At 45.6% G+C, this 288358-nt stretch overlaps 4 protein-coding genes and 1 pseudogene across 5 annotated transcripts in view; 1 reads left to right on the top strand and 4 right to left on the bottom strand.

The window, feature by feature from the left end:
• Nucleotides 1-39114, bottom strand: part of LHPP (phospholysine phosphohistidine inorganic pyrophosphate phosphatase) — a 661086-nt gene extending 621972 nt beyond the window's left edge. The window contains exon 1 of the mRNA XM_050803794.1: nt 39111-39114. The gene's annotated coding sequence lies outside the window, so the exon portion shown is untranslated. The remainder of the gene's footprint in view (nt 1-39110) is intronic.
• Nucleotides 1-102938, bottom strand: part of ABRAXAS2 (abraxas 2, BRISC complex subunit) — a 943775-nt gene extending 840837 nt beyond the window's left edge. Inside the window, exon 1 of the mRNA XM_050803764.1 lies at nt 102935-102938. The gene's annotated coding sequence lies outside the window, so the exon portion shown is untranslated. The remainder of the gene's footprint in view (nt 1-102934) is intronic.
• LOC126962290 (Y-box-binding protein 2-like) lies at nt 8695-10629 on the bottom strand (annotated as a pseudogene).
• LOC126962579 (ras-related protein Rab-1B-like) lies at nt 14205-16153 on the bottom strand. Its single transcript, XM_050803796.1, has one exon. The coding sequence runs from the start codon at nt 16088-16090 to the stop codon at nt 15512-15514; it is 579 nt and encodes a 192-aa protein (XP_050659753.1). The 5' UTR covers nt 16091-16153; the 3' UTR covers nt 14205-15511.
• A 10214-nt stretch (nt 102939-113152) lies between the features above and the next one.
• Nucleotides 113153-258490, top strand: CPXM2 (carboxypeptidase X, M14 family member 2). Of its 2 annotated transcripts, XM_050803722.1 has the most exons (14): nt 113153-113784; nt 124646-124744; nt 142116-142225; nt 161516-161655; nt 205422-205506; nt 206477-206627; nt 223589-223677; nt 232655-232778; nt 234937-235133; nt 236488-236667; nt 241852-242149; nt 246662-246801; nt 249270-249369; nt 257099-258490. In XM_050803722.1, the coding sequence occupies exons 1-14, from the start codon at nt 113481-113483 to the stop codon at nt 257350-257352; spliced, it is 2271 nt and encodes a 756-aa protein (XP_050659679.1). In that variant the 5' UTR covers nt 113153-113480; the 3' UTR covers nt 257353-258490. The 2 variants fall into 2 exon arrangements, with proteins under 2 accessions (XP_050659679.1, XP_050659680.1); XM_050803723.1 differs by lacking the exon at nt 124646-124744 and having other exon boundaries at nt 113314-113784.
• Nucleotides 258491-288358: the final 29868 nt, after the last annotated feature.

Genomic DNA, 288358 nt, shown 5'->3' with positions numbered 1-288358 from the left:
AGACACCCTCACCCCTCCCCAGCTACTCCACTCTCTCTGACTTCCCCATCTGTCTCAGAGACCAAGCCTCAGGAGGAGGCTGGGCTGGAACTGGCCGCCCAGCTTTCCCCAGGCCCCACGAAGACCACTCCCAGAATGTTTCAGGCCTACCAGAGTCTCTACCTACCAGATCACCCCAAGGCTGCCATGCCCTGATCCTCAGGAAGCCACTGTACCTTGCATTGGGTCCTATGTGTCCCGTGGCCCCTCATCCATTCTCAAAATGCCTCCTCCACTTTCTTGCTCTGGCTCAAGATGACTGAAGTGTTTCCATAAAGGGCCAGATGGTAAATATATTACACTTTGTGGACCCAAGAGGAAAAATAGAAGATATTAGGTACTAATGTAACAGAGAGAAAAGAGGTTCCACAAATATTTAGAGATAGAATTCAAAATACAATCGTTGAGTACAATTTTTTGGTAATACAGCTCTGCTTATGAGAAGCAAGGGGTTCTTTTGGGAGTGGGTAATATTCTGCTTCATTGAGGGTCAAGTTGAGTGCACCCTGTCAGACCCTCCGCAGATGCTCGTCTGGAGACACCAACCCTAATCCAATCTTCTGGCCCTGTTGACTTTGTTGGCAGCTCCTCCTGAAACTTTCACTTGGTCTCCAGGACAATGGACTCCTCGCTGGTCCCCATCGTGCCTCCATGGCTGCACCTGCTCTTCTTTCTGGCCATGAATGTCAGGGTGCCCAGCGGCTCAGTCCTCAGCCCTCTCCCATAACTGGTCTTATCCAGTCCATGGCCTCAGACGCCATCTCTATGCCGATGACCCCCAGACCTCAGCCCTGAGCACAGGCTGGTGCACCCACTGTGTGACAGGTGGCGCCCCCAGCATTAATGACTCGGAGCTCTTGGGTCTGTCCCCGCACCTAAGCCGCCTCCCCAGCACGGTTCCATCTTCAGTCGCAGTGACCAGCCCATGCAGGCCACATCGCTGAGCTCCGCCAGGCACTGCTCGCCCACACCCACCCTGGAACCCATCTCGCCGACTGTCCTGCTCCTGCAGTCTCTTCTGCGGGAAGGCTCTGCCTCGGCTTCCTCCTTCAGGCTGACAGCAACCTCCCAATCAACCTGACCACCTTGACCAAACAGCCACCCCGCCCCTTCCCAAGCCACTCTCTCACCATCTGGTCTTCCCCCTGCCTCAGAGGATCCGCCATTCTCCTGGCTCTGCCCCCTCATCTTAACCACGCTTGTATTCGTTATGTTGATTATTTTCTGTATTTTATGATCCTTTGACATGTTGCTGACCCGGGAAGGACTGCCCCCTCGGGACTAGCTAACCCCTAGATATAGCAGCACTTGGAGCACACCTTTTGTATGCAAAACAATCAATCCCAGCCCACCCCGACCATCTCCCTTCCTGAGCTTTTACAGTGGGCAATCCCCAATCATCCAGGGGCCAGAGCCCAGACAACTTGGAAGCCCAGACACCCTGAGCCCTATAAAATTATTCAAACTCAGCTCTAGCCCTGCATAACCCAGTTGCTGTTTGTCCATTTCTTGCTATGAAAACCACAGCAAAGGCTCTGGCTCACCATTTCCCCAGTGCTCTCTCTGCCTCCTCACCCCGGTGCTTCCCAGTGGCCCCACATAGCCCGGTGTGTCTCTTCCTCTTGGGAACTGTGAGTAACAAACCATTGTGTCAAAGGCGATCTTTTTTTTTTTTTGAGACAGGGTCTCACTCCGATGCCCAGGCTAGAGTGCAGTGGTGCCATCTCGGCTCACTGCAGCCTCAACCTCCAGGGCTTAGGTGATCCTCCCACCTCAGCCTCCTGAGTAGCTGGGACTACAGGCACCTGCTATCATGCCCAGCTAACTTTGTGTATTTTTTTGTAGTGATAGGGTTTCGCTGTGTTGCCCAGGATGGTCTTGAACTCCTGGGCTCAAGCAATCTGCCCACCTCAGCTCCTCAAAGTGCTGGGATTACAGGCATGAGCCACTGAGCCCAGCCAAAGACAATCTTCTGAGCTGTTGGTCTCACTTTACCCGAATAACAGTGAAACCTATACTTCAACACCCCCCACCCCCACACCACTCTGGCATGGTGGTGAGAGCCTGGCACTTCCACTGTCACTTTTCCCTACTGTCCTTCAAACCATGTCACTCTCTTCCTTGACACCCTCCCCAACCCCCCAACACACCTAGGATAAGAGGCCAAGACCTGCTCATGGCCCTTGAGGCCCTCCCTGACCCTGCCCTGCTGACCTCTGAGACCTCAGCTGCCCGCACTCACCTCAGCTCTGGCCATGCTGACCTCACCACCATGCTCAGTGCACCAAGCCCTTCCCTGTACTGGCCTGTGCCCCTGGGGTACCCTGCCTGGCATACCCTTCCCTGACCCTGGCCAGGCCGGCACCTTTGCCTCACTACGGTCCCTTCCCTGGCTCTGGCCAGGCCGGTGCCTTTGACTTAGTATGGTCCCTTCCCTGGCCACTTACACAAAATAATACCTCTCCTGCCAAGCCAGGCTCCCTGCTTGATTTGCTGAGAGCACTTGCCTCATAGCTGTCACCTGAGACCGGACCATCTGTGTGTCTGCTGCTGCTTCAGCAGCCCTCTACCCATCAGGGACCTCTGCTCCTTGAGGTGGGAATGCTGTTCATGGCTGCAGTCTCAGAGCCTGGATCAGTGGCTGCACATAATACTCAACAAACTTAGATGGAGCAAAGACATGTGTGATGATGCTGTAGAGTAAGCAACCCCCCACCCCTCAGGCATGGGCCAGTAGCAGTCTGTGGCCTGTTAGGAGCTGGGCTACACAGCAGGAGGTGAGAAGCAAAGCTTCATCTCTATTACAGCCGCTCCCCATCGCTTGCATTACCGCCTGAGGTCCACCTCCTAGTGGTAACATTGGATTCTCATAGGAGCTCCAACCCTATTGTGAACTGTTCATGTCAGGGATCTAGGTGGCACGTTCCTTATGAGAATCTAACAACAGAAGATCTGTTGCTACCTCCCGTCACCCCCAGATGGGACCATCTAGTTGCAGGAGAACAAGTTCAGGGCTCCCACTGATTCTACATGATGGTGAGTTGTAGAATTATTTCGTTATATATTTCAGCATAGTAATAATAGAAATGAAGTACACAATACATGTAATGAGCTTGAATCATCCCAAACCACCCCCCTGCCCAACTGTGGAACAACTGTCTTTCATGAAACTGGTCCCTGGTGCCAGAAAGGTTGGGGCCCACTGCTCTAGAGTGTGAAGCAGGGAAAGAGGACCTCACTGTAGGGGCCAGACTCACTTTCCTAAGGAAGGAACAGGGAGAGCCTAGGAGAATGCAGGCCCTGTGCAAATGTCAGAACCTCCGGCAGAGGAGAGGTCTGCAGGGTGCATGGGGGCTGTGACCCAGATGGCATCCGGAAAGAGGTGGTGTTGAGCCCCGAAGACTGGCAGGATCTAGAAAGGTGGGCAGGCATGCCGAGAGGAGGGGCTGGGGTGAGCAGGGGCAGGGAACAGGGAAGGCACAAGAGCAGGGAAGGTCTCAGTGCCTCCAGAAAGGAGCATACGAACATTCTGGGCTTTGGAGTCAGGGAGACTTGGGCTACAATCCTGGCTCTGCCACTGTCCTCTGTGTGACCTTAGGCAGAGGACTTGATGCTATTGAGCCTCTGTTTTCTTATCTGCAGAATGGGGATGCACTCAGACTCAGGCCCTTATGGCGATATTCAGGGTTCACGCATGTAATGCCCTCCACATGGCATCTGGCCCCTGGAGGTTGGGGCAGGTCACCTCGGCACTGGTCCTCAGGCACCGTTGTAGCAGTAGGGGGTGAAGCCACCCAGGTAAGTGGGCACCAGGTCAAAGAGGGTTTGGGTCTCAGGGTAAATGCCTTTGGTTGAACGAGTGGTGTATTGAGCTTCCCACACTGACATTTTCTGAGCCGAGGAATTACTTGGTTAGAGCAGGGATTTAGATCATTAATTTGGAGCAGGTAGAAGTGCCTGGAAATGGAAAGGCCAAGGCTGAGGCTTTTATGGTCCAAGTGAGTGATCACAGGGGCTAGGAGTAGGAAGCATGGCTGAAGGGCCATTTCAAAGGCACTGTTCCAGTGGGATGGTGACATCACTACTGACGGCACCCACAGAGCTCGGGTATATGCATGCTTATGTGTAACTCCCCATTTTACAGAAAAGGAAGCTGGGGCTCAGGGAGGTTAGGTGACTGCAGTAAGGTCACACAGTTAGTACTGGACCCAGTATAGGAACCCACCAAATCTGACCCATCTCGTGCTTGTGACTAACTGAAGGATGTGGCAGGCAATGGAGGCAAGGTCAAAGGCAAAGTCAAGCCCCAAATGGTCAAAGGCAAGGATTAGACTTGGAGCTGGTGTCCAGCCTGAGGGTGGAGGGCTGGGGGGCATTTACCATAGTAGGGGAAGGCTGGGTTGGGTCAACGTTCTTGCAACATCTGTAATTGCAGCGTTAGCTGGGCAAGTTAGATGGGTGGGGAAGTCCTACATAACCACATAGACATTTCTTAAACATTTTATTTTTACTTAAAATACGTAAAGTACAGCACATCTATTTGTCTGCCTTTTGGTATGGGGCCAAAACCTTTTCTCTGAGCATAAGCCCACTGACTGGAGCTCTGGGTCATCTCTGTGGCAGAAACCACAGTGCAGTGAATCAGCACTGATTTCTGGTTTCAGTGTTTCTAAAGGGACGTGAGAACTGGAAGGCACTTACAAGGCAGTCTCGAGGCGGAGTCCTTCATTATTCGTGTGACTATTTTCCCCAAATCATTACCTTCATCTGTGCTGGGACTTTCCAAAGCTTCCAGCCTGGCGTTCAGGGAGCAGCTCCCTTTCTGCATTCATATTTCATCAGCTTCCATCAGTGGCTCTCCGAGAGTGGCCCAGGGACCACTTGCGACCCTTTCAGGGAATCCAGAGTCCAAACTCTTTTCTTGGTCAGACTAAGATGTTGTGTGCCCTTGATGCTCTCATTTTCTCCAGAAGGTGCAAATAAAGATTTCCAGAGGCCCCAGCCCTGCCCTCTGACAGCCGATGGAGTGCGTGCTTGTGTATTCCTGTGCTTTGAAAGTCTCTCGTCTTTAACTTCGAATATGGTAAATATCAATCAATGCAAGCCGCATAAACAAAAGCTATTTGGGATCTTCAGTGATTTTTAAGAGTATAAAGGAATCTTTAAACGGTTTGAGGTTGGGTACGGTGGCTCACACCTTTAATCTCAGCATTTTGGGAGGCTCAGGCAGAAGGATCCCTTGACCCCAGGAGTTTGAGACCAACCTGGGCAAGACGGTGAGACCCTGTCTCTACAAAGTAAACAAATAAATAAATAGATATTAGCAGAATGTGGTGGCACACACCTGTGGTCCCGGCTACTTGGAAGGCTGAGGTGGGAGGATTGCTTAAGCCCCCAAATTTGAAGCAGCAGTGAGCTGTGATCACGCCACTGCACTCCAGCCTGGGGGACAGAGCAACACCCCATCTCTGAAAACAAACAAACCCAACTAGTTTGAAAACTTGCTAGCTTATATGATATTTAATTAACCTGTGCATTCATAATATCAAGAACAGCTGGCATGAAAAAGGCTTGGGGCAAACACAATTGACTTGTAACTACAAGATCAGCTGGAGGGTGTTTGGCCAAATGGCTGAAAGCCAGGAGCGTAAAAGCCCAGGGCATGCTCAGCAGCATGCCCAGGATGTCGAGGGGATATGGACACAGCTGTCACCCGCAAGGGCCAGATGAGAGGCCATCCATGGTAAAGGGGATGAAAATGGTCATTGCAGGCCAGCTATGATTGAACACAGGTGAGCACCAGGCCCTGTGCTGGGGCGTCCCCTCGTGTCTCAGATCCTCACTGCAACCCCGGGAGGAGGTTTTATCTTTATTCTGGTTTCGTCATTATAAAGGTGGGAGAATTGAGGCTCAGACGGGCTCAGGCCCCTCAGCTAGTAAAGAGAAGAGGTGGTCCTTGGTCTCAGGTCTGCTGGTCCCCAGAGCTCGAATCTCAGCCTCAGCTTCTCAACTCTGAGTCTCTGAAAAGGGTTTCCAAGGAGGTGGTGGAACCGTGTAGACTCAATGACTTCGGACACGGTCTGGGGCTGGGAGACCAGGCTGAGTCGCTGCAAGTAGGGAGGGCTGAGGTCAGGGTTGGGTGCCATATTCAGGTTGTGGAAGCAACAGCAATGCCAGGACAGCAGGGCCTCCTCCTCCCCTGCGCCCCACTGTGTGCGCAGACTCCCAGGGGACAGAAACTCCGTCCTGGGCTCCACCGCTGCCCTCACTGCATCTCCTCCCTGTCCCACATCTCCCTGCAGGCCAGAGCCGAGCTGAGTGCGCTGCTGGCCCTGGGAGGAGCCCCATGGCTTTGCAGGCACAGTTGAGCAGATGGAACCGGTTGTGCCCTGGGCCCTTCCACCTCACAGGCTGACGCTTGCTCAGAGCCCAGGAACCTCGGGCTGACCCAGACACGGCCAGTTCTGAGGTCAATACGGGGCCCCGGTAGCCAAGAGCTCCAGCAGCTGAAGGTTCGAGTCACGGTGGAGGAATGGGGCGTGGCCGCTCTCTTCGCCAGGGCTGGGCTCCCGGCCGCGGAGGGGCAACTGGCCGGTGCCCCAGTGGCGGGGCAGACCATTTGCTTACTCCCACTTCCACATGAGATAATCAGGAGGTCTCCTGCCATACTCTGCGCTTTCAGCATAATGGAATTCAGGAAAATTCCTGGGCCGAGCCACCCCGCAATTCTAAAGGCAGAGACCCGGGCAGCCTGCAAGGACCTCGGGATATGGGCACACCTCCTATCCCCGCTATCTTCCTACTTCCCCTAAGAAAGCACTTGCCTCCCGGGGCCCCAGCCCTCTGCCTCCTGCCTTTGCCCACGCGGTGACTCCGCCAGGAGTGCCCACCCTCACACTGTTCAAGCGAGTCCGCCTCTTACCCCACCCCAAGGCCAAGTTCAAGCGCTGCTGCTTCCTCCATGATGGCTGCCTGGATTCCTCCATCCCCATCCCCAGATATCCTGCAGTGTAGCGATGTTCCTGAGGCTGAGGTAGTGGATGTCCGGAGAGAGAACCGAACTGGGGGGGGGGGGGGGGGGCCAGAGAAAGAGTTGGACGATCTTAGGCAAGCGATTTAACCTCTCTGAGCCTCAGTTTCCCCAGTCTCTGAACGGGGTGGGAATACGGAGGATTTCAAGGAGCCCTTTCAGATCTGCCTGTCCCTTTATTGCCTTTTGAAAACTCGCCACTTTCCCCAAGCTGCATGAATTCCTAAGGCGTTTTGCAGAGGAGCTGTGCCAAGGGTGTGGAAGGGGGCGGGGGCCGGCAGTGGCAGCCGGGTCCCCACGCCCCTGGGGTTCTGCAGACCTGCTCGCTGGAGACCAGGAGGCGCCAAAAGGCAGTCCTGCGTTGCTCCCTGGTGGCCAATGTGGACACTGCAGCCAGGAAGCCTTTCCCTCCCGGCTTTCCGGAGAGAGGCTGTCTGCTGGACACTCCCCAGGCTTCGTGGCTCACCTCTTACCCGGCTGGGGAGCTCCCGACTCCAAGGATGAGGGCGTTGGAGGGTGAAAAACTGGGTCGCAGCTCAGCCAATCAAGAGCGTGGTTCTGAAGGCGCCCAGTTGCGGGGAAGTGGATGTGGCGGGCCCCCAGAGGTGCACCCACCTGCCCCTCCGTTTGTGGGCTTTTCCCACGGCCTCTGAGGTCTGCTCAGCAGCTCCGCTGGAAGTGATAGGGGCGCAGCCACCTCCCCACCTTTCTGCCCTCCTAGTCCTTCCATCCTGGGACAGTTGCCCCTTCCCAACCCTCTCTCCTGAACCCTTACAAAATCCTGTCCTGAGCCAGCTGTACTTTGGCCTCAAGCCCCCTCCTAGGACTGTGGATGATTGAGGAGGGCCTCGGAAGGAGCCATCACTGTTCCCAGGGAGGCCTTGGAAGTGGCCGTGATAGTGATGAGGAGTTCCTGGAAGCAGGATCAGAGGCCTGTCTGCAAACACACCAGGGCTCCTATCCTTTTTCATGGTTGCCTGCCTCTGCCTTCTCCTCTTCTCCCCAGCGTTCTGTCTTCCCTGGCCTCTCCCGTCTCCTCTCTGCTCTCTTCTCTCCTTAAGCCTTGCCTCTGTGTCTTCGCAGTCCTATGCAGGCAGGCTCTGCTTCTCCCTGTTCCCCGAACCATTCTGTTCCTAGATGGAACAGGATGGAACAGGTCCAGGGGCTGCTGGGCTCCGACACCCCTGGCCCTATTCCCAGGGCCTCCCTGTGTTATCTGAGCACCTTCCCAGCCTTAGTTCAACATGCTGAGGTCTGGGATTTCCATCTTGGACCCAGGTGCTCATCCTGCTTGGCCCTGACCTTCCCTTTCCCTGTCCACTTTGCCTTTGAGTCCTTTCTGCTCTCTCCTCTCCTTTACTCGCTTTCTCTCTCCTCCTCTCCATTTGCTCTCGCCCGTCTGGCAGTGAAGGAGATTTGCTGGGTTGGGCTAGGGCTGGGGTTGGCGTTCAGAGGGACAGAGGGTCTGGAGAAGAAGCTGCTACTGTGCAGGCTTAGGAGTGTCCGCAGTCTCGATGAAAAGCTGAGATAACACAGATAAATCCACATGCCCTGCTCTGCCTAAAAGACACACTTAGATATCCAATCTGTGACCCTTGGCTTAACTTTTTTTTTTTTAATTTTACTTTAAGTTCTGGGATACATGTACAGAATATGAAGGTTTGTTACATAGGTATACATGTGCCATGGTGGTTTGCTGCAGCTATCAAACTGTCATTTAGGTTTTCAGCTCCGCCTGCATTAGATATTTGTACTAAAGATCTCCCTCCCCTAGACCCCACCCTGCAAAAGGCCCTGCTGTGTGATGTTCCCCTCTCTGCATCCATGTGTTCTCGTTCAACTCCCGCTTATGAGTGAGAACATGCTGTGTTTGGTTTTCTGTTCCTGTGTTAAGTTTGCTGAGAATGATGGCTTCCAGCTTCATCCATATCCCTGCAAAGGACATGAACTCATCCTTTTTTATGGCCATATAGTATTCCATGGTATATATGTGCCACATTTTCTTTATCCAGTCTATCATTGATGGACATTTGGGTTGGTTCCAAGTCTTTGCCATTGTAAACAATGCTGCGGTAAGCATATGTGTGCATGTGTCTGTACAGTAGAATGATTTATAATCCTTTGGGTATATACCCAGTAATAGGATTACTGTGTCAAATGGTACTTGTGGTTCTAGAGGAATTACCACACTGTCTTCCACAATGGTTGAACTAATTTACTACCAACAGTGTAAAAGCGTTCCTATTTCTCCACAGCCTCGCCAGTGTCTGTCATTTCCTTACTTTTTAATAATTGCCATTCTAACTGGCATGAGATGGTATCTCATTGTGGTTTTGATTTGCATTTCTCACATGACCAGTGATAATGAGCTTTGTTTTCATATGTTTGTTGGCCGCAAAAATGTCTTCATTCTTTTTTATTATTTATTTATTAAATTTTTTAAAAAAATAATTTCCTTGGCTGGGCTTGGTCTCACTGTCAGCACCTTCTGTGGTAGGCTGCTGGGGTGGCCTGGGCGGAAGGGCCTTAGATATCTGGGCAGGAATCTAGGCGGGGGCGCCCCGCTCATCTCCCTGCTGTTAGTGCCCCTCCAGTGGGGCTGTCTCTTTGGGTTCTACCCCCTCAGTGCCCTCTATAGGCTGCAGCTGGTTGGGGGGCCAGGGGCCTGGCACAAACCGCCGTTGGTAGAAGAAGGGTGGGGGGCGCCGTCATCTGAGCCACTGCCCAGAGTCTTCGGCCCACTCCCCTTCGCTGCCAGGTTCTGTCCCCGGAGGGGATCTCTGCCACCATGGGTGGTGGGGCAGCTGAGGGAGGCCGGGGATGAATCGGCGGAACCTACGTCGGTTGGGGGAATAACGACTGCCCACACACCCCCACCCAGGGCCCAGTTACATTAGTGGCTTCTGCGCCCTTCTCTCCTTCCACGACATCAAATTCCACAGTCTCCCCATCTCCAGCCCTGCGCAGAAACTTCCTGAGGTTGTTTCTTTTAACAGCTGTCTGGTGAACAAAGACGTCTTCCTTGGTGTCATTCCGGTTGATGAATCCGTAACCACTCCGGACGCTGAACCATTTGACAGTGCCCAGGACTCGGATTGCCAGCACCGGCGCTCGTCCGCCTGACTCCGGGCCAGCAGGATGGGGGGAGGGGTGGGGGCGGGGGTTCCCGAGGCCGCCGTCGTCTGGTTGTCCGGGGTGCAGGGGCCCGGGGTGCGCGGGCCCGGGGTGCAGGGGCCCCCGGCAGCGGGGTTCAAGGCGGCTCTGCCCCCGCCGCAGCCGCCCGCCCCGCCACCTGCTTTCTGCGGCTCCCCCGCGGGCACCGGTACCACCACTGCTACCACCGCTTCCACCCCTGCCGCCGTCGCGGGCACCGTCGCCGCGGGGACCGCTGTCGCCACCGCTGCAGCCTCCACCTCGTTCTTCCCGCCCGGTCCAGTACCGGCCCTCGCCGCCACCGCCTCGTCCTCCGCCGCAGCCCCGGCCCCTCCCCCCGGCTCACGAACCCGCTGCCCTGCTCGGTCCTCGTGCTCTGAGCCTCGCCTGCACGCCAATGTCTTCATTCTTTTTCACTGCTTTTTTTTTTTTTTTTTGAGATGGAGTCTCCCTCTGTCACCCAGGCTGGAGTGAAATGGCTGATCTCCGCGCACTGCAACCTCCATCTTCCGGATTCAAGTGATTCTCCTGCCTCAGCCTCCCAAGTAGCTGGGATTACAGGCGTGTGCCACCACACCTGGCTAATTTTTGTATTTTTAGTAGAGACGAGGTTTCACCATGTTGGTCAGGCTGGTCTCGAACTCCTGACCTGAAGTGATCCTCTGGTCTCAGCCTCTCAAAGTGCTGGGATTACAGACATGAGCCATCATGCCTGGCCTGCACTCCTTAATCGCTCTCTTTCCCCAGTCCCTCAAGCCCATGCTTATTCACATATCACAGCCCCTCACCAACTGGTGGCTGTGCCTCCTGGAACACGTGGCCCTCTCAGCCCATGCACCAGAAGAGGGAACTACCATTGCCTTAGCTGAGAAGTTACCCATTTAAGTCCACTCACATTTCAGTTGCCAGAACTCGATCTGTGTCCCCATCCAGCTGTGAGATGGGCAGTCTGCATTGGCCTGGATGGATAGATGCTGTCAGGAAGCCCTTGCACTGTCTTGCATTTCACTGAGGACTCTATGAGACTCTGCAAGGACAAAAGCCATATGATCATCTCAATCAACGTCAAAAAAAAGGATTTGACTAAAGTTAACATCCCTTCATGATGAAAACCATCAACAAATTAGGTAGGAAAGGAACATATCTCAACACAATAAAGGACATATATGACAAACCCACAGCTAATATCATACTGAACAAGAAAAAGTTGAAAGTTTTTTCTCTAAAATCTGGAATAAGACAAGGATGCCTGCTTTCACCACTTGTATTCAACATAGTCCTGGAAGTCCCTGCCGCGGCAATTAGGTAAGAGAGAGAAATTGGAAAAAAGAAGTCAAATTTTCCCTGTCTGCTGATAACATGATCTAAAGCCTCCACCAAAAAAACAAAAACAAAACCAAAAACAAAAAACTGTTAGAATTAATAAATTCAGTAAAGTTGCATGATACGAAATCAACATACAGAAATTAGTACTATTTCCATATATCAACAGCAAACCATCTGAAAAAGAAATCAAGAAAGCAATTCCTGGGCTAGGCATGGTGGCTCACGCCTATAATCCCAGCACTTTGGGAGGCCGAGGCAGGAGGATTGCCTGATGTCAGGAGTTTAAGATCAGCCTGGCCACATGATGAAACCCTTCTCTACTAAAAATACAAAAACTAGCTGGGCGTGGTGGTGTGCACCTGTAATCCCAGCTACTTGGGGGGCTGAGGCAGGAGAATTGCTTGAATGCGGGAGGCAGAGGGTGCAGTGAGGTGAGATAGTACCTCTCCCCTCCAGCCTGGGAGATAAGAGTGAGACTCTCAAAAACAACAACAACAACTACTACAACAACAAACCAAGTATAAATTGAATCAAAGTGGTGGTGAAATATCTCTACAGTGAAAACTATAAAATAGCAATGAAATGAACTGAAGAGGACACAAATAAATGGAAAGATATTTTATGTTCGTGGGTTAGAGGAATTAATATTGTTAAAATGTTCATACTACACAAAGTGATCTAGAATTTCAATGCAATCCCTATCAAAAAAATTAACATTCTTCACAAAAATAGAAAAAACAATCTTAAAATATGTATCAAACCATAAAAAACCTCAAATAACCAAAGCAATCTTAAGCAAAAAGAACAAAGCTGGAGGCATTAAACTACCTAACTTTAAGATATACTACAAAGCTATAGTAACCAAAACAACATGATATTAGCATAAAAACAAGACACATAGACCAATGTGAGAGAATGGAGAACCCAGAAATAAATGCATGCAACTGATTTTTTTGACAAAGATGTCAAGAACACACACTGGGAGAAAGGACAGCCTCTTTAGTAAATGGTTGAGAAAACTACATATCGACACTCAGAAGAATAAAACTCTACCACTTTCTTTCACCATATTAAAAAAAAAATCAACTCAAAATGGATTGAAGAGTTAAATGTAAGACCTGAAACTCTAAAACTACTAGAAGAAAACGTAGGGGAAATGTTTTAGGACATAGGCCTGGGCTTAAAAGCATAGGCAACAAAAGCAAAAATAGACAAATGGTATTATAGCAAACTAAAAAGCATTTGTACAACAAAGGAAACAATCAACAGAGTGAAGAGACAGTCTATAGAATAGGAGAAAATGTTTGCAAACTATGCATCTGACAAGGGGCTGATATCCAGAATACATAAAGAACTCAAACAACTCAATAACAAAAAACTAAATAATTGAATTTTAAAATGGGCAAAAGATCTGAACAGATATTTATCTAAAGAATACATAAACATTGCCAACATGTATGTAAAAAAATGTTGAACATCACTAATCATGAGGGAAATGCAAATAAAAACCTTAATGAGATATTACCTCACCCCAAGTAGAATGATTATTACCAAAAAGACAAAAAACAAATCAAATACTGGCAAAGATGTAAAGAAATGGGAACCCTTATGTATTAGTCTGTTCTCACGTGGCTAATACACACCTCAGACTGAGTAATTTATAAAGGAAAGAGGTTTAATTAACTCACAGTTCCACATGGCTGCGGGGGCCTCACAATCATGGTGAAAGGTGAAAGGGAAGCAAGACATGTCTTACGTGGCAGTCATACAGGCAAGAGGGCTTGTGCAGGGGAACTGCCCTTTTATACAACCATCAGATCTCATGAGACTTACTCACTATCATGAGAATAGCATGGGAAAAATCCACTCTCATGATTCAATTACCTTCCTCTGGGCCCCTCCCATGAAACATGGGGATTATTACAATTCAATATGAGATTTGGGTGGGGACACAAAGCCAAACCATATCACCTTATATACAGCTGGGAATGTAAACTAGTACAGCTGTTATGGAAAACAGTATAGAGGTTCCTCAAAAAATTAAAAATAGAACTACCATATGATCCAGCAATCTCACTACTGGGTATACTGTATCTATCTAAAGGAAATGAAGCCAATATGTCACAGAGACACCTGCACCCCCATGTTGATTGCAACACTATTCACAATAGTGAAGATATGGAGGTGACCTAAGTGTCCCTTAGTGAATGAATGGATAAAGAAAATGAGGTACATATACACAATGGAATTATATTCAGCCATAAAAAGAATCGAGTCTTGTTATTTTCTGCAAGACGGATGAACCTGTAGGACATTATGTTAAGTGAAATAAGCCAAGCTCAGAAACATAAATACCACATGATCTTGCTCATTTGGGGAATCTGAAAAAGCTGATCTCATAGAAGTACAGAGTAGAATAAAAGTTACCAGAGGGTGGAGAAGCTTAGTGGAAGGAGGGGATGAGAAGAGATTGGTCAATGGGTACAAAATTACAGTTAGATAGAAGAAATAAGTTATGGTGTTCTATTGCACAGTAGGGTGACTATAGTTAACAATACAAGGGGACTTCAAAAAGTTAGGTAAAAATGGAATTAAAAGATAAAAATTTAAAGCATAAACTTGATCTCTCAACATAAGCTCCATTAACTTCAAGACATTTTTCTTTTTTTTTTTCTTTTTTTTCCTTGCAAAAACCCTCAGCTCACCCAAGGGCCAATGGAAATTTATTAATTTTTTTTGTCCTTTTCCATCTTTCACCAAGTGGCTTTTCCTTGCAAAATGCCTGACATGACACCAGAGGGGAACCTGGGAGCGGGGGGGCACCCCAAGGGGCAGCCCAGGGACTTAAATACAAGCTGGAGGGCAGGGCACAGGTGGGACAGGCAAGAGACAGCACGAGGGACATGGCTGCTCAGGGAGACCAAAGACTTGCTTTCCTGCAAGAAGCAGCTGTGCCAGAGGGCAGGGGACTAGGATCCTGGGTGCAGAGTGGATAAGCAGAGAGGCCCCCAACCCCAGATGGAACCCATATTCCCCAGAGAAGTAGCGGCAGGGGATGAGGGCCTTCCCTGGTGGGCTCCAGAGACCCAGGGGAGAGTGAGCCAGATGTGCTGCCTCGGGGAAGGGGAGGAGGTGCTAGCAGAGGGTTAAGGCTGGTGCCCAGCCTCTGGCACAGTGGGCCTTCCGCCTCTGCCTGACGTGGGGACAAAGGGGCACACTGGGCAGGCAGCGCATGGGTCTGTCTCTGGAAGGGCAGAGGGCGGCAGGAGCAGACTCCCTCCAGGCTCAAGACACAAGCCCAGTACGGCTACCCACCCACCCGTCCTAGATATACTCAGACCCCACCGCAGCTGGACGGCTCGAGCTGGGAGTGTGGGGAGGGGAAAGGAGGCAGTGGGGAGAGGAAAGGGTGGGCTGCTGGGCCCCTGTGGCCTCCATGCCTGTCCTGAGGTCCAGCCCAGGGCCCTGGATCCCAGGTCCTGGATCCCCTGGCCACTCTCCTGGCCCTGGGCACTGACTGCAGCCAGGGCAGTAGAGGCCAGGGAGACCTCAGCTCTTGGGCAGAAGGAGAGCAGGAAGAAGGGGAAGGAGAGAAACCCAGTGCAGCATACATGGGGGTGGAAGGGAGACCGACAGAAGAGCCCTGGTTCCAAAGAAAGGTGTGTAGGGGGGCATCTTGGAAAGTCACCTAGAGGCAGCAGCAGAGCAGGCCCCTGCCCTGCCTGACCACAGGTCCTGAGTGTCCTCCCTTAGGGACTCTGACAGAACTGGGGCTCAGGGCAGCAGGCAGATGGGCCAGAGGGAGATGGGGAGCCCAGGACACCCCAAAGCCACAGACTCAAATGCCCCAGGAGAGGGAGAGGGAGGCACCTCCTGCCCCCCCCAGGGACATCATCTGGAGAAGGTGCCCCATCCTGTCCCACTCCATGTGCCCCTCCTAGCAACAGCCACCGCCAGCCGGCTTTACAGGGGTGCTGTCGATCTTGAGATTGGGCCGCTCGCCCCCGGAGGCTGCTCCAGGCCCCATCGCTTTTTGATCTCGGCAGCCATGGTCATGAACGCCTGCTCAACATTGGTGGCGTTCTTGGCACTTGTCTCCAAGAAGGGGATGCCCAGAGAGTCCGCAAACTCCTTGGCTGTGGTGTTGTCCACCACCTTCTTGGTGGTGAGGTCGCTCTTGTTGCCCACCAGGAGCTTATTAACATTCTCACTGGCGTAGCGGTCAATCTTCTGCAGCCACTGCTTCACGTTGGCATAGGACTCCTGGTCAGTGACGTCATACACCACGATGATGCCATGAGCCCCCCGGCAGTAGCTGGAAGTGATGGTCCGGAACCGTTCCTGGCCCGCTGTATCCCAGATCTGAAGTTTGGTAGTTTTGCCATCCAGCTCGATGGTTCGGATCTTGAAGTCCACCCCGATGGTGCTGATGTAGCTCTCTGTGTACGTGTCATCAGCAAACCGCAGAAGCAGGCATGACTTGCCCACGCCTGAGTCACCAATCAAAAGCAGCTTAAACAGGTAGTCATATTCGGGGTTCATGGCGGCAGCGGCGGCCCGCTCGGTTGCTCCCAGTCGGCTCTCAACTTCAAGACATTTTTCTAAGAGATGTGATATGGTTTGGATTTGTGTCCCCACCCAAATTTCATGTTCAACTGTAATCTCTAGTGTTGAGGGTGGGGCCTGGTGGGAGGTGATTGGGTCACAGGGGCCCATTTCTCATGAATGTTTAGCACTATCCCTGAGGACAGCACTAGATGCTGTCCTCATGACAGTGAGTTCTTGTGAGGTCTGACTGTTTAAAAGTGTATAGCACCTCCTGCCCACCCACACTGTCCCTCCTGCTCTTGCCATGTAACACACCTACTCTTACTTTGCCTTCTGCCATGAGTAAAAGCTTCCCAAGGCCTTCCCAGAAGCAGATACTGCAGTGGTTCCTGCACAGCCTGCAGAATCATGAGCCAATTAAACCTCTTTTCTAATAAATAGCAGTGTGAGAATGGACTAATACAGGATGATACTAGCCATTTAGTCCGTTCTTAAAGAACTGAGGGTCCTGGGAATTTAACTATGTCAATGTAGTCTTTTTTATGTTATTAACTAAAGGAAAATGGGTGCCATTTAAAGATTTTTTAAGATTAAGGATGGGTGCAGTGGCTCATGTCTGTAATCCCAGCACTGTGGGAGGCCAAGGTGGGCAGATCACTTGAGGTCAGGAGTTGGGGACCAGCCTGGCCAACATGGTGAAAGCTCATCTCTACCAAAAATACAAAAATTAGCTGGGCATAATGGTGTACACCTGTAATCCCAGCTACTTGGGAGGTTGAGGCACGAGAATTGCTTGAACCTAGTAGGCAAAGGTTGCAGTGAGCTGAGATCATGCCACTGCACTCCAGCCCGAGTGACAGTGTGAGACTCTGTCTCAGAAAAAAAAATGAAATAAAAATTAATATTTTTTAAGATTAAGAAACAAAAAGAAACAAAAAGATTCTGTAAAATTATTATTTTAAGATAAAGAAACAAAAAGAAGGCAGAAGAAGCCAAATCAGGACTGTAAGATGCATGCCTAATGATTTCTCATTGAAACTCTCATAAAAGCCCTTATCTGACAAGAGGAATGAGCAGGAACATTCTTGTGGTGAAGGATTCTGGTGAAGATTACCTGGGAGATTTTCTGTTAAAGCTTTGGCTAACTTTTTGAGAACACTTTCATAATAAGCAAATGTTATCATTCTTTAGTCCTCCAGAAAGTCAACAAACCAAATGCCTTGAGCATCCCCAAACATGTGACTATGACCTTTACCCTTGATTAGTCTGTTTTGCTTTGACTCCTTTGTAGCCATTGCTTTGATTGTGCCTGGTCTTCAGGATAACACTAGTAAAGCTGTGCTTCATCTTCTGTTATAATTCTTTGAAGAACTGCCTCAGGATATTGATTCTACTTGTTTAAAATTTCCATTGAAAGTTCTGCTCTTCCCTGAAGTTAACTTGGGTAAAACTGCCCTTATCTCATTTATAAAATTAATCAGGGACTGGGCACAGTGGCTCATGCCCATAATCCCAGCACTTTGGGAGAATCGCTTGAGCCCCCCAGGAGTTTGAGACCAGCCTGGGCAGCGTGGTGAGACCCTGTCTCTATAAAAAATAGAAACGATTAATCAGGTGTGTTGGTGCGTGCCTGTGGTCCCAGCTACTCAGGAAGCTGAGGCAGGAGAATTGCTTGAGCTCAGGAGGTCGAGGCTACAGTGAGCTGTTAATACCACTGCACTCCAGCTTGGGCAACAGAATGAGATGCTGTCTCCCAAAATAAAAGACAATGAAAATTAATCAGGGAAGAAGGGAGAGGGAGAAATAAAAATAAACCAAGCTTGCAGCACGTTCAGCATTAATCATGAAGTCAGCTTATTCTCTGACCTGCTTCCTCACAGGTGTTTGGTGCCTATTGTCCTGGAATCATGTAGACCCTGTTAGAAGATTACAGTTCTCCTTAACTGCTCTATAGATAACAACTTAAAGAATATAAAATGTTAAGTTTTCCCTTTGAGATATTCTTTCAGGTCCTGCATATTTATGAACTATTGACTCCGCCGGTCTGAAGGACCCCACTGATGCCAGCTGGTCTGAAGGACCCCATAAGAAGCTAACTTACCAAAGCATGAGTTTCCACATCTTGATGTCATCCCCCTTACCCCAGCCAATCAACACCCCTAATTCTCCAGCTCCTCATCTTCCATAATCCACTTAAAAACCCAATCCCAGAACTCTTTAGGGAGAGGAATTTGAGGGTCTCTTCCCATTTCCTTGCTCAGCACCCTGCAATAAATTAATTCTTTCTCTGCTGCAACCCCTACTGTCTCAGTGTAATGGGTCTGTTACTGCACAGGGGGCCATGGACACAATGGGCTTGGCATGCATTGAGTGGAACATTTGTTCAATTACAATTTTACAGTCAGAATTGTGTATGCTGAACCAACTGAGAAGTCTATGGTCTTGCCTGTTTTTTCTTCTGTTAATTGTCAGTCCTCTTCAATGAGGGCACAAAGAAGCTTAACTTTTTCCTCAAAAATTGATGTGGATGATCTGCTGCTGTTGGCCAGACTTCTGCATGTTCTCATCCCTTCGAGTTATCCATGTGTAAACTGCTGATTTCACTGGCACATTGTTCTAATAAGCTTTTTGTAAAGCATCAATGATTTCATCATTTGTCCATCCAAGCTTCACCATAAATTTCGTGTTTGTTCTTGCTTCAATTTTAGCAGAATTCATGTTACTCTGACAGGGGCTCTGATGTGGTTTCGATCTGGGTCCCTACCCAAATCTCATGTTGAATTGTAATCCTCAGTGTTGGAGGTGGGGCCTGTTGGGAGATGATTGGAACATGGAGATGTTTCTCAAGAATGGTTTAGCACCATCCCCTTGGTGCTGTTCTCATGAACAGCAGGTACGTGAGTCCTCAAAAGACCTGATTGTTTAAGTGTAGCACTTACCACCTCCCTCTCTCTTGCTACTGCTTTTGCCATGTGACATGCGAGTCTCCACTTTACCTTCTGCCATAATTAGAAGCTTCCAGAGGCCTCCCAGAAGCAGACTCTAGTGCTATGCTTCTCGTACAGCCTGCAGAACTGGGAGCCAATTAAATTTCTTTACTTTATAAATTACCCAGTCTCAGGTTTTTTTTTTATAGCGATGTGAGAACAGCCTAATACAGGCTGTTTTTAAGCCCATGTCTTACCCTTCTTTGTTCCTCAAACTAGATCCTGCTCAAGCATATTATAATAAGTTAGTATGTGTTTACATCTGTGCAAAAATTTTTGCAATCCATGCATAGTTTTTTTCATAATATGCACTTTCCATGAACTTATTGAAGACCCCTCATATTGTATCATATATTTCAAAATAATTAGAAAGGATTTTGAAGGTTCTTATCACAAAGAAATGATAAATGCTTGAGGTGATGGATATGCTTAATACCATGATTTTATCATTACACAATGCATACGTGCATTAAAACATGACACCGTACCTCATAAATAGCTACAATTATTGTGTGTCAATTACAAATAAAATAAAACAACAACAAAAAAGAACTACTGGATTCTAGGTTGGTCCTCCTTATTCATTATCTCTCATAATCTTAATCTTTTCAGATTTTCTCTTAATCTTAATTCCTCTTAATCCTTTTCAGATTTTCTTTTCTTTCTTTTTTTTTTTTTTTTGAGATGGGTCTCACTGTGATGCCCAGGCTGGAGTGCAGTGGCACGATCTCAGCTCACTGCAAGCTCTGCCTCCCAGGTTCATGCCATTCTCCTGCCTCAGCCTCCCAAGTAGCTGGGACTACAGGCACTCGCCACCATGCCCAGCTAATTTTTTTGTATTTTTTAGTAGAAACGGAGTTTCACTGTGTTAGCCAGGATGGTCTCGATCTCCTGACCTCGTGATCTGCCTGCCTCGGCCTCCCAAAGTGTACATATTATTTCATATGGCATACATATTATTTCATCACCCAGGTAATAGGCATCGTACCTGATAGTTTTATGGTTCTCACCCTTCTCCCATTCCTCCTCCTCAAGTCGGACCCCAGTATCTATTGTTCATTTCTTTTTTTTTGGAGATGGAGTCTTGCTCTGTCACTCAGGCTGGAGTGCAGTGGTGCAGTCTCGGCTCACTGCAAGCTCTGCCTCCCAGGTTCACGCCGTTCTCCTGCCTCAGCCTCCCCAGTAGCTGTGACTACAGGTGCCCGCCACCACGCCTGGCTAATTTTTTGTATTTTTAGTAGAGACGGGGTTTCACCATGTTAGCCAGGATGGTCTCGATCTCCTGACCTTGTGATCTGCCCGCCTCGGCCGCCTAAAGTGCTGGGATTACAGGTGTGAGCCACCACGCCCGGCTATTGTTCACTTCTTTGTGTCTATGTATACTCAATGTTTAGCTTCCACTTACAAGTGAGAACACACGATGTTTGGTTTTTTGTTCCTGCATTAATGTGCCTAGGATAATTGCTTCCACCTCTATCCATGTCCCTGCAAAGAACATGATCTTGTTCTTTTTAATGGCTGTGTAGTATTCCATGGTGTATATGTACCACATTTTCTTTTTTCAGTCTACAGTTGATGGGCATTTAGGTTGATTTCATGTCTTTGCTATTGTGAATAGTGCTGCAATGAACACATGTTTGCGTGTGTAAACATGTCTTTATAGTAGAGTGATTTATATTCCTTTGAGTATAAACCCCACAATGGGATTGCTGGGTTGAATGGTAGTTCTGTTTTAAGTTCTTTGAGAAATCACCAAACTGCTTTCTACAGTGGTTGAACTAATTTGCATTCCTGCTAGCAGTGTATAAGTGTTCCCTTTTCTCTACAGCCTCACGAGCATATGTTATTTTTTGACTTTTTAGTAATAGCCATTCTGACTGTTTTGAGATGGTCATCTCATTGTGGTTTTGATTTGCATTTCTCTAATGATTAGTGATGCTGAATATTTTTTCATATGCTTGTTGACTGCATATATGTCTTCTTTTGAAAAGTGTCTATTCATGTCCTTTGGCAACTTTTTAATCCAGTTGCTTGTTTTTTGCTTGTTAGTTATTTTAAGTTCCATATAGAGTCTGGATATTAGAACTTTGTCAGATGCACAGTTTGCAAATATTTTCTCCCATTCTGTGGATTGTCTATTTACTCGGTTTTACAGTTTCTTTTGTTGTGCAGAAGCTCTTTAGTTTAATTAGGTCCTATTTATCCATTTTAATTTTTGTTGCAATCACTGTTGGCATTTTTGTCATAAAGTCTTTGTCAGGGCCTATCTCTAGAACGGTATTTCCTAGGTTTTCTTCAAGGCTTTTTATAGTTTTAGATTTTACATTTACATTTTTAATCTTGAGTTGATTTTTGTATATGGTGTAAAAAGGGGTCCAGTTTCAATCTTCTACATATGGATAGCCAGTTATCCCAGCACCATTTGTGGAACAAGGAGTCCTTTCCCCCTTGCTTTTTTGTTGTTGTTGTTGATTTTGTCCAAGATCAGATGGCTGTAGCTCTGAGGTTTTATTTCTGGGCTCTCTATTGTGTTCCATAAGTCTATGTGTCTATTTTTGTACCAGTACCATGCTGTTGTGGTTACTGTAGACTTGTAGTATAGTTTGAAGTAGGGTAATGTGATTTTTCCAGCTTTGTTCTTTTTGCTTAGGATTGTGTTTTCTATTTGGGCTCTTTCTTTCATTCCATATAAATTTTAGAATAATTTTTACTAAGTCTGTGAAGAATGTCATTGGTAGTTTGATAGCAATAGCATTAAATCTGTAAATTATTTGGGGCAATATGGCCATTTTAACAATATTGATTCTTCCTATCTATGGACATGGAATGTTTTTGCATTTGTTTGTGTCATCTTTGATTTCTTTCAGTAGTGTTTTATAATTCTGGTTGTAGAGATCTTTCATCTACCTGGTTAGCTGTATTCCTAGGTATTTCATTCCTTTTGTGGCTATTGTGAATGAGATTGTGTTCTTGATTTGGCACTCAACTTCGATGATATTGATTTACAGAAATACTCCTGATTTTTGTACATTGGTTTTGTATCTGGGAACTTGGCTAAAGTTGTTTATCAGATCTAGGAGCTTTTGGGCAGAGGCTGGGGTTTTCTAGGTATAAAATCATATTGTCTGCCAACAGACAGTTTTGACTCCCTCCATGGATGCTGCTTCCTGCTTTTGCCCATTCAGTGTAATGTTGGCTGTGGGTTTGTCAAAAATGACTCTTATTATTTTGAAATATGTTCCTTCAATGCCTACTTTGTTGAAGGTGTTTAACAGAAAGGGATGCTGAATTTTATCAAAAGGCTTTTCTGCATTTACTGAGATTATCATGTGGTTTTTGTTTTTAGTTCAGTTTATGTGATGAATCACATTTATTGACTGTGTATGTTGACCCAACTTTGCATCCCACGGAAAGCCTACTTGACTGTGATGGATTAGCTTTTTGATGTGCTGTTGGATATGGTTTGGGTTTGGTTTGCTAGTGTTTTGTTGAGGATTTTTGCATCTACATTCATCAAGGATATTGGCCTGAAGTCTTTTTTGTTGTTGTTTGTTTTGTTGTTGTTTGTTTTGTTGTTGTTGTGTCTTTGCCAACACTAGAATGATGCTGGTCTCACAGAATGAGTTAGGAGGGAATCCCTCTCCCTCATTTTTTGGAATAGTTTCAGCAGGAATGATACCAGCTCCTCTTCATATGTCTGGTAGAATTAGCCTGTGAATCCATCTAGTCCTGGGCTTTTCTGGTTGGCAGGATATTTATTACTCATTCAATTTCAGAACTCGTTGAAATTGGTCAGTTCAGAGTTTGAATTTCTTCCTGGTTCAGTCTTGGGAAGTTGCATGTTTTCAGGAATTTATTCATTTCTTCTAGGTTTTCTAGTTTGCATGCATAGGGATGTTCATAATAATCTCTGATGGTTTTTGGCATCTCTGTGAGGTCAGTGATAACGTCCACTTTGTCATTTCTAATTGTGTTTATTTGGATCTTCTCTCTTTTCATTAGTTTAGCTAGTAGCCTGTCTATCTTTTTCAAAAGAACCAACTTATGGTTTTGTTGATCTTTTGTATGGTTTTTCATGTTTCAATTTCATTCAGTTCGGCTCTTTTTCAGATTTGATACCTCTTCATATCTGCATTGTATTCTGTGAAAGTATCTTACATTTATCTCCCAGTTCACCAAATCTTCCTACTTATCTAAACCATCAATTCTGCTATTTAAACTATTAAGTTTTTAAATGACTTTTGGGGGTCATTTTCAGTCTGAGAACTACAATTTGGTTCATGTTCAGGTCAGACTGTTATTATTTTTTAAATATAATCTTATTCTTTCAACATGATTTTTATTCCTTCTTTATGTATTTAATCATTTAAAATATATTTGGTATATAATTTGATTTGGGCTACTCTGTTATCACAAGTGCCTGGGGGATCTAATTATCACGTTGATTGTATCTGCTGACTTCCCTTATTATGAATTGTTTCCTTGTGTAGTTTGTGAGTTTAAAAAATTATTGGAAATTTTCTCCAGCTGGTGTTGCCATTGTTTTCCCCCATGGGAGTCTCATGTGGCCTGGCATTGAAGATATCTTTAGAAAGGATTTATCTTTGCTTTAGTTTTGGAGCCAAGGGATCATTCTTCTGAAATTAATATTTTATATAAATAAATAAATATAATATACTCATATTTTATAAACATATATATTTACACATAATTATATTTTGTAAATATATATTTTATAATTTTAATTAATTATATTTTACATATAATTATATCATATATATATATATCTTTGGCTTGGGATTTCCTTACTTTGTGGGAAGTATAAATTAAAACTTTACATCTGATTGGGGTAGAATGAATTTGAAGTTTCCACTTCCAGTGGGATATTTTTCCCCCTTGCTTTTTCAGTGTACAGCCAAGCTTGGTTCTGGAGGCTTTGCTTGAGTTTTTCTAGTTACTCTTATAAGAAGGGGGCAGTCTTCCAGGGTCTCAACTCTGCTCAGAGTTCTTAGTTCACCTCTGCCTCATGTAGGTCAAAGCCATATTCCCTTTCTCCTAACCGGCATCAAAACCCAGCTGTGAGCCCTTAGAACATGTGTTCACATTTGATGCTTCCCTGAGCTCCTCCTGGTGTATTGGTTCATGGATTGCCTGCTGGCTGTAGTTTCTATTTCCTGCTGGCTGTAGTTTCTATTTTATTTCTGTTCAAGAAGTGTCTCTTTTCCTTCCTTCAAGCTTTCCTATGAATTAAAAAGACATTGACATATATTTGGAGTCAGAGATTGCTAGCATAGCAGAAAAGGAGATTTCCTAATTAACTTTTTGTTATTAATTTCTAGATTAATTTCACAGTGGTCAGAGGATTAATTTCACGGTGGTCAGAGTGATTCAAATCCCTTGAAATCTGTTGAGAATTGTTTTATGACCCAGCATATGATTCATTTTATTAAATGTTATGTGTGCACTTAAAAAGAAAGCGTATTCTGTCATTGTAGGATACAGTGTTAATAAGGTCAGGCTAATTGTGCTATTACTGATTTTCTATTTGCATTTCTATCATACATTGAGAGGAGTGTGCTTGTGCCTCTAAACATTATTGTGAACTTGTCTCTTTTTTTCAGTTCTGTTTTTGCTTTATGAGTGGATTGATCCTTTTATCATTGCAAAGCATCTGCTTTATGTCTAGCAATGCTTCTTACCTTCAAGTCTACTTTTCTGATATTAGAATACTGATACCAGTTTTCTTTTGTTTAGTGTTTATCTGGCACAGCTTTTTTCAACTTTTACTTTCATCCTCTTTTGCTCTTGAGGTGGGTCTCCTGTAACCAGCATATAATTGAGTTAATAAAATCAGATCTGATTATTTTGGTCTTACTTGAAGTATTTAGTCAATTTATATTTGACATAATTATTAATATATTAGAATTTATAGTTACCATTTTACTTTTTATGTTATACCCATTTTATGTTGCTTTTCCATGTCTTTGGGTTTTTTTTTTACTTTCTTTTGGATGAATAGTTTTATTATTCTATTTTCCCTATATAAACTTAGTACTTAAACATTCTTTTATTTGTATGTTAGTAATTACTGTAAATATTGCAACATGTATCCTTGATTTATTATTGTCTAATATAATTTAGGACTTTTATTTCCTTTATACAATGTTAAGACCTTAGAATACTTTATTGCTCCCATTCTTTTCCTTTATTCTTGTCAATATATATTTTAAATCCCACTAGACATCATTTTTGATATTTTGTATGGTTAATATTTATTTATATTTACATATATACTCTTTTTGTAGCTTTCAATTTCTTCATGCATTTCAGTTTTTAAATTTGGGTTCTTTTTCCTTTGTCTGAAGAATTTCCATTGGCATTTATTTTAGACTGGGTTTTTCTGTTTTGGTGTCTTTAAGTAATATTTTCCCTTCATTTTTGAAGGCTGTTTTGGAAACTGACTTTGCAAAAATTATAACAGTGAGAAAATTATGATAGCGAAAGATCTAATCAATTCCATCTTGCTTTTAACCTCCAAACTGCCCTTGGCGATTCCTGAGCATGGGCCAGACTAACTTTGGGAGACTAAAACATAATAACTCTTCCCAAAACTAAGCCATCTTTGCAAAACGAATGAAAGGCAACCAGGTTAGGAAGATGAGAGGGACCTGAATTCTGCTAAGATGTAGGCATAGTTAAATGATTACCAGCCATTATTCTGGAGGTCACAAGATTTGCAACTTCTCCAATGACTCTTGTAAAGAGCATCACTATTGTAGACCCTAAGATTGCCCTTTTAAGATGCCTTTTCAGGCTTTTGCATTTCTGATGACTGGATGACTCCAACTGGATCAGCAACTCCTCTGTGGCTCCCACCCAGGAGTGAACTCAGCACATGAGGACCATTTTCCACACCCCTATGATTGCATCACTAACTCATCGGCAGCACTCATTCCCTATGCCCCTGCTCACCTATCTTTACAAAACCTTAGCCTCCGATTTTTAGAGAGGCTACTTTGAATAGTAATAAAACTACAGTCCCCTGTTTAGCTGGCTCTACATGTATTGAACTCTTTCTCTATTGCAATTCCCCATCTTGATACATTGGCTCTATCTGGGTGGGCAGTGGGCAAGAATAACCTATTGAGCTGTTACACTCTCACTGAATATAGAATTTCAGGTTAATTGTACTATCTTCCAGCTCTTTAAACATATCATTTCTGAAAAGCCAATCTTTAGTCTTACTGTTGCTCCATTGAAGGTAATCTATCGTTCCTCTCCTGCTGTGTTCACAATTTCCTTTTTAATCTTTGTTTTTCAGCAGTTCAGCTATACTAAAGTAAAATTTATTTTATATTTACCTTGCTTAGAGTATGTAGAGATTTTACATTTCCTCAGTTTTGGAAAATTGTCAGCTATTAATTCTTCAAATATTTCCTTATCCCATTATCTCTTTCCTCTGTATCTGAGGCTGCAATTATACTTATGTTAGGCCTTCACACTTGCTGTCTATGTCCTTTATGTTCTCTTTTGAATTTTCTAACTTCTTTTCTTCTGTGTTTCAATCTTAATTTTTTATGTTGCTGTATTTCCTATTTCACTAATCTTCTTTTTTGCTGTTTCTAATCTATTCATAATAGATTATTAATAATAACAGATTACATTAATAATAAATCCACCTACTGAATTCTTAAGTTTAGTTTTTGCAATTTTTAGTTCTTAAAATTTTCATTTAGTTCCTTTCATAGCTTTTCAGTTGTCTGATGAAATTCTATTTTCTTTATCTTTTTCTATATTGTCTTTGCCATATTAATAATAGTTCACTTAAGCCCTTATCAGCTAAGTACAATATCTGAATCACCTGTGGGTTGATATCCCTTATCTAAATATCCCCCCTAACACTTGACCATTTGGTCTTGTCTCTTGGTATGCCTACATTTTTTATTGAATGCTGGACATTGTTCATCCTTTCCTCTGATAGGTAGATCTACTGTATTCGTCTGTTCTTCCTCTGCTAATAAAGACATACCCAAGACTGAGTAATTTATAAAGGAAAGAGGTTTAATTGACTCACAATTCCACATGGCTGGGGAGGCCTCACAATCGTGGCAGAAGGCAAATGAGGAGAAAAGTCACATCTTACATGGAGGCAGGCAAAAAAAGAGCTTATGCAGGGGTCCCATTTATAAAACCATCAGATCTCATGAGACTTATTCATTATCACAAGAACAGCATGGGAAAGACCTGTCCCCATGATTCAGTTACCTCCCATCAGGTCCCTCCCATGATATGTGGGAATTGTGGGAGCTACAATTCAAGATGAGATTTGAGTGGAGACACAGCCAAACCATACCATATACTGTGGGTTAGTCAGCTTAATTCAACCAGGGACTGAGTTAACTCAGGACTCAGTAGCAGGATTGAACCTCTACCTACTCCTGGATCATGTTTATTCTTAGAGCATGGTTTTAGGGTTTCCTGTTGAGTGGCTGGGGTGTTCATCATGGCCCTTGCCCCATAAGTTCTAAATTTTAGTCCTAGTGTCCTCAGCACAGTGAGATTATTGAAAACTTCACTTAGCTTTTCAGGGGCTCTGTATTTGCCTACCTAGTTTCCATTTTGTGTAGCTCCAGAAATTTCCCAATATCTTGAGTTAAAAACTGACTGAGAGTTTGACTCAGTTATTTGCTCCATCTTATGGGATTCTGGATCCCCCACCCCTAAGAATTTAATTTTTCCTTTCCAGAGCTGTAAGCTTCCCACATCTTTGCTAGTTTTCTTGCCCTCTCTAGTAGCCCAGGCCTGGCCTTCTGCCCAGCATTCCCAAGTGCATGAGGGAAGAGCAGCTTCAAAATATGGCTCATCTTTCCATGGTTTTTCCCTTTCAGGAATCTTGGCCTCTTAGGCCTGGTTGCCTCCACAGCTCTCCAATGCCTTCAGACAAATGCTTTTTGGTATACCATCAGCATTCTTGTTGTTCTCTTTAAGAAGACTGGTCCTCCGCAAGCTCCCCAAGAAACAGAATCCCCTTTCTATTGTGTTTGAACCATTATATATTTTGGGGTCTCTTTGTTACCCCAACCCACCCTACCCTAACTAATACATATTCTATCAGCATTTTAATATACTTTTAGGAGAAAGTGCTGCAATAACTGTTCTTCCAGGATGTTGAACCAAAGGTCTGACATTGATTAAAATAAAAAATATGAAGGAGGTAACTCTAAAGCCAGATATTGTCATTAACCACAAGATTTAGGAACACAGTCAAATACTGTGTGAAGAGGAATTTTTTTAAAATGTTGACTCTAATTATAAAGATAATATAAAATAATATCTTTTATAAAAGATAGTCATAATTATCTTTATATAAACATATAAAAATGTAAAAGTAAAGATAATTATAAGAATTTTTGAGTTAATATAAAAATAAAAAAATTCAAAGTTCAGTACTCAGAGGCAACTGCTATTTACATATTGTCATATTTTTTCCAGTCTTATTTCTATATATTTTGCTTTAGTTGAGATCATATTATATGGAAAATCTATATGCTGCTGAAAGAAAAACACACATAAAACAAAACTTAATGCAGCATATGCTCTGTCCCCTTGGCCCAGTCAATTAGTCTCAGTGTACCTCAGCTTCCTCATCTGTAAAACAGATATTTATTACAGGGCTGTGGTGAAAGTCTAATCAGCTATTATACATGAAATTCTTAACATGATTTCAGTCACATAATTGCCCAATAAATTGTGCCTATTAGAATTATTAAATGACTCAGTCCATTTGTATTGCTACAAAGGATACCTGAAGCTGGATAATTTTATTTTATTTTTTAAAAGGAGCCTTATTTGGTGCACAGTTCTGCAGGCTGTACAAGAAGCATGGCACCAGCATCTGCTTCTGGTGAGGGCTTTAGGCTGCTTCCACTCATGGCAGAAGAGGAAGGGACACTGGCGTGTGCAGAGATCACATAGAAGGAGAGGAAGAGAGAGCAAGAAAGAGGGGTAGGAAGTGTCCATTTCTTTTTAACAGCCAGCTCTTGTGGGAACTGATAGACGGAGATCTCACTCATTACCTTAAGAACTGCACCAAGCACTTCATGAGGGATTGGCCCCCATGACCCAGACGCCTCTTGCTAGGCCACATCTTCAACATCAGGGATCATGTTTCACCATGAGATTTGGAGGGGTCAAATATCCGAACCATAGCATTAGGATTAGTGATATCAGGAGTATCTCCATTTTAGAATGAGACAACTGAATACGAGAGGAGTTAACTAACTTGCCCAGAGTCAAGCTGCTTGTAAGTGGCAGACTGCAGGTCCACACTCTGGTCTGCCTGACACCAGGCTCCTTCCCTTGTCACCTTCTGCTTTGAACTGCACATAGAATAATGCTGGATCCTGGGACATCACAGAAACGGAGAGCTCCTTCTGGCAGCTGTGTGGAGCTAGAGTGAATCCATCATTGTATCAACCATACAACCTCAATGACACCCTATTATCCATGTCACACTGTAAATACTGACACACAACTCTGTGGATCAGTGACTTAGGCAGGGCTCTGCTGGGCAGTTCTTCTGGTCTTGGCTGGGCTCACCCACATGTCTACTGGTCAGTTGCAGGTTGGCTGTTCTAGGATGAGCACAGCTGGGATAACTGGGAAACTTGGCTCTGCTCCCTAAGACTCACCACCTGGACTGTCTTGGCAAAGGAGAAGGAGCAAGAGTGAGGGAAAAGTGCAAGTGTTCCCCCACCCAACCCCACTCTGAGTCATGTTTGCTAACAGCCCATTGGCCAAAGCAAGTCACATGAGGTCCAGGGGGCAGAATACCACGCCCACAGTGGGAGGACACTGAAAGTCTCATGGTACAGAAAAGGTGAAGAAAAAAGCATCGATCCATTAGGTCCATTAGAGGGAGGAGAAGACACATGAACCATCTAGTTAGCCAGAAGACAGGCAGGTCAGAGTTCACCCTGTACCATCCCAGCAGGATGGCATGTAAAAAAATTAACTGATGGGCTCCTTCCAGCTCCACAAAACCCTATAATTGGGTCCCTATTTAGGTGACCACATTCTCTGGGGCTAAGTCACAAATAAAACAAAATGTAAATGTAAATAAAACAAAATGTAAAGGTGGGGTGGGGGATGAGGTGGCAGCTCCTGGATCTTAACTTCAAGGAACGCTGGTCTAGGAATAAGCAAAAGATTCAGAAAAATATACCTTGTTTTTTCTTCCTTCATCAACAGTAACTTCTCTTCCTGATTAAGGCAGACCCAGATGGCAAGGGGCAGCCCTCCTCCCAGGGGTGGAGGGAGGATACTCAGTAGCAGAGCTCCAGCGGGAAATGTGGGCTCATGAACTAAGCAGGTCAGCTTCACCCGGTGCCCAAACCAAAAGGAAACCAACAAGATGACAGGTTGTGGTGCCCTCAAAAGCAGCACAGTTCAGAGCCTACCACAAAGCCAGAAAAAAGGGACCAGGGCCTCCCTGTCCTGCACTCTCTGCAGCGATCTCGCACCTGAAGGAGCTGGATGGGGCTGGTACCCACAGCTACACTGGAGCTGCTCCCAAATCAGGAATTCATAAGCAATGCTGGGCTTATAAGAATCAAAAGCAGATTGATTGTACTGTATGCTGAATCCAGATACAGCCACACACAGAGTGAAGAAGACAAATAAAATCTCTAGAGTCTCCAGGAAAGGGAGAAACTGAAGGTGATTATTCCCCCAGGAGTCTATGCCCTGTGGGGTGAATACAGCAGGGGTGACTGCCCTACCCCCAGAAGCTGGGTTGGCCTTTGGGTGTCCAACTTGCCTTGGTCTACCCAGCACTTTTGGGATTTCAGCGCTGAAAGTTTTGCATTCCAGAAAGCCCCTTCAGTCCCAGTCACCCTGGCCGGCCTGGTGGGTGAGGACGCAGGCTGAGCAGGAACTGGGGGAGCCATGGCCTCCCGCCTGCGGAGTCTGCACGCGAGCAGCCCTCCCTGCAGCCACCCATGGCTGGGTTCGCCCGCAATGTCTGCTGCACAAGCCCGAGCCCTGCAAATCGCAGGGAGACAGAGCTCCTGTCCGGCTGCCAGCAGCTATTTCCCATCCCCACACGTGGAGGAAAATCCGCTTGGCCCTGAGTGCATTCAAGGGATCAAGAACTTCAGGGAAGGCGTCCACCAGGTGCAGAGCAGCCACCCGCGGGGCGCAACGGACGACGGAGCGTCCCCGTCACCCGCCCGGGCCTGGCGGCCGAGGGTCCCTGTGATCACTGCTGTGGCTTCGGTGCGACCAGACGTGGGATGGGGTGGGGAATGGGAGCGCACGATACTCCATCCGCTCCCCGGAGCTACCGCAGCTTCCAGGGCTGGGAACGAGAGGGCGCTCATTACAGCACTTAAAAGTAGCGCACAAAGACCTGCCCACCCATTCCAAAGGAGACAGCGAGGAACCACTCAGCCCGCAACGTGGCCGCCCGGAAAGAAGCGGCCTCGGCTCTGGAAGCGGACGTCGACCCGCCCGGGAGCCTCCTGCGGGAGCGCTCCCAGCACTGCGCGCAGCACCGCCAGGCGGGGCGTTCAGAGCGGCGGGGAATCGTCCCGCCCTCTCAGTCCCTCCGTCGCTCCATTCCTGCCCCGCCTCTCCTCTTCATTCCCTCTTCGCCAGTCCACCTGTCTCCTCTCCCTGCTCCTTCCTTCTCCCCATCCCCGCCCGATCCCTCCCTTCCACCTTCTCCCCTCCTCCATCCTCTCCCCTCCCACCCCGCCCCTCCATCCCCTCCCCTCTCCACGCCTCCCTCCCCGCCCTTCCCTCCCTCCCTCCCCCCCCTCCCTCCCTCCCTCTCCCTCCCCCTCCCCCCCGCCCCTCCCTCCCTCCCCCCTCCCTCTCCCCCTCCCTCCCCCTCCCCTTCCTCCTCCCCCCTCCCTCCCCCTCCCCCTCCCCCCTCCCTCCCTTCCTCCCCCTCCCCCCTCCACTCCCGTCCTTGTTCTTCGCCCCGTCACGCTCCCGCATTTCTGTGGGTTTCCACAGCTCCTCTTCTGCATCACCGTTGACAACTTGAGTTGCGTGGGATCGACTCAGGAGTCAGGATACAAGAACGTTTGCTCGTATCCCTTTTGAATGGCTCCACTGCTGAAAAAATAAGTTTCAAAGTCATTTCTCATTCATAAATCAAATTCATAATCAATAATTAATATACTGCATTCAATTTTTAAAAATATGTACTTTTGAGGCGAGCTGGTTTTTCAGGCTTTTCCTGTCTTCTCAAATAAAACTATCAGACCAGGAATAGGGAAGGGGGAGGAGGGGAAGAAAAGAAGTTAAACACTGTGAGTGTGAGAGTATATATTGGTGTGTTCGTGTGTGGGTGTTTGTGATTGTGTTTGTATGTGGGTGTGTGGGGGTGTTTGTGTGTGTGATTGTGTGTGGGTGTTTGTGGGGTGTTTGTATGTGTGGGTGTGTGGAGTGTTTTTTGTGTGTGAAGGTGTGTGTTTACGTGTTGTGTGCTTTTGTGTGGTTGTGGGGTGTATGTTTTTGTGTGTGGGGGGGGAGTGTTTGTGTGTGTGTGATTGTGTCTGGTGTTTGTGATTGCATGTGAGTGTGAAGTGTGTGTATGTTTGTGATTGTGTTTGTGTCAGTGTGGAAGTGTTTGTGTGTTCTTGTGAGTAATTGTTTGCATGTGGGGGTGGGGTGTGCATGTGAATGTGTATGGGGAGTATTTGTGTGTGGGCATGTGTGGGGTGTTTGTGTGTGTTGGGGGTGGGTGTTTATGTATGATTGTGTGTAATTGTGTTTTTGTGTGTGGAGGGTATGTGTGGGGGGTTGTGTGTGTGTAGGGTGTGTGTGGGGGGTTGTGTGTGTGTAGGGTGTTTGTGTGTGTGACTGTGTGTGGGGGGCATGTTTGTGAGTGACTGTGTGTGTGAGGTATTTGTGATTGTGTGTGAGTGTGGGATGTGTATGTTTGCGATTGTGTGTGTGAATGTGGGGGTGTTTGTGTGTGTGTGTGTGGAGGTGTTTGTGTGTGATTGTGTGTTTGTGTGGTTGTATGTATGTCAGTGTGTGTGTGGGGATGTTTGTGTGTATGTGTTTGTGTGTGGCTGTGGGGTGTGTGTATGGATTGTGTGAATGTGGGCATGTGTGGGGTGTGTGTGTGGTGGGGTTTGTATGTATGTCAGTGTGTATGTGTGGGGATGTTTGTGTGTGGGTGTGGGGTGTGTGTATGTGATTGTGTGAATGTGTGGGTATGTGTGGGGGGTGTGTGTGTCGGTGTGGGGTGTTTGTGTGTGTGATTGCATGTGTGCGTTTGTGTGTGTGATTGTGTGTGGAGGTGTTTGTGTGTGTGATTGTGTGTTTGTGTGGTTGTATGTATGTCAGTGTGTGTGTGGGGATGTTTGTGTGTATGTGTTTGTGTGTGGCTGTGGGGTGTGTGTATGGATTGTGTGAATGTGGGCATGTGTGGGGTGTGTGTGTGGTGGGGTTTGTATGTATGTCAGTGTGTATGTGTGGGGATGTTTGTGTGTGGGTGTGGGGTGTGTGTATGTGATTGTGTGAATGTGTGGGTATGTGTGGGGGGTGTGTGTGTCGGTGTGGGGTGTTTGTGTGTGTGATTGCATGTGTGTGTTTTTGTGTGGGTGTGGGGTTGTATGTGATTGTGTGAATGTGTGGGTATGCGTGTGTGTGTGTATGTGTGACTGTGTGTGGGTGTGGGGGGTGTGTGTGTGGAATGTGTGTGTATGGGATGTGTGTGTGTGGGATGTGTGTGTGGGGTGTGTGTGGGATGTGTGTGTGTGGGATGTGTGTGTGTGGGATGTGTGTGTGTGGAATGTGTGTGGGTGTGGGGGGTGTGTGTGTGGAGTGTGTGTGTATGGGATGTGTGTGTGTGGGATGTGTGTGTGTGGGGTGTGTGTGTGGGTGTGGGGTGTGATTGCGTGTGTGTGTGCGTGTTTGTGTGTGGGTGTGTGTGGGGTGTATGTGTAATTGTGTGTGTCTGTGTGTGGGGGGGGATGTGTGTGGGTGTGGGTGTGGGGGTTGTGTGTGTGTGTGTGATTGCGTGTGTGTGTTTGTATGTGGGATGTGTGTGTTTGTGTATGGGTGTGTGTGGGGGGTGTGTGTGATTGCATGTGTCTGTGTGTGTGTTTGTGTGTGGGATGTGTGTATGTTTGTGTGTGTCTGTGTATGGGTGGGGTGGTGTCTTATAGGCTGAGGCCCCAGGGCTGGATCCACCTGGTGCAGGAGGGATGCTCCTCTTGTCAGCGACCATCTGGGTTCCTGGGCCTCCCAGAAAAGCAGCAGGTGGATGCAGGGGGCGGGGCAAGGTAGGGCAGGGGGCCCAGCAAGGTGGGGCAGGGGCGGGGCAAGGTGGGGGCAGTGCAGATGCTGAATCCTCTGGGGCTAGGCCTGTCTAGCGCTGGGCATACAGCCCAAGCAAGGAGCTGGAGTGTCTGTCCTCCACAAGTGTCCTCACACAACTGTCCTAAAGTATTCTTGGGCCCACAGCTTAAGCCGGGTGAGTAGCGATCATTCAGGGCTGCGGATTGCGGTGGGAAGCAGAGGGCGGGACCGCGGAGTGGAGCTGGCCAGGGGGCTGCTTGGACAGAGTCCAGGGCACCGAAACGAGCTGGGATGTCGTGGCTGGAATGGGAGGTGCAAGTGACCAGACGGAGAAAGAGAGTGGAGAGAGGAAAGGAGAGAGCAGCGGGCCAACTTCGTAACACTTAGCTCCCGCCTCTAAAGCAACCTCTCTCCAGCACTGTGGACTCAGATCCAGCCCCGTTTGCCGCTCTGCTTGGGTGTCTAATGAACACCTCCCACTCCCCTTTGTCCCTCCTCTTGGGTGTACAGTGAATGCTTCCTGCTCTCCGTTTGCGCCTCTGTTTGAGTGTCCAGTGAACGCCTCCCACTCCTGTCTTCACCAGCATTGCACACCTGTCCTTCCCACCTCTCAGGCACCAAGTAACCCAGAGCCATCCTGTTCTGCTCCCTCCACTCAAATCCCACTCACCTGCGATCCTCTGAACATCTCTGAACATCTCACCACTGCCACCCAAATCCACTTCACCCTCGCTGTCCCTGCAGGTGATTCGTGGCTCCCCGCGCCCCCCTCCCAACACCCATCGCATGCCAGCAGCCGGAAGGAGCCTTTGGAATATGAGCTGGGAGCTGTTGCTTGGCTCAAACCGTGCCATAACTCCCCATTGGCTCAGATGAAAGCTCACGTCCTTCCCATAGCCCCCAAGGACCTACCCTCTCCCCTGTTTCTTCCTTCCCAGCCGCTTGGATCCCCTGATGGTTTCTCAAATACCCAGGCCTGCCCACACCTTGGGGCCTCCCTGCTGGCTGATCCCCCACCTGGAAGGCTCACCTGTCACCTTGTCAACCAGGCCATCTGGTCACCCTCCCCTGGCATTCCAGGTCCCTTCACTCCGTCTGCTTTTTTTTTTTTTTTTTTAAATAGCAATTTCATCTTCCAGAAAACTATCATTTACTTACCGTTTGTTTATTGCTCCCCCCGCCCCCCACCCCTAGACAGCTCCATGGCAATGGAGGCAAAGGTGTTTTGATTCTTTGCTGTTCGGCATCTTCCATCACAATTGCTGGGCACATAGTTTGTGTCCAGTAGATATTTGCTGACAGTTGGCTGAATGTGAAGATATGGCGCCTGGCTGCCCGCAGAAGGAACTTGCGTTTTGTTCTGTTTACTGGAATAGGCAATGAGACAGTTTAAGCACAGGTGCGATGTCAGCTGAGTTGTGCTCAGGAAGAAGGCTCTGCCTGCCCTGGGGAAGATGGGCTGGGCCTGGGGGAGGAGACACACATACAGGCAGGGATCATCGTCCCTTTTGTCCCTGAGAGATCCTGGAGCAGGGCTGTCCTGCAATGGAAGTGTCCTGCATTGGCACTGCACGTGCAGCGGCCCCGGGCCCATGTGTGGCCCTTGAGCACTTGGAATCTGGCTAGGTGTGGCTAAGAGGTTCGGCTTTAAAATTCACTTTATTTTAATTAAATTAGTGAAATTTACATAGCGACATGTGGCTAGTGGCTCGGTATGGACCATGAAGTTCTAGAATTATCCAGATTAAAGATGGTGGTGCATGGACAAGGCTGACGGCAACAGCAAAAGTGAAAGAGGTCACCTTTGGGGTCTTTTTGGGAGGTAGACCCCACAGGTTGTACCGAAGATTGGATTAGGTGTGAGGGAAAGAGGACTCAAAAAGACGCCCCAGTTTGGACCTGAGTAATGGAGACAGGGAAGGCTCAGAGGGAAGCGGTATGGATGGAAATGGTGTTTTTCTCTTTTAGCTGTGTGAGTCTAGAGCACAGGAGGGGTCTGGTCCGCGGGGAGAAACAGGAGGCTACTGCAGGTGGATGGCACTTTAATCCTTAGAAGTGGATGATACCAAGGAAGGGGAAAATGTACCTGGAGCTGCAGAGACTAAGGCGTCACTGAGGCATTCCCAGAAGTGATTAGATGACATTTGTTGTTATTTGGTGAATGGGGGCTGGACTCTCATATTAAGTCCTATTATAGAAAAATAATACCTGTTTTGTCACCTGCTTTGTCCTGCAAATTTTATTCTTACTGTAGATGCCAGCACATGGTGGGTGTGAGCCCAGGGTCCTGGCCAGGTGAAAGCAAAATTATACTTTCCACTGCAAATACTCAAATAACAGCAATGAACTGGAAGCTAGTCTGGCTGGAGGCTGGGATTTTATGGGTGATTAAGTTTGGATCATTAAAATATGCAAATCAGCTGGATTTCTGATCCTCTATCACTGTCCTATGGGATCAGAGAGTCTGTTTTAACTGCCAAAAGGCTTTGAAAAATACTAGACTGACTTAATGAAATTAGCAGAAGGGAAATAGATGTTTTCTTAACAGGATTGAAACTCCTTGTTCCGATTGTTGAATGTTTCATTGAAGCCCTGAGTCAAACGTTTGAGAGTGTCAAATTCTAAATGACCCAGCCCTGCCTCTGGAACCTCAGCCTCGTTCTGCATCACGTTCCCTGATGAACCATCTGCTGGCCCGTGGTAAAGAGGGTCTAATACCTGAAGCACAGCAATACTTTTATTTTCCACGAAAAGTTGAATGGACCCCAATATTCTGGGGCAGAGGAGACTTGGATTCCAGCACTTTAACCTCCAGCCCCTAAACACTGTCCTCTCTGCCCCACTTCTGACAAAAATACGCTGCACACAAATTTTACACCATTCATGCCATGGTTTCCTTGACAGGTAGAACATACATGCAACCTTTTCAGTTTAAATACGTGGTTAGAATGAATGACGACTGTATCAGCAGCACCCTATAACTGATTTTGTGACGTGTCATTCCCAGCTTGTAAGCGTGGGCTTCATGGGGGTATCTGAGAACCCAGAAGTCCACCTTTGCACGAGGAGGATGCCTGTGTTTGGTTCCCCGACAGAGCCAGCAGGGGGCAGGCTGGACCTGGGAATGCACTGGAGCGGCTCCCTGGAGACCTGCAGTTTGCTGAGATGATCCCAAGGACGCCTGAGTCCTGACTTCCTCCAAAGCACCGTTCCCCACTGGCCCCTACCAGGACCCAGTTTTCTTTCCATCAGTGAGAAAAATCTCTGGAATTCTCAACTGGGTCGTCCAGTTCTCCCTTCCCCGCCAAAAGGGCCCTGGCCTGTTCCAGTAGCTTGTCCTGGCCAAGTTGTCCCTTGAGGGCTGGGGCTCTGGCTGGGGGCTCTGGCTGCTTCCCTCGCACTGCCCTTCAGGGCCAGCTCACTTGGTCACCTCAGTGCCTGTGTTTCAAACCAGCTCCAGGCCTGCTGAGCCCACCTGGCAGCCCTGGGCCCACCCTCTACTCTGGGTCCTGGTCCTACCTAGATAGCCTGGCCTCAACTCCTGGCTCTGCCATTTAGTAACAGTGTGACCTTGGTTCTCCACTTCATAGTTTTGTCATCTGTAAAATGGGACTGAATGAGTTAATAATTAAGCAGTGCTTAGAAGAAGGCCTAGTACGTAATCTGTGCGAGATGGATATAGACATATAAAATTTTCTTTAACTGTGGAATAACCTTTTATTCTACTTGAAATTTGCAGTGGCCCTCAATCGGCAGAGGTGAGGAGGAGCCGCTGGAGCTGGGGTTGACCCACTTACTAATCTGAAACCAGTTTGTCAGCCCAGAGACAGAGCGGGCAGCACCGGCCCCTCCTAGATCCACCGGCTTCTCCTCCCAGCACATTTGGGCTGCATTTTCTTTGAAGGAGATTTTCAGCTGTGAAACTCTCACCCTAAATGTGCTGTGGAAGGAAAGAGGATTGAGTTTTCCTGTTGTTTCTTTTAAATGCTTAGAGGTTGAGTTTCAGTCTCAGACTGGAAAAGTAAGGAAACCCTGAAATTGTATACAGATCCAGACCATTCCAGAAGCCCCTGGAGATATGCAAGGCGGCTGAGAGCTCCAGGGAGCCACAGAGCCTCCCTCACTGCTATTCCTGATGGCCTGGACACAAGCAGTGGGCGCTCAGTTGGGGGATGGGGTTGGGGGACATGGGGTGGGTAGGCAGACACGCGATCCTCCATTTGAGTCTCAGCACAGGAAACTGGACTCCGAGCCTTACAACACACAAGGCTCTTTTGTCAGACTTCATGCCCCAGGCCAGGGTTTGCTCCCCCAGGTTCTGTGCAGGCGCCCACCTCCCCGCCCCACCCCACTCCCTCTCCATCCTAGGCAGTCCATTCTTTCCAACCGAGGCCACTGGAAGCAGCTCAAAGCAGCATGGGTTGGCCTCTGCTGCATCTGACCATATTTCAAGAGGCTTTTAATTCTGGAATAGTTCTAGGGTGTGTTCATTGTGTAAATTCCAATGCAAACCCTTTTCATTTTCATCATCCTCATTCTGTTTGGTTTCCTCTGACTCATGTAATCAGTTGAAATATTAATTACAAAAAGATGGCTGGGCACATAGAGCTGGAGGCGATTTGGTCTATCCATCAACAGAGGAGGAGTCGAGCCTGGAGGGGAGAGACTTGCCCTAGATTGCCAGCCCCTGGTAGGGCTCCCCTGGGCCCCACCGTTGGTTCCTGGGCTTCTGTCCTATTTGCTGACTTGCATTTCCAGTGCTGATTTCCCTGCAAGTGGCAAAGCACTGGAATGACCTGTGAACTTAGGAAGTGTCTGAATCGTGTGGAAGCCACGGTGGGAGCTTGGACCCTCTTGGAAAGGAAGCTGGAGTGGTGAGAAGCCACCGTTTGGCTGTGGGTGTGGGACATGCAGAGGGGCAGATTCCTCTTTCCTGCTAAGGTCATTCATCAAGGGAGTACTCCAGAGCCCCTGACCTGCTGGGGTGATGGGTGACACTGGGACTCTGTCACCACAGGCACTGCCTTCAGATCAGAAAGGGAAAGGGTGCTGGTCATGGCGGCTCCTCTGCTCAGCTGGAGTGACAGGCAGCCATGCAGGAGGGCTGCAGCTGGGGGTCGGCCCATGCAGTGATTCCCTGGTGGTCCTTGAGCAGATCAAACCTCTTTCCCCATCTACAAACAAAAGGGGGATAGGCTCAAACGTGTTTTACAGGCTTGTCGTAGGGATAAAATAAAGTCTGTGAGAGCGACATCTGACTGTATGCCAGCGGAAGGTGCCCGGGGGCATGTGGCTCACCCTGAGCAGTGGCAGTGGCACAGGCTGGGGTGCCTGCCACTGGAGAGGAGGGAGAGCAGAGCGGTGCTGCAGCGATCGTCCCAGCTGGGGGAACTGGAACCTCTGCTGGAGGTGGAGCTGTATGTCCCCGTGAACTCCCTGGGTGACTTTTGGTTCTTTGGCCAGAGCTCCAGCATCACCAATGAGTAGGCCTGCCCTTTCTTCCCAAACTCTGAGACTTTGGGCGAGGGCTTGATCTTCTGGGACTCTACTTCATCCTTTGATGGAGTTCGTGCCCATTGGGTTGGTTAGAGTGAGGAATAAAAGGATCCTATCACCAAGTGCTTTGCACAATCAGCCATCATCTGCCAGTCCAATGTGGGGAAAACATGCCCGGGGGAGATGAGAGCAGGAGCCTCATGTAGGGTATGAGCCAGGCAGTGGCTCAGAGCAAACTGAGAAGGTCCTTCCAGTCCTGGATTCATGTTTCCATGGAAACCTGCTCTTGCCAGAGAGTCCGCCCACCCCAGGCCCCCTCCTCCAGGGCTGGTGGGTTCTTTGGCCAGAGCTCCAGCATCACCGATGAGCGGGCCTGCCCTTTCTTCCCAAACTCTGAGAATTGGAATGGGTTTCCTTACCTAGGACATGCAGTTGACTGGCGAATGGAATCCAGGATTCTGAGTGCAGAAGTTTCCAGATTCAGGGTAAGCTGGTGCCTGGCTACTTCTATGTGCAAGGAGAACAGACCCTTCCCTGTCCCCCCATGGTACTGAGGCTGTGTTTAGTGAGAATGTGAGGAACTGGGTACTAGGTGTGAACAGAAGCTTGTAAATAACCAGGGCCTTTCCAGAAGGCCTATATTGATCTCAGAGATGCAGTGTTTGGAGGTCCCAGCATGGACTCCTCAAATGCCCCCATTCCCTGCATTTTTTTTCATACTAAGCTGTGAAGGTCAGGCTAAGCCATGAAGGTCAGAATCTGTGATTAGTGGGTGGATGGCCTCCCTTAAATAGCCATGGCCCAGCTAGGTATGATTCTGCCTGGGTGTCAGAAAGAGCCTTGAGTCAGGAGGCCAGGGATGAGTCTGGCTCCAAAACCCCTGACCCCAGCCTCGGCCGCTCACCCTGCGCATCTGTTTCTCGGCTGTAAGCTGGTAATAGCATGGCCAGGGCTCTAAACCCAGCTTCTGCCCTACTTGTCTCTGCCTGCTTCTCCCTTTTCCTCTTCCCCTACTTGTCCCTATCTCCATCTTCCCTGCCAGAAGCAGGGCTGGCCACCCTCTCACTCAGGGTGTGCAAGGCCCCCAGGGAGGCGAGTGTGTGGGTGCATGCATGCATGTGTGTGGGGGTTTTATGTGGCAGTGTCTCTAAGATTGGACTTAGGGTTCATGAAGTTTTTTCCAAAATTAGAAAGCAAATGTATGTGGGGAGGAAGGGGGTGCTGCCAGAGGGCATGTCTAGCTGTCTCTTTGGGAAATTAAGGAAGAAGAGTTCTAGTTTGGCCCCTAAAGTCATACTTCCCCTTGGGGCTGCAGTTTTTAATCTGGTATCATTAACTAAAGTCACTGCAAACATCCTCCCAAGGCTTTGATTTGAGGTGAGTGGGAGCCCCTGTCTTCTTGGGGGTTGGGTGATGGTTGGATGACATCAGAGAAGCCCAGCGTTCCAGGTCGGAGCCTTACTCTCCCTGCAGGCTCCCCACGTCTGTCCACCAGAGGATTTCCTGTGGCGTCTGTTTGCTTATTGCTTCTCAGATAAGTTTTCATTTGAAACAGTGGTCTGAGGCTCTAAATCATTTGAAAGTCTTCGCATCCAGTGTTCAGACAACTCCCCTGGTTCTAACATTTGGTGATTCTGCAAGAAGCCTTCATGCTAGGGCAACCAACTGTCCCAGTTTGCCCAGCACCGTGGAGTTTCTGGATATGGGACTTTTAGTGCTGAAAGTCCCAGGAAAACCAGGCCAGTTGTTCATCCTCTCACATTCTCACTTGAGTAGCTTATATTTTGAGCCATGCTTGTTTCGAGAAGGGAAAGATACCATTTAGAAAGCCCCTTCAATGCCCAAGTGTCAAGAAAAATGGGATCCATCACCTAGTCGAATAGTAACACTGGATGGGAAGGGAGGGAAGCTGGTGCCCATGTGTTTTGAAAAAGCAGCATTTACTTTAACTTTGGAATCACAGAGCACCAGTCCCCAAGCAGGATGGGAAGTCAATGGGGCCAGGGTTGGTGCGACTGATGGGATCTGAAGGGAAAGAAGAGCTTTTAAAAAGGAGAAGAATTTCACACTGAATCTCTTAATCTGTTTTACAGACTCATAAAATCTTAATATAGCCCCGAGACTGTCATGTTTACAGACAGTGCAGCAAAGGCAGTGGCTTGGAATGTGACCAGAGAGTTTGCAGAACAAACGCACCAGGGAGGGGCTTGGATGGAAATAACCAAGTGCTCTCCCCGCAGGGTAAGGCAGGACAGCCGGGCAGCCCCCGTCTGGTTCCCCCAACTGTGAGCAGAACGCTGGGCTACAATCTAGGCTGAAGCTTCAGTGCACTGGCTTTTAGCAAAAAGCCCCCATACTGCCCCTGGGGCAGAGGATGGTAAGACGCCAGCCCCTGACACATCCGTGACAGTGTGTGACGCAGGTGGAGCTCTAGTCCAGTGGACACACCTGTGATAGATTTGAGAACGCCTGGAGGTTGGAGGTTGCTGAGAACCCAGTGGGGCTAAGAGGGTCACAGGCACTCAGAAGACAGGGAGGTTCCGGTGGGCTTCCTGGAGAGGGGACCCGGGCTGGGCTGCACAGCATCTGGGAAGGCAGAGGGCATTTCTGGGGGAGAGGGCGTGAGCAAGGGCAGGGAGGCTGGAAGCGCACAGCACCGGTGAGGGCAGCAGAGGCAGCACCTGGAGACGTCGCTTTTGCTGGGGAACGGTGTGAGATAAGCTCACCCTAGTCCTGGCTTTGGAGATGAGAAGAAAAAAACAAAAGTGAAGCAAAACACTTGTCACTGTAGAGGAGCTTACGGTATAGACCACCTGGGAGAAATGAACTTGAAAACAAAGGAAGATTTAGGAGCTCAGCTTGTCAATGTCAAAGTCCAGCCTGAGCCATGGAAGAAGAATAGAATTGGAGTGAGCCCTGCTGTCGGGCAGACCTCTTCTCTCTGTATTCCCTGCCTACCCCAGGAGTCTGGAAACTGGCATGCTTCTGTGTTAACATAATGGCTTTAAAATTTTTCCCGTTATGTGCTTTAAAGAAGTAATTTCCAAATATTGGTCTATGTGGAAAAAACGAGAAAAAAATCAAGGTTTCCCTGGTCTAAGACTAAATGTGAAAAATAAAGAAAATATAATGAGTTTTTTATAAAGTCAAGCTTATTTAATTTACAGGAGTATCCTTTACACAGAGATTATGCTGTTCTTATGTTTTTGCTGTTCAACTGGCTTTCTTTAATGGAATCATGGTCCATGAATTAACTTAAAATTAAAGGTATTGGTTTCTGAAACCCTAAAGGCTGAGAACTACTGTTTTAACGGCTGATTGTCTCCCTATCTAAAATATATATCAATATATTTTGACATATGGATACTTGCCATCAGGAAGACAGAAGAATCTGGACAGAAAGAGATCAAGACTTAACTGGTAATGCTGTAGACCACGGCAGATCGTAACAGAAGACAAAGCCCTTAAAAGGTAAACCTCCTTGGCTCTGTTCCCTGGAGGAGGTGGGTTATTACGTTGATGGGAGGTGGGTACAAATTGGGAGGGATTTGGATGATGCTATAAGATTGGAAGCTACAAAATCTTTGTGAATGTTTGTTTCTTTGAGCTAGGCTTGGGATGGGGAAGACTTCTCTCCTTTGTTCCAGACATGAGTGAGATCAGAAAGTCTCCTAGACAACAAGAGCTGGTTCCCTCTGACACTTCTTTGCTACCCTGTCTGACCTTTCTCTGGGCATGCCCTTTTCCTAGGGTTAGAGTCCAAAAGCCACGTTGACATGCCAACGCGGAGCTCATGCCTGTGTAGGGGAGGAAAATAATTTCTTTCTACTTTTCATAGTTTTTAGTTGGGACAGACCCCTGTAACAAAAGACAGATTAACAAGAGAAAAACAGAAGTTTAATAACAAGTATACCCTCGTGCATGCATGGAGGTACTCAGAAAAATGAATAAATCTCAAAGAGGTGGCTTGGAATTCAGGCTTAAAAATTATTGTCTACAGAAAGTAAGAAAGAAGGGCATGGGGAAGGCTGGTTATGGGAAGAAAAAGTACAGTAAACAAAGAGTCATGTTTGTGTTTGCAGATGTGAGTCAGTGCCTTCTCCATTGATAAGAGTCTTTAGTGATTTGAGTCCTGCTACAGAGAGGGAGACACTCTTACAGACGGAGATTTCCCCTTTTATAGATTAAATTTCCCTTACAAAAAGGTAGCTGCCACTTTGTTTTCTGAGCATCTTTTGTGTCTGTAGCTTCTCAAAATAATAAGCTCAAAATAAGTCTTAAGCCAAAGAGGCATACTTTGGAGTGGCATTTTCTGGTCTCCTGCACCTCTTCCTTCTAGACAACACTCCAGTTCCTAGAACATTGGGAAGCCCCATCCAAATGGCCCTGTATTAGTCTGAGTTCTCCAGAGAAACAGAACCAATAGGTCACACACTCACATATTTAAATGTATATATATTATATAAGGAGCATTTCTTATAAGCACTTTATTATAAGGAAGTGGCTCATGTAGTTATAGAGGTTGAGATATCCCAAGATCTGCAGTTGATAAACTGGAGACCCAGGAGATCCAATGGTATAGTTCCAGTTTGAGTCTAAAGGTCTGAGATCCAGGAGAGCCAATGGTGTACATTCCAGTCCAAGTCCAAGTCTGAATTCATAAGTGGGAGAAGACCAATTTCTCAGCTAGAAGGCAGTCAGACAGAAGAGAGAGAATTCTCCCTTACTTGGCCATTTGTTCTGTTCAGGCCTTCAATGGATTGAATGCAGCCCACTCACATTGGGGAGGGCAATCTACTTAGTTTACGGATTCAAAAGTTTATCTTATACAGAAACACCCTGATAGACCTACCCAGAATAATGTTTAACCAAATATCTGGGCAGCCTGTGGCCAACCAAATTGATACATTAAAATTAACCATCACAAGCTCCAAGGCACTTCCAGGGCCTGTGCTGGCTTTCCTCCTGGGTTCCTCTTCCTCACGAGGGCCACACAATTGGATGAATACTTCCAGGCCCAAAGTTTGGCCCAGCAGGGATATTTGTGGGGATGGGGAGAAGAGCTTTCATATAAGGGTCTAGAGAGTGAATATAGGTGTTCACAACTGGTCCAGGGTGGGCCAGGTATGAGAAAAAGGGACAGGCTAGAGGCCAACTGTTGCCACACTGCCTGTTTCAGAGCAGAACTCCAAGCAGTCCGATAATTCTAAATTTGAACTTAAGTTTCCAGGTTGTTATGAAAGTATAATTATCATTGTAGGAGGAGGGAATGTATTTAACAGCTTGTTTGCTTGATTTATAACTTTTGAATATTTAGACATATGGTATGTGGGTGTCCATTTGTACACTTGCCCAGGCCCTCTAAGGGTCCTGTCTGAGTGGATGGGGTCCTGATATTATAAAATTATGCATTAGAGGGTATTGGGGGTTGTTCAGAGGGGCTTGTTCAGGTAGGGTTGATATTTCATTTGGGCCTTGAATGCAGCAGGATTTTGAAGTTCAGTGAGGGTAGGACTGGTGTGGTAGACTCTAATTACAAGGTGCACCTTGAAAACCAGATAGAAGTGACATCCAGTTAAATATGGCAGACTGAACACGTGAATTTACTTCTACACCCACCCCAAATCCCACCAAAAAGACAGTAAAGGAATTAAAGGGAGCAAAAACTCTTAAGGACAAATAGAAAGTGAGTGGAATAACAACAGGATGTTTTGGGAACTGGACAGTGGATGAATGAGTGTCTTAGTCTGTTCAGCTGCCGTAACAACATACCTTAGACTGAGTAATTGATAAACAATACACATTTATTGTTCATAGTTCTGGAGGCTGGGAAGTCCGAGATAAAGGCACCAGCAGATTCAGGGGCTGAGAAGGGCCTGTTCCACAGAGATGGCACACTCTATGTGTCCTAACAAGGTGAAATGGGCAAGCAGGCTTGCTCAGATCTCTTTCATGAGGGCACTCAGATCTCTTTCAAGAGGGCACTAATTCTATTCAGGAGAGTGGAGCCTTTGTGACTGAATCACCTTCTAAAGGCCCCAACTTTTAGTACTATCACATTGGGTATTAAGTTCCAACATATGAATTTGGGGGAACACATACATTCAGACGGTAGCAATGACAGTAAATGATTAACTGACAAGAGAAAGTCAGCAGGATCCCTAGTGTGGGGACCAGTGGGGGTGAAAGCAGGAGGACTGTGGAATTTGGAATACGAAGTCTGTGGGGGAAATAGACCTCAAGATTCCCTGCTTCCCTTTGAGGAACGGGCACCTGACTCGTGCTATCCTGCAGAAGACTGGAGGTCTGCTTTCCAGAAAGACTGAGGAGATGGACCTTGGTCTCGGGGAGCAGGCAAGAGAGGAGAGGCACACTGAAATGCAGGATTAGGTGCAGGTTTTCCCAAAATGAGATGTCAGCCCCTTTTCTGCTCTGTCTTCAAATGTATGACTTTCCTAGGCAGGAGTGTGGAGGTCGCCCCACGAAGAGAATTATCCACTCAAGAGAAAGACCCCCACCAAGTTGTCAGCTGCTTCAAGTTCCCCTTAGGAAATGGTCTTAAATCACTGCCATGAACGGTAACCTTTTAGTGTATTCCTCTTGACTATAAACCACAGTCAAAGCCCATTCGACATTTGAAGAGAATGAAAGATAGAGACCAAACACGGCCTCATAATTGTTAAAGTGAAATTATTCAATACAATAGAGGATCAATTGATGAGTCAGACTCCTGAACATCTGCTCTGGACAAATGTCCTTGGAAGGCACACTCTATGTGTCCTAATGTGATGAAATGGGCAAGCTGGTAAAGACAGATTTTGATTCTTAAGGTATGAGTATACTTTGTGAAGCTGGGTTAGAGTCCCAGACTTCTTTTGAAGGGTACCTCCTTAGCTGGAAGGTCTTTTTCTTGGCTCCTTGTTTGGAATTGGAATTATTCCCTGACTCCCTAGTCTGGAACTCTTTCTTCCTGACTCTCTGTGAGGTTCCCCCATTCTGTTTATTCTTTCTGTTCTCTCTATTGGATCCTGCTTCTCTCGTCAGAATGATTCTGTCACCAGAAGCCCCTTTCTTTGAATCCCTGCTGACTAGACGTTCTGCCGACTCTGGCTACCTTGGCCAGATCCTTTCCCTTCCCACTCCTGCCCCTGAGTCAATTGAATTTTAGCCTCTCTACCCTCCAGGGGCTCATAAGGGACACAGGGTCCCTCAAAAGCAAGCACCTGAGGCTGAAAAGAGAAAAAGAAAGGACTATGTGGAAATTGGGCAAATGAAAAAATCTTAAAATCTTCTCCACAAATATTGGTAAAAAGCTTTAGCCCTTGTTGAGTAGGTAAATTCAACTTGTCTTATTTTCATCAGAAACACAACCTGGATAAAAATATAAAGTGAATATAAACTAGTGAGTTTGTGTTACTCTGTTTCACTACCTCATGACTAAAATTTTTTAAAAATGAAAAGCCATAAGATCTAGTTGCATCTCTTTGTTTCTGGATGTGTACATGTATGATCCATGTTTGTATGTTATGTAAATGTAATCTTTTTTTACCTCCAATGGCATTACCCAACCAATATGCTAAAATTGGCCTAGGGATAAATGAATGCTCAAACAAATTAAGTTTTCATAGGATTCTCAGAAAATTAGAAACTGACTCCGTTTTTGTGTTTTTTGTTTTTTTTTTTTTTTAAGTTCATGTGCTCTGGGAATAATCCTTGTTAAACAAAAGCTAGTTTAAAAATTACTGATCAAATAAAGATAGGACTGTCTTCAGAATTGTCAGCAATGAATATAATACAGACATATATTTTTGCCTGGGTTGTCTGGTCAGAGAGGTCTATGTTGTCTCTGTTAGACGTTTAAGGACATAAAACTATAAATCCAACCTTAGAGTAGAATGCACAGTAAAAACGAATTGCTTAATTGGTTAATGCATATCAGTAATGGAAGTAAAAAAAATAGGTTATAAAAGCATTGTGAAAATTTTATCTTGTGTGGTCAAAGTTAACTAAAATTGAATAGATTCATTTCTAAGGTTTATTAAAATAAGTTTTAGCACTACATTGATGCAAAAGTAGATTTTGGTCTTGTCTGACAGGATTTTCTCAGAGTGCTGGTTTGATAATATGAAGGGTTTTTCCTTATCTTTTAAGTAAACAAATATTTTGTGTTTTATCAAGATACTTTCTTGTGTTTCATTATTGTCTTTTATTAAGTATTTGATTACTTAAGATAAATGCATTTTCTCAATATTAAAATAGTTTTTATTGATAACTATGTAACCTTCTGTATTTACCTCTTGAAGTCTTTTAATTATTACTGTGTTTAAATGAGTGACTGTTACTTCAAAGTGACTTGTAATCCTATTTTGATGAAGCATTTTGAACTTTTTGACATTGAAAAAATTTCCCATTATCAAATTGTAAATGAAATCTTTTTTGCCTTGAATTAACATTGGGATTTTTAAAATTGGGCTCCTGGAAACGCTCAAAAGATGTGTCTCTGGCTTTGTAAAAGAGACAGGCTAAACTGACTAGACTTATTTGATGTTAAGTTATATGGGAAGCATTGTCAGATAAGTGATTTGAAACTTTCTTTAAGTAATATTTATGATTATTTTTAAGAGACATGGTTTTGCTCTGTTGTCAGCTGGGCTGGAATGCAGTGATGTGATCATTGCTCACTGTAACCTCAAATGCCTGGGCTCAAGGGATCCTCCCTCATCAGCCTTCTGAGTAGCTAGGACTGCAGGTGTGCACCACCATGACTGGCTTTTTTTTTTTTTTTATTAAATTTTTGTAGAGACAGGGTCTCACTATGTTGCCCAGGCTGGTCTTGAGCTTTTGGCCTCAAGTGATCCTCCTGCCTCAGCCTCCAAAAGGGCTGGGATTATAGGCATGAGCCACTGTGTCTGGCCTATGGGTATGTTATTGATATGAATGTTTTAAAAATTGTGTGAGATGTCTAGAAATCTAATATTCTATCAGTCATAATTTTGGCTATGTTAAATTGTTGTATTCCACAGAAATAACTAAATTTCTTTGTGAGTTGTGTCATTATAACAATAATGAACTCTCATGCTATTTTTAACCACGGCCATTCTAACTCTTTGTCATCCACAGTTTTTTGTGATTTTTGTTTTTGTGTTTTGTTTTTTGAGGTGGAGTTTTGCTCTTGTTGCCCTGGTTGGAGTGAAATGGCATAATCTCGGCTTACCGCTACCTCCCAATCCCAGGTTCAAGCGATTCTCCTGCTTCAGCCTCCTGGGTAGCTGGGATTACAGACATGCACCACCACGCCCAGTTAATTTTGTATGTTTAGTAGAGACAGGGTTTCTCCATGTTTGTCAGGCTGGTCTTGAACTCCAGACCTCAGGTGATCTGCCCACCTCAGCCTCCCAAAGTCTGGGATTACAGGCATGAGCCACTGCGCCCAGTCTCACAGTTATTGTTTTTATTCTTCTCTGAAATTGTTTGCAATCAGCTACGGTCCAAAATTTCTTCTTCAAGGAGTTTCATGGAAAAGACTCTGACAAGTACGCTAAAACACAGGTTTCTCAAAACTTTAAGATCATACCATTGGTCTGAGTAGGAATTTCCAGAACTCTAGTGAAGAAACTGATGGGTTCATGAAACGACTATTTCATTATCAAGCAGAACACAAAGTAATTACAGGGGACTGGATAAACTGATGAGGATACTTTTTAATGACTTTTTATTTAAAACATTGTTTGCTTTAACTGTTTTGTTGTCTAGATATAAGTAAGCTTTAAAAAAAAAGCGGTGAAACCCCGTCTCTACTAAAATACAAAAAATTAGCCGGGCGCGGTGGCGGGCGCCTGTAGTCCCAGCTACTCGGGAGGCTGAGGCAGGAGAATGGCGCGAACCCGGGAGGCGGAGCTTGCAGTGAGCCGAGATGGTGCCACTGCACTCCAGCCTGGGCGACAGAGTGAAGACTCCGCCTCAAAAAAAAAAAAAAAAAAAAAAAAAAAAAAAAAAAAAAAAAAAAGCTATCTATAGATTGCAACAATTTGATAAAGTACACTTTTGTGAACAAAAATGGAAACAATTACTTTTTCTCCCTCCTTGATCCATCTAGAATTCAGAAACTATTTGTAAGTATTCTTATGTTTATGGCAATATAGTTATTTGCATAAGTTAAATAAGAATCTGTCCTCCTTATAACAGGACACGATTGGAAGCACTGCATATATTACAAGGCTTTGACTGGAATGCCGTATTTTCAGATATGACCAGACAGCTTTAAGGAACTAAGGTTGACTTTATGGAGCCAATAAGCCACCCCCTTCTTGGTAAAACTGGCTTGAGGGTTCCACCCTTACAGATGAATAAGGAATATCCCTTCTTGGCAGGCACAGGAACCTCAGGATATTCAGGAACCTCAAGAAGAGAGGAATTCACTCAAATATAAGCGTGACAGATGAAGCCTGATGGTAGGTCTTTGGTTTGGCTTCATATCCTAAAGAGGCTTTCAGAAGTCGAATCTGAGATTCCTTACCAAAAGTTCTAGCAAAGCAAATTGAAGAAGAACCTAAGTGGTCAGTCACTATTCTTGCTTCACTTGTGTAAATAATGAGACCTAAAGTTATTATTTTGCAAATGAATTAGTCTTTCTTTGATTATCTTTGGTAAAAATGGAGGTGACTATAGGGAGAAAAAATGTTTCAGAAGAAAACTATAGTGTACCCAATATTTGATTCTAGCCCTGTTCATTTACATTGAGGTTTTATTATCCACATGTAGTTTGGACTGGATCCTGAGTTCTCCTAGTTTCGCTCAATATCTGGCTATGACTTTCCAAACTAATATTTCCAATTTTCTCTCATCTTTCTGGCTTGGGATCACTGTTGTTTTCCTAATGCCCTGTAAGCTAAAGCTGAGCAACTTTCTATTAAACTTCAGAGGAACCACCAACCACGACAGCTTATGTATGGACAACCTTCATGACATCCAAACTGCAAACCTGGAAAATCTGTTAGATTGCTATTGCCCTCCCAGGACCTTGCTCCAACTGAAGATACTTCAGGACCAGCGTCTAGAAATCTTCACTGGCTGCCCTATGGACTCAGAAAGCGAGTTTATGGTTTGTTCTTACTATTAACATTTATTTTTCTTTTATTTTTATAGAAACAAAACTATCCTCATTAAAGGCCTGATGGCTCACACCATCCAGGAGATCTCCTCTGCTACCAACTCTTAGCAGCTGATTCAGTGGTCCTTCATGAACAATAGGCAACTGAACAAGAATATGAGTTTATATTGTTGAAAAGAAAGAAGAATGCCTCTTTTTTCCCTTGAACAAGGGAGGTGGGGACTATCAAAAGATTCTTTGCTTGACCTAACTTTAGTCAGGCTTCTAAATCTTCCCGTTGGCCCATCCGTGCACTTCCTTGTGAAATTCAGTTTTAGCAAAGAACATTGCTAAATCAGTTTAACAAGAACCCCCCATCCTCAATATCTGATCAGATTGCTCAGTCTCTGTCATACCCCAGATGATGTCTGATTACCCTGGCCTGTCTTCAGCAAGAATTCTGTTAGGTCAGTTCAGCCAGAATCTCCCTTAACTGTTTCCTCCCAGTAATTTTTTTCTTTTTTCTTTTTTTTTGAGACAGAGTCTCCCTCTGTCACCCAGGCTGGAGTGCGGTGGCACGATCTTGGCTCACTGCAACTTCCACCTCCCGGGTTCAAGCGATTCTTGTGCCTCAGCCTCCTGGGTAGCTGGGACCATAGGTGTGTGCTGCCATGCCCAACTAATTTTTTTTTTTTTTTTTTTTTCCTTAAGACGGAGTCTTGCTCTGTCACCTAGGTTGGAGTGCAACAGTGTAATCTCAGCTTACTGCAACCTCTGCCTCGTGGGCTCAAGTGATTCTCCTGCCCCAGCCTGCTGAGTAGCTGGGATTACAGGTGTGCGCCACCATGCCCAACTAATTTTTTGTATTTTTAGTAGAGATGGGGTTTCACCATGTTGGCCAGACTGGTCTTGAACTCCTGACCTCGTGATCTGCCCACTTCCGCCTCCCAAAGTGCCAGGATTACAGGCGTGAGCCACTGTGCCCAGCTGTTGCCCTAATTTTTTATATATTTAGTAGAGACTGGGTTTTGTCCTGTTGCCCAGGCTGGTCTTGAACTCCTGAGCTCAGGACAATCCACCCACCTCGGCCTCTCAAAGTGCTAGGATCACAGGTATGAGCCACCGTGCCCAGCCTTCCTCTTAGTAATTTTCTATCCACTGACCCCCACACTCTTCATGGCTATAAATTCCCATAGAATTGCATAAATTCTATGCAATCTCTCTCCCCAACTCTAAGACCCCATTGCAGTGGTCTCTATAACTATGTCAATGGCCCTGAATAAAGTCTTCCTTACCATGCTTTAACAAGTATCATTGAACACATTTTCTTTAACAACAAAAAGAAAAACACTAAGCAGAAAAGGGATGTAAGAAAGAGTGAGATGAATAACACACTTCCAAGAGAGAGGGCTCAAAGAAGGAAAAGGAAAGATCAAATGAATTCCTTATAACCCAAAAGAAACTGCAGACACAACGGACCAACAAACTGAGCTCAGCTGAACTCTGTAAGTTTCCAGCAGCGATTCTGTGACCATAGAGAGATGAAAGGCAAGTTGAGGAAACAAATGGGAGAAAAACGTAAAACATTACAGTGATGGGAACCACGTTCAAAGCCACACAACCCTGAAAGCACAAGTTTGACAAAATTATGCAAAACAAACCGGCACAAACTAACATGCAAGATTGATAAAAAAAAAAAAAAAAAAAAAAGATGTAAATGGCAGGTAAAGGGCAACTGATTTTTCCAAGAAGAAAACAGAATGGATGGAATTGAAAAGGCACTCAAGGAACTATGGGAAGCTGACTTTTCAGAAGGAGGATGTGGACTTCCAATTCAACCGAGCACGTGTGTATCCCAGAAAGAGAAACATAGACATAGACAGAGTGACTCATGCTGAAGCATAACTATGGTTAGCTTCTGAACACAATGACAAAGGCAGAATCGTATCGACCAAAAAGCCAAAGGAAACCAAAGAAAGCACAAATTCCCCCACAGCATTCAGCACCCGAGGATGGTGGCCACAATCTACAGTTTGGGGGAGAGGAAAACTGGCACATGTAAAGATCACACACAGATGGCTTTACACATGGGGGCACTCAGGGTGGAGAGTTCCTAAAAGCCGTTTTTGACAGAACACTGAGGAATCAAACTGCAGATCTTAGGAACAAGGAACTGTGCTGAAAAGGATTGACAGTGAACACAGAATCCATTCTATTTCGGAATTAAGACCTCAGCAACTAGTGAAATTGTGTGTTATAAAACCAAGAGTAACTCTTATAAACATGGCCGGTGTAAATCATGATGTCATAACCAAATCGGAAAAGGAGGCGAGGGAACGCTGGCCTTTCCCTCATCTTTTAGAGCCGGAAGTTAAACTTGAAACATGCAATCATATCAAAATCCAATAACCTTGAATAATCACTCTTTGCCTACCGTTTTCTCCCCTTGACTTTGAAGGGATCGTTTGTTCCTTTTTATATTGCTTGAATTTGTTTTTTTAATTGATACATAATATTCACACATATTTGTGGGGTACATGTAATAATATGGTTTGGATCTGTATCCTTGCCCAAATCTATTGTAATCCCCAAAGTTGGAGGTGGGTCCTGGTGGAAGTGATTTGATTATTGGGGTGGATTTCCTCCGGGAACTGCCCTCATGATAGTGAGTGTGTTCTCACGAGATCTGGTTGTTTAAAAGTGTGTGGCATTTCCACCTTGCTCTTGGTCCTGCTCCTGTCATGTAAGACGCTGGCTCTCATTCACCTTCTGCCATGAGTAGAAGCCCCCTGAGGCCTCCCCAGAAGCAGATGCTGCCATGCTTCCTGTACAGCCTGCAGAACTGTGAGCCAATTAAAGCTCTTTTCCTTAGAAATTACCCCGTCTCAGGTATTTCCTTATCGCAATGTGAGAATGCCTTAATACATGTAATATTTTGTTAGGTGCATGGAATGTGGAGTGACCAAGTCAGGGTATTTGGGGTATCCATCACCTCAAGTATTTATTTCTGTATTCTGGGGATCTTTCAAGACTTTTCCTGTAGCTATTTTGAAATGCACCCTACATTGTTGCTAACTAGTCACCCTAACTGGTTGCTAACTAGTCACCCTACTCAGTTGAATTGGAAGTCCATGTCCTCCTTCTGAAAAGTCAGCTTCCCATGGTTCCTTGAATGCCTTTTCAGTTCCATCCATTCTGTCTTCTTCTTGGAAAAATCAGTTGCCCTTTGCCTGCCAAATTCTCACATTCTTTCCTCCATTTATTTAGTAATAAGGTTACTACTGAACCTTATTCTTTCTATCTTGCTGTGTGTCTGTACCCATTAACCAACCTCTCTTTGTCCTCCTCCCCACTGACACACCCTTCCTAGTCTTTGGTATTTATCATTGAATTTGTTTTTAATGAGCACGATGTTTTGAAACAAAAACAACAAAATGTCATTATTCTTAAAACATTTCTTTTTGAGTTTTCTCCTGTCTATCTGGTTTGCTTCATTAAAAAGAGAGAGAGAAGAAGAAGAAAAAAAAATTTCCATGCCTTTGAAAGCATCTCTCCTAATCCATCTTCCCCAGGGCAAAGAACCGGCTGGGAAAGGTGGGCGGGGCCTCCCTGCTTCCTGCTGAGGGGGGCTCTGTGGGCACCTAGCCCTTGGAGAAAGGCTTGATGGCAGATGGGGCCCTTTGCTTGGAGCCTTGACTTGGTTTGTGGGGTTGCCTTTGGCTGTCGGGGGTCTTAGCCCATGTAGCAGAGGAGTCCTGGTGCTCCTACTTAGTCCTGCACTAGAGGAAGGGGCGTCTGGGCTCCCCTCAGAGCCCAGATGGCTCACACAGAATCCTGGGGGCCACCAGAGGAGGTGATCACCCAAAGCCCCTTTGTGGGGAGATTGTTTCCACTTCAGTGGGCCCTCTCCCTGTCCAGGGCCAGGTGTGGGTTTGGGGCTCAGACTGTCCCCAAGCCACAGCCCTGAAAGCTGCCCTCCTTTTCTCCAACCTCAACCCCTCAAGCTGAGGCTTGAGCGGAGAGAAATTGGGGGTGGGCATGTGGGGAGGGAGAGACTGGAGGGCCGCCATCCATTCATCCATTCATTTGTGCACTGAGCAGCCCTTGTGAGCAGGCTTGTGTCTCTGGGGACACAGGCTGTGTGGGGGACCTAGGTGGAGGCAGAATGCCAAATGTAGGTGCTCAGTAAGAATTAGCTGCCACCTCCCTGCTGTCTGGCTCTAGTGAGCCATCCTGCCCCTCCCAAGATCAGTTTCTTCTGTAAATAGACTCTCCCAAGATCCCTTCCAGCCCAAGGACCTGAGTCCCCGGGGGTAAGTGATCATTTAGCAGACAGAATTCATAAAATATCATAATGTAGGCTTATTCGGACAGACACTCTTCAAATTCCTGTGCAGGCCTTATTTCACTTAATTCTCACATTCTTTCCTCCATTTGATTTCATTTTGAGACGGAGTCTTGCTCTGTTGCCCAGGCTGGAGTGCAGTAGCGCCATCTCGGCTCACTGCAACCTCTGCCTCCTGGGTTCAAACGATTCTCCTGCCTCAGCCTCCTGAGTAGCTGGGATTACAGGCTCGCCCAGCTAATTTTTGTATTTTTAGTAGAGATGGGGTTTCACCATGTTGGCCAGGCTGGTCTTGAAATTCTGGCCTCAGGTGATCCACTCGCCGTGGCTTCCCAAAGTGCTGGGATTATAGGCCTGAGCCACTGTGCCTGGCTGTTTCCTCCATTTTATAGATGACAAATTTGAGGCCAGAAGATGAAGTCACCTGCCCAGTAGTAAGTGGCAGACTCTTGGACCTGGGTATTTCTAACTCCACACCCCTTGCAGCGGTATATTTACCTGTTTTTTTTTTTGTGACATACTTAAATATCAAATCTGTTTTTCCTCTAATTGGTGAGTAATTAAATACCAAGAGGCAAATCAGTCAACTCCTACAGAAGGAGTGGGGCAGGGAGGAAAGGAGCCTGTTGTAAAACCACGTCAGAGAAAAAATAGGACAGAGCCATTTCCCTTTAATTGAGAAAGGGCTTCGAAAATACTCCCCTTTCTGGGTAATACAAGACGATAGAAACTGGCTGAGTAACTGTGAGCGAATGCACAAGCATCTGAGCACAGACGCATAAGCCTGTGTTATGTCTGCCTTTTATTTGTTTTCTCTGGATGTGTCTGCATTTAATATACATAACAAAATGCCTTCATCATAGTCTGTTTCTCATTTAAAGAAAAAGGAAGCCCAAGATTTAGAAACTCAGTACAGAACAAAAAGCTTTTAACGTAGCAGTTTTATTTAAAAACCAAACCAAACAAGAGCCTGACTTCCTTGACGTGAGGTGGTGCCACCACCCTGGCCTGTTCTTCCTGTGTGCATCCCCCCACACGCACCCCTGCACACTCTGAAGCTGTCACTGCCCACCTCACAGGGCCTCCTGGGCCTGAACGCTCAAATAGGTATTTGCTGTGTGGATGCAGAAGGAAAGAGCTCTTCCTTTATAGAGAATCCAATTATCTGACCTTTTATAGCAAAGACCCATCTGGAGAATTTTAATCATTCCAGCAGAATGGAAGATTCCATCACTCTCGGTTGATCTCTGTGGCTGTGTGTATTCATCTCCGTGATTATGCGGTTTCATTATCTCTTGTAGGTAAACAAGGAACCTCCTTCTGAGAGGTTCATTGTCAGTGCCCATGGGTCAAGCTCCCTACGATCTAGGAGCGAATATTGTGTCTCCAGCTGAGTTGGGGATCTGCATCTAACTTCAAGGGGATTAAAGGGCACTCTTAGCCTTAGTTCTTTGGGCCCCATGAGCATCGTATATCATAATGACGAGCTGGATCAAACCCTAGGCCTGTACCATTCCCACAGGCCAGTGGTGCCATTTGCATTGAGCCTGCTCATCTTAACCCTTTACCACCCAGGCCCTTCCGCCTCCTGGGTTCAAGCAATTCTCCTGCCTCAGCCTCCTGAGTAGCTGGGATTACAGGCTCGCCCGGCTAATTTTTGTATTTTTAGTAGAGATGGGGTTTCACCATGTTGGCCAGGCTGGTCTTGAAATTCTTCCCAGGGCATTTGTGCCAGCCTGAGTTAGCATGTGTCTTGTTGGCCCTGGGCTGAGCAGGAGACGGTGACTGTGGCCCAGGAAAGGCCTGGCTGGAGATGAGTAGTGTGGTTGGCGGAAGGGATGGAGAAGGATTGGGGAAGGGGTCGGTGAATATTTTCAGCAATTACCTGCCATCTTTGCTTCAGTTTTCCCATAGTGACCCTGGCTTGTAGGTTTGTCAGCCCCAGAGCCCTGATCCTGGCCTCAGTTTCCCTCTGGCTTCCTGTAGCATTTCCCTCGTGGCCTTTCTCCGGCTCAGGGGAAGCCATCTGTGCCTCTGCTTCTAGGCCCACCCCCTTCTATAAGGGACAGTCCAAATCTCACCTCCCATCTCCCGAGATGTGATCATCCTCTGGGAACTCATGGCATAGGCAGAGCACAGAGTGACCTGTGCTTTGATATGGGTATTAGAGAAACCACAGCCACCTGCGTGTGGGAGGAGCAGAGAGAATTGGTGAGGGATGGGGCAGCCTTCTGGAGGATGTGATGCTAAACTGAGCTTTGAAGGGCGAATGGGAAATACCTGGAGGAAGGGAGTGGGGAGGAGTTCCAAGCCCAAGGGACCAAGCCGCATGGACTGGGAATTCTAACTGGCTGGATAGAAAGCGTCTGCCAAAGACGGTGACACATGAGGCCAGAGAGATTTGGGGACCCGAAGGCCTTGAAGGTCTCTCTCTGCGTTACTTTCACGGGCATGGAGTACAGGTGTGTCTCAGAGCACCCCTACACTTGTGCAGTGCACAACCCAAAAAACTGAACGGGGTGACCCTGCCCCACTAAGGGAGACTAGCTTTATCTTGAGGGGAATGGGCAGCCTTCAGAGGGTTTTAAGCAGAAGATTGACATGGCTATAAATGTGAGTTTAAAAGATCACAGTGGCTGTGGACGTGTGTTAGAGGAAGAAAAGACGGAGGCAGGAAAGCTGTTGGGAGGAAGCCTCGCGAATGCAGGTGAGGCTTGTCAGGGCTGCTTTCAGACAGTGCTGGGGAGAACGGAGGGACGCATGCTGTGTGGGGCTCACAGTGGCTTCTGCAGGAGCTTGAGAGTGACAGTGCAAGGAGTAAAGAAAATGTCCAATCCACTGCAAACACCTTCGGTGAGTAACAACTCCTGGAAAATTGTCGGTGCTTATGCCACAGAAAGTTTCCGGGAGTTTTCTCCCCGACAGTTTCAATAATGCCTGCTAAATTATGTTGCTTGTCACTGATAATATGAATACTTTAAGGCATTTCTTTGTTTCAGTAACTCTCCCGTGCTAATACTCAATACCTTTTCTCTGTTATGACTCAAAGAGATGTTCTTGACTCCGACCACCCGCGTGCCAATTCAGTTCTGGAGAAGCAGAAAAACCTGAGTGCTGGAGATGGCGAAAGGTCTGTATCCCTGGCGTGCCCAGGTCCACATCTGCCTGCCCTCCTCCCTTCTCCAGTTGTTGCAGGGGGTTAAGTGGTCTCAGCACTGTCCAAGCGCCCCCAGAAGAATCTGATAGAGCCTGGTCCCGTAAGCTTCCCACCTAAGCTTAGTCTCCCAGTTCTAAGCTCAGCCCCAACCCTCAACCACTCACAAAGGCAAATACTTCTCCTCTTCCCTCTCTCCCAAGACTACTTTGAAAACAAGCCCTTATACTTGGTCATCTATTGACAGTTATGCTTTGCATAAGAGAGAAGGATCTGGAATCCCTGGACACAATTCAAGAGGCAGGGATGAGGCAGAGGGAGAAAGAGTGGAGAGGAAGAGAGGACCCAGTGAGAGGTGGGGAAGATAAAAAAGCTGGTAGCCAAGAAACACAATTCCAAGGCTGGTGTGGCCAAAGAACCGCAATGCCATTCATGCTGAAATATGTGTGGTTGCTGGGGAGCCACCTGGGAGGTGGAAGCTAGCTGCTTTAACAACAAAATTCAAACAAGTACTGGCTCAACATGAGGCTGTGCACCTCGTGCTTGCGGGACAGGCCTGGGGTTGGCTCACCTCCATGTAGTCACTTGGGACCCAGGGGCCCTCATCCTGGTCTCCATCATGGTTAACATGAAGGAAAGGGCTTGGAGAACATGTGAAAGGTTTTTCCAGATTGGGGTTGGGAATAGCTCTCTCACTTCTTTTTTTAAAACAACTTTATTGAGGTACATTTTACATATCATGAAGTTTATCCATTTCAGATATCAATGCACTGATTTCGGTAACTTTACCAAGTGCTGTAGCCATCACCATAAAACAGTTTTAGAGCCTTCATCCCCAGTAAGATCCCTCATTCCCGTTTCCTGTCATCTCTGTTCCTATCCCCAGGGAACTGCTACTTTACCTTCTGTCTCTGTGGATTTTCCTCTTCTGGACATTTCATTGAAAGCGAGTCATACAATCTGTGGTCTCGTGTGTCTGGTTTCTTTCACTTAGTGTCATGTTTTTAAGGTTCACTCTGAGAGAGAGGCAGTAGTTTGTTTTTATTTATTGTTAAAGTGTATTCCATTATATGAACAGACCATGGCACTTCACTTCTGCTAGAATGCAAGTCATGTGGCCAAACCTAATTGCAAGGGAAGCTGGGAAATGTAGTCTCTGTACCCAAAGGAAGTAAGACTTTTGTGAACAGGCAGTGGTGTGCCCTGACACTTCCTCCCTGTCTCCAATTACTCCATAAAAAGCTACAAATACAGCGCATGAGTGGTGTGTGTGTGCGCACAGAAACTGCATAGGCCAAGTCACTTGGCTGGATAGGCAGCAGGGAGTGTGTGTGTGAGAAGGTAGGTGGGAGAATAAACCCTAAATTGAAGGTCAGAGGTAGCCTTAAGGACATGAATGTAACCCTGGGCTTGTAGAGACCACAGAAGAAGGGTCAATGCAGAGCTTAGCCAGGTCCTTGGAGGCAGGGAGACCCTGCTGGTGCGTGGGTTACAATTGCTGGCATGATTTAAAATGCACCTGGAACAGCCCTTGAGCGGGGCCCTCTGGGGCTGGTTAAAGACATCTCCTTCGTGCTTGTGATTCCACAGCAGCAGCATATTACTGACTCTTCGTGAGCATAGTCACAGCCCAAAGTCTGGAAGCAGAATTTTTAGGAAGAAAATATTCCTTCTTTTCACATTCTTGGAATAGTTGTCACAGAGGGAAATGACCTCCAGAAAAAGGATGGTCTTTGTAGGAGAAAAAAGACTGCACTCCTGGGCCCTTCGAGAAGTTGATGCTGCTACCAGAAGTTCAGGACAAAGTGTGATTAGACTTGTGGCCTGAGGAGTTATTTAAGGACACGCTGTGCCCCGGCTCCCTTTAAGTCTCAGCAATGTTTTTCACTTAGCATTTTAATCATTTGGTGGAAAGGAGGAGATGAGCTTTCAAGGCCAGAGAATTCCATCATTTGGAATAACAGGCCGAGCAGCCCACATTGACCTGAGGCTGACTTCTCTGGACAGCTGAGGCCCAGCACCCGCCCCGTGGAGCCCACACTCCGGCTTCAGGATGCCTGAGAACAGCCAGCCATCTTTGTGGAGGGAAGAGGTGCTGTTGTTTCTCCTCTTTGGAAGCAGAATGCTGGCAATGCGGTTGGGGTTCTGTCTGTTGTCCAGAAGGCAGTGGAGGTTATAGAAAATTCCACACAGAACGCTGAGGAGCCACCCTCAGATTTGCTCTGCACCATCCAGAAATTCTCATCTCAATGGTCACACATCTGTCTGGGGAGGGTCAAGAGGGAAAGAGAGTGGGATCAGCGTTCTGCTGGAACTTTGCAGACATTTCTTAGAAAAGCAAGTCAGTTTTCCCATGTTCTGAAAATGGCAAGATTGAATGCTAGAATTTCATACCAGGTTCAGACCCCCTTGTTTTGAAGACCCACAGAGAAGAAGTGAATTTGTGTTGAGCTGAAAGTAGAACTTTTGACTTGCAGAGATTGGTCAAATCTTATCTGGTGCTTTGTAGAGCCTACAGAAGACCCGTTTCCTGCTCTACAAGACGGAATGGGGGTACTGATATTTAGGATGAATCTGCTCATATCATATGCTTTTTCCACATTTCCTATATTCTCAGGTAATCCCACAACTCATCAGGTGAGTTAAACACCCCTTGTGAGGTCACACAGCAGGCAAAAGGGAGAGTTAGGACTCAAACCCAGCTCAGTCTCATACCCCAGCCCAGGGCCTTTGCAAACATCATGGACATTTTAACCTTGCAGGACCAGCACATCCCATCCCAAGCTATGGAGCTTTGCAGGGTGACCCCGGCTGGAAGCAGAAGCAGGTGACCATGATGATGATGGTCTCTTTCATTAGGATGCCACAAAGGACCTGTTTAGCCTCAGCTCTGGAGACACAAACAATTTCTCAGAGCTATCCTCTGCACAGATCCCCCTTCTATTCCATGGGACAGCAGGGGTTCTGTCTGCTCTGTCTGGGAAGAGGACCAGGACAGTGGTGTCCCTCTAGGCCCAAGGTGGGCTATGTTTCTCTTTGCAGGTGGCTTCATGGTACCAGACAGCCCCACCGTGGCCTGGGTCCTGGGCGTCTGCCCACTGGGCTGTCAGCAACATCTCAGCAACAGGCTCCAGCCAGTTGGCACACACCTGGCTTAGCTCTCCAGCCAGCAGTGACACTTTTAGAACCTCATTTGTTATTTTTCAGACCTAACCTCATCGCTCTGCACTTCAGGGACTGAAATGCAGCTCCCTGCGGGGCCCAAGGGGACTTTTGGCCCCTCTGCAGCCTGCTGGTCCCTGGAGGATCTGCCTCTTGCTGCTCACCCACACCCTGCATGGCTGGCAAATCCCTTCTAGGTTTGTTTGAGGCACCAGAGGCTCCCTTGAGGCACTAAGTTCTGATTTTATTGTTGCTGTTGATGTTTGTGTTGATACATTTTGCAACTTCCCATGAACTTGTACATCCAAATGCTTTGTCCTGTTGTCCTTGTTAAAAGGATAATTTTTAAAAGGTACAGTCATGATTGTCATAAAATATACAATGAACGCATCAGGTTTACTTAACTTATCATTTAGTGAGGAAAGCAATAGTATGCTACAGCCAGTTCAAAGGAACGTTCAAAGAACACACATATGTAGGCAATCAGGAATGCTGAAATGAATTTAGAAATACAGCTATGCATTGCTTAACTATGGGATACGTTCTGAGAACTTCATTGTTACACAATTTTGTCATTGTGTGGACATCAGAGTTCACTTATTAAAACCTGGATGGTATAGTCTACTGGTACGGCCATATGGTGGAGTCTGTTGCTCCTAGGTGACACTGCTGTACAACATGTGACTGTACTGGACACGGCAGGCAACTGTAACACAATAGTAAGTATTTGTGTATCTAAATGTATCTAAATATGAAAGGGTAAGGTAAAAATATGGTATTATAATCTTATGGGACCACCATCATACATGTGGTCTGTTACTGGAAAGCGTTTCCCATCCAGACCCCAAGAGAGGGTTCTTGAATCTCGCACAAGAAAATTTGGGACTAGTCCATAGAGTGAAGTGAAAGGAACTTTATACAGAAGTAAGGAAAAGATGGCTACTCCATAGTGAGAGCAGCCCTGAGGGCTGCTGGCTGGCTACTTTTACAATTATTTCTTGATCATATGTTAAACAAGGAATGGATTATTCATGAGTTTTCTTGGAAAGGGGTGGGATTTTCTGGAACTGAGGGTTCCTCCCACTTTTAGATAATCTAGGGTAACTTGCAGATGTGGCAGTGGCATTTGTAAACTGTCGTGGTGCTGATGGGCGTGTCTTTTAGCATGCTAATGCCTTATAATTAGCATATAATGAACAGTGAGGATAACCAGAGGTCATTTATGTTGCCATCATGGGTTTCGTTGGCTTCTTTACTGCATCCTATTTCATCAGCAGGATCTTTGTGACCTGTATCCTGTCTCATCCTGTGACATCCTAGGTTAAGAATGCCTAACCTCCTGGGAATGCAGCCCAGCAGGTCATTTTACCCTCAGTTTACCCAGCCCCTGTTCAAGATGGAGTCACTGTGGTTCAGATGCCTCTGACACATCCTTGACCAAAATGTTTTTATGCAGTGCATGACTATAGATCCAAAGCTGATCAAAACCCACAGAGCAATAGCAATTGCATTCTACCAGACAAAATCCTTCTGCACTTCTGTGGATAAGAGCCATCTGCATTACTCTAAGTTTTCTGCAACTTACAAAATTGTCCAATTCCTCAAAGACAATGAAAGGCGCAGGCCCCTAGAGATTCAGATAACCCTGGAGGGGTACATAGACAGGACACCCAGCAATCTTTTTAACCTATTTTAAGCTCTTTCACAATTTCTCCTGGCACGCTCATAAGGATCTAAGCACGTTTGCATGTGCAAGCCATTGTGCCTACAGATTCTAGGTTTACATGTTTCCACTGCCTCATCTGCATCTCAGATGAGGTTCAGAGAAGGTAGGTGGCCCGCCCAAGGTTCTGGCCTCATACTCTAGCTTTTGAGCTCTTCTTCAAAGCATCCCCAAAGGCAGGGGAGAGGGAAAGGCCTCCGGGGTCCACAGGGCAGCCGTCGGCTGCAGGTGGGAGCGTCTTACATTCTAGCTCATGTGAATATCCACAGTGGGTTAAACATAAAAACTATGTTTTGATATCATTCACTGTTATGGGTCAGATTGTGTCCTCCAAAAATATATGTTGAGATCCTAACCTCTAGGACCTCCGAATGTGACTTTTTATGAAATAAGGTTGCCACAGATGTAATTAGTTAAATTTAGATGAAGTCATATGGGAGTGGTGGTGGTGGGGGGGTGCTTTTAATACAATATGATGGTATCCTTGTAAGAAGAGAAGATGCAGAGACAGACATAGGAGGCAGAGGCCATGTGACAACAGAGGCAGAGATCGACGTGCTGCAGCTGTGAGCCGAGAAACACCAGGGAAGCCAGCAACCAGCAGAGGCTAGGAAGAGGCAAAGAAGGACGCTTCCCTAGGGCCTTTGAAGGGAACATGGCCCTAGCCACAACTTGATCTTAGACTTCTAGGCCCCAGAACTATGAGACAATACATTTCCGTTGTTTTAAGCCACCCGTTTGTGGCACTTTTTGACGGCAGCACTAAGCAACGATTACCCTCACCGTGGAGACACGGATGCTCCAGGAAGATGCACCAGGCTTGTCCTGTGGCTTCTAGGACCCCATCCGTGTGGTGGCACTGGTGTGGGAATGTCAAGCTAATCCATGGTCCCAGAAAGGCAAGTGCTGTTCTCCACCCACTCCAACAACTCAGCGTTGGTTTAAAATGCTGGAAGTTGAAAGAGAAAGGCTGTTGCCATCTATGGATGCCTGTTAGGTGGGTGTTGAGGCGTCCCCCAAGAACTTGGAAATGAGGGAAATAAGCCTGCTCACTGAGAGCCGGAGCCAAAACCCACACACAGAGTGTAGATCAGAGATGAACAAAGTTGTTGGGTAGTGATGAGTGATTCCTAGGCTTGGACTTTCCCTTGCCAGGTGGATTCTGGGGTGCATCCGGGACAAGGGCACAGATGTCCCGTGCACATCATCACAAGGACACAGATGTCCTGGGCACATCATCACAGTGACACAGATGTCCTGTGCAAATGACAAGGACACAGATGTCCCATGTACATCATCGCAGTGACACAAATGTCCTGCGTGCATCACAACAAGGGCTCATCAACCATGGGTAGGTAAAGAAGAGGCGTGGAGGTGAATGCAGGCAGTGGCTTTCAGGGAAGAAGCAGCATCAGGCTGCAGACCTTGCCTCCTCTCTGCCCTGATGGCAGGACTGAGGTCTCCTAGGGTGAGCTGGGAGCAGGCAGCAGGGGATGGGTGTAGTCCTGCTGCTTCAAGCTCAGGGAGATTTACAGCCAGGATGTGTGGATGAATGTGGTTCTGGGGCTGAGGGATGTCGATGATGGGGTAGGGCCATTAAGTATTCTCTTCTTCTAAGTTTACTTGCTCTGATTCTATGACCTCCAAGTCCTGTAGATGCCCCTACCCAGCTCTGCTTGTGTGGATGGGAAGCGCGTGCTAACTCTTTAGCAATGTGGTCTCCCAGGGCTTCTCCTGGAGAGCCAGCCATGGGGTTCCTGCAGCTGGGCCTGGCTGCCAGAGAGCCCTGATCAGGTGCATCTGGAGTGCGCCCAGGCTACAGGACAGGAATTTTCATGGCAGACTGATGCCTTGGGCCTCTGTGCTCCCACGTAGCATGCATCTGCCTGTCTGGCCTGATAAAGTCACATCCAGACAGACCCTCTTTAGGCCCAACCTCCCCATACCACCCCCAGGGCTGGTGCTCTACTGACTTCTGCACCAGACACTGCACTGAGCCCTTGACACGCAGAGTCTCATTTTAATCCCAGTGGCTCTGTATATTAGGGTGTGTGCCTTTCTCTTCTCCTACTTTAAAGATGAAGAAACTGAGGCTGAGGCAATTCAACAACTTGCCCAAGGCCCCACAGCAGGTCAGTGGCAGAGACAGGATAGGAATCTAGCCCCGTCTGCCTCCAGAGCTAGGTTCTTTCCACATCCCCTCGCTTAGAACCACCAGTGTGACCGAGAAGCCAAAACCCACCGGGATGGCAAGAGGGGACTTCCTGAACCTGCTTACCTTCCACCTGCTGGGCCCCGCTTGGTGCCGCTTTTCTGGTTTACCTTAAATATGTGAGTCCTGTTTCCAGCTTTACCTGAAGCAGGCCCAGGTAGAAAACATTGCCAAGGTAACCCTGCTACCAAGGGGCAGCACTGCTTCTGGAAAAAATGATACCTTGGTTCCCAATACTTATGGCTCTGTGGGTCTGAGGGATCAGTTTAATTGGCACTGCTCACAGTTGGCTCTGCAGATACATTTCTCATGGCTTTATGTCCCTGACGTGGTATCCAGGATACCAGGAACATAATGTGTCTGTTCCTCCAGAGGAGGGAGAGGGGTGAGTCTGGCTGTGTTATTTGCATTGGCTCTAGTTTGTCTGATCAGAGGGCTTGGCAGGGCGGGAGCTCTGGTTGGACCATGGAAGCACCTGGGCTGTGATCCACCTGTGTCCCCGGGTCACCTACATCCTCCAGTGAAAGTCACCTGGGCTGTGTCCCACCTGCATTTCCAGATAACGGTTGCCTCCCACTGCCACCACCGACTCCATATTGAAAGCCTGGCATGACCCCTCTCGCTTTCCACTGGCTTCCCTGAGACCAAAGTGTATACAGGTGGCCCTGAGTAGATGACTCAGCGGTAGACGCGGCCAGCTGGGCAGCCAGTGGGCATTCCCCTTTCTTGCTTGCTGATGGCATCTGTCACAGCGGCCCTGTTCCCCTTGGCCAGGTGCACACTCTCCCAGACTCCCTTACAGCTCCAGGTGGTCACATGACAGAGTGCAGGCCAATGAGCTATGAAGAGATCTCCTGGGAGACTACTGGGAAAATTGTTCCCTTCCTAGTAAAAAGAAAGAGACAAGGGAAAGAGCTACTCTCCTCCTCGCTTACAGAACAGACATGCTCTTTGAAGCAATCTCATGATCAGGAGAATTGCAGGCACTGACCAAACCCCTTGACACGGTTGAGCTGCAGACCACCCTGCACCTGTCTACCTCCAGACCACTGGCTTCATGACATAAGCAACTGTCTTTCATTGTCTGAGTGCTTGCTACTCAGTGTGATCCCAGATTGCAGCTTCGGTATCATCCAGGAGCTTGTCAGAATTGCAGGATCTCAGGCCCCTCCCCAGGCCTGCTGAATCAGAACATACATTTTAAAAAGATCTGCTAGTGATTGTGTGCACATAAAAGTGTTAGAAACATTGACCACTGAGAGAAAGAGAGAGAGAGTGGGAGATACAGAAGAGAGAGTCAGAAAGAGAGAGAGAAATCTCTTGTAAGAACTGGCTTTTTCTAGAAACTCATTTTCTTGGTCGTGTACCTTTATTTATGCCTCTCTGAGTTAGGAACAAAGGAATCTTAATTCTATTCAGAAGGAAGACAAAGCTTCTTCTACGCTTCCCACAAGGCTCTAGTACCAGAAATAGACACTGGGGTTTCTTGCAGGTCCACAGTTGGTCATGCGGGTACAGGGGACATTGGCATTTCAGTCCTGGCTTGGGTTGAACCTTCTCTCATCTTCTCTAAAGGCTTTAATTTTAGAGAGATCAAAACCTGCATGTTCAAAACAGGGCCATGAAAAATAATTTTAAAACAGTTGCCTGGGGCTTTTTTTCTTTCAAAAATCTTGTTTCCCTTCTCAGACAAGTAGTCTGGATGCTCAAAAGAGAAAGCTCATTGTGAATTTAAGCTTCAAGGAACTGTTAAGAGACTTTGTTGAAAAAAGGCATTCTTGCTTAAGAAAAGGTCTTTGGTTCCTGGAAGTGGACAAAGAGATAAAATTCCAGTGGAAACAGCTTCTCTCCATAACTCCAGAATTCTAGTGTGTGTGTGTGTGTGTGTGTGTGTGTGTGTGTGTGTGTGTGTGGTTTTGTTGTCTTGTTTTTCTAACAGGCTGAAAACTGGGGATGCCTGTTGGCTGATGGATGTTTGGGGTGGGGGGTCCTCGAGGTTGCAGAGCATCAGGCAGATTTCTCAGCATTGCTGCGGGAAGCCCCCTGAGCTGCTGGGTCAGTGCTGCTTCTTCAGCTCTCCTGATCCTGAAGGGAACTCAAAGCTTCGAGGGGAATCATAACTTTCCTGAGACCCCACAACAGGGGAGGGGTGGAGTCAGGGCTGGAACCCAAGTCCAGCTCCTTTCTCCATGTTAGCACCTCCCCTAACCAAGCCTGAGTTACATCAGAGGAAAATCAGGGTCACTTGGACTCCCCTTTACTTGGTCAGGAAGGCTGAGCCCCGGGAAAGGGAATTGCTGTGCATTCAGAATTTGTAAAGGTCCCAACCTTGCCACCTTCTGCTGTCATTGACTTCTCTGAGCCTCAGTTTCCTCATTTGATTGAGATGGGGGTGTAAGAACCCCCTACCCTAGCCTTCCAGGGAGGAGCCTTTGTTGCAGGACTTGAATGCTGGGCCCCCCCTTTGGTGAGTGAGAGGAAGCATCCTGAATGATGGAGAAAAAAGTCAAGAGGAGGGAACTGATTGCTACCCACAGAGGAAGAGGAAGAAGAGGAAGGCAGGAGGGTGCAGGTCAGAGCTTGGAAGGAGCAGTGGGGTCTGAGGACTGGAGGTGGGAGTATGGGGAGAGAGAGAAAGCGAGAGAGAAAGGGAGAGTGGAGAGGAAAGTGCTGCAGGGTGTGAGACTTGAGGAAAGAGAGAATGTTGTGAAGGAATCTTGAGAGTTGTATAATGTCATTCCCCCTTGAAACAAGACATTCGGTCAAGACGTTCATTCTTTTGCAAGCCTTCTGGGAGTTGCATTTTTCTTTGGTTTGGATGCATCATGGTGCTGAGATGGGCCTCAAGGTGGCCTCACTTTACTTGGAAGGCATGCAAAATGTGAGTAATATCTCTTTGGTGTGGCTGTTGCCAAGAGACAGGAGATTTGTGCCAGCCGACCCACCCATGCCATGGGAAACAGACATACAGCCAATAAGAGCCACAGACACTTCTGGAATCTTCTGGAACCATTCAGCTCCTGACTTATGTGCCTCTATTATTACTGATTGATTTTGGGGAGACAATACGGCATAATGGTTTACCAGATGGTCTGGAGTCCTGGACCACTCTTACTCCCTGGTGGTGTTGGAAGGTTTACAATCTCTGAGCCTTAGTTTCCTAATCTGTAAAATGGGGATGATAGTACTGATCTTGCAGGGTTACTCTGGAGATTAAATGAAATAATAGCTGTAAAGCACAGTGCTTAAACCCCAGTAAAAGTTTAATAACAGTAGATGATGATGGTAATCATGATGGTTATGATGATGATGGTGATAGTGACAGTGGTGATGATGGAAAAGATGCTGGTGATGGCGACGATGATGGTAGTGATAATGGTAAAGATGCTGGTGATGATGTTGGTGGTGGTGATGGTAAAGATGGTGGTGATGATGATGGTGATGGTAAAGATGGTGATGATAATGGTGATGATGGTGAACATGCTGGTGATGTTGATGGTAGTGATGATGGTGATCATGGCCGAGATGCTGGTGATGATAGTGATGGTGATGATGGTAAATGTGATGATGGTGATGATGGTGAAGATGCTGGTGTTGATGGTGGTGATGATGGTAAGGATGATGGTGATAGTGGTGGTGGTGATGATGGTAGAGATGCTGGTGATGATGGTGATGAAGATGCTGGTGATGGTGGTGGTGGTGGTGATGATGGTAAAGATGCTGGTTATCGGTGATAATGATGGTGATGATGCTTGTATTTCTGGCTGGATCTTTGCTCAGAGTCCCTCCCTGACTGCATCCTTGTCGGGGCTATTTTTCTTCGCATCTTTCAGGTCTACCCACTATACCAGCTTATAAGTGTCAGGCACCACACTGGGGCACTTACCAACCACTATGGGAGGAGCAGGTAGAACATGAGGTGAGGTGTTAGAACTGTTGAGGCCTCTCACTGTGGGGTCTCTCCCCGGTTTCTGGGCCATTCTGGCCAGGGCAAAGCTTATATTAGCAGCTTCACATCATCAAAGGTATGGTTTCATGAGACAGATGCTGAGCTGGAATGGATGGGTGTTGTGTGGTCTCTGTGGCTCCACCCAGGATGGGTCCCCCAGTTCCCTGTCCCCAGCCACAGAGTGGGTGCCTCTGCTTGACCCCCACCGCAATGGAAAATGCTACCAACTTAAGATTTTATTCATGGAAAGTGCAGCTCTCCCTGAGAGAGGAGGGTTTAAGCCAGGCCTTGTCACCCTTTTTGTGAGTTGCAGCTGCTTTTTTTGCTCCTCTCTGCAATAGCATTAACAGCTCGTGGTTAACAGGATTGAGTTGGCTCCATGCACAGGGCTCTGACAGGCCTTTGATCTGATCATCTTCTACTATGTACACCCCTTCCCCCGGCCGAGGAGACTGCGACAGGAAATTAAGTCACTTGCTAATCAGTGCTGGAGCTGGAAGAAGGTAGAAGAATGTGGCCGAGAAGAACAACTGAGAACTTCCTGGCTAGGTCGTACCTGAAGACAGCCTTGGCTACTTCATGTAATTTTAGATGGTGAGGAGTTCACCTCACTGTGGCCTGACAGAATGAGAAGGCTGGGAATCAAGATCAAGAGGAACTTGAAACAAACTTCATCCAACACAGCTAGTGGGAGGCACAGGTCTCAGTGGCAGGCGATGGATGGCAAAAGCAGAAAGATGGCTGGAGGAAACAGGGATGGGGAGAAAGGGCCCTGCACCCCCTCCATATGGGTGGGGCGGATATGGATGAAGGGCCTCCCATGGGTGAACACAGAGCTTCCCCATCAGGCTTGTTCCTGGCATGTAGTTCACAGGGTGCCTTCCTTCCCTTGGGGTTTACAGTGGGTTGAAGAGGGTCCCCCCCTAAATTCATGTCCGCTTGAGCCTCTGAATGTGATTTTATTTAGATATAGGGTCTTTTCAGGTGGAATCAAGATGAGGTTAAACTGCTTTAGTTTACTACTAAATCCAGTATGACAGGTGTTCCTATAAAGAGGGGGATTTGGACACTGAGACACAGACACACAGGGAGAGGGCCGGTGACAACGGAGGCAGAGATTGGCGAGATGCACCCATGAGCCAAGGAAAGGCAAGGGATACCAGGAGCCAGAGGAGCCTGGGAGGGGCAGGGACGGATCTCCCCATAGGGTGCCCAGAGGCATGTGGTTCTGCTGACACCGCAGTTTCAGACTCCTGGCTTCCAGAACTGTGAGAGAGAAGACCTTTCTGTTGTTGTAAGCTACCAGTTTGTGGTGCTGGGCTACAGCAGCCCTGCAAAGTGCATGCAGGGCTCTGTGTCACTGGGCACAGTGGACCCTCTTGGGCATCTGCCAGCGTGTTTCCCCCTCCCCCTTTTCTAATGTTGACTCCAACATGACAAAGGTGAAGGTGATTTACCCCGGCTCCATGAGCAGCCCTAATTCCCAGGTAATCAGGTCTGGTCATGCCATCGCATGACCCCTGCCTGTGACTCATTTCTGAGCAGACACGACCCAATCTGACCAACAAGAGATGAGGGGAGCTGGGTAAGGAGAGGTATTTGGGAAGAGAGATTTCCTCTCTCTTAAGGGGGATATTCAGAAAAGAAGATGGACTCCCTTCCTCCTCTGCTCCTTACATCTTATGAAGGGTATGACGGCCTCCTTTGGCCTGCCTGGGGTAAGGAAGCCTGGGTTTAGGTGTGCTTCCTTTTTGTGTGTGTGTGTGTGTTTGTTTGTTTTCAGAGACATGGTGTCACTCTGTTGCCCAGACTGGAGTGCAGTGGCGCGATCTCGGCTCACTGCAACCTCTGCCTCCTGGGTTCAAGCAAATCTCCTGCCTCAGCCTCCCAAGTAGCTGGGATTACAGGAACCTGCCACCATGCCCAGCTAATTTTTGTATTTTTAGTAGAGAAGGGGTTTCACCATGTTGGCCAGGCTGGTCTCGAACTCCTGACCTCAAGTGACCCGCCCGCCTCGGCCTACCCAACTGCCAGGATTATAGGCGCGAGCCACTGTGCCCAGCCCGTTTTTGATTCTTAAAGTACAAATATGATGACATCAGTTTTTTGGTTTTCTTCTTGATTCCTCTAATAGCTCATCCATCTTGAGGCATCCCCGCCATCCACAAAGGATCAGAACACCTGGGTCTTATTTAATCCAAATGCCACCAGTCCTAGATCAATACTAGGAAGACAGGGCCGGGAAGTTAAGTGGTCAGTGCAGGGATGCTGCTGGCTCTTGCTGCCACGTGGCATTGTTGTTGGAGACCGGTCATACTTGCCCTTCCTTGTGATGGCCTCGCTGTCCATTCCCTGCCCAGGTCATGGTGGAGCCCCATGCTTGGTTTCCAAAATCACATTCAAGGTGGCTTTACCTGACACCTCCTTTGTCAGTTATTGTTCCTAGTGCACAATCACCATCCCAGGGTGAGTTTGTCCTGAGATCTTCCTGTCTCTGCCACAGGGCCAAACTCTAGTGGACAGCAGGCACGTTACCTTTTGAAGTTGTGCCGCAGGAGACCTGATTGTTATGGCTTACAATGCTTTACAGAACTGACTCTCCTCCATGTGAGCCCGTGCCTTTGCACTGAGACTGGCCTACAAGCCCTGCTTCCCCCTTGTCTCCTTTCTATTCCCTGTTGGAACCCTTGCTGTATTTTGCTATCTGCCATGCTAAGAAACTCCCACACTTCCTACACTTGGAGCTCAGGGTGCAGGCATTGGAGTCTGAACCCTCCTTCCGCAGTAGGCTCTTGCATTCCTTATGTGAATTGATTCACTTTGTATGCAGAGCCCTGCATTCCAAGGGGAGAAGTGACTTTAAGTAGATGCTGTTGAGTGAGTTTGAGAATGAGATTGCAAGGAGCAGAGTGGGACAGGGAGAGTGCACAGAAAGATGGAGAGTCGCTCAGAGATGCACTATTGAGTTGGCCACTGCAAAAGGCAGTTGACTGCCTGACTTTGCAGACTTTCTGGGGAATCTATGGAATGTGTCTTAGAACTGTCCACCCAAGGAACAAAGGGGGAAATATCATCTGCTGGCTCCAGGTCCCATTGGTCATGAGTGTCCTATGGGATGTTAATTTGCAAGTCTGGAGTGAGGTGCTCTTCAGTAGCTCAAAACCTGAACAGAGCTGGTTGCTGCAGTAAAGGCTGGCATGAGAGGTGAGACTGAGAGGATTCTAGAGACAGGCACCAGAGCACCCAGTACCACCCTATGCACACACAAGATGGTGCCTGAGCAAGGATCCCTACTGACCCTGCATTGCATAACCAACCTCCAAGTCTGCACTTGACAAAGAAGATTGGCTTCACAGTGGCCACCAGTCTTTGCTTGAAGATGTAGCTGACACCTTCTTTTTTTTTTTTTTTTTTTTTTTTTTTTGAGACGGAGTCTTGCTCTGCCGCCCAGGCTGGAGTGCAGTGGCCGGATCTCGGCTCACTGCAAGCTCTGCCTCCCGGGTTCACGCCATTCTCCTGCCTCTGCCTCCCGAGTAGCTGGGACTACAGGCGTCCGCCACCTCGCCCGGCTAGTTTTTTGTATTTTTTAGTAGAGACGGGGTTTCACTGTGTCAGCCAGGATGGTCTCGATCTCCTGACCTCGTGATCCACCCGTCTCGGCCTCCCAAAGTGCTGGGATTACAGGCTTGAGCCACTGCACCCGGCGACACCTTCCTTTTGTACAGTTTCACCTGTACCTTCCTACACTCACATATTCACTAACTTAATCAACACTGCCACCCGGTTTAAAAAAAGCCACTCAGACTTATGCTCTGTATACTGAGTTAAGACCTGATTTTCTTCTTTTACTTTGCTTTTTACTTCATAGTATAGCATCCATATTTCTCATGTATGTCAAACTCTTGTGAATTTCATCATCAGTGGCTGCCTGACATTCTTCGCATGGCACGTTGTTTGAGAATGGCAGTGCTATTCTGAAAAATACTATGATAAACACCTTTTTACATATAGTGGTTTACTCTCCCATTTTATTGATGGATTGAGACTCTGATATGAATATATTAATCTAAAAATTCAATAAGTACTGCTTCTATTCATTTAAAATGAGTGTAGTGGGAAGAGCTGATAACCACAACTATCCCTTTTTGATGAAGTTCAACCTATCCATTGTTTTCAAATATTGCCCTGTATGAGTTTGGGGCTACTTTTTTCCCAGGAGGAGGGGCAGGAAAGAAGCCAAATGTCTCTCACAATAAGAAAAGCCCATCATCTGCAAGACCATCCTCAGGCTGGACATTTCCCTAGAAGGATTCACTATGGGCTGTTACACTCACAGTTATAGCTTATTACAATAAAAGGATGGAGATTACAGTGAAAGGATCAGTCAAGAGATGGGGCATGTGGGGCAGAGTCCAGGAGAGTTCCAAATATGAAGCTTCCCAATGTCCTCCTCCACAGACTTATGGACAGACTAATTTTTCCGGGTAGCAATGTTCAATAGTATACATGAAATACTGTCAATCAAAGAAGCTTACCTGAGCCTCAGTGTCCAGGGGTTTTTTATTGGGGTTCGGCCTCATAGATCTGATGTTCTCACCTCTCTTCCTCTTTTGTTAACTGCCAGACAGCTGAGACTCACTTGGTCCCCACCCCCTCCCACCAGAGGTCTCTTTGCCAGCTGGTGGTGATGGTCAGTCCCTTCCCTGAGTTTTCAGGACCCCCCTTGACTAAGCCTGATTAGTTTTTACTCTCTGTTGTGGTTACATGTGGTCAAGTTGTCCCCATAAATATGGGTGCACATTCAGAAGTCTGGGGCCTAAACCAGGATATTATGGCAAACTCAGTGTCGGTAAGTTTCCCCAGCCTGCCATCAGATCAGCTGCTGTGGGAATGAAAGATTTATTTCTCCTTGCCAAGCTCTGGAGACCTCCCAGGCTACTCATTTTCTATAAATGTGATGGGGTTGTAATCATCTAACATTAAACTATTCAATTAAAATGAATGTCAGGAAACGCCACTGTGACCTGGCTTTGGAGGCTTCCTTTAGCAATTCATTGGATCCACTCACTGGATGTCTTTTCCTGCTTTAACCGTAACAGGGAAATTAAAAGCACATGGCAGCTCTCAGGAGTGTTATGCAATTTCAAATCCTGATTCGCTTACTGGAGTCCTGCCTAGCTCATCAACCTGCTTCTGGGCTTGCTATCTTTCGGTTGTGTTCACTTGGAGGTCCTGACGGAAGGGAAAGACAGGGCTGCTTTGAAGCAGGGTCCAGGAATCTGGCCTGTGTGTGCTGCAGGAACCTGCAAAGGTACCAGCACTCATGTGGCCTCTCCTGCAGTCCTGGTCCCTGGCACAGGGAGAACCGCGTTCCTTTGGAATGTTTCACGCCCAAGATAAACTAAGCTAGAGTCATGGGGCTGCTGGAAGCAGCACACCCCAGTATGTTTTTCTCCTGAGGACAGCACCTCTGCCTCCAGTTCGGATGGTGCTATGGGGAGCAAACAGAAAGTCTCAAAGAGTAACTTTGAAGCAGGGCTGTAGGATGGGGGTTTGAGCAAAATCTCAGGGGAGGGGTCTGAGATTGCCTTACAGGGCCCACATGTGTACTCAGGCATGGATTTTCCCAGGAGAGCTGAGAACTCAAGCCATCAAGGTGTGTCACTGTGAGCCGGCCTTTTCAGTGTGCTTCATGTATCGGGTGTGAGAAAAGGACCAGGCTGGTGGCCACGTGGAAGACAGGGGCTGAGGGGAGCCAGGTTCTTCAGGGGACAGAGATGGCCCAGGACGGGCTGGGCAGCCACGCATGCAGCAGATGCCTGGGAGGGAAGGTGGTGGGAACCTCTGCCACCTCTGCTTCAGCAGAGGCTCTGGGCACACCAGGGATGCCCTCCCCAAGGAGGAAAGCATGACCTGGTGGTCGGAGCTGTGTGTCCCCAGGCTTCCTGTCCCTTTCTGATTACAGATGGGGTCTTTGGCAGGGATCCAGAGCTGGCGGGAGCGGGCTGTGTGTGTGCATGGGTGCGTACCACTCCCTCCAAGACAGGACCTGCTTACCTTTCTGGGCTACCACCAAAGGGGCAGCAGGTTCCTTGCAGGTAGCCATTTTAAAATAAGGCTTGCAGAAGGCAGAGGGACCCTTCCCAGCAGGAATAGTAGGGGTGAGAGTGGGTGGGGAGAAGCAGAAATGAGGACTTTGGCCAGAGCATCCACTCTATACTGGGATCCAAAAGGAAGTGAAACAGAGAGTGCAGGGAGAAAATAAGATTTCTTCCAGGGTGGTCTCCCAGCTTTCCTCCTCCTAGCCTTGTTTGTAGGTCCTCAGTTTATCTGGTCTCTTCTCAGATTCGGTTGCTGTTCTGCAATTTCACTTTTGTCCAAGACTGGAGGGACTCTGGCCCATAAAGCCGTCAATGGTGCTGACCAGGAAGCCCCCAGCTCCTAGAAGCTGAGTCAGCCTCATTCACTCCAGGGGAAGGATTGCCAGGGCACCAGTGCCCTCCCATGGGCCCGAGGTCTGGCCTCATGAATCCTCTGAAATTCATCCTCCCTGTACTCTCCCAGTGCCCCAGCCCATTGGCTCCTCAGGTCCCTTACTGTGGCCACCCAAAAGCAGTTCAGTTTGCATGCTGAGCCATCATCTGTCCTGGCACTACCTCTCCTGGCACTACCTGTCCTGGCACTGCCTGCCCCATCCTGTCACCTGTGACAGATCCTTTCTCTGATCTCCCAACAAGGTCTCAGATGTCTCCTGGCTTCAAGCCTGCTGGCTTCTCCAGGATTCCCTGTCCTGCCCCCTTTCCTAGGAGAGGTATCAGCTGTAGGCCACCTGTAGGAGTGCCCCCCTGCTCCACTCAGGACCACAGCCTTCCCAGGATCTTCTGGGGCAGCCCCATTTCCCAGTTACCATTGTTGTATAATAAACCACCTCAAACTTAGTGGCATAAAACAAGTATATTTTGCAATGCTCATGGATTTTGTGGACCAGTAATTTGGACAGAAGCCAGGGGGAATGGCTCATTCCTATCTCTGATGTCTGGGAAGCCTCAAAGGCTAGGGGACTGAATGGCTGTGGGTTGGAGTCATCTGAAGCTCATTCACTCATGTTGAACATTTGATGCTGGCTATTACCTGAGATCTCAGCCAGGGCTGTTAGTGGGAACACCCAGAGATAGCATCTCCATGTGGCTGCTTGGGCTTCCTCACAGCATAGTGGCTGGCTTCCAAGCATGAGTGTCCTAAGAGAACAAAGCAGAACGTTCTGACCTTGTCTCAGAAGTCACATAGAGCTAGGGATGTTTCTGCCATCATCTGTTGGTCAACACAGTCACAGGATCAAGGGGAGGGGACAGAGATGCCACAATTTGACAGAGCAGTGTCAAGGCCGTATAATAAGAACATGCTGTGGCCACATGTGTTGGTGTATTCTGCTTTGTTGAGACATAATTCACATAGAACAAAATTCATCAATTTTAAATTGCGGTCATTTAAAATCTGCATCTTAAACTACAGAAACAGTCCACCACTCCCAGGGGTCATCAGACCATCCACTTTGGCTCTCTTTGAAGAGTTTTTGGAGAGGTTTGGGACCACCTATTGAGGTTGACCGGGCCAGGTGTCCACGGACAATCCGTGTGGTGAATCAAAGCTCTCTGGTGACCTCCCTTGTTCAGCACTCAAGAAACCAGTTTCCAAGCCTGAATCTGTGGTCTGTGAAGGTCTCGCAGAAGGTGGGATGATAGGAGTACATGGTGGCAGAGGGGAGTGTGTGCCACGGCCAGGAGGTTGGGCAGACAAGCTCTGTGCTGTGTGTTAATGTGGGCATTGACATTCACGAATAGGCCAGGAGGCTAGGGCACAGTTGAGTGTGTTAGTCCTCAGGGGTGTGCAGATCCTGGTTGGACAAAGAGAGTGGAAGTGCCTGGTAGCTACCCCCACACTGGGGGTTTTCTAGAGAAAATCCCCAAAAGGGAGATACAGGGAAACAAGATTGGATATCTTGCTAACAAGTAGGTGGGAACTAAAACCACACAAATGTTGGAAGAAATTATGAATGTGACCCATTTGTAATCACCTGGGGGTAACAAAGCCTGGTGCAGTGAATGCACAAGCAATTACTTCCAGAGTGGCAGGTGTCTGGCCGACAAGAATAGTTATTAACAGTTACTGGGAGCTAATGAACCAAGTGCAGTTGGGAGCCCTAAGGCCACATGAGCAACAGGTGGACTCCAGATCTTGCCTGCTTGGTATAAATCCTGGCTCTGCCATTCATTTGCTGTGTGACCTTGGGCACGGTGCTTCAGTCTCCTCATCTGTAAGGTGAGGTTGACATTAGACTTGTAGGTCATGGGGAGGATTAAATGAGTTAAGGGCATGTGAGGTGCTTAGGATAGTGCCTGGCATGGGGTAAGCCTATGTACGTTTGTGATCTCTGATTGTTTGTAAGAATTGGCTATTCTGATTCTCACATCAACTCTGTGAGGCAGGTACTAGAATCATGCCCATTTTACGGATAAGAACACTGAGGCACAGGGGCATTTTGCTGGTCTAGCATCATTGGAGGGTGGGGCACAGGAGGCTGTCAGAGAAGAAGCCTCAAGGTAGCCTCAAGGGAGGTAGAGATAGAGGAGAGACTGTCCTTCCTGTAAAGGGAGCAACCTTTGAAAAAGGCCCAGTGGTGAGCTGGAGCTTGGCATGCATGAGGGGATCCCTATGGAGTGTGGCTGGGGTCTGGAAATTGAGAGCGGGTAGTGGTGAGACTGAGGTGAGAAGGTTGGCAGAGCTTCTGTAAGGTCACGTGCCCATCCACAGATGAACACTTACTGGGTTCCTATGTCCCAGGACCTGTCCCAGGTCTGAGATGCAAGAATGAGTGAGTCTGTCTCTTCCCTGAGAGGCTCTGTCAGTGAGGGGCCATTTGGCTGGAACTCTCAGGAAACTTGAACAGAAGTGACTTAGTGAAGTGAAAGGGTTTTCTTCAGACATAGCATAAAGTCTGGAGCCAGGCAGTACAGGGTGGACACAGCAGCTCAGAAGCCACTGGGGATTCCCCCTGTCTTGTCTGCCTGTCTTTCTGCTGCATCATCTTTAACTCATGGCTTTAGTCCTCAGGATTTCACTATGGCTGCTGCACTCTGGGCATACATTTATGTTCCAGGCAGAAGAATGGGGAGGAGCAAAGGACAAAAGCAAAAGGCAAGCAGATTTTCTGGATGTATCTCTGTTAAGAAAGCTTTGCAGAAAGCTGAACTGTTTTGCGTGGTCAGCTTAATTGAAAGAATATCTAGAAAAGTGAATAGTTTTAACAGAACCACTGCCCTGGACAAAATTGATGTTCTCTGAGTTCTAAAGAAGGGGAGAAAACATGTTCAGGAGGCAATTAGAGGCATTTGTCAGGCAAGTTCAGTTCAAGGGAGAGAGAGACACAGATGATTCCAATAAACTGTGCTAGGTGCCACGGTAGAGGTATGCCCAGGGCACTGGGGGAATCAAGGAGGAGCATCCAAGCAACAGAGGAGTACTCAGAGGAGGCGATATCCAAATTAAATCTTAAGGACAGTAGAGCTAGCAGAGGAAGAAGAGCAGAAGGTGGAGGAAACAGCATTTCCATGGCAAGACCTGGTGTCGGAAGATTAGGTTATTGTTCCCAGTTCTTCACTGCCTTGGTTTGGGATTGGCTGGAGACTTACTTTGGCCAATGGCATGTTACAGACATGGCACAGAAACTATGGTGCTGGCCCTCTGGTCTGCTTGGGATCTGCCATGGGAAGAGCATGTCGTGAGTAACTCCTGCAGAAGAGGGTAGGCTTGGGACATGTGTCTCTGGAAGTCCTTCTAGCCCTGAGAGCCTGCTATACTTTAAAAGCATGATATGCATACATATGTTACTGAGATTTCACTGGAAATCAGTGAAAATAGGGCACTTTTGCCTAATGTATAAATCTTGGACCCTAATTTTTAACATGGTAAATTATTACAGTTTGGTATGGTTGTATCTGGAAGCTCCATGAATTTGCTCATTACTCTCTCGTTTCTAGAACAGAGCCTTGACACTTAGTAGGTTGTCACTAAATATTTGTCGAATGAGTGAATGAATAACTCTTATAGTCTAGAGTAAAAAGTAGACAGGTAAACAAGACAGAAACATGGTGTGGTAACTGTGGTAGGGCGGTTGGGGGGGACCCATAGTGTTGCAGGAATAACAAGCTTTGCCTCATAATACACACAAGAGAGGCAGGAGATGCCAATTTTGTTGGATGTGTGCAACTTACAAATATTTTGGCACAGACATAAGATTTCCAAGAGGATGTTTACAAATTAGGGTGTTTTAAAATTTATGCATTTTAATTAAATTCACTCTATTATGTGAAATTGTTGTGGAAGCCACTATCTCTCCCGGTACACTAATTAGCAATCAAGACGCCGATGTGTTTTGCAGATTTAGCAAAGGCTGACAAAGACGATCTTGGATTCACTGGAAAACAAAATTAATAAGTGTGTGAGATTCTTTCTAATAATCTCCACTGCTTAATGAGGTCTGGAAACTTGCTGAAGAACTGGGCAAACTTTCAAGCCTGAATTATCTGTCTTTTAATTGAAAAAAATAACCAGTGGATCATTTCCTGAACTTCTCCCTGCTAGAAACATGTGAAAAACAGTGGAAAATCCAGCAGATTTAGGGCATAAATTGGATCCAGGGGCCACATATCTCTCCCACCGCTCTGTGAATACATATATATATATATATATATATATATAATTTGAAAATAAGTTATGACTTATCATGACACTTCACCCCTAAATCATAATCCCTTTAGCACTTACTTCCTAAGAACATATTCTTATTGTGATACAATAAAAATATATGCATTTGGTCTCTGTTCCTGGTTTCTGGCACAGAGCCCTTAAAGCCTTTGGAATTTTTTCATCAATAAGGTGTTCTAGGAGTGTCTTTTTTTCTAATAGGGGTCTTTTGTTCTAATCAGGGTCTTTGACCCTGGTTCCTGACACAGAGCTCCTAAATCCTCTGGAATTTCCTGAGGTGATAGGGGCATGCTTGTTCTAATGAGATGACTCTTATTGGGCCCCTGAATAGCTTCAGGATGGAGTCTGGTTACAAGAAAGACCAAGCCAGGACTAGAGGCTTGGAACTTTCAGCTCACCCACCACCACTCTTCATCCTCTCAGGGGGAGAAAAGGACTGGAGATTGAGTTTATAATCAATCATACAAAAGTGATGAAACTTACGTAAAAATCAGAGAGCTTCTGGGTTGGTGACACATCCCTGTGCCGGGAGGGTGGTGCACCCCACCTCCATGACGACAGAAGCTCCTGCACTTAGGACTCTTTCAGTCTTCATCCTGTGTGCCTCTTCTGGCCAATCATCTGTGTCCTTTACCATAGGCTTTATAATAAGCCAGTATCAGAACCAGGAAACCAGTAGGCATTTCCCTGAGTTCTGCAAGCCATTAGAACCAATTATGGAACCTAAGGAGAGGGTCATGGGAACCCCTACATGGGGTCATTGTGGATACTCAGACAGAAGTGTGGGTAACCTGGGGACCCGCTATTTGTAACTGACGTCTGCAGTGAGGGCAGTCTTGTGGGACTGAGCCCTTCACTGTGGGGTCTGCACCAACTCTAGGTAGTCAGTGTCCTAACTGCATAGCAGAATATACAGTTGGTGTCCGGAGATTTGGTGAGCTGTTTGGTATGGAAAATCCACACCTTTGGTGTCAGAAGTGAAGTGTGTGTGAGAGTGTAGAAAGAAAACGAGTTTTTTTCCTTTTTACTTGTATAACCATGATACTATTATTACACTTGAAAAAATAATCATTTGGACCTATATAATAGCCAGTGTATTAATCTGTTTTCACACTGCTGATAAAGACATACCTGAGACTGTGATTTACAAAAGAAAGAGGTTTAATGGACTCACAGTTCCACGTGGCTGGGGAGACCTCACAATCATGGCAGAAGGTGAAAGGCATGTCTCACATGGAGGCAGACTAGAGAAGAAAGCTTGTGCAGGGAAATGCCCCTTTTTAAAACCATCAGATCTTATGAGACTAATTCACTACCAGAACAGTATGAAGGAAACCACTCCTATGATTCAATTATCTCCCACTGGGTCCTTCCCACAGCATGAGGGAATTATGCAAGCTACAATTCAAGAGGAGATTTGGGTGGGGATACAGCCAAACCTTATCATCCAATTTATGTTCAAATTTCCTCATGTGTCTTAAGAATATTTATTTCTTAAGAGCCAGGATCCAATGCACACACATTTCAGTTGCTTGTTATATCTCTAACTCTTTTTACATTTAGCATGGTCACTCCACCTTTTCTTTTTCTTTTCCACGACATCAACTTTTTGAAGAACGCAGGCCAACTGTCTTTTAGAATGCCCCAGGTTCTTCATCTGTCTTCTTGTGTCCTTGTGGCAATTTTGCATGTTTTTCTATCCCCTTTTTCCCCCCGATCCAGGAGTTAGCTATAGAGGCTTGATTAAATTTCCCTGGTGAAATATTTTCTAGATGAGGATGGAGACTTTGCACGGCAGGCCTCAAGCTTCTCCACAGTGGGTAATCTGATCACACGGTTAAGGTGTTGACAGCAATTTTTCCCTTTGTGATTATTCAGTTATCTGTGGGTGATACATTGGCCTCGTGTGAATATCCTGTTTCCCAGTAGTTTTTCAACCAATGATCATTCTGGCCTGAATCAATTATTCTACTCAGGCTGCAACATGAAGTTCTTGCATTCCTTCTGGATTCTGCAGCTGGAGATGTTTCATAAAGAAGAACTTCCCTCCCCATCCCAAATTCCTGTCCACTTGGGCAAGTTGTCTCACCTTGCCGAGGCTCCTATGCTTTCGGGAATTTAATCTCAGCTCACAGAAATGTTGTAGACTCAGTGAGGCAAAATACAGTAAAGTTCTGTATTTGCTTATGCAAACGCAGGAGACTTGCCACAGGTGCAAGCCGGCTGGGCTGGCTGCTGCTAAGTGAGGATCACAGAAAACCCAGCACTTAGTGAGTGTTGCTTGAACGAATGAGTGAATACCTAAAACACAGATATCCAAGAGGGACAGCATATATTTTTTTCGAAGGGCAAAATTGCATTACATCCAGAAAAAATTTTTACCCTTTTTAAATTTAAAAAAATTGAACTTTATATATTTGCCCTTATTCCCTTAGGCTCTGCTGGGCTCAGTGCCATACCTGTGGTTAAGAGGCAAGAACTCACCTTTTGCTTCTTCAGAAATCACTATCCATGCAATTTCCAAAATGGGTAGGATGATGGTTCTCAACTGGGGTGATTTTGCACCTCAGGGGACTTTTGGCAATATCTGGAGACATAGTTGATGGTCACAAGTGTGGGTTATGGGTGCTCCTGGTATCTGCAGGGTAGAGGTCAGGGATGGTGCTCAACATTCTACAACGCACAGGACAGCCCCTACAACAAAGAAACACCTGCCCCCAAATGTCAATTGTGCTCAGGTTGAGTCCTGGAGTAGAACAAGATACATTCTTTTTTAAAGGGAACAGATTCAAAGGGTTGTGCAGGGAAAGATGGGGAAGGATGGAGAAGAGCTAAGTAAAAGGGAAGGCATCAGGCATCACACATCACAACTTTCAGACCTCAGCTATCCCTTCTCTTAGCTCCTGGAAGAGTTGTAAACCAGGGATCTCCTTTCCTCCTCAAAGTTTGATGTTGCCAGGGAATTGCAAACCTTTATTCTAAAACTCTAGGTCTCATGGGATTCTTTTTACCTCTCTAAATGTCTATCATTCCCTTCTTCACTCAGGCTAACAATGGCACATGTGGCCATCTCTATTACCCTGTAGGTCTACTGAATTATTCAGCACACACGTTTGATTCTGAGTCTCTGCTACCATGTCCATCATCTGGAGCCTGAGCTCCTGCTCCTTTGTTAGTGGTCTTTATTCCTTGCCTCTCCTACCTTGGATATTATACAGGGATAGGTGGGCTGCCAGCTCTTATTTTATTCACAGAACATCCCTTTGGCCTTAAAATCTGCTTCTGCCATTTGAGGCTAGTTGTATTTTTTTTATTTCTTTCTTCCTTTCAGTCAATGATTTTATCAATTGTGAAGCAGTGGTTACCAACAGCATCTAGGAAGATTCTTTCCCATAAAGGCCTTTTTCTCTTCGTAAACAGAATTAAGAACTTTAAGAACTGTCAGGCCAATCTATAATGTCTAATAATTTTGAACTTTAGATGTTTTTTTAAAAAAATTGTATTATGAACGTAGATAATTGGAACCTCATGAACATGGGTGAAAGCTGAAACAACTGACCATATTCTTCATCTGGTGGGCACTCTCTTACACCTCCTCTCTTTAGAAAGAAATCTTTAACAATATGTTCTTTTTCTTGGACTAAAATTGAGAGATTTATTCCACCCTTTTCCCTAGCTAACTGGTGCATTCAGAAGTATTTTTTTTTTAATGTTATAAACATGGTTGATCATTGTCTTCATCTGTTTTTTGTTGCTATAACAGAATACCACAAACTGGGTAACTTATAAGGAAAAAAATTATTTCTCAGAGTTCTGGAGGCTGGGAAGTCCAAGATTAGGACTTCTTGGACTTGTGAAGCCTTCTTGTGAAGGCATCTTGTGAAGGTCTTACTGCACCATCCCATGGTGGAAGGTGGAAGGGCAAAAGCATGCATGTGAGAGAGAAAAAGAGAAGAGGGAGTCAAACTCATCCTTTTATAAAGAAACACAACATAAGGAACCCACTCTCACAATAATGAACTCACTCCTGAGATAACAGTATTAATCCATTCATGAGGGCACAGCCCTCATGACCTAATCAACTCTTAAAAGTCTCAATTCTCAACACTTGGGGGACTGAGTTTCCAACACGGGGGGACTGAGTTTCCAACACATGAACTATGGAGACACATTTAAACCATAACAATTATCCACTGTCATTTTGGAAAATATTAAAAAATAAAATAAAGTGACAATTTACCAATAGATCTTTTTGCCAAAAGAAGTCACTAATAACCTTTTATTTCACTTCTACCTAGCTTTTTCTCTATGCACAGTATTTTTGGACATAACTGCAAGAACACTGTTTTTTAAATTTTATATCATGATTTTTTAAACATTAGATCAGGAATTTTTCAAAGTAATAACAAGCCCTTTGTAAAATAATTTTGCATTGTATTTATTTTTGAAATCTATTTTTAAATTTATACACTACTGGTGATAAATTATCTTAGTTTTCCTTCATCTGAATATATCTTTATTTCATTTGCTTTCATTCCTGAAGGATATTTTTGCTAGATATAGGAATTATGTCTCTGAGAACTTTAAAAATAATTTTCAATAATCTTTTGGTCTCCCTGGTATTTTATCTCTTTATCACTGGTAATTTCTATTGATCTATGCCATGGTTTGGATATAGTTTGTTTGACCCCACTAAATCTCATGTTGAAATTTAACCCCCACTCTTGGAAAAGGGGCATGGTGCAAGGTGTTGGGGTCATGGCCATAGATCCCTCATGAAAGGCTTGGTGCTGTCCTTGTGGTAATGAGTGAGTCCTCACTCTATTAGTTCCCATGAGATCTGATTGTTAAAAAGAGCCTGGAACCTCCTCCTCTCTCTCATGCTTCCTTCACTTCCTGAAATGTGATCTCCCCACCCTGCCTCCCTTTCACCTTCTGTCATGAGTGGAAGTTTCCTGACGGCCTCACCAGAAGGAGATGCCACTGACATCCTTCTTGTACAGTCTATAGAACTGCGAGCTAAATAAACCTCTTTTCTTTATAAATTACCCAGTTCCAGGTATTTCCTTTATTGCAATGCGAATGGACAAAGACAACTTGTCTTCAAATTAACTGACTCTCTTTTGTCATTTTCATTCTGTTATTGTACCTCTCTAGGGACTTTTAAAAAAATTCTATTTGTATGTTTCAGTTTTTAAAACTTTCTACTTGGTTCTTTCCAATTGGTTCTATTTCTTTACTGAGAGCTTATAACTTTCTATTTGTTTCAAGAGTGTTCATTCTTACTTTATGGAGTATGGTTGTCATACTTGCTTTAAAGTCTTTGTCTGATAATGCCAAAATCTGGGTTATCTTGTGGTTGTTGGGATGTATCTGGTTCTTAGTATGTTGAGTAAATTTAGACTGTATCCTGGATATTTTTCAATATTATGTTATCATGCTGTGGGCACTGTTAAAATCATCTGATAAATGTTGATTATTTCATTTTAGCAGGTAATCAAGCTGGTTAGGATTGGACCACAAGTCCCTGTGCATCCTTTGTGGGCTGCAGTTTCAATGTCAGTTTAATTTTCAAAGCCTCTGTGGTGCTATTTGGATATGTCCTGTGTGGGGGCCACCCAGGGTCCAGTCTGGGTCCTGAGCAGTGGATGTACAGCAGTTAAATTCTCAAAGCCTTGTCTATGCTACTTCATGTCAGTTCCATACATGCACAGCTCAGAGAGGAGCTGGGGGCTTCAAACACAGATTTAGGGGTTCTCTTTCTTCAGCTGCCTCCTCTTCCAAATTTCTTCCACCATCTCCAGCTCCCAGTGGTCCCCTTTCCTGGTGCTCCAGCTGGGGTTTTTAACTTCCCTGTGTTTTTATGCACTCCCTGTGACTGGTCCACTTTAGGACAAAATAGCTAGGAAAAGAAGAAAGAGGAGATAACAGACGTCCTTCCCACCTCACTCTTTGGACCACAGGGACCCCTTTTCCAGCTTCCTCTAGTCAGAGGAAAGAATTTTCTCAGAATTTTACATGCTTGTATGGCTTCCATGACCACTGCTACTGAAGGGGATCACAGCATCATGACTGGGGATTGCCTCGGGACAGGGCTGGAAGAGTAAAAGGAGAGAAAAGGAAAACAAAATGCAGATTTAGCCCCAAGCTGTGCACTGTGCACCGATTTTCTGGCCAGAAAGGGAGGATTTCTCTTGGAACTTATTCTGTGCACATCACATCTGCCACACAGTTCAGGATTTAGCTGCCCTAGTGTCTAAGCCAGGAAATATGAGGTGGGGGCACTCCAGGACACTCTGCTGGATCTGTATTTCTTCAAGTTTTTATTTCCTTCTCCACTCTGTTATTATTTTTCACAGTACTCTGACAGTTGTTTTATACAGTCTGTCCTGAGTTTTTAGTTGTAACCAGTAGAAGAGATAGAGAGTAAGGTATACTTCCTAGTCAGAATCAAAACCTGCCAAGTTATTTTTCATGGCTGCATAATATTTCAGCAAGCACAAGTGTCACAATTCCTTGAAATTTCTCCCTATTCGATTTTAGGTAATTTCTATTTGTTTTCATTATTATAAATAAGCAGTGAGTATTTGTTTCCGTATTAATAAATATTGTCTTACAACAGATATTCAGGTGAAATGGCTGAGGAAATAATAAATACCAACATGTTTAGATCCCTGGGCTTCCTTCCGACTGGAATGCTCTGCCCATATTTTCTTGTGAATGGGTCCTTCTTGTCATTAACTCCTCAGGAGGCATGGACTGTCTCTCACACCTGCCCTACAGTCTTGAACACATCACCCTGTTTTAATTTCTTTATGTGTTCCTATTGTAACATCACCCTGACAATAGAGAGATCTGTCTCCTGTACCACTGTATCCCCAGAAGCCAGGATAATGTCTGGCACATAGTAACTGTTCAATAAAGATTTGTTGAACAAGTTATATAGCACAGTGTTGAAGGATATGGGTTTTTAGTCAGGTGGTCCAGATTGGAATCCTTTCTCAGTCCTGAAAAGCTGGCTGAGAGGTATAAATGAGACTGTATGAAAGCTCAGTGCCTAGAGTATGGCAGGCATTCAGTGAATATTAGTGCTTATGCGCTATGAATCATCAAATTGCTACTTCTGTAAAATGGGGCTAGTAATACTTCTCTTCAACATACAAAAAGTGAATGTTTGTGAGAGCACATGTGGTTATTAGGTAGAAAGGTGCCATTAAAATCTGAGGCTTTACATCTGTTATTATGCGTACAAAATAGTAAGAAAACGTCAAATGAATTCAGAAGCCTATTATAATCTTCTATCAAGAGCAGCAGTTGGAAGGAAGGTTCTGTCCGCAGGCTCTCTCCAACTCCCTGATGTCTTTGCAATGTTTCATTTTGAAAGAAAGTGTTGAAAAAAGTCCAGGCTGAGTGTAAGAAATGACTATGTAATTTAATTATTTTTAATGACATTAAAGATGTTAGTCATTGTAACTTTCCTTCCTGTGCCTGAGCACATCAAAGCAGATCCTGAATTAGAAATGGAATAAAGGATCTTTTCTATGGTCGCCTCTAGAGAGATGTTAAGGGAGATTTGGGAACGTTTTGAGTATTTTGGCATCTGCTGATTGTATAGATCTATTTTCATCTCCTACTCTCTCCCTTTTTGCCTCAAGCTGAATGTCTATGCCTCCACCCAATCTCGCTCAATTTCAAAAACACCAGGTCCAGCCTTGCCTCCCCTCCCTTCCTGTCCTGGCTTCCCCTCTTCCCCCTATCTCCCTATCTGTCATTCTCACTCCCTACTCACCCCATCCAGCAAACAACTGGAATCAAGGTGAGGATCAGAGCTGGGTGTGGTGGCACGTGCCTGTAGTCCTAGCTACTCTGGAGATCAAGGCAGGAGGATCACTTGAACCTAGGAGTTCCAAGCTGCAGTGAGCTATGATTGCACCACTGCACTCTAGCCTGGGCAACAGAGCAAGACCCTGTTTCAAAAGAAAAAGAGAGAGAGAGAGAGAGAGAGAGAGAGAGAGAGAGAGAGAATCAAATGGCATAAGGTAGCTTGAGTTAGAGGAATGAAAGGATTCTTCAGATCATTTAGCCAGATCAAACCAACAAACACTGATTTGATGCCTGGTGTTTGCCAGGTTCTGAACTGAGGAAGAGACAGGGACACAATGTTCCTGCCCTGGAGGGGCCTGAATTAGGGAGGTCAGATGCACGCGTGGAAAGCTGAGCAGTTAGGGACTTTAGTCATCACTCAAAGGAGTGGGCTTAATGCAGTCAGAGACGACTGGTCAACGGCAGTGAACAGGAACTCCCATGGGGCTCCATGGAAAGGAGTACAGAGTGACTGGGGGTGGGTTGGGAGTGCTTGGTTAAGTGACTTGATGGCTCTGGTTTTCTCCATCTTGCAGACCTGGACACAGAACCCCAGAGCAATCCAGAGCCTTATCTAGTGTATCATTCATCAGAGCAGAGTGGCTTCTCTATCCCAGGGCCCCTACTCCATGGATCCCACCACCTACTCCCACTTCATCCAGCTGCCTCTGATTCCACAGATAATAGCATCTTGCCCCTAATCCCCTGGGATGCAATACAAGCTCACCAATGACCAACATAGTGCTCCTAGGGCTGGGAATGTTTGGTGACTGAGATGCTTTCCCCTCCTGTAGTAGTTTGGGTTTGCACAAGTATGTTTTTTTTTTTTTTTTTTTTTTTTTTTTTTCAAGAAGCATGAAGTACAGCACCAAACTTCAAGCCTGAGAAAGAACAGCCTTATGCCAACTGCCCTGGAACCCATAAGCTTTCAAAGCTGGTGACTGGTTTCCCAGAGGGCACAGAGAGTCACAGCCAGGTGTTAGGTGCTGGTTTCAGGAGCAGAAAATTGCTCAAGGGCAGCAGAAGGCTTTGCTGGCCGATGTCAGGAGTGTTCAGCAGAACTCCAGGGCTGGAGTGGGCGCCTGCTTCCTGAGCAACCAGGACCAGGGACTGGAAAGTTCATAGAGCACTTTCTTGGTTCCCTGTTGTCATTTTCTCTCTGCTTAGCTTTAAAAATAATACATGAATACACATTTTGGACCGTCTCTGAGGATGTAGTGTGGATCAATCACAGACCCGTCTACAAGGAGCCATTGACCAGCGAGGAAAGTTGACATCATACAAGGCAACAAACTAAGAAGAAATGATCAGTTGTCTGAAGGGCTCAGCAGGTAGCTGAGATGGAGAATAACGTGTGGGGTTTTTTTCTTTTTTTTTTTTTTTTGACAGTCTCACTCTGTTGCCCAGGCTGTAGTGCAATGGTGCGACCTCCACTCACTGCAACCTCCACCTCCCAGGTTCAAGTGATTCTCCTGCCTCAGCCTCCCAAATAGCTGGGACTACAGGCACCTGCCACCACGCCTGGCTACTTTTCATATTTTTGGTAGAGACAGGGTTTTGCTATGTTGGCCAGGCTGGTCTCGAACTCCTGGCCTCAAGTGATCTCCCGCCTCGGCCTCCCAAAAGGCTGGGATTACAAGCATGGGCCCCACGGCGTACGTGGGGCTTATTTTGGATGGAAAGGTAGGAGGAGATCTCCCTGCCATGCAGGGATGATGTGGAGAGTCAGATGTGTGAGGCAGGAGCAAGTGTGTGAAGGGCAGGGAGAGGACCTTCAGGCAGAGGAACAGTGAGTGCCAGGCCCTGAGGCAGGAAATATTTGAGAAACTGAAAGGAGCTAGTTGGGGGGAGAAGTGAGGAAGGCATCAGAGGAGCCGTGGGAGGGGAGGGGACCAGAGCAGGTCCAATCTCAAACCTCTTGGTAAGGACTTTGCGTTTTATTCTTTGGGTGGGAGGAATCAATGAAAGGGTTTGAAGCAGATCCATTTGTTGTTGTGAGCTGGCCCCTCTGGCTGCTGCGTGGAGAACAAATTGTCAGGAAGCAAGAGGGAGCATGGGGACTAGTTAGGAGGCCTTTAAGCAAATCCAGGTTGTCAGGGAGCAAAAGGGAATATGGGGACTAGTCAGGAGACTGATAAGCAAATTCAGGTTGAAGAGAGTGGTGGCCTGAATGAGGGCAGTGAAATCTTAGGGAATCAGGGAAGAAAACAGATTCATGGTATACATTGGAAGTTGAATCTACGAGATGTGCTGATGGATGCTATGCTGGGGTTGAGCATTTAGGGCCCGGGTGTCAGTCTTCTGGCTTAAGTAACCATCCAGGTATAGAATGGTGTTGTTGGCAGAGAGCAGGAAAACAAATCTGGGAAAGAAAATGGGGAGTTCACCTTTTGAGTGAAGTCTGGGACCTGGAGGCAGCATCTGAGTGGAGATGTCCAGGAGGCTGTCAGATGCACAGACCTGGAACAGGGGACTTCTCTGCATGAATTTAAAGCCACACAATGGGTGGAATGGACAGGCTTCCCTAGAGAGAGAAGGGGGAAATCTAGAAGCGAAAAGGGGCCCAGACCCAGCGCTAAAGAACATGTACATTTTGAGTCTCAGTGAAGGAAGAGGAGGCAGGGAAGGCCTGGTCAGGGCATTCCAGTAGCCCAGATGGGAGAGTGTCCAGGAAGGGAGCCACGGTTAATGTGCTCGATGTGGCTTGGAGATTAACTAAGAAGTGGACTCATGGTTAGTTTCATGGAGTTCCCGGATGACCTTGGCAAGTGCTGTTTTGACCTCCAACTCGACCATGCTCATTTCCTCTGCTTCTCAGGCACAGGGCAGGCTGGAGCTCCTCCCAAATTGCATGCTCCATGCCCAAGAGGTCAAGCCACCAAATGACACTGACTTCCTGCCTCTCAGGTTGGATTCCGAAACCCCAGGGGAGGGAATGCGGTTGGCATGGCCCGACTCCAGTGCTCACTCTGGTCCATCAGGCATGGTTCAGGGTCTGGGATTATGTATTGCATGGGCTGTGGGCAGCTTCCAGCTTCCAGAGCCGGGGAGGGGGTGCCTCCTGAGGAGGGATGATGCCTGGAAGTATGCCACAGCATCCGGTTAAACAGCCAGTCCACACTATCTTCCAGAGCTTTCTTTCTGCGGACCTGGAGCTGCTGGTCACCATGGAAACAGAAGCTTTTGTTCACCACTTCCTCTTCTCTTTTTCTCGCTCCCCACCCCTCATCTTTCCTTCCTCTCCTCACACCCACTTGCCCTCCTCTCTACTTTCTTTCCTCTATTTTTATTCCTAATTTTCTATCTCACTTGCCCTGATTTCCTCATCTATTTATTTAAAATTTATTTAAATTTTATTACGTAGCTTCCTTAGCCATCTTTAATTCCCTTTGTGGGAACAAGGTGCAGAATACATGCGTATATTCATTCAGATATATGCACGCACCCACCTACACATATAAACACACTTATAGTGCAATAATTGCAGTGCTCTTTTGCCAAGCCAATGCCCCCTAAACGATCATTAGGGAAAGAATACAGAGTGGCCGGACATGTATTCTAGCCTCGTTATTCACCAAATGCTACTTGGAGAATACATATTCTCTTTTGAGACTCCGCCCTTGGATAAGGCTGCACTTCTTCAGCATATCTGTGTATAACTTCAAACAGCCAGGGTTTGACTGCTCCTATCTTAATAAACAGAGCTATCAGTCATGTTTAGCTCAAAATACCCACAGCGCATCTTTTATTTTATGTATACACACACGACCAATCCAGAATCCTCCAAGAATGCCTCTGCCAAACTCCACACTCATTAATCAAATCAAGGCAGAGAGCCCGGCAGCCTCCTAGAGTAAGATCTATGCAGACTTAGAGCCCTTCATCTCTGCAGAATAGAGCCCAGGGATCCATTTCCATCGCTAAACACTCTTTCAGCAGAGAACTTCCTGTGCGGATGAGCTTTGGAGGTGTCTGGGGTACAACTATGGATATAGGTAAACGCACGAGGTCTGGCACTTCCTTCATGACCCTCTACACCTAGTTGGCAAATGAAAACAACAACAAAGTAGTTGAATCTGTTGTGTGGCTTCAGAGACAAAAAAAACTGGATGGTTGACCGGACTGAGGTTGTTTGATAAATTAACAGGTTGTGGGAATCACAAGAACGGAAGTGGATGGTGGATGAGGGCCAGGATGAAAAAAGCTAAGTGCCTTTCAGAGCCTTCCTCCAGCCGGAGTGGAGAGGGCTGGGTGTGTTTCAGTTCACACTCCCATGCTCCTAATCCCTGGCAGTGCCTCCTAAATTAGCAGGCTCTGGGATGAATACCCAAGAGGGCATCACAGATGAAAACAAGCCCTGGCCACCAGCCCCTCCCCTTCTTTTCCACACCGGTGCAATGTCTGGGAGGGGACCAGTCTGCAGATGCAGGTGTGGTCCAGGGTGTGGAGCCGAATCCCAGAGGGCAGGCTCTGCTGCCTCTCTCATGGGACCTGGGGAGAGAAATGTTAATGCAACAGGTCTCACTTTTTTCACCTGTTCAAGTGTTACAGTGGGTAGCTAGTTAGGTATGAGCAGGGCAGGAATGCCCCCCTCCGCCATCCGCACACACACACACATGCACTAGGAGTGTTGGGTGACCATCAGGTGATGGTCAGGCAACTGTCAACTGTTTCTCTGAAATAATAATTGGTCACAGCCACTGCCAGGGAAAGGCAGGCTCCTAAGAGAAAACACCTGAAACCGGTCAGCAGCTTCCTAATAAGATCTCAGGAGTGGGGAAAGAGAATGCAAGATCCTGGAAGTATGCCAACGCAGAAACCCCCCAATCAAGAGGTCTAGCTGTGCACTTGGTTCCTCAAGTCACCCGCTTGGCCCTCTTCCAAGTTGCCCTCCCCTCTCCTCCCCTCCCCTCTCCTCCCCTCCCCTCTCCTCCCCTCCCCTCTCCTCCCTTCCCCTCTCCTTTCTGTTCTAAAGCTTTTTAAATAAACTTTCACTCCTGCTCTGAAGCTTGCCTCAGTCTGTCTTTCTGCCTTGTGCCCCTCAGTCGAATTCTTTCTTCGGAGGAGGCAAGAACTGAGGTTGCTGCAGATTCACCACCGGTGAGCACCCCACCCCTGCAGGGTTGCAGGAATGATTACAGGAGACGGTGCTCACAGTGTGTGTTCAATGGGTGGCACCTGTAATCAGAGCCCACAGATGCTCTGTGGGTGCCTTGGCATCACAGTGACATGTAAGCACCCATGTGACTTTCTGGAGTTTCATCTCTTGCCATGCCTCTGTTTCTACCTTGCTGAATCACCCAAGGTTTCCTAAAATCTGTCAGCCTCTCTTATCTCTGAGTTTCTTGGAGCTTTTTCCATTCATGGCCTCTTTGCCTGGCTATTAGGTTGGTGCAAGAGTAATTGTGGGTTTTGCCATTAAAAGTAATGGCAACCTAATTGTATTCAGCCTAGTTCTCATCTCCATCACTCTTTGCTCTGAGAAATTTCACTGATGCCCTAAGGCTGGGATAGGAGCCCCCTTGGGGCTGCTCTGCTCTGAGTGTCCTCCTTCGTAGCAGCTGCCGGGGGACCTGTCCCCTGGACTATCAGTTCTTGAGGGCAAAAGTCCCTCATACCCGGTGTGGTGCATGGAATATAACAGGTGCTCAATAAATACTTGCTGAATGAATTCCCAAATGAAAAAGTCATGAAACTAGATAGATCAAGGGAAACATAAGGTCTGTATGGGTTGAATTTTGTCCCCCACAAAAGGATATGTTGAAATCCTAATTCCCAGTATCTATGAATGCGACCTTATATGGAAATAGGGTCTTTGCAGGTTTAATCAAGATAAGATGAGGTCCTTGGGATGGGCCTCATCATTAGCCCAGGATGACTGCTATCCTTATAAGAGGGAAATTTGGACACAGATGCGGACACACGAGGGGAGTGCCATGTGGACACACGGAGACCCAGACACAGCAGCACGATGGCCCCATGGAGGCAGAGGTGGAGATTGCAGTGATGCTGCCACAAGCCAAGGAACACCTGGGGCCATCAGACCTGGAAGAGGCAAGAGTGGATCCTCCCCGAGAGCTGGTGGAGGGAGTGTGGCTCTGTGGATGCCTGGATCTCAGAATTCTGGCCTTCAGGACCATGAGAGAATAAATTTGTGTTGTCACTCAGTTTGTTACTGCAGCCCCAGAAAACAGTTAGTCAATAATGAGGCAGAGACTTGGGTGCAGTTGGGTGAGCACCCATGTCCATACCTGTATTTCACACCAGTTATGCCTAACTCACTTCTGCAAATGTCTAGTAACCAATGATTCTGCACCAACCTGGGGCTTGTTTCTGGGCAGGCACAACCTCAGAGGAGGTTGCTGAGGTAGCCCTCACTGACAGGAAGTGAAGAAAGCTGGGATCCAGTGGATCAGGAGAACTCCCCCTGGGAACTGCACCAGGGGCCGGTGATGCAGTTCCCAGAATCTCTGCAGTGGGGGAGTGATGCTAGATCTGATGAATGCTGACAGGACATGAAAGGGCTCTGTCCAGGTGGAGGTCATGATCTTGGCCATTGATTTGACAAAGAATCCTACCTGCAGGGCTGCAAATGCACAGAACTGATTCCCAGACTCCAGAGGGAGAAGGAGTGAACAAACTCGGCCACGTGTCCAGGCATTCAGAGCAAGGCACCTGTCTGGCATGGGTGAGCAACCAAAGGCTGAGTCGGGAGATGAGGCAGGTGTGCAGGGGCCCGAATGTGCAGGTGGGCCAGCTCGGTGGGGCTAGGTTCAGTGGGGGACATTCCAGCCTCTGTCTGCCACTATGGACTATGGTGGCCCCACCTGCCGACGGTGGCCGCACCTGCTCCCTGCACTGGCTCTGTGGGCTCAGGCACTGCCTGGCTGCACCCATCAGTGCAGGTAGGTTGCTGTGACCCTGGCAGTCCTGGGATATGGAAGCTGGGCCACCTTTGTTTCCACGTGCATCAGCATGGAGGGAGTAAATTTTGGCATGAGATTGTGGTGAGGGCATGCTCCATGGCCCTCATGGGTGACCACATGACTGATACTGTCCCTGGACATTGAGGAAGCCCCAAATTACCTCCATTGTCTCTGCTTTGAGAGAACATGACAGGAAGAGGAGAGTGGTTATAGTTATCCTGCCTTCTTTATTTTATGAAAGCAGAATGACTTGTTGAAAGATGCCCCTTTGGGAGCTTTTACTAGCTTTCCATTTGAGTTACTGAGGGCTGACTGTCAACCTCTGCATCTGGAGAAGTGTTGACAAAGATTTAGTACTGTACAATGGAAAGAGAAATATTCTGGAGGCTTTGAATGGCCCAGCAATGAAACATTATCAGACATGAGCAGCCTGAGTGAACGCAACTAGAACCCAATGCAGGGCTGAGGGAAAGCAGCACCTGCCCGGGCTTCCGCTTGTCAGGCGGAGCCTTGTGGAACATAAATTATAGAGCTGCTTTCCCTTGCTGGGCATGGCACTAGTTAATTACTCAACACAGAGTTTGGCAAAGAGTGTTCTTTAAAGAAAAAAAAATTAAGCCTTGTGTGGACTGCAGTTGGAATTTATAGAAACAGAATTCAGGAGGTGAACTTGCTGAGGGCAAGTCCCCACTGCAGGCCCCGAAGACCTGTTCCAGGTGGGATGTGGGCTGGTAGTGTGCTTTCTGGAGACCTTTCCTGGATGCTAAACCTCAGGGTGGAGGGAAGCCAGTGTCCCGAGCTGCACGAATCCTGCTCTTGTACTGTCTTGTGTGGGATCTGCCATGCCTGAGGTTGATGGCGGGGTGTGCCTGTGCCCAGCCAAAAAGCTTGAACCTATAGCTTCAAAAGGGCAGAATCGCCTCTTAAAAGGTCAAGTCAATGTGTTAGGTTATTACAAAATATTCACTTACATTTAGTGAGACTTAACAATGAGCCTCCTGGCTTTTTGTGTTTACAGTTTTAAATCTTTTTTTTTTTCATTGAAGATATAAGGTACTGTTAGCAAAATTTACATACAGTGAATTAGATGTAAAGTGTACAGTTTGCTGATTGTACACTGCTGATTTATAGATTATGCATTTAACAAATTTATAATCTGTACCCAAACCATGATATGGAATATTTTCATCACTGCAGAAGGTCTCCAGTGCCCTTCTGCCATTAATAACCTCATGGCTGTTTAAACCTGAGTGAACTGGAATATGTGGATAGATCCCGCCCACCTCCAGCTGTTCTGGAGAACTCTGCTCAGTTGTCTGGTCCTTGTGCAGCCATCCCTGGTGCCCCAAGCAGATGGACCAGGTGGCCCCTCTGCCCACACCTGTCTCCTTGCCCTGAGCCCTCCATGGTAGCCTTGACCTCCTGGGAGGGTGGTCCTCATGTGCATGTCTGTCTCCCTACTGGGCTGCAAATTGAGTCCTTGTGGCCACCTTCCCAGAACCTGCCCAGGGTCTGGCTCTGGCATGAGTTCAGCCAGTGTCTGCTGATTGAGTGAGTGATCGAATGAAGAAACTGGCAGGTGATCTGGTTTATCTGCAAACAGGATGGTCTCTGCACTTGGCCTTAGCAGAGAGTCTCTTGTTAATAGCTGCTGCTCAAGCTGCAGCCTTTGGAATCTAACTGCTCTTACTTCCTAGTCTTTCTCCAGCAGAAGTCCCCTGTGTGAGCCCCCGCCCCATCCTTTCCTCCTCTCTCCTTCCCACCTGCGGCCACTCCAGGACTTCCTACTGGTGCTACCCCTACCAGTGGGCTTGAATTTGTCCCCTTATTCCCTTCTCCACAGTCCGTGTCCCATCCCAAGTCACCACTATCCCTCCCCTCACAAGCCCCAGACTGGTCTACCAGCATCCCCACTTTCTACCCAATCCCGAATACGGTCCTTGTCACATCCCTCCCGTGTTTAAAGTCTCCTATTGAGTCCTTGCTTCCTCCCTTGCTTCCTCCCTTCCTTTCTCATTTCTTCTTTCATTTCCTTCTTCCCCTTTTCCTTTCCTCCCCCTCCCTTCCTTCCTCCTGCTTCCCTGCTCTTCCTTCTTTTTTCTTTTTAAAATGTTTATCAAAAGTCCTATGTTTTGCTGATGTACTGCCCTGTTTAGCACCATCCCCCTAGTCCCCACACTAGAAAATAAGCTCCATGAAGGCAGGGATGGTGCCCTCAGTGTACATCTGGGTGGGTGCCTTGCAGGGTCCAGTCCCTCTCTTGCACCAAGGAGATGCCCACTATTTGATGGGCACATGAATGAACTTGGGGGGGGCATCTATGTTTCTATAATGGGAATGGTAGAAGAGACATTTTAAACTATCCTCCAGAAATGTCAGAGCTGTTGGGGACCCATAGCCAGTTTCTAAGAGAAAAATGCACGGGATGGTGCAGTATCACCTAAGTGATCCCCAGTAGGGTTAGGGTGGGACTTGCGGTGGGGGTGGGGGATTGTTCTGGTGACTGTATCCTCCCTCTGCTGTGGGAGGGTAGGTAAGGACGCTGCGAGGACCCCACCCAGCGATGCCGCTTCTCTGTGTGTTGTCCGCCCCACGTAAATGCAGGTTTAGGATAACATCGCATAAAGCACAGAAATGTGAGAAAAAGTAAAATCTGACTTGAATAATAGTCTCTCTCCTAATTACAGAAAGCTGTGTGGTTTGAAAGGAAAAGAGTTTTCCATTAAGAGGCCTCTAAAAATAGTCGCTGCGAGTTGAACTGCCTTCTCCAGTTTCAGCCTGAATGTTAATTACACTAGCAAATCGTGTTGGCAGCAGGAGCAGGTATGTCTACCACACCGCTGTGGCAGCCTCTCGTAAACACTCGGTGCTGATGGAAACCCTCCTGGAAACTCTACTATTTAGAAAACACATGCGCACACCGTGCTTTGTGCTTCCTAAGGTGCCTCCCAGCATGAACTTTGCACCAAACTTGTAGGGCAGAAACTCGTAAATCCTTTAGGTGAACTTCAGATGGGTAGCGGGCATCCATCAGGCAGCTTCTGGGCAGTTGGAAATTTCACCTGGAGAAGACGAGCTGGTTATTGCAAGGGAGGCAGCAGGACATCCGTCTGGAAAGCGGCAAAGACATCCTCCCTAATCTCTTGCTCTGGCACCATTTGGGGGTTGCTTTCCATCCTGGTCCTTGGTGGTTTGGGACTCCTCTTGTCCCTCCTTCTAAAAGTGCATGGGGATGGCTTGAATCCTGAGGCCATGTGAGAGGTTTCTTGCATAGATTTCCTATCTTTGGAAGGTCCCAGATCTTTTGGAGCCAAGTTTGGGGGTCTTCAGGGCACATGGGGTGAAATGAAGTATTTATTTCTGAGTACTTTTTCGGTTTGGCATTCCACAGTGAGGAATTTGCAGTTTAAGTTTTATGAAGCGTTGCAGCTTCTGGATTTAATTTAAACTTTATTCCAATATCATGCACACATGCTCAGAAGCTCAGAGGCAGTTGAGGGAAGCTGACATGATTTATAGCAAGGGTGTTTGAGGAGCGTTTGATTTGGCAGATCCATCAAGATCCCATAGCTGTCTGGAAGAAGAAAGGTCCTGCATCTATGAGAGTGAGGAGGCTACTGTGGGTGGGGAGGAGGCGTGAGCTGGCCTTGACTCAGCATTGGGTCTGACATTTACGTAGCATTTCATTTTGTGAAGCACCTTAGTTCCATCTCTCTTCTAGGTAGACATTAGTGTCCTATTTTATAGATCAGGACACAGAGGCTCAGTAAGGTTAAAGAACGAGGTAAGCCTGTGGTGTGCCCATGTTGCCCTTCGGTCACATTTCTGAGGACTTCTGGGACGAAATGCATGGACTTGGGGATCCGGAGTGGGAGATGGGTGCAGGAGCAGACAGGGGGAGGCTTCCTGGAGCTGATAAGGCTGTGCCTGGCAGTGGGATGTGAGAGCAAAGGTACGGGCCACGTGGATGACCTGCCCCCACTTCAGTACCTGGGCATCGCCGGTGGAAGGAAGAGTGAACAGACCGTCTGGAGGTGGGGATCGGCCTGTTCACATAGAACCTGAGAGCCAGAGCCCGGGCTCTGGACATCAACCTCAAGGTGACCTGGCAACACCACAGGGCTTGAGCTTGTCCCCTGAGGGGGAGATGGAAAAGGCAGCGTTTCTGGGTGAGGAGTTGGGATGCAGGAGATGGAGAATGACTGGGTGAGGGTGGGGTGGGAGGCAGGAAGGCGGGAAACAGAAGAAACTACAGGCAGGAGGGCTGGGAGGAGGGACCCCCAGGACGGTCTCACCCTGGCATCACAGAGATGGCTTCGTGAACAGGGGGAAGCTGCATGGGAAGAAGGAGGAATGGGAATGTGCGGGCACATTAGGCGGGAGGCAGCCTGGACCCTGGGGCCAGAGGAGGTCTGGAATCTCTTGTGCTGGGTTGGGTCATCCCTCGGTCATTGGCATCCTCTGCCCTGGACTGAAAGCTTCAGAGCTGTGGTCATGCTTTATCAGAAAAGTCAGGGGCTCAAACGGCAGGGTCATCTGTCCAATGCCTGGATTGGCAGATGGGGCAACTGAGGCCTTGAAAGCCTCAGGCACAGAGAGTGGCATCCCCACAGCCAAAGTGGCTCCTTGTCCAGTGCTCTTTCCCTGTGCTTCACTATCCGAGACCATGGCTTTATCAGAAGGTCGCACCATCCCAGCACAAAATCCAAGCAGGGCTGTCAAGCTGCTGTTGGAAGGTCTTTCATTCTGGAAGCACTGCCTGCAAATGGCCCAGCTCCCAGGCTGTGTGGCGGGGTTCATTCTTTTCTCTTCATTTCCTCTTTTCCCTTGTTGAAAGGCCCACATTAGAAATAGCCTCACTTGGGGGTATAGCTCAGTGGTAGAGCATTTGACTGCAGAAATAGCCTCGCCCAGGGGAGCTCCACTTGGAATGCAAGCGCCTAATAAGAGGGCTGGAAAGCCCTGCTCTGTCCTTGTCTTCATGCATATTCCTGCACAGCTGCTACCTGCCACCTGCCTGACCCAGCTCTTGTCACAGGGTGAACTTCAGGGACTGGTGCTTCATCGAGCACAAGAGGCTGATCCCTCACTTGGATGCAGGTGTGATGCAGAGCTCGGGTGGGTGGGTGGAGGGGAGGTCACAGGATGCAGGTGCAATGCAGAGCTCGGGCCCTCCAGGTGGGTGGGTGGGACTGGGAGGTCACAGAGGTTGGGGAAAAGAGGGAGGAGCTGATGTAACCAGAAGGAAGTGGTATATGGGTGCTGGCAGAGGGCAATGCCTGACGACAAGGTAGGAGAGCCGGATGTGTGAATGCACAAGAGGGTGATACTGAACTAGGCCAGAAAAGGAGATTCATGAGTAGCAGAAGTGACAAGGAGTTTGGAGACACAGGTTCAGACCAGGGTTTGGGAGAGCTCTATGGTAACCTTTACTGAACCCTGGCCCAATGCCAAGCATTGTGCTAGACATGGTCATACCTCAGTAATAAAACACTTAGGAAGCTGATGATGATCATGGGAATAATATAAATTGGCCCCGACGTCGAGGCCCTGATCCAAACACTCTGCGTGTGTTAACTCATTTACTCCCCACAACTGGTTGGTGAGGTGGGAATGATTGTTATCCCCATTTTCCAGATGAAGACTCCGAGGCACAGAGAGGTAAGGTGACTGCTCTAGGACGTAGCCGTGGGCAGCTGAGCCAGAACCTGACTGCGGGGCCCACACTCTTACCCACTGCGCCTGCCTGTCCCTTACTCACTCAAACATCAGCATAGTCGGAAAGAAGTGGCCCAGTGGAGTGTCTGCCCCGAAGGGAAAGAACAGGCTGCAGAGCCAGGAAAGAGGGAAGAAGGGTAAGTCCTGCTTGAGACAGAATTTTCCAGAAAGGGGTCTCCGAGGCAGTAACATTTAAGCTGAGATCGAAAGGATGAAAGACATTTATGTAATGAATAACTGGGAAGGTTTCGTTTGAACAGAAAAGTGGTATACTGGTTTTAATTGTTAGGCTCTTTTCATTTCACTTCCTAAGGCTCATCTATGTTTTTCTCCAAAGAGGGAGCTGAGAGTTGCTTTGGAGGAGATGGGGTGAACTCACACAGCTGGGCCCGTGTGGGGACTGGCAGGAGGGGCTCATGTCTTGGCCAGGCAAACCCATGCCAGAGTCTGAGAGCTTCCCCCAGCACATCTCCTATTTCTGTCAGGTTACAGCTACGCCTGGCAAACCTTGCTTCATTTGAATCTCTCAGCTGTTTAAAAAGTTAATTGGTTTGGCTCCACTTTTCCTCCTTTGAGAACGAGATCTGTTGTAAAATTTCAAGTGTCTGTGCCAACTGAGGAATGCTCTCTGCATATTACAAAGCCCCTTGGCCTCCCAGCCTCAGGGCTCCACCAGTGTGAGATGAGGAAGAACCATGCTCTGGTCTCATAGGAATAGCGGAGTCCTCTTCCCCTATCCCTGAGAGGACTTCACCCATGTTAAAGCGGGAACCTAAGGTCTGGGTGGAGACGGCAAAGGTGGCGGGACAGGACAGGTGGGTACCCCAGATCTCAGCTGAGCCAGGAAGCCAGCAGAGGACACTCAGAGGAAATGCAGTCCAGGCCATGTGCATTTTGAAAGTCAATTTCAGTGCCTGACTGTTTATTGAGCACCTACTGTGTGCCAAGCACTGGGACAGGCTCTGAGGATGCAGAAAGGAATCAGACTTTGCATCCTGCTCTTAAGGTCTTTGCATCCAGCCATCCAACTCCAACCAGCATTTACTGAGTACCTTCTGCATGCAAGAGGGATGCCAACAGCCCTGGAGGAGGTAGTCGGGTAGCAGGGATCCCTCTGTATCCTATGGCCAGGACAAGGTCCTCTGTGTCTATGCCTAGGACAAGGTCATGAGGGCTGTGAAAGCCACTTTAGGGGAGCTGTGGGAGCCTGGAGACAGGAACACAGGACCTCACCTGCTGTAATCATGGAGGGCTCCCCTAGGAGGAGGCATTAGAGTTGGGCTTCGATGTGCAAGTAGGTGTTTGCTGTGAAAGGAAGCACCAGAGAGCACTCTAGGTGGTGGCAACTATGTCTGCAAAGGCAAGGCATTGACAAGGAAAGAATGAAAGGGCACGGTGAGGAGGTGGTCTTTCTTCTTCAGGCAGTAATGAGCATGAGCTTTACACTGACAGGCTAAGATAATAATCATGAAGAATGACAACAGCCGCCAGCCTTTCCTGAGTGTTCACCCTGTGTCACAGTCTGAATGTTTGTGTTTCCCCTGTCAAATTCATATGTTGAAATCCTCACCCTCAAGGCAATAATATTAGATGGGGCTTTGGGGAAGGTGATTAAGTCATGAGGGAGGAGCCCGCATGAATGGGATTAGTGCCCTTATAAAGAGGCCCAAGGGTGCCCCTTCCAGCATATGAGGACACAGGGAGAAGCTGCCGTCTATGAAATGGGCCGTCACCAGGCTCCGAATCTGCCAGTATCTTGCTCTTGGGACTTCCAGCCTCCGGAACTGTGAGAAATGGATTTCTGTTGTTTCTAGGCCCCCCAGTCTACAGTACTCTGTTATAGCAGCCCTAATGGATTAAGACACTATATGCCAAGATTTACTCTAAGCTATTACATGCATTATTTTATTAAATTCTCAGCGTAATTCTCTATCAGGTTAGGACAGGATTTCCCCACTTTACATACGTGTAAACTAAGGCTAAGTTTGTGAGGTCAGCCTGCTCCAGGCTTTCCAGCTAGCGTGGGAAGAGTCAGAATGTGCGGCGCTCAGGCCCATGTCAGATTACTCCCCTGGGTAACGTGCCTGCGAGCTGCATGACCTCGCCTGGCACACTCCAAGTTCAGATAACCCCATTTAGAGGCTCTTTATATACTGAAATATACCATTTAAACACTTCCATATTTAACACTCTTCACCTCCAATAAGAGCAAAAATGCTGTTTTATCCACTATAGTTTGTAAGCTTAGGTTTGAAAAACATTTAAACATTTTATCCAAGTTGTGACAGTGGTGACTTTAGTGGGATACTCTGCACAAAAGTTCTCTGGAAAACAGTTTGGAGGAAAGAGACTTAATTCCAGTAAACAGTTGGCAATTCTGGCAAATGAAAAATTCAACCTCGCTTACCTCCGAGTGATGACGCAGCTGAGCCCTGATTGGTCACTATAACTGAGCCCTGATTGGTCAATACTGCTGAGCCTTGATTGGTTGATACAGCTGATCTCTGATTGGCACAAGCAGGTGAACTCTGATTGGTTGGTTCAGGTGCGCTGTGAAAGTCCCAAAGTTAAACAGAGGTGTTGTTTTTCAGGAACTCAAAGTTACGTTTGTGACCTCTCTACTCCGCAAATGGCCGCTTGACTGTACTTTAAATTTTGGCTCAGTTAGCCAATGGTGATCCATCTTGAAAGACTGGCTCTTTCAGGTTCACATTTGTTCACAATACCCAAAGCATCAGATGTTTGAACTTGAAAGTTAACCTTCTCAGAAATAGAAATGGTTTCTTAGCTACCAAGCTTATAATGCAATGTGAAAACTTGCTTTCATTTGCATAGGGGAAACACACACACACACACACACACACACACACACACATATAAACTTGCTTGGGTGGAAGGACAAACAAGGTGTTTGCTGCTCCCAGGAGCTCCTTCTCTGTTATGCCTCAGCCCTGGAAAAACACACTGGGTCTCAGCATGTGATTTACAACTGGAGCTAGTCAGTGAAGCCCAGGTGTGAAGGAATGATGCCAAGGCTCTCTTTTTTTAATATTGTATTTCCTGATTGTTCCCCTAAGGGTAGATGTAATTCAATTGGATTTAAACTACTGTGCCTCTGCTTTGATGTATGTTCAGTATTATGATCTCAGGTAATTGCAGCTTGAGAATTAGTGATCTATTTTTCTTACTGTATAAGGGTATTTATATTACAAAGTCCCTGGAGGGTAAAAGGACATATTAGAAATGCTTTTAATACATTGCATTTGTTTGCTTATTCTTAATGTCTCTTACTCCCTAAAAGCAATCAGAAAATTATAAAAGAATAAAATGTTAATCCTCTTTACCAGATAATTAGTGTGGGCTGACTCTAGAATGAAACACCATAAAAAAGGATTGATTCATTCAATTCAGGAGAAAAGAAAAAAAAATCTGTTAGGTTGGTTGTGCCAAGTCTTACTTTTTCAAATGGTAACATGTAGAAACTGTTTCAGTGACTTGTGTCCTGAGTTAATGTAATATTCTCTATTGGCACAAGCATTTTAATAAAAAAATGCTTCTCAGCTACATTTATTTTAAGTTTATTTTCATTGGACTCATAATCTTTTATGTCTTTTATATGCACCTTTAATTATGACAGACACATGTTTCGGGAATGTCAGGAGCATGCATCTGCTCTCCCAATGGGTGGTACCCATCTGAATCCTCACCAGCAGTGCTCAGGTGCCCCAAAACTCCACACCATCACCAACACTTGACACCATCCAGCTTTCTGATTTTTGCACAGCTAATAGTTGTCAGATGACACCTCTTCATTTGAATTTGCATTTCTCTGGTTACTAATGGCTTTGAGCATTTCTTTATATGTAGTTAGCCTTTTGAGTTTTCTCTTCTGTAAATAGCCTGTTCATAGCTTTTGCCCATTTTCCTATCAGGACTCCTCTCTTTCTTCCTTATGTATCATGGATATTAATTTTTTGGCCATGCGTGGTGTCTCACGCCTGTAATCCCAGCACTTTGGGATGCCAAAGCAGGCAGATTACTTGAGCCCAGAAGTTTAAGACCAGCCTGGCTAATATGGTGAAACCCCTTTTCTACTAAAAATACAAAAATTATCTGGGCATGATGGCAGGCTTCTGTAATCCCAACTACTAGGGAAGCTGAGGCAGGAGAATTGCTTGAACCTGGGAGGCAGAGGTGGCAGTGAGCCGAGACTGCATCACTGCACTTCAGCCTGGGTGACACAGCGAGACTCTGTCTCCAAAAAAAATTTTTTTGGTTAGACATTGCAGGTATTGTCTCCCAATATGTTATCTGCCTGTTCATTTTGTTCAGTGTGTCCTTTGTAGAACATTAGTCTTTTATCTTGATATAAGTAACCTCATTAATTCCTCCTCTTCTTATTTTTGCCTTATGGTTTGTGCTTCTGAGGTTTTTATTTAACAAGTTTTTCCCCATCTCTAGGTTACAAAGATATGTTTATACACTTTCTATTATTGTTATGGTTTCACTTTTCACATTTAGTTTTTTAATCCATTTGGAGTCCACTTTTGTGTGTGGTAAGGATCCAGTTTTAGTTTTTTCTGTAGAGAGAGCCAAGTTTCCCAAGGCCACATGGTAAAGAATCCACCTTGATGTGTAACATTCTCATATTGTGTGTTGTTCCCTAAATATTACACATAAGTCTGTACCTAAGCTCTCTATTTTCTTACATTGGACAATGGTCTGTCTATTTCTGTGCCTAAGTCCTCCCTTCCTTCCCCTTCCTTCCAGGGTCTCACTGTGTTGTCCAGGCTGGTCTCAAATTTCTGGGCTCAAGTGATCCTCTCGCCTTGGCCTCGCAAAGTGCTGGGATTAGAGGCATGAGCCACCATGCCCAGCAAGAATTGAATCTTTGATCCCAAGTTGCCCCATGCAAAAGCATAGGTATCTTTCCATTTGTTCAGAACATCTTCAAACAGATGCTCTATATTATGAACTGCTTTTCTAATTCAGATAATTCATTGATTTAGATAATCATACAACCTTTTTCTTTTGATCTGTTGACATGATAAATTACATAGGTAGATTTTTCTACCGTCGAAACATTTCTGTATTCCTGAAATAAAGCCTACTTAATTATACTTTATGGATTTTATGTATACTTTACGTATTTTAAAAAATAAGCTATTGGATTCAGTTAGCTAATATTTGACTTAAGATTTTTAATGTCTATATTTATAACAAAATGAGCCTTTTATATTCTTATAATTTCATTCTCTGATTTTAGAATTAAGATTACATTAGCATAATAAAATTATCCAAGTAGATTTCCCTCTTTTTCAATTTTCTGTAAAAAAAAACTTTCAGGCCGGGTGCGGTGGCTGGTCCCTGTAATCCCAGCACTTTGGGAGGCTGAGGCAGGCAGATCACCTGAGGTCAGAAGTTCAAGACCAGCCTGGGCAACATGGTGAACCCCCATCTGTACTATGAAAAAATACAGAAAATTAGCTGGGCATGGTGGTGCAGGTCTATAATCCCAGCTACTTGCGAGGCTAAGGCAGGAGAAATGCTTGAACCTGAGAAGTTGATGTTGCAGTGAGCCAAGATCGTGCCATTGCACTCCAACCTGGGCGACAAGAGCGAAACTCCATCTTAAAAAAGAAAAAAAAAAAAGAAAGAAAAAGAAAGTAAACTTTCTATAAGGTGGGAATTTCAGCTTTTAAAAAAGTTTAATAAATTCAACTGGAAAATAGAAAAATGATCTGGAACTTTTGTTTGTTTATTTGCTTTTGGAGACAGAGTCTCACTCTGTTGCCCAGGCTGGATTGCAGTGGTGTGATTATAGCTCACTATAACCTCAAGCTCCTGGGCTCAAACAATCCTCCTGTCTCAGCCTCCCAAGTAGCTAAGACTACAGGTGCACACTATCACTCCTGGCTAATTAAAAAGATATATATTTTTTGAGACAAGGTCTCACTGTGTTGCTCAGGCTGGAGTTCAGTGGCTATTCACAGACGTGATTATAGAGTACTACAGCCTTGAACTCTGGGGCTTAAGCAGTCTTCTTGCCTCAGCCTCTCAAGTAGTTTGGACTACAGATGTGTGCCATTGCGCCTGGCTTAGAATTTTTTTTAATAAAGACTGACTGCCATTTTAATTTATTTAATATTATTGGTTTGTTCAGGTTCTCTATTTTTGTGTCAGCTTTAGCATTTTATATTTTTCTAGGAATTTATTAGATTTTCAAAGTCATTAGGTTCATGAGTTTATTACATTTTTAGTCTCCATCCTACCAAGTTCAATGTCTCTTGTGTGGTGGGGAGAGGCAGAGGTGTTCTCTTGCAGAAACATCAGTGAGACCCCTGGTTTGGGGTCTGATTGCCCGACAGTAGACTACAGGTGTGGGAAGTCTCTCCCAGCCCTGGGGCCTCATAGAGTGTGTGGACCAACTGCATTTGGCACTGCTGTTTCAGAGAGCCCTGTACCTTGACTGAGAGGATAGAAAGAGGGATGCCTAAACTCAGACCTTCCAAACCTTTGCTTCTGATTCTGGGCCAGAGCGTGGCAGCCCTGCCCATGTGGCAGTGATGGACTGGAGGCCGGGGGCTGGGGCAGCATCTTCCTCTGCTTTGCTTCTTGGCTTCTCACACTGAGTTCCTCTTCATGCAAATCTCGAATCCATGGAGATGATTGCTTCTTGTCTTTCAGGCTTCGTGCATTAAGTGACCACAGAAGCAGCTCCAGAACTTCTAAATTTAAAGAACTTAGATCTTGAGCACTCCTGATGGATGGAGAGGCTTGAGATTTACTGGAGACTAAAGCCACCCCCACCCATGACCACCCCAGGGTGCCCATGCTGTACCCTGACATACTATGCCAATCTGTCCAAGCGCATCTCGGGTCACCTGATGGGCCACCATTCCCTTTGGCCTGAGACTGCAACATGAGTGATGGAGGTGGAAATTTTGGAATGAAACAGTTGGGGGTTCAACTGACTCGATCACTGTTAATTACATGACCTTCAGCAAGAGACTTAGCCACTTCTAGATTCCTCAGCTGTAAGACAGGGGGAGCTATTCTGCCCTCACAAAGCTTTGGGAGGATGGTATCAGTCAGGGACCCAGCAGGAGACAGAGGCACACACAGATGACAGGTGAATTAAATGAAGTGCAGAGGTGTGGGCAGGGATGTGGAGACAAACAGTGATATTGAGGCTAATGAGTGGAGGCTCAGGCTGTCAGGACTGCAGGGCTAGAGTTGAGGAAGTGGGTTTCAGGGAAGCCCAAGGATCCAGCCACCACCAGGACCCCTGGGCCAAAGTGGGTGGGGGGCATAGAAGGGTGGGGGTGGAGGAAGGGGAAGAAATACCCAGAACCCTTTCTCCTCACCTTCCTATCTCCATTGGTTAATCCCCATCAGAAACCAGAGGACAAGGGGACTAATTTACAAGGGCCTCCCAGTCTCCCAGGTACAGAGGCAAGCCCAGAGGGCTGAAGACCAGAGGGCGTGCAAACAGAGAACCCAGCTTACAAAGGTCAAATGTGATCATCCCTGTAAATGATCCTGCACATAGTAGGCAGCCAAGAAACACCGTGCCTCCAAGGCCTTTCAGCAGGCTCCGGTGTGTCCTGTGTTCAGTGTCTCTCCGGGTGCCTGTTCCTGTGGTTTCTGAAGAACTTTCGCAACAGCGTCTTACTGTTTACAAATGGAATATCTCATGCCAAAGCAAGTGTCCCAAAGGCCAAATTGAAAATGAAACCACAGAGTAGAGGCAATAGTGAGGAGAGGAATTAAGTTGCAAGAGGGATCCATGAGCTAAGAATAAGGCTTATCAAAAGATGCCAAATGTACAGGGTATGGGAGTAAGAACAAACATGCTGAAAATTAAATATGAAATGGGTAATTATGTAGTAATGAGATTGAGGACATTACAAAGGACACTGCCATTTAAACTACCACATCTCAACACAGTAATGAACGAGAGAAACCCTCCAGCTTTGTAATTATAATGATAGTTGCCATAACAACTTAGTATCTCTCTCCCTGTGCATCCATCTCAAGACTATATTTTTAGTAATGGCTGTGCCTGAGTATGTATTTTTCTTTATATAGCAGCTAATTTTTCAAATTAATGATCTTTCAAAAAAATTCCATTTTCATTCTCTCTGAAAGTGTAAGAGTCTCAGGGATAATTAGGGAAATGAGCAGGTGTGAAAAGTCCTGATGAAAAATGCTATAAAAATATTGATGTCTTGACAATATTTGTTTCAACAGAATGTTCTCTGGACCTGCACACTCTATTGTTCCTTGCCAAGCCGCTTAACATAAATCTCCTCTGTGGGGCTCATAAATATTTGAAAAATTATTAGCCATGTAAGGTGTTTGAGGATTATTAGACAAGTATGGATTTATGTTGTATAACAGAAACTGGCTTAGCAGAATCCTGTCTAAGGGATGAATGAATGCACAGACATGGGCTTATTTTGCTTAGCAGAAGTGCACTTAGCAGATTCTCAACTGAGGCAAACAAACAATGGTTGACTTTAAAGAACACCATTTGAAGAACTCAGAAATCAGGGGGGGATTCTGAACTGCCATTTTGGTTTCCCAGTTTGCCCCCATTGCTACCCCTGACTGGAGTGTCTGGTTTCTGGAGCTCCACTTACCCTATGCAGAGAGACTCACAGCCCCTCCTGAGGGTTCCAGTCCTGAGTTATATAGACAAATTATTAGATTGAGAACAGAAAAAGTCTTAGAGAGAAACATTCTTTGGCTGATGCCATGAAAGACTCTAGGCAAGATTAGTTATGCAGAAGGGGTTATTGAAATTTTCTGTGTTTCTTGTACTCTGCTGGTTTCTGTGGAAGATGCAAAGTTAGCATATTATAATAATCACAGAGCTTATTGGTGCTGTGCAGAAGGCCATTAAGAGTCTGTCTTGGCCGGGCATGGTGGCTCATTGCCTGTAATCCCAGCGCTTTGGGAGGCCGAGATGGGTGGATCACCTGAGGTCAGGAGTTTGAGACCAGCCTGGCCAACATGGTGAAACCCCGTCTCTATGAAAAATATAAAAATTAGCTGGCTGTGGTGGTGGGTGCCTGTAATCCCAGCTACTCGGGAGGCTGGGGCAGGAGAACTGCTTGAACCTAGGAGATGGAGGTTGCAGTGAGCCAACACGGTGCCACTGCACTCAAGCCTGGGTAACAGAGTCAGACTCTGTCAAAAAAAAAAAAAAGGGAACCTGTCTTATGGTTGTTGCCCAGTGGTGAGAGGAAAGAGCCAAGTTTGAGTGAGCTAGTAAGCCTTGAATCTCACCCAGAGGGGTTAGGTTTACGTGGGATTGGTTAACCCTGCAGATTCTTCAGGGAGCAAGGTTGTTAATGGGTGTTTTGGTTGGTGAGCAGAGTTGTTAATGGGTGTTTAGGGAGAATGAATGGCTTGTTGCCTTGAAGGAAGGGTGAACGGCAGGTCAGAGAGGCCCCAAAGCAGGAAGACCTGCTGAGCACAGATTCCCGTCATCTGCCATGGGTCTCTGAACCATGGGCTGAGTGATGGGCAGCGGGAACACAGGAAGAGGCAGATTAAGGAATGTGTGCCACGAGAGCAGCAGGACTTACAGCTATGTATTAGAAGAGGAAGGAGAGATGGGGCCAAGATGACCAGGGAAGTCTTCATCTGAGAAACTGAAGAACGCAGGACCCTTCCAGACAGATAGGTGAGAGTTGGGAGGAAGGATAAGGCTTGCAAACCAAGAGAATGAGGTCAGCTTTGCCACCCTATGTTCCTAAACTTCATGAGCTCTGACTGTGCCTTGCACATTTCCAGGACAGGCAGCACCAGAGAGAGGGAGCCAGAGGTAGACAAAGGATGCTCCAGGAACAGTGCCATGGGCTTCTGTGTTGGGAGAACTGGCATCAGTGCAATCGATTCTTGTTCTATTTGTTCTGCTTGCTTTAATTATGTGTCTCCCCAGGGAAAACAAACAAGCAAGCATTAATAGGGAGAGCAGTAATAAGTGGGACTCATTTCTTTATTCCAGGGACATGTTGAGAGGCATGTTTCGGTGGGGCTTTCTCTGGACACTTACCAGACACTGCAGAGCGGGTATATGTTATGTTACCTAAGAGGTGCTGAAAAGCAGTAAAATGTCTTCAGGACTCATGGGTTTGGGGCCATTGAGATGTATATGGCCTGACTTTAAATATTGGTTAAAGGCAGTAGAGCAGGGTTAGTCCTGGCCGTCACTAGCTTGCTGTGTGTCCTCGGGTAAATCTGGGTCTCAGGATTCTACGTAAAATGAGAGCGAGAAGATTCATCTTAAATTTGGACGCTATCAGAATTACTTGAGGAACTTCTTAGATATGCTAGTGCTTGAACCCACTCTTTAGGAGATTCTGAAGGTCTGGGGTGCAGCCTGGGTGTCCGTCTGCTGTTGAGCAAGCTCTGGGGGTTCTGATGGAGGTGGTGCAGGGCACAGTCCTGACCTGGGCAGCCTCTGCAGTCCCTCTGGCCAAGATGCCAGGCCAGCCTCTTGTTAGTGCTTCATACAGCTCGCTGGAACACTGGGTGTGTTGCTTGCTGCTGGAGCCGCTTTCTGTTTCACCACCGAAGACTCTGTTGTTGTCTGGAGTGCCTGGCTTCAGATAAAACTGTCCCTAAGAGTGAGCCCTGGGGATACGTCCTGGAGGAGGGTGGGCGGGGATCCAGGGAGGGGCGGGGAGCAGAGAGTGGTGGGTGGGGAAGGGGACCCTCCTGCCCTCTTACCCTGGAGACTTCTGCTGGCTCTGGATTCCGGAGTGTCCTAAGGGTTTGACAGGCAGGACCAAGGCCTCCTGGTCCCTGTGGACAGGCCCTGCCTCAACCAGCAGGCTCCTCCTCTCCCTCTAGTCATTCTGCTTTGACCTTCAAACTGGAAGCCTGGAAGACTGGCCTAAAAGATAGCCTGATTGAGTGGCCTATGCAGAAAGAGAATGAGAGCCTTCCTGGCCCAAGCCCTGACCACTGTGGGGTCTCAGGAGCCCCCACTCTAGGGAAGTCCTCACTCCAGAGCAATGATGAGGCCTTGCCCTGGTGCCCTGACTCAGCTCAGTGGCATCCTAGAATCATATCACAGGCCTAGAGGAACTGGGAAGGTGACAGGCCAATGCAGGCTTGAGGGTCAGTCTGTCCCTGTAGTACACTCCATGAGATCCCAAAGACATCTATACCTGAATACCTAGAACAAGAGATAGTTAGGGAACCTGGCAAAAAGTTAGGGAACATGGCAAAATGGACTTTGCCGATGTGGTTAAGGTCACTACTTAAGAGAGGATGACTATACTGAATTTTTTGGGTGGGCCCATCTAATCACACACTCTCTTAAAAGTAGAGAATTTTCTCTAGCTGAAAGGCAAAAAGATGTGGCAGGAAGGGAAGAGATTTGAAGCTGCGTCAGTGCTGGCTCTGAGATGCAGGGCCCACGTGCGAGGACCAGGGAGAGGCCTGGAGAAGCCTGCAGAAGACATGTGGAGGAACACAGGCAGCCAGCAGGAGGAAAGGCGCCTCAGCCCACAGCCAGCAAGGGAACTGCACGTCAGTCCTACTACCGCAAGGAGCTGAATTCAGCCAATACCTGAGTGAGCCCGGAAGTGGACTTTTCCCCAGAGGCTCCCCTAAAAAACCCAGTCCTGCTGACCCCTTGATTTTGGCCTGGTGACACTTGCATCAGCCTTCTCACCTGCAGAGCTGTTAGAGAGGTGTTGTTTGAAGCCACTAGGTTTGTCATCGTTTGTTACAGCAGCAAGGGAAACGCATGCAGTCCTTTGGCTCCACATAAAGAATTCATGCAGAGTTGTCCAAAGTGGGAGGCCCTTTCTCAAAGGACCCTCTGGGCAAGAGCCTGCTCTTGCATGAACCACAAACCCTCTTGTGACCCCTGGATGGCTGCCCTGGGGTAACATCACTCTCTTTCCCAAGGCCCCACAGAATCACTGTCTCAGATGGGAGGGGGTTCCTCCAGGGTCCCTAAGCCCTGCTCCCAGGGAACTTTACACCCAGAAACCCCGGGAACCTCAGGAATTCCTCATTCCCAGTTCCTGAAACAGAAGCATGGCTAGTGGGAAGTCCACGTCTGCGGGATGGTCAGCACACGGGGCAGGAGTTTGAGAGCTGGAGGCTGCTTGGGCTCTGATTTACTTCAGGACCCCGGGCCAATCTTTTCTCCTCTCAGGTCACGTTTCTCCACCTCCATTCTCAACAAAGGAATGGAACAGCGGGCCTCAATGTTTTCTTCTAAGATTGAAACTCATTCGCGTCTCTGGGGAAGCAGGCCCCACATTGGCCAGCCTGTGGGGGAGGGGAAGGGGGCTAGGGACCGACTGCGGGGCGCAGGGGGCTTTCTTGGGCTTGGCTGCTTGGAACACCTGCCTCCAAGGACTGGCCTCGGCGGGGTCGCCGGGAAAGGGAGGGAAGAAGGAAGGGCGGGGCCGGCCCCCCTGCGCCCGCCCCGCGCCTCTGCGCGCCCCTGTCCGCCCCGGACCAGCCCAGCCCAGCCCAGCCCTGCGGGCCGGTCACACGCGCAGCCAGCCGGCAGCCTCCCGCGCCCGTGCGCCGCTCTGCTGTGCCCTACGCCCCTGCCCCGCACCAGCCTCTGCGCCCGCAGCCCGCCGGGCGCTCCCGGTGACAGTGACCCTGCCCTGAGCGCGGGGCGGAGCAGGCATGTCCCGCCCGGGAACCGCTACCCCGGCACTGGCCCTGGTGCTCCTGGCAGTGACCGTGGCCGGGGTTGGAGCCCAGGGCGCAGCCCTCGAGGACCCTGATTATTACGGGCAGGAGATCTGGAGCCAGGAGCCCTACTACACGCGCCCAGAGCCCGTGCCCGAGACCTTCTCTCCGCCACTGCCTGCGGGGCCCGGGGAGGAGTGGGAGCCGCGCCCGCAGGAGCCCAGGGCGCCCAAGAGGGCCACTAAGCCCAAGAAAGCTCCCAAGAGGGAGAAGTCGGCTCCGGAGCCGCCTCCACCAGGTAAGGAACTTTCTGCGCTGGGCAGCCTGAGGGGGCGCCGGTGGTTTCGCGCCTCCAGGGGACAGCTGGCTTCTCCCTGTCTGTGTGTCAGGGATGGGCCAGTCCCGGGAATCTCCCTGTTGCTGCCTCTGCCTCCCTAGGGACTGTGTCTGCGCTTCCTGCGGGCCTGCCCAGCTTCCCAGAACTTGGCCTTGACCCTGACACACATTTCAGCTCTACTTTATACCCTTAGGTAAAGAGGGAGCTGTGCAATTGGGAGGCTGCCTGGAGGGTCAAAGTTCTTGTTTCAAGCTTGAAATCCCCTGAGCTAAGGATCTTTCTGCTGGATACCTCTTACTTCTCTGCCTACTTCTTCAATCCTCAAATGCGGCTGAATTTCTGCTTTGGGGGTATGGATGGCTGGCTCTTTTGGCAGATGGCCTTCTGGGGAAAGTTCTGCCAGTAGGCCTTTACCCAGCTGTGTCCCTTCTCAGCTCCCTCCCTCCCACTCTCAGTGGGCCCCTTGGGTCCTCTGCCCGGCTGGGGCAGGATGGCACAGCCTCCGCTGGGGAGTCTGTGCCTGGAGTCTGCTGCAGCCTGAACTCTGTTTTAGGGGCTGCCTGGCTGCCTGCGGTGCTCCGTCTTTCATCCAAGTCTCATACCCTTCTCAAATCCATCTTCAGTTTCTGCCAATCCCATTTTCCTAGGAAAATGACTTCCATTAAATGACGTAGTTTATTAACCACCTTGTGAAGTGGGGCTTCCTCTAGTTGTTCCAAATGTTCTTTGCTCAAATTTCAGGGGCTGCAGGCCTAGTATTTCAAGAGTGGGGCATGAGCAGGAATGTGGCCAAATTCTCTGGCCTCGCAATGGCCTTTCCTGAAAGGAGATACGTGCGGGTGCCACCGTTACAGGGCTCCGAGTGTGGAAGGCATCGTCTTTGTTTGGTTAAACTGCTCATGGAAGTCAGCAGCTAGGGCAGTGGGAAAGTGGAGGAGGGGTGAGGACACAGAACTCCTGAAAGGGTGGACCTATCTGAGCATCCCCCTTTGCAGAGGCCCTGGCATGCTTCCATTGTGGACAACTTTGAATGGGCGGGGATTTCTGAGTTGTGTGACAACCCTGAACACATCCAGAATTTCCAGTGTCTCAGGGAGAGTTATGGGAATTCAGATGTGTAAGAGCCACTGTGGCCTAATAACAGGATTAGGAGTGGGAAGAGACTCATATTTGTAGAATGTAGACTGTGACTCCATTAGAAACTTTATGTGCCAGTTTCATTTAATCCTTTCAGTGGCTCCGAAGGGTGGGTGAGGCTCAGACAGTTTAAGTAATTTGCTCAGTGTCACTTGCTGGCTTGGGAGATTTGAAAGCCTTTCTCCTGTCCTTTTAAACTCAAGGCATTTTTGGTTTGGTAGTTTGAATCAAATCCATGTGCATTCTAGTTTTTTTTTTTTTTTTTTTTTTTTAGTGCCTGCAACATGCTTAGCTCCACGCTGGGCATGGTAGGGTGGTATAGGCAGGAGACATGTATGTTGGGTTCTGGCAGTCCCTGGGAGTGGTGCCAAGGGGGAAAGTGGAAGGAGTCCCAGACTGGGAGTCTGAAGACGGGGCCTAACACCCATGTTTAGGGCTCATCAATTCGGGGATCTGGGATCATGGCTCTGTTTCCTGAGCTTTAACTTCATCATCATTTGCAAATAGGAAGACTGCACCTACCACCTCGCTTTACTTTGTCGATTGCTGTAAAAAACCTTTTAACGAAAGCTTCCAGTGTGCCTGCCAGCTTCTGTGCTAGTCTTCCTGTGAACCTTTCATTCATTCCACAGGCTGTTAAAAGAGCCTGCTGAGCACCGGTGCTGGGTGAGATCCTAGGCATGGGGAGAGCAAGACAGTCCTCTTCCCTGCCCCCCCACCACATGGAACTAGCTGGGGACTCTGAGAAAGTAATGTAGTTGTGCTGAGCGTTGCACAGAAGTGCGGGGTGTTAAGGAAACATAAGCTGGGGGAGCTCACTGAATCTGTGGGGGCTTGGGTAATGCTTCCCCGAAGAGGTGATGTTTAAGACTTGACAATTAAGTCAGCTTTTATTGTCCTGGGGACTCGTGCAAGTGACCGGACATCATTCCTAAGATAGGTTTCTTTCCCTACAGAAAACATCTCAGAAAGTCACAACCAGGCCTGAGCTGTGTCCACAGACTAATGTGTCTGCAGACTCAGGGGTTACATGGGGAGGTGACTGTCTTTAGTCCTGGGAGAAACAGCTCTTGCCACTCTTGGAATGGGGTCTCTGGAGGAGAAATCAGAATGTAACCTGAATATGCAAGAGAAAGCTCCTTTGCTTTTGGAAGGCCATCTTGCAGGCAGAGACAGGCCATGTGGGAGCCTGTTTATTCGGTGTCTAGTCTCTGCTTTTGCAGGACGCTTTGCCCAGTTCAGCACGGCCCTGGCATCTGCCGGGATCTCCAAGCCCCATACTGAAAACACATCTTCGGAAAATCCAGAGACTCTGATCAGAGGCCTGCTGGGACAGCTGCCTCCGGACCTGCTACCATGTCAGCCTTGTTTCTAATGAATTCTGGGGGGCTTTTTTAGAGCTCTCCTCAACCATGGCAAGACAAGTGTGACATTTATCTCATATTTTTAACTCCTGTCCTTTTTTATTTTGGTGTTTGCTCAGCAGAATCCTCTGCCCTGGACCGGAGTGGGAAGACTGGTTTAAGCATGAACTTGGTTAGGGGAGTCAGTGACAGTTTTGTGCAGTTAAACTACACTAGGAGAAAATTACTTTTTTCCACTTTAAGTAGTGGCTTGATCTATATGCTGCTCATGGTGTAACAGAAGCACTTATCTCCGCATTGGATTGTTTTGGAATATCTTAGGAAGTCACTTACATAGGAAGGAACATTGGACTGTGGCCTGGAGTGTTTAATGCAAACTTCTGTACTTTGCTTCACTGGGTGGATGATGCAATGCTATGTACCAGGCACTGAGGTGGGAGTGAGGGGTTCAATTTAGAGATGCATAAGAGTATAAAAGCATATATAACTAACTAAAAGTCTATATGTACTTTATCTTTGCAGATGATAAAATATTTCCCAGATAGCTTTTGTCTTGCATAAAAGTGAGTTCAAGGAAAGATGTATTCAGCAAGTGATTCCCCAGTGAATTTCCAAACAGGCAGATTTTCTATGTTGTAGGCCCCAGAAGGGAGCCCTCTTTTAACCCTGTAGGGGGTTTATGCAAGGAGCTGAGGGCATTGGGGATTTGATCTGGGTGTGGGTTCTGGCTTTGACCATTGGCTGTTCTTTCACACCACCACAGAAATGCCCAGTGGGCATTACATGCTGACGTTCATGGAGATGCTTGGAGAACGGAACCCTTTGGATAGTTGAGAATATTGCATTTTCCATGAGTGACTGACAGGTTTCTGGAGAAGTAGAGCCCCAATATGCTCAAGAGAATGGAATCTTTAAAAACATTTATTTAAGTTTTTATTTTGAAATAATTATAAGCTCACAAGAAATTGCAAAAATAGTACAGTGAGGCCCCATGTACCCTTTATCAGCTCCCGCTAATGGTAACCTCTTAGATGATTCTAGTACAAGATATTTCAATCTTGGCAGGTTTGATGTTTTGGGCCAACCGTGTGTTTGTGTGTGTGTGTGTGTTGTGTGTGCATGCCAAAAGAGGAGGAAGGGGGTTGCCTTCCTGTGCATTGTAGGATGTTTAGCAGTGTCCCTGGACTTGAAATTGGATGCCAGTAGCACTCTCCCCCGTGTTGTGACAACCAAAAATGTCTCCAGACATTGCCAAATACCCCCAGGGGGTTGAGAATCACCGTTGTATACAGTATCAAAACCAGGAGGTTGACAGTGACACTGTTAACTAGATTACATGCCTTACTCAGATTTGACCAGTTCTTACATGCATTTGTATGCATGTTCTCTGCAGTTTTTATCACATGTCCAGGTTCATGGAACCACCACCACTATCAGGATATGGAACTGAAGAATCTTTTTCTTAGGTTGCAGTAGGATTTTGGTACTGTACAATTTCTGAGTTCCTCATTGTGAACACTCATCCATCCCAGAATTTTAGAAGTCTGAGGAACCTAAGTGGAAACTGAGCACAGATTCTTGCTTATTGCAAGATTCTAACAGTGAACCGCCCAGCCTCTGCTCATAGGCTTCCATGGATGGACCTTTCAGTGGATGAAGAGTACTTATTGCTAGAATGTTCTTCCTCATATGGGCTTGACAACGTTCTGCTCTCTAATTCCATTTATTTAGCTGTTTCGAACTGAATTTGACAGTTTCTAGATCCCTGCAGTTGGAATGATTTAAGGCCATGGGAGTGACTCTCAGGTCCTCAGTTTTCGTTATCCCAGGGTTAAACATAAGAAAAGGGGCCACATTTTGCACGTGCAAGTGGATTTGGGGGTGTCTTACTTTGCATGCTATCTTCAAATTGATGACCCTGGTTTGCAGCCATATTCCTTTTGAAGAATAAAATAGAACAGAAAAATAAACCATAGTTATTGAACTTACCCTTTTCCTCCCACTTGGCAGTGACAAACAAATCAAATCATAAGCTGAACTATTGATTTGAATGAGGGATTTGAAGATTTTATTTATTTCTCTCTTCATTGCACGTTGGGTTAGAAGTAGGCTTGGATATGTAGTCTTTAAATTTGAGTTTCTGCTTAGTCCTTTGTTCATAGCTTTCTTCATGTGCTGGTGAGAATGAGCCACTGTTTGAATGTGGCCAAACCCACATCACCACCATAGTCTTGAGCCCACGGAATTTGCAGAGGGGGCAGCGAGCCACGTTTGTGTGTCTGTACTCAGAATAATTGAGTTTGCATTTTGTACTGTGCTGTGCCCCAGTTGCAGGGGGGAAATAACCAAAGAGTTGTTCTTTGAGCATATTTGATTGTAAACAAAGCCTTTTCTGTTGTGCATGCTGTGAGCCAGTTGGTGAAAAGGGCTTCACATTTAAGCTTTCCTTCTCTTTTCGTGGTGGTTTGCTGCCTTTGGCTTTTGGATGGAAATGTCTTCTCCTGGGAAAAATGGGAGTGTAAGGATTAGGAGGCTGTGTTTGTAAATATTTCAGTAAGTACTTTACAAAGCAATCACAATGCTATTAGCATACCTAAACAATCAACAAGCAATCCTTAATGTCAAATCATATGCTCACTTTAAGAGTTAAATCCAAAGTGTTTTGTCCAGGTAAACTCCCTACAAAATTCCAAGGGAGAGGACGTCATTTCCTGTACATTAGCAAGCAGCTTTCTAAGACACCACCTCCATTTCCAAAATGCCTTCCAAAGTCAACTATTAATGCTGGCAAATTTCCTCTTGCCTGTGCCCAAGGTTCCAGAAACCAGGGCTCGCGCATGGATAATAAAGGAGGACACTCCCACGTTTGCGAAAGCTGGCCTGCGTGCTGTGGTTCTTAAAAACAGCCACTGTGTTTTCTCTATGCCCCAAGTGTCCATGGCTGCCGGAGCTCATGGCACCTTTAGCGTGGGGACAATGGCAGCCTGGCCCTGGAGCCTTGACTTTTGAGGTGGGGGTTTTCTCTGGATGTCCCTAAGGGTCCAGGGAGCCTGAGCTCTCAGGCTTGGCATCTCCAGCAATGGCTCTGCCCTCTGTGGCCCTCTCAGGCCCCAGTCACTGCAGCTACCTCTCTGGGGTCACAAAACCCAGGAAATTAGGGTTTCTTTGGATGGCCCCTGGAAGGGATGGTATCCACATCTGGCTGGCAGCCAGCTGGCTACTCATTGGGCATCATAGGCTGGTTGACATGGCACAAAACACCTTCAAGTGTTAATTTAAGCCCCTGATGTCACAGATTTGTATGGAATGCCTGGTTCGTGCTAGGCACAGGTAGGTGCCCCATGGTGAGTTTTTTCAGGATTAAGAGAGAGCTGAGGTCAAAGTCTGGTTCTGCCACTCACGGGCATTTGTGACCTCTCCAAGCCTCAGTTCCTCAATGTGGCATGGGAACAATTAATAACCTAAGCTTTTGGAGGAGGTGTGCGATCGGATGGGTCAATGCCCAGCCTCCCAGCCTCCCAGCCTCGAAGCCTCTGGAGGGGCAGCTCAGAGGTGTCTCCCCTCCCAACCCCACCCTGAGTCCCCAGCCAGGTTGAGTCCCCATTGGGTCCTGCCAAACAACACAGCCTAAATTATTGCTATTTCCCCTTTCACCTTTTCACCTGTGCTACCTGAAATCTCCTCCCTGACACAGCACTGTGCCCAAGGCCTTCTTGTCTCAGGCTCTGTTTCCAGATGGAATCTAAAATGAGACTGGCAGGTACCAACAGCTCCCTGCACAGTGTCTGCACATACCCACCTGCTGCTGTTACCGGGGTGTCTCTTTAAAGGCAAAGGACTCTATTTGGTTGCAAGTCAGAAAGGCAGCTGCTGGCTGCACAAAGGGCGAGAGTGGGGGACCACAGGGCACTGCTGCCCCAACCAAGCCCACTCTTCCTTATGCCCAGATCTGAGGCCAGGTCTTCTACATGAAAGGCTGACCCAGAGGAGGGCAGGACTGACCAGGCAGGTTTCCCAGAGAAGACACAATGGAGAGAGAGAGAGAGAGAGAGAGGGAGAGAGAGAGAGAGAGGCAGGCCATGGGATTTTGATGGGTTGTTCGATTGATTGATTTTGGTCTAGTTTTGGTAAAAAGTTCTTAGACAATTTCACAAGTACCTCCATGTCCAGCCCACAGCCTCCCCTCCAGCTCCCATCAAGGTCATTGAGATGGATGGAAGCCAGCGCATCAGTCCGCTGCTCAACTCGCCCTTCAGGACCCACTGATCCCCTGGATTCTTATTTCCTCTGGGAGCTTCCTGTCCTCAGAATTGGATAAGGGTGCAGGCGGTTCCTCCCTGTGTCGTGGCCCTTTCCCTGCCAACATCACACAGAGCAGGCGTTTCTCACTGCTTTTGTTTAGATTTTTGTGTTCACCTGTGAAGTTCTCCTGGCTCTCCTTGTGTGAGTGTTCCCAGCAGATCTGGTGTGTTTGTGGTGATTTAGCCTTAGTGCTGCAATTCTGGGGAGCCCCAGAGAACCTCTTTGGTCATTTCTTTCTCCTAATGTGGGTTCCTTAAGCAGAAGCAGGCAAGGACCTCAGAGCCCTGGGCTGGGTCCTTCACTGTAGGAATGCAGAGCCAGCTGGACTGGAATTTCCTGGGGAAAATGCAAAATTGCAGCAAAGCATTTTTTTTTTTTTTCTGGCTTCTGGGGGTTGCTACTGTAAGCCCTTTGTATAGTGAGGGGAAAAATAGTTCTCTATTAACCAAGAATTATATTTATCACTGTAGACCAGAATAGAACATGTGGCCTGCATTGGCAATTCAGTTTGCTACTTTTAAGGAATTTGGTTTTGTCATGCAGCCCAGATGGAGATGCTGGCTTGATCCTGGCCCCTTCTCTGCACACTGTTTCCATTTTGCTTTCTTCTTTCATCTGCATGGACCATATGCCGCCTTTCTTGTTAGGAGAGAGGAAGGGGCTCTGAAGGGGGGTCCTGTGTGCTGTCTGTGAAGGGCTCAGATTTGGAGTCAGTCTCCAGCTCTGTCCCCTCCTGGCTCTGTCCGTGACCTTGGGCAGCTCTCTTCTCCCCTCTGAGCATCTGTATCCCCATCTATAAAATGGTATGCAAAGACCCTATTAGAATCTATGTGAAAATGCCTTGTAAATTTTGAACCATGCTATGCACATTAGCTATTATTCCTCCAGCAACTGGAATAGCTCTTTGTGATGGGTGAGAAGATATAGGTCTTGGTCAGTGAGGGTGCAGGCCAGGGCCACCCTAAGCACTTCAGGCAGCATTTTTGTTTCCTGCTGGTAGCTTCCACCATGGCAGGTATTGTTGCCTTCTCCTTTCACTGATGAGGGAACCGAAGTGTAGAGAGGTGACGAGGTCATCCCAGGACACACCTGTGGGTGTAGGGGCAGACGTGGCAGCACCCCAGACTGGAACCAGGCCCTTAGGCCTGTACTCCCAACCGCCAGCTGCCTCCTCCCCAGCGCAGGCGCTGGGCCCCTGTCTGCTATCTCAGCCCCATCTGCCACTCCCTTCGGGGAGTCTGTTCCCCACATGTTGATCCCAGCCCCCTCCCCCTGCCAGGAGAGTCACACTCTCAGTGTAGTAGGACCTTCGCCTGACATCCAGACTTTCACTGGAGTCCCAGAGCTGAACGGGGCCATTTCCTCATAGGCCTGAATCTGCCTGGGCCTGGGGTGCCCAGGCCACGGTGTTGTGGTGTGGGGTCTGGCAGGACCATGGTGTGGGGTCTGCCCAAGCCGTGGTATTGCGGGCTGTCCAGGCTGTGGTGTGGGGGCTGCCCAGGCCATGGTATTATGGTTGCGGGGTTGGTGGGGGGGTACCTAAACCATGGTATTAGAAGCTGCGCAGGCCACGGTATTGGGAGCTGCCCGGGCCATGGTGTTGTAGTGTGGGGGCTGGCTGGGCTGTGGTGTGGGGGCTGCCCAGGCGGTGATGTTGGGGGGCTGCCTGGCTCCCTCTCTCACTGCCTGTTCCGTGGAGGGCCTATGGAGGTGGCCCTGGCTGAAGGAAGGCTGTCGTGAACACCATCTTCTGGGGAAGGCTGGAATGGGCATTATTTTCCAGAACTTTGGCTTTTTTTCTCACATATTTTGCGTAATTTTTTCCTTTCCTTTTCTTAAAACATCTTATATTTCTGCAAAATCCAACTCAGCCTTATCAGAAGTTATGCTCCTGATTTTGTGGAGCCACTAAGGCCTTTACGGAGCTCCAGTCAGGCTTTTAAGGAGGTGGCCTCCTTCCACGGTTTTCCCACCAGCCGGGATGTTCCCACCCACAGAAGCAGGACACAGGCCAAAGCAGCATCAGGCAGAGATGTGGGTTCAGGTCTCTGACTTGCCCTCCTCCTCTGGCCTTTACAGAGGTTTCAGTTAATTGGCTTCTAGACACTAATGGGGACACTTAATTTTTTTATTTTATTTTAAGCTTACATGGAAATGAAAGATACTTCCAGCAGGTACCACCCAAGAATATAACAAAAAGGGGGTTTCCTTTGGCTTGGCCCAATGTACCCCTTGAATTTCTTGAAGATTTAAGGTTTTCTTAATAAGTGTCCTTTTAGCAGGTGACTGTAACATAGTCGGAAATGATTTCCTTATTGGAAGAATCCACCAGCTGATTTTGGTATTTCAACTGGCTTTTAAAGTTCAAGCTAAGTTTCTTTCTCCACAGACCTGCCCTGCCTCTTGTTTTCGTTTGTCACTCACTGACTGGTTCATTTGTTCATTCATGCCTTCATTCATTCATCACAGCCTCCTAAGTCCCAGACTCTGGAGACAGAGCAGTGAGCAAAGCCAGAAGTCATCCCTGTCTCATCAACAGACACATCCCATTGCCACTGGGATGCTGCCACCCAAGATGGGTGCAGAGCTGCAGTGTGGCTGCCAGTGCCCCGCCCAGGTCTTCTTTCCCCACAGGGACACACAGGCCCCAGATACCAGAAGTCTCCTCTTCAGGCAGCTCACACCTGCTTCTACCTCTGCAGAAGCACCCTTGGAAGGCTACATCTCCCATTCTCAGGCTGTAGCCAGAAGCCAACTGCAGTAGAAATGACAGCTCCTTGTCCCGAGTCAGGACAACCGTGTGTGTAGTTGCTGCTCCTGTGGGATGGGCTGAGCCTGACTCTGGCTGAGACCACAGCCTTGCTTAGCTCCTTTCCTCACCCCATCCTACCTCTCTTCCTCTCCCTCTCCCTCAATACACCTTGTGCATCCAAACCCCTGCATCAGGCTCTACCTAGAGGCAACCTGACCCAAAGCAGGTGCTATCAACTTCCATCAAAGTGGATTTGATTTGGTGGGGAGGTCAGGAAAGTTTAAGGAAGCAATGCCAGAGCTGAGATTTTCAGGATCAGTAGGAGCTAATTAGTTTGAGAGTGAAGGGAAGGGAAGTGTGCTCCAGGAGGAACAACATAGTACAAAGTTCTGGTGAAGAAGAAGCATGAACTGAAGGCTAAAAGGAGGCCTGTGTTGCTGGAGCAGGGAGAGGGGGTGCAGTTTGAGAAGGAGCCAGGGGGCCAGCAGGACCGTGGCAGGCAGGTGTCTCAGGCTATGGCAAGGAGGCTTCCCAAATGGTGGCAGCATCCTTATCTACAGGTGCCAAGCCAGGGCCTGGGAGAGAGTTAGGTTGGAGAAGCCCAGCAGGGTGGAAAATGCTAGCTCTGGGGTCACAAGTCTGAGGCTCCACTTCCAGTTCCAGAAACTACAAATGATGTCTCTGGGCCTCAGTGAGGATCAAATGTACTACCCAAAAGTATTCTTCAGTCATTTTTTTTCTTTTTTTTTTGAGACGGAGTCTCATTCTGTCACCCAGGCTGGAGTGCAGTGGTGCGATCTCGGCTCACTGCGAGCTCCACCTCCCGGGTTTATACTATTCTCCTGCGTCAGCCTCCCGAATAGCTGGAACTACAGGTGCCCACCATCACACCCAGCTAATTTTTTGTCTCTTTAGTAGACATAGGGTTTCACCGTGTTAGCCAGGAAGGTCTCGATCTCCTGACCTCATGATCCGCGTGCCTTGGCCGCCCAAAGTGCTGGGGTTACAGGCGTGATCTTCAGTCTTATAATAGTAACAATGTGCAGGTGTACGTTGTTTTTATTAGGAGTGTTTGTTCTCCTGGGTGTTTCTAATAACACATTTCCTTTCCTTTAACTAGAGACTCCTTAGAGTGCAAGACACCATCTTTAGGAACAGGGGAACAGAAGGGGAGATGGCTGCTGTGCAGGAGAGGACAGTTGAACTCAGCATCCTGAACCAGCTCTGACATATGTGAAAGTAAAGGCATCTCTCTCTCCCCCTTTAGGTAAAAACAGCAACAAAAAAGTTATGAGAACCAAGAGCTCTGAGAAGGCTGCCAACGATGATCACAGTGTCCGTGTGGCCCATGAAGATGTCAGAGAGAGTAAGTGAGGCTCTCACAGAGCCCCTACACCAGTCCTAGGCCCTGTTCAGGGAGGGTGGGCGGGTACAGGCCCCTGGTGCAGCAGCCCGACTACAGATTCGCGAGTGTGGGGCTGCCTGGGGCCTGCTGTCTATTCTGATGGATGCTGCAGGGGAGAACATTCACGGCAGCTTCTGCCCGCATTCACACTTGTGCACTGCCTCCCAACTCACAGCCAGGTTCTCCGATTCAGCTGCTGTCAGTTTTGAATTTCCTGGAGCTCTTGGTTGCTTTCCCCACCTCTCTCTCCTCAGAGACGACATCATTTCCTTTCTTGTGGGACCTCTTAGCTGCCCATGGCCTTGAGTGTGCATTTCTTATCTCCCAACCTGACCCAGGAGCCTCTGGGGTCAGAGATCAAATCTACTTGCAAAATATGCGGTGCTGGGCCGGTGTCTCACAGTCATGTGAACACAGTGCACCTTTAATTGCTCACCTTGGGATGTTCAAAGGTATGAGTTTGAGACTCATGAATGATCTCTGGCCCACGAGCTATAGCTATTGCTATTAACTACTGCCATTATTATTATTGGATCATTATTATTCTAAACTGTGGTAACCAGGATCACATTTCGGCTAAAATGAGTGTTAGTAATAACAGCCATTTATTAAGCACTTACGCAGTAGCCAGGCACTTGCTGAGTGTTTGGCCTCTGACTGTGGGTATTATTATTATCATTATTATCCATATTTTACAGATGAGGAAAATGAGACATGGTAATGTGCATAATTTACCGAGGGTTATACGGTTTCTATGTGGTAAAAACAGGGATTTGAACCCAAGATTTTCTGATTCTAGACTTTTTGGTTAGCTTAAAATAAACAATGCATTTCACAACTTTGCATTTACAGAGGCAGGACTTTAGCTGCCATGCGAGTCCATAAACCACGTTACAGAGTTGATTGTCACAGATGGAAGTGCGTGCTTCCTTAGGCACAATGTAATGATTTGGGGCAGTGTTTCTAACCAAGAACTTGCCATCAAAGAAATCATAGAGATGGCTAATAGTGCATCCTCAAGTGAAAACAGATGTCAACAACAGTGACCTTCTGTGGTCACTCACCAAATGAAAGTTTATTCCTTCTTAAAGTGGGCAGGCGTGCATTCCACCCATTGCTCATTGAGAGCACTCATTGGACCAGGAGAGTGCGTTCTGCACAGTGCACGCTGTGGCTGTGTTTCTGCTGCTTGACCCTGACAGTGTGGTTCTTTGGGGTCTTCTCTAAATGGGGGGTAATAGGACTCCTCATCTTGAGTGGACCTTGGACATTGGCATTTTGTGCCCAAGCAGGCTGATAAAACACCAGCTGTTTCTTCAGGATTACAAATGCCACAGGGCTGACGTGGCTTTGAGAGTTGGTCTCGCCTCCCTGGGTCTTGCTGCCATCAGATTGGATCCTGGTACTTCTTCACGGCCTTGTTAATTTTTAAGTGCTTTTAAACATATTTTGCCCAGATTTTTTTAGTAGCTTCAGCAGAAGGGTTGGTTTAAATTATCTTAGTTCTTTATTATCAGAATTGGAAGTTCTTAAACTTTTGGGGAGACATTTTCAGAAAGATTTTTGAAGACTCAATTACACACACACACACACACACACGTCTAAATTTGCCTTCTTTTCTGCCATGGGTACACCCCTCCCTACTGGCCCACCCAGGATTGCTCCCCTGCCTTTGGCCTCAAAGCTCTGTCAGGTTGGGATCACTGGTCTCATAGGCAGTCATCAAGGCTCTGGTTCATTGAATGCCCTAGATGTGATTTTAGCCTGTGAAACTTCTTTTACTAAAAAAAAAAAGGAGGGGTCGAGGATAACCTTGGAGGGGAAAAGCAGCTGAGGAGATCCCTGACATGCAACTGACAGTTGGTGGCCATGGAGGCAGGGCACATGTGGCAGGGTGGCATGGCCGTTAGGAACACAGGCCTAGAGTTGGGCACCTGAGCAAGCAAAGTGTGGCCTCAAATGCAGAACTGGTCATTCTCAGAACCCACAGTCCATCCTCCTCTCAGGATCTACTCAGGTTGCACTGGGGGGCTTTGAGGGCAATGTGGCAGAATGTTGGGCTGGTATACGTGACAGCTACATTATGTTCAAGGTGGCAGGCAGAGCAGATGTCAGCCACTTCATTTGCAAGGTAGTGGGCAGTACAGGCGATGTTAACCACATGGAGTTATGAGAGTGGATGGGGTTAAAAGGCTCATCTCAGACGTAGAAGTCATCCTTATGGAACTTTGGCTTTTGAGGAAGAGACCATGTACACGGCTGTCACTGTGATTAAGGAGTAGTTTCAGCTGTGGCAAGTATCCAGCTACATTTTAGATGTTGTTTTGTAATAGTTTAAGAAGTTGGTTGAGTCATCATTCTAACTAATTCTTCACCTCTTCTCATCCCCACACCCTTTGCTGTGTAACTCTTTAGTTCCCTTTGCCAAAGCTGGAAGTCCCTTGGCTTTGGGCTGGTCCATGAGCCTTGTTAGGCCAACAGGGGTCAAGTGTCAGTTCTGAGCCCATGCTTTGCTTGTTTCCATTTGTCTCTTGGGTCTCTTGCATCTCTACAAGAAGAGTGTACATGCCTAGACCCCTGGTCCTAGGAGGCTGAGCAATGAGTGGAACAGATGTGGGCCCAACCAGCAACCCAGAGCTACCCAGCTGAGCTCAACTGATCTACAGACACCTGAAAGTAAATGCTAATTGTGTGCCATTAAGAGTTAGGGGTTTCTTGTTATACAGCAGTAGCTGACCAATACAATGAAGATAAAGCATGACCTTTTTTTTTTTTCCCAAAGGTTACATAACATTCCATAATATAACCACCTAATAATAGACATTTATGTTGTTTCCAATTTTTTGCTACTATAGACAGCTTTTGTTGCAATGAAATTACCTTATGCCATTTTATTTGCCATGCATTCATTGCAGAATTATACTCTACTTGGCAATTCCCACCATGATTTTACCCATTTTCTGGCCTCTCCTTCCCTTTGTTTCCAGACAGATGAGGGCTTGTTTTTCGCATGTGTCCCAAGCTTTAAGCTTCTGCTCACATGTTCTCTCTATAGGGAATTGGACAAGCATCAAAGTTGGTGACTGAGAGGACAGCTTTGGGATCAGACTTACACTCGAGACTTTGGACAAGTTACTAACTTTTGGCTGCCAGACTCTGGACAAGTTACTAACTTCTCTATGACTCAGTTTCCTCCTCTGTGAAGTGGGAATAACATTACCTTTATAGGCATATTGTGAAGATTAAGTACTGTCTGCACGGTGTAGCACACAGCGAACAGTAAGCTCTCAGCAAACATTAGCTATGACTTGAATTTACCATCTTGGGGTCTTTTGTGTGCCTTAGAACAGGGGCTGGCAATAAAGGATCAGATTATAAATATTTTATGCTTTAGTAGCTAAGAGGCAAAATCAAGATATTATATAAGTGCTTATATAACCATTTAAAATGTAAACCTTAAAATATTTAAAATTTATTCTTATTTCACAGATCATACAAAAACAGGTGGTGGGCTGTATTTGACCTTTACACAGGCTATAGTTTGTTAACCTCTTCCTTAGAAGTTCAGTGCTCTGCAAATCCCACTTCCAGGAAGCCTCCTCTGATCACCTCTCTTCAGTTTCCTATGCTTCTTTCTCATGGTCCTGGTTCCCTTGTTTCTCATTTCACAGTGATTCCTGTGCATAGCTCTTTGGTTCTGAAAGCCTGTGAATGCTTAAGAGCAGAGGCCTTGTCTGATTCATCTCTGGATAGACCCAGTGTTGGTAGCAGTACTTGACAATGGTGAACCTGTTTGTTGAGTACCCACATTGTGGTAGAGTCAGCATCATGGTGAACAGAACAGTTGCTCTACATATGCTCAAATGGGTTCTCTATGACCCAGAACAGCAGCTGGTCCTTTCAAGGAAGTGGTCTTTGATTTCAGTTCTTAGAGCAAGATCTGTAGGGAAGAAACATGATCAGCCGGGTGCAGTGGCTCAAGCCTGTAATCCTAGCACTTTGGGAGGCCAAGGCAGGTGGATCGCCTGAGGTTAGGAGTTCAAGACCAGCCTGGCCAACATGGTGAAACCTTGTCTCTACTAAAAATACAAAAATTAGCCAGGCGTGGCAGCAAGCACTTGTAATCCCAGCTGCTCAGGAGACTGAGACAGGAGAATTGCTTGAACCCAGGAAGCGGAGGTTGCAGTGAGCCAAGATCACGCCATTGCACGCCAGCCTGAGTGACAGAGTAAGTCTCTGTCCCACCAAAAAAAAAAAAAAAAAAAAAAAAAGGAAACGTGATTTCCTACCAGGATGGAAGTAGGATGGTTTCCCTGACACATGTTGGTGAATGCGAGCTTGCTTGATGCATCTCCCTCATGCCTTGACTGGAAGAAGTTTGAGGCCTCAATCAGGCACCATACTTGGGGATTGGCCAACTTAATGTATATGTGTGTGTGTTTTAAGCTTGAGGGTTTTTCATTGCATCACAGACAGTTTGGTTTTTTATCCAAGCCCTTGTTATGAGCCTCTTCTCTTCATCGCATAACCAGACAGTTCCCTGGGGCTAAATTGGGTCTTCCTTCTTGGCATCTGGCACAACTATTCCCAGATCCCTGATTCTGGAGGATTTTACCGACATAGTAGACATGATAAACTGCCATGCCTGTATTTCAGACTCCTATGGGAGTGACAGGGGAGGTGAGGGGCTGGAATTGGGACAGAGTCACACCCCTCTTGACAGACGGTGGTTAGGAAGCCCAAGAAATATGGGTGCTGGGAAACCAAAGGTGCCCCTACTCCTTGCTATTTTCCACTTTGTGCTCCATCTCAAACATGCCTAAAAAGTTATTCTTTAGTCTCTAAAATGAAACATGTGCCTTTGAAGGATTTTATAGCATTCCTTTACAATGTGGAGAGTTTTATTTTGTTTTTCTAACAATGGGTTTGTGGCAGGGCCTTCACTGGGTTTGATTAGGGGTCCTGGGCTGGCTGTAGCCTACAGTAGACATGTCTGTAAACTTAGTGTGTTTATGAACACCACATGAGCAGTGTGGCCAGTCTGCAGCTATAAGCTTCAGAAACCTTGGTCTGAAACCATAGGCACAGTGGACTTGTCAGCCTAGAAATACTTCCCAGACAAGGGTTTAGGGGACAGAACTCTGATGTGCTCGGTAGCACCCATAGGTGGCATGAAATTTCGTTCATTTGTGTCAGTCACTTGACCCCAAGTGTGGTTCTTATTGACCAAGTACATACTGGTCCATTTATAGGGGAGACATTCTAGGGCTGTACCTCTTCAGAATCCCCATGACAGAGGAGAGTACATGTGCTTCTGTTGCTCTTGGGGAATTTGTTCTTGGCATACTGTGACCTATCTTGTTTCCATCTTCTCAAAGCTTCTGTGATAAAACCCTCTTTATTCTGTATTACTGACTCTGGAATGGATTTAATAGAAAACCAAATTTACCATGTTATGCCCTAAAACTTTATAAAAAAAAAATTGGCACTTAAACCACTTGTGGTGGAAGTTGGTCTTATGGTGAACGTAGGTTTCTTTCCTGGCTTATTAAACATTTGACTATGAAAGCAGTAAACACATGCTATAAACTGATCATGTCCCCACGGAATGTGTATGTTGAAATGCCAACCCACAGGGTAATGGTATTTGGGGGTGGGGCCTTTGTGTGTGTGTGGTGGGGGGGCAGGGGGCAGTGATTAGATCATGAGGGTGGAATTCTCATGAACGGGATTAGTGCTCTTATAAAAGAGACCCCCAAGAGCTCCCTTGGCCTTTCCTCCATGTTAGGACACAGGGAGAGGATAGCCACTGTCCATGAACCAGGTCCTCATCAGACACTGAATCTGTTGGTGCCTTGATCTTGGACTTCTCAGCTTTTAGAAATGTGAAAAATAGGCTGGGTGTGGTGGCTCACTCCTGTAATCCAGCACTTTGGGAGGTTGAGGCAGGCAGATCACCTGAGCTCAGGAGTTTGAGACCACCCTGGGCAACGTGGTGAAACCCTATCACTACTAAAATACAAAAAATTACCCTGGCCTGGTGATGCATGCCTCTAGTCCTAGCTACTCAGGAGGCTGAGGCACGAGAATCGCTTGAGCCCTGGAGGTGGAGGTTGCAGTGAGCCAAGATCGTGCCACTGCACTCCAGCTTGGGCTACAGAGTGAGACTCTGTCTCAAAAAAAAAAAAAAAAAAAAAAAAAAGGAAGAAAAAAGATATGTGAGAAATAAATTTCTGTTGTTTATAATCTGGTACAGCAATTTGAATAGACTAAGACAAGTACTAAGTACCAAATGAAAAGGCAGTATTTTGCAGTTTCACCTGTCTGTTGGATATCAAGTATCCATATATGCCTGGCTTTGTTTTCAGGCTCCCTAATCTTTGTCATTAATGCATTTTTCTACCCATGCTTGAAATATCTCACTTTCTTAATTACCGTAGGTTTATAACAAATCTTGACATCTGGTAGAACAGGACCCATTCTTCTTTAAAAGTTGTGTTTATTCTTGACCCATTATGTGTACTTGTAAACACACACACACACATTTACATCATGTAGTCAAGTTCTACAAAAATGCTCTTGGAATTTTGATTTAGATTTGCATTGATTTTACAAATCAATTTGGGAGAATGAACACATTTACAACATTGATTCTTCTAATCCATGAACATGGTATATCTCTCCACATATTAGACCTTCTTTAATATCTCTCATAGAAATTTATCTCTAGAGGTCTTATATATCTTTTAATAGATTTACCCTTTGATACTTGCTATTCTGTGATACTTTTAATTTCAATTTTCTACTCTTTACTGGTAGACTACAGGTGTATAGTTAATTTTTGAATGTTGATTTTTATATTCAGCAATCTTGCCAAACTCTTATTAATTACATATTATTTGATATTTAAGTACAAAATCATGATTTATATGAAATAATGACAATTTTGTTTTTTCCTTTTCAATTTTTATACCTTTATTTTTCTTTACTGTGTTGGCAAAGACCTCCATTCATAAAGAATAGATCTTCCTTGTAGGTTTTAATTCTGCTTCTGTATTTTTAGTTTTCTTGCTATTTGGCCTTATTTAAAATATTTTCCTGTTTATCCTTTTCTTCCGCAGTTTTTTTTTTTTTTTAATGGCAAGTAGAGGCCATGACTCTTGGATTATACAAAGGATGAACAGTGTCTGGGTGAAATATTTTCCTAGCTATCACATCAAGTTACTTTCAAGGTCACATTATTTCTCTGAGTGTTTTGGATGGTATACCTCCTTTAACGTTCTTTTGGTGGAATTTTTTGTTCTGCACAGACTGTACATTAGTGTTCATTCTTTATTTATTTTTCAGTGAGGCAAGATTCAGCCAGATTTTCTCCAGGAGGGACAGTCTAAGCCTTTTCTCAGATCTGTAAATGTTGACTAGCTCAAAATGCAGAACCTCCAATACAGCAGAGTTTCCAGTTTCTAGCAGCCTTTTATATATTTTTGTTCTGAGGTCTCAACTTCAGTCCTCCTTCCTACTTCCAGCCAGTAACCATTACTCCTGCTTCTCCTCAAAGATAACCACCATCAGATACAACTTTTGCCTGTTTTGAACTTAATATTGATAGGATAACACATGGTATGCTCTTTTGTGTCTGACTTCTTTTGCTCAATATGATGTTTATGAGATTCATCTATGTTGTGTATCGCATAGTTCATTTATTTTTATTGATTTATAGTATTCTAGTGCATGACTATACTGCAGGGTATTCATTCTCTTGTTGATGGGCATTTGGATTGTTTTCAGTTTTTGGCTATTATAAATGGTGCTGTTAGGACTATTCTTGAATAAGTCTTTTGGTGTATATGTGAATGCATTTTTGTTGCATGTATACCTATAAGAATTGCTGGATCATAGTGTATGATTAAGTACTGCTGGAGATTTTTCCAAACTGATTGTACCAGTTAACACTTCTACCAGCAGTGAATGAAAGTTCTAGTTGCTTCACATTCTTACCAGCATTTGATATTGTCAGTCTTTATTTTATTTTATTCATATTGGCTGATATCTCATTGTGGTCTTAATTTGCATTTTCCTGATGACTAGTGACTAATGCTTACTTACCATTAGGATAACCTCATTTGTGAATACATGCTCAGTTCTTTTGCCTGTTGTTTTTCTTGTTGATTTATAGGAGGGTTTTTATTTGTTTATTTGTTTTTCTTGAAAATACAATGAATATGAGTCCTGTATCAGATACATGCATAGTGAATATCCCACTTCTTGGCTCACTTTTAACTCTAGTAGAGGTGTCTTTTGAATAACAAATGCTCTTACATTTAATATAGACCAATCATCAATATTTTCTCTTGTGGTCAGTACTTTTTCCTTTGGGCTAAGAATGTTTTTTGCCCACCCCAAGGTCATGAGATATTTTCATGTTATCCTCTAGTGATAAAGTTTCTTTTTACATGAACATATTTTCATTAAAGTAATCTGATTTAAATAAAAACATTAGGGAAATAATAGTGCAGGTAGTACACGGATGTGGAAAAATTTATGAAGATAATAATTGGCAAGTGCTTGAGGGTTGATAAATGTTCTTTCGAATCAATAATTCCTTTTTTTTGAGCCTTATAAGCAATGTATAAAGAATAGTGTTAGTTTTCCATGATGATGCAGACGTAGGGATTATCAGTTATACTGGATCATAATGCAAATTCATTCATTTGGGAACATTGGTTGGGCATTGGGATGAAAACTTGTCATTGCTGCTCTTGAGGCTCACAGCCTGTTCAGGGAGACAGACTAAACTACCACGGTAACAGTGTGGACTTTTCCTAGGAGGTTAGGCTAAAGGCAGGAGTGAGTAGGCTGAGAGGGTTGAGTGCAGGGGAGGAAGTCTTGGGAGGCTTTTCAGATAGAACAGCCCCTGAGCTGGACATTTAAGAAGGAGGTAGGTGATCAGAACCTTTGAGGCTGAGGCTCCAGGTTGACTCCAGAGCTCAGCTGCTGTAGCCAGCGTGGACTGGAACCCAATTCTTTGAGAGTATCCTCTGTTGGATCCATTGGGGTCTGGGAAAGAAAATCTCTGAGCTTGTGTAACCTCACAGGTAAAAGACCCCAGTCAGGTTTGCAGGGACTCTCTTCTGAGACTGGTTGTCTCAGAAGAATCACCTGGGAACTTCAGACCAGTGGTGGGTTCCTTTGCTGTCCTATTGATCAGTTTCTGGGAGAGGGGTTAGGACACCTTTCCTTTAAGTTTCTTTGAGATTCTGATGCTCAGTTGGGGTGAGAACTGCTGTCTGGAGGAGCTCAGTGATGAGGGTCTGAAGGATCATCTCTCCCGTGGTGGGTGTTAAACAGCTTTCCAAGGACAACTAGATAAGGCTGAGATTGGCTAAGAGATTTCCCAAGACCCAGAGAGACACCCTGTCCCTCAGGGAAGCCAGTGGTATCTGAGAAAGTCAGAGAGCTACTGCAGACAGATTTTCAGTGCACTGGGAAGCTGCCTCCACACTTCACTGATCAAAGGGAATGTCAAGTTCAGAAAGGCGAAGGAAATAATTCTGTTAAGTCGAAGCTACTCCATTTATAGGCGGCAATGAAAGCAAAAGTTCAGGAAGGCTGTTAGCTTGTTCCTGGAAGCGCCCATCATGTCTTGAGGCGATCACAGCAGGCCACAGGGCCTTGGACTCTGAACTCTGCTCTGCCAGCGGGAAACGCCTGTCTTGGCTCCAGCCCTTTTCCTGGTGTGACCCCAAACACCACCAAGCAACTTCATTTGTGTTATGCTCTCGAGTTTTCAAGTCAGACGGAGACGGTGTAAAGATTACGCTTGAGCTTTTATAACTCAGACACCTAATGGCTATTTAACGGTGTTCAGCATCCCTGAGTCTCAGCGACGATGAGCGACGATGCCCATCTCTTGGGGTCATTGTGCAGATTCAATGACAGGAGTCTCTAGCTGGTCTGTCTCGCAGTAGTTACCTGCAGGTTTTCCTTGGTGCTCCCCAAATCACTACACTTTTAAAATAATTTTCATGACATGACTCCATAACAGCCCCCTACCCCCCAGACAGATTTGGAATACTGAAGGTGGGGTGTTGGGGTCGATGCTAGATTGAGAATTCTTACTTATATGCTATATTCTGACTGTGCCCTAGAATTTCTGGGCCACAAAGGCCCCCATGATCTTAAATGCAACGGACATTTGCAATTTGTTCAAGAGTTGCTGTGCATACATGGTAATGTATGGTGGTGATGATGACGATGATGAGGACTAATGAATCTGTGCCAGAGGGCAGATGTCTCTTTGGAAAAGTATCTGTAATGCAGAGACTGCTAGCAAGAGACAGATCTAAGGCAGTGCGTGCGTGGGGTGGGGTAGAATGAGGCAGGGGACCCCATGCTCACCTCCCGAAGAATAGAGCATGGGGCTGGGAGATGGCGCCCTGCTCAGCGTGGTGTGTTCTCAGAGAGGCTTTTTCTCTTTAAGAGAAAAGCAGATTCATCGTGGATGATTGTCACTCTCCTTTCCTCCAGATTGTGACACATCTCTGATCTCTAATTAATATTTTCCTGAAGTGTTTTCACACTTTTTTCTGTGTTCTCCTCACCCACATGCTTCTCAGGATTAGATCCTTTTTTCTTTCTAGAAGCAACAGAAACTTGATTTAATGGTAAAGGATGAATTTGTTCATTTTAGGGGAGGAACGGGGAGCTCGTCTTGAGGCTGTTGGAACAAATGGGCTCAAGAGTCACTGAGTGATTGACGTTGGAGCCTGCTTCCCTGCAGCCTGGCTGGGAACCCCGGCAGAACACTGCTGAGGGATGAAGAGCTGCCAATGAGTTTCCCACTTATTTCAAGCACTCTTTAAACCTAGTAATTATATCATCAATTGACATTGTAATACAAATATGTTACAGTTCCAACAAAGATTTTTTTAAACTCTCTGATTACAGATATTTAAATTAAGCTTCGAAACCTTGCTTCTCCTTCGTTTTGCTTAGTCACCCATGCAACAGTCGTGTCTTTCTCAGTAATGTTTTCTGAAGGATGGGGAAAAGTCCTAGTCCTTGGAAGTAGTATTGTGATTGACAGTTCCTGGGACCGGGAGCAGATGTTTCTTTGAGAATTTAAAGTCGATGGAATTCTACCCTCTCCTTCTAACTTTATTATGCTTTTGGAGTTCTTTGACTGGCAGTGTTCTCTGGGCTCATTTTGCGGGAAGTGCCATGCAGTCCTCAGTGTTTGCCGCACCCGCCGGTCACGTGTCTGGTTGCCTTTGTGTCTATGTTTCTGGGCGCCGTGATTCCAGCTGTTCTTTCAGTAAAGGCTTATGGTTATGGTGGGAGTAGGGCACATTTTCTGAATACTCTTGTGTCTGAAAGAGCCCTTAATTACCATGACAATTACCGTGACTATTGACTGTAACTTAGCTGGTAGTGGCTTCCAGATCCCACTTTCTTTTCCTTCAGCCCTTAGAATGCACAGGTTGCTGCTGCAAAGTCTTTGCTATTCTGATGATCACGCTCGGTAATCTCCTGGCAGTCCTAGACAAGCCCGGGACTGTGGCTGGGAGACAGTACTTGTCTTCTTTCTGCCATCTCTGCCCTTCTTTTGAGATTTCTGGTTTTGAAGACATGGAGGTTTCCTGGATGCTGGTTTCTTCATGCTGTGGATCTTGTCTGGCTGCTGATTGCCTCAGAGAAGCTGCCTAGGGGTTACAGTGTTAGCAGCAGTTCCCCATGGTGGCTGGGGTCCAAAGACCAGGGTGCAGCCCAGAGACTGAAGTGCTGACAATGATGTCACTTCAGGGACCAGGAGTGGCCTTGGGCACTGGCCTAAGGGAGTGGGAGCTGCTGGTTTCTGGTGACTTGTTTGCACTGTGCTCCCTTTGGTCTTTGTCAGCCCAGGGTGCAGCTGAGAGAGGTCTCATCCACTTTTCAAGACCTCTGCAGGCCTGGGAACTGCAGATGTTTTCAAATGTTTTGCTCTAGCCCCTGTGGCTCTGAGACCTCCAGACCATTCTGCAGGTTGAAGATTCCCCAGTCCTCCTCTCTCCGACGTGGCTCAGCATGCTTTGCAAGTGGTTTCCTCATCCTGCATAATTCTCTCCCCACTGTAGTATTGTTCCCCTTAGCCGGAGAACCTGAGGGAGGAGCAGGTCACTTTATTCATTTTAGACGTTGAGTAGACCTGTCAAAAATCTCTAGATGGGCCGGGTGCGGTGGCTCACGCCTGTAATCCCAGCACTTTGGGAGGCCAAGGCGGGTGGATCACTTGAGGTCAGCAATTTAAGACCAGCTTGGCCAGCATGGTGAAACTCCATCTTTACTAAAAATACAAAAATTAGCTGGGCATGGTTGCGGGCACCTATAATCCCAGCTACTTGGGGGGCTGAGGCAGGAGAATTGCTTGAACCTGGGAGGCGGAGGTTGTGGTGAGCCAAAAATCACACCATTGCACTGCAGCCTGGGTGACAAGAGTGAAAATCTGTCTCAAAAGAAAAGAAAGAAAGAAATCTCTAGGATGATGCTCTCAGGGTAGAAAGAAAAGAAGAACAATGAATCAGGTTGAAATATTCTGAAATTCATCAGAGTTAAGTATTAAGTTTGGTGAATATTTCAATATTCTGTATTTTGAATTAATTTAGAATCTTTAAAGCAAAAGATAATTTTCCTGTCTTTTATTTTCTAGTCCTTTACTTCCTGTTCTTTAGCGTAGGAAAACCCTGCCTTTTTCTAAATGTGGAGATTCCTATGTCAGATGTTCAATATAAGTCTTTAAGATGGGCTTGGGAACTTTTCCTGGGATGCTTTATTCTGATATGGGATTTTTGCCTTGTTGATCTTTGCATAAAGGTATGTGGGATAGTGAGCTTGTGCTTAGACTACTTTATTCTTAAACTTCTTTTTAACTTAACAAATGTTATCAAGTGGGGTTTGGTGAAGGGGGGTAACTCCCAGCTGACTCAGTGGGTAGTTTTATGTGAGCCTGCAGGATGCCGTGCTGCGGGGCATGGCGCCCTGCGTTAGGCAGGGTTGCAGTAACATTTGTGAATTGCCCTGATGCTCATGGAAAACAGGGTGAAGTCAGAGTGAGGCAGACGTGGGATGGAAGGAAGGAGAGGAGGCTATCAAAGGGAAAAATAAAGAATGGAAGACTGATGAAATGAGAACCTTCCAAGTGAAGCTGACATTACTGCTGTGTGCCTGACTGATACTGCGGCCTCTGCCACACGAAAGTGAGGGGACAGAGTCCCGAGGAAGAAGTGGTGACAACCTTGAGGAGATTCTTTTGCAGCAGACATTGGAAGATGACTGGGTATTTGCTTCAGCTGCAGATTGCAGGCGGATTACTCCAGCTGCCGCATTCACACCTGCCTGATGGGAGCCACCAGGTTTCTGAGGCCTGCCCGCCACGTCAATAGGCCGGTCTCCAGACAAGCAAGTGATCTGAGTTTAAACTTGTTTTTTTTTTTTTCTTGAGACAGTGTCTCACTCTGTAGCCCAGGCTGGAGTGCAGTGGCATGATCTCAGCTCACTGCAGCCTCCGCCTCCCAGGTTGAAGCGATTCTCCTGCCTCACCCTCCCGAGTAGCTGGGATTACAGGCATGTGCCACCACACCTGGCTAACTTTTATATTTTTAGTAGAGATGGGGTTTCACCATATTGGCCAGGCTGGTCTCGAAATCCTGACCTCAAGTGATCCGCCTGCCTTGGCCTCCCAAAGTGCTGAGATTACAGGCGTGAGCCACTGTGCCCGGCCCTGAATGTAAACTTTGTGCATGTCATTGGACGCCAAGTGGTGTAGACGGTGCCTGTGACACCTCATAGCTGAGGTGTGGGCTCAGAAGGTGGATTGTTCCAGGGAAGGGGAGGGGCTCTCTTAGGGAATCAGTCTGAGGGTGACGAGCCTGTGCCACAGCAGGGGAAAGACTGCCCTCGGGGAGGTGGAAAGCAAAGTCCAAACAAGGAAGGAAGGTCTGGACTGAGAGAGAAGAAGAGAAAGAGCAGAACATTGTGTGATGGAAACCAGGGCCATGCGTGGTGTGGGGGTGGAGGAGTGGCTGAGAGGCAGAGACTGCGGGGCCCAGTATAGAAGAAACAGAGAAGAGGCTGAGGAGTCCCAAAGGGCCACAGAGTGACCAGGGCCACTGTGAATGAATGGAGTCAGGAGCAAAAATCCCAGGAAAGGAAGGGAGAGAGGAAGCGGAGATGGAGGTGTTGCCCCTCTTGGGGTTGGCCGGTAGGAGGAGGCAGTTGGAAGAACCGATAACTCAGAAGCTGGATGAGCCTGCTTGAGCTGTGTTCACACTCAGCTCCGGGCGGCAGATGCAGATGCAGATGCCTGTCCTGTGCCCCGTGTCGGTTTGAATTTGGCATCCCCTTGTTTTGCTAACAGCACCCTGATCCCAGTGGGCAGCCAGGGGACCAGGCGAGTCAGGCCCTCTCTGGAGGCACGCGTGAGGTTGAGTGGAAACTCAGAGGTGTGATAGCAGGTGGACAGTGCCATTGGAATCCACTGTTCTGCTGCCTAGATGACGGGAGCTCTGTGCCTTTCCACCCGCACGTGTCCTGTGTCCCGCCTCTGTCCTTCTCACTTTCTGCCATCCCTGTCATTTCTCTAGGGACTTCCCTTCCTGTCTAAGTTGGCTGTGGTTGGTTTCTTACAACCAAAGGGCCGTCGGTCACCCACGCGGATCAGTAACGCTGTCTTTGCCTTTCAAGGACTTTGTGTGTTCTCTGTGTGGAATCTCTAGCTTCTTTGTAAGTGCCACGGGCAATGGAGAAGGCTTCCAAACCAAACTAATGGCTCTAAAAATAGCATCTTCTAATAAGGACAAAAAATCCCAGTGTCAGAGCATTGGGTTCCTGTAAGACCACATTTGCGAGCAGACCAAGTTCGTGTGTGTTTATCTGGGCTCCTCCCGCAAAGTCATCATCTGTGCTGTGGGTGGAGGGAGTGAAGTTATTGGCTTTGCCATGACACCATCACAGGAGTGGACAAGAGTGGCTGTTAGATGTGGCAGCTGCCGGCACTGCTGGCTGCGGGAAACTCAGCCTGTGAGAGGGCAGGCATTGCACTTTTCAGTTGCTGTTAGATGTGCATCCATGAAACACCTCACTTGTGGGCACTTTCTATTCACCCCCTTCTGTATCTTGGCAAGAGGATGTGACAGAGCTTCTGTCTATTGAGAGAAAAGCAATTTTGATGGATATGTAATTTTAGTCAGGTACTTCCTTTTTTGAATTAAAATACTCACATGCATAGGAGTCGTTGTCTTTTTCTGGAAGAAATGTTTTGAATAGCAATTATTGTTGCTTTATTGAGCTGGTACATGATCTATGTATGTCTGCCTGTCCATCTGGTGGGCTATCTGTCCATCTGTCTGTCTCTCACTTTGACTGTATAAATGATATAAATAAAAGTGGCTTTGCTGAAGGAAGTCCATAGAATTTACTGCCTGCTGTGTCTTCTGCCACCAAGGAAGAAGCTGGTGGATGGGAAGACTTTCAACATGGCAGTGAAATAGGTTCGTAAGATGACAGCAGATCCTTTTGGTGTTTCTGGTGCTTGGTTATGTGGGACTGTTGTGGGCATGTATTGAGCACCAGGATGTGGAGGGACAGGACCTGTGCCTGGTTCCCCCCATCACGGTCTGAAACTCCCCAGGTCCCTTGAACCCTGAAACCATAGCTGGCAGAGTAAAGATAAATAGAGGCTATTCCCAGGCCACCAGGAATCGCCTGATAGAACCTGATGCCTAGCCAGCTTGGTGTCACAGTCAGTTGGTGGGGTCTCTCTCTCAGTGGGTGGGGTCTCTTGGTGGGCAGGGTCTCTCAGGACAGACTGGTTATTCCTGAGAAAGCTGACTGTGTCTAAGGCAGGACAGGCTGAGACCAGGTGATGGGGAAAAGAGCAAGGAGTGAGCAGGAGACGAGGATAAGAATGGGGCACAGAGGGGCAGCAGCCCCAGCTTAGGGAACCCAAGAGCTTGAGCCAGAGCCTAGGCTCCTGGGGCCAGGCTGCAGGATGTCCTGGAGTCCAGCATCTCAGAAGGGACAGGAGTGTAATGGGTCAGTGGTCTTGACTCTCAGAGCTTGCCCTGGATTCTGACGAGGCCCTCTGGTGGATACCAGTGACCGCTGGGGACTGTGAACTCCAAGAGGAGAGTGGCATTTGACAGAAAGGGCCCATTGTCCTGAGGTGAGAGTGGAGGGCACGGGCCCAGGCTCCCAGCTGTCTCAGAGAGTGACGGGGTGTGGGATTATAACCTGGGCTCAGGGGCCAAGCTACGGAGGTGCCAGACCATGAGAGGGGCAGGGTGGGGCTGCTGGGACAACATGAGAAGGTTCTGTGAGGAGGCAGGGCTGTTGGAGGCGCAGCAGTGAGGATTTCTGAGTATGTAGTGTGAAGATTAACCTTGTTGGTCAGCCACTTGAAGTCCATTTCTGGTAGGCAGGATGGAGAATGACTCTGTGAACATGCGGGACCCAGGAAATACCACCACATGGGTCAGATTTATGTCCTTCAGGCCTGGAAGGTGTGAGGGCCCTGGGGAGGGAAGGGGCATGGTAACCAGGTTTTCCTCTGTGAGGTCAGCCTCAGATGGTTGGCATGCCTGCTGCACAAACGCCCTCAATGCGGGGCCCCCCAGTTCATTGTGTGGCCCCCACTCGCTGCATGGCCTTTCGCATTCACTGTGTGCACCCTTCTGCCTTCACTAAACGCTCCCCCACTCACTGTGGTGGGCGTGGGGGCAAACAGCAGCCCAGGGGTCAGGAGACCCATTCTGGATGCTGCTGTAAACACTGTCATTCTTAAAGACAATGGGCTAGGCTGGGATGATCAAGCACTGGTGTTTTATTCCAGGGGCAAATGGTGTTTACTAGTCGTGCTCCACATTATCCATTTTGCAGAGAATGGAAAACAATAGACTTTTTTTTCTACTTATATTCCTCTGCTCATTAGCATGCACAATATAAAGGCCAGAGTTGCTGAAGCAAAATCAGCAGGTTCTGATTAATTTGCAGAGCTCCAGTGATGCTTCCTGACTGAGTCACGTTGGGGAAGGATCCTTAATTGGGAACAGCCTCAGACAGTAGCATGGACAGCAAAAAAGAAGGAATATCAGAGCAAAAACACCCCTAAAGCAAATGCCAACAAGAAAGAACATAGGCTTAATGTTGACAGTTCAATCAACCGTGTCTGGAAAGACCGGGCATGCCTGTGGGTGGCAGTTCAGGGGAAAATGGAAAAGCACGCGGCCAGATTTAGAAAATAAGAAACTCATCCCTTTCAGCATCTGTCCTCGTTTTTAACAAGCATTGTCCTTTCCAGGTTGCCCACCTCTTGGTCTGGAAACCTTAAAAATCACAGACTTCCAGCTCCATGCCTCCACGGTGAAGCGCTATGGCCTGGGCGCACATCGAGGGAGACTCAACATCCAGGTACCTGGCCCTGTGGTTGTAAGGATTTTGACCGCCTTGTTTATTGCTCTGGTTCCTTGAGCTTGGGTCAGGCAATGCCCAGGATTTAAAATGCATTAGCCTGAATTCTCACAGTAAGAAAGGATATTGCTGAATGATCCTAATTTTACAGTGAGAGCTCTGAGACTCAGGGAGGCAATGTCTTCTCCAACGACTGTCGTGAGTAAAAGTGAGACCACCAGTACCTGGACCCAGGTTGTTCCTTTTCCGCCCTTTGAACACTTCTCTTCCACATGCTGTTGGTCTGGAAAGGACAGGAGGAGAAGGTGGAATGCCTGGGGCATGGCGGGGCAGAGCCGTGGCACATGAGGCAGTGCCATTTGTCTTCCCTTGCCTCCCTGCCAATGCTTCTTGTCTCTGCCACACACACATCTTCTAGGCTTTCCTGTGGCTCCCTCCATTGCGTTCCCCCAGGTCAAGCCCCAGGCTCCTGGGGCCATGCACATTCTGGCTGGTCTCCCTCTTGGAGGCTCAAGAGCCTTTCTTAACTTGGGCCTCAAGAGTGTCAGGCCTCCCTCTCTGTCAGTCCCATCAGTCCAAGGTCTTGCTCCAGGAAAGTGAGCTCCTCCCTGCACACTCTACATGCCATGCAATTCTTGACTCCAGACCCTTTCTGTAGCAGGTTCCCCTACCAGAAACTTCTACTGCCCAACCATGCCCCACTCACATGAATCCCACCTGATCCATGCGTGAGATTCCTATTGCTATTGTGACAAATAAATGTAGCCTCTTCCCACAAATGTATTCTCTTACGGTTCTGGAGGACAGACGTCTCACTGGGCTAAGTCAAGGTGTGCAGGGCTGTGCTCCTTTCTGGAGACTGTAGGGAGAATCAATTTTCTTCCCCTTGTCAGTCTTGAGAAGTTGCCCTGTTCCTTGCTAGTGGCTCTTTCCTTCTTCAGAGTCAGCAAAGGCAGGTGGAGTCTTCATGTGACCGTCTCTCTGGTTCTCTGTTCTGATTTCTTGTTCCCCTTTTGAGGATCCTTGAGATTACACTGGGCCCACCTGCATAGCCTGGGATCATCTCCCTTCCTCAAGCAACCTTCCTTCCATCTGTGACCCTCATTCCTCTCTGCGGTGTAATCTAATATATGCGCAGGTTCTGCAGGTTAGAGTGTGGCCATCTTTGGGTAGGGAGTTATTCTGCCGTCCCATCCCCAGGGCCTTTTTTCCTGCCCCACCTCCTGCCGATCTGTTCTTTCTCAGCTTAGCACTTGATCTCCGGCGTCCCGTGTGGCTCTCTAATGGCACCGTATTCTAGTTTTCTTTCTAGAGCTCTTCTGTGTGGGGAGTAGTTTCCAAGTCTCTTTGCACATGCACCATCTCTGGTCTAGGGAAGGAGGAGGTTCCTTGCCCATGGTCCTGAGGGCCATCAAGGGTACACTCAAAGCTAATGGCTTCCAAGTGGCAGAGGGGACCCCTCACTCCCCCAACAATCTGTATAAATGTGCAAGGGGCTGCTGCTGTGCTGGGAACTGTGTACGAACAGATAAGGTTCCTTCCCAGGGAGCTCATGGGACTGGGGACATCTGAGCCAAGCTCTGACTCCAAGCTTTGCTGTTTCTTCAACCCCACCCCTCAGACTGCACCGCATCAAACAGACTTTCGAACTGTTTAACCTCCGCCACTTTTTAGTTCAGAGGAATTCAGGTAGAACATTTGTAGAACTAACTTTAATGAGATCCGAAGGTTGGTTTATAAATACTCGTGTAAAAAAAGAATAATAACTATTAAGAAATATTTGGATGTGCACAACTGTCAACTGCAAACAAATCTCTTATGTTTTGTGAGAGGATGAACACATGAGCCCTCAAAGCTTGAGCCGGAGCTAAGTTCATGTTCACACAGCGCCTCCAGTACCCTAGAAGGGGATCCAGTCCTCTGAGGAAATAACGGTCAGGCCCAAGCAGGGCGTGTGCAGCCTGTTTTGTGCATTCATCAGGGGAGATGTCATCTGATGCTTTGCATGCTTTCACTATAATTGAAATTATCTTTTGAAAAAGAGAAAGTGTCCATGTTTATTTGTGCTTTTGGTAAAAAACTAAAAGGTCCTGTTAATCCTAAATGTGTTGGGGTTGAATGGGAAGGTTGGGGGGCATGGTGTTTGTGTCCCTTCAGTTGGGAATTCCACCGGCAGAGTGCCAAGCAGGGTGTGCCAATGAGACGTTGTAGGCAGGCATGCTGAGTGCAGACCTTGGCCTTGACATTTCTAGATTGGGGGCCTTTGGAACAATGATCTTATGTCTCTGAGGCTCAGTTGCCTCATCAGAAAGACGAGAGTCCTGATCACTCACAGGTTCCTTGAGTGGTGACCTTAGGTGACTTCTGATTTTAAAACATTCCCTGGATCATCTCCTTCCTCTGTTGAAAGGCTCTGGTGGCTTCCACTTACCATATGAGGAAAGTCCCAGGTTGGCCCTGGGTGACTGGGTCCCTCTCTGAACCTTCATTTACTTATTTCCTTGGGTTTTATCTGTCCCTTCCTTGTGAGTAAGCCCCATGTTAAATGTGGCCTTGTTTCTCCTGCTTGCCCAGCCCCTGGTGTGCAGAATAGCACCTGCAACATGGGAGGTGCACCGAGGACATGCATGGAGACCTGGCTCAGGTGCAGATGGTGTTTATTCACTGACCTGCCTTTGCTGGGCTGCACAGGAGCCTCGCTGTGGATGGGGTGTCCAGCAGGGAGCAGCTGGCGAGGCTGTCCTCACTTCATCTTCCTGGCTTCAGGTAGTCCTTCACCCATGGGAGGCCCACCCCAGGCAGACGCCAGGCTCCCCTCGGTGAACGCGTTGACTGAGCGCACACCCCTGCCCGTGGTCGGGGTGAAAAGGAGGCCGTGTTTGGGAATCACATCAGTGTGAGTTGTCTTCATGGGTTTTTCTTTCTTCAGTGGTGTCTTATTTACCCTGATGCCTTCTCACAGGAAAGTCTCCGTACCTGCTCTTAGACTGGGAAGTCGCTGCTTTAACAGCCAAATCTGGGCCCGCCATCCCTAGCCTCTGGCTCTGACCCCAGTCAGGTACCTGGTGTAAACCCCAGAGAGGGCAGCGTCACTTGCAGTGTGTGTCTGTGGGCTTCGACATACAGCCCCAGTCCCCCATGGGAAGCTCACCAGGCTAAATCGAGGTGTCAGCAGGGCTGTGCTCCTGTGCCTGCTGGTGACACAGGGAAATGGGGACGAGGTCAGCCCACTTTTGTGGTTTGTGTCTTCCACAGCCAGTGCCACATGCAGTGTGGTTCCACTGTCACAGGTGCATAATTAAAGTCAGTGTGCTCCAAAAATACATCTCCCCACACAGAACGGTTTGAAATGCAGTTTAAAAATAACCACATCTTGTCTCACATACGAGTATTTTGTAGGCGTGTTGAGCTAATGGGATTTTGTGATCGAGAAACACCAAGATGTCAGAATTAGAAACTGTGTTTAATACTCTAGTGCAGGCTGTGAGGTGGTTTAGCCCAGCGCTGTGCCAGCCCAGGACTCTATAGGCGCAGATGTGGCTGTGGTCCAGGCTGGAAGGCATGGGGCTCACAGGCTGGGATGCTGGTGCTGGTCACTGCTGACCAGCCGTGTGGCCTTGGGTGAGATGCCCTCATTCTCCGAGGTTCAGTGTCATCATCAGGAAGGTGCAGATCCCACTGCTGGCTCTGCCTCCTTCATGATATTGTGAGGTTCAAAAGGAGTAAAGAAAGATAATTGCCTTTGGCATTTCTCAAATGCATATTCTTACCCATTAGCATTCAGTCTTGCAGCAGACCATTGTGAGGTGCCTGCTATGTGATGGGCACAGAAAGGGCCACGACAAAAGGCCCTAGGAATTCTCTGCCTTCAAGATGCTTCAGTCTCTAGCAAAGGGAGAGTGGGCATCAGCTCCAAGCATTATTGGCACAGTGCTAAGTGCCTTATGTGCGTGATTTCATTTATTCCTCCAACATGGAAGACAGTCCTGTTATTATTACCTCTGCCTTATAGAAAACAGACACAGGGAGCATGGAGTGACTCAGCGCACATTTCCCAGGAGAGGCAGATTAAGAATCCAGGCAGCTTTAAACCTTAAGTTGTTGCTCCTAATGATGCCATAAAACTGCCTCCCAAGTCAACAGATAAAAGTGGTGTAGGTTCGACAGCTGGAATAGTGATCGAACTGTGTACATCTCTCTTTTCTGACAACTGTCTCACATTGATTTATTCATGGGCACCCTTGCCAAATGCTGAGCTGCTTGCAGAAAATGTGACTCTTGCATTTTTGGGTATTCCCCACCCCGTGTGAGCACGGCGTCTGCACATATGGATGCGCTGAATCAACAAAGCTTCCCTGGAGTGGCTGCAGTGCTTAAGGGAGCTTGAGCAGGAGAAGCCTAGCAGGAGGCCGGGCAGGCTGGTCTGCTGTCACATGTGTTTTTCTAGTACATATTTGCCCTGTGTGGTTGGCAGATACAGGGATGATGTCATTATGACACAGAAAAGCAGCATTGGTTCATGTGCAACTTTTGCCAGTCTATGAATGGTCTGTGGGACCGAGTATCAGCACCTGGCCACAGAGTACCCTGTCACGGGTGAGTGTGGAGTCTATGAATGGTCTGTGGGACCAAGCACCAGCACCTGACCACAGAGTGCACTATCACGGGTGAGTGTGGAGTCTATGCATGGTCTGTGGGACCGAGTACCAGTACCTGGCCACAGAGTGCACTGTCACGGGTGAGTGTGGAGTCTATGAATGGTCTGTGGGACTGAGCACCAGCACCTGACCACAGAGTGCACTGTCACGGGTGAGTGTGGAGTCTATGAGTGGTCCGTGGGACCGAGCACCAGCACCTGACCACAGACACTGTCACAGGTGAGCGTGGAAGCTGCAGAGTCCTGTGCGTGGCGCCCTGTGCCTCCTGTTCCTCTGTGTCGGTGGGGCCTGTTCTGGTGCATTGCTCAGGTCCCTTCCCCATTTTGCCCCAGCCTTCAACTCAGCAGCTCAGCTGCCTTCCATTTGCTGACATCATCTGCCTCCCTGCTTGTTTCCTTTTCAGATCAAATCCTGTAATTACAGCTGTATTTAAACACTGTTTTGAGCAACTCAACGTGCCTTCTTAACTGTGCTAATGTGTTTTTAGAATTAATTGTTTTCAGTCTTGTGCTTCCAGACCTGTATAGATTTTGAATGGGCTGGCTGGTGAGCTGGGTTTTAGACTGGGAGCTTTTACTGGAATGGATTTGCCATGTTACCGCAGAAATACCTGTCTCTTTTTCCATCATTGTAAGCAGAAGACTGAAAGAGTACTTTTAATACTTCCTTTTTTCCAAGTAGTATTTTACTTTTGTTAACTTAATAATATAAGGTTAGAGAAAAAAACCAACATTTACATTTTATCACTACATTGGGACAAGATAGACTTTCCAGGAATTCAAGGAAGACATCCAGTTCGGCAGGAGAGCAAAGGTTCGGCCCCTCACCTATGATTATTCTTCCTGTGGGCCCAGGACCCTTTTATACTAACTCATTTGCGAGGCTGTGATCTCATTTAGAAACAGTCACTGGTTTCTTCCATTCTGGGAGCAACTACAGACAGATTGGAAATTAACATCCTGAGTCTCCAAGAGAACATGTTGACAATGACCTCTAAAATCAAGCCCAGGGCCAGGCACGGTGGCTCATGCCTGTAACCCAAGTACTTTGGGAGGCCGAGGCGGGCAGATCACCTGAGATCGGGAATTTGAGACCAGCCTGGCTAACATGGCGAAACCCCATCTCAACTAAAAATACGAAAATTAGCCGGGCATGGTGGTGCATGCCTGTAATCCCAGATATTTGGGAGGCTGAGGCAGGAGAATCACTTGAACCTGGGAGGTGGAGGTTGCAGTGAGCCAAGATCATGCCACTGCACTCCAGCCTGGGCGAGAGGATGAGACTCTGTCAAACAAAACAAAACAAAACAAAACAAAACAAAACAAAACAAAAACATGCTTAGATCCTTTGCCTGTAGTTAGTTAGTCTTAGGAAGTGACCCTGTATTCAGGTGGGTCATCTAATGGCAGCTCATCACCTGCCCCACCCCCAAAGAATCCTCCTTTGAGGACCCTAAGATATTTTCCCTGGGTCATAAACTAAGGAAGGGGGTTCAGGGACAGCAGCCCTGCCGAAGTGACTTATTGCACCACTCTTATTATTTTGGATATTTTCTTAGCTGGCAAGCCTTGAACAGATTGCAGTAGTAAGTACTGCCACATCAGAGGGCTGGCTTTCAACCTCATTCTCAAGAATTTAAATTACAGTAAGTCAGGATCTGATGTGTGATCAGAAGAAATGAAACACCAAGTGTGTGGTTGGGACTCATGATGTCACCACAATTTCTGCCTATAACTGAGGATGTAAAAAAGTTGGTGCTCAGATCAGAGCTTGGAAGAAACAGCTGATGTTTTGAGGTCACAAGGAAAAGCATAGCACGCTGGCTACACAGCTCTGGGTGTCTTTGTGATAGTCTGGTCACAGTCGTTTGGCACTCTGTGGACCAGGTCTTGTCTCACCCACGTTAGAAATGACTGAGAGTTTGGTCCCCTAGAGAGAGAGGCTCACCTCTTGTAGCTCTTCCATGAGAAATGTCTGGCCATAATAATAGTGTCTGTCAGGGCCATTTCCCCAGCACCACTGGAAGGAATCATGAGTCCTCTCCTCAGTCATTTCCTTAAAAAAATTCTATGGAGCACCTTGATGCCAATATTAGAATCTAATTCCAGTGTTCGCATCCCCTTTTTACCTAAAATGAGGTGGGATACTTGGAAGCAGCCACTGCCCTTGGCTTCATATGTACCCCTGCACGAAGACATGAATGCAATTTTAGAACATTGAACCAACTGAGTTTTATCCTGTGTGACAGCTCATATTCCAGGGCACGTCCTGTACATGTCTCCCTGTACCTTTTGGCCCCAGTGCTCTTGGGGCCCGACTTTGACCAAAGGTGGAGGCCACATTTCTCCTGGCAGGAAGTCTATGGAGTACCTTGGGCAGCACGATTTTCCCAGATCTCACCCGTGCCCGACCTACACCGGCCCGTGGCTGGGCCCTGCACCTGTGTCTTTGACCCTAAGCCTATCTCTCCCTCCAGGCCTTCCCGATTTTCTGTTTTGTTTGTCTGTTTGTTTTTGTTTTTCCTGGTGTGCAAAACCTTGCTGTGACTCTCAAGTTCTTCTTGGGGGCCATATATGTGCTAAGTGCTACAGACGCAAAAATAATCACAGTAGACGTAGTTTCCGAGTCAAGGAATGTCATGTTTGTTCTGATAAAGGGATTTTGTTCTACATCTGGCTTCAAGCAAACAGTCTGGGAGACAGTGTTTGGATGCCAAAACCCTGGAATTTGGGGTATTTGGATTTTTATGGGAATAACAGGACTGAATATTTTAAATTGTGACTCCCTTGAAAAAATCAAAATGAGTATCTATTATGATGGTGATGCACTGTTTGTATTTCTCAAGAAGCTTACAGCGTAGACACCAAGCAGGTAGAAGGGCAATGTGACCTCAAAGTAAAAAGGGTCCAAAACCACCAAAGCCTCCTTGACCCATGAACCACAGATTATTAAGGAACCACAGGGTTATCTGGTTCAGATATAGATTCTGTTCTGTTTGCTATGTGCATTTTTCTTTAATATGTTATGAAATTTCATATGTTGTGTCCTTGAAGCACTAACACAGAATGACCTACACATTTGATTGCCAGGGGACGTGCACATCCAGGAGACAGTCATCCTACCTGTGTACAGTGGGGCAGGTGCCCTGGGGAACCAGCCCCATGAGGCATCACTGGAGAAGGCACAGTGCAGTTATGACTCTGGAGCGGACACACAGGCTCTGGGGGTTGACTGTTGAACAAGCTGAGCCATCACGTGGGTGCTGGAGCTGGCAGGAAAGGACCCCTGGGTTTATTTTCAGCCAGAAAACTGAGGTTAGGGTCTCAGGTCTGTACTTAGTAGCTGTGGGGTTAGGGCAGGTCACTTAGCTCCTGACTTCAGTTTCCTTATCTCTAAAACAAGTATACATATTTGTTATATAGCTAGCTCTAGGGCCACCCCTGCCTCCCAGCTTGTGCCTTATCTCCCTGACCACTGGCTTGAGTTTCCCCTAGGATCTCCCATGCCCACATCCAGGCAGGGCCCAGAACAGTCTGATTTGAGAGGCATCAGTAGTCACCTGTGTGTCCATTCAGCAGTCATAGCTGCTTCTCCAGTGATGCCTCATGGGGATGGTTCCGCAGGGCACCTGCCCCGCTACACACAGGTCAGATGACCATCTCCTGGACGGGCACGGTTGGGAATCAGGTATATAGGTCATTCTGTGTTAGTGCTTCAAGGACACAATAAACGCTGTGTAAGCAGAAAAAGCCAGGAGAGGGAGAGGGAGGAGAGGAAAAAGGAGAGGAGGAGGGAAGGAAAGAATAACAGAGCAGATTCTTTCTTTTTCTTTTCTTTTCTTTTTTTTTTTTTTTGAGACTGAGCCTAGCTCTGTCACCCAGGGTGGAGTGCAGTGGTGCAATCTCTGCTCATTGCAACCTCCAACTCCTGGGTTCAAGCGATTCTTGTGCCTCAGCCTTCTGAGTAGCTGGGATTACAGGCACGCGCCACCACACCCAGCTAATTTTTGTATGTTTAGTAGAGACGGGGTTTCTATGTTGGCCGGGCTGGTCTCGAACTCCTGACCTCAAATGATCTGTCCACCTTGGCCTCCCAAAGTGTTGGGATTACAGGCATGAGCCACTGTGCCTGGCCAGATTCTTTCTTTTATTTATTCATTTTATTATAACAACAACACAAAAACACAACACACTCTGGAAACCTTTTATGTACTCAGCACTGTCCTAAGAACTGAGGAAACAACGATGAGCAAAAACAGAAGAGCCCTGAGCACTTAGCAAATATTTACTGGGGGTCTATGATGTGCTGGGCCCTGTTCTAGGTGCTGAGGATGCCTTCATGACCAAAATAAAGATTCTTGCCATCTTGAAGCTTGCGTTCCAGTGCAGGAGGCAAATCAAGGCAGGTGTATTAGTCCATTCTCTCACTGCTATAAAGAAACAGCTGAGACTTGGTAATTCATAAAGAAAAGAGGTTTCATTGGCTCATGGTTCTGCAGGCTGTACAGGAAACAGAGTAGCTTCTGCTTCTGGGGAGGCCTCAGGAAACTTACAGTCACGGCAGAAGGTGACGGGGAGGCAGGCACTGCTTTCATGACCCTAGCAGGAGCAAAAGAGTGGGGAGGTGCCATACACATTTAAACAACCAGATCTCATGAGAACTCACTCACTATCCAACACAGTTCTAAGGGGGAGATCCACCCCCATGATCCAATCACCTCCCACCAGGCCCCACCTCCAACCCTGGGAATTACAATTTGATGTGAGATTTGGGCAGGGACCCAGATCCAAACCATATCAGCAGGAAATGTAACAAGTCGTAGTGTTTATTATTATAGTATGTTAGAAGGTGGCACATATTGTGGAGAAAAGGGAAACAAAACCAGTGGACAGCTGGTAGTGGTAGTCAGGGGGCAGGCTCTGGGGAGGTGGCAGCCGCTTTTCAAGAAGGGGATCAATGGGGAGCCAAGGGGGTGTGGGAAGAGCATTCCGGGCAGAGGGGATGGCTCCAGCAAAGGTCAGGGTTGGAAGCATGCTCAGCATAGCCAAGGGGCAGCAGGAGGCTGGAGTGAGCATCAGGGGAGGAGACATGCACCAGAGGTAGTAGGAGGCCTGCCGGCCCCCTGGAAGGACTTTGGCTTTTAACCATGAGCCAATTAGGGGAGCCCTGGAAAGTTGTGGACACAGGAATGACATGCTGTGGCTTACATGTGAAAGGGATCAACCTGGTTGCTGTGTTGACTTTCGGGGAGTAAGCATTGAAGCAGAGGGCTGTTAAGGGGGGTGACTTCAGGCCCTAGACAGGAGATGGTACTGGCTTGAGCCAAGATAGGAGTGATGGAGGAGGTCGGAAGTGGTTGGATTTAGGATATTTTGAAAGTAGGATTTTCTGTTACAGGGCAGATGAGGTTTGAATGAAGGACGCAAGAGAATAGAAGGGAGTTGGGCATGTTCCCTGTGCTTTTTAACCTGCAGCTCTGATAATCTAGTAATCTAATGGGGAGATGAAATTACTGAAAAAAATCCTACCCGTGAATGCATAATTACCATCTGTAATGAGTCCTGGGAAGGAGAGGAGCAGGTGCATTCATTCCCTGGGGCTGCCACGACAACGTTGTAAGCCCAGACAGGGCAACTGTAAACAACAAGCACTGATTCTCTCACAGTTCTGGAGGCTTGAAATCTGAAATCAAAGTGGCAGCAGGGCATCTCTCCTTCTGAAGTCTCTAGGAAAGGGTCCTTCCTTGCCCTTTCCAGTGTCTGGTGGCCTCAGGTGTTCTGTGGCATCCCTGGGCTGATAAATGCATCACCCCAGTCTCTGCCTCCCTGGTCCCTCAGCCTTCTCCCCATGAGCCTCTACATAATCTGCCCTCTGCCTGTGTGTCTCTGTGTTCAGATTTCCTCTTGTTTAAAGACACAGTCATGCTGGATATGCCCATCCTGCTCTAATCTGACTGCATCTTAACTTAGTGCATCTGTACCAGCCCTATTTTTTTTTTTTTTTTTGAGATGGAGTCTCGATGTGTTGCCCAGGCTGGAGTGCAGTGGTGCGATCTTGACTCACTACAACCTCCACCTCCCGGATTCAAGCAATTCCCCTGTCTCAGCCTCCCGAGTAGCTGGGACTACAGATGCATGCCACCATGCCCAGCTAATTTTTTGTATTTTTAGTAGAGACCGGGTTTCACTGTGTTAGCCAGGATGGTCTGGATCTCCTGATCTCGTGATCCGCCCGCCTCAGCCTCCCAAAATGCTAGGATTGAGACACAGCGCCTGGTCACCAGCCCTATTTCTAAATAAGGTAACATCCTGAGATTCCAGGAATTAGGGCATGAGCCTATTTTGGAGAAGGAGAAACACAATTCAATACTGTCGTTCTGTATGCCCAGTATACCTGCCTCAGGCTAGAACTTGGAGGACTTTCCTGAGGATGGAGTGAGTACTTGGGCTAAATGAAGAAGGATGATAAGTTGAGAGTTTATTGGACAAAGGTAGGCAGAGGGAGAGAAGAACATTCCAGGTCAAAGGGAAGAGTGTGTGCAAAGGCCCTGTGGTGGTAGGGAACATGGTATATTGGAAGGACTGAGACAAAGCTACCCTGTGGTTATGGTGCAATGTCATGGCCAACGGCCATGAGAAAATGAGCTTTCCACCATTAGCCGTCAAGTAAATACAAATCAAAGCCACAATGAGACAGGATACACAGGCACCAAAATGGCTTTGAAAAAAGGATAATATCAAGTGTTGGCAAAGATGTGGGGCAATGGAAACATTCATACAATGCTGGGAATGTAAAGTAGCACAGCCGCTTGGAAACCTGTTTGGCAGTATATAGTCAGTTCTTATCTGGGGGATATGTTCCAAGACTCCCAGTGGATGCTTGAAACTGTGGGTAGTATCAAATGCTCTTAGATGCTAGGCATGGATTTCTTTTTTTTTCTCCACAATTTCACAGGTAGAAAATTCATTCTTACTGTAGATCTTAGCATCCTCAGCATACAGTTTTATTTCTTTTTAAAATTAAGTTGAGACCTTTCATCTTTTTCACTTAAAGGAAGCATTTTACTTGTCTCCTGGGCATATCTGAATTACCACTACCAATACCCTTGCATTGTGGGGCCATTATTAAGTAAAACAAAGGTGACTTCAACACAAGCACTGCAATACCAACTCTGATAACCAAGATGGCTGCTAAGTGACTACTGGGCGGCTAAAGTAGTTGGTGTGGATCGCCAAAACAAAGGGAGGATTCACATCAAGTGGAATGGTGAGAAACGGTGTGAGATTTCATCACCCTACCCAGAATGGCACGTGGTTGATAAATTGGTTATTTCTGGAATTTCCCATTTAATATTTTCAGACTGTGGTTGACTTCAGATAATTGAAACTGTGGAAAGAGAAACCACAGATAACAGGAAACTATTGTATTTATTAAAGTTGAACATTCTCATGCACATTGACTTAACAAATTCACTCTCATGCCTAAATGGAAATGTGCTAACATGTGCACAAGAAGACATGAATAGGTGTGTTCATGGCAGCGTTATTTGTAACCCCCAAATAGAAATAATCCACATATATCATAAGTCATTTTTATGTACTACAGTGAAATACTATATGACAGTTAAAAGGACTAAATTACTGCTGCATGCAATTGTCTGGGTGAATCTCCCAGATATAATAAATATTGAGCAGAAGAAACCAGACACAAAGAGTAGTTACAGTAGATTTCATTTGTATAAAGTTTGAAAATAAGAAAACCAGCCAGAGAAGAAAGAAGTCAGAGCGGTGGTTGTGTCTGCGGGAAGTTAATGTCTGGGAAGGGACACAGGGAGCTTCTGCTGTGCTGCTCATGGTCTACATCTTGGTCTGGATGTGGTTATGCGGGTACATGCAGTTTGTAAAAATCGATTGAGCTGCACACTTGGGATTTGCACACTTTTCTATATCTATTTTTAAATTAATGAAAACTTTATGAAAAAGCTGCTCTACTAAAGAAGAGAGGTATATTTGATTTAGTCTTTTAAAAGTGAATGTTAGGCCTGGCATGGTGGCTCACGCCTGTAATCCCAGCAATTTGGGAGATCAAAGCAGGTGGATCACCTGAGGTCAGGAGTTCGAGACCAGCCTGACCAACATGGTGAAAATATAATAAATGAAATTAGGTGATAAAGGGGAAGGAGGAGAAGCAGCAGGAAGTAGAAATAATGATTTAATCACTGCCCATAGTAGGGAGTTAATGGGTACCTGTCTCCACTAAAACTACAAAAAAAAAAAAAAATCAATAGCCAGATATGGGTCACTGATAAGTGAATTAATAATTGTTTGAGATTCCATGGACATAAAATACCTATTAATAGAAGAAAACTGAAATTGTACCATAAAGCAAGTTTAATCACAGGTCACAGCAGGAACATACTAAACACAAAGGGAATCATACTTGTACCCCCAGTGGCTTCCATGTATTGACTGTATTTTCTGTGACAGGCGCTATATAAAATACCTGTAACTGTGACAGTGGTATTATCACATATTTTATTTCTATCCTCATTTTATAGACCAACTGACCTAAATGGGGGTATTTAAATAATAAGCTGTAGAATGAGGACTTGCACTTGTTCCCTAGATATACAATGTTAATGGCTAAAGCATTTCACAGATTGTCGTTAAATTGAATTAGAATGTTGATGTGAAAACGTTTGCCTGTTTCTTTTTCAGTTAGTATATTTCTTCATCTTTTCTTCTTTTAAATAGTTAATAAATGGTTTATGGTGTGTTGAATAGATTTTATTTTTAAATATTTTTAATTTTAAACTGTGGATGTTTACTAGTTTCCTTGGCCAATGCAAGGAAATAGTTAAGAAATTGGTTTTGGTTTTAAAAATTGCTTCAAAAACAATGAAGCAAAAACAGTGTTTCTGTGCAGCCTACTTTACTGATGATTAAGGCTGGAATTGGGACAAGGTGCATTGCCAATTTGCAGAAGGATCAGCTGATTGCACCTGGAAAGTTTTATGGGTTTATAGCCATGGTTTATTACAGAGGTTTATTGAGGACAGACATTCAGACCACATGATGGCCATTTTATGGCAGACTACTTACTTTACTAATCAGATGTCACAGCTAGCATTTTTTAGATAACCTCCCCCTGAAAAGGCATTAACTTGCTGATAATCTATAGTTTCAACTATTGCTTCTAAATTTTTTTTCTCAAAAATATTTAAAAATAACTATCCGTTTATCCTGTTTCTGTCCAAATAGCCCTGGGATACGTCTGCAGAGAGGCAGCTGTACGTCAATTATCCTGGAATTGCTAAATAGTTACATTCACTTGGATATGACTTTTTATTTGCTTCCAGATGTTTCTGTGTAGAGGCAGTCCATGATTATGAAATATGTACAGTGCAGATCAGTGACTCACTGCCGCAGAATGATTTTGATATTCACTGTTGTCTCTCTCAGAAAGCAAAGCACTTCGCATAATACCTAGCACGTAGTCAATGCTCTGTAGATACCTGAAAAATGAAAAATAAACAGTAGACATTGTATCAGTCACCCTCTATATCTATGTATCCCTTTCCTTTTGCTTTTTAAAATTAAAACTTGTTTTAATCAGTTTTATAACAAACATACTTCACATTGCACCCGGCCCCTGACTGCCATCAAGCACTGTGGATGGCACAGCTACTGGAAACTTTTTAATTGTCTCTTGGGGAATTGAAATCTTCAATTCTTTTTTTTATTTTTTGAGACAGTCTCACCCTGTAACCCGGCCTAGAGTGCAGTGGTGCCATCTCAGCTCACTGCAACCTCCGCCTCTCAGGCTCAAGCAATTCTCCTGCATCAGCCTCCTGAGTGGTTGGTATTACAGGTGCATACCACCACACCTGGCTAATTTTTTATATTTTTGGTAGGGATGGGGTTTCACCATGTTGGCCAGGCTGGTCTCAAACTCCTGACTTCTAGTGATCCACCCACCTTGGCCTCCCAAAGGGCTGGGATTACAGGCGTGAGCCACCGTGCCTGGCCTGAAATCTTCACATCTAAATAATATGCACATATTGATCTGTATCAATTTATAAATGTGGACTTGATCTTTTAGATCCCTATTCTGGAAGATGAGGCTATCACACATTTTTTTCACCCCTTTCCCCTCTTCCATCTTTCTGATAAAATTGTAGCTCAATTTTTGGGTAAATCTGTATCTAAGGTTTTCATTATTATGACTGAAAATTTTGCTTCCTACTTACTGAACCAAGAAATAATTTAATTCTGAGTCAGGAAATATTTACTTTATATCATTTCTTAACAACTTTTTGTTTTTCTGGACCTGCTTGTATTTTTAAGAACATATTCTTCCCCACCCCCTGCAATAGGTCTGGATCTGAAAATAAAAAACAAAACAACCTTCAGTATCATTTTTTATGCAGCCACATCTGTTCAGTGGTTTTTAGTCCTGTTTTACGTTTTACGTTTCTGTTAGACACCCCTTCAGAAGCCATTTCACCTGCTGCATTTGAATGGGCTACTCTCTGGGTCTCCTACATGGCTACTGTCTTGGATCTTCACCATCATTCTGAGAATTCTCTGCTATGTTGGAACCCTTCATTTCTGGATCTGATATATTCCTCTCTGTAGTGTTCAGCCTCATTTTTTTTTGGAGTGCGTCCTCTAGTGCAGGGTCCCCAGTCCCCCGTCCACAGACCAGTACCAATCTGTGGCTGGTTAGGAACGGGGCATGCACAGCAAGAAGTGAGTGGCAGGCCGGAGAGCAAAACTTCGTTTGTATTTACAGCTACTCCCCATTGCTCAAATTATGGCCTGAGCTCCACCTCCTGTAAGATCAGCAGTGGCATTAGATGCTCAAAGGAGCGCAGACCCTATTGTGAACGTGCATGTAGGGGATCTGGGTTGTGCATTCCTTATGAGAATCTAATGCCTGATGATCTGTTACTGTCTCCCATCACCTCCAGTTGAAAATGTCTAGTTGCAGGAAAACGAGCTCAGGCTCCCATTGATTCTACATTATGGTAAGTTGTGTAATTTTATTTCATTATATATTACAATTTAATAATAATAAAAATAAAGTGCACAATACATATAATATGCTTAAATTATCCCAAAACCATCCCCCACCCCCAGTTGGTGGAAAAATTATCTTCCATGAAACCAGTCCCCGGTGCCGAAAAGGTTGGGGACTGCTGCTTTAATAGCTTCATAGAAATGGTATATGAAAAATAGATTTTTTGAGAATGTGTGAATCTGAAAATACCTTTATTTTATCATCATTATTGATAGTTTGGCTGAGTGTAAAAATTCTAGGATGAAAAATCTTTCCCTTTCAAACACTGAAAGCACTGTCCCTCCATTCTTCTAGCTTCAGATGCTGCTATTGAGAATTCTGATGTCATTCTCATTCCTCTTTGTTTCTTTGTATGTGTTCGTTTTACTGCTTGTTTCCTCTTTGGAAACTTAGAATCTTTTCTTTATTTCTGATGTTTTGAAGTTTCGAAGTGATATTCCTTGGTGTGTGTATTAGTTTTTATGTATACTAGATTCTTCGTGTTTCGGAGACTTAGCTGGAAAGTATAGTTTTTATTTGGTCGTTTTTTCCCCCCTAAAATCCTTTTGGATTTCTTCCTCTGCTTTTCTTACTTTTCTCCTGTTGTCTATTTTTGTGTTCTGTTTTACTTTTTGTGAGATTTCTTCAACTTCATCTTTTTAGCCTTTCTGTTTTAAAAATAGAAAACCTTTCTATTTTGAAAGTTGCTGACATTTTAAAAATTCCAACTTCCACATTCTTAATTTCTAAGAGCTCTTTCTTGTTCAGTGCTTTTTCCTTCTTTAGAGTATTCTGTTCTTGTTTCATGAAATCAAGACCTTTCTAGAAATATTAATTATAGACTTTTAAAGCCTTTTTTCTGTTCTCTATTATAGTTTGCTTGGTGTTCTATAGCTGGTTGGGGGAAGGAGCTGGAGCATCTCACTCTTTAGTGTGCTGATGCCCCCAGAAGTTACTGTTTTTATCCATCATGGCACCCTTGCCCTCCTCTGTGCCTAGTGTCCCCAGTCCAGAGTCTCTACAGTTTGCTTTCTTTTCAGAGAAAAATTTCAGGTCCTCTGTGGAGTGGGGGTGGAGATATGGGGGAATTAATTTTTTTGTTTGTTTGTTTGTTTTTGTTTTCTTTGATACTGAGTCTTGCTCTGTCACCCAGGCTGGAGTGCAGTGGTGCAATCTTGGCTCACTGCAGCCTTTGCCCCGCTGGTTCAAGTGATTCTCCTGCCTCAGCCTCCTGAGCAGCTAGGATTACAGATGTGAGCCACTGCGCCCAGCCTAATTGTTTTTTTAATACACATTTTGAAGGAATTCCCTGTTGAGTCCTGCCTTAGCCTTACCTCCCAAAGATATCTTGAAACCCAGGTTCTCAGCTTTTCTAAGGTTCTGTGTGGCTTACTTCTTATTGTGCTGTTTTGACATTTGCACTTCCTTCTCTTGCTGAGTCATTTAGGATTCCTCCATCCGATTCTGTCTTCATATATTGTAATTTAGGGCTTTTGTATGTCTTCTGGTTTTATCAGAAATCGAAGTTGTATTTCTGTATCTTGCTTTCTTTCTTTGGGGTTGACTTTTGAGAGAAGAGCACAGAAAACTAACATGTTTATCATCTTGAAACAGAAAAATCCTATTAGATTGATCTTAGACAGTATCAGGTTTTCTCTTTGTTATGGATTTGATAATTCCCACATTTATCTTAAGCAAAATTGAGTCTGTTAGGTACATTGGTGTGCTTTCTTTAAGAAAAAAATGCATATAATTTAATTTCCTTTATAAAATTACATCACTTCTCCATTTTTTTGGTATTGTAGTAGAAAGATTCATTCCATGTTAGTGACGTTTTCAAGACTAGTGTACCCTTTAAAGAATCAAATCTTTTATTTCAACAGTTTTTAATTGAAATTTCTCCAAAATTTATCAGTGATTTCTCTACATTATTAAAGAGAAAGAGATGAATGCATTCTTCTCCTAGTTTCTCAGAGGCATCATCTGAATATCATTTATTGCACGATGGTATAATTTTGTAACATCTCAGGGGCTGGTACCTCCTCTTTCACTGAATTCTCCCAGGCACTTGCTTTTTAAATTCATAATCGATTTTGCAGAGGTGGCTGTCACTTCCCAATGAGTCATCTTTGGAAAGAGCTCTCCATTCCCCTGACACTGTGCTACATTTAATTGACTGTCCAGTGTGCTCAGAAAGAACTGAGATTGGCAGCAGAAGCAAAATATTCAGGCTGGCAAAACTAGGAGCCTTAAATTTAATTTCAAATCCTGGTCAGTAGACTTTGATGGACAGTTCCTTCCAGTTTCCATGATTCTATAGGGTACATGTCTCAGGCTATGTGGCAGTTCTATTCTTATCTGCTAAGCCTTAGCTGTCTAACACTGTACTGTGGTTTTGTCCTGATACAACGCTTATGTTAGCTGGTGCAGTGATGGATAGAGTTTTGCTCAGTGCAATCTTTGGCCAAGTTGTTCACTCCTATAGCTGGACTCTTAATTGCACATTTCCATTGCCCATTCTAAGGCTGTCCCCAGAATTTGGGCTGAAAGTGCTCAGAGATAGGGAAGATGAGCTGGTTGATCATTTTTATCATTCAGACTTTTTTTTTTATCTGATCATAAGAAATAGCTTTGTGAAATAGCCATGGAAAAATAGGGTTAATAAACGAGGATGCTTCACTTGGTTCAAATGTCCTTTTTGGGAGGTGAGGAGTCAGTGAATTATCTCTTCACATGGTGATAATATAGAGAAAATTCCAGAGCAAAAACTTTACCTATCTTGGAAATTCAGATCAAAAGAATTTTTGAGCAAGGCATGGTGGTGTGTGCTTGTAGTCCCAGCTATTCAGAGGACCGAGGAGGGAGGATCATTTAAACCCAGGAGTTTGAGGCCAGCCTGGGCAACATAGCAAGGCTCCATCTCTGAAAAAACAAGAATTTTTGGTAGTAATAGCAACTGATACTGAACACATAAAATGACTTAAACACTAACAAACAAATGTTCACTGGATAAACTTACCCTTCAACGCCTAGTTCAAGTATCACCCTGGTCTTGGGGCTTTCTGTCTATGGGCGGCCCTACACTAAGTTAGGGATTCTGTCCTTAAATGCTCCCACAGCGGTTTGCTCATATTCCTGAAATAGCACCGGCCCCACTGTGTTCTAATTCATCTATTTTCACATCTTTCTTCCTGCTTAGATAGCGAGGTTCTGGGAGGGAACGATTCACCTTTGCGTCCCCAGCACCTGGTGTGCGTGGGCTGCTGTGTGGGAGATGGTTTATGTGTGCTAGATGAATGAGTAGTAGGAGTACTCATTAAATTTCATCTTTCACACTGGGCAAAAAGAGGACATGGTGTATTGAAATATTTTCAACTTGTGGATACGAAGCATCTCCCTTTTATGATTTAGGGTAAGACATTCGGGGCACAATTATTTTTTTCTTTAACACCTTCCTCACTTTCTTCTCCTATCCTCCCTCCCTTCCTCTCAGTCTCAGGAAAAGGTGTGTCTTAATTTTCTTCAATTAAGAGTCTTTTTGAAGAACACCCCTTTCTTTCTTTCTTTCTAGGCGGGCATTAATGAAAATGATTTTTATGACGGAGCATGGTGCGCGGGAAGAAATGACCTCCAGCAGTGGATTGAAGTGGACGCCCGGCGCCTGACCAGATTCACTGGCGTCATCACTCAAGGGAGGAACTCCCTCTGGCTGTGAGTGTACCTGGACATGTGCTTTCTGGACCCTGTTTTGGGTCTCACTTTTGAGGGTCTGGATAGACACAGGGAAGTTGCAGAGAGGTGTTTGGTGATGGGCAGTAGAAGGGGAGAAAATTGGAATATGAACAGGAGGCCAGGCTCACTGTCGACACATTCTCCTGGAAGGAAGGTGCGTCTCAGAACGACACCCTCCCCCTGCACAGGAGTGGAAAGAAAGATCTGCCCCAGGTGGTTTAGGCAAGTGGCTGCTGTCTTGGCTCTGGGACGAGATATTGGTGTCCTGACTGGTGGCCAGGGCACAGCCCAAGGCAGGACCTCTGGACAAGCAGTGAGTACACAGTTCTGGAGTCGAGGGCATGAATTGTCCAGATCCTAGGGAGAAGGACTGGAAGTCTAGGTTCCTGACTGAAGGACCACCGGAGAAGTAGTGAAGGTCAAGGATGACACAGCTTGAGGCCTGCGAATGAGAAGGGGTTCCATTTCTCAGAATTTCACTCAGGACCAAGGCTGGGACAGTGACAAGTGTGACCTGATTGTAATCCCAAGAGAGATGGGTTGCAGCCCCTGAAAACCCCCTGTCTCATGACATATGCATACAGTGGAACATATTATTCAGCCTTAAAGAGGAAGGCATGCTGCCACATGCTACACGTGGGTACAGCTTGGGGTCGTTCTGCTGAGTGCAGTATGCCAGTCACAAAAGACAAACACTGCGTGATTCCACTTCCATGACGACCTAGAGCAGTCAGATGTATAGCGGCAGAAAGTAGAATGGTGTTGCCAGGGCTAGGAGGAACTGGGAATTGGGAGTTAATGTTGAAGAGGTACAGAGGTTCAGTATAGGTTGATGAAAAGTTCTGGAGATAGATGGTTGCAAATGTGAATGTACTTAATACCACAGAACTGTACAGTTAAAGATGGTTAAAATGATAAATTTTATGTAATGTTTATTTTACAATAAGCAAGCAAAAATACATGAACAAAATCACCCCGTCGACCTCGGCTCAGGGCTGGTTGTGGAGACCAAGGCAGAGCTGCATCTGTGAGGGATGTCGTGTGGCTCCAGCCATGTGGACGGTGGTCATGCAGAGCTTGGGGGCTTTGTGGAGGGGCGTAGTAGAGTCAGCAGGACCTCGGGTGCTTTCTGAACGTATACAAGAAATCTTCAAATTCTTCTAACATCTGCCTACATTGAGAAGCCAAGATCACAAATGTCCCACGCGTGAACATTAGGAAACTGTGATATTTGTGAGCTCAGATCCCTCCCGTCTGCAGTCCTCCCCAACGCTCCCATCTATACTGCACTCTGAAAGCTCATGTCTTACCATCTTTCAATATTTACTAATTACTTGGCAATCAAATAAAATCAGAGTTTAATTTGCTGACTAGATTAATTTTAATTTCTGGAAGGTCAACATTAATAAATAAAGTGGGATAAGTGAGATGAACCTGGCATCTGTGCTCACATTTAAACACCTGTCATTGTCCCTGCAAAGGGGACTTTCTTATGCAGTGACAATTGTCAGGCAGTGACTCATCATCTATTTTACTCTGAATTTTTTTTTTTTTTTACTGTAAAGACAATATTATAACATCCAGCAAAATTTTAAAACATTATGCATGATTCCGTGGTCCTTATGCTAACAGATTTTTTTCTCCCATATTGCAATCATGTTACATATCCAGTTATTTTATTTTTAACTTAAAGACATATCAGTAACATTTTTCATGCTGTTACTCAGGCTTTGTAATGATCATTTTTAATGGCCTGTAATTTACTCAGCCACACCTCCATCACCGTCTCAATTTTCTATTATCACATATCATGTTGTGAGAAAGCATTTTCATACTTTTTCTTCATTAGAATTCTTTTCTGTGAATACATTTTCAGAGCTCGAATAATTTGTGCATTTTGACAACAGTTGGTTATGCATTTATGCCATTTTGTGTATTGCATTTTATTTGCCTTGCTTTTCAGTAGCGTTTGTGTATGTATTTGTTGATTTTTCCTCTGTGGCATGCGTTTTGCTTTTAGCAGTAGCTTATTCCCATAACAATTGTTTTCACTGTTGATATTCTGAAAGGCAAGAATTTATGGGGGCAGTTGGGTTGCTCAGGAAAAAATGGAAACTTAAAACAAAAGACTGTTTTGAGATTATCCATGGGGATTTTTGCCTTAATGTTTGCATGTTAAGCTGTCTGGCCACTGTCCTTAGAGACCCAGTAGTCGGGTTATTATTGGATTAGAAAATAAGTGAAAGGTAAGTATAAAGCTCACATTCCATTTCAGCTAGAAACACAAGAAGGTTTGGGGTAAGCAAGGAATTGCAGTGGAACAGTATCTTTCCTTGGCTCAAACAGTACAGGAACATCTCACAGGGAAGGCAAGGGATAGAATTACTTTAAGAGTTTATTTTTTTAAATGTATTTCAAGCCAAATTATTCTCCAGGAACAATGAAAAGAAACCTGATGAGTTTTGGTTTGTCTTATCTCTTGGAATAGTACTATCTCCAGTGAGAACTGAAGAGGAAATGGGATTAGGATACATCTTGGTATCTGAGCCTTTTTCTATCTCAGTATGTCCAGAAAACATGTCAAAAATGAGTATCATTCAATAGTAACAGCGAGGAAGGCAATAGTCATCTCCCTTTCTCTTTTGGCATGACCCATCCCCACACTGCTCCCAGTACAGACGGCTATGGTACCATTTTTAATATTTCTATTGATTGGTTTTCTTTTTTTTTTTTTTTTTTTTTTTTTTTTTTTTGAGACGGAGTCTCACTCTGTTGCCCAGGCTGGAGTGCAGTGGCGCGATCTCGGCTCACTGCAAGCTCCGCCTCCCGGGTTCCCGCCATTCTCCTGCCTCAGCCTCCTGAGTAGCTGGGACTACAGGCGCCCGCCACCGCGCCCGGCTAATTTTTTGTATTTTTAGTAGAGACGGGGTTTCACTGTGGTCTCGATCTCCTGACCTTGTGATCCGCCCGCCTCGGCCTCCCAAAGTGCTGGGATTACAGGCTTGAGCCACCGCGCCCGGCCTATTGATTGGTTTTCATGTTTCTTCCCACTAGTCTGTGATTCCCTTGATGGCAGATCCATGTCTTGGCAGTCTTTATTCCTGGGACCTTACCCAGGACCAAGCGCCTATTAGATGCACAAGAAATAACTCTTTAATGAATGGGTATCAATATGAAGTAAAGAGTCGACAAAGACTCATTCACATGGAATGGTAATGAGCTAACTGATCTATGACGATACATGGATGAGCATTTATTTATATTATACATGTAAAGGGGGAATGTGGAGGGGTTCGGGAAGAGAAGGTTGAGAAGCCACAGGTGTGTGGAGCTGGACAGCTCCTGTAGAGCGGCCGCCGCGTCAGGGCTTTCGGCCCTTGCTGGTTTCGAGATTTCTCTTCTGTGACCCTCAGTTTCCCGTTCTCTAAAAATGAGATAACTACTCTGTATCTCATAAAGATGTGGTGAGAGTAAAATTAAATTACGATGTTTTAAATGAGCCAGCATATAATAAGTGCACAGTGGTAGCTGTTCCTGCCACACGTCTTTGGGTTTATCTGTAACCGCAGTTTTCAAGCTTTATTTTTAGGTATAGATTCTTCTGTCAAATAAAATCTTTCTTGGAAATATTTAGAAAATATAGACAGAGAAAGCTGCTTTGCATGAATCTGAGGATTTGGGGACAGTCACCTGCCTGGTCCTCCCCTCTTCTTCCTCACAGGAACACCTCAGAGGACAAATTGGTGGAAGTATCTGTGTGTAGGAGCCTAGTAAATAGCTCGAGGGGGGTCTGCGCAGGTTACTGTCCTGCACACTACCCCGGTGCCCGTTGTCACTTCCCAGGTCCTGCAGGGTCGCAGGCAGAAGTGGAATTCACGCCAAGACAAGCCATGGCAGAGCTGGAATTAGAGTTTGAGTTTTCTAGTTAAGTGTGCGGAGCGTACCCTCATCTCACAGCGTGTTGCATTTTGGTTGGTAATGTTTCAGAAATGGAAAGGGAGGAACTTGCCAGCCTGGTAGATTTTTCCAAATGGATGTTGCTATTCAGAGTGACTTCTAGCTGGCTATTGAAATACAGAAAGACTTGACTAGCAGTTGGAGTTACAATATACACTTAAGAAATAAACTTTTCCTTTATAGGACGTTTATAGTTGGATTTTATTTTATTTTATTTTTTAGATAGAGTCTTGCTTTGTCACCCAGGCTGGAGTGCAGAGGTGTGATCTCAACTCACTGCAGCCTCCACTTCCCAGGCTCAAGTGTTAATACTCAGCTTCTTGAGTAGCTGGGATTACAGGCACCTGTCACTGTGCCCAGCTAATTTTTGTATTTTTAGTAGAGACGGGGTTTCACCATGTTGGTCAGGTGGTCGTGAACTCCTGGCCTCAGGTAACACTCCCACCTCGGCCTCCCAAAGTGCCTGGACTGCAGGCATGAGCCACCATGCCTTGCCCTATAGTTGGAATTTTAAAATGAACATTCGTGATCTTATTTGTTTCTGATACTCTCTGGATGTCTATTAATTCATTCCTATGATGTTTATCAAGTGCTCTACAATAAGCACTAGGGATATAAAAGTGGGCAAGAAATGGCCCTGCCTGCAGGGAGCTTTCAATCTATTGGAAGAGTCCAATACCTTCATGGGTCTACTAGACTCAGCAAGGCGCATCCCATGGTAAATGGGCACAGGGGAGCTGCTGTGAGACCTGGGAGACAAATGGAAGAGATGAAAAGGCGAAATCACGAGGCTCAGCCACTGTGGTCCTGACGCGAGCTCATAACCAACTTGATGATAAGTTCTACAACCGCAGTTTTATTAGTTTTCCAAATAATTCATGCTATTTGAAAGTAATACAATAACTTATACAAATATAAATTATTCAATATCATTAAAAATATAAATTATTCAATATCATTAAAACAATCTGGTTGTTTTAATGATATTGAATAATTTATATTTTTCACAATTATGAAGTATCCTTCCCTACTGCATTATAATTTTGTGCAGTGTTAGTATACTAATGAAAAGCAATCTTTTATTTCCCTAATGACAGAAAGTATATTAGATATATGAGTGTTAACAGTTATAACCAATGTGATTATTGAAAAGTTAATTATTCTGCTTGAGGTGAATAGATGGCTCTAATGATTTGGAATAAATACAGGCAGTTGGAAGGAGCCAAATCTTTTCAATTTTAGCTCTTTAATCGACAAAATGATTCTGTGTATATCTTGAAGTCTGTGCATTTGTCCTTTAAGTGGGGCAAAAATTTGATGAATGAGTTTGTGAGGTGAGGGCTGAGGATGGTTAGCTGGTAGGCTGACTTCGTAAGAAGGAGTTAGGCTAATGAGAGGAAGATGGATGGAACTTCTGCTGTGAGCTAGGCTCTGTGCCTGAGAGCGCAAGGACGGGGAGGCTCAGCCCTGAGCCCTGAGACGCTCGCTTTCTGTTTGGCAACAGAAAGTCTTAGCAGGAGTTCCACATTCGGCTTTTCTTTGGAGAGTTCTGATGGTGAAGGGAAGGAGTGGGTAAGTTGCCAACATCAGACGGAAGACCAGGACAAGAAAGGTGAATTTCCCTCCTTGCTTCTTGGGAATCTGGCTGTTTCTCGGCTGGACAGAAGATCCAGGTGGAGGGAAAGTCAGTGGGGAATGGCTGATGGGGCAGGTCCCTGAGGAGCTGACTCTGGGGCAGGGACTCACCTGGAAAGGAGTAGGGTGTCCTTTACCCTGAGATCTCTCCTGCAGGGAAGATCCAGGTGAAGGGAAAGTTGGTGGGGGGTGGCTGATGGGGCAGGTCCCTGAGGGGCTGACACTGGGGCAGGGACTCACCTGGAAAGGAGGAGGTTCTCCTGTACCCTGAGATAGTGAAGGTGGGGAGCAGTGCTGAGGGGTGTTCCGAGCCTTCACCCTAGAGGGTTTCCCATTCTTGGTGAAGTAGGAGGTGGGGTCCTCTGCGGACAGCGAGTGTGGCAGGATTCGGGGCTGGAAACTCAGAGTAAGATCTGCAGTGAGATAAAGGACAGGGAGCATCTTCCTCCAGTTGCAGAGAGGGCTCTGTGGGCATTGGAGATGTGGAATTGTCACTGTCCTTTTGGGCACGCTTGGTGGTAGTTTACTAGGGGCAGTGGAGTTGGTGGCAGTTGCAGCTGGAGGAGATCAGGAACGAGGGCAGTGTGGCACTGGTGGCGCCAACTGTGTCAGGAATGAGGGCCTGTGAGACTCAGGGCTGGTGGGGTGGGAATTCAAGCTAGAGGGCTGATTCCCTGGAGGTGCAGGGCAGGTTCAGGAGCCCCTGTGGGAGATGGGGCTTCAGAAGTGACGGAGGATTGGCAGGGGAAGACAGTGGCCCTACCTGAGGACCCCATGGGGCAGTGGAGTTGATGACTGGGGTCAGGATGCAAGGGGCTGAGATGGAGCCAAGGGGGGTTTCCAAAGGAGCAGACTTCTGGGAATCTTGAGGCTTGAGGACTGGCTACTCAGCACCATCCCTGTTGGGGGGATCTCCAGGGGACACTGGACCCTGCAAGGATCGGGAGAGGAGATGAGGAGGCAGCTGAAGTGACAGTGGGGTCTCTAGCAGAAGTGGAAAGGGAGGTGAGAAGGGTAGAGACAAATACAGAAGCAGCTGGAGGACCTTGGTCCAGGGCGTGGGGGAGCCCGAGCTTCCCCAAACACCTCCTTTGGTCGAGGTTCCCATTTTCACAGCAGGAAGCATTCAGCAAGGTTCACCCTTTCTCTTCCACTGGATCCAGCTTTCTGCTCCCCTGAGGCATCATCCCGGCCTCTGTGTCCCCTTGTTCCTCCCAAGAGACCTGGGCCCACGTGGCAGCAGCCTGCCACAGTGCAGAGAGAAGGTGCAGGGCCAGGCCAGGAGCTCAGAAGCAGAGTGCAAAGTGAGGCCAGCACTTCATAAATCATTCACCCGTCTTCTCGGGAGAGAGGGTGTGTGTGTTTGCAGAATGTGTCACGCTGTGTCTCCTCGCTTAAGGGTGAAATGAAATGTTTGGCATCTATGGGGGGCTGGGGAGAGAGAAGTTTCCAAACTCCTTTCTAACGTCTTTGAAAACTGTCATTTTCTGAACCATAGTGTTTAGCATGAAATAGAAGTGTTCTAATGAAAACATCTCTAAGTTGAAGTAGAAGGCCGGGCATGCAATCCTCTCTGCATTTTATGTTAAATTTCAGCAATGCAGGGATAGTTACTTGAAATTAAATAAAGCTTTCACAAGGGGCTCGTTCTTGGCTTTCTGGGTGTTGATGATGAAGGCATGAGCTCTCAGATGGGGAAATCTCTGAAATGGAAACAATTTTTGAGTTTGTTTCCGGATTGGAAGGTTCCACCCAGCTTTATCTGAGGGTCCTTGTTCCCTAGCTGTGACCCCCCCAAGAAGCCCCCCAGATGGTTGCTGGGCACACCTTGCCTTTGCCTCCCTCTGTTTTTTTGTGAGGAGGCCCCCTTGCTGTGGGCCCCTCCCCTGATTAGCTCACTAATGTCCCCACCCCTTGACCCATGTCTTAGTCCATTGGTGTTGCTATAGAGGAATATCTGAGGCTGGATAATTTATAAAGAAAAGAGGTTTATTTGGCTCATGATTCTGCAGTTGTGCAAGAAGCATGGTGGCTGCATCTGCATCTGGGGAGAGCCTCAGGCTCCTCCCACTCATGTCAGAAGGCGAAGGAGAGCTGGTATGTGTGCAGAGATCACATGCAGAGAGGGGAGGCAAGAGAGAGGGGAAAGGTGCTAGGCTTCTTTTAACAGCCAGCTCTCATGGAAGCTTGGGAGAACTAATAGGGCAAGAACTCACTCAGCACCCCCGGCCCCCCACCAAGGAGGGCATTACTCTATTCATGAAGGATCTGTCCCTATGACCCAGACACCTCCCATTAAGCTGCATCTCCAACATGGGATCAGATTTCCACATGACATTTGGAGAGGTCAGTCAGACTACAGCAACCCACAAGGGCCTATGGAGACTGGCTCCTACTGCCCACCCGATGTCATTCCCTTTGTTCATTGCACTCCAGCCCAGGAACATCCTTTTTGTTCCACAAACACACCAGGCCTGCTGCTGCCCTGGTGCCTTTGCACTTTGCTATTCCCTCTTCCTGCAGGCGCAACCCTCCTTGTGCTCAGAGGCCTTCTTTGCCCACCTTTTAAAACCCAGCCTCAGTTGCTTCATGTCCTCTCTTGGCTTTATTTGACCACCTGTCTATTTGTTTGTACTTACACTGATGTTGCCGCTGGGGAGCAGGCAGGGTTGTTTGCCCTTGAATCTCCAGTGCTAGATTAGAGCCCTGCACAGGACAGGTCTCTATGACCAGCCCCTCCTGACCCTGTCTCCTCTGGAGGCCAAACAGCTTCTGCCAAGCCAGAGTCCACCTAGCATAGGTGGGGCTCTTTAGTGCAGAAACCACTGGGAGGATACCTGCTCCAGGACGCCCTGTGGGGATGCAGCTCCACTCCTTTGCTCTCTGTTCCCCCAGATGACCAGGTCCTCACTGGTGTCAAAGAGTGAATAAGAGCTCAGATTCTGGAGTGAGACTGGGATTCCAGACCTACCGAGCTGCACATCCTTGAACCTGTTTCTGAGCCTTTTGGGCCCCAGTTTCTTCATCTGTAAGATGGAGATGTAATCATAGCTACCACTTAGGGTTGTTGTGGGGATTAAATGAGTTAATTCCCATCAAGCAGTTAAGATTGTCCTTGGCACGTAGCAAGTGCCCTGTAGGAGTCTGCTGTTGCTGCTGTTTTCTTGGGTCTCCTTCCCTTTCATGGAGGGTCCTATTCTCATGCCAGTACTGCCCCTACCCCATTCCTCTGTCTCCTCTCCAGCTAAGCTGAAATGTGCTCAGACCACATCCTCGGTTCTCTGATGACTCTCACTTGCTCTGTGTGGTCCAAGCATCGTTAACTGGGAGGCAGCTGCCACCAGCCTTGAGTAGGTGGGTGGACCAGTGGCCATCTCGCCCTTCCAAGCCTCAGTTTCCTGGACCGTGGGAAGAGGAGACGCCTCACTCTTTCAGCTTGCTGAGTATTGGTGAGATGCTATGGAAAGCCATGAGCTCAGCCTGGACACATGGCAGAGACACAGTAAGCTGAAGCTTCTCTCATTTACCAGGTGGCCTCATCTTACCTCTGAGCACCCCCAAGCCCTATTCATCCCTAGCTGGGACCTCCAGCACCCCCAGTGCCTCCAGACGGCACCCAGGAAGGCCCTGGCAACTGAATCATGTTGCAGCTAAGAAGTAGCATCTGACATTTTACGAAAATATTCCTGTGACATATCTGTATTTTGTTGGCATAAATTTGACCGGCCGGAACTTTTTAAAAATAAAAACACATGGGTTCCCTACACCAAGGCGGCTGGGCACTTTGCCTGTGTTACCTCTTATGCTGTTCATCGTAACCCTGCCCACGTGGGTTCCTTTCTTCTCTCATTGTATGGATGAGAAAACAGGTTTAGAAAGCCCAAGTAACATGGCTTAACCTTCTGTCTTAGTCTGTTCATGATGCTATAACAGAAATACCTTAGACTGGGAAACTTATACATAACTGAAGTTTGTTTCTCACAGTTTGGGAAGTCCAAGATCAAAGTGCTGGCAGGTTCCATGTCTTTTGAGGTCTCCTCTCTGTTTCCAAGATGGCACCTCGTTGCTGCGTCCTCCAGAGGGGGTGAACTCTGTGTCCTCCTCCCATGGCGGAAAGGATGGAAGAGCAAAAGACACTCAGGTGCTCTCTTCACCTTCTTTTGTAAAAGCACTAATCCATTCATGAGGGCTCTGCTCTTCCCCAAGAACCCTACCTTTTTTTTTCTTTTTTTTTTTTTTTTGTGACGGAGTTTTGCTTTTGTCACCCAGGCTGGAGTGCAATGGCAAGATCTTGGCTTACTGCAACCTCTACCTCCTGGGTTCAAGCAATTCTCCTGTCTCAGCCTCCTGAGTAGCTGGGATTATAGACGTGCCCCACCATGGCTGGCTAATTTTTTTAATTTTTAGTAGAAATGGGGTTTTGCCCTGTTGGCCAGACTGGTCTTGAACTCCTGACCTCAGGTGATCCACCCGCCTCGGCCTCCCAAAGTGTTGGAATTACAAGTGTGAGCCACTGTGCCCAGCCTAGCTCTTAATACCATCACATTAGAGGTTTGGTTCCAACATACGAATTTTGGAGGGACACACACTCAACCAAAGCACCCGCTTTGCCTTGTAGTAAAATCCTGTCCTTTCTGCCCCCTCTTCCCTGTCCAGCGCATATGTCTCCCCACAACACTATTGCTCAGGGCTTTCTCCTGTGTTGTGTGGCTCATGCAAGTGTAGACACCTCCACAGGCCTGGACTTGTGTGTGCTTCATCTGAGCCATTGCATGGCTCCCCCAGGGCTGACTTACCCCTCAGATGCAGGAGATGCAGTGCCTGGGGTCTCATGACCTTTAGGGGATCCATGAAAGCATTTAATTTCTTTTAAAATCAAAAGAAAACCCCCAAACTTCTAGGTTGAAGAAAACATTCAAATATGTAATGTTAATATATTCATCTTTATACCATCATAGTCATAAAATATATTTAAAACTTTTCTTTTTGGAGGAAGGGGCCCGTGGTTGGCAAAATAATCACACCACTGCCCTGCACCAGTCTGCGCCCCGCACCCCCCCACCTGCTCCCTGCCTGCCAACCCCCACTCCTCAACCCCCCTACCCCAGGTCCCCCAGCCTCCACCCACAGGATATCATTATATTAATCCTTGGAATCTGTGAATATGGTTGGTTACATGGCAAAGATTTAAGTTTGCAGATGAAATTAAGGCTGCTAATTGCTTGACCTTAGAGTAGAAAAGATTTTCCTGGATGACCTGGGTGGCCCTAATGTAATCACTAGGGTTCTTAAATATGGAAGGAGACAGGAGGAAATACCAGAGATATGGCAACTTGAGGAAGGGCTTGGCTGTGGTTGGCTTTGAAGATAGAGGAGGAGACCTACAATAAGGCAGGGGTGGCCTGTAGACATTGGAAAAGGCAAGAACAGGGACTCTCCTTAGGGCCCACAGAAGGAATGCAGCCCTGATTTTAGGACTTCTGATCACTAGAACCATAAGAGAATAAATTGCTGTGGTTTAAACCACTAAGTTTGTGGCAGTAATAGTAAATTAATTGTGCCCACGAAGGCAAAGTGCCGAGAGCACATGAAGGTTCTGAAATGGCTTGACCAGCCACCCCCATGCCTGGCTCTCTGATGCTGGATCATGGGTGCTGGCACTCCCAGCTGTAGGCAGTGCCTGCTGAACCCTGGACAGAGGCAGGGCTGACCCACTTCTCTCTCTTCTTTAGGATTCTTATGAGCTCTTTCTTGGGTTTCTCTCTTCCTGGTCCCTCAAGCAACTATTCCAGATTTGGGGGGCTTTCAGGACCTTGTACTTTTATTTCTCTGCACTGGGGCTGTTTAGGAACTGATTCATCCTGTACCCAAATTTATTGTGACTTGGCCCGCAAAGTGGCATTTCCCTAGCTCTCTCCCTGATAGACATTTTTACTGGAGGTAATGGAAAATGATAATATTTCTAAGTTTACAGCATTTCCTCCTGTGGTCTGAATTCTCAAAAAGCCATGGTAACCAGTCCACAGTGAAAAATCCAATAAATCAACAGTTCACACAGTGTCCCACATTTGGCTGTACTGAGAATGTGGCAGAGCCATTTAACTGCATGATTAGAGTTCCAGCAAAGAAAGACACATACACACACACACACACACACACACACACACACACACACAGAGATAGAGATGAGTGCACAGCCATGTTCTGAGTGCAGTGTGCACCCATGCTTATTGTAGACATAAGATAAAATTTTCATTTTTTGTTTGCATATTATTCCCAGAAGCTGCAAAAGGCAAGCCCAGACCTCCTGGGATCAGCAGTCCTGCCCAACGTTACAATTTGGCCATGGGTAAGATTCAAGCCCACTAGGCTGTTGAAATGCAGCTGTCAGGAGGTGATGGACAGGAAGAGGAGGCAGCCAGCTTCCTCATAGTTCCAGCAGAGCATTGGCCTAAAAAACGAGGAAAACTTTTGGGACTCTTTGCTCTGAGTAGAAAGGGATTTAATAGTGCTTTCCCTACTTGTATGTAGAGGTGGGTAACAGCCAGTGCCTTGCACAAATGAAGGTTGGGGACTACTAGCGCTCCTCTTATGTGACTGATTCTGCCCACTTGCCACATCTGGTGGTGTTTGCTGTAGCTGATGATGGCTGCTTGCATGGATTTGGGGAGCTGGAGGGAGAAGATCTAACCAGCAAGGTGATTGCTGTGAAACTCCAGCGAGGTAGACCTCCACGATCGAGGCAGCTCCTCAATCTTACCTTGTATCCCTCCACATTGTCCTTTGACTGGGATTTGAGCTACTCATGTTTTCCCCAATTATTCCCTTTTCTGTCACTTTGCTTATGGCACCTTTTGCTGTGCAAAAATTTTGAATTTCTATGTGGTTAATATCATCAGTCTCTTAAGATTTATATCATACTTAGAAAGCGCTTACTCCTTTTAAATGTATAAATAATTTTCCTTATATTTTCTTCTAGTACATTTATTATTTCAATTTTTACATTGACATATTTGAACCATCTGGAATTTATTTTGGTGTAGGGTGTATGTAACGTGTCAAGTTCATTTTTGTTTTTTTCTCAAATGGCCACGAGGAAATCCCAACATTATTATATGATCCATATTCTCTCCAACCGAAATGCCACCCACAGGATAGTCTACATTCCTGTGTATTGTGGGGTTTACTTTTGGGTTTTTTATTCTATCCCATTGTTCTGTCTTTATTGGCCAGTACTACATGTCTGTGGTTATTATAGTGTGCATTGTTTTGCTGTCCCGTTGACTTAGTTCCTCCTCCTTATTAATCTTTTCAGGCTCTTTCTGGCTATTCTTGCTATATTCTTTTTCACACAAATTTTCAATAAGGTCCAAATTATCTCCAAGAAAAATTTCTGTTGATCTTTTAGGGGATTGCCTTAACTTGAGGGATTGAGGGAGAATTGGCATCTCTGAAATCAGTGTCTTCCTCTCTAAAGACGTGGTGTTGGCTTTTCCATTTGTTCAGATATTTCTTTTTACTCCTGGTACTGTTTGTGTTTAATTTTTTGTTGTTGTTGTTTGTTTGGGTTGGGTGCGGTGGCTCATGCCTGTAATCGCAGCACTTTGGGAGGCTGAGGCGATAGAGGGAGACTCTGTCTCGAAAAAAAGAAAAATTTTTTTCCACGTAGATTATACACATTTCTCTGTTCATTGCATATTCAGTTTTGTAAAACATTGTCAAACTGTTTCCTTGAGTGGCTGTTCACTTTATCTTTCCACCAGCAATGTCTGAGTGATCTAGTTTCTGGGCATCCTCACCAGCATTTAATCTTGTCACTATTTGTTATTTTAGCCATTCTGACAGGTGCATAGTGATATCTTGTCACCATCTTAATTTGCATTTCTTTAATAGCTAGTGGTGTCGAATGTCTTTTTATGTGCTTATTTGCCATCTAGATATCCTTTTTAGTGAAATGTTTCTTCCTGTCTTTTGTCCATGTTCTAGTTGCATTGTTTGTGTTTTCACTCTTGAGAGTTCTTTAGCAGATTTTTGATATATGTCTTTTGTTGGATATATGGTTTGTAAATATTTTCTCCCAGTCAATGTTTTGTCTTTCTGTCTTCTTAGATTGGCTTCACATCAGCTTTGCAGAGCAAAATTCTTAAATTTCAATCAAGTTCAATTTCCTGCTTTTATGAATTGTGCTTTTGGTGTCATGTTTAAGAATTTCTTTTATCAAGCCCTAGATGTCAAAAGTCTTCTATTTTCTAAAAGTTTTATTTGTTTTACATTTAATGCTATTATCTATTTTGAGTTAATTTTTATATAAAAGGTGAGATTTAGGTAAAAGTTTGTGTATTAGTTTGTTTTCATGCTGCTGATAAAGACATACCAGAGACTGGGTAATTTATAAAGGAAAGAGGTTTAATTGACCCACAATTCCACATGGCTGGAGAGGTCTAACAATCATGGTAGAAGAGCACGGCATGTCTTACCTGGTGGCAGGCAAGAGAGAGCTTGTGCAGGTGAATTCCCCTTTATAAAACCATCAGATCTCATGAGGCTTATTCACTATCATGAGGACAGCATGGGAAAGACCTGCCCGCATGATTCAATTACATCCCACCAGGTCCCTCCCATGACACATGGGAATTGTGAGAGCTACAATTCAAGATGATATTTGGGTGGGGATGCAGCCAAACCACATCAGTTGGTTTATTTTGCTTATAAATACTTAATTGCTTCAGTACCAGTTGTTGAAAAGATCTATCCTTCCACCATCAGATTGATTTTGCACTTGTAAAGAATCAGTTGGACATGTTTGTATGGATTTATTTCTCTTTCTTTAACTTTTTTTTTTTTTTTTTTTTTTTTTTTTTTGAGACGAGGTCTTGCTCTGTTACCTAGGCTATAGTGCAGTGACAGGACCATGATTCACTGCAGCCTCAACCTCCCAGGCTCAAGCAATCTTCCTGCCTCGGCCTCCTGAGTAGCAAGGACTAGAGGCATGCACCACAACATCTGGCTAATTTTTGTTTTTAAAATTTTTTGTAGAGACAGGATCTGACGATATTACCCTGGCTAGTCTCAAATTCCTGGGCTCAGGTAATCCACCTGCCTTGGCCTCCCCAATCCCTGCCTTGGGATTATAGGTATGAGCCACCTTGCCCACCCTGATTTATTTTTCTGTTCTGTTCCACAGAACCCTTACAATCATACAGTCCTGATGACTGTAGCTATATAGTATCTTGAAACTGGGGAGGCTGATTTTCCCACTTCATTCTTTTAAGAAATTGTTTCAGCTATTCTTGCTCCTTTGCCTTTCTATATTAATTTTAGAATAATCTTGTTTATAGCTACAAAAATATCTTACTGGGAATTTGTTAGGAATTGCAGTAAAGCTGTGTGTACATTTGGATAATCGGCATCTTTACCATGTTGAAACTTCCAATCCAAGAACATGGAATATTTTTCCATTTATTTAAATCTTCTTTGTTTTCTTTCATCAGAATTTTACAGTTTTCAGCATACAAGTCCTGTTTTCTAAGCCTTTTTGTAAACCTTTTGTTAGATTTACATCTAAGTATTTTGTGTTTTTTGAGCAATTGCAAATGATATTGTTTGCTACTCTTTTATTTATGGTTTTTGCACCATTATTCGCATGTGACAGTATGGTAAAGGTTTCTTTTTGGTGGGCAATCTTTGTTGGTTTTTGGTATCAAATATTCCTTCATTTCTATGTTCTGAATACATTTAGGCATGGTTACAGGAGGCTTCTTCTCTTTCTTCTGTGGTTATCAGTCTGTTTAGATTTTCAGTCGTTTCTGCAGTTGATCTGGACAAAATCTATTGTCCTAGAACGTTTGTATTTTTAAATATATTTGTATTTGATTCAGCAAAATTGTCTCTTAAACAGTTTTAAATTTCTTCTCATTAGTGATTATTTTATTCTTATTATTTTTATTCTAGATATTTGTGCTTTTTCCCTTTTTAAATGGTTTGTAATATCATTTTTTCTCTTTTTAAAAAACAAGACTTCATTAGAATTACTTATTTAGCTATTTTCTGTTACTGGTTTTATTAATTTCTTTTAAAAAATCAATTCTTTTGCTTTCTTCAGATTTATTTTATTGTTCGATTAACTTCCTGAGTTGAATGCTTAATTCATTTACTTTTCCCTAATTTAATAATGTAAGTTTGTAAGGTTTCGAGATTTCTGCTGAGTGCTGCTTTAACTTCATCCCACTGGTTCTGATATAATGTTTTTATTAGCATTTGTTTCTAAATATTCTGTAATTTCAATTTGATTTTTCTATTTAGTCCAAGATTGTTTAAGAGACTGATTTACATTTCCCCAGGGGGAGGTTTTGGGATTTTTAATTTTATATTTATACATTTCTCATTGCCTCAGAAAATGTTACCTCTACTTTCTAATTTCTTGATGTTTTGGAAGTTTCTTCTGAGGCCTAAAATAGGGAGAGTTTCTGTGAATGCTCCATGAATGCTTGAAAAGAAAGATTATTTTTGTTTTTAGACTATAGAACTTCAAGTCTATTAATTAGATTTACCTTATTAATTATGATATTTAGTCTCCTTCATACTAATGACCCATTACAGTCTAGATAGTTTGTCTTCATCCCTCCCTGTAATTTCTGTAATTTTTCATTGATGTTGGTGCTATTTTTTAGTGCATAGATATTTATAACTGTTTAATGCCTTATTGTGAGCTGCGTCTTTTGGAATAATGTAATACCATTGTTTGTCTGGCTTAATGCTTTTGGCCCTGAATTCCACCTTCAGATTTTACAAATGCATTCTTGGCATGCTTTCTGTATGTCCATAACTCGATTTCAACTTTTCTGAATTGCTTTGTGTGTTTTTTGTATATGAGAATAGGATTGCGTTTCCTCTGATAATTAAGAATTCCTGTAATTTAGTTCTGGTGTCTCTAATTTTATAGCCATAAAATTATGACTATAATTTTATATAATGCTCTATACAATGTTTCTCCAGATAATATTAACATCCTATTATGAACAATGGTTAAATTTGTGTAATCTTTCATACCCTGTCCCCCTCCTCTACTCCTCCTTCCAGTTTTAGCTGATTAATTACCATTCTTAGTGTTTACCTTTGCACTGTTAAATGTTCCCGTACCTCCACTCCTTATTTATTAGCTTTGATATCTTTCTACTTCCCTTTCCTTTCTTTTGCTATTAGTAGCACAGTACAGTGACCAGGATGCCTGGGTTTGGGGCCTCATTCTACCTCTGAGTGAACCGGGAAGTGCTCTTTACCTTCTGTGCTCAGTAGCGTCATCTTGCAGGGGAGATGAGAATCCTGCCAGGTGGTGTCTTCCTGCCATTGAAGGGGGAGTAACCTTAGCAGTGAAGAACTTTGCCACTTTCTGTGTGACCCAGAGCAAATTATTTGATTTCATGTGCTTCACTTTCCTTCTCTGTAAAGCAGGAATAATAATGATACCTCATAGTGTTGATTAAATGAAATAAAACAAGTATAGTATTTCAGAATTGTGTCTGGCCCATCGTCACCATTCAGTAGGTGTTTGTACTGATTGCTGGAACTACATGATGCCGTGCAATGGAAAGTGATTTTGACAGGACACTTCACATCAGAGCCAACTGAGGGGTGTGAGGAAAACCATGGAGCTCTTCTCACTCAGAAGAGCTGTTTTGTGGTAATATACCAGTCTTTAAAACCTCACATTCTGCAAAATTTGTGCCCTGAAAGTAAGGGAGCTTCTTTGGGAAGACCTCAAAAAACCCCAAACAACTTGGAATCAGAACACTACTAAAAGTGACAGTAATCTTAATAAAAATACTAACGTAGTTAAAGATGTGTTATACTCTATATTGAAATTTATAAAAACTCTTTTTTTTTTTTTTTTGAGACAGAGTCTCACTCTGTCACCCAGGCTGGAGTGCAGTGGCACGATCTCCAGTCACTGCAAGCTCTGCCTCCCGGAAGAACTCTTTTTTTTAACAAAAGGTGAAGGTAGCTTGGAAGGATTGTTACTGTTGTGTGATGTTTATGGAGACAAGGACAGATGGGCATCGTTAGTGGAAGACAAGGTGAGGTTTAGCAGTTGTGAACCCTAATTCAGTGCTGTGATGCCAGAGATGAAGGCTGATTGGTTCATTGTCTTGTGTTTCTCTTGCACAAAGGCAGTAAATAACTGTGTAGTAAATATTGCCAAGGCGGAACACATGGCCAAAGTGACCAGAGAGAAGAAGATGGAGAGAACGGGCATCAGGTGCTGTGCTGTATTCCTCCATGGCCTGCTGCATTCAGCTGAGTTAGCAGGTCTTCTTCCATTTGCCCTCTGATACTTGGTGGTGCAAACATTAATGCACTGGGAAACTCATCATGCATGACCCAAGATGACTTTGGCCTTATATATGGGCATTTCACCCTGCACCCTTCCTCTCTGTCTCTTCTCTAATAAGTACATACACACATACACACTGTATGTGTGAATAGAGCACATGGTGTGAGGCCTGCATGTAATCTAGCCACTAGATTGTCCACAGTATGAGGCTCATTTAGAATTGTGGCCAGTTTAGATTCAGAAAGTAAATGTTTTCCCCTCAGAATCCTCCAGAAGCTTCTGGTCTTTTTGGAATTTCCAGTAAGTGTCCAATTTCTAAGCCATGTTGGGTAATTTTGATTTGAGAGAAAGGGAGACTTTCAAACAGGAAAAGACAGGATTCCTCCAGGTGAATGTTTCTATGCATTGGCCTGGCCTTCCGACTGGAAGTGGCAAAATGGCAGTCAGTTGAATGCCTGAGTCCCTGTGTGTCATTCAGGGCTGGGAGATGTCATATTTCATTACAAAATAGTCATGATGAAAATAACTACCATGTGTTGAGCTACTGTAATAGTAAATATTGTTAACTCTGTTTCCTACTACATCCCTGGAAGTTAGGATTTATCAACTTATTATTACAGAGAACCACAACCACTGAAGTTGGCATAGTTAGGATGTGGCAGAGCAAGTCTTTGAGCCCAGTTCTGCCTGGCTTGAAAGTCCCTGATCTTTCCAGGATGCCATCCAGCACTATAGGTTGTTTGCAGCAAATCTCCCTGCCTGCTCTCAGCACACCAGCTGGTCTTGAGAATATACAACTCTCATGGTGTGGATTTTGCTCACTCAATACCATCTTTCATGCCTGCTAGGAAGCTTCTTTATTTTCCAAGAAGATCTCTCTCTTTGTGGGAATATTTTTTGTGCTGTGTTAGCTTCAATCCAGGTTGAAGGAATGGGTGAGCCTATGATTTTTGTAAGCATTTTTGACAGGTGAAATATTTGCTAACTTTCACAGAAGTCAATATTTTTCTTCTTTTCTAACAACATTCTGATCTCCAGTTTTTCTTTAAAGTCCATCTGAAAAATAACATTAGCACAGCCAGCAGAGCGGTCAATTGGCAATACATTTAGAACACAGGCCAAGCAATGGAAAGTAAAAAGCAAAATGCTTTCCAATTTTATTCACATAAACTTCCACTGACTTTCTCTCCAGAGAAACAGAGTAAAATGTAAACTCTTAAAAAGAAGAAGGAAATTTTGCTTTTTAGTTCTGCTTTGAATGTGTAATAGAGATACAAATTGGCCTCAATCCTTGCATGCATTGGAAGAAAATGACCCTAAAATGAGTGGAAGAGCTGAAAATGTGCCAAGGGAGTGAAATGGATTGATTTTTTAATTAAAAATTATTTTGTAGTTTAAAAAGCCAAATAATGCTATTTTTAAGAAAACATGGTGGCCCATGTCTCGTACGTTTCTCAGTTTCAATTCTGGTCTCCCAAGGCAACAACTGCAAACCCATTAGCTGTTTCTTCTGTTTTCTATTTCTTAATCCCAATATTTTGGAATAAAATGCTTTTAGTACTCTTTCCCCAGATTCTTTTAAATCATTTATCATCTTCTGACATTCTACTATGAAAAGTGAGAATTTGTCTCTTATTGACTAACCTCTAACACACACACTTTTTTTCTCTTTCTCATTCTGTCTCTTTCTCTCTATCTCTGTCTCTTCTTATTTTCTTATCCTTCCAAAAGAGTTATGTTGCCAAATTTTGTTAAAACAGTGTTGAATTTTTACACAATAGTTATTATTGAATTGTTATTTACGAGCTGAGTCAAATAGTATACTATAGTTAAATTTCCTTCCCTGTGCAACTTTTTGTTTTTACTGGAGGTAATAATCACTTATTTTTAATGGCTTTCTAGGTACCTCTTACTAGTTAATTCCAAAGCTTTCTGACAGACACAAAAATCTCCTCTTAATATATCCATACATATTAACAATCTACTTTTTCATTTTCTTCCTGAGATATCCCTCCTGGAGCCATCTGGCATCTGCTGGCCTCTGAACTAGTTTGGTTCCCAGGTCTCTACATGGCTCTTGTCCCTTCACATTCATCTTAGAATTCTTTTCACCTCTCTCCTGAGTTATAGTCTGTGTTTCTTAGCTCCTACATCTCTCTGTTTTTCCTTTATTTCGATGGTACATATCTCCTGGAAATGGAGCTTGGGAGGTAAAATTTTAGACTTCTTGAATGTCTGAAAGTGCATTTTTGTTTATATCACTCCTGGTTGTATTTTGGAAATAATTTTCCCCAAGAATTTTTAACAGCTTTATTGAGATGTAATTCCCCTACCATACAGCTCAACAATTTAATGTGTACAACTCAGTGGTTTTTAATATATTCCTAAGGTTGTGCAATCATCAATGCAATCAATTTTAGAACATTTTTATTATAGCAAAAGGAAACCCCGTACCTGTTATCTCTGGAGACTGTGAGGCACTTTTCAATACTTTCCATTGCCTTCAGTGCTACAGAGTAGAGGTCTGAGGGTAGGCATGCTTCCAAAGCTTTGAGTTATTCCTCCTCGATAAAGTTTTTCAATTTTGGAAAATTCTATTATTATTATTTTCAGGTCCATTTTTTGCTGCCCACTTTTTTGAAATTATTATTTGCATATTTAATCTCTCATATACATTTTTTCTGGCTTAAAATGAAATGCCACCCAATCCTCACCTAGTTAGTTTCTCTTGACTCTTTAGCTCAAATATCACCTCCTGAGAAGTGCCTCCCCCAACTTGCCCAAAATTAAGCTAGCCCTCAACCCCTATTTACAAGCACTCTTTATTTTCTCCTTTGAACAATATCACAATTGCAGTTCATTCATTAATATTATAGTTAGTATGCAATCTCTATGTTCCCCATTAGACTATAGGCTCCCTGTGGCTAGGCTCTGGGTTTGCTTTGAGATTTACTGTACTCCTGTGCCTGGCACACTCCCTCTACCTGGTATTGACAAGTATTTGGCACAAAGGTGAAGAGACAGAGTAGCTTCTATGCTAGTATGAGAAAGATTTGAGCTGAAGCTTGCACTGTCCATAAATAAAAGTTTTGTTAAGTAAAGGAACAGGTTAACTTTGTCCAGGACACTTGAAAATAAATTGTGTTCAGATACTTTGGAGAAACCAATTTCTGTTTATTCAGCAGCTGTTTGTGGCAAGTGTCTTTCAGGTAGCTGAGCTCCATTCTGGAAAACTGTTTAAGCTGTTACCTTTTTCATTGGTCACACATCTGTTTCTGAATCCTTCCTGTTCTTTTAGGCAAATCAACAGGAATGTGTTGAAAAAACCTATATTATCTAATTAATAATCTGGTGTTTAAAATGTTATAAGTCCCTGGAAAGCCTGTACTCTAGTTTCCTCACTCATAAATTGCCAGTGACATTTACCCTTTCCTTAACAGTTTTGAGCAAATCAAATGGAGAATTAACATCTTATTATTTGAATTGTTTAGAATGGGTTTCCCAAACTTAGCACAATTGGCACAGTGGGACAGATAATTCTTTGCTATGAGAGTCTGTCTAATGCATTTTAGGATGTTTTTAGCAACATCCTTGGCCTCCACCCACTAGATGTCCCCAGTTGTAGCACCTTACCCAATGTCTCCAGACACTGTCAAATGTCCCCTGGGGGACAACATTACCCCCATTTGACAGCCATTGTTGGACATGCAGACATAGTATCACTTCATAGTCAAATACAATTGGTAGTATCTGCCTTCCTGACATGTGAGGAAATTGACATTCCATGGTGCTGTGGGAACACACTCCACGTGGTTGGCAGAATGCTCAGAAGAGCATATTGAGCCTTGTGCTGGAATCAGAAGAGTTTTCAGAAGTCTCCAGTGGCCAATCCTATGACCTGTCAGTTCTTGCCAGTCAGGCTTACTAGGGTAAAACATAGAATGTGCCTCTTTCAGGAATGCAACTTCTAACATTGTGTAGAAGGAGCTGAATGTTTTGAGAAGTACCAGGAAACCCTAATTATGGTAAGTGGGCCATGATGTCAAACACTGATTTGTCAAGTGGGAGGAATTTTCTTAAGGAAATTTGAACTCTATGTCCACTTTGGGAGACACACTGGTGTTTGTGAGTCGACAGAGTAACTTAATTTTTGTGGCTGTGGCTTTCTTGATGTGCTCTAAGCTTTCCACTTATTGAATGGAATTAGGGAACCATTGTTTTGTCCTGTTAGGACCAAGGTGGCAGAACAAGACTGGATCGTCAATCTTGGGTCAGGATAGAAAAGGATCTGGAATGAGTCCTGGAGTAGAGCCAGAATCAGAGTGGGGTTTTTGTGGTAGGCAGACATCCTCTCATAGGACATTCACATGCTAATCCTCAGAACCTGTGAATATGTCACCTTATATGGCAAAAGGGACTTTTTAAATGTGATTCAGTTAAAGATCTTGATGGAGAGAAGAGCCTGAATTATCCACGTGAGTCCAGTCTCATCACATGGGTTAAAAGGGGCACTGCTATGGTCAGAGGAAGCCACGGCTAGTGAAGAGACATGCACTGTTAGAGACATGCCACGGTTAGAGACATGCACTGTTGCTGGCTTTGAAGGTGGATAAAGGTGGCCACCAGCCAGGGAATGTGGGTGGCCTCTGGAAGCTGGAAAAGGCAGGGAAACAGATTATCCCCTGGAGCCTCCAGAAAGGAACCAGCCATGCTCACAACTTGACTACAGCCCAAGGAGAGCTATGTTAGATTCTAGCCTGCAGAACTGATAGAGAAGGTATTTGCATTGTTTTAAGCCATTGTGTTTGTGATAATTTGTTACAGCAGTCATAGGGAACTCATACAGCTCTCAGAGGCCTTCATAGGCCAAAACAAGAGTCCAGCAAGCATAAAGCCCAAAGCGGGACACTAGTGAACAGACACGTATGTCAGTGAGTTTAGGGGCAGGAATGGAGATGAGCTCAAGCTCTTCCTCTGGAACCTGGGGTCTGAGCACTGATGGGACTCTCTCCAAGGGTCTCTTCTATGAGCTTCTCTGTGCTGCTCTCTCACTCTTCTGTCTCTGTAGAGTGGCCTCTGCTTCTCCAGACACATGACATGGGATGAGTGTCATCAGCACCTGTATTAGGGTTCTCTAGAGGGACAGAACTAATAAAATAGAGATATATACAAAAAGGACTTATTAAGTATTAACTCACATGATCACAACGTCCCACACTGGGCTGTCTACAAGCCGAGGAGCAAGGAAAGCCAGTCTGAGTCCCAAAACTGAAGAACTTGGAGTCTGATGTTCGAGGGCAGGAAGCATCCAGCACAGGAGAAAGATGTAGGCTGGGAGGCTAGGCCAGTCTGGTCTTTTCACATTTTTCTGCCTGCTTTATATTCTAGCCATGCTGGCAGCTGATTAGACCCACCCAGATTAATGATGGGTCTGCCTTTGCAAGCCCACTGACTCAGATGTTAATCTCCTTTGGCAACATCCTCACAGACATGCCCAGGATCAATACTTTGCATCCTTCAAGCCAATCAAGTTGACACTCAATATTAACCATCACAAGCCCACCACTTGTCAATTTGAACCCATACACATCTCCTGATATCATATATAATCTTCAAATAAAGACAATAATAAGGTCATAATAACAGCTAACATAACACAACTATCCTTTGTACAACTGGAAATGTACCAATCCCCAACCCAAATACTATTAAATAAAGTTAACAACACTCAAATGCTGATATGAAGTCAATAAATCTCATGTCACATCATAAAGGAAAAAGGAAATAAAATGAAGATATTTTCTTAGTACACATGTAAACATGCACATGCATGTTTTTAACAAGAGAAGGAGGACATACTCATGATGCTTGCAATCTTGTTTCTGCAGCTAGTCACATGGTCGTAGATGGTATTAATGACTACCTTCTTCTATTACCCATTCTGTATTGTCTTTGCCTCCAGCAACCACCTCAGCAGGTCATGGTTTTTTTTTTCCTGGTGGAGTGACCCAAACCTTCATTCCTGAAGGGTCTGGCCCATTTGTAGTGCTGCCTGAATTGGGCTGTTTTAGTTTCCCATTGACCCTAATCACAGGGCACAGTAATACTAAGAGATGACCTAATGGATCTCCTGTAGTCCATGCATACTCTCCCTTATTTCCATTGTGGAATGGTAGACTGATTTCATCTTGATAGTCTGGGTCAGTCACCCCAGCCAACACTGTAACTCCCTTTTTAACCTGTTGACTTAAAGGTAGGAGGAGCCCAAAGCATCAGATGGCAATTTTAACTTCCAGTTTAATGGAATTTTTGTGTCTCCTGGTGGCAGCATTCCTCCCTCTGGAGCTAAGACCTCTAGGCCAGCAGAATGTAATGTTGTGGGAACAGGAAGCAAAAATTTTGCTAGTGGATCACTAGGGGTGATGGTGAGTGGTGCCACTTCCACTTTCACCCTTTGATTCCTGGCTATGGGAGAAACAGTACCGTATATTGGAGGCTGATTCAGAGCATACATGGCCTTCTGGAGGACTTTGCCCCAGCCCTGCAAAGTATTGTCACCAAGCTGGCATTGTAATTGTGACTTCAAAAGGCCATTCTACCATTCTATCAATCCAGCTGCTTCAGGATGATGGAGAACATGGTAAGACCAGTGAATTCCATGAGCAGGAGCCCACTGCCACATACTTCTTTAGCTGTAAAGTGAGTGCCTTGGTCAGAGGCAATGCTGTGCAGAATACCATGACAGTGGATAAGGCATTTCTTGAGTCCACGGATGGTAGCCTTGGCAGAAGCACTGAGTGCAGAATAGGCAAATCCACATCCACAATAAGTATCCACTCCAGTAAGGACAAACCTCTGCCCTTTCCATGATGAAAGAGGTCCAATATAATCAACCTGCTGCCAGGTAGCTGGCTGATCACCCTGAGGAATGGTGATATTCCCCATATTGAGGGCTCAGTGTTGGTCTCTGCTACTGGCAAATTGGGCAGTCAGCAGTGGCCATAGCCAGGTCAGCCTTGGTGAGTGGGAGTCCATGTTGCTGAGCCCATGCGTAACCTCCATCCCTGCCACCATGGCTACTTTGTTCATGGGCCCATTGGGTGATTACAGGGGTGACTGGGGAAAGATGCTGAGTGGTGTCCACAGAATGGGTCATCCTATCCAATTGATTATTAAAATCCTCCTCTGCTGAGGTCACCCATTGGTGAACACTCACATAGGATACAAATATCTTCACAGTTTTTGACTACTCCGATAGGTCCATCCATATACCTCCTCCCCAGATTTCTTCCCCTCTTCACCAATTTTCCAGTCATGCTTCTTTCAAGTCCCTGACCATCCAGCCAAACCATTGGCTACAGCCCATGTATCAGTATGTAATCGCATATCTGGCCATTTCTCCTTACATGCAAAGTGCACAACCAGGTACACTGCCGAAGTTCTGCTCACTGGGAGGATTTCCCTTCAGTGCCATCCTTCAGGGATGTCCTAGAAAGATGCCGTAGTGCTGTAGCTGTCTACTTTTGGGTGGTTTGCCTGCATATCGTGCAGAACCATCTGTGAACCAGGCCCTAGTCTTCTCTTCCTCTGTCAGCTGATCATAGGGAACTCCCCATGAGGCTATGGGTGCAGTCTGGAGGAGAGAAGGCAGGGTGGCAGGAGTGGAGACCATGGGCATTTGAGTCACTTCCTCATGTAACTTACTTGTGTCTTCAGGACCTGCCCAAGCCCAATCGCATGTATACTACTTATATTTGATGATGGAATGCTGCTATGGATGACCCACTTTATGGCTAGATGGGTCAGAAAGCACCCAGTTCGTGATAGACAGTCGAGGTCGCATGGTGACTTGATGACCCATAGTCAAATGTTCAGTTTCCACCAAAGCCCAGTAACAGGCCAAGAGTCGTCTCTCAAAAGGAGAGTCATTATTTGCAGAAGATGGAAGGGCCTTGCTCCAAAACCCTAGAGGCCTCTGCTGTGATTCACCTATGGGGGCCTGCCAAAGGCTCCAAACAGCATCCCTGTCTTCCACTGACACCTCAAGCACCATTGGATCTGCTGGGTCATATGCCCCAAGTGGCAGAGCAGCTTTCACAGCAGCCTGGACCTGTTGCAGAGCCTTCTCCTGTTCTGGCCCCCACTAAAAACTGACAGCCTTTTGGGTCATTCAATACATGGGCTAGAGTAACACACCCAAATGAGAAATGTGTTGCTTCCAAAATCCAAATAGGCCCACTATTTGGATTATATTGGCATTGTGCCTCTTTCTTGGTTGTAGGAGGGGCCAAATGCAGCAACTTACCCTTTACCTTAGAAGGTATATTTTGACAGGTCCCACACCACTGGACCCCTAGAAATTTTACTGAGGTAGAAGTTCCCTGAATTTTAGTCAAATTTATTCCCCATCCTCTGGCAGGCAAATGTCTCACCAATAAGTCCAGTGTCTTTGCTACTTCTTGCTTACTGGATCCAATCAGTGTAATGTCATCAATGTAATGGATCACTGTGACATCTTGTGGAAGTGAGAAGTGATCAAGATATCCCCAAATAAGATTATGATACAAAGCCGGAGAGTTAATATACCCCTGATGTAGGACAGTAAAGGTATATTGCTGTCCTTGCCAACTGAAGACAAATTGCTTCTGGTGGGCCTTATGGACAGGAATGGAGAAAAAGGCATTTGCCAAGTCAATGGTTGCATACCAGGTACCAGGAGACGTGTTAATTTGCTCAAGGAGTGAAACCACATCTGGTACTGCAGCTGCAATTGGAGTCACCATTTGGTTAAGCTTATGATAATCCACTGTCATTCTCCAAGATCCATCTGTCTTCTGCACAGGCCAAAAGGGACAGTTGAATGGGGATGTGGTGGAAATCACTACCTTTCAAGCCCTTGATGGTGGCACTAATCTCTGCAATCCCTCCAGGAATGTGATGCTGTTTTTGACTTACTATTTTTCTAGGTAGAGGCAGGCAGCTCTAAAGGCTTCCATTTGACCTTTTTCACCATAATAGCCCTCACCCTACCAGCCAGGGAGCCAATGTGGGGGTTCTGCCAGCTTCTAAGTATGTCTATGCCAATTATGCATTCTAGCACTGGGGAAGTGACCACAGGATGAATCCAGGGAGCTCCAAGGATGCAGGTGCTACCCTCACAAATCTATTTTGCATGGCATTAGTTAAGGGTATGTCTTCTGGACCCTCCCAGCTGGGATGAGTAGGTCTAAAGTGACTAATCCAGTCCACCATCCCAGTCTCCTTAAGCCTTTGGATCCCTTCCTTTACACTAAACCGAGGGAGATCAGGCATTTCCAGATCTCTCACAGTGGGCCATCTTCTAATCCATATTTCAGCTAACCAAGCAGATAAACTATCAGAACCTTTTTTAACTACCTGAACTGCAACATTAAACGCAGAGTCCCTACTTAGTGGCCCAAATCAATAAATTCAGTCTGATCCAACTCTATGTTCCTTTCCACCAGTATCCCACATCCTTACTATGCATCTCCATGCCTGTTCTTCAGATTTCTGTTTATATAAATTAGAAAACTCAAGTAGTTCTTTTCGAGTCTGGTGCACCTCCTCATGGGTTACGCTCTGAACCTCATCTCTAGGGGCCTGCCGGGACTTGAGTTATCTGTCCAGAAGGAAACAGGGGTGTTGGGGGTGGTTCCTGAGGAGAATCAACATTACCTTGCCTGGCAATTGCCTCAGGGGAGGCCATCACTGTTGCCTCAGGCAGCGCAGGATTTATCTCCTCAGACAAAGGTGGAAAGACTGATGGCAGCATGGGTTGGGGAGGGGATGTTGCCACTACTGGGGATGGGGAAGTTGTTCCTTCTGGCAAAAAAGGTTCATCAGAGTTTACAAAAAAGCTCAGTGTCCTCAGCTTCATCAGGGTCCTCCAACATGTTGCATTCCAAGTTACAGGATCCCATTCTTTTCTAATCAATGCCTTCACTTTAACAGTAGACAGCAGGCGAGGCTGTGCATGCACTTTTCATTGCAGGTCAGCCACTCGCATGATGAGAGCTTGTATCTGTTTTTCCACAATTTCAGCTCTTTCTCTACCAGAGATAAGACTCTCTCTCAGGGCAAACTTAGCAGATTTGAGGCTCAGTGTCTGCTTGTGAAGCTGGGAGACAGAATCCCTGAGTTCACCATTTTCTTTTATCACTTTGTCCACTGAACTCAGGAGCAACCAACCAGCTTCATTATGTTCCTTGGTTCTCCACATATGGTCAAGGGTATTATGTATAGAGTCACTAAACTCCTTGCCTGTCATTAGTGATGAATCAGGAGTGTCAAATGCATTTATTTTGCATAACTCTTTTTTCTTTTTTAGACAAAGTCCCACTCTATAGCCCAGGCTGGAATACAGTGGCATGATCTTGGCTCACTGCAACCTCCACCTTCCAGGTTCAAGTGATCCTCCCACTTCAACCTCCCAAGTAGCTGGGACTACAGGTGTGTACCACCACATCCAGCTAATTTTTGTATTTTTAGTAGAGATGAGGTTTCGCTTTGTTGGCCAGGTTGGTCTTGAACTCCTGACCTCAGGTGATCTGTACACCTCAGCCTCCCAAATTGCTGGGATTACAGGCATGAACCACTGCACCTGGAAATTTTACATAGCTCTCTAAACAGTTTACAACAAGGACTATCAGTGTCATCCATACTATTAGAAGTAGAGTCCTTAGCATTTTTGGGTCTAATCATATTAAGCACCCAACTCCAGAAACCCCTAAACCAATGAAATAACTCCATCCTTAATATTTTGTTCCTCTAGAACTACTCCTAGTACCAAAATCTGTATTATTTGGGGTTCTCTAGAGGGACAGACCTAATAGGATAGGGAGATATATAAAGGAGAGTTTATTAAGTATTAACTTACATGATCACAATGTCCCACAATAGGCTTGTCTCCAAGCTGAGGATCAAGGAAAGCCAACCTGAGTCCCAAAACTGAAGAACTTGGAGTCTGATATTCAAGGGCAGGAAGCATTCAGCACAGGAGAAAGATGTAGGCTGGGAGGCTAGGCCAGTCTGGTCTTTTCACATTTTTCTGCCTGCTTTATATTCTAGCTGCACTGGCAGCTGTTTAGATGGTGCCCACTCAGGTTAAGGGTGGGTCTGCCTTTCCCAGCCCACTGACTCAGATGTTAATCTCCTTTGGCAACACCCTCACAGACACACCTCAGGATCAATACTTTGCATCCTTCAAGCCAACCAAGTTGGCACTCAGTATTAACCATAACAGCACCCAATGACTGATAACTGCAGGTACTTCTTAGTTTCAAATCCAAAATCCCAGGAAAGAATGTATCGGATCAGGTGTCTAGTGTAGGCCAATCAACTGTGGTCACATCATCAAGGTACTGTGATTGGCCTAGTTTCTGTCAGGTGCACCTTTAGGTATTCCACTGTGGCCAAGGAATACAGTCATGCTGCACGACACATCTGCTCCAAAGGTGATCATGTGCAAGGGTCTAAGTGGAAACGTAACTCCCGGAAACAATAGAGCTGAGCACACAAAACATTGTTTCCAGGTAGACATAGTTAAAGTAGATTATGGTATCTGCTGGGCACCACCATGTTTGGCACATCTTCCAAAAGTTAAGATGCTCATCTCTATTTATTGAAGACAATTGACATTACAGTCATTAGAAAAATGCACTAAGATCTAGATTTCATGTTTAGTTTATGCTTTCAATGTTCAATTTCTTAAATTCTTATTGATTATGTGGCCTCTGTGTTTCGAGAAAGGGAGGTTATATGCAAGTGATGGAGAAGTGCTAATTTTAGGTTTAAGATGTAAGCATTTTTAACCAAGAACAATTTCTACACATCATGTGCAGCTCCAGATAACTTGCTTAAGTAACCGTAAAGGTTGGCAACTGATCTGAGAACACTGAAATCCTATACCTAGGACCTGGGGAAAAGAGGAGTACGATGAAGACCAAAGAATAGGGGAACAGAGCATCTAGGTATGGAGAAATAGGAAACAAGTGATCTGATCCTTTCTTTCTACCAACCTAGTGAATTAGCACATCCTTGATGATGAACTTGGCTTGTTCTTCTTAGACAAAGTAAGATCATGTGTATGGAAGCATTTTGCAAACTGAAGTGCCAGATGAATTGTTATTAGAAAATGTTAATACAGTTGCTCTTTCAAGGAAAGAAAAAATTATACATAAGGAAATCCAAGAGCAAAGATCTTATTTTTTACTTATAAAACGTCTTTAAGAGATGAATATGGCATCTTTACACACATCTGTTTCACAAAAGGTAGTTGTGGCATTTTCCTGTATGTAGGCCTATTGTACAACATTCAAATAAATATATTTTAACTTTATCATTATGTAATATTTGATGGATACAAAAGAATGGATATATGTGTAAGGTATTAAGCACTACAATAAAACCAATGCTTATGAACCTGCCATGCAACTAAATGGCAAGAACAGCAGTCCCCAACACCAGGGACTGGTTTCATGGAAGAGTTTACACAGATGGTGGGGGATTGGGGGTGGGGATGGGGGTGGGGAAGGGATGGTTTCAGGATGAAACTGTTCCACCTCAGGTCATCAGGCATTAGATTCTCATAAGGAGCATGCAACCTAGATCCCTCGTGTGCACAGTTCACAATAGGGTTCATGCTCCTGTGAGAATCTAATGCCCTAATGCCACCACTGATCTGACAGGAGGTGGAGCTCAGTTGGTAATGCTCACTCACATTCTGTTGTGTGGCCCACTTCCTAACAAGCCACAGACTGGTACTGGTTCACGGTCCGGGGGTTGGGGACCCATAGGCTAGAATATTGTCTGGTCAAGATGATCTCTGATTGGTGGAAATAATCTCTGTGCCTTTTCCAGATCCCCCTACTTCTTCCCAGAAGTGGAATCATTCTCCTTATTGGGGATCAATTAATCTCCTACCTTTAAAAACGACTCTTGTCACATATGTATTACATATGAAAAAATATTATTTTTCTTGGTTCAGGCTTTATAAAAATGATTTTATACTGAATGTAGCTTTTGGAATTGTCTTTTTCCACGCCACATTATGCTTCACAGGATCATCCATGTTGTTACCTGTGGGTTTAGTTCATATATTTGTAATGCTATTTAACCTTGCGGGCATACCACAATTTATCTATTCTTCTTTGATGAAGATTAGATTGTACTCTTTTTGATTTTTTATTGTTGCTATTGTCATTATTGCAATTTTCTCTTAAGAATAATGCTGCTATTAGCATTCTTGTATATGTCTCCTGGATTACATGTACAAAGCAGTCCCCATGATATATACATGGGAGTGTAATGCTGGGTTGGAAGGTATGCAAATGGTAGTTTAACAGGACAATGACATTTGCTTTCTAAAGTGGTTGTCATAGTCTTCTTTAAGGTTTTTATTGTGAAACATTTTCACCAACATTTGACATTGCTATTCTTACTTTTCAATATAAAAGGTGTAAAGCATTATCTTTCACTGTTGTCCTTAGAGAAACTTGCATTTCTGTAACCACTAACAGGGTTGAACTTCCTTTCCTATGTTTATTTGCCATTTGGTTACCTTTGCTGTGAAATATTTGTCATGTTTCTCCATTTACATTGTGTGCTTTTTCTTTGTCTCATTGATCTATAGAATTTTAAAAACATATTCTCAATATTAATCTTTTGTCAGCTAAATGTGCTCAAAATAGATTCTCTCAGCTTAGGATTTCTTTTACTGCTTTCTTGATGATGTTTTTTGATAAGCAAAAGTTTTAAATTTTAATGTACTTCAGTTTATTTGTCTTTTATGATTTGACTGGTTGTGTTTTATATACAAATTTCTTCCATACTCTATGGTTATGAACTTACTCTTCTATTTGTTATTCAGGTTAGGTTTTAAGTTTCACTTCTCATGTTTAAGGAGCTAATCCATTCAGAAATGATTTTGTGAAAAACATTAGGTATAAAGTCCGATTTTAGTTTTTTTCTATATTAATATTCAGTTGCCTTCAGATCATTTATTTAATAGTTCTTTTATTTAAAATTGATATGCTAGAGATCTCTTTTAGGTTTTATATATGCATGGGTCTGTTTCTGGGCTCTAAATTCTCTTACATTTATAAATTTATCTATTCATACACCATTATCACAGTGTCTTAAAGCTTTATAATAATAAGCTCCAATGTCTTGATAGGACAATACTCTCTACTGTTTCTTTTTCTCATAAAGTATCTTGGCTATTTTGGGCTTTATTCTTTCCTATACATTTTAGAATCCGTTTGTAAAGTTTCTTGAAAATGCAATTGAGATTTTTGGAAAGAATTGACACATTTCCAGTATCTTTCTATCAATGAACATGATATAGATCCCCACTTAGGTATGTCTTAAAATGTTATTCAATAACATTTTAAAGTTTCCTTCATAAATATCTTGCACATCTTTAATTTATTTGTAAGTGTAAGTACCTTATTTTTGGCTGCTGGTGTATAGAAATGTAATTAATTTTTTGTATATTGGCTTATGTCCAGTCATCTTGCTGAACTCTCTCATTTATTTTAGAAATGTTTTTACCTTTATGGATAATTACATAGTCAGTTTGATAAATGTTGTATGTGTGCTTAAGAAATGAATATTATCTAACTTTTGTGTTCTGAGTTCTATGTATATTAATTACATAAAGGTTATGTTATTAAAATCCTGTATATTTTTGCTATTTTTGTTGCCTTTTTAAAACAACAATTGAGAGAGGTATGGTAATACTCTTCTATGCTGATGAATTTGTCAGTTTTTTACTTATACTGATTTTTATTTTATTTTACTTTTTGCTTATATTTTTGGAGCTCCTGTATTAGGTGCATACAATCTAAAATTGTTATTTTATACTGGTGAACTGAATCTTTTATAATAATGTAATGACTGTCTTTATCTCTAATAATGCTTTTAGTCTTAAAGTACATTTTGTCTGTTATTATTATAGCTACCTAGTTTTCTTTTAGTATTTGCTTTTATGGATTGTTCTTCCATTAGTTTCAACTTTCTTATGTTTTGGGTCTGTCTCCTATAAACAATATATTTGTAATTTTTAATCCAACATAATGATCTATTAACTAATCTATTTATATTTGTGTGATAGTTTTTATAATTTGATTTATTTCTGCTTTCTCTCTGTTATTCTTTTTACTTTTCTTTTATATAATCTGAGTTTTCCCACCTTGCTTGGTTTTTCCATTAGGCTGGTTTTGCATAACACACTCTATTATTTCAGTTTTTACTCTTGGAATTTTACCAGGTATACTGAGCAAATTTGAAATAAGTATATTATTTAATATTATTAATTTGTAATAAATTAATACTTCCTTAACAATAATAGGATTCCTATGTGTCTCAAGTTCTTCATCTGTAAAATGGAGATAATAATACCTACCTCATAGCATTGTAGTGATACTTAAATCAATTTAGGTATATGTATGTGTGTATATGTATCTATATCTATCTATATATGTATATATGTGAGTATGTCTGTATCTATTTACATAAGTATATTTATATCTATTTATATATCTTGGAGTGGGACCTGGCACATGATAAACACAAATTACTGCCTTTTCTATCTTCACTAAGTACTTATCAAGCACTATGACTAACTTTTGCAGTTTGAGGTACAACAGCAAAACTAACATCAATTTCTTTTTTCTTCTTCACAATTTCACTGATAGAAGACTGGTTCTTACTATAGATGTTAGCAATCTTAGCATACCCTATTTTTTCTTCTTTCATTATTAAGTTGAGAACTTTCACCTTTTCATTTAAAGGAAACACTTTATGGCTTGTCTTTGGTGTGTCTGAATTGCCAGCATCTCTACTTCTTGCACTTTGGGGCCATTCTTAAGTAAAATAAAGGTTACTTGAACATAAGCACTGCCATATCATGTCAGTTGATCTGATAACTGAAAAGGCCACTAAGTGACTAATGGGCGGGAAGCCTATACAGCATGGATGTGCTAGACAAAGGGGCGATTTACATCTTGGGCAGGATAGAGCGGGATGGTATAGGATGCCGTGCTATATCATCATGCTACTCAAAATGATGCAGTTTAAAACTTATGAATTGTTCACTTCTGGAATTTTCCACTTAATATTTTCAGACTTAAAGTTACTACAGTCGGTAGAAAAGGAAACTATGGATGAGGGGGGACTACAGTATTTGTGAAGTGCTTCCCAAGGCATCTGATGTGCTAGGTACTATATAAATCTTTGCTAAAGGAAAATTATAAAATGTGATAATTACAAAATCAGAAGTTCTTTTGTAGGTTTGTTGCTTTTTGTTTATGCTGCCTTTTCCTCATGGAGAATGTTTTCTTGTGTGTTTAATGATTTTTAAAAAATTGTATAAATAGTCGTTCTTAATTCAGTGACTACTTAATTGTACCTGCTGAAACCTCCAAGAGCCTAGGTTGAAGATTCTTTTCTTTTGAGGGGATTCGTGTGTGCTTCTATTGGGAACCAGTGGATACCACTGTGCTGAGATCTTTTAGCCCCTTTTCAGAGTCCTGGAAAAGTCTCAAGTTCAACTTCCCTAGCTTTTGATGATTCTCAGGCTTAGTACTCTGATCCTAGCACTGTTAGATGCATTTTCCCTGGGGCTACCCTGGCTTTTGTGTTTGTGCATTACTCACTATCCTTTTTTTCAGCTAACAACTGGTTTTTGTGGTTGTTGTTTGCCCCATTGGAGAGTTTCTTTACTTGCTCACAAGCCCACTGATGGTTTTAAGCATTTGTTTTGATGTCACCAGAAACTGGTTGTACACTAGTAGAATCTGTCTTTTTGTTGATGATAGATATTCTTTGTTTTTAAATTAAACCATATTAGCATCATGTAGTAAAGTGTCTAAATATATTCTAACTTTTTCTATTATGGTCTACCTCCTCTGTTTTTCTGATTTGAAGGAAAGCTGGATTGGAGGACAATGTGGTAATATCATACAAAGGTATTTTGTTTTTAAATTTTTTAAGTGAGGGAGCTGGCTGCAACTCATAGAAGCCTCTCCTCATTCCACAGTCAAGAAATCTTTGACACAAACATTTCTTTATTTGGACTACATTGCTTGGAGTTCGTAACCTCCAGTTGGAGAGAATTAAATGTCAAGGTGGTTTTGTGATGTGGAATAGTCTATTTGAGGGAAATGGAAAAAAGCCACAACAGTGCCATGGTTTTTAAACTTTCCCTGAAGATTAGAAGACCAGGAAGCAGTGACATTATAGCTTCAGTGTTCTGAGGCTCTTTAATGACAATGGATTTGCCTGTCACAAAAGAATAACATAATCAGCTTTTATGTTAGATCAGGACTATCTTTATCACAAACCTTCTCTGCCTCCTTTTCCTTCTAAGCGATGCAGACTTCCTCTGCCCTCCCACAACTTGCTGTACTTGTCTCATCACAGCACTTGATCACGCTCTCTTGAAATTTCCAGATTAATTTCTTGTCTTCATCATCAACCTGTAAAAAGCTTGAGTAAAGGGATGTTGTATAATTTAACTTTATATTCCCAGAAGCTAGTAGCTGCAGGGAGAGGAGCAGGATTTACCACACATCCCATAATGCTTTAACTTTTTCATGTAGGTAGAGCTTTAAGACACAATTCAGTCCTGCCACAACATCATAATGATTGGCAAGTATCTCTTCTATCACCCTGGATTACCAACCTTCATTATTTTAATGAAGATTTAATTAATTATTACTTTCTTCATGGCAGTGGCGGAACATTTCCATTACAAGGGCACAAAGGGGTCAGTGTGAAGATCCACTCCCTGGAAGCGTTTGGAGGGAGCAGCTGAATTATGTCCCAGTTCAACGTTAATAGTAATCCTATATGTTGGTATGGCATCTGGCAGTGTATAATTTCTTTGTTCTTATTAATAGCTCCTATTTATGGAACAGTCACTATGTGCCAGGTACTGTGCTCAGACTACTTGCATTACCCCATTCAATCCCTGCTCACTATACAAGGAGGCAGAGTTGTTACCTTATCTTACAGCTGGGGCTCAGTAGACACACTGCTGTCACATGGGTTGCAGCTAGTAAGTGGAAGAACTAGAATTTCAGTTTGGTCTTTGATATGGTTTGGTTCTGTGTCCCCACCCAAATCTCATCTTGAATTGTAATCCCTACATGTAGGGGAGGGATGTGGTGGGAGGTGACTAGATCGGGGGGCAGTTTCCCCCATGCTGTTCTCATGATAGTGAGTTGTCATGAAATATGATGGTTTTATAAGTGACAGTTTCTCCTGTGCACTCTCTCTCTCTCCTGCCGCCATGTAAGACAGGCTTTGTTCCTCTTTGCCTTCCACCATGATTGTAAGTTTCTTGGGGCCTCACCAGCCATGCAGAACTGTCAGTCAATTAAATATCTTTCCTTTAAAAATTACCTAGTCTTGGGTAGGATCTTTATAGCAATGTGAGAATGGACTAATACAGCCTTCTTAATGTCAAAGCCTGGGGTATTAACCAGTATACTATAACATCTCTCAGTTCATGCATTAATATATACTGTCCTTGTAGATAGCTTTATTATTTTCAAAAGGCTAGGTAGCTTGCCAAGCTTATGTAGTTAGTAAACAACAAAGCTGGATTCAAGCTAAAATGGCTGACACTCATTTTTCTACTCATACTCTTATTGCATGTTTACTCTTATTGCACAACAGTAGTTTCAACATGTGTGTGTTTATATAGAAAAACAATGCCTCACAAGCTAATAACATCAAAATTTTAAAATGCTGAAAGAAAATAAACATCAATCTAGAATTCCCAGCAAAAATATCATTCAAAAATGATGAAATGAAGAAGCCATATTCAGACAACAAAAACTGAAAAAGTTTACTATCAGCCTACTTGGTTTAAAAAAAATAGCAAAGGCACTCTTCAGGCAGAAAGAAAATGATCTCAGGTAGAAACGTGGAAATGCAAAATTAATGAAGAGTACCAGAAAGGGTAAATGAGTAGGTTTATAAACATTAACTACACAAAACAATAGTAGGAATATTTTATAAAATTTAAAATACATATGGAATTGAAAATGAATTCCAAAATAATGCAAAAGCTGGAGGGGTAAATGGACTTGAAGTGTTGTGGAGTTCTAGCATTACCATGGATGTAGTAGAAATTATCATTTGAATAAGATTATAGTAATCAAGGATGCATATTATAATCTTAAGAGAATTCTGAAAAGAATATTGTGAGTATATAACTAATAAGTTAATAGAGAGAAACTAGAATAATCAAAATCTGATTATTTTGTGATTTTTTTTCAATCTTAATATTGGCAGTGATCAATTTTGAATGATCAAAATTATTTGTATGGAACATTGCATCCAACAATTACAGAGCCAATATTCTTTTGAAGTCCACATAGAACATTTGCCAAAATTGACCATATACTGAGCCATAAATGAAACCTCAAGAGAAACCAAAGAGCTGACATAATTTAAAGTATGTTCTCTGTCCACAATGGAATTAAACTAGAAATCAATAATAAAAAAGTAACTGGAAAATATCTAGTACCTAGACATTAAACAATACACTTCTAAATAGTTTGTAATCAAAGAATAAATCACAATAAGAATTAATATTTTGAACTAAATGACAAAGAATATATGACCTATCGAAATTAATGACATGAAACTAAAGAGTGCTCAGAGGGAACATCATAACCTGAAATGCTATATTAGAAAAGAAGAAAACCTGACGAGTGACCTCAAGAAACTAAATAAAAAGAATTGTAAATCAAACTTAAAGAATGCACCAGGAAGGAAATAAGTCATTTTAAAAATTTATAATTTGTAATATTTGTAACTGATTTAATATTTTTGAATATGGACATGATACAGAGCTGAAATCACTGTGTTACAACCTAAAGACAATACATACGAAAATGCAAACATCTTGATGTTTTTTAGAACTCTGAGACAATATGAAGAATGAAAGCATATGGATGTCCTCTTAGAAATCTGAGATGACAAGTATGTAAAATGAATGTGTCATAAGTCCTCTTGCAACATCCACGTAGAACTTGGAGATAATGAGTATGAAAAACGAATTCTTACACAGTCGACTAGCTGAATAAGTGCCAGCAGCATCAAACATCCAGACTCTGTTGTTATGTGAAAAAGAATGAACTCATACTTGATTAAAATAAAAACAAACAAAAAAAGAAAAAAAGTAGAAAAAGTCCTACAGGAAGCATCTTACTCAGTGGTGAAATATAGAAACCTTCCCTTGGATGTCACGAATGAGATTGGGATGTCTGTTATTCACTTCTTTCAGCATTGGACTGAACATCTTAGCCAGTATAATAAGGCAAGAAGAAGAAATAGAGGACCTAATGACTGGAAATAAAGAATCAGAACTGTCATTGTAATATCATCATATTCATAAAAACATCCAAAGGAGCCCACAAACTATTAGACCTAATTAATAAGTTAGCAAGGTAGCTGGGTACAAAGTCAACATACAAAAAGCATCTATGTGTCTACATATCAGCAATAAATGAGGAAGTAAAATTTAAAGTGATATCACGTAAAATCATTTAAAAAATCAGGTACCCAGGAATAAAGCTAGCAAAAGATAAATTAGAGAAGACCTAAATAAAGAGGATCATATACCATGTTTATAGATGGGAAGATTTAATATTGTAAAGAGGTCAATTCCCCCAAAATTGGTGTATATATTCAACGTTAACCCAATTAAAATCCAGAGGCTTTGTTTTAGAAATTGACAAGCTGAATTTAAAATGCATATAGGACTGCAAAGATCTAAGAATAGTGAAGGCAACTTTGAAAAGCAAAAACAAAGTGAGAAAATGTATTAATGTTATTAATATGCTAATATTAATTAACATTAGATAAGACAGATTTAGGATAGGATAAGAAATAGACCAACAGAACAGAATAGAGCATCCAGAAATATATCTAGACATATACAGTCACATGATTTATAGCAAATTGCCACTCTGGTGCAATAGGAAAATAACCATATAAATGGTTCTAGGTCAGCTGGAAGCCCATATAGAAAACCATGTATCTTGGGCCGGGTGTGGTGGTTCATGCCTGTAAATCCCAACACTTTGGGAGGCTGAGGCAGGCAGATCATGAGGTCAGGACATCAAGACCATCCTGGCAAACATGGTGAAACCCACTCTCTACTAAAAATACAAAAAATTAGCTGGGCCTGGTGGCACTCGCCTGTAGTCCCAACTACTCAGGAGGCTGAGGCAGGAGAATCGCTTGAACCCAGGAGGCAGAGGCTGCAGTGAGCCAAGATCGCACCACTGCACTCCAGCCTGAGTGACAGAGAGAGACTCTGTCTCAAAAAAACAAACAAAAACAAAAGAAAACCATGTATCTTGACCCCTCACACTATACGATAATCGACTCCAAATGGATTGCAGATCTTAAATGTGAAAGGTAAAACAATAAAATTTTTTAGAAGAAAACATCAGTTAATATCTTTATCATCTTGGAGTAGGCAAAAATTTATTGAAAAGAGCAAAAATACTGAAGCCATAAAGAAAAAAATGGCTAAGATTGGATTATATTAAGAATTTTTTTTTCATCAAAAGACACCATAGGCTGGGCGTGTTGGCACACACCTGTAATCCCAGCATTTTGGGAGGCCAAGGTGGGTAGATCACTTGAGCCCAGGAGTTTGAGACAAGCCTGGGCAACATGGCAAAACCCCATCTCTCCAAAAAAAAAAAAAAAAAAAAAAAAACAAAGATGAGGTGCATGTCTGTAGTCCCAGCTACTTGAGAGACTCTGAAGTGGGTGGATTGCTTGAGCCTGGGAGGCTCCAGTCTGGATGACAGAGCGATACCCTGTCTCAAAAAAAAAAAAAAAAAAAGAAAAGAAAGATACTACAAAGAGAATTAAAAGGAAGACAGATTGGGGGAGATATTTGCAATATATGTATATATTATTCAACTTATATCTAGAATGTATAAAGAGCTCTATAAATCAATGTGAGAAAGACAGACAACCTAATTGAAACAGGGGGAAAACTTGAGTAGGCACTTCTCAAAAGATGGTATTCAAATACCCAATGAACATACAAAATATTGAACTTCATTAGTCACCAAGCAAATTAAAATAAATCAACAATGAGATAAAAGGATACATCCATCAAGAATGGCTAAAATAAAAAAAGAAGATACTATCGAGTGTCAATAAGAGCGTGGAACAACCAGACTCTTGTTTATTGCTGGTCTGAGTACAAATAGGTATAATTAATTTGGAAAATACTGCAGCTGAACATAGGTATATGAACATACATCTACCCTCTGACCCTATGACCTAGCAATTCCACTCCTAATTATACACCAAACAGAATTTTTATATAAATTCACTGAAAGATACATGCAAGAATGTTCACAGAAGCACTCTTCCTAATAATCTAAACTGGAAACTACTCAAATCCCCATTAGCAATAAAATGGATAAAAAAAATTATGGTGACTGTTCTCAGAGTAGAGTAGTAGAAAGCAGTGAGAATGAATAAAGCATAATTATAAGCAATGATAAGAATTGTCAAAGATGAAACTAGGCCTGAAACAAAATGAACAAAGTCTTCATAAACCTGTGACAAGAGGACCCATCTGTGATCACGCTTATTTCAGCAGTGATTCAAAGGTGGTAGAAAGGGGAGTTAGTTTTCTAAACAGGGAAAAAACAAGGACAGCCTCTGATTGGCACGCATTCTATTACGGTGGAATTTTTGGAAGCAGAGACTTTCTAACTGGTCTTCAGGTACTTTGACCACCCTTGGTGAACTTCAAGAGGGGTAGCTCCTTACTGCCCGGCAGAGGAAGTTCCACTCCTATCAAATGGCCTAAAAGCCCACCATGCCCTGGCCTCTGCGCCCCTGTCCCTTCCTCTGCTCTCCTGGGGCACCAGCATCCTTTCTGTCTTCCAAGTGCCATGGGCCCTCCTTTCTCCATCTGTGAGATGCTTATACCTCAGTGGGAGAGAATGACAGTATCAGGTAATTCCAGAAAGGAGTATGAAATTACAAACTGAATTAAACTATGAAAGAAAGCATACAAGAAAAGAAATTGGCTAGATCGAAGGGTTAGGACTAGCTTTTTTATTTGGTTTGGGGTCTGAATAATTTAAAGGCAGACAGAGGAGGAGAGAAGAGGAGGGGTTCAGACAGATACAGCAGTATGTGCAAAGGCCCTGGGGCAAGAGAGAGTATAAACAGTATCAGGAATTGAAAGAAAGAACACAGAGAACACAAGGCAAGCAAGGGTCCAGTAGAGTGTGATGAGGATTTTGTTAATACTAAGATAGCACAATGCTTAATATGAGAATACTTAAAATAAAAGCTATTTTAAGCAGGGATGACATGATAATATTTCATTAGAAAAGTAAGCTCTTGCCTGCAACATAGGTGGGGGAGCAATTTAGATGCCGGGGGCCTGAGAGAGTGAACTGGGGTGGTGGCAGGGGAGGTGGAGAGAGTTGGATACATTCTTAAAAATGTGGGAGTTAAAATTGACAGAAGTTGGTGATGGATTCAATATAGGGGAATATATCAGTCTGTTTTCCTACTGCTATGGAGAAATATCCAAGACTAGGTAACTTATGAAGAAAAAGAGACTTAATGGACTCACAGTTCCACATGGCTGGGGAGGCCTCACAATCATGGTGGAAAGCAAAAGAGAAGCAGTCATGTCTTACATGGCTGCAGGCAAGAGAGCATGTGCAGGGAAACTGCCCTTTACAAAACCATCAGATCTTGTGAGACTTATTCACTCTCATGAGAATGAGATGGGAAGAACCTGTCCCCATGATTTAATTACCTCCCACCGGGTCCCTCCCACAACACTTGGGGATTATGGGAGCTACAATTCAATATGAAATTTGGGTGAGGACACAGGCAAACCATATCAGGGAGGAAGGGAAGGTGGGACACCCAGGCTAACACTGGGATTTTGGCCTCCCTGGGTGGATGGCAGTACCTTTCCTGGGGCAGGGCCTCTGGTGGACTGCTACGGTCATGGTGTAGAGCAGAAGGTGTGAATCAGTTCGTTTAAAGCAAGTTGAATTTGAGATGTCACAGGGACGTTAAGTGGAGGGGTCAACTAGGCAAGAAGATATGATGTAGCTTTGCAGTTCAGAAGATAGTTCTGAGCCACAGAAACAATTATAATTCAAACATAAGTAGGGGATTAGTATTCTTTTTTTTTTAAATTGTTTTAGTTTGAGTTTGAGAAATTATGACTTGGCTTTCATTTCCTTTTTTTCCCCGCCCCTCATTTTCGTTGGAGAACTTCTTTTTCTTTTTCTCTCTACTCCCCTCTTATTGTCTTGTGCTTCTCTTGACCGAGGGGTTTCCTACATTCATCACCTCTGTCTTGGCAGGATACAGCTCCCGCCTCTGTTGTCTGTCTTGCTGTATCACCCTCGGGCCTAATCAGCTGAAAAACAGACAGCAAAGGGAATGGCAGCTACAAGTCATTTGGAAATTATTTGTATGTGGGAAACAGGTTGCTATTTTGGGTGTGGATAATTTTCCAGGGAAAAGGAAGGAGCTGTCACTGAGGTGCTTTTCTTGTTAAGGCAATGCCAGTGTATCTCCCTCCACAGCGCTGGGCTCACAGTGGTGGCTATCAGAGGAGGAATGTGATGTGTGATCTATTCTGGCTTCTAATAGGTATTCAGACAGAGCTGGTGGGGAGGAGAGAGGAGAAGAAGAGAAGGTGTGAGGTGAGGGTTTGTTTCCAAGCATGTATAAAAGCACCTAAGAATCATTTTCATGACAAGTCAGTCGGATGAACCAGATTGCATAGAACCAGCTGTTCTTTTGAAATAAACTCTACTGGGCAGTATAAATTCAGATAGGAAACTCAAAACCTTATTTGGATAGATCTCAATCCTGAGGGCAAGCAGGCAAGTAGGAAAAAGATTCCAAATACTTTAATGGGCAGAATTTTCAAAACAAAAAACAAAAAATCTGGTAAATTGCTGCTTAGTTCCAGTATTTACAAAATTACAGGGGGGTGAGTACTCAGGAAGACTTTCCTATATTGTTCAACAACTAACATTATAAAAAACTGAGGCAGTGAGAAAAAAAGGTATAGGTCACTTTTCTTGCCAAGGCTATCAGGTTGACCTCCACTCTGGAAAGTCAAATTATGTCGATTTTACCCCCAGAAATTTCTGTGCAGTGGGGTGTGATGATGGGTGTACGGCTTTAGGTCCAGCCATCACTGCATTCTTCCTGGGGTGGGGATTTTCTGTGTGGCTGTGACAGCCAAGGAGAAACCCAGTATCTCTTAGAGACTCAAGATTTTATTTTTGTGATGAGTAAAATCTCATTTGTTACATTCCCAAATCAGCTTCCCAACCAAAATTTTTAGACCAGTTTGCAATCTTTACTGAGATTATTTTTCTGTTAAGTTTCTTGGGTGTGATGTAGGTGTTCAATGCAAAAAGATAGATGCCCATTTGTATATCTTTATGTGTGTGATCAACAGTGATGACTAGGGGCTAGGCCATGTTCTAAGTGATTAAAGGGCATTAAACTAAGGCTTATGTTAATTCTTTAAGGTTGATGCTTTTATGATTCCCATATTATGGATGAATAAATAGCAGCATAGATGGGTCAGTTAGGTACCTGGCTGAGGTCACAGAGCTGTAAATGTCCTGGAACCAGGGTTTGACCCAGTGCTGTCTGCCTCTGGCACCTGCTCTCCTCACCTCTAAACCTCTTCATGGAAAAATAAACATTTTAAAGTGTATAGTCTTGATGATGTTTTATTTTCTCGTAGGAGTGACTGGGTGACATCGTATAAGGTCATGGTGAGCAATGACAGCCACACGTGGGTCACTGTTAAGAATGGATCTGGAGACATGGTGAGTCTCATCCTCCATCTAACCATGCCTTTGGTGCCTGGCTGGGTGGAGTTTTGCAAAGAGAGGCAATGTATGATCAATTATTTGGAGATTTGTGGATTCTGTGTCAACTCAAACCTACCATGAGGGTCTGATGGACAGAGACCCCTTCCCATGCCCTGAAGCCCAGCAGCAAGTGACACACATTTATTTAGAGCTAATGTAAAATTCAGCCTTTTTACTCCCATCAGGGAACTGCAGGGATACAGCCTCTTATGTAATTTGCAAGGTAGCCCTGGAAGTTGCATGCATGCTGGGGCCTCTTGCAGCTCTTCTTAATAGTTTCCTAACTTCATTTCGTGACCTTGGCCTTTCAGTTCCATGATTAGCTCCAGCTTAGTCCTGATCCTGTCACTCTCTTCCTCAGATTCTCAAGTGTGTATTCCTAGCATGGTATCCAATATCTTACACAGTCTGACTAGTCTGACTGTGGCCTCCTTTTTCAATCTTCTTTCTCATTCTTACCCCCTACACACAGTCCTGTGTCCTTGTACAAGTGAACCAGCTGCTCTTCTGCCGAGGAATCCAATATTTAGACTTCTGCACTCATTGTTCATTTTCTCTGGATACCCTCTCATCCCTACAGATCTAAATAGCTTTCCTTCAGTGCCAATTCAAACAGCCCCTTTTCCCCAAAACTTTGCCTGGTCCTCTCCATCTTCTGAAATCCCAAAGCTCTCTAGCTGTCCCTTTGCCATGACACCGATAGATTTTTCCAACAATATATAATTACCCCCTCCCCGCATACCAACTAGATGGAGGCTTCCTGCGGGTAGGGGCCAGGCCTGATTCATTTCTTCTTTTCTCTTCAATGCCTAGCACGCATTAGGTTTTCCTCAATAAGGTCTTGTTGAATGAGTGAATTCTGACTCTTTATCTCTTGGTAATTAAGCACTAAAAGATTTTCCTTTTCTTCCTTGAGCATAAATAGATATTTGAAGGAAACAGTGAGAAGGAGATCCCTGTTCTCAACGAGCTGCCCGTCCCCATGGTGGCCCGCTACATCCGCATAAACCCACGGTCCTGGTTTGATAATGGGAGCATCTGCATGAGAATGGAGATCCTGGGCTGCCCTCTGCCAGGTGAGTTCAACCTCCCCATCCCGTGCTTCCTGAAGGGTGGGAGTACTGATGGAAAACAGATGCCCAGCCAAGGCAAATAAAAATAAACTAAGCAGTCCAAGCACAGTAGCTCACGCCTGTAATCCCAGCATTTGGGGAGGCTAAGGAGGAAGGATCACTTGAGGCTGGAAGTTCAAGACCAGCCTGGGCCACAAAGGGAGACCCTGTCTCCACAAAAATAAAAATAAATAAATAATAAAATTTAAGAATTACCCAGGCATGGTGGAGTGAGCCTATATTCCCTACTACTTGGGAGGCTGAGGCAGGAGGATTGCTTGAGCCTAGGAGGTTGAGGCTGCAGTGAGCTGAAATCGCACCACTGCACTCCAGCCTGGGTGATGGAGTGAGACCCTGTCTCAAAAAAATAAAAAGATAAAAAGTAACAATACACCAAGCAATTGTTTTCTTGTGTAGAAAAAAATACATGTCTGTTGTAGAATATTTAGAAAACATAGGTGAACCAAAAAGAAAATAAATAAAAATTTCCCATAAGCCCACTGGGAAGCACAGTGAACAATGGGGCTACTGAAGTCCCTTGCCAAGTGCAGTTTTGCCTACTGTGATTTTAAGACGAAACCTACCACTAAGAAGTGAGAAAAAAAAATTATGTAGAAATTTGGGAGAACACATTTATTTGTCATTGGCAGATCCCATGACACTGGGTAGTGGCAGTGAGGTATGGAGGTGGTAGAAGTTCATTCTAAACCATTAACATAGTCTTTTTCTGATGGAGTAACTGCTCTTGGAAGCCTGTGTCTTTGAGTAAATGCTTATTCAGATAGTATTCCACTTGCCTTATTTTCACATGATGATATTTGGGGGTAACCTCAGGGTGGCTTGAAGAAAAGGGGTTTTAATTCACATGTGCCACCTGCATCTTTGATAATGTCTTTTCTGGACAGGCTGCTCTGTCCTGGCCTTTCAGGCATTCTATGCTCGTGCCTGGATGAAGCCTGCAGGCCGCAGCCTCTTCATCCTGAACACACATCTCCAGGGAATGTGGCTGGCCTGAGATCACCCCCTACAGGGCGTCATCACCTCATGGGGCCTATAGGAACCTTCACATTCCTATTCACCTATAGTCCATCCACACAGGCAGGCAGTGGGGACATGGGGCACAGTCGTCGCTCAACCCCCAAACTCTCCAGTGGGGCCTTCCCACCCCTGCCCAGTGTGAGGTGTGGGGCTGGCTACCTCTGGGACTCCTAGACCCTCCCAGCACTGCCCGGGGCAGGGTACCAGCTCTCAGGCTGTTTCTGTAGTAACCCCCTCTCCATGAACTTACATTTCCTGTATTTTCGAAGCATACTGAAGGTCATTTAATTGTTTTTCTCTCAATCCCATAGTATTCATGATCTTGCTAGCCAACCTCAGATTTTTACAATCCAAACCTCATATTGGTGAGAAAGACAGATCTTTCTACCTAACTGCTTACCCTCACACTGGTCATATATATATATATTTTGTTTTATATTTATGTGTAATTATTCAATTGTGCAACTTTTTTTTTATGTCATCAAAACCATTAGAGACCATCTGTCTTTGGGATGCTTCTCCTTTAGCCCACGGACAAAATGCCATGTTTTCAGTCTGCCTCAGACGGTCGGAAGTTCAGTTGTTTCTAATCACTGGATTCTGTAAACAACCCCACAGAGAACATTCTTAATTCTCTGTCCTTCTTTTGTGTGTGTCCACAATTATTTCCTGAAATTAGATTATGATAAGTAGGATTGCTGGTGTGAAGAATGTGCCCAGTTTCAAGGCAGATGCAGAGAGAATGTGGAAGGCCTGCCTGATCGTGGATGTGGGCCTCCTTCTGTGGTGGGCTGGTGCAGGAATTGCCTCAGGACCGGTCCTGGCATCCTGGACCTGCCGGGTTCTCCAGCACAGGGCGACTGTGGGCACAGGTATCTTCAGGGAGGCATTTATGGGCTCTGGCCCTCTTGATGCCAGCCCAGGAGTCTTGCTCTCCAGGAGTTCTGCTCAGCACAGCCTTGGTCTGCTTGCTGGAAAAAGTAACCTGCGGCTTTTCTCTGTGGGTAGGAATTCATCTGTTGTTGGCAAAGGGCAAAGGGCAGCCTGTAAGAGTCTCATGAAATAAATATTTCCCTGTGAAGTTATTCTTGGTGTGTGTGTGTTTGAAGATGGGCCCTGGAGGTCCTTTAAACCCTCACAAAGTCAGGGTTACACTGTGAAATCTGAATTCATGTATGGACTCAGAACGGTTCTGTTTTCCATCCCCCAAATATTAAGGACCATTTTCTTTCTAGAAGTTATTTAGCAGTTTGCTTAGAAGGGAGCGGCTGTTCATGCATGCTGCCTGATGGGGTCATGTCCAAGGATGGGGCTGCTCAGGGGCGCAAAACGAGTCTTGCTTATCACCCTGGTGCTAGGGAGATTCCTTTGTAAAAGTTATTGAGGCCAGGGCCAGGGATTACCCAAGGTGACCTCGTGGTTGAAACGCAGCCTCTCCAAGTCTGCACTTCCCAGGCCTCTTTCTCATGAAACATTCATTTACCTTTGCTTCGGTGTCTCTTTGTTCTGTCCCTTTCTTCCCTCACCGTCTTCCTGTGAACTCTCCGGCGGGGGCGGATGAGGGTGCTGGTGCTTTTTAAGACTCTATGCATAATGTTTCCAGAAATTTTTTGAGCTGAAAAGTGAATTACCATATACCATGGTCTATTAATAGAATTTTTAAAGCTCAAAAGTAAAAGAAAATGGAGAGTTGTTGTTGAATGGGTAAAGACTGTCAGTTTTGCAAGATGAAAACATTCTGGGCCGGGCGCGGTGGCTCAAGCCTGTAATCCCAGCACTTTGGGAGGCCGAGACGGGCGGATCACGAGGTCAGGAGATCGAGACCATCCTGGCTAACACAGTGAAACCCCGTCTCTACTAAAAAAAATACAAAAAACTAGCCGGGCGAGGTGGCGGGCGCCTGTAGTCCCAGCTACTCGGGAGGCTGAGGCAGGAGAATGGCGTGAACCCGGGAGACGGAGCTTGCAGTGAGCCGAGATCCGGCCACTGCACTCCAGCCTGGGCGACAGAGCCAGACTCCGTCTCCAGAAAAAAAAAAAAAAAAAAAAAAAAAAAAAAACATTCTGGAGATGGCTGGTGGTTTCACAGCAAGGTGTATGTACTCATCACTACTGCACTATACACTGGAAAAATGGTCAAGATGGTAACATTTATGTTATGTGTAGTTTTCCACAATTAAAAATAATTTGGCAGGGCACGGTGGCTCACGACTGTAATCCCAGCACTTTGCAAGGCTGAGGCAGGTGGATCATTTGAGGTCAGCAATTCAAAACCAGCCTGACCAACATGATGAAACCTCATCTCTACTAAAAATACAAAAATTATCCCAGCATGGTGGCGGGCACCTGTAATCCCAGCTACTTGGGAGGCTGAGGCACAAGAATCACCTGAGCCCCGGAGGCGAGGTCACAGTGAGCCTAGATCACAACCACTGCACTCCAGCCTGGGTGACAGAGTGAGACCCTATCTCAGATACACACACACACACACACACAGTCTTAAATAAATAAATAAAAATAATTTGATTGCTATTAATAAAAAACAGTAAAAGAAAGTCCTCTTTTCTAAGGTTGAATGGACTAGTCCATTTTGCACTGAATATCTATGCTTATCAGAACCTGGGGAGAATTCTGAAGATAAAGTTTTAACAATAAAAAAATGCGAGTTAAGAACTGTGCCAGCTGACTGGCCAGATGGTCATGGCCTTGATGGTTTTCAGAGCTTTTGCTGTTGCAAACAACACTGCATTACACACTGCCTGGCTCTTAAAAGGACCAGGTGAGCTTTGCAAATGATTACCCCACTAGGCTACAGAGTTGGTACCCAGCATTGTAGGAAATGACCTTCAAGATAGGGAGGTGGCTGTGCTTGAACCCCTGGAAATGCCCAATAGCTTCTATTATGAATGTGTGAGGCTTTGGTGTCTTTGGGGGAAGTTGTCACTCATTCTACCTCGTCTTCCTGGTCACCAGGTCTGAGCAACTGTCCTCCCTCTGCACAGCACTGAGGTGTCCAGGGTTCTTGGGTGTAACTCAGAGAACCTAGTGACAGGCACAGAGATCTGTGGACAGGAGCCACTCCCTCAAGCACAGAGGAGCTGCCGAAAGGCAGTGCCTTGAAGTCAGTCCTCCAAGTTGGCCAGGAGCAGGTGACACGCTGCATTCTTCCTCCTAATATGTACATCCTCCCAGCCCATGTTCACTAGTTCATAATTATTGAAAAGCTATTTTAATTGTAAGGCCACCACCTGTCTTGCTGAGCTATGATGTTTCAGCCAGTCACCCCACCCACCATCAAGATGAACAAATTGGAGAAAGGATGGGCTGTTGCTCTGTTGGGTCACTATGGGTGCAAGACTTTGTACATAAATTGATTTGCTTTGCTCCCTTCCATTTTTGCTTGCTAAGTCTGAATACCCTCTTGTGCCAAGGAGTTGATCATTCATTTGGGCCCCAGGCCTGGGCTCTTGAAAAGATAGGAATTAGAGGGCATGAAGCAGCCATTGGCTTCCTCATTCTAGGCCTCCTTTTGCTGAGGGTGATGTCATCAGCGTCTTTTTGATGGGTGTTGACGAGCTTCTTGGAGTTGCTGAGTACCAGCTGAGCTCTTCTGGTTGCCAGGGACTTAAAAAGGAGATGAGTTCACACTGCTTTCAGGGGAAGCCTGGTGGACAGAAGGGTCATGAGCTTTGGCTCAGCTCGGACCTGGGTGCAAATTCCACTTTTATTCCTCTGCAACTGTGGTCTCAGGTAGCCTGTGCAAATGTTCTATGGTTTACTTTCCTATGGAGTGGAGGGAATACCTTCACTGTAGGGGTGTGGCTGAGTCCTTCAACTTCTGTGGTCATGCTTTCATAAAACATTCAAATAAAATAACGCAAATATTCCTCACAGTCCTATGGGAAATCCCAAATCTCCTCCTCTAGGGATTCTGGGGACTCTGGGTTGGCTACCCACCTGTCTTCTACTGCTTGCAGGTCCCAGCTCTGCTCTGGGTTGCCTTGGGTCTTTCCTGCCAGTGGCTCTGGGTTCTAGAACAGCAGTCTCCACTGATGCCGATTTGCATGCATGAGTATTGCAGAAGGTCTGGGGATAACAAAAGGGCAGCCCAGGCAATCAGCATTTCCCTTCCTGAGTTTTCTTGCCATCCCAGCAAGGGGAACCGATCTGTTGCTCACTGCCTTCCTCCCTGGTCTAGCCCGCTGCCCTGCTGCACTGGCGTCAGAACTGTGCTCTCCCTGGGGAGATCTTTCTTATCTGTCTCTGCTTCTCATTTTCCATCTCTGTCTCTGCTGTCCCCTGGCTTCCTTCCCTGGGGCTTCTGGGCTGGGGTGGTGGGCGGAATGTCTGGGTTTTTTTTTTGATAGAGACCTTCTTCCATCCTGGCTAGCTGGCGCCTTGCCTTTCAAAACCATGAGTTCCGTGAGAAGAACTCTGCTACTCCCCTAGGAAGCAGAAGAGGCTGCTCTTGCTTTGACTGTAAGTTTCCAGCAGCCCCTCCATTCCTGATCCGGGACGCTGTGAAGACTAAATGACTGTGTCTGTAGAGTACCAGTGCATGGTTAGTGCTCAGCATGCTTCATTTTTCCCAATTTCCCCTTCTTCCTCCTTGCCCTGCCCAAGGTTTGGCTATTTTGTTCTGTGGCTGCCTCATTTCTGAGGTCACCAGATCCCATAGGTGGTGAGTGGATGTGAGAAGATACTTCCTCCCCATTAACCCTGTCCTGGTTTTGTTTTCTGTGCTCTCTGTGACTCGCTAATGGTGCTAAATCATTACTTTCCCAACAACAAGAATGCCAAGGCCTCTCCCTGTGCAAAGTACTCTGGGATTTGAGTTTGAAATAACAGGTCACATGGGGAACCACAGATTTCTCTCCTGGCCTGTCTCAAACTCTGGGCCTGGGTTCAGCTGTGCAGCAAGAAGCCCGCTGCTCCCTGTACAGAAGCAGCTCAGTTCGGAAGGATGGCCTCTCGCAGTGGGCATTTGTTCAGGGCTCGCCATGACTTACTGCACCAGGCTGAATAGTGTCCCCAGAATCCATGTCCCCCTCAGAACCTCCAATGTGATCTTATTTAGCAACAGGGTCCTTGCAGATATAATCAGTCAAGAGGAGGTCCCCCTAGAACCTTGTATGTGATCTTATTTAGAAACAGGGTCTTTACAAATGTTATCAATCAAGAGATCATACTGGATGAGGGTAGGCCCTTCATCCAATGACTGGTGTCCTTCAGAAGAGAAAACAGACATACAGAGGCACACAGGGAGAAGGCCACGTGACATCAGAGGTGGAGATCGGAGTGATGTGGCTATAAGCCAAGGGTTGCAGACAGCCAACGGACATTGGAAGACGCAGGGAAGGATCCTCCCCTAGAGCTTTTAGAGAGACCGCGGCCCTGCTGATGCCTTGAAGCTGTATCCTTCAGAACCGTGAGAGAGTCCATTTCTGCTGTTTCCAGGCTGGAGTGCAGTGGCACGATCTTGGTTCACTGCAGCCCCTGCCTCCTAGGTTCAAGCGATTCTTCTGCCTCAACCTTTCTGAGTAGCTGGGATTACAGGCATGCACCACCACACCAGGCTAATTTTGTAGTTTTTGTAGTAGAGATGGGGTTTCTCCATGTTGGTCAGGCTGGTCTCGAACTCCCAACCTCAGATGATTTACCGCCTCTGCCTCCCAAAGTGCTGGGATTACAGCCATGAGCCACCATGCCCAGCCCCCATTTCTGCTGTTTTAAGCCACCTGGAATGTGGTGTGCTTTGTTATGGCAGCCCCAGGAAACCAATACTGAGACTCAAAGATGGCACACTCTCGTGACTGTCCTCACCCCTGATGATGTGGCTTTAATTTTAACCCCCCCGCCGACCTTCCATTCTCTATTCTGCCATGGTAATAGGGTGATAGCATCGCAGCTTCAGGTGGGCCCCTGTTAGAGACCTCATGTGCCCTAGAATGTGCATCTTCTTCATAACTGGCCTTTCCCAAATAACTTGACTAGAATGTCCACCCATCCATTTATTCATTTACTCACTCACTCATTCATATATTAAATATGTATGGGGTGCCTGCTGAGGCAGATGCTTGGGAATCTGAGATAAGATAGATACACTTGCTTCCCCCGTCTCTCCTGGCACGATGTGGGAGACCTGCCTGTACCTGTGAGACGCCTTTATTCCTGGTGAATCCTTCCCAGCTGAGGTGGGATCAGCCCTTGCTGGCTGCAGCCTGTCCTCCCAGCAGCAGAAGGCAGCTTCCCCTTACTGTTAAATATAGTAAACTCCAAGTTTCTCTTCAAAGAACCAGTATGTCAGTATGTTCAACTCTCTTATTCTTTGTTCTCCATTTTAAAGTTTAACTTCCTGGTTCTCTTTGCCCCTTCACCCCTAGTTTCAGTAAACAACCTTTTCCATCAGTTCTAATCAGTAGTTCACATCTGTTCCCCTGGTCACCTGCTCCGTCCTGAGTCACCCCTGGTCACCTGCTCTGACCTGAATTATCCTGAGTCACCTGTTTTGTAACCACCTTTCTCACCAAACTACTCACCACTCCACTCTGGCTCGCACCCCTGCTCTCTTTAAAAAAGACAGTTGGAATCAGCTTAGACTGTGCGATCCAACCCTAGCCAATAGGGGAACAGCACAGCAGCAGGGGCTACCTGCGTCAGGAATAAGAACCCTTTCCCCTCCCTCGTTCAGGCTGCCCTCACCATTGCTCTATCCGCACATTGCACCCCTCCACAGAAGTAAAATTGCCTTGCTGGGAAGATTCTTTGAGTGCTGGTTCTTCTTTTCGGCACCGAGGAACAAGCATTTGTCTCTAACATTACCAAGTTTAAATAAATGTGAGATTTCTCTTCGTGGTCCAGCTGCCCAATGTTGATGATCTTGGGAAACTGTTAAAACAGCCACACTCTTGAAAACTGTCTTTCCCGACAGCTTCCCTGCCAGTCAAGCTGCAAATTGGCCCAGGGCTGTCGGCACAGCAGCATCTGCCAAGGAACCAGAGGGTTTCCTGGACTTCCTCTCCTACAGTGGAGAAGCCATGTGATGGGGACATAGGAAACAGGGTGGAAGTGAGTAAATAGGCACAGAGGATGTGCTGCCCCCTCTGAGGAGCCCTGTGGGGCGACAGGTTTGATGCTCTTGCTGACAGTGATGACCCAGGATCAGGTGAGGCTGTGCCTGGGGGTCTGCGGCTCCTGGATCTCTCTTGGCCTTGCTCTATAGGAATTACTTTGTCATCAGAGGAGTCAGTGGGGTCTGGACAAAGGCGACTGCATCAGACAGCCAGCTCTTTGTGGGAAGGGGAGGGGTTTCGTGCTCAGCTCGCATGTGGAGCAAGGCCATCTGTGTTCAGGGGTTTGCTGAGCGTGTTGGGGCTCAGGGAGGTCACAAGGCCACCGTGGCAGCTGTTCCTTGGGTGGGAGGCTGGTGTTGTGCCAGGTAAAGAAAAATCGCCTGTGACCTAGCACCTCTGGTGTCCTCAGTCCTCAGAGAGCACTTTGGGGGCCAGGGATCCTTTTTTTTTTAAAATCAAGATGAAATTCATATAATATACACTAAGGCTTTTAAAGGGTACGCTTTGGTGATATTTAGTGTATTCATAATGTTGTGCAAGCCCCAGGTCTCTCTAATTTCAAAACTTTGTCCTCACCCCCTAAAACCTCCCTGAACCTGAAACTGAACAGCAGGTTCACTGCTCTCACCGCATGCAGAGTCCAATTAACAAGAGTGAGTTCTGGTATAAAGAAAGTGGTTTATTCTGAAGCCAGTTTAGGGGAAGAGGCATCTTGTCTTTAAATGTGCCACTTCACTTTCAGAGCACAAAGTGGGCACTTTTAAAAGGCAGGGGAGGGAACAAGCAATGGTGAAGGGTCCATGCTAGCTCTGATGCCTTCCCTACTGGTTGGTCAGGCTGGTGACTGCTGGCACCTTCATGGGCAGGCAACCTCCTGGAGGGGGAAAGTTTCATATCGGGCTTGCTTTGCTTTGTAAATCCACTTGTAACTCCCCAGACTTGTTTTGGAGCAGATAATTAAGAGAACTTGCCCTGTAGGGAGAGGCTGGTGAAGGGGGAGGTAAAAGGCTGTATCTGCATTGCTTTTTCTTTTCTTTCTTTTCTTTTTTTTTTTTTTTTTGAGATGGAGTCTTGCTCTATCGCCCAGGCTGGAGTGCAGTGGCACGATCTCAGCTCACTGCAACTTCTGCCTCTGGGGTTCAAGTGATTCTCCTGCCTCAGCCTCCTGAGTAGCTAGGATCACAGGTGTGTGCCACCACTCCCAGCTAATTTTTGTATTTTTAGTGGAGACCGGGGTTTCACCATGTTGGCCAGGCTGGTCTTGAACTCCTTACCTCAGGTGATCCACCCGCCTCAGCCTCCCAGAGTGCTAGGATTACAGGCATGAGCCACCACTCTCGGCCTGTATTTGCATTTCTAAAAGGCTAAGTAGGAAGTGGGGAACTGGGGGAATAAGAAAAGAAGAGAGAGAAAAAAATAATTAAACCATCTCTTAGAAAAATGGGGGCTACAAATCCAGAGTAATCACTCCCCAGTCCTCTCCGCCATCCCCAGGTAACCTGGAATTTGCTGTCCCTGTGGGTCTGCCAGTCTGGATGGAGCATTCACAGGTATCCTGAGCCCAGGCTTCTAGGTTGCAGGTGAGCTGCTTTCCCAAAAAAGGAACCTCTTTTCCCCAGCCAAGCACCTACTCATTTCAGTCAAGGTCCCAACCAGAAAGCAGCAAACAGCAAGCACAGTAGCCCAAGAATCTTCGTCCCTTTGAAGTCCCAGTAATGGGACTTGATCTGGGATTCTTACTGTTCTTTTAAGAATAGTCCCATGTACAAATCACCTGAGGTCAGGAGTCCAAGACCAGCCTGGCCAACATGGCGAAACCCCACCTCTACGAAAAATACAAAAATTAGCTGGGCATGGTGGCGGGTGCCTGTAATCCCAGTACTCAGGAGGTTGCAGTGAGCCGAGATTGCGCCACTGCACTCCAGCCTGGGTGACAAGAGCAAAATTCCATCTCAAAAAGAAAGAAAGAAAGAAAGAAAACTCATGTAGTGAGGAGGCACTTGGTTTGGGGCTCAGGAGCCCTGAGCTGTGGCTGGTGCGGGTGCTGGTACTAGCAGAGGGTGAGATGGGTTCTGATGCTGCCAGGCCCACCTGGGGCCTCCTTCCACCTTTCCTAGATCTCCTCTTCCAATTGTGTCCCTTTTCCATCTCTGTCTGCACTGTCATCTGGTCCCCAACATGGCTCACAGCCCAGCTGCATGGGGAACTGGCTGTAGCCACCTCAGAGCCCAGGCCTCCTACCACTGACACTGAAGCCTTAGCCAGCCTCTTCTTCCTTCCTCCTCCTCTGAGGGATTGTGGCCTGAGTCTCAAACTACCACGGTTTTTTGAGCCAACTGAGGGTGTGCCCGGGAGAAACACAAGTCACAGAAGCATCTGTGGCTGTGTTTTTCAAAGAGGTTCTCAGGAGATTTAGTATTTATACATTTTCCTTACAAGAAGGGGGGCAGGTTGGCACTGAGGCAAATGGCGACATCCTTGGGAGACTTCAGTGCCCAGTAAATCCACATTTGACATAAGATAGGTGAACATTTGAAGAAAAAGGGAATAGAGGAGGCAACGTCTCAGGGAGGGGTGAAGGATCTTGTCTTTTTTGGGTGCTTGGGAAGATAAGCTGTGCTTGGGAAGGACCTTGTCTTTTGAAAGGACTGGTTTCTGTTTAGCCCATAGGGTAGAAAGCCTAATGACTGGCAGTGAGGAATGGGGTATAATGAGGTGTGTCCCATCTCCATCCGTTGTAGCTGTGAACTCAGCTTCCAAGGTTTCTCTGGGATTCCCTTGGCCAAGAAGTGGTCCATTCAGTCAGTTGGGGGCTTACAATTTTATTTTTATTTCTCACTTCTGAACAACCTGTGGATGTGCATAGGGTCCTGGGAATGTCCAATTGTTTGCTGTCAGGTATGGGGTCAGAGATTGAGCTGCCTGATGCCACAGAGCTTAGGCCTCGTGTTTCAGGGAAGGCGGCGGGAAGCAGGGTCTCTGTCTCTTGTTCTCTCTCACACATGTGCTTCCCGAAACAGAAGATGAAGAGGAATGCAGCCTTTGCCACACGTCCGTCTCTGTCTGCGGATGCGTGTACTCCTTCCATGAGCCTTGAGTGAGCCCCTCATGGTTGGGGGCCTTGTATCTTTCATGCTTATTTCCCCAGCATCTCACACAGTGCTGGGCATGTAGCAGTGTTCAGTGAACAATAGGATGAAGTCAGTAAAAGCTTTTTGCTTCAAGATTAAAGCTACACCTGCATAAATCAATGGGCATTGGCCAAATGTAGGTCATATCTAGCCTAAGATGGGATCATGAGATTGCTTTCTCATATACTGTGGTCATTAAGACAGCAAAATAACAGGCCAATCAATTAATAATTAAATTTTTGACTAGAAGACATCTGCAGGCATGCATCTGCCGAGTCAGAGCTGTGATCCTTAAAAAGCTAAAGTGATTTAAGCCATGTAATTAAGTTGTCACAGGAAAGGAGATACCAAGCCAAAGTTGCTTGAGCTGGTTGGAGGGGGTGACCAACCGACCCAGGCTGCCAGGGACTGAGGGGTTCCAACGACATGATGCTTCCTGTTTAAAACCAGGACAGTCCTGGGAAAAACCGGGAAAAGTTGGTTGCTTTGTTGTTAGGCCACATGTCAGGGTCCCACGTGCTACAGGTTGGGGAAGCAACAGATGAAATAGAGTGTGTTCAGAGGAGGGAACTGGGGCAGTGAGAGCCATGGAAATCATCGTGAGGGCTGTGCAGGGATTAGGGATGTTTAGGCAGGAACAGAGACAACTCAGGGGAAAATAGGCTACATTTCCTCCAAATCTGTAGGATCATCATGTTACTGATGGAGGGTGTCCAGGTTCTTGGCGTCTTGAATAAAGAATTGGACAAAATACATAAACAAAGCAAGGAAAGAATGAAGCAACAAAAGCAGAGATATATTGAAAATGAAAACGAAAGTACGCACCACAGGGTGGGGGCGGGCCTGAGCGTGGGGGCTCAAGAGCCCCATTACAGAATTTTCTAGAGGTTTCCACTGGTCACTTTGTGTACACCCTATGTAAATGAAGAGGATGAAGTAAAGTTACAGAGTCATTTACTTGGTGTATGCCCTCTGTAAATGGAAAGGATATTTCCTGTCATAGCTGAAGTGTTTCCAATTGATTTAGTTCTAGGAAGTCAGCATGAATCGGCCTTATGTTTTCTTCCAGGCCCTATTCTCCTGCCTCCATCGTACATGAAAGGGAGAGGCTTAGTCATCCTAGCTGAAGAGGAATGAATTAAGATCAGCAGGTAGAATTCAGCTTGATAAAGGAGGACCTTCCTAGCAATTACGGCTGAAAATAGCGCAAGAGGCTGCTTCGTGAGCGAGTGAGCTCTTAGTCTCCGGAGGGCTCCCATGAATTTACATCAGGGATATCTGAGAATAGATTATTGAAAGGAGGTGAAAGGTAGTCCAGGTGATCGAAGGATTTATTTTATGACCATGGCTGAGGAGTAAGAAATGACTGAGATGAGGGTGACCAGAAGGCCCTACAGGGCAGCAGACATTTGTGCTGGTCTCAGAGGAATCAAAAGAAAACTGCAGGAGGACTCGGGGGTGAGGAGGCAGAGATGTTTAGGGCAGGTAGTAGCTTCCTAGGGCTGGTATAACCAGGTGCCCCAAACTGGTGGCTTAGAATAACTTATCCTGCCACAGTTCTGGAGGCCAGAAGCCGAGAGCGAAGTGTTGACAGGGCTGGTTCCTTCTGGGGCTGTCAGGGAGAGTCTGCTCCAGGCCTCTCTCAGAGCTGTAGGTGGTTTGATGTCAGCCTTTGACATCCCTCGGCTTCTGAGTGCATCACCACAGCCTCTGCCTTCACTCACCTGGCGTTCCCCCCATGTGTGTCCGTATTCAAATCTCCCTATCAGATGAGGAGTCACCTAATGACTTTACTGGAACTCAAAAGCCTTAGTAAAAACCCCATCTCCAAGCAAGGTCACACTCTCAAGCACTGGGAGTGAGGACTCCAACACAGCTTTTCTTTGGTTGGGGGAGCACAATTCAGCCCATAATAGGGCAGGATTAGTAGACCAATTTGGACAGAGCAGAATGCTTGAGTAGTTTAATAAGGGAAGTAAGGTTGGAAAGAGCATTTCAGGCTCCACTCCTGGAGTCTGTCCATCCCTGTAACTAAGGTGTTGCAGACGAATCAGCTGGTTTCCCATACACAGGAGGTATAGAAGTAACCACAGGAAGGGATCAAAGCTCCCTCTGTGAGGATAAAGCCCCCATAGACTGGATCAGCCTGAATTTCTCTTTCAAAGGTCAGAAGTCCTACTCAACTTAGGTTAAGAAAAATGTAAAGAAATTTGGGCTCACATAAGCAAAAATTCCAGGGGCAGGTCTGACTTTGGCTTCAGGCAAGAATAGATCTAACATTTCAGGGCCTTCGTGTGGAGGTCGGGGCTCCCCCTGTCACTAACTTGCAGACTGGCAGGTTGGCCACAAACACCTCCCACTCACATCCTACCCTCCGAGGGCTCCAGCAGAAGAGACTGTGCTCCTGCAAGCTCTGTGAGAAAACTCATCTGATTGGTCTGGCTTGGGTCCTGGGATCATCTCTGAGCCAGTGCCCAGCTGAAGGAAGGAAGTGTGTTCCTGAGTCGCAGGCTCACACTTGCATATCTGAAGCACCTGGAATAGATTCCCCACATGAGTGTTACTGGAAAGGGGTCCCAATTCAGACCCCAAGAGAGGGTTCCTGGGCCTCACGCAAGAAAGAATTCAAGATGAATCCATAGAGTAAAGTGAAAGCAAGTTTATTAAGAAAGTAAAGAAAGAATGGCTACTTCATAGGCAGAACAGCGGCATGGGCCACTCAGCTGCTTCTATTTATTGTTACTTCTTGATTACATGCTAAACAAGGGATGGGTTATTAATGAGTTTTCTGGGAAAGAGGGAGCAATTCCTGGAACTGAGGGTCCATCCATTTTTAGACCATATAGGGTAACTTCCTGATCTTGCCATAGCATCTGTAAACTGTCATGGAGCTGGTGGGAGTGCCTTTAGCATGCTAATACATTATAATTAGCATATAGTGAGCACTGTGGACCACCAGAGGTCACTCTTGTTGCCATCTTGGTTTCGATGGGTTTTCCCGACTTCTTTACTGCAACCGGTTTTATATAAGCAGGGTCTTTATGACCTGTTCTTTGTGCCAGCCTTCTATCTCATCCTGTGACTTAGAATGCCTAACTTACTGGGAATGCAGCCCAGCAGGTCTCAGCCTCATTTTCCGCATCTCCTATTCAAGATGGAGTCGCTCTGGTTCAAACAACTCTGACAGGAGGAAGGGCTTCTCTTGTCTACAGAAGGAAGCGGGCGGATAGCTGGCTTAGATGACTCACTGGCTCTGTCTATCGACTCAGGGCTTGGTCCTCACTCATCGCTTACCTAAGTGCTGGGCTCCTAATAGGGAGGGTCTCAATAAAACTTTGCCCAATCAGAATAAATGGACAAGTAAGGGAGTATTTGTTCAAAATGTGGGTGACTGGAAGTTGTGAAGTTCTGAGACAGTTCTGGAAAAGGTACCCATACCTTTCAGAAGTCCGATTAGCCTTGAGGAAGGAAGAATGTTGCCAAACACAGAGCTCTTTTGTATTTAGGGCTCTCAGTTTTTCTTCAATCCTTTTTGAGAACCTTGAAGGCATAATTTGTGTTTCAAAACAAAAGGGACTTTAAAGTCCTTTGAAAAGACACCCCCCCCCCCCCCCCCCCCCCCCCCCCCCACCGAGGTTTCGGGCGTGTTGAATAGCTCTTAGATAACAGCCTGCTAGTAAGTTAGGTGTAAATGAATGCAAAATACATGTTTTACCTTTGCTTTGAAACTGGCAGGTTTGGAAATCAAGGGGAAGGCAGCTTGCCCGAGGCGTGGTCAGCCTCCACTCCCAAAAGGGAAGGGCTTGAGAAATAAATCACTGAGGCATCTGGCTAAGCCTGAATGGCTTTGCTTTCTTGTCTGGACAAAATGCCAGTTGTACTCCCACGTTATTTCCCTTCCCATAACAGTTATTTGTTTGTAATCGCATGACTGGAAAACCATTTGTGAATATTAAAGCTGTATTTTCAGGGCTTGAGTCTATATGTGATTTTTAACTTATTGCAAGTGGCCTCTGTTCTCAAGGGTGAAGCCAGTCTTTAAGTGAACCTTGATCAGTTTGGGTATGGCGCTTGTGACCTGTGGCTGTGGGGATGCAGGCACAGGGCTGGCTCAGTTGATGGCAGATGTATGTAACACGTGCTGAGTATTCTCAAACTGTGAATGTCTACAGAGCCAGCTGGGATCCTGTTGCAGTGTGGTTTCTAATTCAGTAGATCAGGGCTGGATCTAGCAAACAGCCAATGCTACTGGTCTGTGGACCACAGTTGGTGGCACAGATCTGGCCTCGCTGCTCCACATACCACAGAGTGCTCATCCCCCTACTGCCCTCACTGCCTCTAGAGTGGCCCCGGGAGCCACTGGGTTAAACAGACAGCCGCATGGTTCCCACATTGCTCACACGGTTTCTAGGGCTGCGGGTTCTCTGCATTGGAGGGAGCGCTGAACAGAGCAGGAAATGCACCACATTTCCAGTGTCATCTTCCTGATGGAGATGTCACCAGGCTGGTTGGGGGACCTCAAGGCAGATGGAGTGGTCCATTCACGGCTGCCCTCCTTCTTGCTCTTGCTCCTCCCTGTCCTATCCTCTCTTCTCTGTGTTCTTGGGTTTTGTAATTATATAAACCATACACACTTATAGGAATGCAGAGAGGGAGTCAATTTATATGGAAGGGAATCAAGTGAAGAGCAGACATGGCCTCCCTGACCCCCGAATCCCAGTCCCCAAAGGTCAGCTCTGTTAACACATTCTGATTATATCCGCTAGGGTGCTTCAGCTCCCACAGCAGAAACCCCAGTTCCCACTGGCTTAGCTGCAAAGGGGGGTCTTTATCTTGTCCAAAGTTGGGCTCTGAGGTTGGTTGATTCAGTTGTTCTTAGTGTTACTGGAGTTCTCTGACTTCTACTGTGGGTCATCTACACCACGGAAGTCATCCTGAGGCTAGTTCTTCTTGAGGTCAGATGGCCATAGTAGCAAGTGGGCAGCGTGCTTCTGCATTCTTACTGCTGGGGAGAGATTGTTACTCAATCCTCCTCTGTGTCAATCAAGTCCTTCCCTTCAATCTGGATCAATGACAGTGGCCAGTAGATGCTGTGTTCTGACTGGCCAGTCATGTTGGAGCCCTGGAGCTGGGGACTTGAGATCTTCCTAGAAGTGGGAAAAGGGGATTCCCAAACATAGGGCTTCTTTAGGAAGGAAGGAAGGGGAATGAATACTGGGTAAGGGGCTTATAGGGTCTACATCCTTCCAGAAGTCTCCATGCATATGTGTGGAGTCTTGATATTCATTCATTTATTTATGTAGTGCTGACAGCTTGCTGGGTGCATAGATTTGTCCCATCTATGCTAACAATAAACCATTGAAAGAGGTACCATTCTTTTTCTTGTTCATGGGTAAAAAACCAAGTCAAACACTGTGCAAGTAACTTGCCCACTTACATACTCATACAGCATGTAAGTAGAAGAGTGGCGATTTGAACCCAGGTATTCTGGCTCCACACTCTTAACCACTGGGTAATTCGGACTCCTAAGTTGCTTCCTGTAGTTTGGTTTTCTCATCTCTGAACCAACCTTAGAAGCTAGAGATTGGACTGCACTGTCCCTGCAGTCCCCATGTGTCTCTAACAGAGATGCCATGGGAGATAGAAGGATGGGAGTGAATTCAAAATCATGTTTCTGTCCCTAGATCCTAATAACTATTATCACCGCCGGAACGAGATGACCACCACTGACGACTTGGATTTTAAACACCACAACTATAAGGAAATGCGCCAGGTAAGACCCAGATCACAAAGCCTCATGCCAGGAACTCATCAAAAAAAGCAACATATTATGTGTCCATAAGCGCTTAAATTTTTTTTTCCAGAAGTTGATGATTAGGGATCTGAATGATCATTTGATGTGCTGAAGACACATTAAATGCTTGTCGTTTCAAGATTTGGGGTTCAGGTGACCAGAGGAAGGCTTCTTGGCTGGCAGATTGTTGAAACACAATTTGAATCCAGGTTCTTCTCAGTTAATACTGTAGATCTTAAGAATTATTGTGGTTTTGAGTGCTATTTAAGGATGTTGGTCAGATGCAGAGTTGAAGAAGAAAAAGGATCTAGGATAACACGATAATAATAGCGGAAAATATTCACATAGGACCAACTTATGTACATGACCGTATTCAGTCCTAATAACTCTAGAAGGGTAGGGACTGTGGTTATTGTTATTTGCAGATGGGAAAACAGCACTGAGAGACTATAGCACTACCCCTTATTCAGATTTTCAGAGTTTCAATCTTGGTTGCACATTGGAATCACCTGGGGAAATTTGTAAAGCTAGTGATAATTGAGCCCCATCTCAGGCCAGTTAAAGTAGAATTCTTAGGAGACAGGAGCCTGGGGATCCAGATTTTTAAATCCTCTTTTTGTGATTCTGCTGTCCAGCCAGGTTTCAGAACTACTGGTTGATAGCTTCATAGCTCTTAGTATTGTTAGAAAGAAAAGACAATCCCAGATGAGATTTTTCCCCAGATTTAATTATAGAAACCCAATAGTTCTGAGATTTTGACAGCATTTGCATATTGAGTGCACAAGGGGGAAGGGACAGGGTGTTTATTAGGACAAGCTAAAAAGGCAGTACCTACGCTAAGTGCGGTGCCTATGAATTCCTGTGCTGCGCCCACCCCCAGCAGGTGCTAGAAAGCATGGGGAGGAGCTGGCAAATGAGAAATCCTTAGAGAGCTAAGAATCTGAAGAGACAGAACATGCAGAAATGTCCTTCTGAATACATTTACAGAACAAGGATCCACCAAGGGCAAATTAACATGGCTCAAAGGGAGGGCTTGTAGGTGCTAAGGGAGGGGAGCAGCCATCCAGTACAAATGTGGAAGATGTTTCTGAGGTCAGAGTAATTAAGTGGAGCTCCAATCCCATGGAATGAACAAGCCTGGTTTGTCTTGATGTAATCTAACTTGAGATACTCACACAGCTTCCAGACACCTGTCAGCACAGACTTAGAGGTGGGATGTGCTAAGAAATCTTCTTGCTGTCTTGCTCTTCAGAAATCAAGATAATGTGTTTGGACTTGAGGGCTGTGAATCATCCCTGCTGCTCTACATTTTTGGGGTATTTATATGGCTCTGCTCGCCATTCCATTTTATGGAGTACTGATGTGTTAACTCTGCTTTGCTCATGGACATCTCAGCACAGCTTCTTGAGCTCAGAAATGAGACAGATATCAACTCAGTGCAATTAATGTCAAAAGCAATAAATCTAAATGCATTTAAAATGAGTGACTTGCACAGAGACTTTAGGTAGCTGTTATCTGTAAATAGTTGTCTTGCGTGGAGACTTGGGGCTCTTTTCTCACAAGGAGAGCAAGCGGAGTATGCTTCATTACCCTAGGCAACTCTGATCACTACTGGAGCCAAGAGGGACCTTTGGATAATCAGTGCAGCCCCCTCAGGTGACACTGGAAGACCCCTGTGAGATCCCACAGCTCAGCAGTTATCAACTAGAGACTGTCCGGGAGAGCACCCATCAATCCTGAAGAGTCTTCAAGCCAGAAATGATTTGCCATTTGGATTCCTGGCTCCTGGGGATGGGAAAGAAGTCAACGTTTTGAGCAATTTCCCCATATGGAGTCTGCTAGGTTACTGCAGAAATCTTTCTCCCTCGGGAAAAACTTGTTCATTTTTCCTACTATTGAAAGAGACATTTACAACAAACCAAAAAAATGAGAAACAGAAGCAGGAAGCAAGAAGTGAAAATAGAAAATCTTATTGCATTGTACGAGGAAGATAATGAGGGGACATGTGACTCTTTTGTGCAGACAGCACTGACTTGCAAGGCACAGTTCCAGGCAGAGGGGAGCTGCAGGTGGTTGGGTGGAGAAAGGAGGAGGAGAGGAAGGAGAAAGTCCTGACATTGACACTATAAGGCGGAGAAAGGGAATTGTTCCAAGAAAATACGGAGGACCTTCTTAGCGTATGTTGCAATTTATTCTTGCTTAGTTGCTGGTTCATGTGTACGTTGCCTGTCTCCCTCACTTGGGGCAATGAGGGAAGACACCCTGTCATTTTACCATCCAGAGTGTGCACTTGATCAAGGTGTGTATTTGAGGTCCTTACAGTCATGGGGGATGGGAGAGAGAAGGGAGCCATCTGCTTGGCCTTGGTTTGGGAGGCTTTGGTTGCAGAGGGGGTCAGCTGTCATCCAACGTGCGTGGCTGGCACTGCCAGGCAGGGGTGGAGGGAGGGTGCTCTGAGTAGAGAGGACAGCAAGAGTGAAGGCATGAGGTCGGAGCCGACAGGTGTGTTCTGTGACAATTTGAAGGTAGCTGGGAGGAGGCTGGTCCTGAGTGCCAGGAGAGGCTTTTATCCTGACGCGGGGGTCTGTGGAGGTTCTTTAGGTGCACAGAGCTGTCTTTCTGGAAGTTGTATGGAGGGCTGGCCCCTGGGCCTGAAGAAGGTTGAGAAGAGAGGCATTTCTGAGGCAGGCTGCCCAGTGGAGGTCACCTATTGGAGTGAGTTGGGGAGAGAGGGGCCTGGTGTGCTTCTGTGGAGAAAAGGAAGAAGTGATTTTGAGGACAAGGTTAATGACCTTCTTTGGTTTGGTCACAGTGTTGTCAGGTCCCAAACGCCCAGGAAGTACTGGCTGACGGCCCATATGTAGACAATGTGATGTGGATAGAAAAAAGTAACATAGGCAGACATGGGCTGGAAGGCAGCCATCTAATGACATTGATTTCCAGGGCACCTAAGGATGGCTGGGGACATCAGGCTGTGGGGACCATGGCTGACGCACCCACTTGTACCACGCTCAGCCTGACCCTGTGGGGACAGGAAGCCAGGGCAGAGCAGCAAGCCTGCACATTCAGATACACCCAACTCCTTTCCTTCCCTCTTCCCTTCTTCTGGAATTTCTTTTCCATTGGGCAAGGTGCGGTGCCTGTTTCTCAGGCAAATGAGGAAAGATGGCAGAAGAGAACTTTCCTCTTCCCTACTCTCCTCTTTAAAAAACAAACAAACAAAACAAAACAAAACTTGCATTCACTGGATAAACAACATTGTGTCAGCATCAAATGCAAACCAAAAGCCTAAAGACAAATCCTCCACGAACCCACTACTCTAAAAAAAAGGCAGTTTTCATTTTCTCCCCATTTCCATGTGGTGTTTGAACTTCTGTATTCACAGAATTCCTACGGTTTTGATGACAGGATAGTTACATCTTGGCCCTGTGTTTCTCAGCGAATATTGGATCATTAGCCATTTTCCATGCTGTCTTCATAATTGTGATAGTGAGGTTGCAGAATGTTCTGGTGAGTGGATGCATCATACTTTTCTCAGCTTCTTTCCTGCTGTGGAACATTTGGATATCTCCCAATTCATAACTTTTCATGAATACAGACAAAGTATGAAACATGCCACAACAAGTGTCAGTGTGCATAACATTTTACCATCTTTATGAAAAATTTCCCTCCGATATTTTGCCAGAAATTGAGGCTCTTGATTCTCTCTCCTTCAGTAGAGAGTGAAGCAGCAGAACCTGGGATTCAGTAGACACCAGGATGCAAAGTTTATTTCTATCCCAGAGTTGGGAAAACAGAGTCTTGAAGAGACTAAGAGTCTTGCAAACCCTGGTACTTTCTAAGATGATGTTTCTCAACATTCTTTTTCATTACTACCCACCTAGGGAAAGTTTTTAGACTTCTTTTCTTTTCTTAATTATCCTCCCCTCATTATATTAAATATTAAGAAATAGGATTTTGCTAGATAGGGTTGAGCTTTGGGGGAACACAAAGCATCGTAATACCTAAGACTTTTTTAGCCACAATTTTCAGCCCCTTGGGGTGATGTCATCCCTTTTGAGAATACATGCTCTAAGGTCATGGTGAAAATTCTATTCCTTACTCTGACTGAAATCATCAAGACCCAAACATTTACCACAAAGACTCAAACTCCAAAAAACCATCTTTGACCCCTCTCAAGAATAATTGTATTCCCTTACAAGAATTAATTGTGTTTAAACGGGAAACATCATTCCTGGGGATGTTCACGGTTGCCTTGCTGAGAAGAGCAGAGTGGGCCACCACCCAGGTCTTTGATGGTGCTGGTAGCCACTGGAGAGATGCTTCCTGGCATTGCAGAGGGCCACTGTGCAGAGAGAATTGTAGAGTAACTTCACTGAGAAGAAGATTTTTCAAAGGCCCATGGTCTCATGTGGGAAAGATGCTTATGATACCATGGCACAGTGGCATGCACTTTGTTAACCAATACTGTGCCTTCGGTGGGAAAGTGTGGCTGCTATGAAAGTACAGTGATAGTGGGTAGAATATAAGGAGGTGATGCTAATGACTCATGGCCCAAGCATCTCCCCATGCCATAGCTAAATGTGCATCTCAAGGGAAGATGATGCACATCTTCTTCCAGTGTCAAGGTCGTGATCACTAGTACTGACAGCACATTTCTCCTGCAGCTAATTGGAAGGAGGTGGGGTAACAGTGACGGAAGCCAATCTGGGCTGAATGCTTACATTCATTGCCTAGTTCGTGATGAGCCACCTGGCTTTATGTCCATAGAGCTAGTCACTGATCTCAATGTAAGACAGTGAATTGCCTGCCAGATGGGATTTGCTAAGGTCAATGCTGTTGGCTGAGAATGATTGCATCAGCAAGGACTAGTACATGGGGTCTCAAAGGAGATGGCAAGTATGCTATGGCCATCAGAATGGTCACAGTGTGCAGCAAATAAAACAAGCAGCAGGGATGCACTGGTTCTCATTTCTCTACTACACCTTCATGGACAGATAGGGGTGTGGGAAGAGCCCTGAGATGCCAAAGTCCTGGCTTCTCCTGCTCCCAGCTGGGTGACCCAGGGTAAATTATTCGATGGCTTTCTGGGCCTTAGTCTCCAAGTCTGTAGAATGGGAAAAATCTTCTCTGTCTTCTCTACTTTACCCGCCAGTCATGATGATAAGACTTAGAAGAGAAATGGAGCATATTCTTACTGTTCTTGTTAACACAATTGGTGATGTGATTACTGTGTCTTTTATTAAAATGTGATGCTATTCATATGTGGCCCCCTGCTGTCCCTGCAGTGTCTGTCTTCATGGTGATGACTGTAGAAGCTCCATGTCCTTTGCATGTTGCTTCTCCATTTATGATAGGTTTCTGTTGTAGAGTCTTTCTGTTAAGAGTCCTTGTAGCCAGCTTTCTCTCAGCTAAATATTGTGACACAAAGTGAGTTATCATAAAGGGAAGCCTGTTTTAACCCCTGGAGTAGTAAGACAGTTAGACCCTGAATTCCAAGTCAAGGCTGCACCTGTCACCTCTCGTAGGCATGTCATCAAAGCCAAGCTATAGCAGCAGTAAATCTTCCCACTCCTTTAGAAACGCTTCTTGATGCTCATTAAACCACGCTTCCCAGTCATTACAGAATGTTGTGTTATGAAAGGCATATGAAGCACACAGTCATATAACTCCAACGTATCATAAATTTTACATAATACCAATTTTCCAGTTCTAATAGATTTCAACCCACCATAAAATTTGCAACAGATTTGTTTATCTACACTTTACAAGGACATTTTATGGATAATTCAGTTGATCCGATTTTTTGGCAGCTTGCTAGAAAGCATTCAGGTCCACACTGCCCCACTGTGGGCTATGCCCTTCCTCTGTCCTGTTCCAGCTCAGCTTTCAGAAGGCCACGGGCCTCCCTAATGGGCACCTGCCCACCGGCCACCCTGGCCAGGATGGCCTTCCTGTGTGTTTCTGCAGCACCTGGGCTTCCTTCCTGGTCTTTAACACACTGTCATGACAGTGTCCCTGGAGCCCTCTGGCCCCTACTGCATGGTCTGGTGCCTGGCTCAATAAAGAGATGCCCTTTGAATCAGATCTTCTTTCACTTGGGTATTGATAAACAAATTTAGCCTAGCAAATCACAGCTACTTGCAGTGAACTCACAGGTCCTCGTTCAGTGACACGAGGCAAGGCAGCCTCTAGGCAGAGGGTGTCTCTGGCCTTTGACCTTTAGGGTAGCCGTTTCTCCTATGACTTGCAGAGCCCTTGGTACCTCCTTTGGCCCCTGGTCTCATTTTCCCAGACCTCAGCTATCAGTGTGATGAGCTGACTAAAAAGGCAAAATTCAGAAAACAGCATGTATTTATTTCACTTCCTTGCTGAAGCCTGCTTTTCCTACCGTTTAACCCCATGATTCCTGTTGTCATGGTGACCCGGTGCTCTCCTTACTTAGTGGCAATGAACTGGGTCATTGCATGCCTTTTATTGGCTGTGTGCTGCAAGCTCCAGGAGGGAAGAAGCAGTGTGTATTTGCTCAACCCAACAATGTAGATGCTCATTAAATTATGAGAAAAACTTGATATTAAGATATATTTATTTGGTCAGGCATAAAAGATAAAAGGCTGAGTCTGTCTCCACAATGATCTGCAGTGTAGTGAGTGGGCAATAAGAAAACAGGAAATCATAGTTAAAAAGTAATAACCACCACTGAGAGAGGTGAGAACCACAACCAGGGAGGTGAGAACCACAACAAAGGAAGTGATAACCACAACCAGGGGAGTTATAACCATGATGAGGGACCTGATGACCACAATGAGAGAGATAAGACCACAACCAGGGAGGCGATAGCCACAACCAGGGAAGTGATAGCCACAACCAGGAAGGTGATAACCACAACCAGGGAGCTGATAACCACAATGAGAGAGGTGGTGACCACAATAAGAGCAGTATGAACCACAACCAGAGAGATGATAACCACAATCAGGGAAATGATAACCACAACCAGGGGAGTGATGACCACAGCGAGGGAGGTGATGATCACAGGGAAGTGAGAACCACAACAAGGGAGGTGGTGACCACGAACAAGAGAGGTGAGAACCACAACCAGGGAGGTGAGAACCACACCCAGGGGAATGAGGACCACAATGAAGGAGGTGATGACCACAACAAGAGCAATAAGAACCACAGCCAGAGAGGTGATAACCACAACCAGGAGAGTAATTACCACACCGAGGGGAGTGATAACCACAACGAAGGAGGTGATGACCACAACCAGAGAGGTGATGACCACAACCAGAGAGGTGATAACGACAACCAGGGAGGCGATAACCACAACCAGGAAGGTGATAACCACGACCAGGGAGCTGATAACCACAATGAGGGAGTTGGTGACCACAATAAGAGTGATAAGAACCATAACCAGAGAGGTGATAACCACAATCAGGGTAGTGATAACCATGACCAGGGGAGTGATGACCACAAAAAGGAGGTGATGAGCGCAATAAGGGAAGTGATAACCACGACCAGGGAGGTGATGACCACAACCCAGGAGGTGATAACCTCACCCAGGGGAGTGATAACCATGACCAGGAAGGTAACAACCACACCCAGGGAGGTGATAACTACACCCAGGGGAGTGATAACCAGAACAAGGCAGGTGCTGATCACAACCAGAGAGGTGATAACCACAGCCAGGGAGGTGATAACCGCAACCAGGGAGGTGATGACCACAACCAGGGAGGTGAGAACCACAACAGTGAATGTGAGAACCACAACCAGGGTGGTGATAGCTATAGCAATGGAGGTGATAACCACAACCAGGGAAGTGATGACCACAATGAAGAAGGTGATGATCACAACCAGAGAGGTGATAACCACAACCAGGGAGGTGATAGCTATAATCAGGGAAGATGTCACCGTAACCAGAGAGGTGATAATCACAACCAAGTATGTGATAGCCACAACCAGGGAGGTGATAGTCACAACTAAGGAAGGTGTATTACTTCATTCTCATGCTGCTATGGAGAAATACCTGAGACTGGGTAATTTATAAATAAAATAATTTTAATTGACTCAGAGATCTGCATGACTGGGAAGGTCTCAGGAAACTTACAATAATGGCTGAAGGCACCTCTTCACAGGGCAGCAGGAGAGAGAATGAATGCCGAGTGAAGGGGGAAGCCCCTTATGAAACCATCAGATGTGAGAACTCACGATCAGAACAGCATGAGGGAAACCACCCCCATGATTCAATTACCTCCCACCTGGTCCCTTTCATGACATGTGGGGATTATGGGAACTACAATTCAAGATGAGTTTTGGGTGGGAACACAGCCAAACTCTATCAGCAAGTATCTCAGTCCATTCATGCTAAAATACTGTAACCTGAGTAGCTTATAAATAACATAAATCTATTCAGAGTTCTAGAGGTGGGAATGTCCAAGATCAAGGTACTGGCAGATCTAGGGTCTGGTGAGGGCTCACTTTCTGGTTCACAGGGCCATCGATGTGCTGCTTTCTCACATGGCAGATGAGCAAACAAGCTCTTTTGGGCCTCTTTCATAAGGACACTAATCACCTCCTAGAGGGCCCAGCTCTTCCTGCATTGGGGATTAGGTTTCAGCCTATGGATTCTGGGGGACATAAACATTTGGAGGATAACAGGAAGTGATAGCCACAACCAAGGGGTGCGGAAAGTATGGGACGGGGTGGGGGCAATGGCCAGGAGTTTCTTCCTAGGGGGGTGATGGTAGAGCAGGTGCTGGAAGGAAAGTAGGCATTATCTAGGACAGAGGGATATAAGGAGAGTGTTCTGGGTAGAGGCGATAGCAGCTGGGGTGTGCAGAATGTGGATGCACTTGGGAGGCTGTGGAGGAAAGCAAGAGGTTTCCGTCTTCTTGGGAGCTCTGTCCTTTTAGTGCATAGTCATCAATGCTTAGAGTTTTGGATTCACTTTGTTTTTCAGTTGATGAAAGTTGTGAATGAAATGTGTCCCAATATCACCAGAATTTACAACATTGGAAAAAGCCACCAGGGCCTGAAGCTGTATGCTGTGGAGATCTCCGATCACCCTGGGGAGCACGAAGTCGGTGAGAAGGGCCCCTCTGGGATGCTTGGCCCCTTCATCTTTGGTACCCATGTAAACAGTTAGGAGATTGTTTACCCTATGAGAAGATTCATGCCACAGGGCATCAGCTGTCCACACCACTGCTCTCACGTAGACAGATTCTGCACATGTTGGCTCTGTGAACCACTCATCTTATGATATGGACTATAGAATTATTTACACTGGAAATACCCATCTTCTCTCCAAAGGGAGCATATTTCATTCTCTGTCGTCCACTTCTGAGACCAACCACAACAGCCAAAGAAGAAAGTGGCTGAGGTGGGCAGGACAGAACTTCTTCCTCCTTCAGGATTCCCTGATCGTTAATGGCGCATATTAGAGGAGCTTCTCCCGCTTTTTAAAAAAATTCAATTCTGTTTTTAGATATTTCCTGTTTTCAGCCATTTCCCATTCAGTCACTCCCCAGCCTGCACCTCTATAGGTCAGATGGGCTTCTTTGTTTCTCTTTTTGGTAAATCTGGGAGCTCTTTAGAAATCTGCTGATATCTAAGTACAAAGATTTGTCTGATTTACTTGAACATTCATCAAAGTCTCAGGAGTTCCTCTCAGGAGGTTTTTTGTTTTGTTTTGTTTTAGATGGAGTTTTGCTCTTGTTGCCTGCTGGAGTGCAATGGCACAATCTCGGCTCATGGAGCCCTCTGCCTCCTGGGTTCAAGCAATTCTCCTGCCTCAGCCTCCTGAGTAGCTGGGATTACAGGCATGTGCCACCATGCCCAGCTAATTTTTGTATTTTTAGTAGAGACGGGGTTTCTCCATGTTGGTCAGGCTGGTCCTGAACTCCCGACCTCAGGTGATCCGCCTGCCTTGGCCTCCCAAAGTGCTGGGATTACAGGAGTGAGCCACTGCACCTGGCAGGTGTTTATTTCAAATAATAAAAACTTTATCTTCTGGTAAAATCACATTTCCTCAAAAGTAGCAGCTTTGCCAATGAGGGAAGGAAATGTGTTGTCAGCTTGAGCCCAACACTGATAAATGCCAGGCCCTAGTCCTTTCTGGCTGCTGTAACAAAATATCAGAGGTTGGGAAATTTATAAACAACAGAACTTTATTGCTCACAGTTCTGGAGGCTGGGAAGTCCAAAGTCAAAGCATGGGCAGATTCAGTGCCTGGTGAGGGCTGTTCCTCTTAAGACCCCTTCTTGTCTTGCATGGCAGGAGCAGAAGGTCAAAAGTGCCTGGCTAGTTCTCTGGAACCCTTTTATAAGAGGAGTAATCTTTTCATCACTTCTTGAAGGCACCACCTCTTTTACTTATTTTTCCTTTTTTTGAGACGGTCTCATTCCGTCTCCCAGGCTGGAGTACAGTGGCATGATCTTGGCTCATTACAACCTCTGCCTTTTGGGCTCAAGCAATCTTCCCACCTCAGCCTCCTGAGAAGCTGGGACTATAGGTGTGCATCACTATGCCCAGATAATTTTTTTTGTTTGTTTTTTGTAGAGTTAGGGTTTTGCCATGTTGCCCAGACTGGTCTTGAACTCCTGCACTGGAGCCCTCTCCCAAAGTGCCGGGATTATAGGTGTGAGCCGCTGCGCCCGGCCAGCCCCTCCTCTTAATACTCACGTTTGATCTTAAGTTCCAGCATATGAATTTTAGGGGGGCACATACATTAAACCATAGCACCCTAAGATTTAAAAGCTGAGCTTTGAAAGAAAAAATACCTAAAGAAAGCCCACTTTACACTGCGTCACTGCTGATTTGCCCTGATGGACTATTTTCTGCTTATATTCATTTGTCTTTGTTAAACTTAATAGGAAGTTATTTTAAGAAAAATAAATGCCTCCCAAAAGAGAGGCACTGATTGCTATGGCTTGTGCTCAACTTGTAAATGTTAAGCCCTAAGCACTATGCTATTTGATCGGTTCTTGGTAAGTAAGAATGGACATTATTACCCTGTGACAGGTGTCATGTCAGATTTTTCTATACATTTTCTTACATACCTGACTCTCTGGGAATAAGACAGTTGTCCTGATGTCATTTTAGAGGTTTGTTTGAAAGAACAAATAGGGCTAAAATGGTAAGCTTATATCATTCAAGACTTTCCGCCTAACACAACATGACAAGCACTGTTTGGCCCTAAGTGTTTCAACATGAACCTGTGCTTCTCTCTGTCTTTGAGTAAAGGTGAGCCCGAGTTCCACTACATCGCGGGGGCCCACGGCAATGAGGTGCTAGGCCGGGAGCTGCTGCTGCTGCTGGTGCAGTTCCTGTGCCAGGAGTACTTGGCCCGGAATGCGCGCATCGTCCACCTGGTGGAGGAGACGCGGATTCACATCCTCCCCTCCCTCAACCCCGATGGCTACGAGAAGGCCTACGAAGGGGTAATGGCCCTGGCCCATCTCACCCAATAGGATGTGGGCAGTGAGGCCCCAGCTCCAGAGTATGCCCAGCTCCAGGGTTATGCAAAATTCCACCTTACGAGCTTTATTTATTTATTTTTTGAGTCGGAGTCTCCCTCTGTCGCCCAGGCTGGGGTACAGTGTCACGATCTCCACTCACTGCAACCTCTGCCTCCTGGGTTCAAGCGATTCTCCTGCCTCAGCCTCCTGAGTAGCTGGGATTACAGGCGCCTGCCACCACACTCAGCTAATTTTTGTATTTTTAGTAGAGAGGAGGTTGGCCAGGCTGGTCTCAAACTCATGACCTCAGGTAATCCGCCAGCCTTGACCTCCCAAACTGCTGGGATTACAGGTGTAAGCCACCATGCCTGATCACACGAGTTTTATTTTTGAGTGTCTGTGCTGAGGCAGGGAAGCCCACAAGGTTTATGAAAGGTGCAAAGCAGGCACTGAGAAAGTTGGTGGCCTTGAGAGGTGGACGTGCCGACAAACTGGAGGAAGTGAAGATGAACAGCAGTATTGCTATATACATAATGATAATGGAATCCAGTAGTACCACTTTATGTTGGCTAAGCACTTAATCATGGCATGTGTTAGCCTTGATTATTGCCTTTAATCTTCTCATCAGTCTTCTGAGGAAGTTGTTTTATTATTCTGATATATTCTTTATATTTTATGTTCCAATTATGATATAGAACATATTTAGGTTATAGATGTGTATAGAATATGCACATGTACAGAATTATGTATAAAGAGAACATAGAGTATAGTTAGTATTATGTTGTGTATTGACAGTGATATATCACAATACCTGGGAATAAAATGGAAAATTATATTTAAACAATGGTACCTATCAAATACAAGCTTTACAGTATAGAAATGTGGTCGCATTTATTGGTGCAGATATAGTCAGTTAGGAATTTGCATTGCTAAATAGTGAGCCAGAATCATGGGCAGGCAGGGAGAATGCATTACTATGGTGGCCAGTGATACTGCAATGATGAGTTCATTGCTACTCAGAGGTTCACCTGGCCAGTATGGAAGAGAGGAAGGTAGGGGTGGAAGAAGGAACCTAATGCTTTTTAAGCACTTCCATGTGGCAGGGGTGGTTCTCTGAATTCCCTCTTTGGAGTAATTTGACTGAACTATCTACCACCCACCAGATATTAATAGGACGTTTTTCAATATTCTCCTTTAGATGCCATCTTTGGGTCAAAGGGCATCCAGAGGCTTAGAGACCCTCCCCAAGGGGAAGTGGAGACAGATGCATCTTGTATGGTAGAGGGTCCGCATTGAATGCAGCCTGTGCCTTCCTCACACTCTCACTTGTCTCCAGGGCTCGGAGCTGGGAGGCTGGTCCCTGGGACGCTGGACCCACGATGGAATTGACATCAACAACAACTTTCCTGATTTAAACACGCTGCTCTGGGAGGCAGAGGATCAACAGAACGGCCCCAGGAAAGTTCCCAATCACTATATTGCAATCCCTGAGTGGTTTCTGTCGGAAAATGCCACGGTGAGTCAAAATACCCCTCATCTATAAAGCAGCAAAAGGCCAGGCTTAACCCCCATTGGTATTTGCTGAGGATAGGACATTTAAGAAAGAGACAAAACCATTTTTTTTCTTTCATGTTTTCTCCAAAAGCAGATAAGTGTGCTAGATAATAACTACCTTTTAGGTGGATATTTGAGGAGATTCTTCGTAGAGGAGAAATCATTTAATTATATGTCTTAACAAGCACATGGAGGTTCAAAACCAAAACAATCTCCCCTGAATTGCACATGTTTGTTACTACCTTTAATATCTTTCTCACTGTCGGTTATATTACTAAGAAATTATCCTTAGCCCTTACTGATTGCTTAATATATCTTAGTTTTATTTTAGTACATCCCCTTGGGTTTACTACATGTGGTGTTTCTTTGGAAACAAAAATGAAATTAGATGAGAAATATTTCCTCAGATTTCTTAGGTCTTGTTTTACAAAGAGTATGTCGTAGAAGAAATAATTCTCCCGTACCTCTTGTTGTCTTTCCTGGGCATCATAGTTGAGCTCCGTACTCTGATTCTTCGATCGTAAACATTCTTCAAGAGTTCTACCTTTATTGATATATAAGTTAGTGTTGGGTTCAGCCGCAGCCACAGAAAAATCAAAATAGTGCCTTAACAAGGTAAAAGTTTCTTTCTTTCTTCACGTGAAAGTACCCTGGAAGCCAGCCAAGGACCAGCCAAGTAGAAGCCTGGTAATCGTGAGGAACCCAAGATTCATCTCTGTCCCTGTCTCTGCCATGTCAGCATGTGGCACTCATCTTCAAGGTCATAATCCAGGGTGGCAGCTGGTGCTCCAGCTGTCATGTCTCTGAAGGAACAGGAGAGAAAGGGCTTGGGGAAAAGAAAAAGTTCTTCTCTCAGATATTTCAATTTCCTATAAGCGGTTATACATAATGCTTCTGCTTAACTCTCACTGGCCAGAATTCAGTTGCACATGGTATCAGCCACTGCAAGGAAGGCTGGGAAATGCTATATTTTAGACAAGCAAATTGCAAGCTCAAAACGAACAAACAACAAGAAAAGGTTGGACTTCTCCTACTGGGGATTAAAGGGAGCTGGAGAGAGGACAGCAGCTCTCCCTTGGCGTTCCAGCCCCCAGCACAGCACATGTGGGTGCCACTTACTGGAGGAGGAGCAGCAGGGTGGGCTCCTTTAGTGACTGACAGTCCAGGGTCATCCAGGCCCTCAGGAAGTGAGCAGTGGGGTGATGAAGACAGACAGCAGCAATGCCACTTGGTTCAGTTAGGATGCCCAAGGGTGCTGATGTGGGCAGGAGACTAGGGAGGCCCCTGAGTCTTCTGTCTTCTAAATCTGCTCTTATGGTTCCCACATAACCTGTTTTAGTTGTTTTTTGCTCATTTGTTTGTTTTTCCATCTAACATCCTAATGACACTGGGCAAAGTTGACAATTCAAGCTATGTTATACTTTGGGAACACTTAGACCAAAATTGGAATTTGGTTGCCGGCTTTCTTAGCCACTAGGCTGTAAGAGCTAAGCAATCCTTTTAGCACAATTGTGCAGAGTCTCTGGATGTTCAGTCTTTGCTTTTGGACTAGAATTTAGTTATTTGACCTTGTTGTCAAGAACTACAAGGAGAATTACACAATTCTATCATCACCAATAGTTTTCTCAATTGTGGATACACTAGATAGATAAGAAATCAGCAAAGATAAAGATTTGAGTAACAAGGCTAACAGGCTTGACATAAGGGACCTGTAAGAATTCTATAACCAATGACGGCCGGTCGCGGTGGCTCACGCCAGTAATCCCAGCACTTTCGGAGGCCGAAGCCAGCGGATCATGAGGTCAGGAGATCGAGACCATCCTGGCTAACATGGTGAAACCCCGTCTGTACTAAAAATACAAAAAATTAGCCGGGCGTAGTGGCAGGCCCCTGTAGTCCCAATACGTGGGAGGCTGAGGCAGGAGAATGGTGTGAACCCGGGAGGCGGAGTTTGTAGTGAGCCCAGATGGCGCCACCGCACTCCAGCCTGGGTGACAGAGCGAGACTCCATCTCAAAAAAAAAAAAAAAAAAAAAAAATTCTATAACCAATGATTAGAGAATATTCTTCTCAGTAATCCTGTAACATTAAAAAAAAAATTGATGATATACTGGGCTTATAAGGGAAATCTCAACAAATTTCAGAGAATAGGTATCAGACAGACCTTGGTCTCACCACCATACAGTTAAACTAGAAGACTGTAATAAGATTAATGAAAACCTCTTCATGTATTTAGAAAATAAAAAACTTCTAAAGAATAAGTCAAAGAAAAAAATACTGACAACTAATAAATAATTAGAAATGAATAATAATGAAAAGATTACATATGAAAATTTGTGGATTATAGCAAAGTATAGTGCTTTAGGAAAATTTATAACTTTAAGTTATTATATTGCAAAGGAAAGCTGAAAGTTAACTAACTTAAGAAGTTAGCAAATAAATAAATAAATAAGTAACAGAAGAAACCCAAAGAAAGAGAGATTAATTTAAAAACAAGGGCATTGGGAGGCTGAGGCAGGCAGATCACTTGAGGTCAGGAGGTCAAGACTAGCCTGGCCAACATAGTGAAACCCTGTCTCTACTAAAAACACAAAAATTAGCCAGGCGTGGTGGTGCACAACTGTGGTCCCAACTACTTGGGAGGCTGAGGTAGGAGGATCGCTTGAACCTGGGAGGTGGAGGTTGCAGTGAGCTGAGATTATGCCACTGCACTCCACCCTGGGCAACAGAGTGAGACCCTGTCTCAAAAAAAAAAAAAAAAAAAGAAATTAAAATTAATAAATAAAAAGCAAGGGCAAAAATGAATGAAATGATAGAAAACAAAGAAATAATATGAAGCAATTTGTCTATAGAAAGGTATGTTTGATCAAATTTAACAATTATTCACAATAATATCTCATCAAATTTTGAATATAGCTTTTAGTGTGAGGAAGGCTATTTTAGGTGAGATACAAATGGCATTAATCATAAAAGATTAGTAAATTCGACTACATGGAGGTAAGAAAGCCTGTTCCTCAAAAGATTTGAAAAACTGTGACAAGCTAAAAGTTGGGAGGAGTTATTTATAAATTATATAACTGAGAATGTTGAAAATTTAAAAGCTGAAGAATAACAAATAATAAAAATATGAACAATTCAATAGATAAATGGACAAAAGGGTAAGAGAGGAGGAAACAGAATTAATAAAAATGACAAGATGTTCTACCTCACTAGTACTAAGGAAATGCAGATGAGAGAACATTATATGTCCATTGTTTGGCAAAAGTAAAAATCCCCCCAGTGTGGGAGGGAATACGGGACAGATTTCTTGTACATTGTGGATGAGTATACACTGTGGATGAGTATACACTGTGGATGAGTATATATTGTGGATGAGTATACACTGATGTAATGATTTTGGAAAATAATTTGATTACCTTGTAAAGTAGAATATTTTTATATCCTATGCCTCTACAATTTCACTTCTGGTGATATGTGCAAGATAAATTCCAACACATATGTACCAGAAGACAGTAAAAGGAAGTTCAAAGCAACACTCTTCATTATAGCAAAAGATTGAAAATTACCAACGCCCATCATCTAAGAATAGGTATTAATGCATTAAATGGGATCTCCATATTGAAGTGAAAAAAAGCCTGAAAATACCTTTATTCAACAACAGGATGAATATGGGAAACACAAAATTGAGTGGGAGGAAAAAGAAATTGCAGAAGGCAACCAGCAGTATCGTTGCGCCCCTCCACCCCTACCTATTTTTATTTTTAGATCAAAAGCAAGTAAAACCAAACGGTATATTTTCAGGTATACACATATGGGATAAAACAAAAGAGAGAGAATGAGAATCACATCACTTAGGATACAGTGGGTGCCTCTGAGTGGGAGGCAGGAGGGTGGATAGGTAGGATGGTGTAGGCACACAGAACAGAAATTGTTAGTGAGGTCTGCGGTTGGATGGTGGGTTCATAGGTGTTTTCCATGTTGAAATAAATAACAGAAGGGAATCCCAGCACTTTGGGAGGCTGAGGCGGGCGGATCATGAGGTCAGGAGATCGAGACCATCCTGGCCAACATGGTGAAAACCCATCTCTACTGAAATACAAAATATTAGCCAGGCGTGGTAGTGTGCGCCTGTAGTCCCAGCTAGTCAGGAGGCTGAGGCAGGGGAATCGCTTGAACCCGGGAGGCGGAGGTTGCAGTGAGCCGAGATTGCGCCACTGCACTCCAGCCTGGCAACAGAGCAAGACTCTGTCTCAAATAAATAAATAAATAAATAAATAAAACCAGAAGGTGACCAAGCACAGACCAGCAGTGATACTGTATAATGAACTAAGCTCTCTCATTGGTCCAATCCAGGGCCCCTGAGGTGTTTAAACAAAACAACAAAACTTAATGAATCCCAAGTCCATCTCATCCCTTACTCAGTTTTCTATACATCATGGTGAGATGATTTCCGATGTCTGTTATCATTGTCAATTTGATCTTACTGAGATTATCTTCACAGAGATTAGCAATTTATGATAAATACTTGTTTCACTGATCAATGTTTGACCATATCAAACTTTCAAATTTTAGCTTTTGACATGGTTTTCTTTTTTACTTAAACGTTATTGTTAAACGATGTCAAGCATACGGAATTAGGGAGGAAGTTGCCCAGGATCGCCATGGACCCATCTCAGCTCTGACACTTACCGATTCCTGTTTCGTCCACACCTTCACTCACTTTCTCCTCCTCCCCCAGGTTACTGAAACTAAACCGAGGCATCATAGCCTTTCCTTTGTAAAGATTTCAGTAGATATCTCTAAAAAATAAAGGCACTCTTTTTACAACCATAAGGCGTTACCATTATTATATTAAAATAAAGTATTTCTTAATATAGTCAAGTATCTGGTCAGGGCTCACATTTCCCCTGTTATTCCCCCCTCCCCAAGGTTGTTTAAATCAAGATCCAAACAAAGCCCATTCATTTGATTGGTTTATGAGTCTTTCTAAGTCTCTTTCACATTTTCCCAGAATTGATTTTGAAATTCTAAACTTTACTGAGATTATTCCATAAAAGCACTGCTTTTTTGACTACGTCCCTGTTTGACAGCTGGGGAGAGAAAGCGGCTTCCTGCTCATTTTACTTGTCCATTTGGGATGTTCACAGGTGGCCGCCGAGACCAGAGCAGTCATAGCCTGGATGGAAAAAATCCCTTTTGTGCTGGGCGGCAACCTGCAGGGTGGCGAGCTGGTGGTGGCATACCCCTACGATCTGGTGCGGTCCCCCTGGAAGACACAGGAACACACCCCCACCCCCGACGACCACGTGTTCCGCTGGCTGGCCTACTCCTATGCCTCCACGCACCGCCTCATGACAGACGCCCGGAGGAGGGTGTGCCACACGGAGGAGTTCCAGAAGGAGGAGGGCACTGTCAATGGGGCCTCCTGGCACACTGTTGCTGGAAGTAAGCCTCCCTCTGGGGGAGAGTGGGCTGCAGGCGCAGGAGGACGCTGCAGGGGTCTCCTCCTGACCCTCCCGGTATCACTACTGTCCCGTTGTCACTAAGTGGTGGCTGCCATGGTGGAGCACTTAGGACCTGCCAGCACTTTCCTAAGCACAGCACTCAGGCTCTCCTTCCATCCTGGCCCCAGTCTCACTTTCCAGTGTACAAAGGAGGTAACGGGCTGGAGACCCAAAGGGATCTGCTCGAGTAAGAAAGGCACAGGGCTGGGGTCTCTGACTCCGTGGCCTGTGCTTAGCCTCCAAGCTATTCAGATTTGACAGGGTCAGAGATGGGTAAAATTGGAGTTAATGGCAATAGTGGACAAAACAAAAACAAAGACAAAAAAAAAAAAAAACCCAACCTAGTGAAGGGGTGGAGAGCATGCTGGTGCTGGTGCTGGTGCTGGTGCTGGCGCTGGCGCTGGAGCCTGAGTTTTTCTTATCTTATCTGTACGAGCTCTTCTGTTCTTGGGTGATGTCCTGTGCTGTAAACCCACAGAGGAGGCCAGGCATCCATCCCAAGCTCAACTGTGAAGGGACTGTGAGCTGCAGGCTGAACCTGTGGTGAGGACGGTTCCATTCATACCTGCTGTCCTCCAGCGGCCAGCGGGCCAGCCCGTCACACTCATACCCACAGCCTGCGGTCAACACTGACTGTGTGCTGCATGGGGAATACAAAGTATTGCTCCTGGCATCCACTCAGCACTGCAGAGGCTCCCAGGAGAGACTTCAGAAATTCCCTCACAGCAGCCAGAGGGCCCCGTGGTCCACACGTCAGGACAAGCACTTGGTTTCCTGTCTCAGGGCTGTTCCCTAAACCAGGAGGGATGAGGATGTCCCATTTCCAAAGTCCCTCTGCATGGACTGCAGGACCCCGGGCATAACGCTTCTTCCTTCCTTCGCTTTGTGAGGGTTGGTCAAGCCAATGATGAATTTGCAAACTATTTTCACGTCAGACTGGGGGTTCAAATCCCACTCTGTTACTTAGTTGCTGTGTGATGCAGGGCCAGTTACTTAACCTCTCTGAACCCTTGCACTTTTTCATTTGTAAAAATGGTCATGAGGAAGAGGAGGAGGAGGACGGTGGTAGTAATACCAGCTCCCTCCAGGAAGCTGTGAGGATTATGCAGGTGGAAGATGTGGATGTGCTTGACGTGTGGCTCACAGAAATAGTCGCAATAAGTTCCCGTCCCCTGCGGACTCCCCTCTGCAGTAACACGCTGCTGTGAAACCTCATATAAGCACATCCTTATTGTCGGTTTCACTGTACTGATAAGCATTAATATCGTTTGACTTTGTTAGAAACTCAGCCTTTACCTACTTTTCAAGTATGTTCCCACCTTTGGGAAAAGAAAAACAAAGTAGAAATACTTGTTTCCCTGGGCATTTTAAAACATGTGCAGAAAGCTTGACGTTTTGCCTTTTACAGACCAAGTGGAGGCATTTTATCTGAATCCATCATGGTTTTACCTTGTATGAAATTTTAAAAAAAATGCAAATCTCTATCTATCAAGAAAAATTCCTAATGGCAAAAAGCATTCTTGCTTTTCAAGTTTTTAGCCCTAAAAACCCACCTACAAAAAGCTTTAAGTAAAATACCTGTTTATTTTTTATGGCTGCTGTGACTAACTTGGGCATGGGCACACCCGGATTCCCCAGTATTGGTCACTCGTAACATTTTGCGAAGTTGGCTGCCACACAATCACATAGGTAGCGTTTGATTTTTTTTCTATCAATTATATTTTCCATTATTTCTGGGACTTTGCAGCAGAGCCATGTGGTAGCTTGAGCCTTTTTAATCATTCATCTTCCTGACAGTGTGATGAAGTCTGCAGATTCATTGCTTTGTAGATTAATGAAATGTGACTTGTAATTTCCTTTCCTCCCCCTCCCTCTCCTCTCCACCTTTTTGTTCCGTTTTTCTTCTTACTCATTAGCTGTGCCCTGCCAGGCACTAGTTAATGGGGAGTGGCCCAGTCGAGAGCAAGGGTCAATACACTTTGAAATGTACATTGTTTGGAGTATGTGTGCTTTCACTCCAGACTCCTTTGAGCCTCTCTGTTCCTGCAACCCTGCACCTTCTCCTCTACAGTGAAGGAAGGCGTTGTGGTCGCATCAGATGCACAGAGCTGTAAGGAATGTGGCTGTGCCTTCCCTGCTGAAGCTGGTGACAAGAGAAGGATGCCAGTTAGGGAGAGAACGCAAAGGAATATCTCACCACCCCAGCTAGGACCGAAGGCTTGTGAAGAACTATCTGGGGCACATCGTGGCGCCTTGTTCACACACTTCAGACAGGAAGTAGCATTTTGCTTTCGAAGCCCGTCTCTGGCCATGTGTTCTCAGCAAGGTGATACACTCTGGAAGGCTGGCGGGCGGCAGCAGGACAGCAAGGCCCAGGCTTCTCCACTTCCCTCTGGTTTCTCATTTTGCCAGTTCTTCTAAAACTTCCTGTGCTCTGAAGACACATATTGCAAAATGGCAGGCTCACTCCAGAACGCTTAAATATCGCATTTATTTCGGTGCTAACGAGGACTACAAGGGTGGAAGTGACCATCGTTTTCTCTGCAGACAGGTGTTCAGCCCTCCCGGAAAGCTGAAACCTGTGCTCACTGGTGGCCTCTTGTCCCCTGGCCTTCTTGCACTGTCTATAATTCCATACTGCGGGTTTGACCCAAGGAATTTTGACCAGTCTCCTTCAATGAGACGGGGGCCCATGTGAAGGATTTTCCATTGACTTGGCTCTGTCCCACCCTTTTTATTCCACTGCTCTCACTGCAAACACGCTCAGTGTTTCATCACAGGCTTAATCAGAGGCCCATTGCTGATGACATGTGAATGGTTCGAACCTGGCATTGGGTAGAGTGGCTGTATACTTAACGCCATTTTGCCTCTGACTTCAGTTACCAGGCAGCAGATTGATAGAGTTGCTCTTGACACCCCAAAGCCACGGTTTTGATACTGAGCATTGCAGGAGAGGGTTCCTTCTGGTGCACTGAGTGAGAATGAAGAAAATTTGTCCAAGGCACACAGCACTCCTGCTTTCTGTGACCCTGACCCTAGAGCCCAGGGAGGGTGGTCAGAGGGGCCTTCTACTGGGTGAGTCGCGCAGAGCACAGCTTGCTAATCATCATCCTGTTCAAAAACAAAAATGTTGGGAAGGAAGCCACTGGTACTTCAAGCCATCAAACACTCATCTATTTATTTCACAAATGTTGGCTAGTATAGTGGGTGGAGTGGTGGCCTCCCCAGAAGATAATGTCTGCTTTCTAAAACCCCACACCTGGGAATGTTAGCTTATTTGGAAAACGAGTCTTGGCAGGTATCATTATATTCAGGGTCTCCAGATGGGGTCACCCTGTGTTACCTGGAAGCAAGACAGAAGAAGAGGAGAAGCCCATATGAAGACAGAGGCAGAGAGCTTAGTGATGCGGCCTCAAGACAAAGAATGCCGGGGGCCCCCATAAGCTGCAAGAGGCAAGGAAGCCTCCTCCCCTAGAGGAGGTTCCCCCTCCCAGAGGCTTTGGAGGGACCACAGACACCTTGGTTTCAGACTTCTGGCCTCTGAGACTGTGAGAGAATAAATTTCTGTTGCTTTAAGCCAACCATTTGGTGGTAATTTACACTGTAACAGCAGCCCTAGATAATGAGTCCAGACACCCACTACACATCAGGCTGGGGCTTCCTGTCCTGCTGTCGTCATGCCAGGAGGCAGAAGGCTTGTCTGCTTTCAGGTGTACTGGGGGAGTGGGTTTGCCTACAAGTCCCCAAGCAGTGATGCTCTATTCGGAGCTGTAGGCAAGGGCATGCAGACCTGGGCCCAAACCCTGACTCTGACCCTTTCCAGACACATACGTGGTCCTGGGTACGATTCTTTCCCTTCTCAACCTCAATTTTCCTATTTGTAAAATTGTGCTGTGTTGCCTACCTCTGCTGGGTTTGGGATGAAAATTAAGTCACCTAATGGCTGCAGAGTGCTTAGGACAGATCCTGGCTTATAGGAGGCACTCGGCAAACAGTGGCAAGGATCGCAATTTTTGGAATCAAAATAGAAGACTGTCATAGAGCTATAGCTGAGACAGCATAACTGTAGAGAGAAACTTAATCAAACACTTAAAACCTGTAGTGTTCATGAATGATAGCTTTACTCCAAAAATGGAGCGTTAAACTTTTTTACTTTAATAAAGTATTTTATCTAAATAGCATTATTTCAGTTCTTTTGGCTTTTTTGTCAAAGCCACACTTCCATGTGTCCGTCCTCACCACACACCATTGCGGATGCATCTTCTCTCCAGAATCTCTAACTCACACACATTTGCTCTAATGCAAATTTTTGTCTGTAGTAGATACTTGATACCTCCCTGTTTAAACAAGGCCTTCCGAATGTTCTTAAACATTTCTGCTTCCCCCTGTGTCCCATTCCCCAGTGCCATTTTGAGTATTGTTCAGTTACACTGTTGTCCCATTGGCTTGGCAGGTCTGAACGATTTCAGCTACCTTCATACAAACTGCTTCGAACTGTCCATCTACGTCGGCTGTGATAAATACCCACATGAGAGTCAACTGCCCGAAGAGTGGGAGAATAACCGGGAATCTCTGATCGTGTTCATGGAGCAGGTATATTGAGGGCATGTGGCTGGGATGAGGGGGACTAGCTGGGGGATGAGGCTGCCAGGTGGCTGAAAGTATGGGATGGAATTAGAGCTTCAGACCTTGGCCATCGTACTGGGCCATCTTAGTGCTTTGAGGAGCAACTCTGTGTTGACACTTGAGCAGGCCCCAGGGAAGAGAGCTCTAAACCAATGGTCATTGTGCCCACTGGCCTGGAGCAATGGGACTGGTTCCTGGGCTCTCTGATGCTGCTCTGCAGGGAACAGGTGCTACGTGTTTGAGCCAACGTGCCCAGGCCCCTTGTCTCAGTCTGCTCTGGCTGCCATCACAAAACACCACAGACCAGGTGGCTTACAAGGCAGACTTGCAGCTCTGGAGGCCAGAAGTCCGAGACGAAGCTGCCCACAGGGTCGGTGTCCTTGGAGCCTTGTCTCCTCGGCTACCATCTTGCCACCTCTTCACATGGTGGTTATCCTTCTGTGCATGTGCCTCTGTGTATGAGTCCAAATTTCCTCTTCTTAGGAGGACGCCACCTTAACAGCCTCATTTTCACTTAATTACCTCTTTAAAGGCTCCATCTCTAAATAGTCACATTCTGAGATACTGGGGTTGGAGCTTCAACATATGAATTTGGGGGCTGGGGTGGGGTGGGGACACAGTTGAGTCCCTAACACCCTCCCAGGCCTTCAGAGTCACTGTTGCAGGTGGCAGGGGTGAATGACCTGGGAGCAGCTTTAACAAGTACCGCTGGGCTCTGCTACCCAGCTGGGGAGGGGCTGCTGCTGCCTCCTCTGAGAACCTTGGACACCTCCCTGCCGTAGGCTGTCAAGGACACATCCATCTTGCAGCATTAGTGAATTCACCAGTTCTAGTTCTGCAACTAACCAAACAGTATCCAGGCCCCACTAAGGAACAGACTAACTGGAAAGCAATGGATTAAACAGAAACAAGTGTCAAGCCTCAGGGCTCCTGCTTTTTCTAAGTGTTAATTCTGACTCCACCTTAACCTCCATCCATTTGGAAGTAAGACCCTGAGGCTGGACACAAGGTTCCCCCTCCATGGGTTGTGCTCAGCAGTCAGAAGGCACATTCAGCCAATGGCTTTGGCTGGCACTTTTGGCTGCACTTCTGCACAGGGGGCAGAGGTTGGCACCAGGATTTAGCATCTGACTCTGTCCCATGATGGTCTTGGGAGACTCAGCCCCCAGTGAGCTTCCCTGGCACAGAAGGGTGTGAGTCCATTTTTCCTTCTAAGGGGAACCTCTCACCCAAGGAATTCCTGTTCCCAGCCTGGAATTTTGTAAGAGAAGGCTCTTTTTCCTTTGCATCCCTGTAAAGAGAAGGACTTGACTGTAACAACCTAATCAGTCTTAAGTAATGATGCCATTTAGCCAAAAGGCCTCCTGTGGATAAAATGCCTAGTCCTCGTAATATGCATAAAGTCATTGGTAATGACGGAATGTCACCTTGGATTGGCACATCGTTCTACAAGTGGGGAAACTGAGGCATAAGGTTCAAGTGCATCGCATGACACAATTAAGTCTTTGGAAGGGTCTATGCCTGGAGTTGTCATCTGTAGGAAGGTTTCTTTGAGTTGTTTGTTTTCCCTCTGACTTTTAAGTCAGCAAGTCCCAAAAAGTCAAAATAAATATGCCTATAAAAATTAAATTTCAGTTTTTAGTAAATGTGTTTCTGTGAACTGTCTCAGATCCTAATACTTTTTAAGCCTCTGGGCATTTTAATGGAAGACTTTCTGGTGCAAGAACCCAAAAGAAATGCAGAAGTTTACATTCCAAATCCATACAGAGCCAGGCAAGCCTATAACCTGAGGACTCCTGTTTTTCTAAGAGATAATTTAATTGGTGTTTTTCTCTTCTTTTCTCCTTTCTCCTTTCCCCTGCTTCCCACTTAGCCTTTTTTGAAATGCAAAATAACCTGTCACTTCCCCCTCAGCAGACATTCCCTGCAGGGCAAGCTCATCTGTGCTCCAAGGCAGAACGCCCACCTCCAGGGGCTGGCCTTGGAGGGCATGCTGAAAGCATGCCCGCTGGCCACTTTTACAACTTATTTCTGCCCAGGAAGGTGCCAACTCAACTGTCTGGTAGATAAGACACCAGGCTAGCAGGGTCTAGATAAGACACCTGCCCTTGCTCACTAGCTCCCTCCCCTCATAAAAGTATCAGCTTTTTGCTCCAAAGGAGAAGTGGCACATTTTAAAGCAGGATGGTTCCCTAATGCTAGCTTCAGAAATAAGTTCACTTTTCTTACACCAAGACCTCGCCCTTGTTAATTGAACCCGACAATGCAGTGAGCAATGAACCTGCTTTTCGGTTCCATGCCCCTGAGCAAGACGTGGTGCTGTGTGAGTTCTTGGTGGGAACCGGCTGATGGCGGGTTGACAGCCCCCTCCATTGTGCCGGTTGTGTCCAGAGCTGGTCGGTGGCCTCACCCTGTGTCTCATGTTTGCTGAGCAGGTTCATCGTGGCATTAAAGGCTTGGTGAGAGATTCACATGGAAAAGGAATCCCAAATGCCATTATCTCCGTAGAAGGCGTAAACCATGACATCCGAACAGGTAACTGCAAATGTGTACCAACTGTCTCGTGGTAAGAAATACCCATTTTTTTTAGGTGTTTTACTTGGGTTACAATCATGAAATGACTGCTGGAAACGTCTTACTCAGAGCCGAATTACAGTCTCCTTCCTCTAAATTTCCCACTTTTCAAGAGACCCTTGAAAGGGAGGTTTTCAACCTGTGCTTCCTGGTTGCTCTCTGTCCCTTGCACAGGATGGTCATGCAGCAGCCAGCTGACCTCCAGGTGCAGTGGAAGTTTCTAAGGAGTTGAGGAAGCAGCTCTGTCTCTATGGAGTTGTTGCATCTGCAGGCATCTTAGCTCTCAGACCAGGTGGAATGTGGCCTGTGTCCTTAAGCCCAGGGGGGCCAGGGAGGGAGGGAGGGAAGGAGCCAGGCTGCTCGGGAGAGGGAGAAGCCATAAACTGGGTGACTTATGGAGGAGTGGAGAGTTTGAAGGGACCAGCAGCAAGATGACAGCTGGAGGGGTGGGTTGGGACTGGCCTTACATGCCCCTCCAGAGAGGATGCAACTTTTCCATTAAAGCACAGGAAATCACTGAGCGTGATGTCTTAGGAAGACTCAGGTGTCTGTAATGTGAAGGGTAGGATAAGAATAACAGTAATAATAAACGAGGGCATCTCCTATATGCCACTCTGTTAATAGCTTTCTTGTATTAACTCTGTCATTTAACTGCATCATTCCTCACATAAATTGTATCTTTCTTGATGCTGTCATTAGATGAGATGTATCAGGGAGACCCAGCTCCCACTCACTGGAAGGGATGAGTGTCTGATGGTGTTAACTAGTCAGGGTTAGCACACGTGATTCCCTTTTGAATGCAGGGTAGAAAATTCTAGGAACTTGGATAATCTGAGGGTCAGAGAATGATCTCTAAAAGGCAGTGCTCACATCTTATTCCAACTCTCTTTGCTATGGAAGAAAAGAAATTGTAAGACCCAGGGTTTTATAAACCAAATTTGGTTTCCAGTTCCTAAAACGCCAAAACAATCTCCCATTTTAAAATGCACTTATGAAGCGGCCACACCACGTCAGGACAGCAGAAGGCTGCCCCTGGATCACTCAGCAACAGCAGGAATAAGGAGCTGTTCCCCACACGATCTGTTCTCAAAGAACGCTCACACACGCTTTCTCTCAGTTGTTTTCACTTTATCCCTCTGAGGGAGACAGGCCATTTGTTCCCACTCATTCAGGTGAAAAACAGCAGCTTAAGGAGGGCAGTGACCCACTGATGGTTAAGGGGTTAGAAGAGTTTGGCTTCAGGTCTCCGACCCCCAGGTGGGCTGGAAGATGCCCTGCAGGTGCCCTTCAGGGTCCCAGAGGACTCTGCCCTGTTCTTTGCTGGTTAGAAAGTGATATGAAAACAAAGGTGCTTAACAAGTCCAGGTTTTTCTTTTGTGCCACAGGGCCGTCATGACCTGGGATGCCCCACTTAAAACTGAAAATGCTGTGTCCCACTCCCCACCCCTGTCCAAGGCAAACAGGGCCATGATCTGACTTCCCACTGCTCCTCGTGGACTGACAGCCACACAGGGGGTCATCACTGTGGCACCTCTGTCCACCTGAACCTTCTTCCCTGGGAGGTCCCTGGGTTCCTGCCTCCTGCCTTTCAGGTCTTTGCTCAGATGGCACCATCTCACTGCAGCCAACCCTGACCCCTGTGAGCATGGCACACCTCCCTGCTGCCCTGTTGGTCCCTCTTACCTGCCCCGACTTTGTCCCTTCCCCGTGGCACATCTCCCTTCTAACACAGCACATAATAGGCTCGTGTGTACTCTGCTCGTTATTTGTTTCTGCCTCTTCGCCCCCACGAGGTCAGGAGCCCTTGACTGTTTGGTTGGTTTGTTCCTCAGTGTATTATGAGCCCCCTGCCTGGCCACTTCTGAGCAGTGGATGCTCAATAAATACTTGTTGATGAATGGGCGGATGAACAGTCCATGATGGTCCAGGATTACCCAGTGAGAGGCAGAGCTATGATTTGAGCCAAACGCTAGAGGCTTCAAATCTGGTGCTCCTTCCTTTATTTCCATGCTATTTTTCTTGATCAGGGAGGAGAGGCTCCTTCTCTGCAAACTGTTCCCATGATCCTGTCCTGTCAACAAAAGATCCCATTCCACCTGCCAGGAAGCAGACTTTGGGACATTAGGATGAGGTGAGGCTGGGGTTCAGACCTGGCCCACGTACCCTTCATTGCCAGGCTCCCTAGCAGTGGGCCTGGCATAAAAGACCAAATATGCAAATGAATAAACTGTGTCTAAAATGCCACAAAATTGTAGATTGCTGTATAATACCATAAATTGCATTTTCCCATCTAGTTACTGATTTCTTCACTTAATAATATTTTCTGAACATTCATACCACTTGTCACTGATCTTATAGCCATGAACCATGAGGCTTCACACCGAATACCATGGAATTTTGTACATCGTAGCCCCTCATAGGTGTTCATTTTTTTCCATATATTTATTCACAATTCCTTAATTAATTCAGCAAATGTAGATGGCATAGCTGTAATGTGCCAGAGACCACGCAGAGTGTTGGCGATCATTATGCATGAAAGGCTGTGTGATGTGGTTCTGCATAGGATTTGTATTTTAAACATTACAAATGAAGCTCCTTTGAAATGACAATTCTAGAAGAGCCTAGAACATTCCTTGACTATTTAGTGCTTTGTATGCAATGTGAGAAAACATAAGAGTTTTGAACTGAGTGGGAGATAAAAAGACCCTGGGGCCCCATAAGCTAAGACAGAATACTTTGCCTAATGGGTGCTGAGTTTCAAGCCCCTGCAATCAAGGAGACAGTTTTGATGAGCTAATGGGAAATGCAACTCCCTCCCTTGATTTTCCCCTCTATAAATAATTTCCCAGTGTATTATCATGACAGATAAACTCCATACTTTACACACGGCTCTTTATTCTGTTTCAGAATCTTTCGGTTCTCAAGAAAAGCTCTGAATTTGCCTTGATTTCTGTCTGAGGTTTATGTGATCTGACAAGTTTTATTTTGGGATGGATTTTGCATAAAGTAAACAGAGGTATTAAATGGAATTCCACAGGGAGGGAAGCTGGTAGGAATGCTTTGAGTTAGATGCATATCAGTGCGTTGGACAGACACCCGGCTCACCGTTCCACACGACTGTCCTTTACTTGGTGGGTGCTGACCTGACCTGCTCGTGTTGACATTCTTTAGACCTGAGTTGCCCCTTCTGCCCGTGTTTAGGAGATTGGTCAGGGTGGTGGGAGAAATTATAAGGAAAGACACAAACCTTCTTAGAAGGTCAGGAGGTTTTGCAAAAACTTCAGAAGGGCAGAGTAGATAACAAGGGAATGTAAAGGAATTTATCTAAATCAATTTGTTTACTTATGTCTCCAGAAACCAACCTTTGATCATTTGTGTGCAGGACTGCTCTCTACTTGGGGGTGGACAATGTTAATTACCCACAAATTGTGTTTGCTCCAAGCCTTTGTCATTAAATCTGTACTAAATAAATACAAACATTCCTGGCTTATGGGGGCTGCACTCTTGTCAGTGGTGCTAAGTCGTGCAGTCCCCTATCCACATGCTCAGGCAAAATACTTGTGTCTGCATACTTCTTTCATCCATTGCTTGGCCAGAGTCTGTGGGACAGGCTTGGCATGCGTGAATGCCTGGGATGCCCATTATGTGTTGACTTCCACTGCAGCTCCCTAGAAGGTTCACCCTGAACACAGACCTGAGCACTCATGGGGACAGCAGCCCAACACTGCATCTCCCGCTTTTCATAATGTGATTCCAGACTTTTCCAGTGGCTAGAGACAGAAGCAGAGAAAATGAGAGCCTCAAGGAAGACATTGGGAAAATAGCCAAGAACTGAGGACAGCGTGCCCTGCCAGGCCAATGAGGGCATCAGGCAGATCCGTGTCTCCTCAGTAGAAGCTTTCAGATGACGGGGCCAATGCCCCTCATTCTGACTGTGTGAAGCCACACACAGTCCTGATCATTGTATTCATTCTTTTGACCTTTCTTATTGAGCTCCTACTGTGCACAAGACTGGAAATACTGCAGTGAGTAAAACAAGTATGGCCTCTAAAAGTACACATTCTAGTGAAGGAAACCTAGAGATAACTCCAAAATGAAGATTTAAAAGTTTACTATGCACTGTGATCAGTGCCATGAAAAAAAAATAAATCAAGTGATATTTACAGATAGATGGGAAAGCCAAGGAAGGGTCCCTCCCTACGGGGACATACACAGGCTGGCCTTTAGAAGAGCAAAGAATAGCATTCAAGTTGGAGGGAACAGTAATTGCAAAGGCTCAGAGTCAAGAATCAAGAAACAAAAGGAAGCCTTGTGTGGCTGGAGAGAGGCCGGCTGGGACCAGTGGAGCGCAGTGATGTGGAAGGGGCCCACAGGATCTGCGTTGGGTTTTGCTCTAAGCACTGAGCCCTCATCTGAATGGGGTGAACCCTCAGGCTCACAGGAACACTGTCTCCACCTGCTTGTCTATTTCTCTTCAAAAATTAGAGGGCTTACCTGACAGGACCACAAGGACAGAACAAATTTCTTGAAAATTAGTAAGAATAGCTTTCATTATTAAAAACAAACTCTAGGACTGGCGTGGTGGCTCATGCCTGTAATCCTCGGCACTTTGGGAGGCCGAGGTGGGTGGATCACAAGGTCAGGAGTTCGAGACCAGCCTGGCCAATATGGTGAAACCCCGTCTCTACTAAAAAAAAAAAAAGAGAAAAAAAAAGTACAAAAATTAGCCAAGCGTGGTGGTGCGCACCTGTAATCCCAGCTACTCAGGAGGCTAAGGCAGGAGAATTGCTTGAACCTGGGAGGCAGAGGTTGCAGTGAGCTGAGATCGTGCCACTGGACTCCAGCCTGGGCGATGGAGTGAGACTCTGTCTCAAAAAACAAAACAAAACAAAAAATCGAACTCTAGGCATTTAAATGGAATCTTGCAAGGCCTGACTTTAGAAAGGGTGAAAGGAAGTAGACCTGGCACAAGAGTTGGGAACAGCAGTGGGAACAGTATATGCAAAACCCAGAGGTGTGAGATGTGTGTGTCCTGAGACACCACTGCAAGGCAGTCAGAATGGCTGGAACAAAGGGGTGTGAGATACAATAGGGGAGGGCAGGAACTGGGACCCCAGAGGCTCCAGCCACCCAAGGACTTTGGATTTCATCGCCATGTGGCCCTGCGATAACGGCAGGTTTAGGGAGTAAGCACCATGATGTGTATAAGAAGGCCAGCAACAGCACAGAGGGTGGACTGGGGAGGGGACAGGGAGAGCTTCTTCTGGCTTTTTCGGGGACAAGGGGAATCACAAAGGCTTCTTATTAGAAACATGAAGTTGAGCCAGTTATGCTGATAACCATTAATTGTGGGTTTCTTTCACTGCTCAGCTTACTAAGGACCTCCCTTGGTGAGAACCTGGGCTGCCCCCTCCCTGAGGTGTTTAACCTCCAAGTGCCATTGAGTCAGATGCTCCCACTGAGAGGTCTGCTTCCAGGGGCCTCCAATGGCCAGTGCCCTACAACAGTTGTTGGTGGGGGCAGGCTCTTGGCCTTAACTAATCCCCTCTGAGCACCCTTGGTAGTTGAGACCTGATATGCCCCGCTTCTCAGGCCAGTAAGCCACGTGCTCTCCTGGTCGCTCACTTCTCTCCAGCCCATTCAGATGAACCAATGTTCTGACCTGTTCGGTGTTCAATCCAGGAGGATAAACGGCATGCATGTTGAGCACGGAAGAGGAAAACACGGGCTCTACAGGTGCCTACAGCTTTAACACAGAGCCGAGGCAGGAAGCAGAGGCCATTTCCACTCTCAAGGATGCGCTGCCTGGTAGCAGGGAGAGGGGAGAGGACAGGCAGGGCACGTGGAGGAGGTGGCTCGCTTGGGCTTGTCAGGGACTGTGGGAACCCCGAGGGAGATCTCCAAAGACAAGCTTTGCTGTGAGGCTCGAGTCACCTGCTGGTATAATTCAGCCTGTCGATGTGCTCCTGAAAAGGTATGAAGTGGCATTTTATTTAGTTGAAGAACTTGCCATTTCACTAAAAAAGACCCAGGACACATGCCAGGAGCCACCCACCTGAGCGTGTACCTGGGTCTGTCAGATGAGTCCTGTTTTCCTTTCAGCTCCTTAATGATGTACTTGTGGCAAATGACTGCCTCCACGTTTCACTTCCCGTCACGTCCTGTGCTCCTGTGAGCTCAGCGTATTGCACTGGGTGTTTCGGATGAACTGGGATTAGAATGTTCATGATTTCAACACGATGCTTCAAAGTGTTATAGATCTGTGTATATGGGAGATGTATATTTGTAAACACATACATAGTTTTCTTCCATCCATTAGAAGACTTCAGGACTTGTTAAGACAAGCAAACCTTGTCCAGGGACTACTAAGTACTTGATCAAACCCAACCTTTTCTCTACCTGGCTCCAAAACTTTAGACTGGTCAGGACGTTCAGATTGTCACAAGTGAAGGACTGCTGATTACTAGCTGTGTGACCTGGAGCAGGATACTACACCTCTCTGGGCATCAAATTACTCACATAGAAAAGGGAATAAGCGTGCAGCCTGTATCACAGAGTCACTTGGAGGGTTCAGTGAGCCAGTGCCAGCCTCGTCTTTCTGTGTGTGGGTAGTGTTCTCCGGGATGGCCTCTGGTGTCTCCTTTTCTGTCTCATGGTCTCTGATATGCTATAGATCTAAATGTTCTCACCAGGCTGTAGGCTCTCTGGGAGAAGTGACCTCAGCCTAGAACCTGTCTTTTTTTTTTTTTTTTTTTTTTTTTTTTTTTTTTTTTTTTTGAGCCAGAGTCTCACTCTGTCACCCAGGCTGGAGTGCAGTGGCATGATCCCGACTCACTGCAACCTCCGCCTCCTGGGTTCAAGCGATTCTCCTGTCTCATCCTCCAGAGTAGCTGGGATTACAGGCACCCACCACCACACCCAGCCTCCCAAAATGCTGGGATTATAGGCGTGAACCACTGCACCTACCACAGGGATCCAGCCTAGAGCTGAGGACGGACCCAGGTCACGTTAGGTGCCTGGGAGGTAATCGGCCGGTGGTTACCTGGGAGGCATGGGCACCACCTCAGCTCCAGCTTGAGTTTCATGTGGTCTCAAGGCTCCTCTGCCCCGCAGCATCCATGTATAGATGCCCCTGCAACTCCCAAGTCTCTCCAGGCCCCAGCCAGGGAATGGGGTACAGGTGCCAGGGCCTCTCCCGGGTCATCTGACTTCAGCCCAGTTAGTCCTTTCCTTCTCTTTCCAGAAGTGAAGAGCCCACGCCTTTAAAAAATGGTTATTGTGTACTTGCAGCCATGCTAAGGAAGCCAGGAGGCCCTGCACTGATGGCTTTTCAAGATGGCATTTTGTGGCGAGGGCATACCGTTTGGAAGTTCAAGTTCGTAATGAGTGGCTCATATTGTCACAGAGCAAGGAGCATTAGCGATCGGCTCTCCAGCGTTGCTCCTATGCACTGACACTGCGGGAAGCCTACACCTCCCCTCCCTGTTCAAACCATTAAGGCAGCTTTCAGAGAGGAAAACATCTTGGCTTCCAAAATGCATTAAGAATTTGCATCTGCAGGAGCTAGGATTCCACGTTGCCAGCCTGAGAGTCTCTCTCTCTGGCCCAGGGAGCTGGTCTTGGAGGAGGGCTGGCGGGATTTGCATTAGCAAGAGCTGCTCTGAGTCTCCCCTGGTTTTCCTTTCCACAGCCAACGATGGGGATTACTGGCGCCTCCTGAACCCTGGAGAGTATGCGGTCACAGCAAAGGCCGAAGGCTTCACTGCATCCACCAAGAACTGTATGGTTGGCTATGACATGGGGGCCACACGGTGTGACTTCACACTTAGCAAAACCAACATGGCCAGGATCCGAGAGATCATGGAGAAGTTTGGGAAGCAGCCCATCAGCCTGCCAGCCAGGCGGCTGAAGCTGCGGGGGCGGAAGAGACGACAGCGTGGGTGACCCTCCTGGGCCCTGGAGACCCGTCTGGGACCCACGCAAATTAAACCAACTTGGTAGTAGCTCCATAGTGGACTCGCTCACTGTTGTTCCCTCTGTAATTCAAGAAGTGCCTGGAAGAGAGTGTGCATTGTGAGGCAGGTCCCAAAAGGGAAGGCTGGAGGCTGAGGCTGTTTTCTTTTCTTTGTTCCCATTTATCCAAATAACTTGGACAGAGCAGCAAAGAAAAGCTGATGGGAGTGAGAGAACTCAGCAAGCCAACCTGGGAGTCAGAGAGAGAAAGAGAAAGAGGGGAGCCTGTCCGTTCAGAGCCTCCTGGCTGCCTGGAAAAGGATTCTGGTATTTCCCCTGTTTGCGTGACAGCAAAGGTTCCACATGCATTTGCAATTTGCACAGCTAAAATTGCAGCATTTCCCCAGCTGGGCTGTCCCAAATGTTACCATTTGAGATGCTCCCAGGCATCCTTCGAGAATCCACCCTCTCTGGCCCTGGGACATTGCAAGCTGCTACAGATAAATTCTGTGTTCTGTTGACAATAGTGTCATTGCCAAGTGCACATCAGTGAGCCTCTTGAATCCATTTAGTCTCCTTTTTCAACAAAGAAGTGTGTTCAGAAAAGGAGAGAGAGGCTGAGATTACTCAGGAGTTTTGTTGGGCGGTAAGCATGGAGCCTCTTGCACAAATTCTGGGTCCATAAAGAACTCCCAAACTCCCTGCAGATCCAGTAGCCCTGGAGTCTCCCCAAGTAGGGAAAACCAGAGGTGCCAGCCTTCCTGAGGGGCCAGATAATTTAGCCTGGATCTCCTCTTTCACCTGCTAGGACTGGAAAGAGCCAGAAGGGGGGTGGCCTGAAGGCCTCTCTCTGCTTGGGGTATTGCCCTGTGTGGAACTGCGTGCTCATGGGCTGGCCTCATGTCAGTCTGGGAGTTATTTTTGATATGTGGAATGCCAGATCTTCCAAATTAGGCTAAATGCAATGAAAACCTCTTAGGATTGTCTGTGGAGCATCAGTTTGGGAAGAATTATTGAATTATCTTGCAAGGAAAAAGTGTGTCTCCGTTTTTGTTAATGTTGCTGCCTCATTGACCTGGGAAAAATGAAAAAAAAAATAATAATAAAGAAAGCAAATGGTAAGACCCTTCTGGTGTGTTTGGCTTTTCTGGGTAGGCTTGCAGCCACCCCACTACCTCTTTCTGAGGTTGGTCAGCCTAGACAAGGTGCCTGCTTGGGGGTGGCCATCCTGCACCCCGACTAAGCTCAGCACTGATGCTGACAACACTATGTTCCCTGCCTCCTTCCTAGGAGAGACACATGTTTGGGACCCACTATTCGCTCTTGGAGATGCCCGTGAGCATCTTTAGAGAAAAGATTCTCATGTAGCTTTTGCACAGTCTATACTCAGGGTCAGCTAACTTTTCTTTAAAAGGGTCAGTAAATATCGTAGGTTTTGCAAGCCACACAGTCTCTGTCATAACCACTTAGCTCTGCTATTGTAGCACAAAAGCAGACATACACAGTACAGAAATGAATGGGCCAGCACTTTGGGAGGCCGAGGTGGGCAGACTGCCTGAGGTCAGGAGTTCAAGACCAGCCTGGATAACATGATAAAACCCTGTCTCTACTAAATATATAAAAATTAGCTGGGTGTGGTGGTATGTGCCTGTAGTTCCAGCTACTCAGGTGGCTGAGGCAGGAGAATCATTTCAACCGGGAGGCATAGGTTGCAGTGAGCCAAGATCGCATCATTGCACTCCAGCCTGGATGACAGAGAAAGACTGTCTCAAAAAAAAAAAAAAAAAAAAAAAAAATGAATGGGCATGGCTGCATTCCAGTACATCTTTATTTACAAAAACAGGTGGCAGCTGAATTTGGCCTGCAAGCTAGGGCATAGTCACACAGTCAGCTCCTGCTATAAGCTGTTGTTGGCTGATAGAACTTTCTGTGATGATGGAAAGGTCCTATTGTGTGCTGTCGAATGCCACAGCACTGGCCATGTGTGGCTACTGAGTACTTTAAAGGTGATCAGTGAAACTTAAAAACTGGGTTTCTCATATTACAGAATTTTAGTTTTAATTTGACTTTTAATAGCCACTTGTGGCTAAAGGCTACATATTGGACCACACAGCTCTCAACTAAGCCCATGGTAGGAAAATCTGACCCTCGCAGCAGTAGATATGAAGGTGGTGCTATAAAGCATTTAAAACTATAAACCACCTTTGTATTTCAGAAGGTGGAGCTGCAGGGGTGAAAGTGACCCTTCTGGGCCCTTGAGACATGTCCTGGACCCACAATTTAAACCGGAGCAATCCCACATTTGCTTGGAAGATTGTGGATTTGTCCAGTCCCTGCCATGCTGACCCAGAAGCCAGGTCCTGGCCCTTGATGCCGAGATGGCTTGATCTCATTTCCAGTAGTCAGCTCTGGAACTTGCGGCGCTACTGCACACAGCCTATTGCGTCCATGCCATTCTAGACCCTCCCTGCAGCCTTGTCACCAAACTGGGCCCGTTTGCAGGCACCTTGGGATCGCAGGCAGGGGCTCTGCATTCAGGGCTGGCCAGGACTCTTTGGTGTGTGATGTGAGGTCAGGCATCCTCTCTAATCTCTCATCTAGTCCTGCAAAGTAAAGCCCTCAGGCTTCATAGACTCTAAAGGGCAGGCTGGCTGTGGCGTCTGATGATTTCTGGCAGAGAGCCGACATTCTGGCTTCCTAAAGCTCTGTTCTGTTGGAGTCACTTCTCTCCTCGGCCCCTCCATGACACAGCGGCTCCTCACTGGACCTTCAAGCCCACACCACCTTCCTTGAGCAGCTCCTCACTGGACCTTCAAGCCCACACCACCTTCCTTGACTCGGAGCCCAGAACCTCTCTCCTACTTGCCTTCTCTCCTGCTTTTCAGCTGGAATTACCCTCCTAGATCTTTCCCTAGGTTCAACTTGGGCCTCTGCACACAGCTGAAAAACCCTCCTGCTTCTCTCCAGTCCTGTCTCAAATGCCACCTCCTCCAGGAAGCCTTTCCCCTCTCAGGACCATGGTATTTCTCACTCCTTTGGACAAATCTGCAGAGCCCTCAGGGCCTCTCAGAGGAGTTATGTTACTTCAGGTTCTCTCCGCTGTTGGTCCGGAAGTTCCCAAGGGCAGGACCTACGTCCTCCTCAGTTCCCATTCCTGCAGGGCCACGCCCCACTGCAGCAGGTGCACCATGAACACGTGTGAAGCCGAGCCAGCCTCTGCCACATGGTGCTCTGTTTGTAGATTCCCTTAACAAGTTCACAAAATGTGACTTGATAAATTGAAAATCTATACTTTGAATTTATTTGGTGTCTTTTTACCTCTTCAAGAGTCTTCATTTTTATAAGTGAAATCTGGTACTTGACTGAGTGGAAACACGTCCAGAGATTGACAGGCTGTTTGTTTGAGATGTTTTTCTGCAGGATAAAATCAACCAATGTGGTATGTCTCTTTCTGGCGGAGTCCAGTGCCTATCTACTGTCTTCATCCTCCCACGCGGGTCCCAGGAGGGCCGCAGCAGCATCACCCTCTTTCATGTCTGTTTTATGCTGAGGGGCACCTAAGGAGCTGTGCAGAGCAGGAGCTCAAATCAGCATTTGTCAGCAATCACTTTCTTTGAGTTTTGGAGCCCGGTCTTTACCAGGAAACTCCAGGCATTATTCAGTGTACACAATGGCATTACAACACCTTGAAACTGTCATGTGGTGTTAGCACACAATCATACCAGGAAAGAGTCCCAGGTTTGCAGGTTCAGAATTGGCTTTAGAGGCTGCCACCCTGCCTGAAGAAGCCCACATGTCCATGCCACTTTGTGCTGTGTCCCTGATCCCAGGGGGTGGTCACAGTGTGGAGGGAGCTGCTGCTTACGGAGCCACAGCCCAGCAGGACTGGCCAGAAGGAGGCAGAGCCTGGCTCACAGCAGCCCAAATCTGCCTCTACTACTGAGCTCTGTGTACTAGGGTGACCTGTCCTGAGACCATGGGGGCTCTTCCTCCTGTGTGTCGATGCCTCTGACACACAAACACATCCCCAACTTCCCAGCCAATGCACAGGAAATCAAGAGAAAATCAGAAAATAAGTTCATGGCCAGCCGTGGTGGCTCACGCCTGCAATCCCAGCACTTTGGGAGGCCGAGGCAGGTGGATCACGAGGTCAGGAGATGGAGACTAGCCTGGCCAACATGGTGAAAACCCATCTCTACTAAAAATACAAAAATTAGCTGGGCATGGTGGTGCATGCCTGTAATCCCAGCTACTCAGGAGGCTGAGGCAGGAGAATCATTTGAACCTGGGAGGCAGAGGTTGCAGTGAGCCGAGATCAAGCCATTGCACTCCAGCCTGGGCAATAGAGTTAGACTCCATCTCAACAAAAGAAAAGTTCAGAGAGCTGAAACACATGCGGCAGAGCCTTCCAGTATCTTCTGGTGTTTACAGAGGGCAATGGCAGGTCTTTAGAGCTGAGGGGCAGCCATGAAGTCAACGAGCCTGGGGATGGCATCTAGGCTTCCTCTTGCAGGCCAACTCTGGTTTGTTGGTTGTCCTTGCTTGGAGCTCTGTGTTAAGAAGAATTCTGAGGCAGAGAGCTGGCTTAATGAAAAGATGCTCCAACTGATTACCTATGGCTGCTCTGGGTATGGCAAAGGTGAGGGCAAGGATGCCTGCTGTCTCCATCCCTGAGCTAGTCTAGTCCCCCTGCAGGTAGAGACAGGAAAAATGAGGCCCAGGGAGGGGCATGAAGTGTCCAAAGTCCCGTTTCAGTTCATGCAGAGGTGAACTCTCAGGACAGTGCTCTTTCCACTGCTTGCCTGGGAACCTGTAATTAGGTCTGGGCACAGGCCAGGGGGCTGAGCCTCTTGACCTGCAGGGCCAACTTTCCCAGGAGCAGCTCACACCCTGGGCAGTGACTGAACATTGGGAACCATGGGTGCATTTCAGCAACCAGAGGACAAAGGATGGAGCCCTTGTGTGATGAAGGTGGCTGGGGAATCTGCTAAGGAGGAGCCGGTTGAATATGTAGCGGAGCCGGGGGAAGCTCATTGGGCCGATTCTGAATGTCCTTTGCCATCATAGCTTCCTGTCAGCTTGAGATGACTTAAGAGTTGATGATGTCCTGATTTCCCAAAAGCTGACGGTTTTGATTTGCAGTTGGTAACGCCTGATTTGATTTGCAGTTGGTAAGGCCCAGTTTGATTTGCGGTTGGTTCTGATTTGATTTGCAGTTGGTAAGGCCCAGTTTGATTTGCGGTTGGTAACGCCCATCCTTATGTGCAGCTTCCACATCCTTTGTAGCCTGGTTGGTGTGCTGGGCACTGCGGGGATCAGCACCACCCTGGCATTTCTTGTTATCTAATCTGTCTCGAGGGCCAGCCTGACAGAGGAAGAGGACAGTAGTTCTACCCAGTGCTCACAGGTGCTGTGGGTAGTGGACTCTGTCCCCGCCTCACACATGTGTCAACATCTGCAGGGAAGGCCACTTTCTGGAGCCCTCGCCCAGCGTCTCTGAGCAAGGCTGAGTGGAGAGTATCCACTGAAATGTCAGTCCATCATTGTGAGTCAGCACTCACCGGCCTCCCTCGCCTCCAAGGCCTTCAGGATAGCAGTCAGTAAAGCAAAGTGTCGGAGAGCATTGCTGTTCTCTTCAAATTATCTCTAAACAAACATTTTAAAAATTCTGTTTTGAAATGCAAATCAAAACCACAATGAGATACCACCTTACACCAGGCAGAATGCCTATTGTTAAAAAATCAAAAAATAACAAAAAATAACTAGGAGATATGCCACTCTCACCATAGCCCACTTTTGTTTCAGATCATTTTGATGCTGAAAGTCTAAGCATTTCAAATATATCACATTGAATTGAATCCCCGTGACAATCCTAAGAGGCAGAGATTCCTATACACATTTTAGAGATGTGGAAACAAGTCCCGGGGATATGAGGTGACTTGTTTAAAGTTGCTTAGTTGGCAAGAGGTGGCACTGGGACCAAACTAAAGCTCATTCACCCCAAAGCTCCATCTTTTCCTTCTGTATCCCATCCCCAGGGAAGTATAGTGACACGGGTTAGGTCCCTGCACAACCTAGGGTAAATTATGTACTTTATGAATCTCAGTTTATTCATCTATAAAATGGGCATAGTAGGCCAGGCATGGTGGCTCATGCCTGTAATCCCAGCACTTTGGGAGGCCGAGGTGGGTGGATCATGAGGTCAGGAGATTGAGATCATCCTGGCTAAGATGGTGAAACCCTGTCTCTACTAAAAATACAAAAAATCAGCTGGATGTGGTGGCACGTGCCTGTAATTCCAGCTACTCGGGAGGCTGAGGCAGGAGAATCGCTTGAACCCAGGAGGCAGAGGTTGCAGTGAACCAAGATCACACCACTGCACTCCTGCCTGGGTGATAGAGCGAGACTCTGTCTCAAAAGAAAAAATAAAAAAAAGATGGGCATAGTAAACAGGGCCTACCTTGCATATCATGGGGCTCCAGTGAAGAGCATGTAGACAGGTACCCGGCACATGGCAAGTACTGAGATGCAGAGCAGCTGCTGATTATTGTTTTCAGGTACTGTGTTCCCAGCAGTGTGCTATTTAATACCCCTTGTCATCTTCACAGCTACATTTAGAGGTAAATATTATTATTCCCTTTCTTCAAATGAGGAAGCTGAGGCTGAGGGCATGTATAGATGTACGTAGTTAGATGTTGTAGTATGGTGTCTCCAAGTTAATCACCAGGATGGAAGCAGTTGTTTTGATGCACGCCTTACTTTGCTCTTGAAGCGGGCATTAGCTGAGCGGTGAGGGAAGTGGGAGCTGAGCACAGGAGGGAAGCAATCGGTTACAGAAGTAGGTTTCCTGGCCATGGAAACCCTTACTGCATGGGGTTGGTGTTCAATGAATTTTCATTGAAAATAATGGCCCCTGTCTGACTCTGCGATGCTCTTCATCCTCCCCAAGCATGAGCACAGCTGTCAGGCTCCCTGTGGGGATTAGGGGGAGACGGCAAAGGCCATGATCCCATCCTTTGGGCATTGCTCCTTTCCAGCTCCTGGAAGTCCAGAGACTCCACAACATCAGGTTCCAGCTCTGGGCCTTCTGCCAACCTGCAGGGAAAAAACAGCACCAGGGCTGGGGCAGGAGCAACAGAGGGGGCCTTGAGGCCTGTGGAGAAAGGCAGCCCCAGGCCACTGGAGAAAGAAAAAAGCCCTCCTCACTGCACTTCCCTGGGGATGGGATCGAAAAGGAAAAGATGGAGCTTTGGGGTGGATGAGCTTTAGTTTGGTCCCAGTGCCATCTCTTACCATCTGGGTGACTTTGAGCAAGTCACCTCATCGCCCTGGGACTTGTTTCCAAATCTCTAAAATGCCTACAGTAAGGTCTGCCTCTTAGGATTGTCACAGGGATTCAATTCCACGTAATATATTTGAAATGCTTAGACCTTCAGCGTGGAAATGATCTGAAACAAAAGTGGGCTATTGTTAGAGCAGAGTGCAGCCCACTTTAGAGAACAGACCGACAGTTTCTAAAAATGTTAACTATCGAGTTCCCATATCATCCAGCGATCCTAGTCCTAGGTATATACCCAACAGACATGAAAACATATGTCAATATAAAACGTGTGCACAAATGTTTACAGCAGTGTTATTCATGACAGCCAACATGTAGAAACAACCCAAATGCCAAGGTGTGAACGGATAAACACAATGTGGCATATTCAGACCACCGCATATTATCTGGTAATGAAAAGGAATGAAATACTGATACATGCTACACCATGGATGAACCTTGAACACATTGTGCTAAGTAAAAGAAGTTAGTCACAAATGGCCACCTATTGTGTGGTTCCATTTATATGAACTGTCCGGAACAGGCAAATCCGTAGAGACAGAAAGCAGATTAGTGATTGCCTGGGGCTGGGGTGATAGGAGATTGAGGAGGTGTTGGGGTGGGTGAAGACTAAGGGGTACAGGCTTCCTTTTGTGGTTAAGTGTTTCAAAACTGATTGTGGTGATGGCTGCATAACTCTGAAAAGCCATTGTATATTCTAGACAGGTGAACTGTATGGTATAGATTATTTCACTCCAAGGCTGTTTTTTAAAAAACCATAACCATACCTCATTAAATAGGCATCATTTTCAAATATGACATTCCAGGCAAGACTTTGGTAGCTGTAATAGTCCATTCTCCCATTGCTATAAAGAATTGCCTGGCCTGTGAGGGGGCTCATGCCGGTAATCCCAGCACTTTGGGAGGATGAGGCAGGAGGATCCATTGAGGCCAGGATTTCAAGACCAGTCTGGGCAACATGGCAATATCCCATCTCTACTAAAAATACAAAAAATTAGCTGGGCATGGGGGCGTGTGCTTCCAGTACCAGGTACTCATGAGGCTGAGGTGAGAGGATCACCTGAGCCCAAGAGGTCAAGGCTGCAGTGAGCTGTGATCGTGCCACTGCACTCTAGCCTGAGCAACAGAGTGAGACCCTATCTCAAAAAACAAAAACAAAACAAAACAAAAAACCCGTGAGACTGGGTAATTTATAAAGAAAAGAGATTTAATTGACTCACAGTTCTGCAGGCTATGCAGGAGCATGGTGACATCTGCTCAGCTTCTGGGGAGGCCTCAGGAAACGTACAATCATTGCAGAAGGTGAAGGGGATGCCAGCACTTCACGTGGTTGGAGCAGGAGAAAGAGAGGGCAGGGGGAGGCACCACACTTTTAAATGACCAGATCTCATGAGAACTCTATCATAAAAACAGCACTAGGACGATGGTGCTAAACCATTAGAAACTACCCCTGTGGTTCAATTACATCCAATCCGACCCCACCTCCAGCATTGGGAATTACATTTCAACATGAAATTTGAGTGGGGACACAGATCCAAACCATATCAGTTGCATAACCAATTTTTCGAGTTATATCCAAGTGAAAAAGGAGGACAGATTCCTACTATGCAAATAGCCATACCAGTCCATACAAAGTAGGGAGCCTCAGGAAGAGTTTCTCAATTCAGGAATTAAGAACCAAGGCAAATAAAATTCACTTTCCAAACTGGTTATCCACAAGCTCATTCATATTCTGGAATAAACTGACACTTTACCTGAAGATAGGTATCAGGAGTCTGTGAGGTCAGGACTGATTGAATAATAATACTAAGATGTTATTAACATGCAATACATTCACTGCTGTTCTCTTCAAATTATCTCTAAACAAGCATTTAAAAAATTCTCTGTTTTGAAATGCAAATCAAAACCACAATGAGATACCACCTCACACCAGTCAGAATGGCTATTATTAAAAAGTAAAAAAATAACAGATGCTGGTGAGGTTGTGGAGAAAAAGGAACACTTACACACTGTTGGTGGGAGTTTGAATTAGTTCAGCCATTGTGGAAGGCAGTGTGGCAATTCCTCAAAGACCTAAAGACAAGAAATACTGTTTGACCCAACAATCCCATTACTAGAAACATAGCCAATGGAATAGAAATAATTCTGTTATAAAGACACATTCGCACAAATGTTCATTACAGCACTAATCACAATAGCAAAGACATGGAATCAACCTAAATGCCCATCAATGGTAGACTGGATAAAGAAAATGTGGTATATATACACCATGGAATACTATGCAGCCATGAAAAAGAATGAGATCATGTCCTTGGCAGGGACATGGATGAGGCTGCAGGCCATTATCCTTAGAAAACTAATGCAGGGGCTGGGCGCGGTGGCTCAAGCCTGTAATCCCAGTACTTTGGGAGGCCGAGTCGGGCGGATCACGAGGTCAGGAGATCAAGACCATCCTGGCTAACCTGGTGAAACCCCGTCTCTACTAAAAAATACAAAAAACTAGCCGGGCGAGGTGGCGGGCGCCTGTAGTCCCAGCTACTCGGGAGGCTGAGGCAGGAGAATGGCGTAAACCCGGGAGGCGGAGCTTGCAGTGAGCTGAGATCCGGCCACTGCACTCCAGCCTGGGCGACAGAGCGAGACTCCGTCTCAAAAAAAAAAAAAAAAAAAGAAAACTAATGCAGGAACAGAAAACCAAATCCTGCACACTCTCACTTATAAGTGGGAGCTAAATGATGAGAACATATAAACACATGGGGGAACAATGCCTACTGTGGTCTATTGGAGGGTGGAAGGTGGGAGGGGCGAGAGGATCAGGAAAAACAGCGAATACTTGGGTGATGAAATAATCTGTACAAAAACCCCCATGACACAAGTTTACCTTTGAAACAAACCTGCATATGTACCCCTGAACTTGAAATAAAAGTTAAAAAAATAAAATATCTGTTTCAATTGCCAATACAGAAAACAGTGATAGTTATAACCCCCAAATCAAAAGTTTTATAAGGTCTTTCATAAGTTTTATGAGTGTCAGTTATCTGAATACCAAAAACATCTGAGAAATGTTGCTTTAGGACCAAACTACTGTTTTCCTTGAAAGACAAGCACACACTGTTGTATTTTTCTATTAGTGTTGCTTCTAGCATAATCTCAACAACTTATATCAATTACAATTTTAACTAAAGTAAATAATGTCTCTTTCATAGAGCAAACTGTGAAACATTAGTTGAGAACTGCTATCACGTACCAGCATTTTAGCAAATTAACAGCTCCTTAATTGATGCAACAATTTCCATAGCCATATACCTACCTCTCTTAAAGAACCTCTACAAACAGCAAAAATGTACATGTTCACTAATATGGCCCAAGCATTTAAAAATTAAGAAGCAAACACCTATAAATTCAAAATTATGCTGAATAACCAGTGTTTCAGTATTCATCTTAGGAATGATCTAGGCATCCAATGATTATCCGTTACTTAATGGAATTTAATATCATTCAAAGGTTTAAATTACTTAAAGATCTTGGAAGGTATCTTCAGGTTGACATACTATAAAGCAAGTGAAACAAACTTTTTGTTTTCCCAGTGCATTTATGGTGTAAACAAGTTATGTTTACACCATACTGATTTATTAAGTATGCAATAGCGTTATGCCTAAGAAAATGATGTAAATACCTTCATTAAAAATATTGTTGGCTGGGCATGGTGGCTCACGTCTGTAATCCCAGCACTTTGGGAGGCCGAGGCAGGTGGATCACTACAGGTCAGGAGTTCGAGACCAGCCTGGTCAACACGGCGAAACCCCATCTCTACTAAAAATACAAAAATTAGCCAGGCTTGGTGGCATGTACCTGTAGTCTGAGCTACTTGGGAGGCTGAGGCAGGAGAATACCTTGAACTCAGGAGGCGGAGGTTGCAGTGAGTCGAGATCGTGCCACTACACTCCAGCCTGGGTGGCAGAGCGAGACTCCATCTAAAAAAAACAAAAAAAAAAAAAAAAAAAAAACTTTATTTTTAAAAGGGCTAATAATCATCTGAGTCTTCAAGGAGTCCTGATTTTTTTGCTGGTGGAAGGTCTTACCTCAATGTTGATGGCTGCTAACTGATCAGGGTGGTGGCTGCTGAAGGTTGGGATTGCTGTGGCAATATGTTCATGGCATATCCACAAATAGATTCCATCTTAAGAAACTATTTTTTATTTTTGCTTATCCTTAAAAAGCAGCTCTTCATCAGTTAAAGTTGTATCATGAGATTGCAGCAATTCAGTCACATTTTCAGGCTTCACTTCTAATTCTAGTTCTCTTGCTGTTTCTACCATATCTGCTACAGTTACTTCCTCCACTGAAGTCTTGGACCCTTCCAAGTCATCCATGAGGATTGGAATCAACATCTTTCAAACTGCTGTTGATGTTAATACTTTTACCTCCTCACATAAATCACAAATGTTCATGATGGCATCTATAATGGTGAATTATTCCCAGAAAGTTTTCAATTTACTTTGCCCAGATTCATCAGAGGAGTTACTATGTATGGCAGCTATAGCCTTAATAAATATATTTTTGAAATAAGAAGACTTGTATGACAAAATTACTTCTTGATCCATGGGCTGCAGAATGGATGTGGTGTTAGTAGGCATGAAAACAACATTAATTTCCTTGTACTTCTCTGCCAGAGCTTGTAGATGACCAGGTACATTGTCAATAAGCAGCAGTATTATAAATAATCTCTTTTTCTGAGCAGTAGGTCTCAACAGTGGGCTTAAAATATTCAATAAACCATGCTATAAATAGATGTACTGCGATCCAGGCTTTTTAATTCCATTTATAGAGCACAGGAAGAGTAGATGTAGCATAATTCTTAAGGGCCCTAAGATTTTCAGAATGGCAAATGTACATTGGCTTCAACTGAAAGTCACCATTAGCCTCTAACAAGAGAGTCAGCCTGTTCTTTGAAGCTTTGAGGTCAGGCATTGACTTCTCTCTAGCTATGAAAGTCCTAGATGACATCTTCTTCTCATGTAAGATGGTTTTGTCTACATTGAAAATATATTGTTTAGTGTGGCCACTTTTATCAGTGGTCTTAGCTAGATCTTCTGGATAACTTGCTGCAGCTTCTCCATCAGCACTTGCCGCTTCACCTTGTACTTTTATGTTATGGAGACGGCTTCTTTCCTTAAGCCTCATGAAGCAACCTCTGCTAGTTTCATGCTTTTCTTCTATATCATCCTCACCTCTCTCAGCCTTCATAGACTTGAAGAGAGTTGGGGGCCTTGCTCTGCATTAGGCTTTGGCTTAAGGGAACGTTCTGGCTGGTTTGATCTTCCACCTAGACCGCTGAAACTTTCTCCATATTGGCAATAAGGCTGTTTTGCTTTGTTATCACTTGTGTGTTCGCTAGAGTAGCACTTTTAATTTCCTTCAAGAGCTTTCCCTTTGAATTCACAGCTTGGCTGTTTGCCACAAGTTACCTGGCTTTTGGCCTATCTTAGCTTTCAACATGCCTTCCTCACGAAGCTTAATCATTTTTAACTTTTGGTTTAAAGTGAGAGATATGTGACTTTTCCTTTCATTTGAACACTTACAGGCCACTGTAGGAATATTGATTGGACTAATTTCAATATCATTGTATCACAGGGAACAGGAAGGCCTGAGAAAAGGGAAAGAGATCGAGGAATGGCTGGTCAGTGGAGCAGTCAGAACACACACAGCATTCATTGATTAAGTTTGCCATATTCCATGGGTGCAGTTCATAGTGCCTCAAAACAATTACAATAATAACATCAAAAATCACTAGTCACAGATCACCATGACAGATGAAATCAGAATGAAAAAGCTTGAAATATGGTGAGAATTACCAAAATGTGACCCAGAGACACAAAGTGAACACATGCTGTTGGAAAAATGGCACCAACAGACTTGCCCAATGCAGGGTTGCTACAAGCCTTCAATTTATAAAAAATGAGGTATCTATGAAGCACAATAAAGCAAAGCACAATAAAATGAGGCATGTCTGGGTACAGTCTGTCAGAATAATGATTCTATTTAGTTGAACACAAGTTTACTTTTTTTGTAGCCTTAAACATTATCTAGGAATAATGCTAGCTTATTTGAGCAGTAAACCTGAACAAAGTTAGGAAACACTGTATAGTAGAATAAAATCTAGCTCATGTTATATATAGCAGTAATTAGAAGGACATAGCTGCCTTGTTATTAATCAAAATTATTAAACTAGTTTCATTTGCCAAAGGTTTACCTTAATTATATGGATTCCTAAAATGCTTTTAAGTTAGCTTTGACTGACAGACTTCAAGTATTCAAAGTTTAATGTCCTTATTTTCTAGTAATTTAGGAAAATTTCACTTCTAGAAGTGTTTGTATTCCAACCAAAATATAGCTCTTTAATTTTTTTTTATTTTTAGACAGGGTCTTGCTGTGTTGCCTAGGCTGGAGTGCAGTGGTGTGATCTCGGCTCACTGCAACCTCCGCCTCCCGGATTCAAGTGATTCTCCTACCTCAGCCTCCCAAGTAGCTGGGATTACAGGCACACACCACCACATCCGGCGAATTTTTGTATTTTGAGTAGAAATGGGGTTTCGCCATGTTGGCCTGGCTGGTCTTGAACTCCCGACCTCTGATGATCCGCCGGTCTCAGCCTCCCTAAGTGTGGAATTACAGGCATGAGCCACTGCGCCCAGCCTAGCTCCTTTAATTTAAGAGACTTTTAAAATTTAATTTATGAATACCCTCTAGATATAGAAAAACATCAAATACACAATGAAAAGTAGTTTTCTGAATTACAGACACCTAGACTTACGATCCCATAGACAGTTTATAGCTTCAATTCTACCATTTTAGCCGCTACTCATAAAAACTCACAGGTCCAAGTATCAAAGAGCTGTTGTCCTTCCTAGTAGGCACAAAATTATTATCTCCTTTCCATAAACAAATGGACAAACAAAAGACTGCTGAGAGGTGAGCTCTTACTCCCAAGAGAGGGCACTGGCCCCTCCAGGCATAGGGCTGCCCTCAGCCTTCAGGGCTCACTTTGCCTGTGCTTGGAGAGCTGTAGTGCCTGGGAACGCTGTTCCCTGGAGCATTCCCCCACCAATAAGTGATCACACCAATGACTGATGTGGTGTGAGCCTATAAATACCCCAACTCTTTCGCTCTTAGAACAGGATATTCTGAGTTGGACCCTATATTGTCCCCTGAGCTCCCCGTGGGACTGAGCCAAGGTTTCCCTTGGTGGGACCTTCTTTGGCATCACATCTTTGCTTGGTGCCTTCCTTTCCTGATCGAAGGTCTCCACGCCCCTACCAGGTTTTCTTGGACTCACTTTCCAACAAATTTCTTTCACACACATCCTTATCCCAGAAGCTGTTTCTGCGGAACTCAACCTAAGGTTCTACCTAATATCCCCTGCGTCTTTCAGAACAGGACCCTGAGTATTTTTTGGAGCGCAATATTGTGATACTGTGATTTACAATCAGAAATATATATTTGGTCTCTGTCCCCAGGTCCTTGTAATTCCTGGGCCATAGAGGTGCTAGGTGCATCTTTTGTTCGAATGTTTGGTCTTTGACCTCAGTTCCTGATACAAAGCACCTAATCCCTTGAAATTTTCTGGGTGATAGGAGCACCTTTTGTTCTAAGGAGGCTATTCTTAGTGGGCTCCTGGATGGAGCTAATCACCAGAAATACCAAGCCATGATTAAAAGCTTGGAACTTCCAGCCCCACATTCCATCCTCCAGGAAAGGGACAGGGGATAGAGACCGGGTTAATAATTGATCATATCTATATAATGAAGCCTCCATAAAATTCCTAAAAGATGAGGTTCAAAGAGCTTCCGGGTTGACTCAAATTCAGGTCTGTCTGATGGTGCAAAAGTCAACATCTCCAACCCATAAGTAACACAGAACTCAGGAACAATTTTGCTTACATTTTCAGAATTTAATCTGCCTGAGAACTTTAGATACCAGAAGCCAAAACACTACATGGTGACTAAAAAGAATAACAGTGTTACTGGACTGTTTTCAGCCATTTTCAGATGTTCCTTTATGTACTGAGGCCCTTTCCCAGCATCCTCCCCAAATCACCTACAATTTCTAACGTTGCCCGAGCTGTCACTAGGCCTCACCTCATAACTCAGCAGCCATTGTTAGAATTAGAAGATGAGGGCCGGGCGCGAAGGCTCATGCCTGTAATCCCAACACTTTGAGAGGCCAAGGCAGGCAGATCACAAGGTCAGGAGATTGAGACCATCCTGGCCAATATGGTGAAACCCCGTTTCTACTAAAAAAAAATACAAAAAATTAGCCGGGCACGATGGCACGTGCCTTGATTGAACCCAGGAGGCAGAGGTTGCTGTGAGCCAAGATCACACCACTGCACTCCAGCCTGGGCAACAGAGTGAGACTCCATCTCAAAAAAAAAAAAGAAAAAAAGGGAATTAGAGGACGAGAATAAAAATGTTTGTGTACACTGATCTTGTTGGAGCTGTGAATGCTGCTGCGTTCACACATTTGGGTGGAAACTTTCAGCCTGGTAAATACCTATCCGTGATCCTGGACAATTCTAAATTTACAGAGTATGAAAACATGCTATTTCCAAACATTGCTTCCTCTCTTCTAGTTGATCAATAAACAAAGAACTTTATGAGATACTTCTTCTGGATAACAGAAAAGGTCATGAGCTTCTGAGAGCGCTTGCTTGCTTAGTTCTTTCACTAAGGATGAAATTATCTATGTTCCTAAAACCCTGATAAAGAAAGACATCCTGTTTGTGAAAGCAGTGGGTTTCGAGTCAGGTGATACAGGAAAGTGAGAGACTGAATATACGGTGCAAGGAAGTCCTGACAATTTATAACAATTGAATTCTGACCCATGACCTGCAGCAACCTGTCAGAAAACCAGCCTGGGAAACCAGCCTACTATTTGTAAGTCAGACTTGCAGGAAGCCAGGCCACTATGTCTGTTGCAATCCAGGAAGCCACGCAGTAACCTCTGTAACAGTCTGTCCAAAATGACCAAGGCTCAAATAATAAAGAACCGCTTCCCTAGGTTTTATCTCTGCTTCCAACTTAGGACCAATCAGAGAAGGTTAGATTTTCTTTTTCCCCTAACCAATGACATAGAATGTTCTGCTTCTTCTTAGCCCATCTACAGCTTCCTGTGCCCGCAGCCTCAGGTCTGGGCCCACCGGAAGCCTCCCTTTCTTCTGCTATGAAGCTCTCCCACTCTTCTGCCTGCTTTTTTTTTTTTTTTTTTTTTTTTTTTTTGAGACAGGGTCTTACTCTGTCTCCCAGGCTGGAATGCAATGGTGAAAACATGGCTCACTGCATCTTTGCTCTCCTGGGCTCAAGTGATCCTCCCACCTCAGCCTCCTGAGTAGCTGGGACTCCAGGGACATATACCACCACACACAGCTAATTATTTTTTAAATTTTTTGTAGAGATGGGGATCTCACTATGCTACCCAGGCTGGTCTCAAACTCCTGGTCTCAAGTGATCCTCCTGCCTTGGCCTCCCAAAATGTTGGGATTACAGGTGTGCGCCGCTGTGCTTGGCCTCTCCCTGCCTTTCCCCTTTGAGTTTCTACGAAAACACAAGTGATGATGACTGACTCCCTTGCTGAAGCAAGCTCAGAATAAACAGCTCATTCCCATTTGGTTGGTCTTTATTTTCACAAGAAAGAGGAATGGATTTGAATTCAGACTCTGTTACTCACTGCCTGTGTGATTCCAAGCAAGTGACTTCATTCTGCTCCGGCTTAGGATCCTCATCTGCAGAGGGAAGGTGGTGGAGCTAAGCACCTGCAAGGTGCCCACAGAGAACAGCAGGCAGCCAAGGAGGATCCTGGGCTGCTTTTAAAAATTCATGTTTTGGAGTCAACTCTATTGCCCTCATTTTTTTCTTTTTTTAGGAATATAGGGTAAATATTTTTTTCATTTACATGGCACTTTGCAATTTATAGAGGATTTGCACATCCATTATTTTATTTGTTCTTCTCAGCAACCCTCCAGGGGAGGCAGGAAATCCCCCTCAGCTCCATTATGCAAATGAGGAGGTGAGGCTACCTCACAGAGGGCTGCACAGGTGGAGCCGTGCTAAGTGCATACCCTACCCTGATCCCTTTTAGCACAGAGGAGGCAAACCAAACCCGCGCACTTGGCTTACAGGAGTATTTGTTCAGGATCCACTGCCTCTGGATAGTGGTATATGGTCTCTGATTCAGAGCACAGTTTCTCTCCATGGTGCTGCTAACTGGCAATGTCCTTCGCCTGCAGCCCTAGCTTTTGTTTTGAGAACCTCTTTCCAGCTCAGGCTCTGTCTGTTGTGCCAACACCCACAGTACTATCGGAGCAGCGGGGATCACACAGCATCAGAACAGGATGTTGGTGCTCTCGAGGGTTGTAAGGTCAGAGGTACGGAAATGTTCAAGTTCTCCCTGCAAATAACCTCTACTCGCTCCCTAGAGGTTCAAAGAGGCTCCTAATCAATACATCGCAGAATCCCTTAAAATTCAGGTTTGTTATAAGATGAGCTTTGGTGTGAAAAGCCTTTCTTGAGTGTCTGCTGTGGTCCCATCTAATAGGCATTGGGACCTCTTAAGGTGGAAAGACTCCAGCCTTGTGGTTCTAACACAGGTGACAGCAAAGGCATGTTATGTGCACCTCGAAGGCATGTTTTAGAGGCTGGTCAGCTCTCTCTGATGACTGCAATGGGTGGGTGGGGGATTGACAGGCAAGGAAGGTGACCTTTCATCTGGATGCAGAAGATGAACCAGAGTTCTCCTGGCTGGCTGGGGTGGGGTAGGGGATGGGGAGGATAAGAGCGGGGCCTCTTTAGGGAGAGGGGACAGTCTGTGCAGTGGCTCTGAGGGACATGAGTACATTGTATTTGAGGAGCTATAGGAGGACCCTGCATTAGAAAGGAAAAAAAACCAAGGTGGGGGAAGGCAGGTGATGCTGAAGAAGGAAGGCAAGTGATACTGCTGGATTCAGCTGTGAGCCTTGCCCTGTGGCTACTTCAGGCCCATAGAGCACTCATAAAGGCTACACTTGCAATCCCAAGAAGCACAAAGAACAGGGTGCACAGGTTCTCACTGAGAAGTGATGGCATCATTTCAGAGCACGGTTCCTTTAGTTTAAAAACATGCAAGTTAAAGAGCTTTATTTTAATAAATGAAGTGGAAAAATTGTTTAGTTCTTAAGAAAGGAGAATAAATTGGCCTTTTAAAAAAGTCAAGCAACTGTGGGACAGGCCTTTGGATTTAATTGCAAGCGTATATTTGGCAAATCTGATACCTTCACAATCACCTCCCACACATTTGCCTGCCCAGTGAGCCAGGCAGGGAGACGGGGGAGACAGGTGTGCTTATTTCCTTCTTCCTGATGGCAAAATGAGGCCTGGGGATGGCCAGGAACTTGCCTGAGCTTTTTTCCAATTATCATGCAGCAGAAATTTTGAGAGACTGGCATTTAGTAAAGGACAGATGATTGAAAAAATTGCAAGATGGGAGTTTGGAGCAAAAATATCCACAATGGGATATTTGTCTAACTGTGTGCCTTGGTTTGGGGGTTCCCAACAGTCAAGTCGGAGATAGAACTTGAATGCAGGGAATAATTTGGGGGGTGGTTCCAGGAAGCAGGAGGGAGGGAATAGAGAAAGGGACATAGTAGGGGAGAAGCTAGGATGAAGTTCACTGTGAACAGTAGTGGGAGCCTATGGAATGCCTCTTGCTATGGTCTTGCTATGGCCATGTGCAGGATGGGACATTTTGTCCCCTGCTCCCCTCCCATTGGCCAAGGCTTGTCCCCAGGGTGCTCACTCCCTGCACTTTCAAGCTACACTTGTGTGAAGCCTGGTGGGCTCCTGGGTGCCCACAAAGGACCCAGTGAGAAAAGCCAGCAATGCAGAGCCCTCAGGCAGAACTGAGGAGACGCGCTGGTCACCATGGGCATCTGTAACACCAAGCGAGGCATCTTTGCAAGGTGAGCCCGGATAAATGACCCGTGCATGGGACAACTGAGTAGAAAAATGTTCCGAATTCACCATTTCAAGACCTGGACCAGTGAAGGCCCAGGAATTTCTCTGCCTGCGTCTCCCCGATGCACTGTTGGTTATAAGGAATCCTAAGCCACTGGGTAACAGGAGGGCAGGAAAAGGACTAAAGGGTGGAGTGAACACCGATTCATTGATTTACTCATTTAACAAGTGTTTACAAACACCCACTGTTTACCAGGCACTGTGTGGGGCTCAGGGTATAAAGCAGAGATGGAAACGGGAAATGTCTCTGTCCTCACCAAAATGGCATTTGCTAGATCTTCGAGTTTCTCTAGCTGTTTCAGTCCCAGTGGGTTTGCTGTGACTATACAGAAGATGAGAGCAGGGGGTCACAGGTGGAGGGAGTCAGGTGAGGTAATCCCTTGTCCAGTGTGTGATGTACTCAGCCACCTTGCAGGTAGAAGTCATTCGAGAAGGACATGGAGAAAGAGCTGCGGGATGTAAGCATCTTTGTCCAAGAAAGTGGCTTTCTGGAGGGAGAGATGAGGCTGGGGTAAACCTTGAGCGTTCCTGATGGGCCAGAGGATGATGGGATTAGGAGATGGAGGACCTGTCACTGCAGGAGAATGAAATGTCCTGGGGGAGAAAATATACCTTATCTCTATAAGGTCTGCCTAGGTGGGGATCCATGGTTCATGTGTTCATACATAACACTTAGATAAATTCACATCTACATGCACACATATGTGGTTCAGCAATCCTGAGAGACGCTATAGAGCCAAGGATGGCTGGCCTTTCTCCAATTCATCTGTTCCATGTTTTAGGGAGGAAGCTTTGGCAGCAGCAGGAAGGATGGAGTTAGCAGGGGGGCAGACTGGGAAGAGGAGCAGCCATTTGGCTGGAAGCTCCTGCACCAGTCCAGGGGAGAGATGGGAAAGGTCTGGAACAGAGTAGCAGCTGTAGGGAATAGTGATAGACCATTTCAGGCACTCTAGGGCTTGGTCAAAGGGATTCCACACTACAGGTTCTAGTGGCAATGTCGAGTCTCAAGTCCAACGTTTCTAACTCTCCCAGTTACTGCTCATAAAATGTTAATGCTACACGTGGCCACCAGTGCTTCCAACATGGTCCTTTTTCCCCTCACCAGACAGGATAGTGGCCCAGGCCATGGCTCCTGGCCTTGAAATCAGCCAGGCTGCCATCCATCTTCCCTGTCCATCTCTCTCATATTTGGGACATTTCTTTGTGCCGAGCTGATGGAATCCATTGGCTTTTAGCCAAACAAACCAGGGCACTATTACTGCATTCTAAAAGCTCATTTTTAGGTAAGATGCTCTTCCACTCTTAGAGTCTTAGCAATCAAACACTCTACCTCTTCTTTGTACTGATGAGAAAGGAACATAAGTCATCCATTTGCTCAGTAGGGGAGCATATGCTTCCATATTATCAGTTGGTTATAATCCTTGGAGATAAGCATGGTATTTTTCTATACATTAAAAACGGATTCGAAGGTGTACCAAGTTTTCCGAACGATGTTTCTCAGTACAGTGTGCTTGCCCTGTGTGGTCTGACCAACCAGAGAATATAGTTAGTTAACCTCTGTAGTCCTGGCCTATGTCCTGTGTGTCGTATGTCATGCAAGGTTTTTTTTTTTTTTTTTTTTTTTTTTTTTTTTTTTTTTTAAACTGAGTCTCACTCTCTCACCCAGGTTGGAGTGCAGTGGCATGATCTCGGCTCACTGCAACCTCCACCTCCTGGGTTCGAGTGATTCTCGTGCCTCAGCCTCTCAAGTAGCTGGGATTACAGGCATGTGCTACCATGCCTGGCTAATTTTTGCATTTTTAGTGGAGATGGGGTTTCACCACGTTGCCCAGGCTGGTCTCGAACTCATGACCTCAAGTGATCTGCCCGCCTCAGCCCCCAAAATGCTGGGATTACAGGCATGAGCCGCCGTGCCGGGCCTCATGCAAAATTTTCTACACAAAGGAACAGATATGTTTCTGGAACAGAAATGTACCTTCTGTGGGAAAGAAAACAGTCGGTGGTGGTCGCTGTGTCCTGCAAAGAAATTCTGCGTTCTCCTGGGGATGCATCGAGCTACTGAAAAATTAGCAGGATTGGATTACACATTTAAGTGACTATTAGTCATCCCACTCAGCATAAATGCCAGAGGCTGATTTATATTCTGGTTCCTGACATGAGTTTTGTATTTAACATATATCAGCCAATAGAAAAATAACTGTGGGCAAGAGCAATATAAGGCTCTTTCTCGGGACTTCCTTCCGTCAGCATCACTTGCCTGTTCCCAGCCTCCACACCACGAGGAGTTGCCCCTCCCCGAAGCCCAAAGTCCCCGGAGGACTAGACCTTAGTGGGAGACCAGGTCGGGGAGAGCCCTTTCTGCGATTCCCCATGCACTGCCTGGAAGGTAAGTCACCCGCCTGCCCTCCTGGGTTCCTGGGCCAGACAGTAGTTTTGGATGAGGGGAGGCGCCATCTTGCTTTTCTTCAAGCTGGGGCAGCACATGGGGGCGCCGGGCCAGAAGCCGGCGAACTACTTAGCACGGTGCAGAACAGCAGCCATCAGATCTTCAATTGTGGGCTGTTTCAAAGGGTCGTGGAACTTCCTTTTCTTAAGATCGTTAAGAATGATTTGAATTAGGATTTCCCAGTCCCCGTAGTCTGACTGAAATCCTTCTTCAGGAGAAGTGGTATCTGGGCCAGCCCGGGCCCGTCTTCCCCAGGGCAGGCTGACCTCTAAAGCCTGCGTGTGCGGCTGCTCCAGCCCCACGAGGCGAGGGGTGGAGGTAGAGAAAACAGAGGGCCCAGAGTCCAGGGGCAGATTCTAGCTTGGCTGCGCTTCCATAGGGAGGCTGGGAGTCCCTCAAGAGAGAAGCTCCAAGCTGGGGTGCGGGAGGGCCTGGCTGGAACAGCTCATTTCCACTCTGCCACCTTCTCTCCCAGCACCCGGGCTGTGGTCACTCCTCATAGAACCTGTATGTGCCACCTGATTGCCTGGTTGCCAGGGGAGGTGCCACTACTGTCAATCCGGCCGAGACTACGGATAGGGGGAACAAACCAGTGTACCTGGTGGGAACGGAAGAAAATTACCGGCAATGCCAGAATCACTGAGCACAAGGGCACAGCACAAAAGGTATCCCGGGGTTTCCAGTTCTGCTGACTCCTCCAGTAAAGCCAGAAATCAGGATTTTGCAGGGATGTCATTCTTGGCCGCTAATTTAAATAAAAATAATGTCTAGGGTCAGATTCAGTTTGCGGACGTGGGTTTGTGACCTCTAATTAGAAGCAACTGTTAATTTTTTTTTCTTTTCTCCTCTCTACCTCCAGAAGAACCAATGCATATAACCTAGGCCTCTAAAATCATATCAGTAAGCCTGAAAAAAAGGAGGGCATCTTTATTTGAACTTTTGTTGTTTGATACAATGTTTCTAAAGCATTTTAACTTGATTATAGCTGGAGTCAGTCCCTAAAATGCTGTCCCGAGGAAATATGAGCTCTAAGAGATTAGATTACAAGGATCACGTTTATCTTTTTACTAACTTTTGGGGGAACAAGTCACATTCGTCTCAAAGCAATTCAAATAAAGGATTTTTTTTTGTGTTAAACTGTTTTTGTAACCCCCCACTGTTTACCGATTCAAAATAGGAAAAGCTGTATTCTGTGCTCTGCATTTGCTGGAATATTTATTTATTTATTTATTTATTTATTTATTTATTTATTGCCTTTCTGTCCTAGAAAAGTTCCGTAAGAAACTGTGTTGCTTCTGCCTGGTTCTCCTCTCCTGGCAGAGAGGCTGGGTGGGAAGGGCGTCCCCTGAGGTCTGGGAAGGGAGCATGAGGGAGGCCTTTTGCAGAGTTGTGGTATCTGGCACCAAAAATCATTCTAAGGGGAAGAGACAGAGGCAGGAACGTCTGGCAAAGCAGAGGGACCTGGGCTGTTAGGAGTCCAGTGAGGGCCAGTGTGGGAGGGGAAGTAGCGCTGGTTATGGGGGGATGGAGAGGTGGGAACTAAAGCTGGGGGTAGTTGAAGTATAAGTGGAAAACTGGGGTACCGTGGGTGGGAGGCGTTTGACTCGTTCCTTGACTTTGCTTGCCAATGGAGGCTCCATTTGCAAGTCCAGAGTCATCCTCATTATAGAGGTTAGGGCTCTTTCCACTGGATGCTACAGAAAAGCAACTGAAACAGGCTTAAGATACAAGGGAATTCATTGGCTAAGGAGACAGAAACTTCAAGGGGTATGCGGAAATCAGGCATGGCTGGATCTGGGCACAGATGATGTCGTTGGGAACCTCTCTTTACATCTTGTCTCTGGTTTCTTCTGAAGTTGCTTCATACTGAAGGAATTCTCAAAACATAGCATTAGAGATAAGTCTTAGCAACATCAGACTTTCATCCTACCATCTTAAAAAGACCTGGAGAGGAAAGCACTTCATTTAAATTCCAAGAAAGACTTTGGGTTGACCAGGGATTCTCCAAATGTGGATAGCATGCCCATCTCTGTCCCCGTTTCTTTGGCACAGAGATTACAATTTTCCAACCCACCAGGCCTGGGTCATATGCCCTACCTTGGGGCTAGGAAAAGGAGGTTACCCTTCCTAAAAACTCAAGTGGAGGAGAATGGGAAAGAGGGTGCTTCCACAGAGGAATATCAGAGGGTTGCTCCCAGAAAAAGGTGATTGCTGAGCTGCAAGAGCAGCACACGGCTCTGTGGAGACAAGGATTCTTGCTCTTTTCTTGATCACTGCATCACTGGCGCTGTGTGGTCAAATGAGTGTGTGTTCCATTGACAGCACGCTTGACCAGGAGCAGGGACAATGTGATCTGGTCATTGCTGCGTTGAGTTCTTGTAAGTGATTTAGATAAAACTACCTTACATAACCAGGCTTCTGTGTTCCCTTTAAGCTCTAAGTGTTTGAGTCAGATTAATAAAATTTTACAAGCCCCGCAGGGAAATTTGTCTCCTGCCATGATGGATATACCCCATGCTGTAGCCTGTGTATATGGGGGGTCTCTGTACTGATCCCCCAAGTTAACTACACTCTCCAAAATTGAATGGCATCATATTGGGTATACAGGAGCAGTGCCTGTCGGCAGACAGTCCTCCCTACTTTTATCTCTGCTGGGCCCCTTACAACCTGGGGAGAATCATTTTCCCCTTTGACATTTTATGGCCTTAAAGGAAATGCTGTGTTGAAGGTAGTAGGCAGCAGGGACTTGGGGACTGCTGGATGTGAGGGACCAAGCTCAGCTGACACATTTCTTTGATTTTGATCATGCTGCCGGTCAAGTGCACTGTCAATGGAACGTACACTCATTTGACCACATGGTGCCAGTGATGCAGTGGTCAAGAAGACAGCAAGAATCCCTGTCTTCACAGAGCCGTGTGCTGCTTTTGTAGCCCAGCAATCACCTTTTTCTGGGAGCAACCCCCTGATATTCCTTTGTAGAATCACCCTCTTTCCCATTCTCCTCTACCCATGTTCCACCTTATGGCTTCAGCTCACAGATGCTCCTTGCTTGTATTTTCCAAATCCCATCAATCTCTTCATGACTCTTTGCGTTGCTGGTTGAGTGTCCTTCCTGAGTCTGTGTCTGAGAAAATGAGAAGAGGAGAAGAAGCCATGGAACATGTAATAGTATGCTTCTACCACCAAAACTCAGGCTGTGGGGTTTCTTTTTATATTCAGAATGTTTGTATAAAACTGTACTTTGCAATGTCAAGGTGACTCTTGCTCTGGGTTGGGGCACAGGAGCATCTGACTGAAGGCTTTTCTTGAGGATCTAGTGCAGGATAAAAGCACAGGCATGGATGACAAGGTAGGTCATTCTGACCTCCTCTGGTCATCTGCTGATTTCTCATCTTATTGCCTGACACTGAACGTGATCAAAGATTCAGGTTTAGGCACTAGAAACACAACTTTTCATGTTCCCTGTGGAAATGTCTTGGCCATGCTCAGGCATGCGGGAGTCAGATATTCTAGGGCAGGGAGGTCTGGTGCTACCTCTGATTTGGAGCCAGCTGGTCCCCACAGGAGCCTGGGATTCTGGCAGTCTTTGGTGACTGAAGGTAGTCTGGGTACTTGTTTGTTTTCAACAAAGAGCTAAGTCCAGGGAGGCTAGGGAGAAGATGCCCGAGGTGTCAGCATGCTGGACCGGACTTACCAGGAGCAAATGGACTTAACTCCCCCAGGCAGGAAAGCCTGACTCTTCCTGAGTCCCCAGAGGACACTTTGTGCCTGAGGCTGGCTTGCAGTGCCTGCAGCAGAGAGTCCCAGAGCGAAAGCTCCGTGTCACCAGCCCTTCATGTCAGGCAGCATGACCAGAGACCTAGGCACTCTATGATGTGCTCCCCAATTCCTGCTTCTCTTTTCCCATGGAAGCTCTTCACCCACTCTCAGCCACCCCGTTGGATTCTCTGCCCTGCCCGCCTGTCTTCTGTGGGCTTCCGCAAGTCAGCATTGTCCGCTTTCTGTGTTAATTAGGGCTGATTCTGCATGGCCCTGGGAGCCTTCCCAGTGACTTTCATCCCACTTTAGGGCAGAAACATCCCTTTGGTACAGAGGAATCGTTGAATTTGAGTCTGGATTTGATACTTTGTTAAACCTGAGATCCTAACCTCTATGAGCTTAAATGTTTTCATCTTTTAAATGGGAATAATAACACCAACATTTCAGAGCTGTTAAAAGATTAAATATAATAATGTTTATAAAATGCCTGACATACTTCTTAACTGCTGTGAATTCTTCTCTGAGAACAGTATATCTGCAGAAAGTTCTTCAGGACTGGTGTAATCCTGATGAAAGTGCCGTGTCCATAAAGCCAGGTGCTTATGAACAGTGGCTCCCGCACACACTTCACCCTGTATTGCACTTGTGTGTTTGTCCACTGACCTCTCTTGAGGTTTCCCAGTTAAGGGAACTCTTGATAGTTTCCCTTCCATCAGCTTCTTCCACAAACTCCCCACCTGTGCCCTCCTTTCCCTTTCAGAATCACCGTTGGCTCTTATCTCAACCTCGTTTCTTCTGTACAGGAACTCAGTGGAGAGGACTGTGTGGGGAGCACTCAGGTTTATTTATTTCTTAATCCCGGCCTGCATCCCCAGGGGCCAACCCTGGCAGACTTAGAAGGTGACCGCGGAGCTTCAGAGTGGACTCTACACCCACAGTGACACCCAACTTTGTTCTGAGGAGTTAGAAGTAAAGTCAGGGAAGGGAAGAGAGGTGGATTCCTCCTCCAGGGTCCTTGCTGTTGGTACCAGAAGGAGTCAGCCAACTTTATCCAATTAAGTCTTTCCTGGCAGTTATTCACGGGCCAGGCTTAGAGCTTCGGTCATCTTCACAACCAGAGTGGGGGCCTGGGAGACTGTGAAGGAAGAGCCCCCCTTTGGAAGGCTTGACTGGAAAGCATTTCTCTAAAGTAGACCTCACCATTTCCTCCTAAGGGGCTGAAGGGGTTATTATTTTTAAGGCTTTTAAAAAGAAATAGAGATGGGGTCTTGCTGTGCTGCCCAGGCTGGACTCAAAACTCGTGGTCTCAAGCAGTCCCTCTGCCTCAGCCTCCCAGGTAGCAGAGTCAACGGTTGGCACCCTGATGATACAATTTTGAGTATATTGATGAAATGAAATTTTCTGAATATTTAAGTTATATGTGTGGGTGGTATTTTTTTCACCCCCTTCAAAAATGTGTCTCTTCTTTTTTCTTCTCTTTTTGGATTTTGGAAACATTTCTGAGTGTTTTGCCCCCTCTGAGTTACTGGGAAGTGCTTTACAGAGCTGCTCTCATTTTCTAAAGAAGAAATGGAAGCCTTTGTACATTTTCAGGAAATACTAGAAAATAACTAAAAGCATGTGATTTGGAATAACTCAGACTCAGGCCCAAGGCCTGGAGGCTCATTTCCGAGGTAAGTTAAGCAAATCAGTCAATCTTCATACAGCTCAACATATTTACTTATAAAATGAAATTAAGTGTCAACTTTTTTATTATCTTCAAATTGTCCTCTGAAGAACAGTTTTTAATTTTGATGAAGTCCAGTTTATCAATTTGTTGTTTGGTGAAGCATGCCTTTGGTTTTGCAGCTAAGTAATATTTGCCTAACCTGAAGTCCCGAACATTTTCACCTCTGTTTTCTTCTAGAAGTCTTATGGCTTTAGATTTTACATTTAGGTCTGTAATCTGTTCCTGGGAGAAAATCTTTGCAAAGGACGTATAAAAAAAATCTAATAGAACTCTCAAAACTCAACAATAAGAAAAGAAAGAGCCCAATTAAAGAATGGGGAAAAAATTTGAACAAGCTGTACCAAAGAACATATATGGAAGGTAAATAAGCCTATGAAAATATAATCAACATCATTAGTCACTAGGAAAATGCAAATTAAAACCAACTGAGATGCTGCAAAACAACTCTGCGAATGACTACAATTTTTTAAAACTTTATCATACCAAGTGTTGGGGTGTAGAGGAGCTAGAATTTTCCTATACTGCTGGTGGGAATGTAAAATGACCCAACACTGTGGAAAACAGTTGGGTCATGTTTTAAAAAGTTAAACATAAACCTACTAAATAATCCAGCAATTCTACTCCTAGGTGTTTATCCAGGAGAAATGAAAATGTATGTTGATACAAAGAGGTGTATAAGAATGAATATTCAGAAAAGCTTTGTTTATAATAGCCCCAAACTGGAAGGAACCAATATGTTCATTAAGAAGTGAATGGATAGCAAACTGTGGTCCATCCAAACCATAGAATACTACTCAGTAATAAAAAGGAATGAACTCTTGGTGCACAGAGCAACCTGAGTGGACCTCAAGGTCATTCTGTGAGTGAAAAGGACAAGCTCAAAGCTACGTACTGTATGATTTCATTTACATACCATTATTGAATTGACAAGCAGAGCTTGGTAAGTGCTTGCATACTGGGACTTGACCTTTTGGAATGCTTGATCTTGGAGCTCATTGGCCAAACTGTGGAGCCCAAGTCACATGAGGAGGCTGCATAGAGAACAGAGACCTTCCTGTCAGCAGCCCCACCTGAGCTCCCAGTTAATAGCCTGCTTCACCTGCCATCTGGATGCTCTCATCCAGGAGAGCCCCTGCATGGCTGCAGCCCAACCCTCATCACATGCAGCAGATGAACCTCACAGCTGATCCCAGCCAAGCCACAAAATCATAGAAGTTAATAATGTAGTTGTTGCTTTAAGCCACTAAGTTTTGGGGTAGCTTGTTATAGAGCAACAGTTAAATAAGTTCCTGGCAATTCCAAACTTACATCCTGCTAGCTTACTGACTCTCATATAACACAAGAACTGTTTATAAATATTTTCTGGAAATATCCTGGTGTTGCTCTTCACAGGATTGACTTGGGCCAAGTGTCCAGCTGTGAAATAGTATGACCGTGACCAAGGAAGGTGCCAGTCACCCAGACCTTGGCCATATGTCCAGCCATGGAGCTGGGATGTAGTCAGCTCTCAAACAATACCACCCAGTGAGTAGGGAAGAGCTTTTCCAGAAGAAAGTCAAAGTGCAGTTACCAGAAGAAGGGCAAATGGGCACAGGACAAAGAAGCCCAAAGCAGCAGCCCCAAAACATCCTGATGACAGGGAACTCTCAGCAGAGGGAAGAAATGAGTGGATCTGGGAATCTGAGGATATTTACAGAAAGAAAGATTAATACTTTGTGTAGATTACAGAACATAATTTTAGGTAGAGCCTTTCGCCCACTGCCTGACACATAGGAAGTGCTCAACTAGTCGTAGCTATAATTATTTTATTTTTATTATCATTACCAAAGAGTGGCCCAATAATATTAATAGATATTCCTACCTCTGCAGGCATCAGCCCAGCACTGGCTATACTGACATAGAAATACATTTGGTTCTCCGTGAAGGAACAAGGCCCCAGTATTTAAAGGTGGAGAAGTGTTGTGCATGTCTATTTGAAAGGTTCTTGTCTTATTAACTCATAGCCCCAGGGACTGGTCTCTGATGTAGCTCCTTATTTAGGAGACAAATAACTCAGCTTGGCCTAGTCCTGTCTGGTTTCAAGGTTTCCATGGAGACTAGGATGGAGACAGACTGAGCTTCTGAAGCCTCGACACCTTTCCTTTGCAGTCAAGGGACAGGTAGGGACTCTTATGTGAGATCACAGATAGGCGATGTGTGGTGTGTGGTGTGTGTGATGTGTGTGGTGTGTGTGGTGTGTGTGGGCAGGTGTGTATCCAGACATGTGCACAGTTGGTCCTGTCTTATGAGAAACAATGTACCCCTGGAAATCACAGTGAAATGCCACCTCATGTGCCCAGGGTTAACGCAGGACAAATCTCCAGGACAGCCTCACACCCATGACAACACTAAGACCAAGCTCCATGAGACCCAGATCATATCTCCTACTTTGCTTCTGCTACAGGCCAAGCACTTGCACCCAAGCCATTTGCATTCACATAACTGAAGTTGTGATGCAGTCTAGCCTCTAAGTTTAAAAGTTAGCAGATGCCAGCCACCAAGTGGCCCCAGCCAGCCTTCAGCAGTGAAGTCCCATTCACAGGAGGATTTGTGGTCAGCCAGCCTGGTGGAAGCTGAACCCAGACCGCTCCTCATCCCGTCTGCTCCTCCCGCAGTTTTCCCGTCATTATGTGGGTGACAATTCCATCCCTCCTCTGCTTCAGCAAAAACCCTAGAACTGTTCTACTTGACCTGGCTCTTTCTCTCATACCCCCAGCCAATTCCTTAGCTCCTCCCCTTGGTGCTTCCTCCCAAATAGACCCAGAGTCCCACTGAGAAATACCACCTTGCTTTGAGTCTCCATCGACTTTAGTCAAGACCTTGGCTTTCCCCAATCTCTCCCCGTTTCCACTCTACTTTCATCTATTCCCACAATTATCTATACTTGTCTAAACATTTTGTATTTCACTAACTCATTTCTTTTCATGCCTCATACCTTCTTCCTGGGGTTAGTTTCCTTCTTCTTGAAATATATTCACTAGAAGTCCCTCAGTGGGGTATTTTGGTGGTAACAAGGTCAGGACTAGAGTGAGGCACTTAGGAGGTAAAATTAAAGTAAATATGTTTGTATTAGTCTGTTCTCATGCTGCTGATAAAGACACACCTGAGACTGGATAATTTATTTATTTATTTATTTAATTATTTATTTTTATTATTATACTTTATGTTCGAGGGTACATGTGTACAACATGCAGGTTTGTTACATATGTATACATGTGCCATGTTGGTGTGCTACACCCATTAACTCGTCATTTATATTAGGTATATCTCCTAATGCTATCCCTCCCCTCTCTCCCCACTCCACAGTAGGCCCTGGTGTGTGATGTTCCCCTTCCTGTGTCCAAGTGATCTCATTGTTCAATTCCCACCTATGAGTGAGAGCATGTGGCGTTTGGTTTTCTGTTCTTGCGATAGTTTGCTGAGAATGATAGTTTCCAGCTGCATCTATGTCCCTACAAAGGACACGAACTCATCCTTTTTTATGGCTGCATAGTATTCCATGGTGTATATGTGCCACATTTTCTTAATGAGACTGCGTAATTTATAAAGGAAAGAGGTTTAATTGACTCACAGTTCCATATGGCTGGGGAGGTCTCACAATCATGGTGGAAGATGAAGAAAGAGCAAAGGCACATCTCACA

The sequence above is a fragment of the Macaca thibetana genome, chromosome 9 (genome assembly GCF_024542745.1).
Source record: "Macaca thibetana thibetana isolate TM-01 chromosome 9, ASM2454274v1, whole genome shotgun sequence".
NCBI classification, from domain to species: Eukaryota; Metazoa; Chordata; class Mammalia; order Primates; family Cercopithecidae; genus Macaca; species Macaca thibetana.
This window is presented reverse-complemented; position numbering and strand designations above follow the sequence as displayed.

Excerpts from the sequence above, each read along its gene's own strand:
- CPXM2 (XM_050803722.1), top strand. The coding sequence starts at position 113,481 with ATGTCCCGCCCGGGAACCGCTACCCCGGCACTGGCCCTGGTGCTCCTG. Across the intron at positions 223,678-232,654 it reads ACTATAAGGAAATGCGCCAG|TTGATGAAAGTTGTGAATGA; the intron begins GTAAGACCCAGA and ends TTTGTTTTTCAG. Across the intron at positions 236,668-241,851 it reads TTCTGTCGGAAAATGCCACG|GTGGCCGCCGAGACCAGAGC; the intron begins GTGAGTCAAAAT and ends GGATGTTCACAG.
- LOC126962579 (XM_050803796.1), bottom strand. The coding sequence starts at position 16,090 with ATGAACCCCGAATATGACTACCTGTTTAAGCTGCTTTTGATTGGTGAC.